The sequence below is a fragment of the Rhinopithecus roxellana genome, chromosome 4, assembly GCF_007565055.1.
Source record: "Rhinopithecus roxellana isolate Shanxi Qingling chromosome 4, ASM756505v1, whole genome shotgun sequence".
NCBI classification, from domain to species: Eukaryota; Metazoa; Chordata; class Mammalia; order Primates; family Cercopithecidae; genus Rhinopithecus; species Rhinopithecus roxellana.
The window spans coordinates 172,402,412-172,650,557 of NC_044552.1; the positions used below are offsets into that span (position 1 = coordinate 172,402,412).

The following is a 248,146-nucleotide window of genomic DNA, read 5'->3' on the forward strand; positions in this document are numbered from 1 at the left end:
CGCCACCTCGCCCGGCTAGTTTTTGTATTTTTAGTAGAGACGGGGTTTCACCGTGTTAGCCAGGATGGTCTCGATCTCCTGACCTCGTGATCCGCCCGTCTCGGCCTCTCAAAGTGCTGGGATTACAGGCTTGAGCCACCGCGCCCGGCCTCGTTTTTGTATTTTTTGTAGAGACAGAGTCTTGCCATGTTGCTCAGGCTGGTCTTGAACTCCTGAGCTCAAGTAATCCTCCTGCTTTGGCCTCCCAAAGTACTGGGATTACATGCATGAGCCACTGTGCTTGGCCCAAAATTTTCAATCACTGCTGAGCACTGAGACAGAACCACCTGGTGTTTGTCTTCCATGAGTTGACTCATTCAAGGAAGATGACTCTGCCTAAGTGAGATGATGTTATAATATTATAGTCACCTGTCCCTAAAAGAGGATGCATTTTGGAATCAGGAATGATATGGGGCTGCACCACATGAGCAAGTTGGTCTCCAAGTGGCTGACTCTGAATCCTCACTATTGTATTACAAACTAGAGTCTCCCTGCCATCTTCAGAAGAGATGAAGCAGGAAATTAAATATATGGTCTCTTTCTGGCCTGTGTCAGCGAATCTTCAGATAAGAAATTGTTTTTAATTTCCTTGGCCTAAAAGGAAGAATTAGTTTCCTCATCTGGAATGAATGTCATTATGAAATTATTATTAGTTTTGCTTTAGTTAATTATCTATAAAATATGGAGAGAAGGTTTGACTGTAAACCTAGTTTCAACACACAGGTTCAACTATGACATCTTTTTAATAGCTTTATTGAGATATAATTTGTGTACCATACAATTAAACCATTTAAAGTATACAACTCTTTGGATTTTAGTATGTTCAGTTATACAACCATCACCACAATCAATTTTAGAACATTTTCATCACACTGAAAAAAAATCATGTGTCTATTATTAGTCACTCTCCATTTCCTCCCATTATGCTTTAACTTAGCATAATGTTTTCAAGATTTATTCACTTTGTAGAATCCATGTTGTTGAAGCATCAGTACTATATTCATTTTCAGACAGAATAATATTTCTGTGTATTGAATATGTAACATTTTGCTTATCAGTTGACAGACTTTTGGTTGTTTTCATGTTTTGCCTATTATGAATACTGCTGTTATGAAGATTTATGAATAAGTTTTTATTTGAGTGTATGTTTTGCTTTCTCTTGGGTGTATAACTAGGAGTGGAATTACTGGACCACGTGGTTACTCTTTTTAACATTTGAAGGAAGTACCAAGCTGTTTTCCAAAGTGTCTGTTTACCCTTCCACAAGCAATGTATGAAAATTCTAATTTCTCTACACCTTTGCCAACCCTTGTTAGGATTTGTCTTTTTGATTATAGTCATTTTAGTAAGTATAAATTGGTGTCTCATTGTGGCTTTGATTTTTAATTTTCTAATGACCGATGGTGTTGAGCATCTTTTCATGGGCTTTTTGTCATTTGCATGTCTTCTTTAGAAAAATGTCTACTCAGATTATTTGCCTACTTTTTAGTTGGGCTGTCTTTTTATTGTTGAGTTCTCAGTGTTCTTTTATATTCCAAATTCAAATCCCTTATCAGATGTAATGATTTGCAAATATTTTCTTTCTTTCTGTTTCTCTTCACTTTCTTGGTATTGTCCTTTGAAGCACAAAGGGTTTTTTATTTTAAATAAGTCTAATTTATCTATTTTTTTTGTTTGATTCCTTGTGTGTTTGGTGTCATATCTAAGAAATCATTGCCTACCAACAGGTCACAAAGATTTATGCCTATATTTTCTTCTAAGGATTTTCTAGTTTTAGCTGTGACATTAGAGTCTTTGATCTATTTTAAGTTGATTTTTTTATATGGTGTGAGCTAGAAGTTCAACTTCATTCTTTTGCAGGTTGACACCCAGTTGTTCTAGCATCATTTGTTGAAAAGAATATTCTTCCTCCATTAAATCGCTTTAATGTCCTTGTTGAAAATCAGTAAATCATAGATATGAAGCTATATTTTGGCTCTCACTTCCATTCCATTCATCTATATGTCAAATTTTATGCCAGTTTCATAATGTCTTGATGATTGTAGCTTTGTAGCACATTTGAAATTGCAAAATGTGAGTACTCTAATTTTTTTCTCTTTCAAGACTATTTTGACTATTATGGGTTCTTTCAATTCCCATACAAATTTTAGAGTTGGTTCATCAATTTCTGCAAAAATGTGAGCTAAGACTTTGATAGGGGTAGTAATGAATCTCTAGATCAATGTGGAAAGTATTGTCTTCTTAAAATATTGAGTCCTTCAATCCATGAACATTATATATCTTCCCAGTTATTTAGGTCTGTTAACATTTCTTTCAGCATTATAAATGAGAAGGTAAGTTTTGCACTTATTTTGTAAAATTTATTTCTGTTTTATTATTTTGGATGCTATTGTAAATAGAATTGTTTTCTTAATTTCATTTTCAGATTGTTCATTACCATTGTATGGAAATATCACTGATTTTTGTATATCACATATTGATTTTTGTATTTTGTTTAGTTATACTTCACTGAACCTATTAGTTCTACATGTTTTTGATATCTCAATGCAACAGGTTTTATGATTTGTGTAAACCCATGGAAATAATTTTATTTTTCTTTTGGAACTGAAATACATAGTTGTTTCATTTGCTAAGTAAAATTGTTTATGAAATTGGAGCAGCATATGTTAGGACTTCAAAATCTGCATCCAAATATTTGAAAAGCTTCTGTAGATATAGGCTGCATATTGGGCATCAGTGTGGACCTTAGTGCACATTTTACAGAGTTTTAAAATGCAAACTATTTTTTAATCTAAAGTACTTTTTTTGTAAAGGATTTCATTAGTCCTTAAGTACTTGTTAAAGAAAGAACTTGATCAAAATGATAGTACAATTAGATCAAATATACATTCAGAAAATAATTAGGACCATTTGGTTTCACCGAACAACGAACAACCAGCTTATTATTTCTGTATTAGTTTTTACTTATTTGACCATTCAATGATAATCTATTATGTACCTACAACTCTAGTTAGAGAAGCAGAGATGAGGCAATGTTCTTTTTTTCAAAGATCTTACAGTCTAGCGTCTGTTGTAACTGGAAACCCCAAATTACTGTAGCTAACAAGTTTCTAATAAGCATAAATAATTATTAATAAGCTTATTATTAAATACTTCTTAATCTTTCAAATACTATACAGAATACCTAAGAATAATATCTCTCAGCACAATTTCCCAGACATTTGAGGCAGTGACTTGTTGCACAAAATCTATATATAAGAAAAAAGTTTAAAAGGTATATAGTACAATTTTATAGTTTTGGGGTTGTGATAGCATGGCCATTGTGCAAATTTGGACTGCTCCATTTTTTAGAATAAAAGAATCAGAAATAATAAGAGAATCATTCCACAGGTCCATCTAAAAGTAGAAATAGTCTCTGAAAAAGGTAAATCTAGTATCATCTGCAGTTTAGCATAAGCCAGGAAGTGACCACTAAAAGATCCTTTTGAAATTTCCTGAACCTTTGCTCCTGCCCAACATATTATTTGTTTGTTTTTCTATAGTGAATATCAATAAAACCCTTAAAATGGAAAGAATTACCAGGAAAGGGAGACCTGAGAGATACATACTTTTGCATGGCTGGCCCTGGAGAGACAGGAGCCACAAGGGAGAGGGCACAGAACCTGAACTGAGGAGCCTGTTGAGGAGTCCCTTTAAAAGAGGTCTCTAGGCCGGGTACAGTGGCTTAGGCCTGTAATCCCAGCACTTTGGGAGACCGAAGCGGGCAGATCACGAGGTCAAGAGTTCGAGACCATCCTGGCCAACATGGTGAAACCTCATCTCTACTAAAAATACGAAAATTAACTGGGTATGGTGGCATGCACCTTTAATCCCAGCTACTCAGGAGGCTGAGGCAGGACAATTGCTTGAATCCGGGAGGTGGAGGTTGCAGTGGGCAGAGATGGCGCCACTGCACTCCAGCCTGGTGACAGAGAGAGAATTCATCTCAAACAAAACAAAACTAAACGAAACTAAAACTAAACTAAACAAACAGGTCTATAGGGCAGTGGTCCATGACCTTTTTGACACCAGCGACTGCCTTCATGGAAGACCGTTTTTTCATGGACGGGGTGGTGGGTGGAATGTTTTCAGATGAAACTCTTTCACTTCAGATCAGCAAGCATTATTATCATAAGGAGCACACAACCTAGATCCCTCACATGCAGAGCTCCCAATAGTGTTTGTGTTCTATCAGAATCTATTGCCGCTGCTGATCTCACAGGAGGTGGAGCTCAGGTGGTAATATTAACTTGCCCACCACTCACCTCCTGCTGTGCGGCTAGGTTCCTAACAGGCCACAGACTGGGGTTGGGAGCCCCTGCTCTAGAGGTTTACTCCAGCTCCTGTGCTCCTGCTTATTTCTTTTCACATGTATTTCCATCTCTCAGGGGAAAATATTTATTTTTTTCTTCAAGACTGTATTTCCGTGAAACCCCTGCCTTATGTGCTGATGAATTCAGGAAAAGCAAACAAAAAACAAACTCATTTTTTCCTTATGGAATAGGTCACTTTGGATTACATAGCAAAGGTTAACATTGATAGAGTGCATATCCCATGCCAGACACTCTATATGCGCTATTTTACTAAATCTCCTAGGAGCTCTATGGCATATGGTATGTCCTGCAATTGCACTCAATTTGCAGAAGATGGAAGTGAATTGTTTAGTGTCCTTGGTCATACAACTACTGAGTGCTATGTCTAGGAATCAAAGGCTTCATAATCTTAAAACATAACTGCCTTGAAGCTTCTTTCAAGCCTTTTCCTAATCCTGCTTTTCTAATGGCTGTCTTGTTTACTGAATTCATCAGTACTTTGTTTTCTTGGCTAATATGATTTGCCCAAGTAGTACACAGACTGTAAACCTCCCAGCCTCTGGTAAAGCAGTAATGCCAGGGGACTTACTGCCTCAGAGAGCAACTGTGTTATTTTCTCAAATCACGATATTCCCCCAGGTCTCCGCGTATTTGTCTGTGAAACTCAGGAGTTAGATTTGATTATCTTTGAGCTCACGGATTCTGTTGCTGATTTTCCATTCTGGGAAAAATTATAGACGTCACAAATGCTTCCAGAGTATAATTGATTAAATCTCACTAGATCATTTTTGTTCCAGAGCAAGGTCCAGAACGACCTTGTTCAATAAGAGAAAATTTTAAGGTCATTAAGAGAAAAATTTTTTCTTATCAAATCTTTTAGGCAGTTAGAAAAATAAAAAATGTAAGCCTGAAAAAAATCAAAAAGTTTGTGGTAAAATATATAAAACATAAAATGTGCATATTAACCATTAGGCACACAGTTCTTTGTCATTAAATATGTTCACATCATTATAAAACCATCACTATCACCCTCTTCTGCCATCATCTTCCCTACTGAAACTGTACCCATTAAACACTAACTTCTCATTTCTCCCTCCTCCCAGCCCCTGACAGCCATATTTGATTTTCTGTCTCTATGAATTTGACTCCTCTAGGAACCTCATCTAAAAAAATGCAATCTTTCTCCTTTTGTGACTGGCTTATTTTATTTACCATAGTGTTTTCAAGTTTCATCTGTATTGTACCTTGTGTCAGAATTTCCTTCCCTTTTAAGGCTGAATCATATTCCATTGTACAGCATGTATACATACAAAATTTTGCTTATTCATTCATCTGTTGATAGATACTAGGGTCGCTTCCATTTTAGCTATTGTGAATAATGCTGCTACGAACATGGGTGTACAAATATCTGTCTGAGTCCCTGCTTTCATGTTTGAAGGGTATATATCCATGTGGCATTTATATTTTGTGATAATTCTATGCTAATTTTTTTGAAGAACTGCCGTGCCATTTTCCATAGTGCTACACCATTTCCATTTCCACCAACAATGCACAAGGGCCCCCATTTCTCCACATCCTTGCCAATACTTGTTATTTTCTGTATTTGTTTTGTTTTTGTTTTGACAATAGCTATGCTAACAGGTGTAACATGGTATCCCATTACAATTTTCATTTGCATGTCCCTAATGACTAGTGATGTTGAACATCTTTTCATGGGATTGCTACTTGTATATCTTTGTTGAAGAAATGTCTATTTACGTCCTTTGCCCATTTTTAATTCGGTTATTTGGTTTCTTGATCTTGAGTTGTTAAAAACTACTATAGTTTGAATGTGTCCCCTCCAAAATCCATGTTGAAACTCAATTCCCATTTTGGTGGCGTTAAGAGGTGGGGCCTTTTGGAAAGTGAAGAAATTCATGAAGGTTCCACCTTCAAGAATGGATCGGTGCCTTATAAAAGGGCTGGAGGAAAGTAGTTTAGGTCTTTTGTTCTCCTGCTCTTTCACCACATGAAGATACATATACAGCATCATGCATGAGAAATGGGCCTTCACTGCTTGCCCTTACTCTTGGACTTCTCAGCCTTCAGAACTGTGACAAATTTATGTTGCTTATGAATTGCCCAGCTTGTGGTATTTGGTTACAGCAACACAAATGGACTAAGACAGTAAGACAGGAGTTTCTTTTTGAAGATATTCTTGATGTCAATCCTTTATCAGATATATGACTTGCAAGTATTTTTTCCCATTCTGTGGGTTTGCATTTTTCATTTCATTGCTAGTATCCTTTTATGTGCAAAAAATTTTAATTTTGATGAAGTCCAACTTACCTGCTTTTTAAATTTTGTTTCTTGTGTTTTGGTGTCATATCCAGAAAGTCATTGCCAAATTCAGCATTATGAAGGGTTTTTTAAATTTTCTTCTATGAGTTTTATAATTTTTATCAGTTATATTTAGGTCTTTGATTCATTTTGAGTTCATTTTTGTATATGGTGTAAGATAAGTCTCCAACTTTCTTTCTTTCTTTCTTTCTTTCTTTCTTTCTTTCTTTCTTTCTTTCTTTCTTTCTTTCTTTCTTTCTTTCTCTCTCTCTCTCTCTCTCTCTCTCTCTCTCTTTCTTTCTTTCTTTCTTTCTGCATGTGGATATTCTGTGTTCTCAGCATCATTTATTGAAAAGATTGTTTTTTCCCATTGAATGGTCTTGGCCCACTTGTCAAATATATGCAAGTTTATCAAATATATGCTTGTGAAATACACACTTGACCATACATGCAAGATTTTACTTCTGGTCTGTCTATTCCACTCCATTCCTCTATGTGTGTGGCTTTATGGCAGTACCACACTATACTGATTACCATGGCTTTATAGTAAAATTTAAAATCAGAAAATATGGGATCTCCAAACTTGTTCTGAAGCAAGATTGTTTGGTTATTCGAGAAAAGTTAACTTTTTCATGTGAAAGTAAATGAACTTAAAAGTATGATTAAAATAAACATTTTATCACAGGAATACAATTACATATTTTATTCATTAATGAATGGGACCTTGTTGTCAAGGACCTATTTCTCTGGTGGGGGAGATGTGTTCTAAATGAGATACAAAGTAAACGTGAAGTAAAAGAAACTAATAACCAAGCAAATTTCAAAGAAGTAAGAAATTATTTCTGCTGAAGGTTAACAAAGAACATTTCCTTGAGGAGGAAGTGAAATTTGAACTCAGTGCAAAAAAACTTAGAAAGTCAAGTGGGGTAGGGGTATATTTGTTAATTAATTTGTTATTCTACTTTCTAATTCTACTTTTGTTCTATATGCAATGTTGGATACTTCTAATCTGTTTTTACATTATTTTTAAAGCTGTGGTTAAAAGAGAAAGCTCAAATAACTACTTACATAGTATCTATCTTTTCATGTACTTTTCCAACTTTGAAAAAGAATTCCACAAATGTTTTCAACATGCTTTCAGAATTAATGATTTTTAAAGTCTCATTTAAAAAGGTTTATTTTGGGTTTCTATTTGGGGTGATAGAAGAGTTCTAGAAATAGATAGTGATGATGATTACACACATTTTAAATGTGTGTAGTGCCACTGAATTGCAAACTTTAAAATGGTTAAAATGAAACATTTTGTTTTATCTATTTTACCACTATTTTTATAGAGACTACTTCACTGTCTCAGATATAATAATATTTTATGAAATGAAAACGTCCTTAGATGTTGTCTAGAATAAAAAGAAACTATTATGTGTGTAGTTGACTACCTATGGGAAGTTTGAAACTTATTATAGAGAACATGGAAATGTTGATAATTTCTGCTTTTATGGGTGGATTTATGCTTCAAGGTAGGGAAACTGATGATGTGGCACTGCAAATAAATAAAAAAGCATCCAAAAAATTCTGGAAAGTAAACTGGAAGATTTTTGTTTGTTTGTTTTGTTTGAGACGGAGTTTCACTCTTGTTGCTTGGGCTGGAGTGCAATGGCGTGATCTCGGCTCACCACCACCTCCACCTCAACTGGAAGATTTTTATGTAAATTATACGTTTAAAAGCAACTTAAGAGGAAAATTATTATTTAATTTCTCCAGATAAATACCAGAAGATATATACCCAAATTGGAAAGTCAAGTAGATTGAGTAATTTTTCAAATGAAAATGAAGAGTTTTCATCAAGATTTTGCTCCAAAAATGCAGAGGGCTTGAAGAGAGAAGTCAATCCAGGCCTGGTGACCAACCAGAAAAGACCCCAGAGATCTTTGGCTTTTCCTCAACTCCATGAATTCTCTCTCCCTTGTGGGTTCTTTCAAAGATAAATCATAATCCTGAACATCAGATCTCCTTTTCTTGGTAGTTTCCAAGCAAGCATTCTAGATCAAAATGTCACAAGGACCTAGAAAGGATTATTCAGCTCTTTAAAACAATGGCAGATTGCCTGAGATGAATAAGGCTGTGAGGTACTGCTTCTACTCCACAGTCGGCCTTTAGAATGTGCTCCTTTCAAATTTCTTCTGCAGAAGTAAAGAGTAGCTCTAAGTTTGACTAGATTAGGAGCATGCCTATGTTTACCAAATATTGGTTAAGACCTACTTTGTGTGATGTAGAAAAAAAAATGAATGAGACAAGGAGGCCACTGTCTTCAAGGAGCTTTGAGGAAAAAAATAGGAGAGAAACTGACATAATAAATATATGCAAAGCAGGTCAATAGGTATTAGACTCATTATGTGTTCACTCATTCAGTGATCACTGATTAAGCATCTTCCATGAACTGTTACTGGTTCTAGGATATGGGCTGATATAAACAGATAACATGCACTTGTGCAACTACATATAGAACACTGAAAGTACACTGCAAACAGAGAAAAGAAAAGGAGCAAGAGCCCTGGATAAATAACATGCAGCATTTATTGAACCTTTTCCATATTTCAGTCACTTTGCTTTTAACTCATCTATTCCTCATCAAATTTTTTGAAATAGGAAAAATATCCTCACTTTATAGTTGAGGACACTAAGGCTTAAAGAGTTTAAGTAATTCACTCACATAATCACATAATTTCCAGAAATATTTTTGTCAAACAAATATAATCTGGTTTTTGTTGTTTTTAAAATTAGTATCTACATGACAGAAAAAGATATATGAAAAAAGTTCCTATGGACATACTGTAAATATGGTTTCCTCTGGGTGATAAAACTGAAAGAGAAAATAGATGATGAATTTTTACTGTTTGTGTCTGATATAGTTTGATTATATTTCCCCACCCAAAACTCATGTTGAATTATAATCCCCAATGCTGTAGGTAGAGCCTAGTGGGAAGTGTTTGGATCATGGCAGTAGATCTCTCATGGCTTGGTGCTCTTTTGCGAATGAGTGAGTTTTCACAAGATCTGGTCATTTAAAAGTGTGTGGCACCTCCCCCACCCCACTTTCTCTGGCTCCTGCTTTGGCCCTGTGATGTACCTGCTTCCACTTTGCCTTCTGTCATGAGTAAAAGCTCCTTAAGGCCTCCCCAGAAGCGGAGCAGATGCTGGAGTTATGCTTTCAGTGTACAGCCTGCAGAACAGTAAGCCAATTAAACCTGTTTTCTTTATAAATTACCCACTCTCAAGTATTTCTTTTTAGTAATGCAAGAATGACTTAATACAATTTCTTAATGATGTTTTGAATATTTTTATTACAACTCTCATACATTATTTTGTAGTAAGAAAAATGTTTTCTTTTAAAAAATGTGGAGATGGGGAGTTCTCTAAAGTCACACAGCAAGAGTTATTCAAACTCTGGGTTGTGGTTTTTTTTTGTTTTTTTTTGACTGGAAATGTTATATCCTTAGGCACCACATTGTTTTGCATCCAAACTCCCATATAAAATATGTATAAGCCTCTACCTCCTTTACCTTCCGTAGGACAGTTCTCTGGGTGCCCCCTTGGACAAACCCCATTCTTCTGCCTTTTTCCCTTTCAGTTCTCAAGAATAACTGTAGAATGTGCTGGGATAAGGAGGAGCTAGCCCATATAGCTCTGGCTTGTTCCAACCCCCTGGAACAGGATGTTCTTTAATACTTTAGCTCAGCATGTCATGATCCCCTGGGGCATAAAACCAGGGAAGGCTGCTTTCTGGGGTTTCTCAACTGCCTTGGGCAGCTTTCCTGAGCCATGAAGAACTGGCTCACAATAAATCCCAGGTTTCTGTAAACTCTTGCTGCTATCTATAATAAAATATCAAAATATAACTTGTGTGAGGGGTATTCTGTCTCACTAGATTCAGACAAGTTGGTAATCAATGCACAGTGAACCTGTTTCACAACCCTTTTTTAATAATTCATCAGATATAGTTCTAGAGGTCCTGCATGATGACAATAAAACTTTGTTAATTGAAAGAAAATTAAAAAGCTCTTAACTCTATTAAAACATGTTCAAACATTCCTACTAAGTCTTTACAGCCTGGTAATAGCGGTCCCTTAGGAGGCCTGAGTTGCAGAGATCTTGCCTTGTGAGAGACATAAAGCAGACATTATGTTCAAAGAGTGCACAAGAAGTTCTGTATCATTCTTTAGTTGTTACTTTGGTTTGGGTTTTGTTTTCCTGACAGCGATTAATCTATATCATTCTCCAGGAATTATTTACCACCACTTCCATAATGAAGGGAGCTAGAAAAGAAGGAAGCAAATGTGGCAAGTCTTTTACATTTGTGAATTTATATTCTCTGTAGAAAAACAAGCCTATTTCTTCTGTCTCCTCCATCTAAGCTAGGTTAGAGTTATCTTCCCTTAGAAATCATAATAATGGGAAAATGAAACAATTGACATTCAATTTAAGCAAAAAAAAAAAAAAAAAAAAAAAAATACGTGAGTACTAAGTTTGAGAAGCTTGTTGTTCATTGGTTCTAACCACGAAGTGATTAGCTTTCTATATTTAGTTGTCAGAAGAGGGATTTTCACTGGATACAAATATTTAAATGACTTATTAATGGAAAAACCAAACTAGAGATTTCAGGATTTGGGATGTGACTTCAAAATAGCAGTAAGAACATTTATTAAATGGCCAATTTTTTTATGCATTAATAAGCTTAGAATTAGAATACTGTAGTATAACTTCTCTTGAGTGTCCTTGTTGCACTTGAGTACAAGCAATCATCACTGCATCCATTTTCATTTTCCCCTGAGTTTGCTTTTCTAATTAAGGGAGCTAGTAATGGCACTATATTTCATCTAATCTGGCTTTAAGTAATTATGGTTCATTGCAGTGATTACAAGTTATATTTATAATGAACAATAAAGGGGAAAACCTTTCAAATGCAGTTTATTACACTTTGAAAATCTGCTACAGAATGGACAGTCAATATATATTTACTAGGCAGTCAAATTCTTTAGTGAGAATATGAATTAAGTGTAAGAAATTCACATCCATGACTCTCTTTAAACTGTGACCCCAAACCCATTTCCTCCATAATACTCTCCTAATACCAGAATAGCACATCCACTTTAATGCTTCTTCAGCATTGCATGTAGACAACCCATAATATTAGTTAACATAGTCCATAAAATATGGTTCTTTTAAATAGTTCATGTTTTTTTTCTGTTAATGGTCTTTTCATTTATATGTAAGTTCCATGGATAGAAATCATCATCTCTATTTCTTTTGCTTCTTTTGGCAGATCCTATGCAAAATCTGCCTTGTGCCTTCCTTTCTCCTCACATTTCATTTAAAGTCCCCCCACTTGGTCATCTCAATATCCTACTAGGGCTCTATTCTTTTGATACGGCCTTCCTGACCATTCTAAAACTAATTCCTTACTCTATTGATTGCCTACAACATTTCCCACATCTACTACTTTGATTCCTGTATTAGTCTGTTCTCACACTGCTAATAAAGACATACCTGAGACTGGGTAATTTATAAAGAAAAAGAGGTTTAATGGACTCACAGTTCCACATGGCTGGGGAGGCCTCACAATCATGGCAGAAGGCAAAGGAGGAGCAAAGGCATGTCTTACATGGCAGCAGGCAAGAGAGCATGTGCAGGGGAACTGCCCTTTCTAAAACTGTCAGATCTCATGAGACTTATTCACTGTTACAAGAACAGTATGGGAAAAACCTGCCCCCTTGATCCAGTTACCTCCTACCTGGTTCCTCCCATGACACATGGCGATTATGAGAGCTACAATACAATATGAGATTTGCGTGGGGACACAGACACACCATATCATTCCACCTCTGGCCCCTCCCAAATCTCATGCCCCTACATTTCAAAAACAATCATGCCTTCCCAACAATCTCCCAAAGTCTTAACTCATTCCAGCATTAACTCAAAAGTCCACAGTCCAAAGTCTCATCTGAGACAAGGGAAATCCCCTCTGCCTATAACCCTGTAAAATCAAAAGCAAGTTAGTTACTTCCTAGATATGATGGGGGTAGGGTACAGGAATTGGGTAAATACACCCATTCCAAATTGGAGAAATTTGCCAAGATGAAGGACTATAGGCCCCACGCAAGTCCAAAATCCAGCAGGGCAGTCAAATGGTAAAACTCCAAAAGGACTTCCTTTGACTTCATGTCTTACATCCAGATCATGCTGATGCAAGAGGTGGGCACCCATGGCCTTGGGTAGCTCCACTCCTCTGGCTTTACAGGTGCACAATATAGCTCTGTGGCTTTTCCCAGTGCACAGTGCAAGCTGTTGGTGGATCTACCATTCTGGGGTCTAGGGGATGGTGGCTGTCTTTTCACAGTTACACTAGGCAGTGCCCCAGTGGGGACTCTGTGTAGGGGCTTCCACCCCACATTTCCCTTCTGCACTGCCCTAGCAGAGGTTCTCTGTGAGGGCTCCAACTCTGCTGCAAACTTCTGCCTGGACATCCATGCATTTCCATACATCCTCTGAAATCTATGTGAAGATTCCCAAACCTTAATTCTTGACTTCTGTGCACCCACAGGCTCAACACCACATGGAAGCAGCCAAGGCTTGGGGTTTGTACCATCTGAAGCAGCAGCCTGAGCTGTATGCTGGCCCTTTTAGCCACTGCTGGGACACAGGGCACCAAATCCAGGGCATTTCACAAAGCAGTAAGGCCCTGGGCCTGGCCCACAAAACCATTTTTTTTTTCCTCCTAGGCCTCCTGGCTTGTGATGGGAGGGGCTGCCCCGAAGACCTCTGGCATGCCCTGGAGACATTTTCCCTATTGTCTTGGTGATTAACATTTGGCTTCCTGTTACTTATGCAAATTTCTGTAGCTGGCTTCTATTTCTCCTCAGGAAGTGGAGTTTTCTTTTCTATTGCATTATCAGGCTGCAAGTTTTCCAAACTTTTATGCTCTGCTTCCCTTTTAAATATAAGTTCCAATTCCAAACAATATATTTGTAAATACATAAAACTAGATTTTTTTTTTCAGCAGCACCCAAGTTACCTCTTGAATGCTTTGCTGCTTATAAATTTTTTCCACCAAACACCCTAAATCATCTCTCTCAAGTTCAAAGTTCCACAGATCTCTAGGCCAGGGGCAAGAACATAGCAAGAGTTACCTTTATTTCAGTTCTCAACAAGTTCCTTATCTCCATCGAAGACCCCTTCAGCCTGGCCTTTATTGTCCATATCATTATCAGCATTTTGGTTGAAGTCATTCAACAAGTCTCTAGGAAGTTCCAAACTTTCCCACATCTCCCTGTCTTCTGAGACCTCCAAGTCTCTAGAAAGTTCCAAAGTTTCCTACATTTTCCTATCTTCTTCTGAGTCCTCCAAACTGTTCCAACCTCTGCCTGTTACCCAGTTCCAAAGTCATTTCCACATTTTCAGGTATCCTTGTAGTGGTATCCCACTCTATTGGCACCAATTTACTGAATTAGTCTGTTCTCACACTTGATAAAGACATACCTGATACTGGGTAATTATTAAAGAAAAAGACGTTTAATTGATGCACAGTTTCACATGACTGGGAAAACCTCACAATCATGGCAGAAGGTGAAAGAGGAACAAAGGCATGTCTTACATGGCAGCAGGCAAGCAAATGTGCACAGGGGAACTGCCATTTATAAAACCATCAGATCTCATGAGACTTATTCACTATCATGAGAACAGCATGGGAAAAATCTGCCCCCATGATTCAATTACCTCCCACTGGGTCCCTCTGATTACACATGGAAATTATGGGAGCTGCAATTCAAGATGAGATTTGTGTGGGGACACAGCCAAACCATATCAATTCCTATATATATTGTCTTATATTATTAAGGATTGTTAGCTCCTAAAAGAAAAAAAAAAAAATACTGGCCTGTCTGCCCTGTCATGTGTTATGAAACCTTGTCCATTCATTCAAAGAGTATTTATTAATTTTTTTTCAATCTTCAGCCTTCATCCTTTCCCTCTGGACTCTTTCTGTAGCATAATCATATATACTTGCAGGTCTTTAACTACCATCTACAGGCTATTAACATCCAATAACTCCAACTCAGACCTCTCTTGAGAGATCAAGGTACATATATCTAGTTTTCTCTCATTATGTCCATTCAAATATTTCATGAACACTTAAAATTCAACCAATCTAAAACTGAAGTCATCATCTCTCCCCCCACCCTAAACATCCACTTCGTTGTTCAACTTAGAAGCCTCATACCACCTGCCCTCTTTTATTACATCCAAATCTGATTGACCTTTCTTAACCATACCTTTTGTTCTTTGCATCTGCCACTAGTTTAGCCTATGGATATCTCTCAACGAGCTATTATCATAAGTTCCTAACTGTTCTGCCATGGAAAGTTGTAAATAAGACCAGCATTTTTTTTTCTGAGATGGAGTCTCACTCTGTTGCCCAGCATAAAGTGAAGTGCTGGGACCTCAGCTCACTGCTACCTCAGACTCCTGGGTTCAAGCAATTCTGATGTCTCAGTCTCCCAAGTCTCTGCATACAGGCATGTGCCACCATGCTCAGCTAATTTTTTGTATTTTTAGTAGAGATGTGGTTTCACCATGTTGGCCAGGCTGGTCTCAAACTCCTGGACTCAAGTAATCCACCCACCTCGGCCTCCCAAAGTGCTGGGATTACAGGTGTGAGCCACCTTGCCTGGCCTAGAACCAGCATTTTTAAAAATGTCCTACAAATCTCAGATGATCACACCCTTCACTACCTTTCTAACCCATCTTCTGTCACTCCACCTTGTTAATTATGGTCTAACCACTTGAGACCACTTTCATTTCCTCTCATACATCAGGTTCTTCCCATATCAGCCTTATACATGCTATTTCCATACCTGGAATGTCCTTCTTTCCCTCATCCACCAAGCTGACTCCTCTGTCAGTTCCCAGCTTCACCTTCTCACAAATAGGTTATTCCATCACTAAACACTTAATATCCTTTCATGGTACCTATCACATTCAATATTACCTTTGTGTATTTTCCTCTTTCCCACTAGGGACAAAAACACTGCAGTCTTGTTTACTGCTATATTCCCTGGACCTCAGAAAAGTGTCTGGCAAGTAATAGGGGCTCAATAAGTATTTGTTGAGTGAGTAGTTAATAATTTAACCAACTATTTCATAATTTCTTACTATGTCTGCTGTAGACTAAGTGTGTCCCCAAAAATTTATGTGTTAAAACTTAATTGACTTTGTATGGTAATAAGAGATGGGGCCTTAGGTGACTAAGTCATGAGGATACAGCTCTAATGAATGGGATTCATGACCTCATAAAAGATGAGAAAAAGCTGTTCACCACTACCCTCTTTGCCCTTCAATTTCTTCTGCTGTGTGAGGATACCTAGACAGTGTCATCTATGAGGAATGGGCCCTCACCAGACACCTAACATGGCTGCACCTTGATCTTGGGCTTCCTCACTTCCAGAACTGTGAAGAATAAATTTCTGTTGTTTATAAATTACCCAGTCTCAGGTATTTTTAAGTAGCAGTATAAACAGACCAAGACAATATACTTGTATATGTTTCTTTTCTCAGTGCCTGAGTTTCTTCATCTATAAAATGCAGCCATAAACAATACCCGCCTTAGAGGGTTGTAGTTAGAATTAAATGAGTTAAGATATGTAAACAATCAAACAATATCTGACCTATAGTAAGTGCGATGTGCTTTAGCTAATATTACACTGTTATTGTTTATTTTTAAAACTCACCATGCAAAATAAAGCTGTTATAAGTGCATTTTGCTGAACTTTGTTACTTTTTAGACAGCTAAATGATGTACATCTTCCAATTTTCTATCCACAGATGGATGGTCTACCCCACAGAGAGGATTCTTTACAAAATTTTCTCTAAGTCCAGGTATTTTCAATATTTTTTTCTGGTAAGAACATTTAACATGAGATCTATCCTTTTAGCAAATTTTTAAGTGTACAATACAGTATTGTCAACTACAGGTACAATGCTGTACAGCAGAACTCTAAACTTAATCATCTTGCATAACTTAAACTTTATTCTCATTGTTAAAAGATAAACTTTGGCATATTAAACTTTTAAAGAGTTTATTTGAGTAGACAAGATTCATAAATTGGGCAGCTTCAAACTAGAAGCAGTTCTGAGGCTCTATCCAGGGGCATGAGGAGAATGTTTTTATAGGGTAAAGATGGAAGCAAGCCAAAGAAAATATTTGATTGATTAAAGAGGAGCGGTATCCTTATTTGGATCATTCCAGTGGAAAGTCCCGTAGTTAGAGGTGAGTTGGTGCTTTCTGATTGGTTAAGACAATTTATGCAGAACTGGGCTTCAGTTTGCTTACACGGGAACCCAGGGCACTGGAGCCATCTCAGTCTACCAGCCACACAATTAATTATTTTAAACCATTTAATAGCAACTCCCCTTCCTCCCCACTCTCACACCCTGGTAGCTTCCACTCTACTCTCTGTTTCTGTGAGCTTGAATATTTTAGATATCTCATACAAATGAAGTCATGCCATATTCATCCTTCTGTGTCTGACTTATTTAGGAACAATGTCCTTCAGGTTCATCCATGTAGTCACATATAGCAGAATTTCTTTTTTCCTTTTTGCAGAGAAGAGGGTCTCACTGTGTTGCCCAGGCAGGTCTCAAATTCCTGGGCTAAAGCAATCTATCCACCTACCTCTGTCTGTCTGCCTCCCTAAGGGCTAGGTTTACAAGTGTAAACCACTACACTCAGCCAGAATTTCTCTTCCTTTCTTTCTTTTTTTTTTTTTTTTTTTTTGAGACGGAGTCTCGCTCTGTCGCCCAGGCTGAAGTTCGGTGGGGCCAATCTCGGCTCACTGCAAGCTCCACCTCCCGGGTTCACGCCATTCTCCTGCCTCAGCCTCCGGAGTAACTGGGACTACAGGCTCCCGCCACCACGCCTGGTTAATTTTTTGTATGTTTAGTAGATACGGGGTTTCACCGTGTTAGCCAGGATGGTCTCGATCTCCTGACCTTATGATCCACCCTCCTCACCTTGTGATTCGCCCTCCTCGGCCTCCCAAAGTGCTGGGATTGCAGGCTTGAGCCATCGCGCCTGGCCTCTTTATTATCTAAGGCTAAATTGTATTCCACTGTTTACATATACCATGTTTCCTTTATCCAAAATTTTAGGTAAATTTTTGAGTTACAAATGTAAACTCTAAGTGAAGCATATATTAATAATAATTATTCCTTTAAGTGTTTCTTCTATTATTTTTCAAATGCCTCTTACAATTGATATGGTAAGATTTAAATTCGTTCTACTAAATTTGTTCTTCAATATATTGTCACTATTGTGTTATCATGAAATATATAACTTAGTAAATTCTGCCTCTGCTACGTGTTCTCTTGCCAAAATATTGCTTGTTATTTTTAACATTATGTAAACCTTAAGGAACAATGGATTTTGTCCAATCTGTTTGAGGAAAAAAACTTTCATGTTGGAATTTGAAAATAAGATAATTATTACATTTTCTCACCCTCACATGCCAAGAACTCACCAAAATCTTGTCACTTAGTATAAAGTCTCTAACCACTTATCAAGGATGTTAAATCAATGCTTATAATAGTTTTATTATGACTGCTGCTTATAGAGTGAAGGGTATCCAGATATGCCACCCATAATATGTCAATTTGGCTGAAGCAATTGAGAATCAACAGATGCACAAATAAGTTTCCCTTATCTGACTAATAGCAGCATATTCTGGGAGACAGGGCTACCATAAATTTCCTCTTCAAGATGGATCTAACCTTAGAAGGGAGAAGGTGAATAAAACCTACATCAAATCCCTTCTCCAATGAAGTTTTATGGCCCTGAAAGAGAGGAAAAGACTATTCAAACCTATATAGACAAATATTATCACATTCTGCTTTCATTTCTTCTCCTAAAAAGAGAAGATCTGTTTGTCTTTCTCATATATGCCTTTTGTCCCCACTCTCTTTCTCCTGCTAAGGTAGGTATATGAGTCTCTAACCATTTAAGGAGCTGTCTTTTGTTGGCTCCCATATGCATACAGATAAATTATTTCCTTTGTTAATCTGTCTGTTGTCCATTTAATTCACAAACCCCAGGAAATAAACATAGCAGAGTACAGGAAAAGTTTTTTTTCTTCTCCTACAAGGGTTAAATTGTATATTCCCAAATAACAAAATTAAATACTAGACTAATAATCATGTTGACCTTTAAGTTCTTGCCATGTGACCGCCTTTTGGAAGAAATCATTTAGAACCCAAATTAATCTATTTGATACATTAACATAGCACTTTGCTGGATGAGACTCAACATTGATTTGAGTGAGATCAAAGTCTATTCTTTGCAGGTAGTGCTAACACACAAGCCTCACATCACTTTTAAAAAGGACAGTCTCCATATTGGCCATGCTCATGCTTAGGGGAAGGAATCATCCTGGCTAGCAGCCCCTACTGTCCATGCAGCTCATGGCCAATCGTGTTTTTGCTATGTTTGGTCCCTCTTCTAACACACTGTCAAATGTCCTCTATCCCTATGTCCACTGTCATCTACAATTTTTATTTTAAATATTTAGGGCCCTGCAGACACAACCCCAGACATATGATACATAAAATGTACCCTTTATATATATTTCGTTTTCAACTCATCTGGGCTTTAATGTAAGTTAGCGGTGTGAAGGATTTTGCAAATACATAAGGGAGAACATTTTTCCTTCTAGTTGTAGGTAGCATTTCTTACTCTCATCCTGTCTGAAAGGGAAAATGTATAGCAATAAACATGCTAGCTTGTCCTTTTTACTGAGGTACTTGGCCTTCTTTTTTTTTTTTTTTTTTTTTTTTTTTTTTTGAGACAGTCTTGCTCTGTCGCCCAGGCTAGAGTGCAGTGCAGTGGCGCGATCTCGGCTCACTGCAAGCTCTGCCTACCGGGTTCACACCATTCTCCTGCTTTAGCCTCCCCAGTAGCTGGGACTACAGGCACCCGCCACCACGCCTGGTTAATTTTTTTGTATTTTTAGTAGAGACGGGGTTTCACCATGTTAGCCGGGATGGTCTCAATCTCCTGATCTCATGGTCCACCGGCCTCGGCCTCCCAAAGTGCTGGGATTAAAGGTATGAGCCACCACGCCTGACCACTTAGGCCTTTTTTTAATCTCTGAAATGTAGTGCTTCAAACACCAAGTATTTGGCTTTAAAGGTAGCTTGTTTTGTAATATTACACAGACAGAAGCAAAATTAAGTGTGAGAGGCTACTAAATGCAGAGCTCCAGAAAAGCTACTTGAATGTGTTTTGCCCCCATTAAACCCCAATGATGCAGTAATGTTGGTAATGGCTTGGAACTGTTGTTGGGATATGACTCCAATAGGACTCATTTGCAGCAAATTATGTCAAAGAACACAAATAAGTGACTTTAATAAGTGGAGCATCTTTAAACCTTTTAATTGCTTGTGAAACTTAAGTCTTGAATCAGTAAAATTGTAACCAAAAATACATGACAATTTTAGTCACTTTTCTGCTTTCAAAGAGATAAAATAGTTGTCTCATACCTACCTCACACAGCAAAGCTTTCTGTTGATCATCTATCTAGAATCTTTGTGTTTTCAGTTAATAAGAAGCAGTAGTGTTTTTTCAAATTTTTTAAATTTATTATTATTATTATACTTTAAATTCTAGGGTACATGTGCACAATGTGCAGATTTGTTACATATGTATACATGTGTCATGTTGGTGTGCTGCACCCATTAACTTGTCATTTACATTAGGTATATCTCCTAATGCTACCCCTCCCCACTCCCCCCACCCCACAACTGGTCCCGGTGTGTGATATTCCCCTTCCTATGTCCAAATGTTCTCATTGTTTGATTCCCACTTATGAGTGAGAACATGCGATGTTTGGTTTTCTGTTCTTGCAATAGTTTGCTGAGAATGATGGTTTCCAGCTGCATCCACGTCCCTACAAAGGACTTGAACTCATCCTTTTTTATGAATGCATAGTATTCCATGGTGTATATGTGCCACATTTTCTTAATCCAGTCTGTCATTGATGGACATTTGGGTTGGTTCCAAGATTTTGCTATTGTGAATAGTGCTGCAATAAACAGACATGTGCATGTGTCTTTATAGCAGCATGATTTATAATCCTTTGGGTGTATACCCAGTAATGGGATGGCTGGATCAAATGGTATTTCTAGTTCTAGATCCTTGAGGAATCACCACACTGTCTTCCACAATGGTTGAACTAGTTTATAGTTCCACCAACAGTGTAAGAGTGTTCCTATTTCTCCACATCCTCTCCAGCACCTGTTGTTTCCTGACTTTTTAATGATCACCATTCTAACTGGTGTGAGATGGTATCTCATTGTGGTTTTGATTTGCATTTCTCTGATGGCCAGTGTTGTCAATTTTGGCTTTTGTTGCCATTGCTGTTGGTGTTTTAGACATGAAATCCTTGCCCATGCCTATGTCCTGAATGGTATTGCCTAGGTTTTCTTCTAGGGTTTTTTATGGTTTTAGGTCTAACATTGAAGTCTCTAATCCATCTTGAATTACTTTTTGTATAAGCTGTAAGGAAGGGATCCCGTTTCAGCTTTCTACTTATGGCTAACCAGTTTTCCCAGCACCATTTATTAAATAGGGAATCCTTTCCCCATTTCTTGTTTTTGCCAGGTTTGTCAAAAATCAGATGGTTGTAGATGTGTGGTATTATTTCTGAGGGCTCTGTTCTGTTCCATTAGTCTATATCTCTGTTTTCGTACCAGTATCATGCTGTTTTGGTTACTGTAGCCATGTAGTATAGTTTGAAGTCAGGTAGTGTGATGCCTCCAGCTTTGTTCTTTTGGCTTAGGACTGTCTTGGCAATGCGGGCTGTTTTTTGGTTCCATATGAACTTTAAAGTAGTTTTTTCCAATTCTGTGAAGAAAGTCATTGGTAGCTTAATGGGGATGGCATTGAATCTATAAATTACCTTGGACAGTATGGCCATTTTCACGCTACTGATTCTTCCTATCCATGAGCATGGAATGTTCTTCCATTTGTTTGTGTCCTCTTTTATTTCACTGGGCAGTGGTTTGTAGTTCTCCTTGAAGAGGTCCTTCACATCCCTTGTAAGTTGGATTCTTAGGTATTTTACTCTTTTTGAAGCTATTATGAATGGGAGTTCACTCATGATTTGGCTCTCTGTCTGTTATTGGGGTATAAGAATGCTAGTGACTTTTGCACATTGATTTTGTATCCTGAGACTTTGCTGAAGTTGCTTATCAGCTTAAGGAAATTTTGGGCTGAGACGATGGGATTTTCTAAATATACAATCGTGTCATCTGCAAACAGGGACAATTTGACTTCCTCTTTTCCTAATCGAATACCCTTTATTTCTTTCTCTTGCTTGATTGCCCTTGCCAGAACTTCCAACACTATTGTGAACAGGACTGGTAAGAGAGGGCATCCATGTCTTGTGCCAGTTTTCAAGGGGAATGAGGAGCAGTAGTGTTTAGAATCATTTCTTAAGGGTCTGATTGCAAGTTCTCCTTAGAGGAAGGACATGAAATTGGAGAGTCTTGTCTAGTTTTGACCATAAAAGCCCTTTGTTCCCCATGAATTAAGGTTCCAGGAGTCATCATTAGTCATCAGATGAGCTTTACATGTACCTTGCTGGACAGTGGTACACACATCAATCTGGAAGACACTATCCTTTCTATAAAATCCCATCTTATCTAACTTAGGACACATCTATATAATATACCTATTTGTGCATTTAAATCCATTGGCCTTATAAATCTATTTAAATTGAATAGCATTGAGAACTTTCAAATAAAGTATGCCTGCAGTAAATGCTGTAGAAGTAAAATAAGTGGGTCACACATGCAATTGCATGTATTCTACAATGTGGAAAAGTAAAGGAGAGCAGGCCCAGCAGTGCTGAGGTATAGCAATGCTTACAATGGGGTTTCTTTCGAGAATGAGTGAGCTGCTTCTTGCTCTGCACTCTAAATACCATGCAGAAGGTCAGGATTTAATTTGCCAGCCTTCCATTGAAGGGTAATTTGAAGCCTGCTTCTTATAGTCTCCCCTCCCCTGATGTGATGAAATTTAGCCCATAGAACGTATTTCCACGAGAAAGAGGCATCTGTAGTTCTGCCATTACACAGGCGTCACCTCAGCATTCCTTTCTACCTACCAAAACTTTTTGAAAAATGGATTCATTTAATCTCCTTTTTAATGTGACCCAATATGTTTTCACAAATGGGAGATTTTCTCAAATGTGGCATTCATAACACTCTGTGTGGGTTTATGTGGCATGAGTAAATCAAATAGGAACCTCACCATTTTGACAGTCTGATTTAACTGGACCATTTTAAAGCATTAAAGCAGCCAAGAGCAAACACAGACAAGCCAACCAAGGAATTTTTAAGCTGGTCCAACTGAACCACATGTTTATTCATACAGACAACCTCCATCACCTGAAAAACTCCGAATTTAATTATATTCCATGCTTTTAAGGATTTCATTAGAGATTTTAAAGACAAGAGTTACCCTGTACCCTACCTATCAAAAGAAATATTTGTGGTTAGCAGAGCTGTGCCTGCATGGTCTAGACCCATCATTGCCACTCTTAATCACTACATCATCATCCAAAAATCCCGAGAGCATGCTTGGGCCAGTACTAGACATAATTGTTTGGTTAATTCCATAGGAAGCTCGATTCACTGAATTTAATTGGAGCCAATCTACGCTATTGGTTTTCTCTTTAAGCACCAAGAGGCAAATGAGCCCATTGTGTTTCATGTAGAATAATCAGCTCATAATCTGTTCATTTAAGCAGAAGCCTGACTTAGAGAGACTAGCTTTGACTAGACTTACTCAACCACGATGAATTCAACTTCCTTCCCAGTTCTACAATGTGGTGACTTTGTATCTGACACCACAGTCTTTGTGTTGCCAGGGCTTAGTTCTCTGAAGATGTACTTCAGTCTACTTGAGGATCCCAAAGAGATGACCAAGAAAACAAGCTCACTTCAGAACAGTTAGCAATTTTCCAGCTACTTAAGAGATAACAGAAGTTCTCTCACACCTTTCAGTCAGCTCTTAAGTTTCATAGTCCATGTAAAGGGAGGAATTGGTTACTGAGAAATCAAAGGGTCTCTTTAATGCCAGTACAACTATGTAGAACTAGGAAATCTATAACCAAAATGAATTATGTTACAGAAACAGATATTTTGTTCTCCGAACTCCACAAAAGCACTGAACAACAAAAAAAGAAACTTTGGGGAAAAAACAAAACAAAACAAAACAAAAACAAAAACACTAAGTATAGGTTAAAAGGGGGAAGAATTTACTTGGCCAAAGGGAAGAAAAGAAAAACTGGACTCCAAGAATACTTGATACATGAAGAGTTCTTTCTTTGTGATATCTGAGAGATTAACCTCAATGAACCAAGAAGCCAGGAAATAAAGAGCTCTTAAAACATTGTCCACTTCTAAGAATCTAAAATTCTATATTCAAACATGATGATATAATAGACTTGAAAATAGTATAAACAATTTTTTGCATCAATTTAGCAAACACAGTAATGCACTGCTTAACAATGGGGATACATCATTAAGTGAATTCATTGTGCAAACATCATGGAGTGTACTTACAGAAAGCTAGATTGTACAACCTACTACACACATAGACTATACAGTATAGTCTCTTCTCCTAGGCTACCAACCCATGCAGCATGTTACTGTACTCAATACTTACAGGCAATTGTAACACAATACTAAGTATTTGCATCTCTAACCATATCTAAACATAGAAAAGGTACAGTAAAAATAAACTGTAAAAGATAACAAAGGACGTGCCTGTGTAGGGCACTTAAATGGAGCTAGCAGGATGGAAAGTTGCTCTAGATGAGTCAGTGAGTGAGTGGTGAGTGAATGTGAGGACCTAGCTCTCTAGGCTTTATAAACACTGTACACTTAAGCTATACACATTCACTTAAAATATATTAACCTTAGCTTACCGTTACTTTTTACTTCATAAACTTTTAAATTTTGTAACTTTTTGCCTATTTTCTAATAACACAGCTTAAAACACAAACACATAGTACAACTGTACAAAAATATTTTTTTCTTTATATCAGTATTAATATAGTGTGGACATTTGTCCCCTCCAAATCTCATGTTGAAATGTAATCCTCAATGTTGGAGGCAGAGCCTGGTGGGAGGTGTTTTGATCAGATTCCTCATGAATGGCTTGAGCCATCCCCTTGGTGATCAGTGAGCTCTAACTCTAAGTTCACAGGAGATCTGGTTGTTTAAAAGTGTGTAGTACCTCCACCATGCCCCACTCTCTCGCGCGCCTGCATTTGTCATGTGACATGACTGCTGTCGCTTCACTTTCTGCCATGATTGTAAGCCTCCTGAGGCCTCTCTAGAAGCTGAGTAGACGCAAGTGCCATGCTTCCTGTAAAGTCTGACGAACCATGAGCCAATTAAACCTCTTTTCTTATAAATTATCCAGTCTTAGGCATTTCCTTATAGCAATGCAAGAATGGCCTAATACACTTACTCTATAAGCTTTTTTTCTATTATTATTATTTTTTAACTTTTTAAACTTTTTTGTTAAAAATTAAAACACAAACACACACACATTAGCGTAGGCCTACACAGGGTCAGGATCATCAATATCACTGTCCTCTGCCTCCACAATTTGTCCCACTGTGAGGTCTTCAATGGCAATAACATGCATGGAGCTGTTATCTCCTATGATAACACTGCCTTCTTCTGGAACTCCTCCTGAAGAACCTGCCTGAGGCTGTTTTACAGTTACTTTTTTTTTAATAATCAGAAGGAGTACACTCTAAAATAACAAAAATAAGTATAATATAGTAAATACATAAACTAGAAATAGTCATTTATTATCATTATCAAGTATTATGTACTGTACATAATTGTGTGTGCTATGCTTTTACACGACTGATAGCACAGTAGGTTCATTTGTGCCAGCATCACTACAAACACGTGAGTAATGAGTTGTGCTGTGATGTTAAGATGGCTACAACATAACTAGGTGATAGAAAATTTTCAGCTCCAATAAAACTACCATCACATATGTGGTTCATTATTGACCAAGATGCTGTCATGCAGTGCAAACTTTATTTTTAAGAGCTTATTACATATTCAGCTATGTTTATCTTCAACAATGTAATACATTTTTTTAGTGCTCTGTAAAAATTCTCTTTGTAATTCTATTCTTTAAGAGTCATGATACCTGCATTCTGCCTTAGCTCTTTCACTTTGTATATATGAGTATTTATGTCACTTACACGCCGTGAAATTCCATGTCTCATATTCTTTTCAGCTCAGGACGTAAAGTCAAAAAGACCTAAGTTTGAATCCTGTGCCAGATATTTAGTAACGGTGTAAACTATGGCACATTTTAAACATCTATAAGCTTCAATTTCCACATGTGCAAATGATGATAGTAATAGTATTTTCCTAATAAGGTTAGTATGAAGACTAAATGAAACAATGCATGTAAAAGAACTTATAATGCAGAAGTCATAGTTAATGTAAAAGAAATCTTACTATTCTTCTATAAGTGAAAACGCAAAGTACTAATTTCTTTGCAAAGTATTAATTTCTGCCCTTATGGATGTTATATCCTCATGGAGGAGGCAGGCAATAGATAATATAATTCCAGGTAGTGGTAAGTGCAGGGCAGGAAAATAAAACAGGAGAAAAATGTCAGACAGTTGTGTGGAAGGTTGTGCAAGACAGGGAAGACCACTCTGCCAGGGTGATATGTGCACAGAGAGCTGCCTGGTGCGCAGACATCAGCCATGCTTACATCTGGAGGCAAAGTCCAAAAGACCCCAAGAAAAGTATTTAGGCCCCAAGGAGGAAATTAACTTGGGGAAAAGGGAAAATATCTATGGTGGAGTTGGAGGAGAGAAGGGTCACCTAAGAGGAGTCAGGCCAACCTTACAGACCATAGGAAGGACTTTCTATTGAATTTAATTTTGGAAAGCCATTGAGCAATTTTGAGCAGCAGCAGAACTTGATCTGATTTATTTTTGAAGATCATTCCAGTGGCTGCCTTCAGTTACTCTATTACAAATAACACCTATGCTTTTTGGTATTCTTTCTATCTTTCTTGTACTTTTGTGTCCCTTTACCCAAGCACCGATTTTCTTTCTGAAAAGCCTCCTGGGTCTGTCTCAAAACATCACCAGGAGAAAAACAAATTTATATTTCTGACAGGGAAATAGGCTCAGCTTTAGTACGTCTTAGGATAAAATGGCATGTTTTGGAATGGAATATGCTACACTGACATTTTAAGATAATCTATATCATTTTAATTATGCCAATAAAACTTTTAAATAAGTTTTCTCCATATCATTATCAATATTTATAATATTTCTCAAATATTCATATGAATGTATGCATTTGGAAATTTTTGGGAGCTAATTACCACAATTATACATGTAAAAACTTGTATGTTCTCTAATCACCATGCTGCAAGTTTATAACTATTTTTAGCATTAGTGTTTATATAATTTATTTTTAAGGTATAATTTCATATTTTCTGTTTTATTTAGCACTTGATCAATACCCAAGGAGTCAGTTTAACTGACTATGTGACTGTAAATTTCTTAACCATTTATGACTTTGGTTTTCTCATCTACAAAATAAGGATACTAGATTGAAAGTGATGGGGTTATTTTTCCTTCTACAAATGTTATTGTAAGCATTCATCCAAGCATTTATAGATACATTTTATGGCATTTATTCATTTACTCGGCTAGTAATTAGACTTTTCATTTAGTCTGGCTTTCTAATACGTCCCTTAACTTATTGATATTTTAATTTTTATATAGTCTCTTCATTCTTAATTCGTATCTGACTATCTCCATATACAGTAAAAATAAATTTTAAAAATTTTATTTATGTGCTGGTTTTTCTTACATTCCCCAAAATTAGCTTTCTTAATTTCCCTATATGACAATATATTGCCCATAGATTATCAATTAAAATTAAATCTTAAATAAGTCCTTGGGAAATAATGTAATGGCATTATATCATTACTGAATAAACCAATTTTGCCTAAAATTGGCTCCTAAACATTATGATTTGGGACTTACACCAAGTCTTAGGCTCTGAAATGGCACTCCCTCCAAACCTACTCAGATGGTCTAGATTCTAGACAAAGAAAAGAATGGAAGAGAAGAGAGTACTCCAAATGCTGTTGTGTTTCTCTGCCCCTATTTTAGGAGCCTAGATCTAGAGATTTCTTAATTTCCCCTCTACTTCTATGATAAGGTACCTACAAAAGTTGGAGTTAATCCAAAGAAAAGCAATCATTGGTAGCAGATTTAGTAAAAGGAGAACTTAAAAGGCTAACTACTCAACAGTAACAAAAAAAGGGGAAACGAAGCAATGCTCACTACATGTCTGGAAAATATTAAATGATGCAGAACAATGGGAAATTTAGATAGGGAATAAAAGCATGAATCAGGAGTAAATGAAAGAGACATATAAGCAGACTAGATTCTGGACGAGCATTTCTTAGCTCTTACGTACTGTGTCTCATGGTGTTGCTGGGAATGTTCTGGGAACTGTGGAATTTTTCAGTGTGAAAAAATCATTTCTGTTAGAAATGCAGCTACATAATATTACAACATGAGCACTTAGAGTAGACTTGACAAAGTGGGATACAGCTAGCGTTAAGGAAAAGATAGGAAGGTATAATGTCCAAACAATATTAAAGAAAAATTGTGTATTTACAAGGGTAGATGAGAAATTTGTTTTGTGACTCTAAGACAGAATGTAGAACAGTAAAGAGTTTTTCTCAAAGGCACGGTTCAGAAAAGCAATCAAATAAATAATGTGCTGTCTATGGATGCTTTTCTAAAGTCTGTGGGATCTTGTTATAAGCAGGAATGTTTTTATTGTACATTTTTCTGATTTGTTTTGAGACTTTCAACTGTTACAAATTTTTAGCAACGGTTGTATTCAAAAGGGTGTCCCACATACAAAAAGGTTGTCAACCAATTACATAGAAGAATGATTTTAATTCAGGGAGGGGGAGATAAGCATTATCACATCCCTAGTTTCTAATATATAGCCCAAGCGACCAGGCCACCATGATTTTCCCCAGAATTATTGGTGTGTTGAAGCAAAAAAATTAATTAATGTGTTTTTAAGTTTGAGAAAAATGTGCTCTAAAAAATATTTCTAGCATTGCAATCAATCTGTGTATCAGTTCTTTCTCACACTGCTATAAAGAGTACTACCTGAGACTGGGTAATTATAAAGAAAAGAGGTTTAATGGACTCACAGTTCCGCCGACTGAAGAAGAAGCATGGCTAGGAAGCCTCAGGAAACTTACACTCACCCAGAAGGTGAAGGGGAAGCAGGAGCCTTCTTCACAAGGCAACAGGAAGGAGTCTGTGCAAGAACAAGGAAGCACAACACTTTAAAACCATCAGCTTTCATGAGAACTCACTATCAGGAGAACAGCATGGGGGAAACCGCCCCCATAATGCAATCACCTCCGACGTGATCCCTCCACTGACACGTAGGTATTACAATTCAAGATGAGATTTGGGTAGGAACACAGAGCCAGACAATATCAATCTGTGATTACGTGACTAGCTTTAAAAAAAAAAAAAAATTAAGGACTCTCTGGACCACAAGTCCTGGCAATTAAACTGTTCATAAGAAATAGTAATGAGTCTATAAACTACAAGTGTTTTCCTTATTATTCAAAGATAATGTAATTTTGCATTTCATTATGTCACTTTAGGCACTAACTTTAATTTATTGAAATATAACTTTATTTAAAGAGTCATATTACAATTAGCACAGAAGCTTTAAAGGATAAAGTGAATTTTTTTTTTTTTTTTTTTTTTTTTTTTTTTGAGAGGGAGTCTGGCTCTTGTTGCCCAGACTGGAATGCAGTGGTGTGATCTCGGCTCATTGCAAGCTCCATCTCCTGGGTGCACGCCATTCCCCTGCCTCAGCCTCCCGAATAGCTGGAACTGGGACTACAGGCGCCCGCCACCATGCCCAGCTAATTTTTGGTATTTTTAGTAGAGACGGGGTTTCACCATGTTAGCCAGGATGGTCTCAATCTCCTGACCTCGTAATCCTCCCACCTCGGCCTCCCAAAGTGCTGTGATCACAGGCGTGAGCCACCATGCCTGGCCAGGATAAAGTGAATTTTTTTAGGAAGCAAATAGATTATATGACATAAGATGATAAAGGAAGTTCTATTTTACCTACTCATATAAGAGTCTTCTTTTTAATCTAATTCTGAAGGAGAATTTTGCCTGAAGAAAAGAAATGGAATTAAATGGTAAATGTAAGCCATCTCAGGTGCCCATACACATTGACTATATTTAAGGGCTTAATTTGATTATATTCCAGAATAATTTTAAAATTGTTAATATTGTGAAACATTCTGAATGATGAAAAGAGGTTTTATAATATTGCTACTCTTAATGAATGTTTTACAAATGTTCAGTGCTTAATAAGGTTTCAGGTAAGAAAAAATACAAGGGAAATGATAAGAATAGCTGTTCTGTTGAGAATTATACATGATCTAATTTGGATAACACAATGACTTAGTCTTAATTTGTTCCAACATTCACTTGTATATTAGAATGAACAGCTGGCTAATTTAATAACTTCTGTTATAATTCATTTGCTTCTTTGTTATAATTTTTGTCTGCTTGTTGTTTGTCATTTAATACCATGGAAATATTTAATTCTTAATATAAATGTAGCATTTAAAAATTGCACAAATATTTCCTTCTTCATGAAACAAAAAATTATTTCTAGTATTTAAATTATTCTCATGTGATTGTAGCTCTCAATAAATTGAATTCTCATTTCTGACTTCTCCTAAAACTTTTCCAAAGAACATAAAATTGGACAAAATTATTTCATTCTGATTCCACAATTCTAGTGCTAAAGTTAGGTTCTTATTTTTTTTTTTTTTTTTGTTCATTTTAGTTATGACATAAAGTCAAGATGACCTATTTGTGAAAATGTCTTCCATTTCTTTCCCAAAGCAGGCCCTGATAGACAATAATTTCTCTTGTCTCTTTATTTTTTTAAGGTCTCTGATGAAATTCTGGTGCTTTTGTAACTAAATTATTGAAGTATAAGGTCCTGTGTGCCAGAAAGCGTTTATAGGAGTAATTGAAGGATAAGGTCCTGTGTGCCAGAAAGCATTTATAGGAGTAAGTGTAACACCTCAAACATTATTATATGGGATGGAACTGTTAGGTACATAGAAGAGTCCTCATTAACCGGATCTACAGTTCAATCAATGCGCTATAATCCAACTGTTTCAAATTATTAATGGGAGACTTTAAAAACCATAGTTTATTAGAAAGGTGCATACGAGACCTTAGATATATTTCCTCTAACTACTGATCTGTAGCTTGGTATCTTAATTTCTTGTACCAATAAAATCATGAATGCCTATGTAAAGCAATTGTTGAGTAAAATAATATGTTATTGGCTATCATAATATTATTCATCTACTAAGCAGATTAATATCTGTAATAGGCAGTGGATTAATATATTTAATACACCTAAACCAGTAAGTAGAAAAATCACCAAAGATTATGATTAGGACTCTCTGTCTCTCTGTCTCTCTCTCTCTCTTTTCTCTCTCTCAACTTGTGGGCCTAAATAAAGAAAACACGCTTCTCTCTATACCATATCATATTATTTACGGAAATTCTTTTTTATCCTATCCTGACAGTAACCAAAATCATTGCCTCAACTCTCCCTTCTGTTGACTACGAGGTTTTGGTTTTTAGAAATAAGTATAACTTAGGAATTAACCAAGTTGGAAAACTTTTATTTGGCATTTATCTTCTCTTTTAGTTTTTGAAAATTCTACTAAATGTGTTAATGTGTTCTGTGTTTTTCTTGTTTGGTAGTAAAGAAAAATTGTATAATTTTTAAATGGAAATCATTAAGAGATTTCAAAATGTGGAAACTTTAAGAACAGAAATGTTGTTCTGGACTAAATATCTAAACAAGAAAGCTAACAAACTGATTTTTTTCATTTCTGTATTTTATTATTATTTTTTATATTCAAATTGTCTTCTGTAAAGGATGACAGAATGTTAGATCTCAGCTAGATCTTAGAGGCCACCTAGTTTGGCCTCTCATCACTCAAACATGAGAACTGAAATGATGAAAGCTAAATAACTTGATTCAATTATATAACCAATTGATGACCAATTTGGCACTAGAACACCGTGTTCTTTCTGTTCAACCCCAACTTGAATGAACTAATTAACTTCTTTGAAAAGAGTTATAATTCTACTTGCTTTAATACACTCATCCCAAGGGTCTAATGTTCCAAGAAAGCTTACTCTCCTCCCAGTTACCTTTACAGGATACCTTGGGTAGATTTTCAGTAGACACATCCTTCTTCCTTCTTACGGTAAGAATGGAAGGATGGAATTCTTATCTACCATATCCTACCTTTTTATCTATGGACATTGTGTCTTCTCTGAGATCTCTTCAATATATTCCAATGAACTAGCATCACCACCAGGCATTTCAAAATGACTTTGGGAGTAGTGCAGAGACAAGATGATAGCAAAAGAGAAGGTACTGAAACGTAGGAGGTTATCAGGAAATAAAATGAAGTGCAGATAAATGGAGAATATCCAGATACAGTTACATTTGAAACCAAAAAATCTAAGGTAATAGAAATACATTTGTGTGGATGTTCCATCTGGAAAATTAGGTCAAACAATCTAGTCCATTAAATCACAATAATTTATCCAATATTTTGCTTGCTAAGGAAGTAAAGAAGGAATTTTTAATGCCAAATATATGGCTAAGTACTCTCTTCCAGAACATTTTGTAATCATGTTTTGATTGCACAGTTTCAGAGAAACTGCTTTTCCTATCCAAATCCACTGCTGTTAACTCCTTAGAATTATATCTTGCTTCTATCCTAATAACTTCCCCACTCCCACCTTCCCTCCTCCTCTAAGTGAATACTCTCCTGTTTTGCTTCTCCCTCTCCTAATTTATCTCACAGAGTTCCTTGCCAGGATCTTCTGCTCCTCTTGGTACTCAACTGGTAGTGAGAATTTTGCCCCACAGTTTCATCCCCATGTTAGTGAATCCCAATCTGAGTACCTTGTTTCTTTTTAATTTATTTTTTTAAATTTCAGTCGTTTTGGGGAAACAGGTGGCTTTTAGTTACATGAATAAGTTCCTTAATGGCAATTTCTGAGATTCTGGTGTGCCTGTCACCCGAGCAGTGTACTCTGTACCCAATGTGTGGTCTTTTTTCCCTTAACCCCCTCCCACTCTTCCCCCCTGAGTCCCCCAAAGTCCATTATATTATTCTTATGCTTTTTCACCCTTGTAGCTTAGCTCCCACTTATAAGTGAGAACATACGATATTTGGTTTTCCATTCCTGAGTTACGTCCCATAGAATAATGGTCTCCAACGCCACCCAGGTTGCTGCAAATGCCATTATTTCATTCCTTTTATTAGCTGAGTAGTATTCCATGGTGTACATATACCACATTTTCTTAATCCACTCTTTGGCTGATGGGCTTTTAGGCTGTTTCCATATTTTTTTTATTGTGAATTAGTACCCTGTTTCTTACTACAGTGTAATTCTGTATTTCCAGCTGCCTGAAAAGCATCTTCTCTTGGAAGGCAACCATTAAACAATCAACACACAAGGCCAGGCCCGGTGGCTCACGCCTGTAATCCCAGCACTTTGGGAGGTCAAAGCTGGCAAATCACTCGAGGTCAGGAGTTCAAGACCAGCCTGGCCAACATGGTGAAACCCCATCTCTACTACAAATACAAAAATTAACTGGGCATGGTGACGGGCACCTGTAATCCAAGCTACTCGGGAGGCTGAGGCAGGAGAATCATTTAAACCCAGGAGGCCAAAGTTGCAGTGAGCTGAGATCACACCACTACACTCCAGGCTGGGTGACAGAGCGAGACTCCATCTCAAACAAACAAGCAAAAAAAATCAACACACAATCACTACCGAAGAAACAAGGGTGCAGAATTTTAAAGAAAAATAAGAAAAAAGCCCTAACCTCAAGGTACTTGAAATTATCTGTAGATCACAATAGATGGACGAACAGAGAAACTGAAAATAAGAAGAAGGGATTAGTGGGTGATAGTATTTGAAAGGTAAGTGAAGTTGCAGGCTGCAAATGTTCTCAAGACTCCAAAAATCAGTGCGAATATCAACAGGTGATAAGAGAAAACTGTCTTCTGTCTTTAGTCATTCATTAAACAAATATTTTTGAGGCCTGTAAGGCTTAAATGACAAGCTTTCTTCTAAACACTGGGACAGATTTTATGGTAGTGAAAAACTGTCACAAGGTTCTATTTCTTTTTTTTTTTTTTTTTTTTTTTTTTTTTTTTTTTTTTTGAGGCGGAGTCTCGCTCTGTCGCCCGGACTGGAGTGCAGTGGCCGGATCTCAGCTCACTGCAAGCTCCGCCTCCCGGGTTCACGCCATTCTCCTGCCTCAGCCTCCCGAGTAGCTGGGACTACAGGCGCCCGCCACCTCGCCCGGCTAGTTTTTGTATTTTTAGTAGAGACGGGGTTTCACTGTGTTAGCCAGGATGGTCTCGATCTCCTGACCTCGTGATCCGCCCGTCTCGGCCTCCCAAAGTGCTGGGATTACAGGCTTGAGCCACCGCGCCCGGCCAAGGTTCTATTTCATATGGAGCTTTCATTCAAATGGAAAGTCAACAAATAAAACATGAAATAAATAAAAAAGATAGTTTCATCTGGTGATAAATGCTATGAACAAAATAACTCTGGGTGATGTGACAGAGAATAACTATGAAGGTTATATTTCGGCTGAGACTTGGATGCAGAGAAGGAAACAGCTATGCCTAAATGGGGCTGAATGGGGGTGGGGAAAGTCCATTCTAAGCAGGGAAATAGCAGTTGCAAAGGCCCTAAGATAGAAATAAGCTTGGCATATACAGGAGTCTCATAGGTATACAGCATAGTGTGAGAAAGTGAGAACACTATGGGATGAAGTCGAGAAAGTAAAACGAGCCAGATCATGTTTTTGCCCAAATAAGAGGTTTCAATATTTATTCTGACTGTTCATGATAACGATAAATTGATAGCCCTTCATTTTATAACATAAACAAATCTACTGAATATGTCATTAGAAATAGGATAACTAGCAAATAAAGCACATATTCGGAAACATAATATCTGTTAGTGTTTTAACCAGTATTGTCTAAGGTTTAGAGACATGAAGATGGTCACTAGAGAAATGTGTTATTTGCAGACTAGGGATGCTTCAGCAGAAGCTAGGTTAAATATATACCCAAGCCATCTTTTGCTTAAAGCTTCAGTTTTCCATATACTTTGACACCAGGAAGGGAGATGTCCTAGAGAAGGACTTTAGCAATTTGGTACCTGAGAGAGCCTCTTGGAAATTGGTCTTTGGATCAAATTATAAATTAATAAATTGATATTTACTTTGTTTTTCTTTTGTGGAACTCTACTTTGAATTTTCTTAGCTATATTTCATCATGTAGGAGGCTAGTTAGACCTGAGTGAATTAACAAAGTTTATTCATTTATTCTGCAACAAACATTGTGTTCTGACCATATAATTGATCCGATGCTATAAGCTTCTGTTATAAGACGTATAAATGACGGCCCTACCTTCAAGGAGTTGATAGTCATGGGAAAGAGAGATGAGCAAACAAATAATTACATGATAGTGAAATAAATGCTGTGTTGGAGGTAAGCAGTAGACAATGTGTGTGGAATACTGATACCCAGGAATAACTTCAAATCAAGCCAGAAAAGACAGGAAAAATGAGGGAACCCCTTGCTTAAAGACATAAATATTCCAACTGTTTTTTAAACATTTATTTAAAAAAAAAAAACTAAGAACATGGTGCTGTTGATAACCAATAAAATACAGTACAATACAATGAAAATTTTTATTTAAAAATGTTTATTTGGAGAAAGAAAATCTACCTAAAATCAGTTGGTAGATTTAGTGAATGTTAGATTAACTTAAAATATTTGTCTGAAAATATCCCATGAGAAAAGCCATACCTTCTGTGATTGCTCACACATATGATGCGTGTCATAGGACTATGCCATCTGTTTAGCAAATCATTTATTGTCTTCTGGTTCAAGGGTAATTGTGAGATAGTGTACTGATAGCTGGAAAGTGTCTTTTCAAAGTAATCTGGAAGAGATGCACAGGTGTAACAATTTACAATCATGTTTTTAAAACAGAATATATTCCACTCTTTCATGTCTAAATTCCTATAGAGAGCCAAAGAGAGCAAGAAGATAATTGTTAATGGACAATGCCTTTGAGGGAATTGGAGCTTATTCCTCATATGAGAACCAATCAGGCCACGTTTCTCCCAGAGACCATCTTCTCTAGTTTTCACTCTGGATTAAATCTGAATTTCTGTATAAAACAATTAGACTTAGTTTGTGCTTTTCTCTCCTTTTCATGAATAATTTAGTTTATCTGTAAATTACTAATTCAGTTGTTGATAATTTTAGATTACTATCATTAGAATTACGTTTTAAGATTGTAGAGATTAATATGGAATTGAAATTTCCCTGATGCTTATTTAATTGACTGGGGTACAAAGAAGCTTTCTAAAACATCTTCAAGCATCTAAAACATCTAAAACCCAACAAGAGTTTTAAATAAGATTATATTTTAGTCATTCTCACAAATAGTTCTGATTTTGTTCCAACATTTTAACAATTTTAAATTGTTTCAACAATTTTATGAAAAGTTTTAAACATAAAGAAAATCTGAAAGAATATTATGGTAAACACTCACATACCCACCACCTAAATACTACCGTTAATATTTAACTATGTTTTTCATTTATCTATTCATGTATCCATCTTTCCAATCATTAATCCATCTGATGTTTTTGATATAATTCCAAATAAATTGCTGACATCTGTACACTTCCTTTAAATACTTGAGCATGCATATTTAGAATATTTTTTAAATTTATAAGCATTGGCAAATGTATGTATTGATATAACCCAACCCTGTACCAAGACTTTATCATCCCCTCAGAAAGTTCCCTCACCCTCCTTCCCAAGGAATCCCTTCCTCTACTGCCAAAGGCAACTACTGTTCTGATTCTTTCTACTATGTTTTATATTGACCTGTTTTTAAAACTTCATATAAATGGAATAATATCATAGGTGCTTTTCTGTAAGGTATCTCTCACTTAATATAATATTTTAAAGATGTATCACGTTAATGTGTGTATCACTTGTTTATTCTTTATTTTAGCGCTGGATAATATTACATTATGTAAGTATACTACAGGTTTTCAAATACATTTCCCTATACTTCCGGGTTTTGGCTATTATGCATAAAACACTTGTTTTTGTTTTCCTTGGGTAAATAAATAGAATTGGAATTATTGGGTTATAGGATAGGTATGTTTAGTTTATATTCAATTGTTAGATATTTTTATGTATGAGAATTCTACTTGCTTCACATCCTTAGCAATATTTGATATTATCAGTCCTTTTGTTTTGTTTTGCTTTTTCTGAGACAGAGTCTCTCTCTGTCGCCCAGGTTGGAGTGCAGTGGCGCGATCCAGGCTCACTGAAAGCTCCGCCTCCCGGGTTCACGCCATTCTCCTGCCTCAGCCTCCCGAGTAGTTGGGACTACAGGCGCCCGCCACCTCGCCCGGCTAGTTTTTTGTATTTTTTAGTAGAGACGGGGTTTCACCGTGTTAGCCAGGATGGTCTCGATCTCCTCACCTTGTAATCCGCCCGCCTCAGCCTCCCAAAGTGCTGGGATTACAGGCGTGAGCCACCGCGCCTGGCCCAGTCTTTTTAATTCTACTCATTTTAACAGATGTGTAGCCCCTTGAGGTTTTAAAATGTATTTTTCTGATGACTAATGATGTGCGCTTTTCTTATGCATGTTATTCATTCATATATCTTTTTTGTGAATTTCTCTTCACAAATCCTTTACCTAATTTTATTGGATTGTTTAACTTTTTTATTATTGAGTCACAGGAATTACTTACGTAACCTGGCTACTATTCGTTTTTTTTTTTTTTCCTCTAATATCACTTTTTTTTTTCTTGTTGCACTGGCTAAGACCTCCAATGTAATGTTGAATATAGATGGAAAGAGTGGGCATCCTTCCCTTGTAAGACAGGACATTTTAAAACAGAAAAAAAGAAGGGAATAAACTCAGAATAAAAAATAATTCCCAGAAAGCATTGTTACAACTTTTGCTTTAAAGAATATGTAATTTAAATAAATTGAAAATAAAACATATTTTCTGTTTAAATAATGCAATATTTAACATTTCTGACCCTCTTAATATTTTAAGATAACAATTTCTTTCTAGTATCATTTCTGTTCAGCCTGAGGAACTTTCTTTAGCACTACTCTAGTAGAGGTAAGTTTATTCATAATGATTTATCTTAGTTTTCTTTGATCCAAAATGTCTTTATTTCACCTTTACTCTTGAAGGATATATTCACTGAGTGTATAATTCTAAGTTGACAGTTGTATGCTATTGTTTTACACTTTAAAAATGTTGCTCCAATATATTTTGGCCTCCATAGTTTCAGATAAAAAGGTCAGTAATAATTGGAAGCAGTGGTCTCCTTTATGTAATGTGTAAGTTTTCTCTGGTTGCTCTAAAAATGTTACTTATATTTGGTTTTCAGCAACTAGATTATGATAAGCAAACATTGAATTTTCTTTATATTTATCCTCCTTGAAGTTTGTCAAAATCCTTGATTACTAAATTAGGGAAACCTTGAGGTATTATTTTCTTAAATATTTTTCACTCCATGATCTCTCTCCTCTCCTTCTGAGACTCTAGTTACTTGCATATGAGATATTTTGCTATTCCCTTACCGGTTCCTGGGGCTTTTGCTATTTCAAAAAATGATACCCTCATTTTCAGATTAAATAATTTGTATTCACCTGTCTTCAACTTTTATTGACTCCTCTGTCATCATCATTCTACTGTCATTCTCAGGAAATGAATTATTAAATTTCACACATTGTCTTCTTCTGCTAGAATTTTTATTTGGTTCTGTTTTCAAGTATTTGTAGTTTTGCTGAAAATTTAAAATTTATTATGAGATTTTCCTTCAACTCACAGAGTATAATTAAAATATCTGCTTTAAGTATTTGTCTGCTAATCCCAACAACTGGGTTATCTTGTGATTGCTCTCCGTTGATTATTTTGCTTTCTGAAAATGGATCACATTTACCTTGTTGTTTATGTCAAATAATTTTGGATTGTATCCTGAGCATTGGAAATATCATGTTGTAAAAACTCTCAGTTCTTTATATTTCTCCAAATTGTTGATATTTGCTGCTTTAACAAGCAATTAACGTGGCTAGATTCCAACGATCAGTGCTGTCTCTTTGTAGCAGCTTGCATCTCAGTTTAATTATTTTATTATTAGCTTGGCTGCTTGCAGTGTGCCCCGTGCTTCTGTGTTTCAGGGTCACTCAGGGATTGTGGCAGAATTAATACACAGAATTTGTGGTTTACCCTTCTGGCTCTCTCCTTCTGGGATTTGCTTTTCATTTTCTGGCAGTTGATGTTGCCCTAAACTTTCTCCTCTGCAAATTCAAACTTCTGATTTTTCTCTCAAGGTTTCTGCCTCCCTGTAGAGTGTAGACCATGGCCAGTCCTAGGTAAAAGCCGTGTAAGTAGAAGACTCGTTATGAGCCAGTTACTTCTTTATGAGCGACTTACTTCTAGAATATCCCTGCTTTTGTACACTGTCCAGAGCTTTCAGGTCGTGTGTGTGTGTGTGTGTGTGTGGTTTCTACTTGTTTTATTTTTTATTTTGATTCACTATGTAGCTGTTGCATGAGGAGGGTCAATCCACTAGGAGCTCACATGGCCATGAAAGTCAAATTTGGTTGTCAGTTTTTGAAATTTTAAAAACCTACGGAATTGTTAAGTCTCTAGAAGAAAAATACCAATTGCAGTGTCCTAAATGTCAAGGACAATAGATATGTATTTAGAGAAGTTGTATTTTCTCTTGAACTAGCTCCCAGTTTACTTTCATAGCCTTCAGAAGAGTCAAAGTCATGATACGACCCCCTTGCAACATTTCATTGTAACAGTTAGTATACTTTAGACCTAGAAGGAACAATTGTCTACAGTTGAGCTAGTGTTGAGATTTCAGACCCATAGATTCTGTAGAAATGGAATAGATTCAAGTGACAGAGGTAAACCTTCTAATTTTACAGATGAGAAATTGAAGACCAAATGATTATGTGATTTAAACAGCATACATCAGAATCAGCTAAAGTTCACTGATGTTGCACATCCAATAAGAGCTATTTGGAACATACCTTAGGAATTTTACTTCCATAATATATCACTATATATTATGATCTCTCTTTTGGGTGTATTTACAGCCATATTATTTTATGAGCTGCTAAGAATCATGGGGCCTCTTGAGTGGTTGGTATATATAGGACAATAAAGTCAAAAGGTGTCTAGCTCTTCACCTATATGTAGCTTTGTCTCTGTCTGCTCATCTTTTAAAGAGAATTATAACACTAATCCAGGGGTAGGAAAACTTTGTCTGTAAAGTGGCAGATAGCAACTCTTTTAGATTTTGTGAACAACATTCTATTGTATATTATTTGTTTACCAGCCCCTTAGAAACGTGAAAATCATTCTTAGCTTTAGAGCTGTACAAAAACAGGTGGTAGACTATAGTTTGCCAACTTCTGCATATTAGAATTCCTGTTGTAAAATGTTGAAGCATCAGATGAGATAACACAGGTAGAAAACATTGTAAATCATGCTATTCATATGTGTGATATTATTAATGGTAATAGTTACCCATTGTCATTTGGAGGGCAGCACAAAGGCCTGAGGGAATTGAACAGAGATAAGGTAGGTTTTCATGGGGGGAATGAGGTATGAAAATTCTAGAAAAATGGTGGGAGATACTATTTTCCAAGGAGTAGCATGATCCTAGCACTTATACCATGAGTAAGGTAAGGCAGGGAACATCCACACACATGTTGATTATTTCACAATATTTTTGTAAATCCAACCTTAGCAAAAAGAATCTGGTTGCTTTGGAATTAGACAAAAATGGCTAAAACCAGTCATTTAGTCATCTCTAGCTAAGAATATGCCATAATTTGACTTTCTCATAATTACTTTTAATGTATTTTTCAACAAATTTTTATTTCATAGTCTTTCACATGAATATTGTAAATTTAAAAATGATCATACTCTGAGTTTTTGCTACTGCCTTTTCATGTACGTAAAATAATTTTGACTAGAGGATATAAAAATACTTTATGAATCATGATTTTCTGGGAGAAACAAGCAAGTTTTCTCAAGAATCAAGTCTTAATTCAAGTTCATTGACATTTATTACTGATAACATTAAAAATTATCCTAATTTTATTCATTTTTTTCTATGAATTTAAAGACTATTCTTAAAATAATAACATAGCATATTTTCTAGAGCAAACGACTGAGAATTCTTGCAGATCTATGACTCACTATAATAACTGGAGATTAGCGGATCACGACCCCATATGCCTGTAGAATTTTATACACACATGCCATTTTGAGAATCACTGGTACCATGCTGGACAGTCTCTTAGTTGTGAAAAGCCTGTGCTGTAAGTCATTGTTGAGTTGTAATTTCATGATATCTCTTAGTCACTCCTAAATTTAGAAGCAAATAATCAAATAGCAAATATCATGCATCACAGAACAAGCTGAATAATCATGTTAAACACATTGACTAATTCTTGAACTTAACTGTTTGATGAAAAGAGGGGAGCACTGAATCAACTGGTAAGGCATATGAATAATAAGACTATTACATGAGTTATGGGGAAAAAAAGCCCTAGAACTCCCAGCCACAACCCGCAGACAGAATAGAATAGTATCAATAGAATCTGTTAATAGAATAACAGGATACAAATCAGAAGCACAATCTCAAAAAGACATTTATGAGTCACAACCTACTCACATTTCTCATTGGAATTACTGATTTCTATGACGAACCTTGGAACTTTTAAAACGATACTGGAAATGACAAAATTACCCTTCAAAAGGTAAAATGCGAAAATAACTGGGTTAGCTCTTGTTTTATAAGAAAGGCATAAAAATTCCTTATATGAAATCAGGTTAACCCAAGAGGAAAACAACAACAACAAAAAGAAGCCCTTGGAGTCATTTAATTCCTTCTCTGTCACTCTTTTTACCACATTACAACTATCACCATATCCTACAGATTCTACCTCTAATGGTGACTGCCACCTAATAAATGTCTATCGAACACTTACTCTGTGTCAGGCACAGTTCTATCAACTGGGTCAGAACAGGAGCCAAAAAGTCCCTGTTCTTATGGAGGTTAAAATCTAATGGGAGGTGGGGGTAAGACAATTAACAAATGAAAACACAAATACATACTACATCAGTTGTGTGAGTACCAAGAGGAAAAATAAGATAAAGGGATAGAGGTGATTGAGGATGAGGTGTTGGGGGTGGTAGTGATATTTTATCTAGGTTGTTTAAGGAAGACTTTTCGAACAAAGGGATATATTGAACAGTGACCTGAAGAAAGTGGGGACTGGAAAACAACCTAAGTCTTTAAAAAAATAATAAAATTAGCTGAATACAGTGGTGCACACCTATAGTCCCAGCTATCCAGGAGGCTGAGGTAGGAGGATGACTTGAGTCTGAGAAACTGAGGCTGCAGTGAGCTGTGATCATGCCACTGTACTCCAGGCTGGGTGACAGAGCAAGAAGAGTCTCAGAAAAAAATAAAATAAAATAAATAAAACGTGTGGGTGGCTGCATATGACAAGGAGCAAGGGCATTCCAGGCAAAGGGAACACAGATCAAGGTCCTCTGGTGAAAGCATGAATGGGACATTCGAAGAAGGTGGCAGTCTGTGAAATGATTGGGGGTGAAGGTGTGGCATGAAGGGTGTGTGTGGCGAAAAGATGGCACCATATAAAAGGCCTGAAGGAAGACTTTGGATTTTAACTTAGGAAACCACTGGTGCCCCTTCCCACTTCATACTCCATCCATGTCTCAACGTAACAATGCAGCCTAACAATAGGCATAACAATAACATAACACAGCATAGCAATAACCTCATGTCTTGCCTCCTGGATCTCCTCCCTCTAGTGCATATTTTACTTTGCAATAATATCCGTTTGTTTTTTAACTCAGAACTGATTACGACTCTTCTATTAGAAATAGACAAAGTTTGGGTTTCGAATAACAGAAAGCACAGTAACCTGAGATTAACAACCCTGGGAAGTTTTATCCCCTGAAATGGGTTGAATTGTGTCCCCACAAAAGATATATAAAGTCATAACCCCAAGTACTTCAGAATGCGATCTTTGGAAATAGGGTTGTTGCAGAAGTAATTATTTCAGATGAGGTCATACTGGAGTAGAATGGGCTCAATCCAACATGACTGGTGTTTTTATAAGAAGAGAAGAAGAAACACAGAGATAGGCACATAGGGAGAAGATGACAGGGATTGGAGTGATGCACCCACAAGCTGAGGAACACCGAGGATTGCTAGCAAGCACCAACAGCTAGAAGAGGCAAGGAAGGGCTATTCCCTATAGGTTTCAGAGGGAGCCTGGCCCTGTCAACGACTTGATTTCAGAACTATGAGAAAATAAATTTTTGTTGTTTTAACGTATCCAGTTTATGGTACTTTGGAAACTAAGAAACTAATACAACTCCCTTTGGCCCAAAGGGAGAAACTTTCAGAACCCTGCCATGGTAGCACCTATGGCCTTCAATACAGCATACAGGTAAATGGCAGATTGAGAGCTGAAAAAATAAACATCCTCAGCCCTCTGATTACCTGCAGTTACCTTTCATTTGCTGAACTAAATTGAAAGAGGGTAACTGAAGCCATTGATGTATGCCTCTGTGGATCAGCCTCCAGGGGCACAGAGGGTGGACAAGAGAAGAAAGAGAATCTAGAAAAAATAGAACTGTCTTGCACAAAGTGCCTGATATGGTTTGGCTGCGCCCCCACCCAAATCTCATCTTGAACTGTAGTTCCCATAATGTGTTGTGGGAGGGACCCGGTGGGAGGTGATTGAATCATGGAGGAGGTTACCATGATTATCTAGTGATAGTGAATGAGTTCTCACGATCTCTGATGGCTTTATAAGGGGTTTTCCCCTGACTTTGCTCTCATTCCTCTCCTTGCTACTGCCATGTGAAGAAGGGTGCATTTTCTTCCCCTTCTGCCATGACTGTAAGTTTCTTGAGGCCTCCCCAGCCATGCAGAATTATGAGTCAATGAAACCTCTATCCTTTATGAATTACTCTAGGGTATATCTTTATTAGCAGCATAATAATGGACTAATACAGTCCCTAAAAAACTTCGTGTCAGCTTATCTTTCCTGTCTCATCTCTTGTTCTTTCTTAAGAAATAACATACAATCAGACATCCAGGACCATTCGTACAACCAGGACATCCAGGGCCAGTGCCACTCAAGGCACTCTACATGTTCTGCTATGTAGTTTGCTTATATAGTCCATCTTCTAAAATACTTACTGTATTTTCAACCTTCTCCATCTGTAAAAATCTAACTCATCTTCCAGGCCCTCCATGAAACATTCTAAGATCCCCCTAGGAAGAAATGACCCCTGCATTGCAACTCCCAGAGTCCTGAGTTTACAGTTCCCTAATTGTATCCACCAAAATGTGTCTGATATTATAGTTAAGGATCTGTCTTCTTTATGTAATTGCAAGATTCCTCAGGACTTGAATTGACCATTTATAGGCCCTATGTGTACCACAACAAAGCACACAAGTAGTGATTCATGTACACTGATTAAGTTGAAAATGGTAATTTTAGTATTGAAATGAACCCTGGAGTCATCCAGTTCAATCTGCCCAATTTATAGAAGTAAAACATGAGACCCAAAAATTGCAGGCAAATGGACAACTAATGGAACAATAGAACTAGGAAAAAGATATTTACTTGCATGGTCTGGTATCTTTCCCATACAAATATGGAACAAACATCATTGTCATAAAGCTCTTAGTAGAAGCTCCAAAGTCTTACAAAGATAAGAACAAATAAAATGTAAATGAGTTAGGAATACTTAAGTAAAAAGCTTTTTTAAAATACTTGCATGTTGGGAAATTTTTAGAAAGTATTTGAGAAAATATTTTGAGCTTTATTGATAACACAATGTTTGTAAAACAGCTTGTGGTATTTAACATCCTGCAAACGATGGCAGCTGGGTTCTCCCATTCCAACTTGGTAGTCTTAAAAGATAAATAGATAAAATTATTTGCCATATTTTAAAATAAATACTACTGTATCGCCTAAGCTGTCAGTTTCAAAACTTTCAGAATCATTTAATACTGTTGCTGATTTTGTCATGCAAAATGTCAAAACCAATTTCATGTAGCTCATAAATAAAAATGGCAGGTTTCTTATCTATATTACTTGATAAAATGAACTTTCTTGTGTGACAAGATCAGGTATTTTTTATATTAAACTTATCTTATTCTTACATTAGTGGATGCTATATCTTCTCAATACATCTTTCTGCTGGGGAAAAAAATCACAAATGAAAACCTATAAAAGTTAATGGTTTAGTGGTTAGTCAGTGGTAGTCAGGAGCTTCCAAGACTACTCTCAGGTTCAATACTGCTATAGAAAGACTCACATAATTCAGCAAAGCTGTTTACCCACACTTATAGTTTATTACAGTGAAAAGACACAGATTAAAATCAACACCAAGAAAAGGCACATAAAGCATGGTCCAGGAGAGACCAGACAGAGTTACCAGTGGTCTTCTCCTGGTGGAGTTGTGCAAGCAATGCTTATTTCTCCCAGCAATAATGTGTGACTACATGCATTGAGTATTACCAACCAGGAAACTCACCTGAACCTTGGTGTCTGGGGTTTTTATTGGGGGATAACCACCCACATAGCTGACCTCAGTTTCTAGCACCTCCAGAGGTCAAGCCTATACTGCCTGACTCAAGGCCTCCACCATAAATCACATTGTTAGCAGAGACTATGTGGCATGGCTCAAGGACTCCAAGTCAAATAAAGACACTCATCTGGCTGGCCACTCCAAAAGCTTTGAGGTTACCTACCTCTCAGGAGCTGGGGCAAGAGGCAAACCTTTCTTTAGGCAAGGTTGATCCTTTACTATACAAGTGTGCCTTGTAAATTTAAAATATACATTTCTAGAGAATAGGGTCTCCATTCTGTTGTTTCTACCCTGTACCTGAAGTGTCCAATCCAAGGTTCCAAGCTGTCTTGATTTATGGTGCTCTTCTATTATTTTTCATGGTGGCTTTTAGGCCAAAATAAATTCCTAATAGTAATTGGGTCTAAACAACTTAACAGTAGCATTTGCATGTGTTGAAAGGTAATTTTGTGATTCCCTCAAGAATTTTTAATGTTCCATGTGATCCTATGGGTTTGTTGCAGTGCTTCAGAACACTTCAATCCATAATTTGGAAAGTTCAGTTCCATATGATGCTTTAAGTTACTACAGAATAGAATTATTATATTGTTTCTTTCCCTTAAAAATGCTTTTTTGGGATTGAAATATGTGTAAAATGCTGGGAACTGGGTTTCCATATACAAGTAAAATCTGCTCTGGAAAGTTTGAAGTGTTTCATAGATGTTATAAAGTTAATAATAAAGGGAAATCTGGAGAAAGGATTATTTTCTCTATTAAACAAGTTAGTAAACTGAATTTTCCAGAGCTTGACGCAGGATCTAACAGACATCCAGGAAATGTTTGTTGAATTCAATTGTAACACAAAAAAGGAAGACTTGCTTACCTCGCTCTGTCTTGGATGTGCATGCAAATAATAGCTTTTAACACCAAGCTTATTTCTCTGTTCATTGGGATGAAACTTTCACTTAAACAACAACAACAACAACAAAAACAACAACAACTTTCTCTTTCTAGTTCATTATAAAAGCAGAAATAGGAATTAGCATCAAAAATTAAGAAATATTAACTATGACTAAGTTTAATTTATTAGAACACTCTTTAGAACACTTTTGCCATTGGAAGAAGTTACAAGAAAATTCAAAACAGATGAGGAAGGGGAACTGTCAGAACCATCACCTGAGAAAGAAAACCATAACATGTAATGCAAATTTGTAAGTACAGAAGATTAACAGTTAATATTTAATTTTACCCTTTTAATTTAAAAGAATATACCCATTAATTTCAAAGTGTGATGTTATATATGTTTTTTTTTTAATTTTAAAAAATCTCTTTAGAATGACTAAGGAAGTAGACTCTGTCACACTCACACTATCGGATGGGATTACAAATTGGTGATAAGTTTCTGTGATAATGTGTGCCAAAAGCCTTGAAAATACATCCACCCTTTCTGCATCAATTTAATTCTACGACTTTATTCTGTGATATATTAGGAATGCAAAGATCATGTTATATGTTAATAAATATATTATTATATGACATATTAACATATATTTACATATTTTATTAAAATCAAGAATGATATATGTTTAATATAATCGAATTAGTTAAATAAATTATATCTATATAGTAAAATACTGTATGGCTACGAATCATGATAATGTAAAGATACATTAGTTGCATGAAAAGTGTTGAGGATACATTAGTAATTAACAAAAGCAGGAAAGGAGTATTATTATTTTATTTTGGCAATAGTGCCATTTATTAATATATATTTTATACACACAAATGCAAACACTAGAAAGAAATATACCAATGTGTTAAAGTGGTTATTTTGGGTAATAAGTTACAAGTGAAGACCTTTTTTCCTTCCTGTCTACTTGCCTTCCTCCCTTCTTCTCTCTCTCCTTCCTTCCCTTATTTCCTTTCTCATTTTCTCCTCTTCCTCCCTTTTCTTGGTTTCCTTTGTGTTCTAAGCATTTGGGTTTTTATTACTTTTAAAATTTAAACAAATTATACTGTTTTGTTTTATTTTTAACTTTCTCTCATACAAGTTGGCTATTTGAATTTTTCCTTAAGGGATTTAGGTGGAAAAAGAAAGTGAAATGACTGTGTTCCTCTCTTTTCCACCTGATGCGCCCTTTCTTTCATGATTCCAAATTCTCTTCCTCCACATATAAGAGGGAAGAAATAGGAAAGGTAGGATGAACATCACACTGCAACTTTCAGAAGCAGACATAGAAAAAATTCTATCCCATACATTGCTTTTTAGGAATTGATTTTTTAAATTAAATTCTTTCTGTATTTTTATGCCTATTTTGATAATTGAGAGATTGGTAAAAAAAGCAAGTCAGGTATTTGCTGTATAATTGCTTCATGGTATTTAAATATTATGTATTTTTTCTCCACAATAGTTCAGAAGAAATTAGTTTTGGCTTTGATATGTAAAACTAAAATGAGTCATAGTTTTTCTGATATAACATTTTTAATGAGTTAATACATCTCAACTCTTTAATGTCTGGATAAAAAATTTCAGACAGTTCAAAATGGCTAACTAGAAGCACCCAGCACTCATCTCCTCCACAGAGAAGGTGCAAAACAGTAAGTACATAATCATATATCAACTACAGTATCAAAGAGAGAACACGAATTCAGCAAGGAAATCACAGGGACTATCTGAGGCACGGAAGGAGAGAGAAACAAGGCAGCCGGCCCAGTTGGGATCCCAGAGGAGTCAAAAGAGGCTCCCCAGTGTGGGGAAAGGGTAAGGGAGAGATCCCCAAAAGTGGACTCCTGGAGCCCTAAGCACTGAGAATAATATAGGGAGCTGCCTAGAGTCCATGCAACAGAACTGTTCCAGAGGGGAGCTCTTGCTGGGTCTAACACATTCCCCAGACCCAAGTAGTGTGGTGCTATTTTGAGAGCCCCCAGCAGCCTACCTCCTGCCCTGGGGCCCAAAAGCCCCTGCATCTTAACATTCCTGGAACCCTGCCAATATTCAACCCAGAGCACTGCAACACTGGGACACTGGCTGAACCTAATGGTGCTGCTGCATTCGAAGGCCTCTAGCCCAGGCAGAGTCTTACACCCCAAGGAACAGGCAGTGCAGCATACTGGGGAGGATGCATCCAGGAAGAAGTAAGGCAAAATGTGCACTCCCCAGAGCCTGAAGACCACCACTGCCACTGACAGCCAGCCTGGTCACCCCAGCAGAAGGGCCACCATGCACATGTACATGCCTTCAATGGACCTGGTGACTGGTCCACACAGATGTCATCCAAGGGCCTGAGGACAGGCACACCTTGTTCACTGCTGCTATTACCAGCACAACAGCTGAAAGCTTGGGGACTAACCCACCCTACCTGCTGCTTCTGCTATGAGTGCATTGTTGGGGGCCCTAACAGCAGACCCAGCCTACCTAGCACCGGTGCCTACGCAGGCTGCCTGGGACACTGGGGATTGCCCCGCCTCACACACTACAGCCTGTGCACACGTACACTATCAGGGGAACCAAGGACAAGCCTGCCATGCCTGGCACCATGCTTGCCAGTGCTCAGGTGTGCAGTCTGCAGTCCTGGAGATTGACCTGCCCTGCCTGAACCATTGGCATATGCACACAACATCAGTAGCTTTGTCGTTGCCAGCTGGGCCTAACAACAGACCCAGCCTGCCTGCCAATGCTGCCAAAGCATGCTCTCTGGGGGCCTTGGAATTGACCCACCTCATTTGCTGCCACCAGTGCCCATGAATGCCTTCCAGAGGCCTGAAGACAGGCCTGCTCAGCCTGCCAGCACCTGTGCAAATAAACTGGGAGCCTGAGAATCGAGCAGTCCCAGCCACCACAGCCTACACCCACGTGTAACACCTGGGGCCTGAGGACAGAACGGTCTCGCCTGGTGCCAGGCCTGTCATTGCTGGCAAGCGTCTTCTGGGGGCCTAGGGATTGATTACACAGTCTACCATTACTGATGTCTGTGCAGTTCTCCTGGGGGCTTGAGGATGGGCCCTCCCAGCTTGCCACTACCACAAAGGCTGCCACCCTCCAACGTGCAACCACAAGTGGTGCCTGAGGGCCTGAGTATTGGCCTGCCACTGTTACTGTCATTGTTGATACCACACATGCCACCAAGGGGCCTATGGACATGCCCACTTGCTTGACCCACCTCTGCTACTGTTGGAACCTAAGCAAGCTGCCTGGCTGCCTGCCTGGACCTGCAAACACCAGTGACAGTGTATACCACCTGGGGGCCCAAGGATGGGCCCAATTGTCCTGCCACCACCATCACCATCAGAGCTCAATAACCAGCCCAACTGGTGTCTCCCATCCCAAAATAGCCTCACCACATCCTCCACTAACAATTGCAACCTAAGCTACTGAGGAACTCAGAGATACCACTGATGCTGATTACAGCTGAAGAAATCATACAGAAACCACACACACCCAGAATCAAAGCTAAAGCGCCCTATCCAACCAACACCATAGATATATCTATGGGAAAAGGCTTTCCTTACAAAAGCCAATCCAAAATATTAAGAAGTGACTGTTACATGACATGTGCAAGCACACAGGAAACATGAAAAGACAAGGACATATGACACCTCCAAAGGAACACAATAATTCTCCAGCAACAGATTCCAACAAAAAAGAAATCAATTGACTGAAAAAGAATTCAAAATAATGAAATTAAAGAAGCTTGGTGAGATACAAAAGAACATAGATTAAAAAACACAAATCAGAAAAACACACTTCATGATCTGAATGAAAAACTCAACAAAGAGATATCACAGAAAATGACCAACAGAAATCCTAAAACTGAGTAAGTCAATGAATGAAATAAGAAATACAATGTAGAGCTTCAAAATCCACTAAGTCAAGCAGAAAACATTTCTGAACTTGAAGACGCCTTTTGTGATAATACCATCAGACGAAAAACAAAAAAGAATAAAAAAGAATGAACAAAGCCTACATAACGTACGGGACAAAAAAGTGACCAAATATTCAAATTTTGGGTGTTCCTGAAGGAGAAGAGGTGAGCAAAGGCATCAAAGAAACTCCTAGTTATGATAGATAAATTCAGCAAAGTTATAGAATACAAAACCAACATATACATATCAGTAGCACTTCTGTACAACAATAATGAACTAGCTGAGAAAGAAATCAAGAAGATAATCCTATTTGCAATATTTAAAAATAAATAAATAAATAAAATACCTATGAATACATTTAACCAAGAAGGTAAAAGATCTCTAGAAAAAAATCTGTGAAACACTGATGAAAAACTAAAGAGGACAGAAATGGACAGACATCCGATGCTCATGGATAAGGAGAAGAACATCGTTAAAATGACGGTATTACCTAAAGCAATCTACAAATTTAATGCAATCTCTATCAAAATACCAATGTCGTTTTTCATGGAAATAAAGGAAAAAATATAAAGTTCAAATGCAATAAAAAAGAGCCCAAGTATCCAAAGCAATGCTGAGCAAAAAGAACAAAGCTGAAAGCATCACACTACCTGACTTCAAATTATATTACAATGCCATAGTAAACAAAGCAGCATGGTAGTGTTATAAACACAGACTCTAGACCAATGAAGCAGAATAGAAATCCAGAAATAAGTCCGCATATTTACAGCCAACTGGGTTTTCAACAAAGGCACTAAACATAAACACTGTGGAAAGGACACCCTCTTTAATGAATGGTGCTGAGAAAACTGAAAATTCATATACAGAATAATAAAACTAGGTCCCTATCACTCACTATCTACAAAAATCACCTCAAAAAGGATTAAATACAAATGCAAATCCTGAAATTATAAAACTACTACAAGAAGCCACAAGGGAAATGCTCTAGGAGATTGGTCTAGGCAATAATTTCATGACTAAGACTGCAAAAACACAGGCAACAAAGGGGAAAATAGACAAATGGGATTACAGCAAACTAAAACACTTCTGCACAGCAAAGGAAACAATCAAGAGAGCAAAGACACAAACTGCAGAATGGGAGGAAATATTTGCAAACTAGTCATCCCACAAGGGACTAATATCCAGAATATACAAGGAACTCAAAAAACTCAACAGTATAATGTATGTAATAATTGCACTAAAAATTGGGCAAAGGAAATTAATAGACATTTCTTGTTTGTATAAAAGAAAGTCTGTATAAAAACAGACAGACTCATAGACCAATGAAACAGAATAGAGAATCCAGAAATATTATTAAGTCCACATATTTATGGCCAACTAATTTCCAATAAAGGTGCCAAGAATAAAGATTGGGGAAAAGACATTCTCTTCAATAAATGATGCTGAGAAAACTGGAAATCCATATGCAGAAGAATGAAACTAGACACATATCACTCACACAGTTGATCACACAAATCAACTTAAAAGACTTTCTTTTATACAGACTTTCTTTCACAAAAGAAGTCATACAAATGGCTAACAAGTTGATTTTTTAAATGCCCAGCATCATCAATCATCAGAGAAATGCAAATCAAAACCACAGTGAAATATCATCTTACCGCAGTTAGAATGACTATTATCAAAAAGACAAAAAATAACAAATGGTGGCCAGGATGCATAGAAGAAGGAAGTTTTATACACTCTTGATGGGAATGTAAATATGTACAGCCATTATAGAAAATAATATGGAAGTTTCTCAAAAAACTAAAAATAGAACTACCATATGATCCAGAAATCTCATTACTGGGTATTTATCCAGTAGCAGGAAAGGAAATAAATCAAAGTGACATCTGCACTCCTATATTTATTACAGCACTATTCACAATAGGTTGATATGGAATCAAACTAAGTGTCTATCAACAGATGAATGGATAAAGAAAATATGGTATGTATATTCAATAAAATACTATTTAGCCATAAAAATGAAATTTTGTCATTTACAGCAACATAGATGGCACTGGAGATCATTATGTTAAATGAAATAAGGCAGGCGCAGAAAGACAAATATCACATGTTCTTGATATATGGGAGTTTAAAAAGTTGATCTCATGAAAGTAGAGAGGAGAATGATAGTTCCCAGAGGCTGGAAACATAGGGGCAGATGAAGAGAAGTTGGTTATATGTATACAAACATATAGTTAGATAGAAGGACTACGTTCGTGTTCAATAGCACAGTAGGCTGACTATAGCTATATACTGTATATTTCAAAATAGCTAGAAAAGAATATTTGAAATGTTTCCAATGCAAAGAAATAATAACTGTTCAAGGTGATGAATTCCTGTGTACCTTTATTTGATCATTACACATCATACACATATATCAAAGTATCATGTATATCCCACAAATATGTTCAAATATTATGCATTAATAAAAATGATAAAAAAAAATTCAAGGGAGCCAAAACCAAGTCATGTTTTAATGCCAGAATAAGAAAGGCAATAATAGAAAAAACAGCATTCTAAAACTGACATAGCTTTCTGATACTGAAGTCTGGATTTTAGGGAAGGTACGCAATTCACTGCAGATTGGGACATTTTGAGGCTTTGATGTAGGAGCAGGATATTAGTGATAGTGCCTACGTTGTATCAACAGTTGTATACAACCTGAGATGGAGCAGATGGTTTGAGTTTAGAGAATATTAAGCTTGTGGTACATAAATGGAATTTTTGCTAAAATAATAAATATGAGTTAATAAAATATTTTCAACCAATCCTTCTTTAAAAAAATTAATCCTATCGGCACAATCATTACTGGTGCTTCATGCACTTCAGAGAAAATTCCTGGTGGAACCACCATGTTAACTTTTCAATTTAATTCATTTCCATGCTGCTGGAGTCCCATGAGCGCTAGATTGAATGCCAGGGGTGGTGGGTCAAGGATTCAGGCAAGTTTGGGCCGAACTAGAGGGTGGAAATAGGGAACCACATCTTATTCTATTTTCACAAAGGTCCGATGAATTCTGTAGGGAAGAATAAATGGCTGCAGTTTTAAGCAGCAGAGATATGGGCGGCCATCAGGTGTCCCAGCAGGGACTTCTAATGGGTTTAGTGTAGAGGACAGCCACTTCCAGTAAGCTGGAACCTAAGGGATAAGGAATAAAATGGTAAACACTGGAAGAACAAGTTCTCAGAATACGAGTGAAAAATGTGTGTGAGGAGGGGTTCCCAAAACTGTAAGAGGACTTTGAGGGGTTTTATTCCAATAGACGCTGTGGGAATATACTTTTTGGCATCCATTACTGCTACTCTGGTTTTAGCCTGTTGTCACCTGGAAAACGCAGATTACTTTTATATCTCTGGAAATAATAGTGGCTTGGCCATCAGTTGGCACACTCAAAAGGCACACAAAAGTAGGTTTCTTGTTTCTGTCTTTAAAACAATAAGCACTTAAAGTATCATTTGGAGAAAATAGCAGTTACCAGGAAATCACCTAGCTGAGACAAAAAAGAAAAGAATCCTCGAATAGCATTTAATCTTCAAAATAAGAATTTTCCATTCTCGGGTCAGACCGATAGATGACATGGCGTTTAGACATCGAATTCATACCTTCGCTTGCAACTGAGCATCAGACACACATATATGATGGAAATGTTCTTTGACATTACACTGCTTTCTTAGTTTGTATCATTTGCATCTGATTTGGAAAATATTTTAGAACAACCCAATAACAAATTCTAGATTAAAAAATAAAATTCTACACACTTTACAGCTCCGTGCTATTACATGAATGTGTAAATTGAATTCCCTCTCAGGAGAAAAAAAACAAGGGCTGGCTTCCCAAAAATGTTTTCATTGGCTTTGGGGAACTAAAACACACCAGTGTCTGGGTGAGTAATACTTCCTGTAAAATAAAGATAGATCAACACATAATTAAGTCCTGGCTCAAGTATAATTGTTGTTTTGGAAACAGTTTTGAGGATAAATATGGTTATGCTAATGAAACTGCCCATGATTTCCACTAATGATCCAGTTTATTAATTAGGCCTGGACATTTTTCCACCTTGTGCTCTCCATTTTGGAATACTGAAAAGGGTTAAAAAATAAAAACAAAAAACTTCTCACTTCTGTAGGGGAAGAAAAAGGGACAAATCTTAAATTAGTTATCAACTCTTGTAAGGATTACAGTTGGAGGAGTAGATCGCAAGTACTTTTTCGATTATTTATGGATTTCAAAGATTCTTCCTACTCCAATAGGCAGAATAACCTTAGCATTATTTCTCTGAACTCGACATCCTAAATAGCCAGCGTTTTCTAATTCCAGAGCTGAGTGTTTAGTTTTGTAGGAAGTTCTACTGAATGCGGAGACCAAAGGGGTGCCTGCCTGCTTTGAGGGTTTTGTTGAGGCCGAGTGTGAACTCTGGGCGAGAGAGTGCATCTCAGCTCTTAGATCACACCCACTCAGGGTGTGCGTGTGTGTGTGCGCGCGGGTGCCTGCGCGCGTGTGTACGTGTGGGGAGGTGTGCACCAAAGGGGTGGGGTGAGGGGCGGCGAGGAGGGCTCTAGGTGAAGCGCGGGGAGAAGGAGGTCGCCCGCTTCGGCCTCTCCCCCCGGGGCCCTGCGGCTGGTCAGCGCTCCGGCTGCACCTCCTGGTGCGCGCCGCGGCGGCGCCACAGGCCCCTCGACCGTTTGACCACCGCCCTCCGGCCGCGCGTCCGGCAGCCGGGACCGGTGATGGCGCGGGACTGACGGCAGTCTCCTCCCGGACCCCTCTGTCCCGCCCGGGGCTCGCTGGGGCTGGGGCGCCGCCCTAAGCTGCATGTGGGGCGGGCGCGCCCGAGCCCAGAGCGAGCGGCCCTCGGCGCCCCCGAGGCGGTGCCTGGCCGCGCCAGAGTACGAGGAGGAGGAGCGGCGGGCCGGGCCAGGCTCCCCACGCGCCTCGGCTCCGGAGCACGGGCTCCCCGGAGGGGACTTGGGGCGTCCCAGCCCAGGAGGAGGGACCCGGAAGCAGAAGCGGAGCCGCGAGTCGAGCCCAGCCACTGCCCCCGCTGCCCGCCGGCGCCGGGTGGGGGTCCCGGCGGCTGGATGGGCAGCGGCGGCGCGGGCCGCGGGTGGCGATGGGCGAGGAGCAGAGCACGGTGAGCGGCGGCGGCGGGCCCCAGGAGTCGCAGACCCTGGCCGGTGGCACTGCGGGCCACCCTGAGCCCCCGAGGCCTCAGGGGGACAGCGCCCGGGCACCCCCGCTGCCCGCCGCCTCCGCCGAGCCGAGCGGCGGTGGCTGCGGAAGCGACTGGGGCTGCGCGGACACCAGCGCCCCGGAGCCCGCGAGGAGCCTGGGGGCCCCGGGCTGGAGGAAGAGCCGAGCACCGGCGCAGCCTGCGGGACTGGCACTCACCGGGCCTCTCAACCCCCAGACCTTGCAACTGCAGTTGGAGCTGGAGGAGGAAGAGGAGGAAGCTGGGGATCGAAAAGAGGGAGGGGATGAACAGCAGGAGGCGCCCCCCGGGGAGGAGCTGGAGCCCAGGACCCGCGCGGGGGCCGCCGACGGACTGGTCCTGGACGTGCTGGGTCAGCGGCGCCCGCCCCTCTCCCAGAGACAAGTCTTTTGCTCCGTGTACTGCGTGGAGAGCGACCTGCCCGAGGCCCCCGCCTCGGAGCAGCTCTCGCCGCCCGCGTCGCCACCTGGGGCTCCGCCAGTGCTGAATCCTCCCAGCACCCGCTCTTCCTTCCCCAGCCCCCGACTGTCCCTCCCAACGGATTCCCTCTCCCCCGACGGCGGCAGCATCGAGCTGGAGTTCTACCTGGCGCCCGAGCCGTTCTCCATGCCCAGCCTGTTGGGAGCTCCACCCTACTCTGGCCTGGGCGGTGTAGGGGATCCCTATGCGCCCCTCATGGTGCTGATGTGCCGGGTGTGCCTGGAAGACAAGCCCATCAAGCCCCTGCCTTGCTGCAAGAAGGCCGTGTGCGAGGAGTGCCTCAAAGTCTACCTGAGCGCCCAGGTAACTTCACCCCCTTCTCTTCCCCGTTTATCATTCCAAATCACTGGCGAGGAGGTCCTGCTCTCGATCTGATCTCCCTGCTCGCACGAAGAGGTGACCGACACACTTACTGAGGATCTCTTGTTAGTTTCTCACGTCTCGATTGTTATTTAAGTATATTTTGACCTCACTGGTTTACTTAACTAGAATTTAACTTTGCTGTGAACTTCAGGCTATGGTTGGCAGGTGTAGAAGGCACAAGATACAAGTCTTTGCCCTCCTCTTATTTCTTATACAGGATTGCAAGCACGAGCTTGCTCAAAGGAGGAGAGCAAGAGACTGCCTCATCGGCCTGGTATCCCAGAAACTAACAAGTAGTGGGCATAGAATAAATATTTATGGAGCTGGTGGAGAAAAGAATTGAAATAAATATTTTAGACCCATAATACATGAATTTGTAATTTTGCTTCACTTATATATTCCAGAAAAGCGTGAATGTTTAAAAAAATTTATCCCTTGGCCTTTGCCTACTTTTCAGTTTCCTTTTTCCACAGTAAAGTTGAAGTACTTTTTTTTCACTGAGGTTTTAAGCCAGCACTCTTTAAGAGGGAAGCAAAACAAAGCAAAGAGAGGCTAAGAGATTTCTCAAAACAAGTACTAGTGAAACTTTCTTCCTCTGCTTTTATTTGAAAACTTGTTTTTTTTCTTGGAAAGCTTGAGAGTGCACCAGACCAGCTTTCCTTCACTGCGGGTGAATGCGTTCTTCCAGCAGTTCTCAATCTGTGATGTGTCTGCCAGTGTTTTGCACAATCCTGAATGCCCTTTGATCCTGTGTCCAATTGTCCTAGGCCTATTCATCTTTCAAAACCCTGTGTGTTCAGGTGCCAACTCTTCTGTGAAGCGTTGCTTCACCCTCCAAGTCACTGCTTATATACTTTCACAGTATCTTACATTATCTTACATGCACTGAAGTTGTTTCTTTCGTGTCTGCTTGTCTTGTTAGACTGTCTGGACAATGTCTTAGAATCCCATATGTGGTAGCTTCATGTTGAGTCCCTTGCACATCATAGTGTTTTTAATCACATTGGCCGGGGTAAACTGAACAGGGCTCCATACCGTGTGATTCCTCTATGTTTTGTGGCTAACTCATGCTTGGGTCTAGACTGGAAGTGTGTACAGTCCCTAACTGAAAATGCAAACAGACACTTATAACGGTATGTTACATAAACAGTAAGTTGGCTAAAGTAGTGGAGATTATTTAAAAGCCTCTGAGAGACTGTTGTTTCTTTCATGCGTTATCTACAGAGATTCTTAAAAACAGGAGGAATGTCTGCTGCTGGTTGTGGTAGTTTCTGTATCATCATCCTCAAACAGATTTCGCTGCCCTGTGATGGGATTCAGACATTTTCAAAACATAAGCCTGGCTCCAAGGAAGTCACTGTGAGAGCAGATGTGTACAAAAGAACAATACAAGGTAGCATGGGATGAGATGTCAATAGAGTAACAATTCCAGATAGCACTTCCTATTAAATGCTGGATACACGTACCAGAAATTCAAGGGAGGTAGTCATTGTGGCTTGGGGCACTTTAACTAGCAGTTTGATTTCCTTACGATGGGCCCTTTCCCCAAAGCAGTTTTCTTTTTCTTTATTACATCTCATAAGTTAATTTTAGGAAGTTTTAGTAATGGTGGTAGGGAGACAGAGGGAGATAGTCAAGTGGTCATTGCAGTGTACAGTACAACCACTAAAAACTACTCTGCAGTGACACAGTATCTGAAGCTTGTCTGCAGCATTTCTGATTGTATGTATGTTCCTAACCTTCTTCCAAAGTATTTGCTGGGACTTTCAATAAAGAATAATATACATTATTGGCCGGGTGTGGTGGCTCACGCCTGTAATCCCAGCACTTTGGGAAGCTGAGGTAGGTGGATTACCTGAGGTCGGGAGTTCAAGACCAGCCTGACCAATATGGTGAAACCCTGTCTCTACTAAAAATACAAAATTAACTGGGTGTGGTGGCGCATACCTGTAATCCCAGCTACTCGGAAGGCTGAGGCAGGAGAATTGCTTGAACCCGGGAGGCAGAGGTTGCAGTGAGCCAGGATCACACCATTGCACTCCAGCCTGGTGACAGAGCGAAACTCCATCTCAAAAATAAATAAATAAATAAATGAATAAAATAATAATAATAATATACATTATTTAAAATAATAAACAGCAACAAAAAGATGAGTCATAGATACCGGGCACGCTTTCACCTCAGGGCTTTTGTACTTGGTTTTACCTGTTCCAGGAAGGTTCCCTCCGTGGCCCTCTTATCTGCTCACTGTACTCCTTTTCAGGGCTATATTCAAACATCATCCTCTGTGACTTTCACTGACCACCCCACACGCTCTCTTTTTTCCTGCTTTTCATTTTCTCCATAGCACTAACATATTCTGTCTTACACTTAATTAAGTCAAGACAGAAGTTTTCACATGATTTGTACACTTCTGTATCTTTAGCATCTATAGCATTGTCTGGTATATAACAGATGGGCAGCCAGAACCTACTGAATTTATGAAAGGCCTGAGATTGCCCCAGAAACCAAGGCTAGGAAGTGGTGTTCTGCATTGGCACTAAATTCTGTTCTGAGCTTCTTGATATTTAAGACAAAAGACAAAGGCTTAAAGCGGACAAAAGTAACAGGTTTGCTAAGTTTGTAATTAAACTTAGAATTAAAGAGCTTAGATAAACTTGTAGCTTATACATAAAATAGCCTTTTTCAGTGGGTAAAAATACAGGATTGTCGTTGTAATATTTTTGATCTATGTCAATTCAATGGTCCCTTCTACTCAAAGGTTGTGTTTCTCTGTCACTTAACCTCTCTATACCTTAATTTCCTCATCAATGAAGTGTAATTGCGGACAATCTGTAATAACCCACCAGTTCCAAAGCAAAACAAAATCAAACTGCATGGTTATTTTTCTGTCCTACCAAACCACATGAAAACGGCATAGTGAGTGCTTTCTTTCTCATGTTAAAAGTTCTCTTAGGTTTGACAGAAGCAAATGTGTCAAGCCTAAACTTTCAAGGTTCTTAAAACCTTTAAAAAAATGATGTATTTGAGATAAAGAGCTATTAGTGTCTTTTTTTCCACCATTTCTTTTAGTTTGTGCCACATAGTTCATTATTTAACATCATTTAAGAAAATAAAAGAGTCCCCATTAAACATTTCATGCCAACATTAAAATGCATATTAAATGTGAGTTGGACTATTGCCTGGTTAAATGAATATTTTTCTAAAAGGAGATGCAGAGTTCTTTGAAAGAAGATATGCACTTGGAAGATAGGAATGTGGATTTTTAGACAGTATGTTTTCAGCAGTGCCATGGACTAATTTGTGACAAAGTCCAATTGGTAGGTGTCATCAATATTTCAATATAGACATAGCAAATTAGATGGTGACTTAAGTACCTCTAGGCTGTGTATAAAATTCTAGTTTTATTTTTTAAAACATAGTTCTTCTCCAGTTATTGCCATGACTGTGGCTAGGGAGCCCTTCTTAGTGGAATAACTTTACAGTGCAGTGGGTATCATCCAGTTTCTGACTGTCATGGTGAAGGGGTGGACTAATAGATTATAAATCTTTAGCACCACAGTAGATGTTGATTTAGAAGCTGTAGAGCTCCAGGACAGAGGTAGTTGTATTATTTATATTATATTGCTCATGTACATAAATCTCTGGCACATTCATTTCAGAAGTACATTTCCCAGTGACCTGTGTATGCATGTGTGAATATGGCTAAAGCATGTAGTCCCAGGGATGCCTGCAATATCCAGCAGGTCTCTTAACCCTTCTCGGTATTGGTCTTCTCAGCTGGCTTGGCCTTTACCACATTTTCCTAGGAGGAAATATTTTCTGTTGCCTTCTTTGTCTCATAGAATGATACTATGTTCATTTCGGAAATCCTCCACAGATATCTTTCTTTTATGATTTGGTTTAGAGAGAAAAATCTGTCATAAATAAGAAATATTAATATTTAGTATTTTAGATGAGGAAAGGAAGAGAAATGAGGATGCCAAAGGGCTTGCTAAAGGTGACAGCTGTTGTGGATTCCACCACTCTGCCTAAAAGTGCTAGAGATTGGCAGATGCATATAACTTGGAATGTATACACCTGTCCAATGAGTATTAATAGATACAAGCAACACATTTCTTCTACAGATTGTGAACAAAACAGCTGCTAGATGATAAAGTCCTAAAATGACTGTCTACTGTAGTCACCCTAGAATCAGTGACCCAGAGGTGAAAGCTTATATATCCTATTATTAAATTATGAGTCATCCAAATCTTTATGGGTAAAAGTGTAACATAAATTCTTTTTTTTTTTTTCTTTGAGACAGAGTCTCGCTCTTGTCGCCCAGGCTGGAGTGCAATGTCTCGATCTCGGCTCACTGCAACCTTTGCCTCCCGGGTTCAAGCGATTCTCCTGCTTCAACCTCCTGAGTAGCTGGGATTACAGGAGCATGCCACCAAGCCCAGCTAATTTTTTGTATTTTTAGTAGAGACGGGATTTCACCGTGTTGGCCAGGCTGGTCTCGAACTCCTGACCTCAGGTGATCCACCCGCCTTGGACTCCCAAAGTGTTCGGGGATTACAGGCATGAGCCACTGATCCTGGCCCCATAAATTCATTTCCTTTAAACCTTAAAGCACCCTGCATATTTTTAGAAACCATCATGTTCAGTGTTGAGTTTGAATGCAGTTGTCTTCACACAGGTGAATTTATAGAACCTGTCATGCCCGTCATGGTTTTGGTAGTCCTGAAAATGTAAAGAATAATACAAGGCTGAAATTTGTTGAAGTCACTCTAAAAATTTTAAAAGTGGGAATTAAGGCATATTTAAACGTATCCTTCTGTGTGCAAAATGTGTGTGTGTGTGTGTGTGTGTGTGTGTGTGTGTGTGTGTCTGGGGGTGTAATAACATTTGCTTTCATGCCTTACTCATTCCATTATTTTCCTCCACTCTGTACATCATTGCTCTTTAATCATTTTTCTTTTGTCTTTCCCTTTTTCTTTTACTTTTTGCAATCTGATTTTAATTGGCATTTGATTTCTCTAGAGGAATCCTCTGTCAAGTGCTAAGCCCTGGGGCCAGCAGAACTTTTTCCGAGGCATGTTGCATGGGTATTTCCTTTCTCTTCCAGTTGTCTGGAGATGAGACTACATAGAGGAACCTTGCATTGCGTTCCACTGCCTAAAATATCTCAAATAACATTACAAGTACTACTGATATAAGGCATCAGCTGATACCTGAGTGTGATTTTTCCCTCCTAGAGTAGAGCTCAGCTTTTATACCTGAAGGCTCTTCCTTAACTCCTGATACAAAAGACATAAAAAAGAGATCATTCGAATTTAAACTCTCAGTTTTTTATTACGGGTTTGTGTTGGACAAGGTAGGCATACCTGAGCGGTAATTTCTTATAATTTTTCATTTGTCAGTGTACTTTTTGTGCATTTAACAAGCATTTATTGGGCTACCTGTATGACAAGCACCATGAGATACTCTATAAATGTATTAAATGTTCTAAAGGAACCATCTTATAGCCTTGTTAGCAGTATTTTTCCCAGCTTTATCTGATGGCATAAATAACCTTTTTTTAAAAACAGTTACCAGACAGCTATGGATCTTCTTTCTTTCTGGGAGATTTTTATTAAGCCAGTTCTGGGACACCAGCTATCTTTTTATTAATCTTACTTACTATTCCTTCTGTTATGTTTAATCCAAAGTTATAAATCTATTACTCATTTCTTAATATAAATATTTCTCAGCTATTTTTGATTGCTGGAAATATATTAGTAAATATAAAGATGTATGTATTTTGTTCATTTCAAAATATTTTCTGCCTTTATTTAAAAGAAAACACAGTTTTGCTCAGTTTGTTTTGGATCATTCATGACATACTTAAAAATATTTATTTTTTTCAAATTCAGTTTGTCGGAAGGGTTTTACATTATAAACAAAATGAGCCTTCCCAAATTGAAGTTTTGCTTTAAAAATTCAATGTGTATGGGAGAATGGCTCCTAGTTTATATCGTTCTCTATCAACTTTATCACTACTATTTGCCCCACCAATTTTGGGATAACTGCACTTGAATTTGTAAGTTTTTACAAACAGTAAGAGAAACCATTTATTGGACATCTATCTTGTAAACATTCTTACATGTATTTTTATTTAATTTTAATTCATTTATGTATTAAATACTTATTACATATAAGGCACTGTTTTAGGCTCTGGGGATACAAGAAACTAAAACATTTAAAGCTCCTGACCTCAGGGAATTATATGCTAGGCTGTGGAGATGGACAATGAGATAAGTAAATTATTGAGCATATTAGGAGATAATAAGGGCTATGGAGAAGGAGAAATAAGGGAAGGGTGATACTGGGGAGGGGTTTTCCTTGACAACTTTATAGTTTTGGGGGGAGTCGTCAGGGAGGATATGTTTTACGAAGGGACTTTTGAGAAGAGATCTTCGTGATGCAAATGAAGGAACAAACCATGAATATATCTAATAGAATAATAAGTTGTAAAGTTCCAAAGGTAGGAGCATACTTGCAAGTTTCCAGGAATTGCAAGGAGATCTGCGTGGCTGAAGCATAGAGAATGAAGTGGATAGTGCTAAAAAGAATACAGCAGGAGGAGTGGGGAAAGCTGGTCGGGCAGGGATTAAGCCCATCAAGTATCATCATTTCCTTAAAGTAAGATGTTGTAAGAAGATACTGAGCAAAAGACTAACCAGATATACCTTTCCCTTTAAAAGAGATTACTCCATCTCTTTGTGGAAAATATACTGTAGGAGTCAAGACTGGAAGTAAAAAGATCAGTTAGAAGACTCTGGAATAAATCAAAGTAGAGACAATACAGTTCAGACTAGAGTGATACAGGCGAACGTGGTTTGAACTGGTGGAATTTGGAATATATTGTGAAGTTAGAACTGACAGAATGCCAGTGATTGCACGTGGGATGAGAGAAAGAGTCAAGCATGAGTCAGGTTCTGAGCCTAAGCAATTAGAAAACTGGGGTTGCCGTTTAATAAGATGAGGAATAGTGTAGGAGGACTAGGTTTAGGGAGAATGAGAAATTTGACATGCCGTTTAGACATTCATGAAGGGATGTTGAGTAGGCAGTTGGCGTCTGGCATTCAGAAGGGAGATCTGAGCAGAAGATATACATTTGAACATGGATGGTATATAGATGGTATTTAAAGCTATTAGACTGGATGAGGTCACCTGTGGAGTGTCACTAGCTAGAGAAGAAGGATAGGAGATTGAGTCCGAGCATACCAGTGTTCACGAATATGGAGTCTGGGACATCAGAAAGAACAAGCAAAGAGTCTAAAAGGGAGTGGGCTAATTAGGCAAGAAGAGTACTGAGAGTACTTACCCAGAAGTCAAAGACAGTGTTTTAAAAGGGATAATGATCTGTGTCTAATGCTTCTGATAGTTCCAGCAGGATGAGGTTTGAAATTGACCGTCAGATTTCCCAACAAGGAGTTTATTGGTAACTGTGAGCCTAGTGCTGTTTTCATTGGCAGCCGTGGGATGGTTTTCAGGTTAGAGTGGGTTCAAGAGAATAGGAACAACTCTGTTTTTGTACTGCAGGTAGTAGAATGTTATATGAGGGAACTCAAGGTTAGAGAGATTAAATAACTTGCCCAAAGTCTCAAAGCAAGGGAATGGCAAAGGTGGAAGTGAAATGCAGATGTTTGGCTCAAAACCTATGGCTTTTTTGCATTCTTTAAATTGATTATCTCATTTATAAGGTAAACCTGTATTTTTCTTTTTCTTTTAAGTTGATACACATATTGTACAAAAAGCACAAGTCTTCCAATCCAAGAAGGAGAAGACACTTAATTACATGTTTTGAGGAAGTGAAAGGCTCCCACTCATGCTTAGACCTAGAGATGACAGCCAAACTCAGTCTCATCTTCATGTAAGGAAGTCAAGAGGAATTTGGCTTAGGAAAGCTATGATTTGATATGATTTACTGTTAAGTTTTTTTGTTTTGTTTTGTTTTGTGAGATGGAGTCTCACTCTGTCACCAGGGTGGAGCGCAGTGGCATGATCTCGGCTCACTGAAACCTCCACCTCCTAGGCTCAAGCGATTCTCCTACCTCAGCCTTCTGAGTAGTTGGGACTACAGGCACGCGCCACCACGCTCAGCTAATTTTTGTATTTTTAGTAGAGACGGGGTTTCACCAGGTTGGCCAGTATGGTCTTGATCTCTTGACCTGGTGATCCTCCCGCCTCGGCCTCCTGAAGTGCTGAGATTACAGGCATGAGCCACGGCGCCTGGCCGATTTACTGTTGAGTTTTAATGGCAGCATACTCTCCTGTTTTCTTCCTAAGTTTCTGGTCATTCCTTTTGTCAGAACTTTCTTGTATTAATTACCATCTCTTAATGTTGCTGTCTGCGTGGTCTTGTACTAAACCTCTTCTCTTCTCACTTTGTATACTGTTAGTGGGGCCATCTTACCCACTCTCATGGTTTCAACTAACACCTACCTGTTGTTGGTTCCCAAATCTTTATCTCTCTCCCCAGTTAACAGTATTATATAGCCATCTCTCTCCTGAACAACTGTGGTGGATGTCCCATACATAGCCACCTTAAACTTCTCAAAACTAAACCCCCCTTTCCTCCCCTTCTTTGCCACATGCTCAAAGCCTTGCTTCTTTTTTGAGATTCCATTTCCAGTAATTGTACCCAGGTCAGAAACTTGGGGGTCATCACTGAGCTATTCTTTTCCCTTATCTCCCACATCTAATAAATCACCAGGTCCTTTCAATTCTACATCTTTAAAATATATCTGTATTCTCTACCGTTTTCTGTTTCTGCTGTCATTTCACTTGCTCAGCCTCTACCATTTCTCTCCTGGATTCTTATGAGAGTTTCCTACTTGCTCCCAGTGATGCTCTCTTGACTCTCTCCGACTTACTCTCCACACATATGCCAGAGGGTTCTTTATAAAATGCTGGACCAGTCTTGGCACTCTCCTTCCTAGCCTTTCAACACCTGCTTCTTGCTAATAAATTAGAATTTAAACTTTATAACAATATCTATATGTCCCTGTGCATTCTGACTCCTGTGTGTCCCTCCGAGCTTTCTTTCTCAACTGTCCCACGACACCTGTAGAGATATGAAATTTTTTCTTCTTTGAATGCTCCATGACTCTGAATTATGAGCCTTTGCCTTTAGTGACATGAAGTTTTGTCCTAGGGGAATCCTCTTTCTTTCCTTGCTGCCCTAACTCTCTTTGCCCCATTCACACCCATTCTTCTAGTTCAGCTTAGACATTCTTCTGGGAGAATCTTCTTGACCCTCTGATTAAATATCCTTCCTATATTCTTTGATAACCCTCTTTACCTAAGGTTATCAAACTATATAGGAATCTTCTATACAATTATTCTTGTTTCCCTGTATTTAAATCGCCTGTTTCCTGCTCTGTGCTTCCATTAGACTACAAAGCTTGATGCATGTAAATTTTTTTCCTAACTAATTTCCTAGCACTTTGTGTGTTATATATACTCTATAAGTAGAGTGGATGTTTAAATTTATTCCACAAATAAATAATACAGTAGAAGCTAATATTGTCAATATGTAAACTATTTGGATAGGCAAAGTGATATTTTTAAATGAAAATTTGAATATTTCATTTTCTTGTTTAAAAACCTGTAAGACCTCCTCATTGCTTCACATAGAGATTCCAGCTCATAACACTGTGGGTAAGGTTTGGCCTCTGCATCTTCTTCAGTCCCTTCTTCTGTCACTCCAGCTCTCCTCCCTCCAGCCATAGAGTATTCTTCTCATGGTTAATTTCAGTTCACTGACTCAGTCTTCCTTATATCACCAGATTGAGTTAGTCCTGTTAAGGTTCTTAGAGTCCTTTTTCCTCTGCCACCACTGTATTTACCTCTTTTTATAATTAAATAGCATGTGATAATTTGATGTTTATTACGTCAATGCTCCCCCATTATTCTTTGAGCTACTTTCATAATTAGCACCTAGCACAGAGCCCAGAAGAGAATGAATGATTGAAAATAAATTATGTTTGCTATAAAAAGTAAGGTAACTCTTTTAATCTGAACTTTTGACATATTATTCTACAATGCATTTATTTAGATTGGTGCAAAAGTACTGGTAGAAACTGCAATGACTTTTGCATCAATCCAGTGAACTACTGTGGCCTGAGTCTTTATGCTAGCATCCCGTCTATCACTGAGGTGTGTCTTCTTTAATTCCAATACCTGTTCTGGTTACTGTCTCCTGTTTAACAGATTCTTCCAGAACCTAGGAACATTAAAAAACAAACAAACAAACAAACAAAAAACATTTTATTTTGATGATGACATTGTGGGTCCGGATTTGGGAAGGCCTCAGCCAGTCAGTTCACCTTCGGGGTTTCTCATGCAGTTTTAGTCAGATGTCAGGTCACTCGCTTGGTTGGCAGCTGATGCCGGCCGCTGTCAGTGAGCTCAGCTGTGGCTGTCTACAGAGTGCCCACACATGGCCTTGCCGGCATGGCAGTCCCAGAGCTTCTTACTTGCAGATTGGCCTCACCCGGAGCCAGCATCCCAAGGGATGTGGAAACTGCATGACATTTTCTGCCCTAAGTTTGGAAGGCCCTCAGCATCACTTTGGTGAGGCAGTGATAAGCCTGCCCAGATTCAAGGGGAAGGGACATTGACCCCAACTTATTTTGGGCAAGTGTCAGAGAATTTGGGGCCATGTTTTAAAACCTCCACTACTTAAGAGACAAATCAAGAATGTGGTGAATTAGCTTTCGAGCCTGAATTTTAATTTTTTTAAAAAAATTATATATTTTCTATCATTTCCTTAAATATTTCCAATTCATATCATTCTATTAGTAAATACTTTGTTGGTGTGTTTTTGTGCTTTATCTTTAAATAATTTAATAATACAGATTCACGTAGTTTTAAAGAAAACTTATGTGAAAGCTATTCTCTTTTAAAATTAAATGTTTTAAGTAGTTCCACTGTAATTGAAATATGTCAAGGTGTCAGGGTCAGCTTCCAATAATTCTGATTAACAAGACTTAATATTATTCTGTATAGCATAATTTCCTTTCCATTAGAGTAGATCAAAATTACAGCTTCAGTTACAGTTAAAATATTTGAAAAACTTAGCACTATCTTTCTGAATAAAAGGAGTTCATGTAACAAATATTTTTTTGTAGTCTAGATATATTTTGTATAAAAATAGTATTGTATCTAATGACACTGCAGAATTAACCACCCTAGTCAATCTTTGTGAAATTGGCCTACTGTTTGTTTGTGGTAGTCTAGTTTGTGTGGGTGACTGTTTGTTTGTGGTATTCTAGTTTGTGTGGGTGATGTTATCGTGTGATTTGTATCTTCTTGAATAGATAGCGGTCTAAATTTCCAGAAGAAATCAAGAAATTTCCAGAAACTGTTGTCCTCGAGTTTCTTCCTGTTAGAGATCTGTATTCTCTGGAACAGAAGAGTCATGTTGCTTTTATGATGTTTGCCCCACTCCACCTTTGCCCCCTGGCTCAGGTAACTAAATTCGGGGCTTTTTCATTCATGTGAATGACTAATCCCTTTTTAAATCTTTCTAAGCTATTTGCCTCAATAATATTCTCTACTGTAAGATTCAAAACTTAATTATAGGGTACCTGGCAAATTGCTTCCCTTTTTGTGGTGTTGATTCTTGCTTGCTGTTTCCTTACATGATTATTGGCCATACTCAGTGTTCATGAAACTCATGAGCTCTGAGTTGTATGTGGCAAGTTTAATCACCACAGCTTTTCCCCTGGTTCCTTAACAATTTAAAGCAGCAGTCAAAATGAAACAATTGCTTATAAGCCATTTTTCCTAATGTTTAGAGTTTAGTGTATTATTAATGTATGTTCATCTAAGTAGAGCTATTGGGTGAAATCACAAGTGACTCTGATATGGCCAGATTGTAGCCCATCTTTTTGAAAGTAATTAATTAATGAATAATTCATTCATTCATTGAGACAGTGTCTTGCTCTGTTGCCTGGGCAGGAGTGCAGTGGCTCAATCATGATTCACTGCAGCCTCCACCTTCTAGGCTTAAGCAATCCTCCCACCTCAGCCTCCCAAATAGCTGGGACTACAGGCATGTACCACCATGCCTGGCTAATTTTTTGTTTGTTTGTTTTTAGTAGCTATAGAGTTTTCCATATTGTCCAGGCTGGTCTTGAACTCCTGGGCTCAAGCGATCTAACCACCTGGGCCTCCCAAAGTGCTGGGATTACACGTGTGAGCCACCGCAATCAGTCCATTTTTTTCATATGAATATGTAAGCGAAGTGGGAAAAGTGACTTTCATTCTCTTGCCAGAGATACTCTTGGTGGAAAACAATAGGTGCAATCCCCAAATTCTCATTTAGTCCTACTTTTAACTAGTTTTAACTTCAGTGTTTTATTTTTCCTATGTTATCATTTTTCTGCCTCAAGAGTTTTAAAAAATACTTTTCCTACATTACAATTTTTCCTCCTCAAGATATTTTTTAAAACAAACACTTTGAAAACAATAGGCTCCTAAAATTAAAGAAGTATTCCTTGTGTCTTCAAGTGTTGGTGCTTTATGTTAAACTTATATGGTATATGTGTATATATGTATATATGTATACATAGACATATGTATACATACTGTTTGTCAAGTTCTCACAGTTATTTTTGTGTCACGGGGAATATTTGCTGATCTTAATTTAAAAAAACCTAAGCCTAGTCATTTCTAGTTAAGTTCATGTATTTCAGGTGTAGTTTCTCCTCCCTCCCTCCCTCTGTCTCTCCTTTCCTCCATTCCTCACACTGTCGCCTGGGCTGGAGTGCAGTGGCACAGTCTCAGCTCAAGGCAACCTCCATCTCCTGGGTTCAAGCAATTCTCCTGCCTCAGCCTCCCGAGCAGCTGAGATTACAGGTGCCTGCTAAGTTTTGTATTTTTAGTAGAGACGGGATTTCACTATGTTGGCCAGGCTGGTCTCAAACTCCTGACCTCATGATCCACCTGCCTCGGCCTCCCAAAGTGCTGGCATTGTAGGCGTGAGCCACCATGCCTGGCCTATTTATTTATTTTTTGAGACGAATTCTTCATAGTGATTCTTGTGCCTCAGCCTCCCGAGTAGCTGGGACTGCAGGTGCATACCACCACACCCAGCTAATTTTTTTGTGTGTGCTTTTTATAGAGATGAGGTTTTCACCATGTTGACCAGACTGGTTTTGAACTCCTGGCCTCAAGTGATCCACCTGCCTAGGCCTCCCAAAGTGCAGGGATTACAAGTGTGAGCCAATGCATCTGGCCTCAGGTGTAGCTTAAATCAACCAGAATAGATAACCCTTGGGTTTACCTTTCCTTGGTTCTTAGTTTTTATTATGCCACCTTTTGAATCGTTGAGGCTTTTCCTTCGAGATGAAGGGAAAGCTTAGAAGGAATGCTGAGCAGGAAAACCGTGAAAGGATAGTAATTTTTTTCCTGACACTTTGCTCGTTTTTTTTGTTTGTTCTCAGTATTTTTGAAAACAAACTGTTCATACATGTTTTTTTCTTTAAAATCACTAGTATGTCTACAAACTAAAAACTTGGAATCAGAATTTTCCATCCTGCTTAAAAATCATCCAAATGAAGAGCTTCAGAGAGAGTTTTTAACCCTTTTTAAAAGTAATATAAAACATTAACACTTTCTGACTAGTTGCAAGATTGACATCACAGAAAGCACAAATGTACTAGCTGAATTTCAGCAACAACCTTTGCATAATTGATAAATGAGACACCAAAGTAAGTATAATGATTTAGAAAGCACAAGCAACAGTGCATACTTTTGCATCTCTTTGCCTGTATGAGGTGTCTTTTCAGTTATAACAGTTGTTAAAATAAAGTATTGAAATAAATTGAACATAGACTTTAGAAACTTAGGATCACTAAATGCTGAACAAAGATTATAAAATAATGCAGCCAGTTCTAAAACATTGCTTTCACAATTACTCGTGACAGCAAAATGTTTTATATCATTAATTCATGTATTAAAATTAAGATGCTGAAAAAAATCATGGGAGCATTTAGATTGCTCTGTTCTAATATGCTTTTGGCTTTTTACAATCTAAATGGATTTCACAGAGCTCTGTTGGTTTGCTTAGGGTGGTAAGGAGGTCAAGGTCAAGCAGGCAGTCTCCTCACAGCCTCATTAACAACATGCTGACCTGTGGCCATAAACTACCCTTAACCCTGCACAGTCATATCATAAAGTGTCTGCTTCTGGTCATAAGACTGTGACGGAGACAAGATGGAGGAATTACTGTTAATCTCATCACCTCTTCTGAAAAAACAAATTGAAGCACATGTTCAGGTTATTAGTGAGTTGCAGAGATTTTACATAGAGAAATCTTTTGTTCCACTGGCTAAGACTTTCCTTCTTTTTACTGTAGTCAAACCATGGTAGATCTGTTCTCTAGTATACAGTTGGTTTAAGAGAATCAAAAGGGAGGGGAGCTGGCATATTCTTATTCTGTTAAAGATAAAATGATAAAAAAAATGAAAAAAAATACTGAGCACAAAATAGTTGCTTAGCACCATGCTAATCATTATGATAAAAAGAAACAATGTGTCCCTATAGAGTAGTCCATGGTCCAGCTTCTTAGGAAGTTTAGAACTTCAGTAGGTTAAAATAAAGCTTTCCAGGCAAATATTGGGCCATATATATGAATAAATTGTGTTACAGGATTCCTTCTGTGCTTCTTCACCAGTCAGAAATCTCTTTGGCCACTGCTGCCTCTGCCTGGGCCTCGCTCAGGGCCTGCTGGGCTTGCTCCACCTGCTCAGCCTGGCAGGCTGCATTCTGCTTGTGCCCCAGACCAGATCCTGTGCCCACCATGGCTCTGCGCTCAACCCATGGATCAACCAGGCATGCTGTGAGCAGCTTCTGCCTTGGGTGCCAGCAAATAGATGAGGGGAATGCGGTGGCACCTGATAACTCAGAGATGCCAGCAATTGTGGAGCCCCAAGGGGTGTTGCAGCTCTTGCTTGTGGAGTCCCAAGATCTGAGTCCCCAAAAACGTTACAGCTCTTCACTCCCATAGTGAGCAGGAACATGTTACAGCTTCTTTCTCCTATAGTCTGACAAGCAGGAGTGTGCTGCAGCTCCTTTATACTTGTCGCCCACAGCTTAGTGGGCAAAAAGGAGGGTTACAGATCATTCATTCCTGGTGCCTGCAACTTGGTGAATTCGAGGGTTACAGCTCATTTGTTCTCACTCCCCACAGCTTGGCAAGTCGAGGCTGTTGTCCCATGACCAAGAGGAATAAGGTACATGGACACCAGAGAGTGAGTAAGGCAGAGAATAATTTTATTGAGCAGCAGAAGCAAAGCTGTCAGCAGAGAGAGGACCCTGAAAGCAGTTCCACTTTCTGCCTGTGTGGCTGAGTCCAAGGTTTTTATGGGCATGGAATGTGGGAATGCATGCTGTTTGGCCCATGGGTGGTCTTTGGAAAAAGCACCATTCGATTGGCTAACAGGTATCATCCAGAAGAAACCAATAGAGAGAGAGAGTGTAAGATGGTGATAGAAATTCTCACTTTGGTCATTGACTCGATCCAGAGCTGGCAATTTGGTTTTCAGGTTTCAGGCTGTCTTGACTTGAAGGTTGGGTTTCACCAGGGACCTGACCCTGTCTGCCTACAAATTTGTCTGTCCCCTGTTACTATCAGTTATGTAATGCTGATTGTTGACTTAAGGTGTTCTAGGAAGAGAAAGCTGTCTTTGTAGGAGTAGAAAAAGTTAGAACTTGGCTATTGTCTGAAAAATGGTTGTTGCTGCATAGGGAGGGTAGGAGAAAGGAGTTAGGGGTGGGCAGCTCTCTAAGTGAGCAAGCATGTGGAAATAGAGAGGGTATGCAAGTGACCATGACTGGAGAGGGGTTCAGAAAGGCAGTGTGGCAAATACCAGTAGGAAGGTGAGAGCGGAATGGTGACAGCAAGAGTCAGCAGAACAGATACCAGCACAGTGCAGATCACCAAAGGCAGAGGCACCTGAGCAAGTGTGCAAAGCCTGGGGTGGGCATAGGCATGGCATGTTTTAAGAACTGAAGAAGGCAGTGAGGTTGCAGTAGCACAGACAGCAGAGGGGAACCTGAAGGGGATGACTTACAAAGGTAATATGAGGGTCAGATGGTATAGATCCTCCATGGAAATTATACTTTATTTATACTATGATGGCAAATCTTTGGACAGTTTGCTTGAGCTGTAACATGACAAATAATGCTTTAAGAAGATTCTAGCTTCTGTGTGGAGAATGAATTGTGTTTAAGGGTTGAGCTGGCAAGAGTAGAAGCAGGGAAATGGGTTAGGAGGCAATTGCAGTAGTCAGAGGTGACAGTGGTTTGCACTAGTGTACAAGTGGTGGAGATGGCTCTGTCTCGTGTCCTATCACTTATTGGATCTTTGCCTTTAAAAAGTGTTGGAAGTGCATTCTCTTTAGTGCAGCAGAACATCCTTGCAGCCTTTCTGTTGAGACATCCCAGGTTTTACAACTCTATGTACCAGCTGTAGCTTTTATCTTTCAAGCAACATAGGATTAGCCTCTGTTCAACTTGATTCTTTCGTATTTTACCCATCTGGGAGGGATTTTTTGTTTGTTTTTAATGTTTGGTTTCAGAGACATGTAAAAAGTCACTGGCCAAAAATTTTGGAAACATATTTTGAGAAGATGTCCATAGTTACTTCACTAATTGTCAGAATCGGTTTTTCAAAACAGTTGAGCCATCCTCTGCTTCTCAATATTTTGCAATTTGCTTTTTTTTAGTCTTTCCTTAATTTGATGCTCAACAGTTTATCTTCATTATTTTTTAAAACAAATAGAAACTACCACCCTCCCCTTCCCAGAGATAACAAAGGTCTTACTGGCCAACCTTCAGTTCTGAGAGAATGTTACTGGAATTTTTTGGTAATTCTAGTTAGTTCTTGTTTTTAGTTTGTTGAATTGCTTTGGATAACTTATTTGTTTCCCCAGTTAATTCCTATTTAATTACACATATTCCTCTCTTCCTTCTAATTCTTTTTTTGTATAACAGCGTTCCCTTCTGGTGTAAGTTCCACATCCTCTACCTTTCGTGGCAAAGGCCTTGGGGTCACAGCTTAACCATACAATAGCTGTTTTGATTGTGCCTGTCCTTTTCTTTGTTTTTAGTTAGAGAAGAGTGATAAAGTAACAACTTAAACAAAGATTTGCTTTGTTGATTTTATGCTGAATGACTGAATTGCCCCTCCCTCCATACTTTGATTTGTTAATTTTGTAGAGTCCTGAAATTTCCCTCTAATTACACTCTATATTGATCATAAAATCAGTAGTATTTCAGTGGAAGGTACTAAAATGTCAGTGCGATTTAAAAAAAAAACTTTATGAGAAAGCCTCAAGTATTTATCTTTAAAATAGATATGTTCCATGTGCATGTTGTCTACATCTTAGAAAAACATAAACTCTGTATGTCTGTTTAATTACTGATTTCTCAGTTTTCTCTGCATATCTGGATAAATGTAATTTAAGAAGCAGTAATTTACTCAATTTAAAATATTTTCAAATTACATGGTGTGAGCAGTCACAAGACACTGTATGGTGCTTAAGAATACTGTTTATAATGTTTTTGAAAAATTGATAAGAATTAAAGTAATTAAAAATTTGATTTTATATTTTATGTTTAGAACATTCATTAAATTTGTAATATCTCTTTAAATCCTTTACGGAACGTTTACCTGTAATTTTTCCCCATGTTAACACAAAATATCTGAGACAGGTTTCAATTAATTTAGAAAGTTTATTTTGCAAAGGTTAGGGATGCACTGTGACATATCCCCAGGAAGTCCTGACAATGTGTGCCCAAGGTGGTCGGGGTACAGCTTGCTTTTATACATTTTAGGAAGACATGAGACATCAATCAGTATGTGACCAAACATTGGTTTGGTGAGGGGGTGACTTCCAGGTCATAGGTAGATAAGAAACAAAAGATTACATTCGTTTGAGTTCTTGATCAGCCATGCACTGAATATACAATTTAGTCTGGCTCAGTGAATCTACATTTTCACATAAACAGTAAGGCAGAGAAAGCAATCAGATACGCATTTGCCTCAGTTGAGCAGAGGGATGACTTTCTGTCCTGGACTTGTGAAGATACGCTATCATTTATTGCCAGGGTGAAATTCAACAGAACTGTTTAACACAGAGTAAAGATTTTGGCAGAGCGTGGTGGCTCACGCCTGTAATCCCAGCACTTTGGGAGGCCCAGGCGGAGAGATAGAGAATATCCTGGCGAACATGGTGAAGCCCTATCTCTACCAAAAATACGAAAAAAAAAAAAAAAAAAAAAAAAAAAAAAAAAAAAAACAGCCAGGTGTGGTAATGGGCGCCTGTAGTCCCAGCTCCTCTGGGGGCTGAGGCAGAAGAATTGCTTGAACCTGGAAGGCGGAGGTTGCAGTGAGTCGAGATCGTACCACTGCACTCTAGCCTGGCAACAGAGCGAGACTCCATCTCAAAAAAAAAAAAAAAAAAAAAAAAAAAAAAAGATCTTGAGGCCCACAAGGAAATTCCTTGTGGGCAAATTGTGAGGGAGGTATGTAGCTATGTAGCTTTTTTATGTTTGTGGCTATCTTATTTAGGAATAAAAGGGGAAGCAGGTTTGCCTGATATAGTTTCCAGCTTGACTTTCCCCTTGGCTTAGTAATTTTTGGGGTCCCAAGATTTATTTTCCTTTCACACTCATGTTAATCTTTCTGTCAAGAATCAACTCACTTCAAAGTAAGTTCAATGTTTGCAAGAAGTTTCTCTGTAAATGTGATAGGATTTAATTTTTGGATCATGACAGTTTAGCATTTTTCCTCAAAAGTACCAACTTTATTGAAAAACAGAAGATATTTCATAAGGTAATACAAGATACTTTTTAAATATTTACCTCACTTTCTAGATACTTGGATATTTTATATAGCAAAAATGTGGTCATTGGTACCTCATGTATGGGAAAAATCTGTAGTCTAAACCCCACCCCCAGCCTCCAAAAAAAAAACAAAAAAGGATTCCTGCATTGAATTTTGTTTCAGTAACACATTTTGCATAATAATTTTTAATCATTGCCATTTTGTAGATCATTTATTATTAATAATATATTTACATATGAGTCTATGCTAGATCCTTCCTGAAAACAAAGTATTAAACAATTGCTTTATGTACCTACCCTCTAAAGGCATTTGGTTTCTAGATGATATGAAAACACTGGTTTCTCAAGTCATCTTTGGTACATAATTGATAGATTTATAAAGTAAAATATGTCCAAAGTTGATGACTTAATGGTATGTGAAAGTTATTTACTCACTTCCTGGTGAGAAGAATAGGAATGGGGTTGCATTATTCACATGTTAGCTTTGATGAATATATTGAAGGGCTGTGAAGGAAATTCATTCATCTTTCCTTGGCTAGCAGGTTTGCTGCTGGTTCATGAAAGGGTAAGAAAAAGGAAGAAGCACATAAAGGCATCACAGTAAAAGGATCACTTCATAGAGTAATTTGTTTTAAGGAAAAGCTTTCTATATATTTCTTCTTCAACACTCCCCCACCCCACCGCAAATAGAGGTTCTTAACTTGAGAGTCTATTTGTTCATGTATTGTCTTCAGAAGGGTCATAAATGTTCTGAAATTTTATGTAAAATCAATTTTTCTCTTATGAGTGGGTCCATAACGTTTATTAAGTCTTTGGATCATTACCCAACAAGGTTTAGAACCACTGGTTTTAAAAGGCTTTTGTGTCTTGTGATGTAGAGACAATTAGATTCTGGGGATTATTTGGTTTTCATGGTAACTAAGATGTGGGATAGAACTCTGACTATGTACTTTATTTAGTATACAGAGGAGGACACAAACATGAGAAAATTAAGGTAGTGAGTGAAATATGGTCAGGACAAATGTAAATTTAGAGCCTGAGTGGTGGTTTAGTGGATTTATGTCCTCACTTGTCACTAATGAAAAGGACCTTACAGGTTATATAATTAAAGGTAGATACTAAATACTGAAACTAATACCACTCATTCTATTCCATCTTCTGTGGTAGCCTTCACTTTCATAAGGGGGTGGGGGAGATACATAATGATGTTTTTACCCCTAGTAAAATTAATTATTTGATAATTTCCTATGATGTTTTGTGGCTATATTGCAAATGAAGTATTTGCTTACTGGCTCAGTAGAAAGAGGCTTGGAATTAGATAATTTGGGTTTAATCTTTGCCCTGTAATAACTGTAAGACTCTTGGAAAAGATATTTAATGGGTTAGTGTCTTAGTCTGTGCTGCTACAACAAAATACTGAGACTGGGTAATTTATAAACAACAGAAATTTATTGTTCACAATTCTGTAAGCTGAGAGTTCAACATCAAGGCACCAGAAGATTCGGTGTCTGGTGAGGGCCTGTTCCTCATGCATGACACCTTCTGTGCATCCTCACATGACAGAAGGGGCAAAACAAGCTCTCTGAAGCCTCTTTTATAGGATATTTATCCCGTTTATTAGGGCAGAGCCCTCAGTCACCTCCCAAGAGCCCCACTTCTTAATACCATTCACCTTGGGTGTTAGTTTTCAACATTTTAGGGAGAAGCAAATATTCACATCACAGCAATAAGTTAAATCATTTTGTGTTTTTATAGGTACAAACAATTTACTGGAACAGAGAAAAGTGCTAATAATGAGACCCACTTGTGTATGGGAACTTGGGACATAATTGTGGTTGTGCTATAGTCAATAAAATAGAGTGGCCAGGCATGGTGGCTCACGCCTGTAATTCCAGCACTTTGGGAAGGCAAGGTGGGTGGATCATTTGAGCCCAGGTGTTCGAGACCATCCTGGGCAACATAGAGCAACCTCGTCTGTACAGAAAATACAAAAAAGTAACCAGGTGTGGGGGTGTATGCCTATAGTCCCAGCTACTAGGGAGACTTGAGGTGGGGGAATCACCCAAGACTGCAAGGCTACAGTGAGTTGTGATCACACCTCCAGCCTGGACAACAGACTGAGACCTTTTCTCAGGAAAAAAAAGAAAGAAAATAGAGTGGAGGGGAGTGGACATTTCAATAAAGGTGCAAGGATGGTAGGCTTTCCATATAAAAAATGAGGTTTTAAAAAAATCTCATCATATGGAGAAATAAAGTCCAGATATGTTGAAGACCTAGATGTGTAATCAAATTTTAAGTGTACTGGTAGAATTGATTTTCTGATGTCTGTATAACCTTGGTATGGAAAAATATTTCTTAGAACTGGAGAAATACAACTCTGAAAGGAAATGACTAAGCTTGATTCCCTCTAAGCAAATAATTCCTGAAGGGGGAAAATGATACTATAAACTGAGACAAAGGACAATTCACATCTGGGAAAATAGTTTTATAATATGTAAGACATAAAAGGTTATTATCCATAGTATATGCAAACTCATACGAATCAATAAGCAAAAGACAAAGCACCCAATAGAAAAGAAATGCAAAGTTTAATGACATTAATGGCCAATAAATGTATACAAAAAAGCTCATACTCATTCTTAGGTCACGTGATCCATACTAATAGAATAATGCAAGTCAACAAAACCAGTTAGTGTCTCGCACTTTAAAGTGCAAGATCCAAAAGTCTGGTGTGTACCAAGTGCTGGTTAGGATCGGAGAAAAAGGGATGTTCACACACTGTTTGTTCTGAGAAAAACTCCTGCACATGTGTAAGATGTATATATGAGTTTATATATTACAGCATTATTTGTAATAGTAAAAAATTGGAAACAAATTTCTGTTTTTCTTTAATTTTTTATTTTTAATTTTTGTGGGTACATAATAGGTATGTATATTTATGGGTTATATGAGAAATTTTGATACAGGCGTGTAATACTTAATAATCACATCATGGAAAATGGGATATTCATCCACTCAAACATTTATTCTTTGTGATACAAATAATCCACTATACTCTTTTAGTTATTTTGGAAATGAATTTCTATCTTTAGGAAATTGATGAGAGAACTCTGATATATTCATAAAGTAGAATATTCAACTGCACATAATCTTAACTAAATCTCTACATATTAACATGAAAATATGTATTGGAAATACAATGTTAAGGAAAAGAAGATCAAATTTCAGAATTTAAGCAGTTTCAAAGCAGTGAAGTTTTAAGAACACATAAAGCTACAATATACGGTTCAGAGAAATATGTATAGTATAGTAAAAAAACATAAATCAGATTTATGAGTGCCTAGTTGTGGGAAGGAAGAGAGGTATAGCAAGGAATTGTATTTATCTGTAATGTTTTACTTTTTATATAAAAAATAGGAAGCAGAATGGTAAAATATTAAGATTTATTAATAAAGGGGTATTGTGAACATGGTTATGTTACATTAATCAAGTTTTTGATATTTCTTTGATTTTTGGAAAATAAGTGCTGCTAAGATCTGAATGTCTGTTTCCTCCCAAAATTCATGTGTTGAAACTCAGCCATCAATGCAATAGTGTTAAGAGATGAGGCGGGCCCTTGGGAGGTGATATAGGTCATGAGAGCTCATTTCTTTCATTGCCTTTTAAAATGAATTCTAGGCCGGGCACGGTGGCTCAAGCCTGTAATCCCAGCACTTTGGGAGGCCGAGGCGAGCGGATCACGAGGTCAGGAGATCGAGACCATCCTGGCTAACACGGTGAAGCCCCGTCTCTACTAAAAAATACAAAAAACTAGCCGGGCGAGGTGGCGGGTGCCTGTAGTCCCAGCTACGCGAGAGGCTGAGGCAGGAGAATGGCGTAAACCCGGGAGGCGGAGCTTGCAGTGAGCTGAGATCCGGCCACTGCACTTCAGCCCGGGCCACAGAGCGAGACTCCGTCTCAAAAAAAATAAATAAATAAAATGAATTCTAGATATGTCACAAAGGTAGAAATGATCATCTCCATTAGAGGAGCATAATTTAGATTGCATCCCTTGATTACCCTTCCAAGTACAAATAATGCATTTGTTTTCTCTGCCAGGCTGGCATTAGTCTTGATTTGTAACTTTCTCTATTTACAAAGCCAAAGATTGCTATTTCTATAAATGCCTTCCTTCTTTTGTGACCTTGTTTTTGATGATTGTCAGGTTGACCCTTTTCCCTCCACATCGAGAAAGTTTTTTGGTTAGAAGGGGAGGACAACCATCTGACTTCCTTTGATGTCATATTCAAGTACTGATCTTAAGGTGTCCTTTGGGTTTTTACAAAGATACTCTAATGCATGGCTTCCATCAGATCCCTTCCTCCAGTTGTCTTCAGTCTTTGCTTTAATGTATTTTGATTATTGTATGCCCTATCTTCATGTTAGTAATCATGCCTAATCATTTCAAATAGACTTTTTAAAAGTTGAATTAAACCAATTATTGGTGCAATAGCTTTCTTTTTGTGTCTATTCAAAGAATTTTATAACATCTATCTCTTCTTTGTCTTATATCAAAGGCTGGCAAACATTTTCTGTAAAGGGCCAGATAGTACATATTTTAGGTTTTGTAGGCCGGCCTGAAGAATATTATGTAGGTACTTGTAATACAAGAGAAAGGACAAATTTCCATATATTTTATTGAGAAAATTGAAAATATAATAAATTAGTAATAATAATAACAAAGTATCTTGAAATTTTTAATATAGATTTACTAATGTGAATAATAGAATTACTTCTTTTGAGGTAATGTTTTGCTTGACTGGGGTTCAACATTAATGTTTCCTGTCATTAGTATTAATTTTAAATATTCATCAGTCATACTGATCTGTGTTGAAATGTTACATATTTCATATTTAAAATATCTTTTCACACATATAGGTTTTGCCAAATATAGGTATTAGTCTACTAGCATGTATGCACATTCATAATTTGGAAGTTTTTTATACAATTCTTTAAATTCATCTCTTGATATTTGCCTTTTAGAATTTCATTACAGTGCAAAATACTTCCAATTGAAGATTAGGTGGAAGCTCCTCAGTTGCACAGTCAAATGGATTTTTAAAAAATTCCTTATTGAAATATGTTTCACATATCATATAGTTCACATATTTAAAGTGTATAATTATTATTTAGTATATTCGCAGGATATGAGATCAGTATCACTACCTAATTTTGAAACATTTTTTATTCCCTGTAAGAGAAATCCCATACCCATTATTCATCATTCCCTGCCCTCAGCCCAGGCCTCCCATCCCCATCCTAAGAAACCATGAATCTAGTTTCTGTTTCTATAGAATTGCTTTTTCTGGACATTTTATATAAATAGAATCATGCAATATGTGGTCTTTTGTAACTGACAAATGGATTTTGAAATAAGGAAATTTCTGTGCACTGCGTCAAGGTCCAAAAAATGTTCCTGGAATATTAAAATCATAAGTTGAGCTCAGAAAATGTATCTACTGCAAAATTTGTGTGAAAATAGAGATCTTGCTTCTTGTTTTTTAAAATTATTATTTGCTTATTTTTAGACACAGAGTCTGGCTATGTTGCCCAGGCTGGCTTTGAACTCCTAGGCTCAAGTGATCCTCCTGCCTCAACCCTTGGAATAGCTGGGACTATACCTTGCCTGGCTCTTATTTTAATTTTTGACAGGATGAGAAGTTGATATAGCAGCTCAACATTTGAATCTTGTGATTCAAATATTAGTTGTTACAATGATTTTACTGCAGTAAAATTTAACTTGTACATTCTATGGTTTCTTGTGATTTTAGATCGTATTAATTAATATACATTAGAAAGTCTGCAGCAAAAGCTAATTTCCAAAGCCGTTAGATTAAGTGTCCCCAATCCAGGGATCCATCCCTGTACTGTTAGGAACCAGGCCACGTAGGAGGAGGTAATGCTCGGGTGAGCGAACATTACTACCTGTGCTCTGCCCCCATCAGCTCAGTGGAGGCATCAGATTCTCGTGGGAGTGTTAACTCTATTGTGAACTGCACATGCGCGGGATCTGGGTTGCACACTCCTTATGAGAATCTAATGCCTGATGATCTGAAATGGAACAGTTTCATCCCAACACCATCGCCCCTGACCCTCATCCATGGAAGAGTTGTCTTCCATGATACTAGTGCCTAGTGCCAAAAAGGTTGGGGACGATTGCATTCAATGGTCTACAGCAGTTTTTCCTATTCTGAAAAGTTTCATCCTAAGCTCAAAATACTGCAATAAAACTTTACGACTGCTAAACCCATCAAATTACTGGGTAAGGCACATCAGGATATTCAGCTTCTACTCATGACAGAATTCACAGAATGATTGTTAATCCATGAAATCAAATGAATTTTATAAGTGACACTATTAGTTCAATAACACATGATAGATTTGGGTATTTTTCACAAAGTACCTGCTGATAAGTAATACAGTGAATAACCACAACCGTTAAGCACCCAAAATGTTCACTAGCTTTTTAAATTTGTCAAACTAAGCCTTTTTCTATCCTACACATTTTTGCCACCATCCATTGTAACACATTTTAGCAGATTCTACTTGAGATTGTACTGAATTTGTGTTTTCTCAATTTGTTTAACCTTTAAACTTCTTTAATTAAAGTTCTTTAATCGTTAACACTTTTAATCTTTGCCTGTAGTTATTCCACAGAGAATGTTCATTCATAGAGACTAATTTTCCAGGTCACTTCAAACTCAGCTTTGACTCCTCAAATAAACAATAACAATTAAGCCATATCTGTACGTCAGTTGACATGTAAAGAGCCAAGGAAAACAACTTGAAACCATTTACCTTGTTTTTAAATTGCATGTTAATGTTGCTTCCAAGTTTCGCAGTACTTTGGACAGGGGTATCGCCAAAATGCTAATAGTCTTAAACAAGTTTATTTTCTTTATAAGCATGTATCTGCTACAATATAATATGATTTAATTACCTTACCATTGGTAAATAGCTTTATTTGCTTGTCTAACAAATGTGCCATTTGAAAAGTTACTTTGGTTGCAGCTTCATTTTCATGTTTACATTTTGTGAAGTTCTATGTGATGGAATATTGTTTTTTTTTTTTAAATTTACTGTTTTTTTAACCATCACTTTACTGCTGGTTGGTAATATTTTGATGAGTGCTTATGCTAGTAATGTTGTCATTTATTGTATTGTTTTAGTATAACTACAGTGTCACTGCATAATAAACAAAGTTATTTGCCATGTAATTATATAGCAGAATAATCCACACTCCATTGTGCCTTCAAAGCATGACACTTGAAGTTTATCTTGTTTCTTCTTTTGACATATGCAGTAGTAATGAAAAAAGTAATGCAAGAGTCATGGTAAGGTGATATGCATGGTACTCCAAATGCTGTCGAGTTTTAACTGTCACTGTGACTCATAGTGAACTGAGCAATGGTGGGAATCAATGAGAATGTCACCTGTGATCTCTGTCACAACTCAGCTCTGCCATTGTCACACAAAAGCAGCCATAAACAGTGCATAAATGATGAGCATAGCTGTTCCAATAAAGCTTTATTAAATTTGAGTTTGATATAATTTTCATATGTTATCAATTATTACTATTCTTTTCATTTTTCTATCTAACCATTTAGAAAGGTAGAAGTCATTCACAGCTCGTAGGCTGTACCAAACAGGCAGCAGGTTAGATTTGGCCCATGGACCAAATAGTTTACAGAACTCTGTCCTGTATTATTGATTTTCTCTTTATTGGATCTTTCTTACTAGCATACAAACCAGCTGTTATTGTGCTCTTCTTTAAAAAAAAACCAACAAAATAAAGACTAGGAAACCCTCCTTGTGTGGCTCCATTTTTCCTTGCAGCTAGTATTCCTCTTGTTTGCTTTCTTTATAATGCTTTGCAGAAGTTGTCCCCACTCCCATCTCTTATTTCCTTTCTTTCCATTTTCTCTTGAACCCATTTAAATCAAGCTTTGCCTCTACCTCCCCACTGTAACTGCTTTTGTAAGTATCTGACACAATTGATCACTCTATCCTCCTTGAAATACTTTCTGCCCTTGACTTCAAGGACACTATAGTCTTCATTTTCTTCCTTCCACACTGGATATTTATTTTATGATTTGTTGTTAATTAATCTCCTTCTGACTTACTTCTTAACTTTTGTTTTGACTCTTATAAGTCTTGGTCCTTTTATCTTCTCTATGTATGCTCACTGCTCTTATTATCTTATTCAATTTCTGGTAAGTATTCTCTATCTGCCATTGGCTTTCTAATTTATATCCCGAGCTCAGGCAGTTTCATGGAACTCTAGACTTGTTTATACATCTACGTAATACATCTGCAATTGATTTTATAAGAGATATCTCAAATTTGACATTTCTAAAACTCAGTTCTTTATATTTCCCTGTAAGCCTGTTTTGTTTATAGTTTTCACCATTTCAGTTGATGGCCATTCCATTTTTCCAGTTGCTTAGATCAGAACTTTGGAATCAACTCTGACTCTTCTTTCTGTGATAGCACATTCTTATTTTTCATGTGTGATTGTTAGATCTGTCTTTAAAATATAACCAGAATTGAGCCACTTCTCACCATTTCCCCTGTTACCACTGTGAACCATGCCGCCATCATTCTCACCAGGAATCTAGCAGTAAAATCTTAACTGTTCTTCCTGCCCTAGTACCTTTGTAGGGTGATCTCAAGAGTGAAGCCAAATTGGGCATGGTGGCTCAAGTCTTTAATCCCAGCACTTTGAGAGGCTGAGGTGGGAGGATTACTTGAGACCAGGAGTTTGAGACCAGCCTGAGCAACAAAACAAGACCCCCATCTCTACAAAAATGAAAATAAATAATTAGCTGGGCACAGTAGCTCATTCCTGTAGTCCTAGCTACCCGAGAGGGGGGTGGGAAGATCACTCGAGCCCAGGATTTTGAGGTTGCAGTGAGCCAAGATCACATGACTGCAAAGCCTGGGTGACACAGGGAAGCCACAGAGATCATTTAAAAATGTAAGACCTGACATGTTGCTCTTTCACAGTGGCTCCTCAGAGTAAAGGCCAAAGATCTCACAGGGGCCTGCAATTCCCTATGTGATCCATGACTCTGTTGCCCCACGCTGTTTCCTTTCTGACCTCTCTGACTCCATTTTCTATTCCTCCTGCCATTGCTCACTCAGAACAAGCTTCTCGGACTCTTTGCTCTTTCTCACATCACACCCATGTCCACATTAGGACCTTTCCAATAGCTGTTCATCTTTCCTGTAATATTTACATGGCTAGCTCTTAATCTGTTTCCAGTCTATGCTCAAATACCAATTTCTCCTAGTGGCCTTCTTTTAGCACCCCATGTATAAATGCTACCAACCCTCATCCCCCTCATACCAGTATTCTTCTTCCTTGTTTCATCTGCTCTATTTTTTCATAGCTTTATTATCTTCGAATAATGATGTGTTTTATTTATTAGATTCATTTTTGTTGTCTTTTTCTCTCTGCAAGTCTGTAGGCCATGAGGATAAGAATTTTGTTTGGTTTTGTTCATTCATGAGACCTGCGTGCTTGACACGTAGTAGGTGATCAACAGACATTTGTTTTAAATAGTATCTTGAAAACGATTTTGTAAATCGTTTTTTCTACATCCAGAATTGTAATATTTTAGAGCTGGAAGGGATTTTATATTATAAGTAGTTTCTAAATCTGTGCTAATAGCCACATGGTACTATTCAAATATAAATTAAAATGAAGTAAAGATTTAATTCCTCAGTCCTAGTAGTAACATTTTAAGGGCTTTTGTGTTCAGTGGCTGCTGTATTTGACCACTCAGGTACAGCATTTTTCTGTCATACCAGAAAGCTCTATTGGGCAGCCCAGGGCCCATGGATTCCCCAAGGTCATGCAGGTCATTAGTCCATGACTGATACTGAATCCAGGGGACTCAAATGATTTATGAAAATTACAAAGTATCCATTCTCATATAAATGCCCTGGGGATCTTGTTAACATTGCAAATTCTGGTTCACGAAGTCTGAGATGGGGCCTACACTTTTACAATTCAAACGAGCTACAAAGTAATGCCAGTAATACTGACCTGCAGCATCACACTTTGAGTAGCAAGGCTGTAGAATGCTCTAAGATATTAAGGAATAACACCTTTGAACATTTTAAGTAGGACATATATTCATTTTTACTGCAAAGGTATATTCTGTAATTAGAATAATGTTTCCTAATAAAACTAGCTGAAACCTTAAATACTGGTTTTGTACAAAGCTGCATATATTAAAACATGTTTTCTATTCCCAAATGAAAACTTGATAAATCATAGCCAAGCAGAAGAAAACAAGAAACTAAGAGGCTATATAGAACATTGATTTTAAGAATGTACTTGACATAGGCTGGTTTGTGGTTTACATTTTTAGTGCTGTGTAGATGTAGTGGCTGTTCTGCTAACGTCTATAGCAAGATACTGGATGTGGTTAGCTCATTCTAGTGTATTATATAATAAAAGTTTAGAATAGTGAGAGGAGGGGAAGTTTTTCTTGTTGAAATTGACTTATTCCATTTGTTTCAGAATGTAGATTTGATTTTGGAAAGTATGATGCTATCTTTTGAATGATAAAAGTACATTGAATTTTTCTGTTCCAAATTTTGTAAAGAATAATTCATTACCTGGACATCATTCTTTGTTTTGATGATTTTTTTGGTCAAATTCTAATTGTAAAGTAATTGGATTACTTTAATAAATCACTGGTTAGTAAATGTAATCAATTCACTTTAAATAAATTTAATATATTTATCCTTAGTTGCTTATACAGATGACCACCCAGCTTTTACCTAAAACAGTTTATGTCTTTGATGATGTTACATTTAGGTATCAGAAAAAGACACTGCCATGAAGCTGTCTAAATTTTCCAGTGTAATAGAATATTTGTTCATTTTATAGACTAAGAAACAACTGTCAGTGGTCCTGCCTACAGTAGTAGTATTGGCAAACTTATAGAGCATAATCAAATAATATATATTTTGTAATAATTGACTTCGAATTGTACAATGTGCTTGATATATGAACTTTCATTTGGTCTCTATTGCTGGCCAGTTATGCCTAAAGTTGACTTACTATCATAAATGCATGAGGCATCTATTAAAAATAGATTCCTGAGGTCTTGCCCCAAGAAATTCTGATTTAGTAATTCTGGGATGTGTCCCAGGAATCTGTATTTTTAACAAATACCTTGGGTTTTCTGACTAAGTGAACAATATAAATAGAGGGCTTAGAACAATAACTGGCAGATAGTAATTACAAATAAATATTAGATCTTCTCCTCCCCTCCTCTCCTTTCCATTAAAATGATTATCATTAGCCCATCTGATAACCAAAATTTGGTTAGGTTTTCCTTTCTTTGATAAAGAAGTGTAGGAAATATGAGAGAATAAGATGATTTCTCAGTTGCCCAAATATTCACTGAGGGCTTTCTAGTTGTGGCATGCACTATTCCAGATCTTGGCAGTGCAAAGGTGAACCTGTCATGTTTTTAAGTCAGGGAATTGTAGCCTATTTAGGTAGATATATAAGTAAAATCACTTGTCTTACAGTGTAGTAGGTGCTACATTAGAGCTGGGTGCAGGTGCTGGGTGGCACGTAGGAAGGCCAGGTAGGCCGGCTGTCAGGGAGAGTTTTGTAAGGAATAGTGAGGCCTCAGATGAGATCTAAGGGTAAGTAGGAGTTAGCTAAAGAAGGGGCTGTGTAAAGAGTGTGTCAGGGCTAAGAGCACCACAGCTGAGACGGCATACTTCTTCAGTGAATTGCAGTGGCTCAGAAGAAGCAGGACATCCTCTGGAGAGGTGAGTAGGAATTCGAGCCATTAATCTGACAAGGAATTGAGGCCTTTATTCTGCAGTTAGTGGGCAGTGATTGAAAGTCATTGAAAACATTTTGCATTTGAGAAAACAAATTACTCTGGCTGGAGTATGGAGAAGGGATTGGAAAGAGGGAAGGGGTCATGATGGAAGGAAGAGGAAAAAGCAAGTTTGGAAGACCATGGAAGTTTAAAATATTAGCCTAGAGAAAAAAATATATGGCATATGCATGCATCTTTTTGTTTTATAAATGTTTAAACATATTTTTAAAATATAGGTAGAATAGTATAACCCCGTGTGCCTGTCACACAACCACAACAATTAGTGACTTATGAGCAATTGTGTTGCATCTCTATTCCCACTCACTTCCCCTTCCCTTTCTTATTTTGAAGCAAAATCCTGACATGATTTCATCTGCAAATCTTTCAGTATGTATCTCTCTAAAGTAAGGACTTATTCTTTTGAACGTAAACATAATTACGCCTAAATAATAATCATTTCTTAATATCATTATATATTTGGTCAGTATTCAAATTTCCAGTTGCCTCATGAATGGTAGACTTCACAAACTTGTAAGTGAAGTAACTAAGACTGTCTAGACTTCTGACTTCAGATGTGTGAATCTGCTTTCTCCCATACACGGCTGCTTTGCTGCTCCCAAATTGGAGAAAAAAAGTTGGTTACTAGCATGATATTAGGTAGGTGCAAAAGTTTCTACAACCTGCTTTTTGTATATATCCTGAAACTACTACATCCTGAGCTGCTCAAGTGCTCTTTGGTGCTAGTAAGTGCTACATTAGGCAGTTGTATGGTGTTATATTTCCAACTATGCTTTCATCTTTTTTAAGAGTAAGAATTATACTTGAAAAACTGTACACCTGTTACTTGAGCCTGAATTTTATAGCCCCGTGGCTGACTATTGGCAGGCTCAGAGATTTGGAGCTCACTATCTAAAAGAGGTAGTACTGAGAAAGTTGAGGATATACTACAAGAATTTTTTATGATCCAGGGATAGACAACTTTGTAAATTCAGGCTACTAATATTGTGTAAAAATGGGATGTTATGTGTCCAAATATTAACCTAAGGATAACTTATAGTTCTATTAAGAAAAATTAAAACAAGATTATTTCTCTTTGTTGACTGTATTTGTACCCTTGAGTAGGGAGATGTTTGTGGTTTGTCAGTTATTTATACCATCACCTTCATCCATATTTTATTAAAAGTTAGTGTACTTTTATTGCCTCTAATCTCTTTTACAAATTTTATTTTGTAAAATACTATACATACAAAAGAGTATAACACATGGATATAGTTTTAAAAACAGTAATAAAATGAAAGCTCACATAAAAAATAGAACAGTAACAATACTGAAGGCCATCATGTTGCCCATCCAAAACACGCTGTGCACTCTGATTCAGAGCTAAGCAATGTCCTGGATTTTATTGAATTATTTATTAATTTAGTTTCATTACAAATGTATGCATCCCTAAACACTGTTGCTTAGTTGTGCAGATTTTTAATCACTTTTATAAAAATGAGAACATTCTTTGTATGTTTTTATAGGAATTTTACTTTATTCAAAGTTAACATTTTGAGATTCTTTTATATGAGACAGCAATTTGTTCATTTTTCATTGCTGTTTTGGAGTTTGTTGTATGAGTATAACCCGATTTACTTACACTTTGCCTATCAAAAAACATCTGGAGGGCGAGTGCTGTGGCTCATGCCTGTAATCCCAGCACTTTGGGAGGTCGAGGTGGGTGGATCACCTGAGGTCAGGAGTTCGACACCAGCCTGACCAACATGGCAAAACCCCATCTCTACTAAAATTACAAAAATTAGCTGGGCATGGTGATGGACATCTGTAATCCCAGCTACTCGGAATCTAGGATAGGAGAATCATGTGAACCCAGGAGACGGAGGTTGCAGTGAGCCAAGATCATGCCACTGCATTCCAGCGTGGGTGATGAGCAAGACTCTGTCTCAAAAAAGAAAAAGCATCAAGAAAAGAAAAACATTTGGAATATTTCTTTTTTTTTTTTTTCCTATTTCTCTTATAGACTATGTACATGTATAGGAATTTTTCCAGATTTTTTTTTTATATGGGAAAGGTATCGTTGCTTCACAAGGCCGTGGATCTTTAACCTGGCTTGGTATTGCCAAATTGTTTTCCAAAGTGCTTGTGCCAGTTAATACTCACTCCCACAGCTGATGAAAGTTCCTATTGCTCCATAACCTCAACAGTACTTCGTAGTGTATTTAAGTGTTTTGCCAGTCTGCAGGGTATGAATAAACATCTTGTGATTTTATGTATTCATTACCCTCATTTATAATTAGCTTGAGCTTTTTTTAATTTTTGAAGATTTTTAATTTTGAAGATTTGTTTTAATTTTTGAAGATCATTTATGTTTTCTCTGATGTGCTTTTTCATATCTTTACCCCCTTTTTCTGTTTGTCTCTTGGGTTGTCTCTTACTGATTCATAGGAGTTTTTATACCCTCAATACTGTTTTTATACCCTCAATACTGTTTTTATACCCTCAATACTGTTTTTATACCCTCAATACTAATCTTTTGTTAAATGTGTTGTGGATATCTTCTACCAATTCTTTTTCTATTTTTATGATGTCTTTTTATGAAGAGTTTTAATTATCTTTAATCTATTGCAATCTGAATTCTGTCCCCACAGCTCTATTGACATTGGCTCTTGAAGGCAAACTTCATAATGAGGGAAAGAGTCAAGTTTTGGTTAACCTGAAGCATATGCAGTGTGAACATACTCTTTAAGTTATGAATATAAAGTTAGATGAAAAGGTAAATGATTAGAATGAGACTATAAATCACAATTACAAATTTTAAAAGCTACCAAATACTACAAATATTGCACAGTTTTAAAATATAACATTCCTCTTAACTGCCTTATGTATCTTTATATCACTTATCTGTTTTTTTTTTAACTATATAAAGCCTGATTACCTTTGTATAATGAAAAGTTTGTAATGTAATTTTGAAGGATTGAGTGTAAAAACGATCCATATTTTCTTTAAATCATCTTAATATGGTTTAGTATTGACAGTTGAGTTGCATAAAATATGTTCCTCTTCACACAGACTTGTTTGTAGTACTCCTACAAATTTATGTTCTACAAACATGGACGTGCTGGTAGATTGTATTTTTATCAGTTCTATCGAAAAAGAACTTGTTTTCTGTTTTGGTCTGGTGTGTTTTCATTTGTTAAGCTGATGAGAAGAGAATTTCTGTTTTGACCAGACATAGAAAAGAGAATCCTCTGTTTCAAATGTTCTGTTTCATGATTGGAAGGATTTTTCTATAGAAGAGCTCATGGCTCCATATATTTCCATGTATGGCTGCTTCACTACTCACATATTCCCCACCCTGAGCTTTATAGAACATGTATTACAATCCTTGTGCTTAAGTCATGACTCCAGGTAAGTCGGCACAAAAGAATGGAAGATATTCCTGGAAATCATTCCTACCCTAGGGCTCTGCCAATTACTTAATCATACTCAAAAGTGACTGTAAATCACAGACAGGTTCACACAACTCAAGAGTTAATATATTCCCAACTCAAATACTCCTTAGGCAAATCCAAAAAATGTTCAGTGATAACTGTAATAATGACAGCAGATGCAGTGATGGTGGGGAAGTCAGAGTGGAAAGTGACAGGGGTCTTAACCAATTACAGTTAAATCTCTTACTCCTGCAAAAACATCTGACGCAACGAGCACATTCCTAGGTCCTTGGAAACAGCCTGTGGCGATGAGATACCCGGACACTAGTTTCAGGATAAGTCCTGCATCTTTAATCTGCTCACTCTCTCTACAACCCTGAACACTTTCCCTTGCTTGTTTTCTTTACTTTCTTACCTTTAGTTGTCTCTCCCTCAAAGGCTTCTCTAGACTCTTCTAACAGTAGTATTTCTCCAATATCTGCCTTGCTTTTAATTTTTTCATCCTGTAAGTATCCCTTTGACCTTACTGATCCCACCGCTTGAACTGTCCTTACCTGTTCTTATGTGAGGGTGACTCCAAAATTTCCATGTTGAATTCTGGTGTGTCTCCCAGACTCCAGAGTCCCTTTTCTGATTGTGAGCAAGGGTCATCTCCTAATTGACATGGCTCATCAGATGCCTCAGATTATATATGTTCAGAGCAAAGTTTTAATATTTCTTCCAGACCATTCACCATTTCATCTTTCCATGTTCCAGTCATTTCTCAGCTCCAGTCATTTTCATTCTCCCAGTCATGTAGCCTCAAATCTTTGTCATCTCTGTTACCTCATTTTCTCACACTTTACTTCCCTCATTTCGCCCCTCTACTCTCCTATCCTATGGATTTACCTGATATGTCACTTACATCTGCCTTTTTTCTTCCCTCAGCTTTTTTCTCCCATTTCAGATTCTCTAAGAGAGGTACAAACTGCTGTGGGATACGGACAAGGGAGAGTGAAGACGAATTCAACTTTTCCTAAAGGCTCATGTAAATCCATCTGCTTATCTCCATCTTCACTTTGTCCATGATCCCAGAGTTCAGAATTTCTCTACCATTTTTCTATATATTTTTTTATATTGGTCATCACATTTAAAAACTGTATAGAAGGCCATGCACCTTGGCTCAAGCCTGTAATCCCAACACTGTGGGAGGCCAAGGTGGACAGATCATGAGGTCAGGAGATTGAGACCATCCTGACCAACATGGTGAAACCCTATCGCTACTAAAAACACACACAAAAAAATTAGCTGGGCATGGTGGCATGCGGCTATAGTCCCAGCTACTTGGGAGGCCGAGGCAGGAGAAACGCTCGAACCCAGTAGGTGGAGGCTGTAGTGAGCCGAGATCGCACGCCTGCACTCCAGCCTGGACAACACAGTGAGACTCTGTCTCAAAAAAAAAAAAAAAAAAGTGTAGTAATATTTTGTCAACATGAGATTATAAGCACCTGTATGGTTATAAACATGTAGTGGGCAAGGAATCTATTCTCACTTTGGTCCAGAACAATGCCTTTCATATAAGAGGCCCTGAAAAATACATGTGGAATTGACTCCTTCAAAAGTGCCTTTTGGCCCCGCGCGGTGGCTCACGCCTGTAATCCCAGCACTTTGGGAGGCCGAGGCAGGTGAATCACGAGGTCAGGAGATCGAGACCATCCTGGCTAACACGGTGAAACCCCGTCTTGACTAAAAATACAAAAACTTAGCCGGGCGCGGTTGTGGGCGCCTGTAGTCCCAGCTACTCGGGAGGCTGAGGCAGGAGAATGGCGTGAACCCGGGAGGCGGAGCTTGCAATGAGCCGAGATCGCGATACCGCACTCCAGCCTGGGCGACAGAGCGAGACTCCGTCTCAAAAAAAAAAAAAGTCCCTTTTGCTGCCACTTTTTGTTTTCAAAAACAAATACACGTCTTTTTACCTTTACATATAGTATAGAGCCTGCAGTTGATTTATAGCAGTATTTGGCATAAAACACAACTTCTTTCTCAAGGTGACTTCGAGCCTCTAAAACGCATACTTGGAAAAACATACTGTGTATCATGCTGAAGACAAACAAGGCCTGGTGGCCCCTAGTCCAGTTCTGAGACTGGTTGGTCTTTGGGATATTTCATTTTAAATTTCCTCTTGTAGGAATGCCATTCCATTTTTAGCCTGCCCGTGACATGAGTGGCTAACCGGGGAAGATGGCACTTCGAGCTGACAGGGATTCATTTCTTCCTTAGCCGATGCCCCAACAGATCCCTTCTCTAGTTTCACTGCATGCTTTCTGAAGTCTTGTGAATTCCTATAAGTGTATCTCTTCTCTCATCTTTCCCTCTTCAGGGCCCTGAATAAGAGGCCCTGAAAAAGAGCAAAATGGCCTTTACCTTTTTTTTTTTTTCAAGCATTAAAACTGTAGTTCAAACTCATTGTTATGTTTAATGTGATCTTGTAGAAAATGCACTGTACTTCAGGCTCATAGACTGTAGCTCTGCCAGAACCTAAAGTATAACTACAGTCAAGCCAGGTGACCTACCTGTGCCACATTTGCTTAATCTTGAAAGTAAGGGTGAGCCTTAGGGCTGTTCTCTGGATCAGATAAAATGATGAAAACCGCTTTGAAACTCTTGGAGCAGAATTTTTCCACATTGAGAAGTGTTCAGATAACCTTTAAAGGAAAAAATTATCATGGACCCCTGGTGTTGACTTAGCACTGTAATGTTAAAAAAAAATCCAGTTGTACTTTTCACATACTTTATACTTATTTCTTTTATACAGATAAACAGCTACTAAACTGAAATAAATTTATGAAAAAGGTCCCAGAACAGTTGTACAAACAATAGCTTATTTACAAATTGACAAGATCAGTTTAATGAACAATATTGTTGTTTTCGCTGCTATTTGCTGAAACTAAATTAATGTAACTGAGCATTGTACTGATTACTGCCACTGGTCATGTAATGATTCAGTTCTCTCAAGCCATGTCTCTGTTTAAGCTAGAGAAACCTTGGCTTATGGTCCCATTATTTAATATTTACTTTCTGAATTTACATCTGTGTTTATTTTTCTTTAGTGCTTGGCAAATAGCATTAATATACTTGCCACATCATACCATTATTTTGAATTTAAGTTGGTGTTTTAATTTATTTGAGATTCTAGAAACTAAAAATGTATTCTGTTGAATGGTATTATGACATGAATTATTACTTAAAAATTTGTCTTAAAGCTGATTAAAACAAGACTCTTAATATAGTGATAGTTGCTGTATATTAGGTTATACTTTGAGAAACACACATAATGTTATAATATTTGATATGTTTTATATAATACACAATGTGTAAATGTAAAAGGGGTATTATAGACATCAGACAATAGTTGTAAATTGTTCAGCCATTTTTATATGATACAACATTCTATAGAGAAAAAAACTATTATTTTTTGAAAACTACAACTACTGATTAATTCCTAAATATCTTATTATTTTATAATTTAGTAGGGACATTTTGGTCCTCACATTAATCAGGTATTCTAGGAAAATATGGTACATTTCAGGTTTGTATGCCTATTAGAGAAATAGACACCTTAGAATATATTTTATCTAAATATACTGGCTGAAATACATGAGTATTTATGTGCCTACATTGTAAGGAAGTTTTCCATATTCCTACTTCAACTAAGTTCATAGTCTAGCAGTGTGCCATATTACTGGAAGGGGTAGTCCTGGATGGATAACTGTAGTAAAAAGATTTTTTAAAAAATAGAATAAGCTTTACTCCCTAGAATTCAAGCATAACATGCATATCACAGGATTTTTTCTTTCTTTTATATTTAATGCCATGGATATTTCAAAAGTATGGAAGTGTGATGTATGAAATATCTTTCAATTACATATAGTGAAAACATTCTAAAATGACCTTGGAATATAGAGTCTGAAATATCCAGTCACCAACTCTAAGATTACCTTTTACTTATTGATTTTGCGCTTTGCAAAATATTAATTTTTAGATTGTTCTTTGATTTTTCTATTGATCAATACCACCTACTGCTGATTTATGAGGCTTTTCTTATAAGGGAAACAAAAGAAGTCAAGTTTTTTGAAGATTGGAGTTAGTTATATTAGGGAATGTTGAATTCAGTATTTACGTGAAATTCTATGTAAGTTTTCTTGTTTTTTTAGTGTTTTTTTTCTTGTTATCAGTTTTTGTGTGTTTTTTCTCCCTTGCCCACCCCCCATTCTTAGAGGCTATGCTTTTGAGGTCAGTAGTAAATGGAGTTATCTTTTGTAGACTTGTTGGACTTAATTTGAGAACGGTAGCATGAGGGAACTAGTGAAGTCTGGGGCACAGAGAATCCCATATTAATGTTACCACCTGTCTTATAACATAGCAGATAAAGATGCAATGATACATTTTTGTCAACTAGTAATTAAAATATGACAATTGAAATAAGTAAACTTCTTCCTGATTAATTCCTAGAAGTATGGTGTTTTAGTGATAAACTATAAAGTAAAATTTGAATCGCAGTTGTTAAAATTAAGGATTATTGCTTACTAATCCAGAGTTCACACACTTGTCTTGGTCTTTCCCTTTAAGTTTGCAATTTTGAACGAAGTATAGGATTTCTCTCTTGTGTGATAGGAACACATTGTAATGAAATCCTTCATGCATCACTGCATTGATTTTGTATTATTTGTGCTGAGAGAGGGAAACAAAATGATTATTTTCTAATGCTGAGTGGAATGATTCAAAGCAAAGATAAGTGAAAAAATGCATAGCAGCTGTAGAACAAATGTTACTCCCATCAATTATCCCTGACAGATGAGGGTGTATTCTCAGGCAGACCTCTGGAATCACTGTTTCCATCTAGGCAGGGTGTACTAAAATAATTTCTCCACCTGTATTTTAGGTGCTGTTGTATTCTCCATATTAAATAAGATCTTTAGTTACAGATCTTTTTATGAACCCCAAACTCCTAATGGATGGTATACATTGAATTATTTTTGTATTGTTAGAGAGTAAAATACTGGAGAGAATAATAATCTCTAGAATGGCCTACTTTGATGAGCCTAGCCAGGACATCTTTGTCTTGTTGTTAGCTTCTAAATGAAGTGCCTTTCTGTCTGGTCTCTTGCTACTGAGTGTGAGGAATCTTGTTTGGCTGCTGAGGAATTTAGCTGCACTTTCCAGGCACTGGAACAATGTGCCCATTCGTGGATTAACGAAACCATGACCTCAAGCCTTCTAATCCTCCTCGTCACAAGCTTCATGGTCTTTAACTGGCCCAAGTTACTTTTAATTACTGCTCTACTTCTGCTTCCATTTCTGTATCCAAATGCTGTCGTGGCCCCTGCGCGCCTCTTATCCCCATCTTCCCTTGAGACTTAGAGAACTGCTTGCTTCTCTTTGCTTTGTTTTGGTTTCATTTCCTTATTTACTTCCAACCTGAATACCTTCCTTGACTTTCATCCCCAAAGAATTTTTTTAACCTTATTATCTCCTACCACAGCCACCCCATTTTCCTCTTCTTGCTTGTAATTGTCAGCGTCATGCTGGCCCTGTATGTTCCTGTTTGAAGTCTTGCTAAGTCTCCCTCCTCCTCTCTACTTTCTGACAGTGTCCACGTGATTTTTGTGCTAGCTTATCAAACTTCATATTCCTTATATGGGAACTTTCGCCCATTACATTATTTTTGTAACTAAGTACTTAATGCGTATTGTGGAATCTATTTGGTTCTATTATAGCTAGATGAAGGAGACTCTTGCAGACTTTATTAGGCAGAGGAGGCTACTTGGTATATTGTAATAGTTCTGGGTCTACAGTGTAAGGAAATTATATCATATAAATCAGAGCAACCAGGATGCTGTGGAGTCAGGAAATATTGTTATTATCCTAATAATGAGAAAGTATAAAAAATTGTTTGCATATTAAAAGGACTGATTTAGTAATAATAGTGGTAGCCAAAGATTAAATGGCCTACCTTAGTAAGTAGTGAGCCCTTTGTCATTTTAAACACACACACACACACACACACACACACACTTATACCTATTCACCTTCAGATTTGTAAAGGAGGCTAAAAATCAGGTATATGGGTGAGTAGAAGAGATTTAAAATTTGATTTTCAACACTAAGATCATAGGATTTAGTGATTAGCAGAATCGAGAGGCTGTATGGTTCTAAAATCACTGATAAGATAATGAAGTAAGCGTATCATAGTGGAAAATAACACTGGCTCTGGAGTCAGACCGATAGGGATTAAAATCCCAGCACTGCTGTTTTTTGGCTTGTAACCTTGGAAAAGTTATTTAGCTTCCTTAAGCCTCATTGTCTTCATGTTACAATAGTGATACAGTAATTACTACATAATAAATACTCAGAAATTATGAGATAGCAACATCATTATCATCATCATCATCATCCAAAGGTGATTGTAGGAATAAACTTCAGAGATTCACCGCACAGTATGGTGACTGTAGTTAATTTATATTTCAAAATTGCTAAAAGAGTAGATTTTAAATATTCTTAAACATATGAGATGATGGATTTGTTAATTAGTTTGATTTAATCATTCCACAATATATACCTATATTAAAATATCACGTTATACCTTATAAATATGTATGTATAATTATTTGTCAATTTTAAAAATACAAGTAGCTGTAGCAAAGGAAAACCCAGTGTGATTTTTCTATTGTCTATATCTATTGTCAGAGCTCATACCACGAAGCTTCTCATACGATATGTCTTGTAGTCCTCATAATCTCCTTGTTAGGTATGTGGTTTTGAAGGAGAAATTGAGGTTCAGATACATTAGGGAAGGCCTCTGATGGGAACTCAGAACTAATTGATCCCAACATCTGTGTTTAAACTTGTTGTCCAGTAGCCAAATGACGTCAAGTGCTGCAAAAATCTGCACCTAAAACACACTTTTTAGATTAGATTTTTAAATTCTAATCTTTTTTTTAAACGATGGGTTGAAGTTTTTTTCTTTAAAATTCATCAATCAAATAAGGTTGCCTTTCTTAGAGGTAGCTTTGAAATAAAATCTGAGAGGAAATATTAGACAAATGTTAAATTATATTAAAGAAAACAGGGCTTGCCAGTTATATTTCCCCTTTTGTTGTAGGGCACACATCTAATCCTTACCCTGTTACTGAGTTGCAGTTTGATTGTGACCACAAAAGTAATCACAGTCAACAGGAACGCCTGGCACAGTAACAGCTGGCATCAGGTGCAATTTCTCTGTCCTGCATCCTAGTTAAGTGCCATTACTTATGCCCTTACCCTTGGATTGTACCAGCACTGTCTAGCCAAGATAGTTTTCCTGTGGCTGATGAATCACATGGTAAGAGGGATGAGGGTGGAAATTGAGGGGAGATGAGCAGAACGGTGAAGAACCTAGCCCTGGGGAGAATAAGTGTCTGGCAAATTTCTTCCCTGGCTAGGAAATTGCCTCCAAAGGTAGGTACAAAAGTGTTCCAAGTTGGGATAGTATCACCGGGAGAAGAACAGGCTTTTAGTGAAGTGCTGTGAAGGCCTAAGTCTTTTTAAATGATCCTCTGTTTCACCTGTTGCTGAAAGGGAAAGTTAAAATTATAAATGCATAAATATATGCACAAAGGACAAGAAACACAGCTCATGTGTAAATATAAATTCTGGTGTGTTTCTTCGAAAGTCTCACAATATATTAATAATTACACAAACTTTACAGGTTTTTTTCAGTAGTTGACAAAAGGAAATAAAGGCACTTTCTAAAGGCCTTGTCTTAGTCCATTTTTTGCTTATATAACAGAACACCACAGACTGGGTAATTTATAAAGAAAAGAGATTGATTTAGCTTATGGTTCTGGAGGCTGGGAAGTCCAAGTGTATGGTGCTGGTGTCTAGTGAAGGCTTTCATGCTGTGTTATTCCATGTTAGAAGGGCAAGCCAGGGTGCCAGGCAGAGAGGAAAGGGGGGCAAAACTCCCAGGATAACAGCATTAATCTATTCATGAGGGCATAACCCTCATGACCTAATCACCTCTTAAAGTCTCACCTCTTCATAATGTTGCAATGGCAATTAAATTTCAACATGAACTTCAGAGGGGATGTTCAAACTATAACAGGCCTGTATGTTAGGTTTATAACTATGATGGAAAGGACTGATGTAAACTCAGCCTCAAACTTGGCACCTCAGGTCAGTCAGGAAAGTGCCTAAAGCTTCTTCATTCTGAAATATCAGCATATTGAGACATCAAAGGATAAAAAATTCTGGCAAAATGTTGACTCTGCAACTTAAAGACAGATATGGCTTGCATAACATAAGGGTACAAGATGAAACACCTTAATCATGATGAGAAAGCAGAAAGAAATTGTATTTTGCAGGCAGGCGAATAAACTTGATCTCTGCAGGAAAGTCATGAAAAAAACAGGAATGTTTGGATTGGATTTTCAGTCATTAACTGGTCATCACTGAAGCTTCACTGAACTGGTCATCACTGAACAACAGCTCTTTAAAGTTTCCTTTGAGGCCGGGTGCAGTGGCTCACGCCTGTAATCTCAGCACTTTGGGAGGCTGAGGCGGGTGGATCATGAGGTCAGGAGATCGAGACCATCTTGGCTAACAGTGAAACTCCGTCTCTACTAAAAATACAAAAAATTAGCTGGGCGTGGTGGTGGGTGCCTGTAGTCCCAGCTACTTGGGAGGCTGAGTCAGGAGAATGGCATGAACCTGGGAGGCGGAGCTTGCAGTGAGCTGAGATTGCGCCACCGCACTCCAGCCTGGGCAACAGAGCGAGCGAGACTCCGTCTCAAAAAAAAAAAAGTTTCCTTAAAAATCTTATGAAAGAACTTTTTTCTTAAATCCATACCTTTGAAATCTTGAAGGAGCACTTAATTTTTAAGAATCTTTAAGATGTAATGCTAGAAATTCATGTACCATATTACATTCTAAATATGATTTCATGTGATTATTCTGTTATTCTCTTAGATAAAACTGTATGCAATAGAAAGCTTTCAAATATAGACTTGTTTAATTAAATATGGTTTATATAGAACATAAGGTATTAGCATAGTTAGGAATTATGGGAAATTATTATCATTTATGCTGGAAATTCAGACTTGATTTATGTCACACTCTAAGAATAGTATTTAAAAATCAGATAAAAATCATTTATACTGTGCCAGCTTTGAGGAATAGGTCAGAAAGGGTGTTTGTTATAAGAACTTGGTAATGGGCTGTTAATTAATTAAATAGTTTTTAAGGCACGCTGCCAGACCCAGGAAAGTGCTTTCCAAGTCTGTACTGTTTCCATAGCTCCTGCAAATGATAAGAGGCTTGAGGATACTTCCCAGGAACTCCTGCTTTTTCGGAGGTGACTCTGTCAGTTGAAGTGTGAATGAAGAGTGGAGCATAAAAGTAGAGTATGCCTTTATGTTGGAGATGTTTATGTTGCAATAAATGAAAAGAGTGATGAACTTTTGACTCGAGTTTCCAAAATTCACACTATAACTGTGATGCAGGAGTTGAGAAATTTCCATTAAAAGAGTTATTCGGTGCAGGTGATTAGTAATACTCCACTTCTAACCACAGGGCTATAGAAAAGTTAAAATAGTTTAATCTCACTTTCCTAGCACAGTTACTATTATAATGTTATTTTACTTGTACTCATTTTTTCTATTATGTTATATAGTTACAATCCATAGAAATTTACAGCATGCTTTTTTAAACTTAGATTTATTTAACATACATTTTCCAATTTACTTCATAAACTTCATAATTAATTTCAATGAAAGCATACTATTCTGAGCGAATATATAACAACCTAATAGTCTCCTATCAGTGGACATTAAAAATTATTTCTGAGTTTTGATTTTTATTATTAAAGTTGAATGCATGGGCTGGGCGCAGTGGCTCATGCCTATAATCCCAGCACTTTGGGAGGCCAAGGTGGGCAAATCATCTGAGGTCAGGAGTTCAAGACCAGCCTGGCCAACATGGTGAAACCCCATCTCTACTAAAAATACAAAAATTAGCTGGGTGTGCTGGTACACACCTATAATCCCAGCTACTTGGGAGGCTGAGGCAGGAGAATCAATGGAACCTGGGAGGCAGAGGTTGCAGTGAGCCGAGATTGCACCATTGCATTCCAGCCTGGGCGACAAGAGCGAAACTCCATCTCAAAAAAAAAAAAAAAAAAAAAAGAATGCATGATAGACATCTTTGTGTATACAGCTTTGTCTGATTTTTATTTGTTCTGTTACAATAATTATTAAATATGTAAATAAAGTTCTAGACAATTAATTGTGAAATTTGTTATCTAGTTCACAAATTTTGTCTAGAGCTGTCTCTAGTCTATAAATCTACTTGTCAGTTGAATTATTTCAAAGAATGTGCTCCTTATCTAGAATTTGTATTGTTTACATCATTTTTTCATGCAGGCTTCTTCTTGCCTAATAGCTTCAATTCTTCCTCTTATCACTTTGAACATTTTTTGTTTTTGTTTTTGAGATGGAGTTTCGCTCTTGTTGCCCAGGCTGGTGTGCAATGGCATGATCTCGGCTCACTGCAACATCCGCCTCCTAGGTTCAAGTGATTCTCCTGCTTCAGCCTTCCAAGTAGCTGGGATTATAGGCATGTGCCACCACGCCTGGCTAATTTTTTGTATTTTTAGTAGAGACGGGTTTTCTCCATGTTGGTCAGGCTGGTCTCAAACTCCCGACCTCAGGTGATCCGCCCGCCTCAGCCTCCCAAAGTGCTGGGATTACAGGTGTGAACCACCGCTCCCAGCTGACTTTGAGCATTTTAAACATAGTTATTTTAAAGTATCTTCCCATTTGTTCTGTTTTCTTCAGTACTTGGGGTGCAGACATCTTTTGTTTGTGGTGACTAATGCTTCTCACATGTCTGTTTTCTTGTTCTTAACTTTGGCTTGCATTGTCTTATAGTCATCTTTACTGAGGGGAAACTATTTTCCACAGACATCCCTTATACTTCAGGTTAGAGGACCAGACAGTAGTACCTTTTATGTAGGGGGCATATGTTCCAAGACCCCCAGTGGATACCTAAAATCACGGATAGTACTGAACACTATATATACTATTTTTTAATACATACATACCTGTTATAAAGTGTAATTTATAAATCAGGCAGAATGAGAGATCAACAATTACTAATAAAATTAAAAAGTTGTAAAAATATGCTATAATAAAAGTTATGTGGCCAGGAGGGTGGCTTATGCCTGTAATCCCAGCGCTTTGGGAGGCTGAGGCTGGTAGATCATGAGGTCAGGAGATCAAAACCATCCTGGCTAACACAGTGAAACCCCGTCTCTACTAAAAATACAAAAAATTAGCCGGGCGTGGTGGCAGCTGCCTGTAGTCCCAGCTACTAGGGAGGCTGAGGCAGGAGAATGGCGTAAACCCGGGAGGCGGAGCTTGAAGTGAGCTGAGAAGGCACCACTGCACTCCAGCCTGGACGACAGAGTGAGACTCCGTCTCAAAAAAAAAAAAAAAAAAAAAAAAGTTATGTGAATGTGGTCTCTCTCAAAATATCTTACAGTGGTACTCACCTATTTTGGGACCATAATTGAATACACGTAAGTGAAATCATGGAAAGCAAAACCACAGATAAAGTGGGACTTCTGTACTTAGAAGGAAGTTAAGCATTTACTAATCCTGGACCTGCCATCCTACCTCTTTTCTGCTCAGGGTCCATGAATCACACGCATACTGTGAGTCTGAATATCCCAGTCATCAGCACAGTCCAGGTCTCGGTTTCCAACTTCTTGGAGTGATTCTTTCTCTACCCTTAGTCAAGCTGATGAAAAGCTTTGTGCCCTTGACAGAGTGCTGATTAGTCCTGCAAATATAGCAGCCCTCCGTGGCTTTGTGCATTTAGGTCAGGTCAAGCTTTCCTTGTGACTGTATCATTTCTCTTCCTTTGATCGCCCTCAGCCCCAGCTTGTATCTATCTGGTCCTTTCCCAGGGGCTACCTTTTTATTTATTTATTATTTTTTAATCCTGTAGATTTCCTTCTCTTTGTTTCAAGCTTAATTAGATAGTGAAAATGTTGTGTTTAATACTTCTGTGTGTGTGTAGCTGGTGGAGAGATTTTCCTTATCAGCTCAATTCCCCGTATTGAACTGAAATCCACCAGATTACTTTACTATGCCACCAGCAACGTGTGCGTATTAGTTTCTCCATACTGACATTAGCATTGTTATCATAAAATGTATTTCCCCTGGTTTAATGGTTGAAAATGATATATTACATGTAATTTTATATCACTAGTTCATAGAGAACAAGGAAGTAGATAGAATGTGCTTCCCTGAATAGACATGTTAGAAATGTACGTATAAACGGATTTGTTCTTTGACCTTTTGCATTTTTTCTCTTCTCACATTCATAGGTGCGTTGCTGGCACTTGAGCAAAGATAAAGAGTAAGAGAATCAAAGCTGTTGTATAATTAGTTCTCTTCTCATCCACACCCATAAACCAGTTCAAGAAAGGGATGAAGGTAAAGTACATAGATGAAGAAGCCACATTTATTTGTGCTGCAGGAGCCCTTGTAATCTCTTTAAAACATCTCCTGTGAAGCCCTGTCACAGACATAGAGCCTGGAAGAGTAGATTTTTTCACTTTCCTCGAGTATAAGTGATTTTCTTTCAGATGATGCCATCTCTTTCTAGAAAGAATGTAAGAAGGCAGGAAAAAGAAAAAAGAAAAAAAAGAAAAACAGAGACTATTTACCATGGAGAGCTATATCCGTGTAATCATTTATTATGATGGTAGGACGTTGGTGCCTGGCAGCTGACTACTCTATTGCGTTATAATTATTGGCTCTTTTTTCCTTCCTTTCTCTCCCTTTCTCCCTCCTGCCCTTCCTTCCTTTTCTTTCTATTTTTTTAACCTCTGTTGTATGATCCCTCTGAAAACGTAGACAGATATCAAAGCTTTGCTCTCCTAACTAGTATCAGAGATAAATTGCTGACAAGCTGCATTCCATCTCAATGCACATTTGTTAGGAGAACTTTCAGCAAAAACTATTTATGTCCTCTCAATTTTATTTCCAGTTAACCTGACCCATGTTGTATTACACAATCTTTAAAAATGTTCAGATTCCCATATTGCTCCAGCTATTTTAGACTAGTTTCAGAAAATAGTTTTTTGGTTCGTGCCTGTCGTTTTCTGTTCCCTTTTGCTAATGTGAATTGAAGACAGCTTAGCCTTTTTTTTTTTTTTTTTTTTTTTTCTACTCAATCTGAGGGTCAGACACGTCTTCAGGCAGCACATTTGGCTTTCACAGAGAAAAGGGGAAGAGAAGACTGCAGTTGGCCAGCACCCTCAGGGTGTACTGCCTGTTCTCTCCGTGTGATCCATTTCATGTAACTGAAATGAACGTTTTCTTACATTATGCTTGTTCACTATTTTGCTCTAAAGGAATGAAGATAGTGTTACTAAGGTGCAGACACTGGGCTGCTCAGTGTGACTGGTAATTATTTCCCCTTAAGAATTGCCAGAGTATAACAATTGACCATGTTTTTGTCTATTTTATTCTCGTTTATTAGTGATCAAGTATGTTCGGTTTTAGTTTCAATTGATTCTTCTCATTATAATGTGCTTTTTAGGTGTAATGCATGAAGTGACTTGATGTAAGAAACTATAATAGGATTAGATATCCGCCTTACTGTAATTCTCTTCTAAACAAGCAATTCATGAAATAGCTCAAAGGAACATCATGTTTGGCAGATTTGGATGTCTATACCAATTTCTGCTTCTTCTGATGCAAACAATTTCACATTAAATCTCCAGGAAATTTTGTTTAAATGTGCTTCAGTTTAAACAAACTTAAGTTTATTTTATGCAATAAAAATAGTTTGCTGTGTTAAAAAAATAGATCTTTTACAATTTACTAATAAACTACCTATTCTACTTAATGCCTTTGGCAAAATTTACAGAAAGGGTACTTTTTTGTTTCTTTGTACCTGCTACCCTATTACCCACAGGTTAAACCAGGGACTCTGGGGTTCATGTGTGTTTAGTAGTCTCCCTGATGCTGCTGTGCCTGGGTGTAGCAGAGAGAGCTGAGGAATGATCTAAGGTCTGCCAGCTCCAAAGTCCAGCCCTCCCGGGGCTACCACAGTACCTAAAATTCTGCAGTTAGACTCAAAGTTTCAGTTAAGATGTACCTTCAAAAAGACAGGGGGTTGAATTCAGTTATAACCTGAGAAGGTTGACACCTAAGCCACTGGCATGCCAGACACATTAGCACTGACTCTTAAGATTTCTTAAATCACTTTGGAAAGCAATATTTTTGAAGGTAGTATGGTGGTGGTATAGGGTACAAAGAATGTTAAGAAAAGAAATGGAGCTGTTAAAAAGGCAAAGAAGCAGAACGCCAAAGACAAGTTTTTCTTCTTTTAAAGTTTTGTTTAAGGCTGACCATAATAATTTTAACCTTTAGGGACAGTAGAAAGCTAAAGACTAAAAGCAAGTAAATATTACATGTAATTGGGTTCTCACCTCCAATTATATAGGTAATAATAATGGCCATCATTTGTTAGGTATTTGCTATGTGCCAGGTGCCACCTTCTTTTATTACAGCCTGACAATTTTGGCATTACCATATTCACTTGGAAAATCAGAAACTGAAGGCTCAGCGAGATTAGACGATCACTTATTGGGCCAGATACATATTGAATTGGGTTTTAGACCCAGCATGCTCCAATTCCAGAGCCCCCTACTTTGTTCATCTCACCTCATGATTTTCAGTTTCTTGATCTATTATTTTAGCCTTGTTAACAATTTTTTAAATGTAATTACTTGGAAAAAGATCACTTGGTTAATGTCTGAAAGCATCTATTGACATTAGTGTAGATACATTTTTAGTTGGATTAGATCCCATAGTTTCACATGAGAGAGCAAGAAATGTCAGGTTCTAAAAAAGTCACTTTAATTTTTTTAAAAATAATTTGCTAGGAAGCCAGTATTATTTCTTTCATGGTATTTTCCCATCTAGTTCTTTACTTTCCATTGCATTTCATTCTGCTCATTTTCTTCTGTATCTACTTTGATCAGCTGTGTTGTTTAAAGAAACTCTTCTTGGTGAGATAGCCACCAGCCCTAATTTTTGGTGCTGAGTTCTTGACTCTTTCCTCTGTCTTCATATGCATTTTAGTGTGATGTGGAGTCCCCATCAGGAGGGGCTGGCCAGATGCATCTTTAAAATCAAAAACCACTTTCTACTTTTAAAAGGATACTCATTGAACAAATATATACTGAATCTAATTAAAAGCCTTGGATTACATAAAAGAGTTAGACAGAGGTAGTTTGGTATGTAGTCTCGCAAAAGAAAAAGATACTTAAAAAGAAACAATAAGAAACTACTAAGGAATAAGAAACTATGAAGGAATGGGAAGGAATTGAAGCACTTTAAATGTTTCCAAATATTTAAAATACAGCATATACAATACTAAAAATGAAAGCATTGCTAAGAGCTATCCTGGTAAGCACAACAGAATGAGTATTTTTCAGTTTGAATAGCTTATATGACAGAATTTGGATAATTTTTGCAAATTAACGTTTACTGATGAATTTGAGATATGTACAACAAATACTTTTAAGGTACTCCGTCATGTCTACAGTGTGTTTTTATGTATACCCATTTTATATATACCTACTGAATATACCCATTATTGGGTAATGGTTCACAATTGTTTATACTACTTTGGATCTTCTGTTTAAAATATATTTGCATGATGATAATTTAACATGAACCTCATTGATAATGGTAGATTTATAACTAGAGTATTTGACATATTCCTAGAAAGCATTAGTTTTGTGTTTTGCAGAAATTTATTCTATGCAGAATTTTCATGAGTTTGTTCCTATGTTTTCCTTTGGTGCTCCTTAGCGTAATATGGTAGCGGACGGTTTTGGGAATTAAAGTTTTATTTTACTTTTGTAATGTTCAAGTGCCACTAATATTTGAATAAAGCAGATGTGATGCTTTAATTTGATTTTTGGCTTTGTTAGCAAATCTATGATCATCTTGGAATTTCTTATTTATGTGCTTATGTTTTGATCACTATATTCCACTTCCTTTTCAAATCCTTATTTATAACTCCTTAAATTGAAGGTATCTTTTCAGAACTTCTAGTAAAATATCTTTGAACAACCCAGTCTTTTTCATGGGTAGTTTTTCAGATACAGAATATTAAATGTTTATTTCCAGAAAGTTAACATTTCTGTCTTGATTTTTCTTATATGCCCATAAGAACAAAAGAATTGAAACATACTTGAAATCATTGACATTTAGTTCTGATTTTTTTTTTCATTGTTTCAGTATGAAACAGTATATTCACCTATCCACGTATTATAAACTGTTCATGGTTCTGGAGATATAGCAGTTAAACAAAATGAGTCCCTGCTTTTTGGAGATTATAATTTAGTGAGAAGAAACAGGTAATAAACAAATATACATAACGAGACAGGGGTGATAATGGTTAATGTTACCAGAAGAACAAAGCTAACATAAGAAGAAGGGTAGGAATAGGCCGAAAAGAAAGGTATGTGCTTGTGTGCGTGTGTGTGCTGTTTTTGAGAGCATGGTCATGGAATAGTTCATGGATGAGGGGATGTTCATAAGAGACCTGAATGATGCGAGAGAACTATGGAAATGAGTCATGGAACACCTAGAGGAGGAGCTTTCCAGGAGAAGGTCAAGCAGGTACCACAGCCCTGAGGCCAGAATATGCCTGGGTTTAAAAAAAGAAAAGAAAAGAAGAAGTCTGAAAGCTTTGGCTATTTTCTTTTAGTAAAGACTTATACAGTTCATATTCAGCTACCACATCTAATGCATGTGAAATAATACAGTAAAAGAGAAGTATGTGAATTCTGAGAAAATGGATATATAATAGCAAGAATACTCCATATATATCAATTACATCCTAATCATTCATTGTGTCATCTTACTGAGTGGTAACCAGAAAGAGCACAAGATTTTTAGTCTAGCAGATCTATTTCCAAATCCCCATTCTTCTGTCATGTACCTACTGGATGATGTTTCTAAGGTAAAGGACATGTAACAGCAGGAACAAATAAAAGCAGTTGTTATTAATTTATGAAATGTGTTAACATAAATCCTAGAAACGTAATGCCCCACCCACTATATATGCAAGTCATCCTGTCATCCTGTCTTTATTTATAAAAGGAATTTATTTTATTTAAGGTTTTTATTTGTCTGCCTGTTGTTCTCTAAATGGGAACTGACTCTGGACTTCATTCAGGGCTAGTGTGTACACACATCCAGAAGATGCTGTTTGCTTAGACAACTTCACGTAGCATCATTTACATTGTTTTCCCTGGAGTTGGTCAGAATGGATGGTCATTAACTAAACCAAGTGATCCTGGAATAGATTGAAAACTCTTGCATGCCTTTATCAAAATAGCACCATAGAGTAGATGGGAAGAGATTTTGGAAATGATGATAGCAATCACTCACAGTTATTGAGTTTGTACTGCATTCCAGGCTGTACTCTAAATACCTTGCATGCATTAGCTCACCACAGCCTCGGTACAATTCTGTGAGGTATATGTAGATGAGGAAACTGAATTACAGAGAGAAAAATCAAATTATAATGGATATCAAGCTCTGCTTTCCTCTTATTTAATGTTATCATTAAGTTATTTGGTACAGCTATTATTCCAACAATATATATGCCTTTGTGGTGCAGGAAATGAGCTATGAATCCATCTCTGTGATGATTGCATCATCTCACTGTAGCTGGAGTAATCAGCCTCCAGAGATAGCTGAATCTTTTAGCCAATTATGGTCAGAAGCAGTTCAAAATCACACACACTAAAACCAAACTTTTCTCATGGGTTAGAGTCTTAACATTCTGAAAGTATGAAAACTTCATTCTCCTAGTGATTCGTTCATTTACCTGGGATACAATCTTCCCATGAACTCACATTTGTGATGAAAGGAAGTTACTTTTTAAAATAAAAATTAATACCATTTAATGTCAAGATATCTCTTTTGTACTTTACTGTAGTATTGTTAGGGACTCAGTCATGCATGTGCTTGACTGAACTTTTGAGCAAACCCAAAGTGCCTTCCCAATAAACCATGTTGACCCTGCTCAAAATCCTCTTCAGGCCACATGTGCACTGAGATGAACTGGTCCTGTGATTATATAAATATATTTAAATATGTGTTTTTATTTTCACAGAAAACCAGCAACATTGCCATTTAGCTACTTCATGTCTGAAGCATATAGACTTTCACCTAACAGTTAGCAGTTACTTAGGTGAAGTCACTTTCACCTAACACTTAACAAGTCACTTAGAGTCACTTGTTTGCTTGATAACAATGTGTATGCTATCTGGTTTTTATCAGAAAGTCACCTAAAAGAGTTGATATTCCAGAAAAGGAAGCAAAGGAACATATTATATAGTTTGAAGTCACATCTTCAGAAAGCTGTATACCTAAACTTTATTACTTTACATCCCTGTAAAAAAAAACCTTCATTAGATGTGTTGATTTTTTAAAATGGCTATATATCGGTTTTATAAGACATCTTTTAAAAAGTTCATACTTGTAAAGTCAGCAATTTTATCAGTTTTTCTAAGAAAATAATCAGAAATGCCCACAAACAAATACACTAGGATATTCATCACTACAATATAGTAGAGAAAACATGGAAAACTCTAAATGCTGAATGGTAGAGATTAATTACATTAATAGTAGGATGCCTGTATATGGAGGAACTTTATGCTATTTTAGAAAAGAAAAGTGGTTATGATATAATAAACATAAATGCCAAGTTATGATCCCTATTTTACTTACATTTTAATATATACACATTATAATTGTGTATATATTGGTACTGCTGCATACTGTATATTTTCTCTATTTTCTACATTTTCACATGCTCAGAAAGAAAGTAGTAATACAAAAAGAGACATGGCTTCTCAAAACTCAAGAATTTTACTTCTAATTCACACACATACGTAACATGTACAGGGGCATTCATTGCTGTATTATTTCTAAGAACTAACATTTGGAAACAACTTCAAAGTCCAGCAATTAGAGATTAGATTAATAAAATATGGTATATTCATAGGATAGACTATAATGTAGCATTTCAGCAAAAAATAAATTTTTGTTCACCAGTATAAGTAGATCTCAAAAAATGTTGTGTGAAGAAAGCACAATACAGAGCAGTATGTGTCCACTGTTATGTGAATGGATTCACTGGTACATAAAATATAAGCAGCCCCACAAATCTAATGGCATTGAATGCCAACTGGAAGAAGAAATGAGAATATGAGGGGAAAGGGTCCGGTTAAAAGAGACTTCAATAAATGGGTAGATAGATTAAGTCTGTAAGCAAACATACAACTTAATAACAGCTAGAGGCATATGGTTCTTTCATTATTCTTTGTACTTTTCTAGGCTTTAGAAATTTCTCAAAAAATTAAACACCTAATTGTAGGCAAGAAAGTAAAGACAAAATTTAGAGCACTCAAATTTTACAGTGAAGGAGAGAAGAGAAAACCATCAGAAGCTTGAGGGGAATACATTGTCAATAGATTTTTTTTAAAGATGGGATATACTAAAGCTGTGTTTTGAATTGAGCCATGACTCTTCGATGGGATATGAAATCAATGTAGTGGGTCATTACTGACCATTCCATTATTTTAGTCCATTATTTAATGGTCACTCCATTATTTTTAATGGAATCCGTGCAGAAAAGAGTTAACAGGGTTGGGACTGCTGTCCTTAGAAAGTTCTCTTTGTAAGTTTGACGCTTGGCTGACGTATGGGAACATAACTACTAAGCCTTTTCCTACCCTGATAGAAAACTTTCCCTAAATGATAAGAGTGGCTTACAGTGCCTAAATTGTTGGTGCTCACAGTAATGCTGAAAACATGCCTTTCTTCTGGAATTCTGGAGTTTTAGTGCTTGCTAGACAGAGGGAGCCTATGTGAGCAGTTTCCAGGAAAAACCTTGAGTTGCAAATCTCTGATGAACTTCCCTGATAGATGACACATCACACACGCAATTACTGGAGGAATTACGCACATTCTGTGTGACTTCACTGGGAGAAGACTCTTGGAAACTTGAGCCTGGTTTCCTCTGGACTTCGCCCCATGCACCGTTTCTCTTTGCTTCTTTTCGCTTTTGCTATAGTAAATCGTAGCTGTGAGTACAACTTAAAATTTTTAAAAAGACATGGTCATAAGAAAATATGTTTTGAAAACTTTTGATGACACTGCCTTTCAGTGTAAATATGTCATATGAATTTTCTTAGCATTTCATGTATGGAAAACTTCCTCTTGCCCAATGAGTTAGTATGTTTTTCTTATACACCATATTGTGTTTTTCATTTGCCTTTTCACTGGGAAACTGTTAAATGTGAGGATTAATTGGTAGTTGTCCTAACCAAGGTTTTTGAATCAGCAGTATTAGCTCTTTGATGAACTGGCAGGTGTTCCTTCCCTGTCTTTGGTAGCTTTATTTGTCTCTATTGTCATAAGCTGCTTTAAGGTTGTTCCGTGAAATTACAAATTAGCTATACAAAACAAGTGTATGAGTGGCTAAAATAACAAGGATAACCTATCTTGGGGAAAGAAGACTTCTGTATAGGTAATCTTATTATGAGAAGTGTTCACATTTCTCTGCACTTGGTACTAGGATCATCTGTTCTGTAGGACTTTAAGCTCAAGTCTGTACAACCCTATCATTAAAATAGGGATTAAATTCTTTTCTTAATTATTTATATTTAAATGCCATTGACTTTGGGAGGTTATTATTACATATTAACTGAGTGTATTTTTGTATTGTGGGCACTAGTCATTTTAATCCTTCTATTCAAACTGTGTTCAGTAGTTATTCTGACACAAGCATAGCATAATAAATAGATAACATAGGCAGTGGTGAAAGGTCAAAATGAAACATAGCATTGCCAATGCTAAGGGAAAGAATTCACTTTATAAAGAGGGTACCATATATTTTCATGACACACATTTTCTGATGCGTTTAAAGTATTTTTGGTTACATCCAATCTTCTAGTAGCACATAATCAATTGACTTAGAGTTTTTATAAGTATAACAGGTATCCATTTCTAGCAGTAGTTATTCAGTAATTTGTGGTAGGGTAACATGGGATTGTTTAAGGAAAGTTGTATGTTTTTTATAGAGACATGGTGTAAGGACTCCTTACTTACAAATGAGTGTTAATTAGAGGTAGTATAGAATCATATAATGTCACTGTTTTATATCTGTATTTTGTACAATGTTTTAAATAATTTCTTACTTAAGTCTTCCCCCTTTCATCTGAGGAAAATTAACAATTATCTTTATCTTTATAAGATTAGGTGACTAATGGAAATCCAGGGGGCACTGGTATTGAGTAAGAAAATAGAATTATTTATAGTATTGTCTTCAGAATTTGGCTTTAGTTATGCAACAGAACGATATCATTTTATTTAAGGGACAGTTCTCTTTGAGCACAAGATTTTTTTGGTGAAAACATAGCGTCCTGTTTTTGTTGAAGACTTTTCAAACACATTAGCATTTATAAAACTTGAGCTTTAACTCACAAAGACAGTGAGAGAAAAGGAAAAGCCAACAGTGAACCAGAAATCAGATTTATTTTTAGGGAAAAAAAAGGATAGATGGATAAACTGACTTAGCAAAGCTGTTTGTTAACTTAGACGATTAAAAAAGAAATATCAACAATAAAGAGGCTAGTGTGCACCAGTGAATCTCAGAAAGTTTTTGGTAAAGATGGTAGTAGGACTAGTTGAAAACCTAAATAAGGAAGAGGAATGCTACCCCCCTCACCTCTCTTGACCATAATCAGGTGACTACCCCTCTCCCAGAGTAATGAAGACTGGAGGTGTGCCCTGGAGGTACTGCAGTGTGGTAAGACAGAGTCACCATACTGAAAGTAGGGAATCTATGGAGAATCCATATAAAGGGTGGTAAATCTCCCCCGACTCCATTTGGCCACATGTTCCAGCACTGGCAGCTGGACATACACCTCCAGGGATAAAACTGGGGGATTCTTCTCTGGAGAAAGTGTATAGCCCCAAGGAGAAGACCATAGGTTACTGCTGCTTGGGACACTTGATCTCCCAGTGAAAAAGCCTGCTTGCCCCTGATCACTGTGATGCAATTAGCCAATGAGGCTGGCTCACAGATCTTCCAGTTAGCTTCCTACTGCCTCTCTCTTAAATGTAAATTTCATGACACCTCCATGAGGATCTTCTCCATCAAAAAAGGGAACATCAAGCAAGAGAGCAGGCAACATGGAATCCAGGAGACCAAGGGCTTCAGTGTTGGAGAAAAGTAGCAGGCCTAGCACCAGTAGGTGTTGGAGAAAGAGAGAGGGCACCAGAAAGTGTGCTCTAAGAAGGAAAAAAATGGAACTTGAGAAACTAAATTATTCATCTGATTTGGTGGAAAATGATCTTCGGAGAAGTTTATAATTCAAGTGGAGAGTAAAAGGTAATAAGGGTTAGAAATTAATTCGTAATTAGTATAGAAAGCTAAAAAATAAAAAGGGAAAAAATTAGGTTTAGGAATGTAATAGTTATATGAGAATAACATATTGTTAGACTCAGCAATAAATAATAAGTGTTGCTTATATAGTCACAATATTCTAAATGTAGATTATTAATTAACAAAAAACTGTACTATGGCTATTGAGAGGATGGGTGGATGGAGGTGGGTAAAATGGTAAGAAAGATAGCAGAGTTGTAAGTTCTAATCTTTTGTAATAGGAAGTCAATCTCTAATACAGGAGTATAAATATTCTTAGAAACATTAAGATAATACCAAAATAAATAGCTAAGATTGGAAAACTCTTTGCCTCTGAGGAATAAGAGTTAGGGTTGGATATCTGTTTTTATTACCCACCTTGTAAGAATCATTTTCACTTTTAAAAAATAACATACATGTATAATATTGATAAAAATAGAGTAGGCAATACATGTAGGTGACTTACCTAACTGTGAATTTTACATTTCTTAGACATGATTTTATTGTTCTGTGACTTTGAGAATGTTACTTACCTTCTGAAAGGTTTTAGTTTCATTATTTGTAAAATGAGGGTAATAATAATAAATACAATAAAATAACCTCAAATGAATATTATGAAGAGAAAACAAAATGGTGCATGCAAAAGCACTTGGTATTATGTTTGGAACATATTATCAATATTGGGTATTGTTAATATTGTTTTGATATTTTACTACAAATGTATTTGACTACCAAATCTGTTAAGTTTTTATAAGCTGTGAGAAATCAGATTACATCTGAATAGCACTTTGGCTTTACTTTATTATCTTTAAAGTCAGAAATGATTGCATCTGGATATTTAAGGAATTTCTAATTGAAGGTCATATCACTGAAAACATTGGTACTTCTAAGGCCAGTTAGAGTTATTTACTAAAACTCTTTGTTTTGAGTTTTCCCTTTTGAAGTGAAGCTTTAGCTTGTATTCTCTATTTTAAAGTGAGCCTTACCATTGACTTCCTTCACAGAATTAGAAAAAACTACTTTAAATTTCATATGGAACCAAAAAAGAGCCTGTATAGCCAAGACAATCCTAAGCAAAAAGAACAAAGCGGGAGGTATCATGCTACCTGACTTCAAACTATGCTACAAGGCTACAGTAACCAAAACAGCATGGTACTGGTACCAAAACAGAAATGTAGACCAATGGAACAGCATAGAGATCTCAGAAATAATGCTACACATCTACAACCATGTGATTTTTGACAAACCTGACAAAAACAAACAATGGGGAAATGATTCCCTATTTAATAAATGGTGTTGGGAAAACTGGCTGGCCATATGCATAAAACTGAAACTGGACCCCTTCCTTACACCTTATACAAAAATTAGCTCAAGATGGATTAAAGACTTAAACATAAGACCTAAAACTATAAAAACTATAGAAGAAAACCTAGGCAATACCATTCAGGACATAGGCATGGGCAACAACTTCCTGACTAAACACCAAAAGCAATGGCAACAAAAGCCAAAATTGACAAATGGGATCTAATTAAACTAAAGAGCTTCTGCACATCAAAAGAAATTATCATTAGCTGGACTTGGTGGCGCATGCCTGTAATCCCAGCTAATCGGGAGGCTGAGGCAGGAGAATTGCTTGAATCCGGGAGGCAGAGGTTGCAGTAAGCCGAGATTGCACCACTACACTCCAGCCTGGGTGACAGAGCGAGACTCTGTTTCAAAAAAAAAAGAAAAGAAATTATCATCAGAGTGAACAGGCAGCCTACAGTGTGGCAGAAAATTTTTGCAATCTGTACATCTGACAAAGGGCTAATATCCAGAGTCTACAAAGAACTTAAACAGATTTACAAGAAAAAAACAACCCCATCAAAAAGTAAGTGAAGGATATGAGCAGACGCTTCTCAGAAGAAGACATTTATGTGACCCAACAAACATATGAAAAAAGCTCATCATCACTGGTCATGAGAGAAATGCAAATCAAAACCACAATGAGATACCATCTCATGCCAGTTAGAATGGTGATCATTAAAAAGTCAGGAAACAACAGATGCTGGAGAAGATGTGGAGAAATAGGAATGCTTTTCCACTGTTGGTGGGAGTATAAATTGGTTCAACCATTGTGTAAGACAGTGTGGCAATTCCTTAAGGATCTAGAACTAGAAATACCATTTGGCCCAGCAATCCCATTACTGGGTATACAACCAAAGGATTATAAATCATTCTACTATAAAGACACATGCACACATATGTTTATTGCAGCACTATTCACAATAGCAAAGACTTGGAACCAACCCAAATCCCCATCAGTGATGGACTGGATAAAGCAAATGTGGCACATATACACCATGGAATACTGTGCAGCCATAAGGAAAGGATGAGTTCATGTCCTTTGCAGGGACATGGATGAAGCTGGAAACCATCATTCTCTGCAAACTAACACAGGAACAGAAAACCAAACACCGCATGTTTTCACTCATAAGCGGGAGTTGAACAATGAGAACACATGGACACAGGGAGAGGAACATCACACATCAGGGCCTGTTGGGGGGTGGGGGGCAAGGGGAAGGATAACATTAGGTAATACCTAATGTAGATGATGGGTTGATGGGTGCAGCAAAACACCATGGCACATGTATACCTATGTAACAAACCTTCATGTTCTGCACGTGTATCACAGAACTTAAAGTATAATTAAAAAAGAAATAGTAGGAAATTAGAATCAATGAGGAAGTGTATAAAAAATAATGGTGTATTTTCCATGGAATACTACGTAGCCGTAAAAAGGAATGAGATCATATCCTTTGCAGGGACATGGGTGAAGCTGGAAGCCATCATCCTCAGGAAACTAACACAGGAACAGAAAACCAAACACCAAACATGTTCTCGTAAGTGAGTGAGAGTTCAGCTCCCAATAAGTGGGTATTGAACAATGCGAACATACAGACACAGGGAGGGGAACAACACACACCAGGGCCTGTTAGGGGGCTGGGGACAAAGGGAGGGAACTTAGAGGGCAAGTCAATAGGTGCAGCAAACCGCTGTGGCACACGTCTACCTATGTAACAAACCTGTACATTCTGTACATGTATCTTGGAACCTAAAGTAAAATAAAAATATTAAAAATAAAATACATTTAAAAATAAAAAAGCGAGCTTTTAGCTTATACCTACTTAGGTTGCTAAACATTTCTAAAATTTGGTTCTAAGGCAGGTTTTCATGGTTTCCAGTGTTTTCTGTGTGTAACAGCTCCTTCTCAAGTGCATGGCACATTGTTAGTGCTCATTTGATGTTTGAGAATAAATGCACATAATGACTACCATTTGTGTTAGAATTGAAAATTGTCTTCAGTTAGGAAAAGAATCTTACTGTACTATGTTTTGGTAATGCAAAGCTTTGGAAGTTTATAGATTGTTAAATTCCAAGCATGATTAATCTGATTGTCAAATTCTGTCTCTAAATATCTCTTACAGATACACTAGAGAAGACCACCAGAATATTTACTGAAAGTATATGTATTTTCTGTACTACTTCTGGCACCAATATTCTGCCTGGTATTCTTTAGCTAACTTTTATGTGAGAATTCTTTATCTCTTCAATTAGATTAAAATACTTTAGAGCAACATGAAAGAAAAATAGGAGTATATGAATCTGATTGCTTATTTTTCAAGAAGAAACATGGAAAGGATAAACTAGAAACAATGAAAGGGTCACCTATAGAGGTGAGTGGGAATGCTGTGGAAGAGATAGTGTGTAGTAAAAATACTCTGAGTATACCTTTCTAAGTACAAATACTCTCTGAGTGAAAATACTCCTAGTATACTTTTCATGTAGTTTTGACATTTGGACCATATTAATTTTTACTTAGCAAAAATGAAATTAAATCAAAAAGGGTATTTTAGAAAGCAAGCCTGAAAAAAGAATAGGAACAGAAACCAAGGAACTAAGCTATTTATCAAATTGATTGCATAATCACACAGAAAAATTCATTCAGGCAATTTTTAAACACAGTGCCCTATGTTCTGAGTAGAAAAAGAATTTCAAAAAATATTGGTCTGTATGTAGTGGTTTGTTGGTGCCAGTTTGTTGGTACAGTACTTAGGAAACTTCTGTATGTATTAGAAGACAAAGCAAGTTAATAAGTAAGTTCGTATCTGTATTCTGACTGTGGGAGAAGAGAGTTACAAATATGGAATGAGGGAAGATGAAGGAGAACCCTTGTAGTATTGGGTTAGAATCTGAGGCATCAGTGTGAAATTGTGATTTAAAACAAAGGGAAGAAATCCGTATACAACTGATAAATGACTCATCACCAAAAAGCCTACGGGCAGTGATATTCTAGTAGAAATAAATGCATCTAAAGTGTGGACCTTGGTTTCAAAATATCATTCTCCCCTAAAAGAAACAGGACTCTGGAGAATCAGCTGATCTGGGCTGCAGGATAAGGAATCATTCAAGACTAATGCAGACCCATCAGAAGGATCATGAGTTAAAGAGATCACCACTGGTCAAATTGGGACAATTTGAAAGAGAGTAATGGATTGTAACATATGGAATAAAAAAAGATATTCTAAGTTTATGGTGATTTTTTTTAAAGTGGCATGAAAATGCTTTTTTAAACAGAAGAATGTGAGCTAATAAATGTAGAAGGAACAATAGAACTAGAAAGATCAAAATTTTGTAACCACCCATACAGTGTTTGATTCAGGTCATCAGTGGATGGTGAAACCACTGGGTAAAGTTGTTGGGGAACACAATATAGTCGCATGGTTAAGTATCAACTACAGATTACATACCCATCACCAAAAATGATTCAATAGACTTTTATTTCAAGGAAATAATTGACAAATTCAGATTATGGCACATTCTACAAAACATGCCTGATTATTTCAAATTTTTAATTACAGGTTTTTTTTTTTTTTTTTATAAAGTAGAAGGATTAAAACAGGTGAAAGAGAAATGACAGTTATTGTGTGATCCTTGATTGGGTACTAATTTTTTTTTTTAATAAGCCATAAAGAACACTTGGGAAACAATTGGGAAAATATGAATATGGAGTTTATATGAGGTTAAAACCACTTTATTTGTGCCAAGTTTCCTGATGAGATGATTATATTTTGATTAAATAACAGAACTCTGCTAACTCTTAATGGTTATGCATAAAATGAGAAAAAAGGAGGGTTTGTGTATTTTTTATAAGTGCTTTAGTAGATTCTTTGCCAATACGGGGACTTGGTAAAGAGTTTGAAGTTTCAATTTTACAAAACTCTTCCCCTAGAATGGAATTGAAGGCAATCAACAGTTTTCCTAAAATGTGGACTAGATGTTAGTTAAATGTTTTGAAAATATGTGATCTAATAGCATCGAGGTGTTAGAATGAAAATCCAGGTTACCACTTCAGTTGTACACCCTTTGAAAATCCCTTTCCTTGAAAATCACCTGTCATCATTGTTTTATTTTTATTTTTATTTTTGGGAAAGTGAAAAAATCCTTTATTAAAATAATGTATATTAAAATAACATGTTGCCATTTTTGCCCAACAGATTAAAGTTGCTGTTTGCCTCTTAGCTTAGTCAGCTTTGTGGAGAAGAGCACAGTAACCCTGGGCGAGGGACTCCAGGTGCTGTGAAGGCGTCCCGCCTGTCTCAGGGGGCCAAGTGCTGGTCTCTGTGCCGCTTTTCCCATGCAGTGCTGCTGGGGTGAGTTCCCTGTGCCAAACTTCCCACCTTCAGCAGAACTTAGAGCTGTTCATGAGAATGATAAACAGCTACCAGTGCAATTCACAGACACCCGCTGGCTTGGGCTCAGATGTCTGGTCTGCCAAGGTCTTGATTATACTATTTTAGTGTATTTCAACAAACAAATACTAAGTGCTTACTGTATGCAGGGCAAGGTCCTGGTGTTCCCTAAGATGCCAAGACAAATAAAATGTGGTATGTGCCTATGAGAAGTATATAATCCGGAGAAAGAGGGCTTGAGACAAATCAATACCTGTTATTAAAAGGGTGGAGAATGTGAAATGATTTCAGAGGCAGACAATATTCTGTGAGCATTTGGCATTCACAAGTCCCCCTAGTTTTTACTACTATCATGCAGGTCTTTCTCAGAATGGAGGGCTGGAGCCCAGTCAACCAGATGGTTTGGGACTTTATAGAACCATGATTCATGGATGTGAGAGCTGGTTGTTGTTGCCTTTTTTTTTTTTTAATTGCCCTGCTTTCTGATGTTAATTACTGCAACTGGGCTGCCAAGTAAATGTCTGTTCAGGGTAGGATCTAGATAAAGACTTGCTGCTGTGGCTTGACTTGTTGGAAACTATTTTTACTTCACATAGAATATTATTTAATCTCCATGAATACTGTATACTATGTATGGACTATCATAGGTCAACACATGCCTAGAAAATTCATAGAAGAGGGGAAAACAACAAATAAATACTCTTAACATATATTAAAGCTTATAATTAGTAAGATACACACAAGCATTAAAATAATAATATTGCCATTTTTGCTTATCAAATTAAAGGCAAAAGTTTCAGAGGGTTTTTGCATTTTTTTGTTTGTATGCTTATTTTTCTAAATGATAGAACTCATCATAGCAAGTTGTATTTACTATCATGGAGTGTAAATAAATACAGCTTTTAGAAAGCACTTTGGCAATATGTGTTAAAAGTCTTACAGTAATCAGATACTTTAACCCAATATTTTCAGTTCTAGGAATCTACCCTAAGGAAACCCAGAATAAACTTTATGCAAAAGTTATTCATCCCACGTTATTTATAATAGCATTAAGTTGGAGACAGCCTCCATGTGGAGTTTAACTGTAGTTCCTCTACTCTCTGAAGTATTATACAATGTTCAGAAGCAATGATTATAGACAGTAATAATGTGGAAAATGCTTACCTTATGTTACATTGAAAAGCAAGATACCAAGTTGAATTCAGAGTATATGTAGAGTAGATATCATATATTCTACAAGGAATTATATGAAAATGATAATATTAATAGTATTGGGATGGTAAGACAAAGCCTGATTTTTTCCCCATTTTTCTGTTTTCCCAGTTTCCTTTATAAAATCATTTATCAGCTGCACAAACACAGGTGAACTCACTTTCCCTGTATATCTGAAAAATTGACTAGGAAGATCAGACATTGTGCTCTTCAATAAGTAAGACCACTCACTCCCAGGATTGTCATTAAACACTTTTCCATGCCTTCCCCAGATTTTTTGAGATGGAGTCTCACTCTGTCGCCCAGGCTAGAGTGCACTGTCATGATCTCAGCTCACTGCAACATCTGCCTCCCAGGTTCAAGCCATTCTCCTGCCTCAGCCTCCCAGTTAGCTGGGATTACAAGCATGCGCAACCACGCCTGGCTAATTTTTGTATTTTTAGTAAAGAGGGGTTTCACCATGTTGGCCAGGCTGCTCTCGAACTCCTTACCTTAGGTGACCACCTACCTCGGCCTCCCAAATTGCTGGGATTACAGGCCTGCACCACCACGCCTGGCCTGTTTTCCTGCTGGTTCTAGCGAGTGAGGCCCACAGCAGATCTATTTGGTTTACAGGAGAAAATACATTTCTATTCTCCCTCAAAACATGAAGAGAGTATTCAATAGCTAGGTAAAATTTATATAGCTCCATTATATACAGTACAAGTTCAGTGAAATTTTAGGCATTAACAGTTTTGAAAATTAGCACATTAACAAAAATAAGTAACAATTAATGTTCTTTAACCTGTTCAGCCTAGGAAACTCGGAGGAAGTTGGACTAGGAAGGATGAGCAGACTGACAGAGCCAGAAGGGTTTTCCTTCTCTACATCTCTGCCCTTTTTCTTTCAATTACCTCATTGAGAGCAACAACTGAACTGCAGCCAGCCAGGGGTGTGGTTGTTCCTTTAAGGGAGGCTGGACTTCTGGCCTACATGCGGCCTCTGCCCTGGTAGTTAAGACTGAACATTTAAAAAAAAAAAAAAAAAAAAAAAGACTGAAAATTTTTATCTTCTTATAAACCAATGATCAAGGCCAATTTGGCTGTCATCTCTCCCCACCCCATGAACCCCTTAGAATAGTCCAGAACAGGATGCTGATTTTTCTACTTACAATTACACATTACACCCTAGACAAAACAAACATACGTAATCACACTTCCTTCCCTTTAATTAATGTCCCTTGGACTAGTGGCCTGGTGCTGTCCTTTGTCACCTATGGCCCTGCTTGACCTTGAGTTTTCTGTGGCTAGAGATCATTATTTAGAAAAACCTTACACTATCTCTATTAACCTCTTTTTGAATTTCAACAATTATTTCTTAAGCAACTACTTTATGTCAGGTTAGTGAGCAAGGTATTAGAGATGTAAGAATAAACAAGGCACAGTTTCTGCCCTCAAAGAATTCATAGGATAATAGGGAAAACAGACAATTATGCTATAGTAGGATAAGTAAAAATGACAGGAATAAGCACAGGTTGCTACAGGAGCAAGTCCTGTTAAGGATCACCTGATACAGTTTTGAGGGATTACAAAAGGCTTCCAAAGGAATTTAATGTCTGAGATAAGACCTGAAGGATTTAAGCAAGAAAAATATGTGTAAAGTATGTCCTGGGTAGAACAAAAGCATACAGAAGGGCCCAGAGACAAAATCAAATATGACTGAGTCATAGCCTGCAATGGGGCAAAAGGGAGTCCAGAAAAGTGGTCACATTTTCACATGGAGGGAGTTTTCACCTTATCCTGAACACAAGGGCATTATTGAAGTATTTTAATTACTGGAGTTATATGATCAGACTGTGTTTTAAAAAGAGTGCTCCAGAGAAAAGAGAACCCTTGTATACTCTTGGTGGGAATGTGAAGTAGTACAGCCATTACAGAAGACAATATGGAGGATCCTCAAAAAACTTAAAATAGAACTACCAGATGATCCAGAATCTCACTATTGCATCTATGTCTCAAGGAAATGAAATTAGTATGCTGAAGAGATAGCTGTACTCCCATGCTCATTGTGCACTGTTCACAGTAGCCAAGATATGGAAACCACCTAAGTGCCCATTGATAGATGAGTGGATAAAGAATATCTAGTATATTTAACCATGAGATAATAATCAGTCTTTAAAAAGAAGGAAATGTTGTCATTTGCAGCAATATAGATGAACCTGGAGGACATTATGTTGAGTAGAATAGACCAGCACAGAAAGACAAATGCCACATGGTCCCACTTATATATGGAATCTTAAAAAATCAGACTCATAGAAGCAGAAAATAGAATGTTGGTTACCAGGGGATGGGTGTCAGGGGAAAAGGACTAAGGAGATGTTGTTCAAAACATGCAAAATTTCGGTTAGGAGGAATAAGTTCAAGCAACCTGTTGTACAACATGGTGATATAGTTAATAACAATGCATTGTATACTTGAAAATTGCCAAAAGAGTAGATTTTAAGTACTTTCACCACAAATATGTGAGGTAAACAAAATGAAACAAAAAGTACTCCAGAGCCTGGACTAACTTAGTAGCATTGGAAATAAAAAGATGTAAATCATTGTTTTAAGAATTAATGAAGTAGGATTTTGTTGATGGTTGAGGGAGAGAGGAAGCAGAAGAAAAGTCGGGAGGGGTTATTACTTTGCTTTCTGTGCCATTTTCATGATAAGGAACATGAAGGAGGCCAGGCGCAGTGGCTCACTTTGGGAGGCTGAAGCAGGTGGATCACCTGAGGTCAGGAGTTCGAGACCACCCTGAGCAACATGGTAAAACCCCATCTCCACTAAAATACCAAAAATTAGCTGGATGTGGTGGTGCATGTCTGGAATCCCAGCAACTCAGGAGGCTGAGGCACGAGAGAATCACTGGAGCCTGGGAGGCAGATGTTGCAGTGAACTGAGATCATGCCACTGTTCTCCAGCCTGGGTGACAGAGTGAGACTCTGTCTCAAAAAAAAAAAAATGAACTTGAGTGAAAGTGGGCATTCAGAAGTCATGGGAAGTGATGAGTTTGCTTTTAGACTGTTGAGTTTGAGGTATTTGACTGAAGACATCAAGTAGGGAATTAAACATAGATATCAGAAGCTTAGTATAGAGATCTGAACTGGTGTTTAACATGTGGAAGCTTTCACTATATATATCTATGTGGAGTTGAAACCATGAGGGTGGAAGAGTAACTAACCCTCAGAAAGATTAACTAATGAGAGCAACCCATTATAAATGCAACCTCAGAGACTCAGGAAGCCTTAAAGGATAGACGCACAAAAAATACACAAAGGAGGATACAGGGGACAGAAAGAAATCAGGAAAGTCAAGAATGTGATGTGCTAGGGTCACTGTTGAGAAACAGAACTCAACAGTGTCAGATGCTGCAAAGGAGGCAGGCAGCAAGGTAGGGATTCAAATGGATATTTAGTAACCAGAAAGTGATTGATAGTTTCGTAGAGAATGACTGAAAGTGGAGGAAGTGAGACAGATAGCAGTGGGTTTTTCAGTGTGGACACGAACACAAGAACATTAAATAATCTTTCATTTGGCTGCAAATGGAAAGAGGTTAAGGAGTGGAGACCAAGGCACACAATCCTGATGAGTTTTTTGTTTTCTTTTGCTTTTATATTGGGAGAAACTTGAACATGCTTATCAACTTGATTGTCTGAAGTTAGCAGAGGGAGGTGAGATTCCTGACAAGGCAGGTGGAAATAATCATCCTAGAAATAGTGATTGTACTAATTTAAATTCCCACCAAAAGTGTACAAAGGTTCCCTTTTTTCCATATCCTCGCCAGCATTTATTATTGCCTGTCTTTTGGATACAAGCCATTTTAACTGGGGGGAGATGGTATCTCTTGTAGTTTTGATTTGCATTTCTCTGATATCAGTGATGTTGATATTTGGAAATATCCCTTCCTTCCTTCCTTTTCGTATGCCTGTTCACCATTTTTATGTGTTCTTTTTGAGAAATGTTTATTCAAATCATTGCCCATTTTTTAATCGGATTATTTTTTTCCTATAGGGTTGTTTGGGCTCCTTATATATTCTGGTGATTAATTTCTTGTCAAAGGGTGGTTTGAAAATACTTTCTCCCATTCTGTGGGTTGTCTCTTCACTTTGTTGGTTATATCCTTTGCTGTGTAGAAGCTTTTTAACTTAATGTGCTCCCATTTGTCCAGGTTTGTTTTGGTTTCCTGTGTGTCCTATTCTTAATGCCAGATATAGTTTGTTAGTTTACCTTAATCCCCCTTTTTTGGTTTAGTACCCCTTTAAATATATGACAAAATCTAGGAGTATCTACTCCCAATGATACACACATGAATAACACACAAAGATAATTTGAGGACCCCAGGTTAGGAGCACCTTTTCATATGCCTGTTTGCCATTTGTAGGTCTTCTTTTGAGAAATGTCTATTCAAATATTTTGCCCGTTTTTTTTATTAGGTTGTTATATATTTCTTTTGGAGCTACACTGAGTGTATATAGTGTATACAGTGTATATTTTGGAACTATACTGAGTGAATATAGTGCAAAATTCTTTCTGGAACCACACTGAGTTTCTCAGTGTATATACTTAGTGTTGTTCCAAAAGAAATATGTTTCTAGAATATATATTATGACAAAATTTATTGTAATTCAGTATTTAAAAGTGGAAAGAGCATAAAATAAAACTGGAAATAATAACTAATGCAAAATTGCACTATATGAAAATCCTTAAATTATGCAATTATTCTCTTTTTACACTTGTACCTATGTTTCACTTAAAAGAGAATGGTGTAAGAGCGTTTTAAAATAAGTTTTTTTCTTTTTTAGTTTTACTTATTATTTACTCTGTTAAATTGCTGTGATGTGTTCCACTGGGCTTTTTTTACTGTTTATGTAAGTCTTCTGATGTGCTTCCTTACTGCCTTTTTATATGTTTTATCTTAGCTAGTTTTCTTAAGTGAATTATTTCAATCAAACTTCACATTTGATCTATCTCAGTCGTAACATGTGAGAAAATATTTACCTGGTTGACCAATAGATAAATCAAGAAGTTTTAACTGTATTTGAATCACCCAAAGAAATTAGAAAGCTCAGTTTGAAGCAGAACAGGAGTCTCTAAAATGTATTTTCAATAACAAGATGTTTAAAACTGAATATTCCAACCCCCTTTCAACCTAATTGCAAACTTTGCAGTAAGAGTTTGGAGTATATTCTTTCAGCATGAAAGTCTTTTTTGGACACCTCTCTAATCCAGTAATATTTTTAAGAGACATTGTTATATTCCTAGAATAAGTTTTCTCCCTATTTTGAAGGTATTAAACATCAAAAGCAAAGACAGCTTTTTAAAAACATTTGTATTCTTTTCTTTTTTCATATTCAAATACACTTTAATTTAGTTCCTGGGGGATATAAAGGAAAATATGGTTCCTCTACACTAAACAGCATTTTATATTTGGAAGTAATGAATAGAAGCCAGGAAGGAAGAAATTATTTCTTTCTTTATTGAATCTAAAATCTCCAGGTAATGAACAGACCATTCGTAGAACTGGGTTTATGGTGCACAAAGATACTTTGTTTTGGCATGAAAAGGCTCCGTTGAAATTTCTGTTAAAGAACTATGTTAACTTGGTTTAACATCTAAGAAGGCATTGATACTTGCCAGTTTTGAAAGACTAAAATCTGTAGGGGGAAAAAGTTTAAATGTTGTTAGTAAAAATGTAGAACATGTATTTTTTTAAAGTGTCAAACCTTGATTACCTCCCAGGTTTGCAATTATTATCATAAGAAATGATCTTGTTGTATCTGTTAAGTAGTTTTGAAGATGAAAAGTTTTGGAATAAAAAAAATTTTTTGAAATCAGCTACATAAAATGAACATTGCTTTCTGTGAATTAACTCAGATGATGACAGCATTGTGTAGGGTGGGATTCCCATAGGGCTTAGTTTACTTAGGATATAGCTGCTTTGTTACTCTGTTTTCATGCTGCTGACAAAGACATACCCCAGACTGGGAAGAAAAACAGGTATAATTGGATTTAAGAGTTCACGTGGCTGGGGAGGCCTCAGAATCCTGGCGGGAGGTGAAAGGCACTTCTTACATGGCAGCAGCAAGAGAAAATGAGGAAGAAGCAAAAGCAGAAACCTCTGATAAACCCATCAGATCTTGTGAGACTTATTCACTATCACAAGAATAGCATGGGAAAGACCAGCTCCTATGATTCAGTTACCTCCCGTTGGGTTCCTCCCACAACATGTAGGAATTCTGAGAGATACAATTCAGGTTGAGATATCAGTGGGGGCACAGCCAAAGTATATCATTCTGCCCCGGCCCCTCTAAATCTCATGTTCTCACATTTCAAAAACAGTCATGCCTTCCCAACAGTCCCCCAAAGTCTTAACTCATTTCAGAATTAACCCAAAAGTCCACAGTCCAAAGTCTCATCTGAGACAAGGAAACTCCCTTCAGCCTAAGAGTCTGTAAAATCAAAAGCAAGCTAGTTACTTCCTAGATACAATGGGAATACAGGTATTGGGTAAGTACAGTCATTCCAAATAGGAGATATTGACCAAAACAAAGGACCCATGCAAGTCTGAAATCCAGTGGGGCAGTCAAATTTTAAAGTTCCAAAATGATCTCCTTTGACTCCAGCTCTCACATCCAGGTCACGCTGATGCAAGAGGTGAGTTCCCATGGTCTTGGGCAGTTCTGCATCTGTGCCTGTGCAGGGTACAGTCTCCCTCCTGGCTGCTTTCATGGGCTGGCATTGAGTGTCTGTGGCTTTTCCAGGCACACAGTGCAAGCTGTAGGTGGATGTACCATTCTGGGTTCTGGAGGACAGTGGCCCTTTTCTCGCAGCACCACTAGGCAGTGCCCCAATAGGGACACTGTGTAGGGGCTCCGACCCCACATTTTGCTCCCGCACTGCCCTAGCAGAGGTTCTACATGAGGGCCCTGACCCTGCAGCACACTTTTGCCTGGCATCCAGGCATTTCCGTACATCTTCTGAGATGTAGGCAGAGGTTTCCAAACCTCACTTCTTGACTTCTTTGCACGTGCAGGCTGAACACCACATGGAAGCCGCCAAGGTTTGGAGCTTCCACCCTATGAAGCCACAGCCCAAGCTGTCTGTTGGCCCCTTTTAGCCATGGTTGGAGCAGCTGGGACACAGGGCACCACGTCCCTCAGCTGCACACACCCCGGGGACTGTGGGCCCAGCCCACGAAACCACTTTTTCTGCCAGCATCTCTGGGCCTGTGATGCGAGGGGCTGCCCTGAAGGTCTGTGACATGGCCTGGAGACATTTTCCTCATGATCTTGGGGATTAACATTAGGCTCCTTGCTATGTATGCAAATTTCTGCAGCTGGCTTGAATTTCTCCCTGGAAAATGGGTTTTTTCTTGTCTATCACATTGTCAGGCTTCAAATTTTCCAGACTTTTATGCTCTGTTTCCCTTTAAAAACTGAACACTTTTAACAACACCCAAGTCACCTCTTATATGCTTTGCTACTTAGAAATTTTTTTCACCAGATACTCTAAATCATCTCTCTCAAGTTCAAAGTTCCACAAATCTCTAGGGCAGGGGCAAAATGCTGCGTTTCTTTGCCCAATCATAATGAGAGTCACCTTTGCTCCAGTTCCCAACAAGTTTCTCATCTCCATCTGAGACCACCTCAGCCTGGACATTATTGTTCATATCGCTTTTAGCATTTTCATTAAAGCCATTCAACCAGTCTCTAAGAAGTTCCAAACTTTCCTACATTTTCCTAACTTCTTCTGAGCCCTCCAAGCTGTTCCAACCTCTGCCTGTTACCTAGTTCCAAAGTTGGTTCCACATTTTCGGGTATCTTTTCAGCAACGCCCCACTCTACTGGTACCAATTTACTATATTAGTTCGTTTTCACGCTGCTGACAAAGACATACTTGAGACTGGGAAGAAAAAGAGGTTTAATTGGACTTACAGTTCCTCGTGTCTGGGGAGGCCTCAGAATCATGGTGGGAGGTGAAAGGCACTCCTTACATGGCAGCAGCAAGAGAAAATGAGGAAGATGCAAAAGTGGAAACCCATCAGATCTCGTGAGACTTATTCATTATCACAAGAATAGCATGGGAAAGACCGGCCCCCCATGATTCAGTTACCTCCCCCGGGTCCCTCCCACAACAAGTGGGAATTCTGAGAAATACAATTCAAGTTGAGATTTGGGTGGAGACACAGCCAAACCATATCAGCTGCTTTCCCCACCACACAGTAAAGAGGGTTAGGAGAAAATCCACAATTCATTAGTGCAAGGATGTGGGATAGAAACTGAGACTAACAAATGTATTCAGAAACAAACTTAAATAATATTCCTAATTCAATTTTGATAGGTAGAACTCTATACCCATAATTCTCCATAATCTGTCTTATTTTCAAGATCAATTGAAAGATTTGGTTTTACTGTCAATTCTGCATCTAATATCTACCATAGTTAGGAAACACATGCCATATATATATATATCTTACCTCCAAAATATTTTGTCAAGTAAAGAAAGCTAGGTGAATATTATTTGCTAACATTTGGGTTAAATATTTAAGTTAAAAAAGGACAAAATATGTATATTTGTATTTCATGTATATGCTTTACAAGTTCCTGGAAGGAAACGACAACCATTTTGTGGAATGAATGGAGAAAAGAGGACAGTTGTAAGAGATAATTGTATGTCTATGTTATACTTTTTGGTTGATGAACTATGATAATTTTTGAACTTATTTTAAAAACTGAATTAAAAATTTAAAATTTTGCATAAGAGGATAAGGGAGTACAAACATTCAGATAGTAAGAAGGGAAGAAAAGTTTAAGTAATGTAAAAAAGATTATCATAGAAAAGTACATTTGGACTGGTTTCATAAAGCATTAATGTCTCATTAATTGTACAGTTATTATTTTAACTGTAATATTTAAACATTGTTTTGTTGAACCTTTAAGTACTATGATAACTCAATTCTTTCCAAATTGCATGCGAGTGTGGTTTTATTATACTTTTCCCTGATGACCCATGAAGTTGAACACATTTTCATATGCTCACTGGTCATTTGAACATTGTCTTTTATGAAGTACCCATAAAGTCTCATCTGTTTTTCTTATGGGTTTGTTGTCTGCATGTTTCTCATTGCTTTGGAGTTCTTTATATGTTCTGGATATACAAAACTTGTCATTTATGTATTCCAAATCTCTTCTCACACTTTTGTTTGCATCTCTTCTCTCAACAATATCAATTGGGAAACAAAGATTTAAATTATAATCAATCCAATTTATCAAAATGGTATGGTATTTTTAATATCATATGTAAGAAACCTTTCCCTTCCCCAACGTCATGAAGATATTTTTTATTTTTTTATATTTTATTTTATTTATTTTATTATTATTATTATACTTTAAGTTCTAGGGTACATGTGCACAATGTGCTGGTTTGTTACATATGTATACATGTGCCATGTTGGTGTGCTGCACCCATTAACTCGTCATTTACATTAGATATATCTCCTAATGCTATCCCTCCCCCCTCCTCCCTCCCCACAATAGGACCCGGTGTGTGATGTTCCCCTTCCTGTGTCCCAGTGATCTCATTGTTAAGTTCCCACCTATAAGTGAGAACATGCAGTATTTGGTTTTCTCTTCTTGCGATAGTTTGCTGAGAATGATGGTTTCCAGCTGCATCCATGTCCCTACAAAGAACGCGAACTCATCCTTTTTTATGGCTGTATATCATTCCATGGTGTATATGTGCCACATTTTCTTAATCTAGTCTGTCACTATTGGAAATTTGGGTTGATTCCAAGTCTGCTGTTGTGAATAGTGCCGCAATAAACATACGTGTGCATGCATCTTTATAGCAGCATGACTTATAATCCTTTGGGTATATCCCCAGTAATGGGATGGCTGGGTCAAATGGTATTTCTAGTTCTAGATCCTTGAGGAATCGCCACACTATTTTCCACAATGGTTGAACTAGTTTACAGTCCCACCAACAGTGTAAAAGTGTTCCTATTTCTCCACATCCTCTCCAGCACCTGTTGTTTCCTGACTTTTTAATGATTGCCATTCTAACTGGTGTGAGATGGTATCTCACTGTGGTTTTGATTTGCATTTCTCTGATGACAAGTGATGATGAGCATTTTTTCATGTGTCTGTTGGCTGTATGAATGTCTTCTTTTGAGAAGAGTCTGTTCATATCTTTTGCCCGCTTTTTGATGGGGTTGTTTGCTTTTTTCTTGTTAATTTGATTGAGTTCTTCATAGGTTCTGGATATTAGCCCTTTGTCTGATGAGTAGATTGCAAAAATTTTCTCCCATTCTGTAGGTTGCCTGTTCACTCTGATGGTAGTTTCTTTTGCTGTGCAGAAGCTCTTTAGTTTAATTAGATCCCATTTGTCAATTTTGGCTTTTGTTGCTGTTGCTTTTGGTGTTTTAGACATGAAGTCCTTGCCCATGCCTATGTCCTGAATGGTATTACCTAGGTTTTCTTCTAGGGTTTTTATGGTTTTAGGTCTAACATTTAAGTCTGTAATCTATCTTGAATTAATTTTCATATAAGGAGTAAGGAAAGGATCCAGTTTCAGCTTTCTACATATGGTTAGCCAATTTTCCCAGCACCATTTATTAAATAGGGAATCCTTTCCCCATTGTTTGTTTTTGTCAGGATGGTCAAAGATCAGATGGCTGTAGATGTGTGGTATTATTTCTGAGGGCTCTGTTCTGTTCCATTGTTCTATATCTCTGTTTTGGTACCAGTACCATGCTGTTTTGGTTACTGTACCCTTGTAGTATTGTTTGAAGTCATGTAGCCTGATGCCTCCAGCTTTGTTCTTTTGTCTTAGGATTGTCTTGGCAATGTGGGGTCTTTTTTGGTTCCATATGAACTTTAAAGCAGTTTTTTCCAATTCTGTGAAGAAAGTCATTGGTAACTTAATGGGGATGGCATTGAATCTATAAACTACCTTGGGCAGTATGGCCATTTTCACAATATTGATTCTTCCTATCCATGAGCATGGTATGTTCTTCCATTTGTTTGTGTCCTCTTATTTCACTGAGCAGTGGTTTGTAGTTCTCCTTGAAGAGGTACTTTACATCCCTTGTAAGTTGGATTCCTAGGTATTTTATTCTCTTTGAAGCTATTGTTAATGGGAGTTCATTCATGATTTGTCTGTCTGTTTGTCTGTTACTGGTGTATAAGAATGCTTGTGATTTTTGCACATTGATTTTGTATCCTGAGACTTTGCTGAAGTTGCTTATCAGCTTAAGGAGATTTTGGGCTGAGACAATGGGGTTTTCTAAATATACAATCATGTCATCTGCAAACAGGGACAATTTGACTTCTTCTTTTCCTAACTGAATACCCTTTATTTCTTTCTGTTGCTTGATTGCCCTAGCCAGAACTTCCAACCCTATGTTGAATAGGAGTGGTAAGAGAGGGCATCCCTCTCTTGTGCCAGTTTTCAAAGGGAATGCTTCCAGTTTTTGCCCATTCAGTATGATATTGGCTGTGGGTTTGTCATAAATAGCTCTTATTATTTTGAGATACGTTCCATCAATACTGAATTTATTGAGAGTTTTTAGCATGAAGGGCTGTTGAATTTTGTCAAAGACCTTTTCTGCATCTATTTAGATTTTCATGTGGTTTTTGTCTTTGGTTCTGTTTATATGCTGGATTATGTTTATTGATTTGCATATGTTGAACCAGCCTTGCATCCCAGGGATGAAGCCCACTTGATCATGGTGGATAAGCTTTTTGATGTGCTGCTGGATTCGGTTTGCCAGTATTTTATTGAGGATTTTTGCATCAATGGGTCTAAAATTCTCTTTTTTTGTTGTACCTCTGTCAGGCTTTGGTATCAGGATGATGTTGGCCTTGTAAAATGAGTTAGGGAGGATTCCCTCTTTTTCTATTGATTGGAATAGTTTCAGAAGGAATGGTACCAACTCCTCCTTGTACTTCTGGTAGAATTCGGCTGTGAATCCGTCTGGTCCTGGACTTTTTTTGGTTGGTAGGCTATTAATTATTGCCTCAATTTCAGAGCCTGCTGTTGGTCTATTCAGGGATTCAACTTCTTCCTGGTTTAGTCTTGGGAGAGTGTAAGTGTCCAGGAAATTATCCATTTTTTCTAGGTTTTCTAGTTTATTTGCGTAGAAATGTTTATAGTATTCTCTGATGGTAGTTTCTATTTCTGTGGGGTCCGTGGTGATATCCCCTTTATCATTTTTTATTGCGTCTATTTGATTCTTCTCTCTTTTCTTCTTTATTAGTCTTACTAGCGGTCTATCAATTTTGTTGATCTTTTCAAAAAAACAGGTCCTGGATTCATTGATTTTTTTGGAAGGTTTTTTGTGTCTCTTGTCTCCTTCAGTTCTGCTCTGATCTTAGTTATTTCTTGCCTTCTGCTAGCTTTTGAATGTGTTTGCTCTTGCTTCTCTAGTTCTTTTAATTGTGATGCCAGGGTGTAAATTTTAGATCTTTCCTGCTTTCTCTTGTGAGCATTTAGTGCTATAAATTTCCCTCTACACACTGCTTTAAATGTGTCCCAGAGATTCAGGTATGTTGTATCTTTGTTCTTATTGGTTTCAAAGAACATTTTTATTTCTGCCTTCATTTCGTTATGTACCCAGTAGTCCTTCAGGAGCAGGTTGTTCAGTTTCCATGTAGTTGAGCAGTTTTGATTGAGTTTCTTAGTCCTGAGTTCTAGTTTAATTGCACTGTGGTCGCAGAGACAGTTTGTTGTAATTTCTGTTCTTTTACTTTTGCTGAAGAGTGCTTTACTTCCAACTATGTGGTCAATCTTGGAATAAGTGCAATGTGGTGCTGAGAAGAATGTATATTCTGTTGATTTGGGGTAGAGAGTTCTGTAGATGTTTATTAGGTCCGCTTGGTGCAGAGTTGAGTTCAATTCCTGGATATCCTTGTTGACTTTCTGTCTCGTTGATCTGTCTAATGCTGACAGTGGGGTGTTAAAGTCTCCCATTACTCTTGTATGGGAGTCTAAGTCTCTTTGTAAGCCTCTAAGGACTTGCTTTATGAATCTGGGTGCTCCTGTATTGGGTGCAGATATATTTAGGATAGTTAACTCTTCCTGATGAATTGATCCCTTTACCATTATGTAATAGCCTTCTTTGTCTCTTTTTATCTTTGATGGTTGAAAGTCTGTTTTATCAGAGACTAGGATTGCAACCTCTGCTTTTTTTTTTTGTTTACCATTTGCTTGGTAGATCTTCCTCCATCCCTTTATTTTGAGCCTATGTGTGTCTCTGCATGTGAGATGGATCTCCTTAATACAGCAGACTGATGGGTCTTGACTCTTTGTCCAATTTGACAGTCTGTGTCTTTTAATTGGAGCATTTAGTCCATTTACATTTAAGGTTAATATTGTTATGTGTGAGCTTGATCCTGTCATTATGATATTAGCTGGTTATTTTGCTAGCTGGTTATTTTGCTAGCTAGTTGATGCAGTTTCTTCCTAGCATCGATGGTCTTTACATTTTGACATGTTTTTGCAATGGCTGGTACCTGTTGTTCCTTTCCATGTTTAGTGCTTCCTTCAGGATCTCTTGTCAGGCAGGCCTGGTGGTGACAAAATCGCTAAACATTTGCTTGTCTGTAAAGGATTTTATTTTTCCTTCACTTATGAAACTTAGTTTGGCTGGACATGAAATTCTGGGTTGAAAATTCTTTTCTTTAAGAATGTTGAATATTGGCCCCCACTCTCTTCTGTCTTGGAGAGTTTCTGCCAAGAGATCTGCTGTTAGTCTGATGGGCTTCCCTTTGTGTGTAACCTGACCTTTCTCTCTGGCTGCCCTTAACATGTTTTCCTTCATTTCAACTTTGGTGAATCTGACAGTTATGTGTCTTGGAGTTGCTCTTCTCAAGGAGTATATTTGTGGCATTCTCTGTATTTCCTGAATTTAAATGTTGGCCTGCCTTACTAGATTGGGGAAGTTCTCCTGGATGATATCCTGAAGAGTGTTTTCCAACTTGGTTCCATTTACCCTGTCACTTTCAGGCACACCAATCAGACACAGATTTCATCTTTTCATATAATCCCATATTTCTTGGAGGCTTTGTTCATTTCTTTTTACTCTTTTTTCTCTACACTTCTCTTCTCATTTCATTTCATTCATTTGATCTTCAATCGCTGATACTCTTTCTTCCAGATGATCGAGTCGGTTACTGAAGCTTGTGTGTGTCACGTAGTTCTCGTGTTATGGTTTTCATCTCTATCAGTTCTTTTAAAGACTTCTCTACATTGGTTATTCTAGTTAGCCATTCATCAAATCTTTTTTCAAGGTTTTCAGTTTCTTTGCACTGGTTACATAGTTCCTCCTTTAGCTCTGAGAAGTTTGATCGACTGAAGCTGTCTTCTCTCGACTCATCAAAGTCATTCTCCATCCAACTTTGTTCCATTGCTGGCAATGAGCTGCATTCCTTTGGAGAGGGAGATGTGCTCTGATTTTTTGAATTTCCAGCTTTTCTGCACTGCTTTTTCCCCATCTTTGTGGTTTTATCTGCCTTTGGTCTTTGATGATGGTGACGTACTGATGGAGTTTTGGTGTGGGTGTCCTTTCTGCTTATTAGTTTTCCTTCTAACAATCAGGACCCGCAGCTGTAGGTCTGTTGGAGTTTGCTTGATGTCCACTCCAGACCCTTTTTGCCTGGGTATCAGCAGCAGAGGCTGCAGAAGATAGAATATTGCTAAACAGCAAGTGTTGTTGTCTGATTCTTGCTCTGGAAGCTTCGTCTCAGGGGTGTACCCTGCTGTGTGAGGTGTGAGGTGTTGGTCTGCTCCTCAGTTGAAAATGCAGAAATCGGCCGGGCGCGGTGGCTCAAGCCTGTAATCCCAGCACTTTGGGAGGCCGAGACGGGCGGATCACGAGGTCAGGAGATCAAGACCATCCTGGCTAACATGGTGAAACCCCGTCTCTACTAAAAATACAAAAAACTAGCCGGGCAACCTGGCGGGCGCCTGTAATCCCAGCTACTCGGGAGGCTGAGGCAGGAGAATGGCGTGAACCCGGGAGGCGGAGCTTGCAGTGAGCTGAGATCCGGCCACTGCACTCCAGCCTGGGCGACAGAGTGAGACTCTGTCTCAAAAAAAAAAAAAAAAAAAAGAAAATGCAGAAATCACCTGTCTTCTGTGTTGCTCACATTGGGAGCTGGAGGCTGGAGCTGTTCCTATTTGGCCATCTTGGACATGCCCCTAAGATATTCTTTTTTATTATCTTTAGAAACTTTTTTGTTCACCTTTTATATTTACAGTTTCAGTCTACCTGGTTTGAGGTAAAAGTCAAGACTGATTTGTGTGTGTGTGTGTATGTGTGTGTGTGTGTGTGTGTGTTTTTTGCAGCTCCTCATCTGTTAAAGTTTTTTTTTTCAATTTTACTTTTATTTATGTATTTATTTTATTATATTTTAAGTTCTGGGATACATGTGCAGAACATGCTGGATTATTATATAGATATACTTGTTCCATGGTGGTTTGCTGCACCCATCAACCAATCATCTAGGCTTTAAGCCCCACATGCATTAGTTATTTCTCCTAATGCTATCCGTCCCCTTGCCCCCTAACCTCTGACACACCTCGGTGTGTGATGTTCCCCTCCCTGTGTCCATGTGTTCTAATCATTCGACTCCCACTTATGACTGAGAACATGCAGTGTTTGGTTTTCTATTCTTGTGTTACTTTGCTGAGAATGATAGTTTCCAGCTTCATCCATGTCCCTGTAAAGGACATGAACTCATTCTTTTTCATGGCTGAATATTATTCTGTGCTATATATGTGCCACATTTTCTTCATCCAGTCTATCATTGATGGGCATTTGGGTTGGTTCCAAGTCTTTGCTATTGTGAATAGTGCTGCAGTAAACATACGTGTGCATGTGTCTTCATACTAGAATGATTTATAATCCTTTGGGTATATACCCAGTAATGGGATTTCTGGGTCAAATGGTATTCTTGTTCCAGATCCAAAAGCAATTGCAACAAAAGCCAAAATTGACAAATGGGATCTAATTAAACTAAAGAACTTCTGCACAGCAAAAGAAACTATCATCAGAGTGAACAGAGTGGGAGAAAATTTTTGCAATCTATCCGTCTGACAAAGGGCTACTATCCAGAATCCACAAGTAAATTAAACAAATTTACAAGAAAAAAAAAAAAAACCTTCAAAAAGTAGGTGACGGATATGAACAGACACTTCCTAAAAGAAGACATTTATGCAGCCAAGAAACATGAAAAAATGTGCATTATCACTGGTTATTAGAGAAATGCAAATCAAAACCACAATGAGATACCATCTCATGCCAGTTAGAATGGCGATTAATGGCGATTAAAAAGCCAGGAAACAACAGATGCTGGAGAGGATGTGGAGAAATAGGAACGCTTTTACACTGTTGGTAGGAGTGTCAATTAGTTCAACCAACCTGGAAGACAGTGTGGCGATTCTTCAAGACTGATTTTTTTCTCCACATCCTCTCCAACACCTGTTGTTTCCTGACTTTTTAATGATTGCCATTCTAACTGGTGTGAGATGGTATCTCATTGTGGTTTTGATTTGCATTTCTCTGATGGCGAGTGATGATGAGCATTTTTTCATGTGTCTGTTGGCTGTATGAATGTCTTCTTTTGAGAAATGTCTGTTCATATCCTTTGCCCACTTTTTGATGGGGTTGTTTGTTTTTTTCTTGTATATTTGTTTGAGTTCTTTTTAGATTCTGGATATTAGCCATTTGTCGGATGAGTAGATTGCAAAAATTTTCTCCCATTCTGTAGGTTGCCTGTTCACTCTGATGGTAGTTTCTAACACTTTTACACTGTTGGTGGGATTGTAAACTAGTTCAACCATTATGGAAAACAGTATGGCAATTCCTCAAGGATCTAGAACTAGATGTACCATATGACCCAGCCATCCCACTACTGGGTATATACCCAAAGGATTATAAATCATGCTGCTATAAAGACACATGCACACGTATGTTTATTGCGGCACTATTCACAATAGCAACGACTTGGAATCAACCCAAATATCCATCTGTGACAGACTGGATTAAGAAAATGTGGCACATATACACCATGGAATACTATGCAGCCATAAAAAAGGATGAGTTTGCGTCCTTTGTAGCGACATGGATGCAGCTGGAAACCATCATTCTTAGCAAACTATCACAAGAACAGAAAACCAAACACCGCATGTTCTCACTCATAGGTGGGAACTGACCAATGAGATCACTTGGACTCGGGAAGGGGAACATCGCACACCAGGGCCTATCATGGGAAGGGGGGAGGGAGGAGGGATTGCATTGAGAGTTATACCTGATATAAATGATGAATTGATGGGTGCTGACGAGTTGATGGGTGCAGCACACCAACATGGCACAAGTATACATATGTAACAAACCTGCACGTTATGCACATGTACCCTAGAACTTAAAGTATAATAAAAAAATGCTTTAAAAAAAAAAGAAAAATTCAAAACAAGCAGAAGGATAAGTGTTGAAGTATAAAAACCTTTCTATATATTTCATCTTCTGTTAAAATATGATCTTATTCTGACACCTTTGTTAAGCCTTTGTTAATTATTCAGCTGCTTTTAATTACCAAATCTGACCCAATTACTTGGCTTCTAATGTGTCCCCTGTAAATAAAGCCTTTATAATAAAAATGTTATCTACCATCTTTAAAAAAAAAAAGACTGATTTTTTTAATGGATGTTAAACCAACAGCACAATTTATTTAAAAAAAAAAAAAAAAAAAAAAAAAACACCCTCCCCACGGCTCTGTAGTGTTCATATGGAAGTGGTTTTGTTGTTTTGTTCTATTCTCTTTTCTGTTCCATTGTTCTATTATCTATCCTTGTGCCACTGTCATACTAATGTAATTCCTGTAGTTTTATGATCAGTCTTATTTCTGGCAGAAATAGTTTTATGACTTTATTTTTCTAGATCGAGAATAGTAGTCTATTCAGGCTGTTGTGTCAAAATACCAAAAACTGAGTAGCTTTTAAACAGCAAGCTACCAGCAAGGCACTTGAGGCTGAAGTTTTCTACTTGGGAATATGCCTTTTTCTCTGGTTGCTTCTTGTTACTGTGTGTTTGGTATATCACTTTTAGTTGATGTACTTAAATATGGTTTTCTTTGTACTGTATTTATCTTGCTTAGAGTTAAAAGATTTCTAGAATTTTTGACTTGATTTTTTTAAATCATTTTTAGAAAAATTCAAAGGCATCTAGCACTAAGCCCTGTAGTAGCTTCTGAATAAACAAAAACCCATATGTGTCAGTAGAGCAGGCACCTTCCCATAATCACTGATGAGTAAAGTGATGGGGACATCAGTGAGTCTGAAATCAATCTGCCCCTATGGTGCACTTCAAAGTAATTAATCCGCACAAACTACCTGGAGCTGTGCTTTGCCTGTAGTAGATCTATGTATATTTTGTGATTATTGTTACCACTTTCATTACAGTATTCTCTTCTCTCTGTCATATTAACATATTTCCATTTTTCAAAACAGAGGAAATATGAAATCCTCTAGTATCAAATGAGCAAAATCCAAAGCACCTTGTAAACTATCATGACCAACACTTAAAACCATGTTCAGAGTCATAAACCACACATTTGATAAATTGAGCAATGAGGCCCAAGATTTGTACTTTTTTTTGTCCTTTTCTTTGAATAATTTAATCAATTAGTCTGCCACTTTTCCAAAGGTCTTCATCACCTGAGTCATTAAGTTACTTTTGAGTTCTCCCAGGTGGCAAATTAGCCATGTAGCTTGAACGTTAAGTGGATAATAGTGTCTCTTAATGATGCCTTATAGATTCCTTTAGAGTTAAGCAATTTTTTTCTTTCAAGGTTGGAAATGTTTTTGTTCAGAAAAACTGAAGAGCATCTTTTTCAATGATATAAATAGTTGTATTAACATTGAACACACAAAGCAGCAAAATATCTTTAAGTCCTTAATAGGAGATAAAATCCAGTAAACAGAAGTTAGATGATAAGTTATTTAGAATGTTAACTTGATACTAAAAAATTGACATTTTTAGAGATATATGGTATCATGGTTATGGTTTTAAAAAGACTTCTTAATTTTTTAGCCCCATACTGAAATATTTATGAATGAAATGACATGATATCTGGTATTTTCTTCAAAATAACATGGGAGGGCCATATTACTCAGGGTATCGAAGAAATAAGATTGGCTCTAAGTTGACAATGTAAGCTAGAGGATGGCTGTTTAAGGATTCATACTGGCAATCTGCCAACCTTCACATATACTTTTAATTACCCCTAATAAAACGGTTTTTAAACTATTGGGTAAATATTAGATGAATTAATACCAACAAATCCCAATTGCTAGAAGACTATCAATACCAATTTAATTGCTACATTCTCAACGTCTATGAAGGCAGGATTCATGGCTTAATTCACTTTATACTATGAACTTTTTATATTACCTATCCTATTGTTAGGAGCTTGATACAAGTTTTTTTGGTGTATTAATGATCTTTCTTTTCTAATTTAATTTTTTAAGTTCTGTGATACATGTGCAGGATGTGTAGGTTTGTTGCATAGGTAAACATGTGCCAGGGTGGTTTGCTGCAACTGTCAACCCATCACCTGGGTACTAAGCCCCACATGCATTAGCTGTTTTTCCTAATGCTCTCCCTCCTTCCACCACATCCCCTGACAGGCCCCAGTGTGTGTTTTTCCCTCCGCCCCACGCCCCTGCTATGTCCATGTGTTCTTGTTGTTCAACTCCCACTTACAAGTGAGAACATGTGATGTTTGGTTTTCTGTTCCTCCTTTAGTTTGCTGAGGATAATAACTTCCAGCTCCATTCATGTCCCTATAAAGGACATGGCCTCATTCCTTTTTATGGCTGCATAGTATTACATGGTGCATATGTATCACATTTTTTTTTCTTTTTTAAAAAAAATTTACTGTAAGTTCCGGGATACATGTACCAAAGCAGGGGGTGCAATCCTAGTCTCTGATAAAACAGACCTTAAACCAACAAAGATCAGAAAAGACAAAGAAGGGCATTACATAATGGTAAAGGGATCAACACAACAAGAAGAACTAACTGTCCTAAATATATATACACCCGATACAGGAGCACCCAGATTCATAAAACAAGTTCTTAGAGACCTACAAAGAGACTTAGACTCCCACACAATAATAGTGGGAGACTTTAACACCCCATTATCAATATTAGACCGATCAACAAGACAGAAAATTAACAAGATCATCCAGGACTTGAACTCAGCTCTGGATCAAGTGGACATAATAGACATCTACAGAACTCTCTACCCTAAATCAACAGAATATACATTTGTCTCAGTGCCACATGGCACTTATTCTAAAATCAACCACATAAATGGAAGTAAAACATTCCTCAGCAAATGCAAAAGAACTGAAATCATAACATACAGTCTCTCAGACCATAGTGCAATCAAATTAGAACTTAGGATTAAGAAACTCATTCAAAACCACACAACTACATGGAAATTGAACAACTTGCTCCTGAATGACTCCTGGGTAAATAACAAAATTAAGGCAGAAATCAAGAAGTTCTTTGAAACCAATGAGAACAAAGAGACAACATAGCAGAATCTCTGGGACACTGCTAAAGCAGTGTTTAGAGGGAAATTTAGAGCACTAAACGCCCGCATCAGAAAGCTGGAAAGATCTGAAATCAACACCCTAACATCACAACGGTAGAAAAGCAAGAGCAAACACATTCAAAAGCTAACAGAAGACAAGAAATAACTAAGATCAGAGCAGAACTGAAGGAGATAGAGACATGAAAAAACCTTCAAAAAAATCAATGAATCCAGGAGATGTGTTTTTGAAAAAATAATAGATAGACCACTAGGTAGACTAATAAAGAAGAAAAGAGAGGGGAATCAAATAGACACTACCATCAAATAGAAGCTACCATCAGAGAATACTATAAACACCTCTACACAAATAAACCAGAAAATCTAGAAGAAATGGATAAGTCCCTGGACACTTACACCCTCCCAAGACTAAACCAGGAAGAACTCGAATCACTGAATAGACCAATAACAAGTTCTGAAATAGAGGCAGTAATTAATAGCCTACCAATGAAAAAATGCCCAGGACCAGACGGATTCACTGCTGAATTCTACCAGAGGTACAGAGGAGCTAATATCATTCCTTCTGAAACTATTCCAACCAATTGAAAAGGAGGGACTCCCCCCTAACTCATTTTGTGATGCCAGCATCATCCTGATTCCAAAACCTGGCAGAGACACAACAAAAAAAGAAAACTTCAGGCCAAAGTCCCTCATGAACATCAATGCGAAAATCCTCAATAAAATACTGGCAAACCAAATCCAGCAGCACATCAAAAATTTATCCACCACGATCAAGTCGGCTTCATCCCTGGGATGCAAGACTGATTCAACATATGCAAATCAATAAATGTAATCAATTACATAAACAGAATCAGTGACAAAAACCACATGATTATCTCAATAGATGCAGAAAAGGCCTCCGATAAAATTCAACATTCCTTCATGTTAACTCTCAATAAATTAGGTATTGATGGAACATATCTCAAAGTAATAAGAGCTATTTATGACAAACCCATAGCCAATATCATACTGAATGGGCAAAAGCTGGAAACATTCCGTTTAAAAACTGACACAAGACAAGGATGCGCTCTCTCACCACTCCTATTAATGATCTTTGTTCTTCTGTTAAAAATTAACAGTGAAGTAATGCATTTATTAATTAGCTTGATTAATATATATTGATTTGTACATATATATTAAAACCTCATATTGTATACCATAAATACATAAAATTTTTGTCAATTTAAAAAAATCTCATTGATTCCACTTCCAAAATACATCCTGCATCTTGTTACCTCTCAGTCGTCTATCAACTGCCTGTAACAGTTAGACATCACTTGTGGGAAGAGCCATTGAATCCAGACTTCCAGAATTCTCCCAGCCTTCACTTTTATTCCTCTACAGTCTCTTCTCCAAGAAGAGCATGTCAGTCCTCCTCTTAAAACCAGTGATTCGTATTGTCTATAATACAGACTTTTTACCATGGCCAACAAGGTCCATGTGATCTGCTTTCTGCCTGACTCTCCAACTTCATCTCATACTCTTCTCTCCCTCTTTTAGTATATATTTTTGTCACTGAGTTCTGTGCTCTGAGCAGAGGCACATCAGACACCTTCTGGCTGGAGCCAATGTTCTTGTTTCCTTTGTTTGCTGTCTCTTCCCCACATTCTCTGCATGACAGGCCTTTCAGTTCTCAACTCAGGTTGTCATTTCCTTAGAGATTGCTTCCATGATGTGTAGTTCATTCATAACACAGGTTACAATCTGCCTTGTTTATTTGCTTGTTTATTTTTCATTTCCTCCAGTAGAAACCCTGTGTTTCTCTCTCCTCTTATCTCACCAGAAGTCCATCACACTACTTAGCTCACAGAAACCACATTTCACTGAAATCAAAGATGTGATCAATTGTAGGATGCAGCATTTGGTTATACATCACCAAGAAAGTAAAAACACTGCCAAGTAAACTACATACAATACTGATTTATTTTGATTATAAAAAACTTCACTTTCAAGAAATTAAAATGTGCTTTTAAAATGCATTCTTGAATTGATGAAATACATACCTTGTTGAACACATGAAGAAGTGTACTTCACTTAATCATAATTAGTTGTTTGCTAGTGATCTTTTGAGGACAATTTTCTGAAAAAGATACCCATGTAGAGGCCAAGAGATTGCATAGGTGATGAGTAACACTATATTATGAAAAAGAGGATATTGTTAGTATGAAGAAGAATGATTGTATGAGTAGTGGTTCCAAACTGCCAATTACTGGCTTGTCAACAATGACCGCAGTTCTGTAGGCCTTGAGTGGGCCAGGAAACTGGAATGCCCAACAGACACTTTAAGAGACTCATATACAGTTGTTCTGGAAATAGATTCAGCCCTCTACAGAGGGAAGACAGAAAACAGAGATGTAAATTGCTAGAGCTGGTAGTGGGTAGGTATGGGAATATGCATCTGATTGCCTCTATGTGTTCAATAAAATCTGAGGTCTTTGGTTCAATGTAGTAGGATAGGGATTTTGGAGCCTTGAGAAAGAAAGGAAGGGAAGGAATAAGTCAATTCAGAGGGTATGAAATCTAGAGGAAGTAATATATTCTATGGAAATTGAATAGGTTTACAGATTTGAGAAATACTGCAGTAGAAAAGTAAAGTAAGTGTTTGATTGGATGTTGGATGGTATCCTGATGTGGTTGAGTAATAAATACCCACTGCTGAAGGAGTATCGAGACAACCTGCCCTCTTTAGCTGCCTTGGATTGTTCTAGTCCATAAACTGCATTCAGTTTCCATAAAACCTGTCCATTCCTGAGTGGCTGTGAAATTGCTGTCTCCACTGTTGTCATTTATATAGTTAAAATAAACTCATAGGTGAGGAAGACTGGATTCAAACACTGACCTGACAATAAAAAATTCAGGCTCTTAATCACAAAAATGTACTGCTGCCCAATAACAAGTGCCTCTCGAGGTGGCCCAAGTAAGCCCGTTTTCTGTGGACTTAAAAAAAAACTATCTTTCACATTCTGAAAACTGCATAGTTTTCTATTTAAACAGAAAAAACATACAGACTCCTAAGATGGCTTCATGCTCGGCCTTTGTGCTCTGGTCCAAGCTGGTTCATCTTTGCATAACAGCCTCATCTTTCCTTACTCACACTTTGTGGTCCAGGCTGCTGCTCATCTTTAAGAGCCGTCCCAAGGCTGTGATCTTTAAGTTCAGATGCATGTGCATTTGGGCGCTATACAAGTTCAGATGCATGTGCATTTGGGGTATGCTAGTGCTGTGTTCTCTTTCCTCCAGGCCTTTGCCCAAGTTGTCTCTTTTGTCTGCTTGGAACCCCTTCTCACCTTTGTTTGGCTAAATCTTGCTAGTCTTAAGCTCTCACTTGAAACCTCACTTCTTCCAAGAAACCTCTTTGGATCCCCCCAAGTCTGAGATTACTGTACTTCTCCTGACACCTTATACTCACCATTTTGCATCCTGATTGCCTCTTTACTGACCTGCACCTGCAAAGCTTCAGTACCTAGCCCGTACCTGCCTCAGAATCGTGCTCGATAAATGTCTACAGAATATTAAAAGAGGAAACATTTAATCATTTTTTAATGCTTAAGTTCTATACTTCATTAAACCAGGTTCTTAGTATGTTACACAGGGGTTTTTATCTACACAAAAGTCTCCTGAGAATTTTTGTCTTGAGGCAGAACAAAATAATTTATTCTAAAACATAATTTGAATTATAATAGCATTGTAACACTGTAACATGAATAATAAAATCTGATTGGGACTGTGAGCAGACTCATCAGAAAAAGTAGAAAAAAATGGGCACATATTTTTAAATCCTCTCTGGGCCATGTTTTGTACAATAGTAGCATAAAGTTATGCAACAATTTATACTTTTAACAGGTCAATACTAATAAGGAGAATTATCCAAAGCCAGCCTCTTTCATTTTGCTTTCAGCTTAGCTCATGTCCTTTACTGATATTCAACACGTCAGCCTGCGACTTCTTAACTACCTTACCTCAAGCTTGTGCCAGATAAATAGCAATGTTAACAGTTACTATGAATTTAGTTTTCTTTTTTTAACTGCTCTCTGGTGTTTTTCTTTCCCCAAACTGCGTGGCTTTCTCCTACTCCTACCTGAGTCTTCACAGCATACTTTTCTACTGCAAGTGTGTATGCTTTGCTTTCTGAGAATGTCAGATTCACTCAAATAAAAAAGAAAGGGTTTGGTGTTGTTTGTCATCTGGAGTTTTTAGTGCCTCCCTTTACTACATTAGGATGGACAAAAGAGATTGTAATGCCATGAATATAAAGAGTTATTGTTCACTACTTACAAAAAACACTCTAGCTACTCATTATTTTAAAGTTGTTTATTTTAATCATTTAAAAATTAGTTGTTTCCATACTTTGTGCTGTAATCTTGTATTTTAATCTTTAATGCTAACCATATCTAGTACTCCATACCACATACTAAATGTCACGTTTTGATGTATCCTCCCTTCTCTCCTAATCTAGCGCCATAGTCCTTTGAATACATTAATTTTGTAAATTATCTCAGTAGTAGCCAGATTTCATAAGGATTTTTTTACACTGTTGTAGCTGGTTTCATTTTCTTACTTGTTCCTGTGATTCTCATTATATAGGAACTATTTACTTTATGTTCTTAACACAGAAGGGTCAGAGGAAACGGTTATTTTTTGTAACATTTTTTAAACTATTAGGCATTCTACATTACAGAATCTCTTTTGTCCTTTTAAAATAGTAAAATGTGCCCAGAGTTTAGTGCTGAAGTATTCTGCAGTGATGTTGAAAAATATGAAACACCTTTTAGTTGGCATGTTGTCTAAATGCTGCCTGACCCTGCAGTTCTTGCAGTTGGTGCATCATCTGAATGCGTGTAACCTTGCAGTTTCCAGAAACATGAGATGATCATTTGCTTCTTTGGTGAGCCTGTGGCTTAGGTCCATTTCTTTTCACAAAAACAATGATCAGAGAAGACTTAAATGCCCTGTACATCATTTCAGAAACATTATATAGTAATTATTTTGGTATTGCCTAAAGCAGGTATCAAGGTGATTAACATTGATTATGTTATCTTAAGAATTGCACACAATCCTTTATTGCAATCATGAAATAAGTAATACTGTATACAAAAAAAAAAAAATGAAAGAAAATAACCAGTGACTTTTTTTTCCTTCCATCTGCTCTTCCATCATGCAGGTACAACTTGGCCAAGTAGAAATCAAATGCCCCATCACAGAGTGTTTTGAATTCTTGGAAGAAACAACTGTTGTCTATAACTTAACGCATGAAGACTCCATCAAGTATAAGTACTTCTTGGAACTTGGCCGTATTGATTCCAGCACCAAGCCATGTCCTCAGTGCAAGCACTTTACAACCTTCAAGAAAAAAGGACATATTCCCACCCCTTCCAGATCAGAAAGCAAATACAAAGTAAGCATTTTCACCAGAGTTGTGGGTTGGACATCACATAGCAGAAGCAACCAGATTAGATCCACTTGTGGTGGGCATTAAGGGGGTTTCTTTCCTTTACGGAGCTGAAGGTGAGCATATATTGGCCATCATTCTGAAAGCCTATGGTTTGGGAAGGCTGATGATAAGAGAGCACTCTTAAGGAATTAATTACAGTTTTTTCTTTGACTTTAACCATGTTAAAAATTAATCGAGTAACCTTATTGGAAGACTGATCTTTAATAATAGTTACTACTACCAAATACTAAATAAATAGTAAGGCTTTTTCTTTATTATTATGGACTTGATTTTTTTCCAGTGGTCCCAATGTAAGTCTCCTCTTGCTCTATCTATAATAGGTAAAAATAGTATAAATGATATCATTCATTTATTCAACAAATACAGAATGCTGTATATGCTAGGCAGCGTGTTAAGTTTGAAAGCTATAGAGCAAATGTGATATAGTCCCTGCTTCAAAAGAGTCTAATGAAGATGGGAGAGACGTGTGTTCTAAAAATGACCGTCCAATATGGTTAGAAAAAAACACAAAACTGTGTACATATAGGGTGCTTTGAGGACACTTAAAGGAGGGTTGAGCTCTAGGATGTCAGGAATGGCTTCACAGAGGAGCTGCAGTTCTCCAGACAGATAAACATGGTGAGCATTTCAGAGCAAGGAATGAGTAAGTGCACGGCCCCTGAGGCTAAGGCCAGGCTTGTTGCAATCAAGTGCTTCTAGAGCTGGTGGAGAGTAGGGGAGAGGCAGCTGATCGAGCAGATAAGAGCAGATCATGTTGAGTCTTGTGCAGTTTGAACAGAAGTTTGGATTTAACTCTGTAAGCATTAGAGAATTAGAGAAATGTCATCTGGCAGCATTCACAGAAGCTATCACAAGAGGGCCAGACAGAAGCCTGGGAAACCAAGGCAACAACTGTGGCAGCAGAGCATTGCTTCACAGCCCTGATTGTGTATTAGAATAACCCAGGGGCTTTCATGACACACCAGTGCCCCAGGCCCACCCAGAACAATTGTCTTCCAAAGTTTTGAGCCTCACCAGGTGACTAATCCACAGCAGAGAATCTTTGCAGTAAATGAAGCAGAAAACCAGTGAGGCTGTGGCAGTAGTTTTCATCCTTGTCATTACAGCAAAATGGCAGGATGAAGTGGTTTCAAAAGCTGTTTGAAGTCCTCTGCATTTAAGGTAAGTTTCTGGTCCCGTTCCCTTTCTTGAGAGCAGCGGTTACATTATTCATCTGGTAGCTTTGAGGGGACCATGGTTTAGCAGGTAGTTTCCTCTGCTGTTGCAGTGATAAGCTACGGTATTTGTAGGTTAATCAAATCTTCTTCATGAATTGTTCTTTGAAACTGCTTGACTCTCATAGTTAATTTACTGTTTTTACGTAGGCCATTCTCTATCAGGTATAACTGTTAGAAAAAAATCCTTTTTTTCCCTTCTATAAAAAGCATTATTTTTGAGGTTGCAAAATTGTATAACTAAAGTATTACCCTACAGTGGTGTTGAAAGCTAACTGAACATTAATAGAATACTTTTATATCATGCTATATATCCTTAGATTATTTTAAGTTATTTTTGTTGCAGTTGTGTGTTACTGTATAAGAACAGGAATTTAGAAGGGCTTATAATTCCATAAATTAGGATATTCATTTTTTTTCTGATATTTGATATATAGAAACTCAGACTATATTAATTTTTAAAATTGCAGTAATTAAAACATGTACAAAATTGAGTTAGAGTGGGAATAATTGAGTAATTTTTAAATGTGTTGTTTTCATGAAATGGGTAATGGAGTTATAATTTAAGTCAAAATTATGGCAACAGTGAAATGTTTTATGTCTCATTTCATCTAAAATCACCAAAATCATGTTGTGATGAGTGTAATGTATCACAGTACACATGTATTGAGAGTGAAATGTGTAAAAATTGACAAATAGAAGATTCTATATTTATATAATTTTGAGTGATCCCATGCTATTCTGATAACATTTCCCAGAGGTCAGGCTTCTCCAATGTCTATCGATTTGTGGGTGAGGAGAGAAGCTGGGGGAAATGAATCAACATCTTAAATTTGTTAAACTCAACTGATTCCTTTCAATTAGTAGAGGAAAAGAAATATTTGCTTTGGTGTGAGGAGGAATTCAACAACACAATAAATGTTGATTATGAAGCAGTTAAGATCCTCAGGAGTGGGTGTGAGGTGGATATCTCATTACGCTATAAAATGAAACTTCAGCAAATTTCAAAAGAGTAAAACTACCACAGAATTTGAGGATGATTATTTTTGTTACTCTTCTTTACTAGTGTAGAAGATCAATAACAGAAGTCCGTAATCTCCTTGATCTATGTTGTACAAAGTTCTAGCGATAATTCAAGTAATTCCTAAAGCAATAATTTTTACTTCTTTTAGTGTAAAGTTTATATAACATTTTTCATCATGAAACTCTGTGGTCTACATTAACATTAACTACCTGATTTACATGCCCATACCTGTCTGGGTATTATAGGTAAGGAGAGCACTGACATGGATACCCCAGCCAACCAGTTGTGAGATTCATGGGCCCAGTATGGCACCCTGTACTGAGATTAAGATCTTTGTTCTTTGCGATGAACAGGTGAACATTTTTTATTTTGCAGTATTTTTAAAAATTCAGTTTCCCCAATAGAGGTAGTTCCAAATTGGTGTCATTTATTCTAACTTTAAGAGGAGTGAATTCAAGTACTCACACACAATACATTGCATTATAAGGCAACAGAAACAGAAAAAAAAAAGATTGCTGCTATTGTCCGACATATCTGTGCAATTTAACGTCTCTTTATAGTAATGTTTACAGGCTTAAGTGGGTTTGTATCTATTGATAAAACCCTTGTAATGTTTATTTTAATATTATTCTGAGTCATTGATTCACAGTATCTTGATCCAAGATGCCATTCTTTGAAAATTTATTATGGCTTTTGCTGTCAGTTCAGCAAAATAATATTTGAAAATATTTGAAAATATTATAGCTGTTTTATAGCTGCGTTAGTGCTTCTCACATGGAGTTTGAGACCTAAAATATCATATTTGGGGGTTTTAATTTTTGTAAAGACCACTTGTCAAATTGTTTGTACTCAGCAGGTGGATAAAGGGTAAAAAGAATATAACAATAAACAGTAACTAGAGCTCTTACCTGTCCATTTATCCTTCTAGGCCCAACACCCAACAATTCCCTTCCAGCAAAAATTTGAGTAAATAGAGCTTTATATTATGTTCTGAACATTGTCAAACTCATACTATATCAAATAGAACAAGTGCATTTGTGAATTGAGAGATTTACATTCAGACAACCTTGCCCTAACCTTGCCTTTTGTCAAATCCAGTCTCACTTTTTCACTCATAGTATTTCTGTCTTCTTCTCCCTAAAACTCTTGTCATGATGCCAAAAAGGCTTACCATTCCATTTCTACAAGATTGACTTCAATTTCCAACTAGAAATCTAATTTCTAACCCGAATAGTTCCTATAATTTATCAGTGCAGCAGCAACCACGTATCAGTAAGAGAACAAGTTAATGATGGAGAAATAAAAAATATTGAAGTTGTGACTCAAATGTCCTCATGTGATGCCTGGAGACAGACACATCACCCACACCGAAAGCTTTTCACCATAGCAATTATCACCTGGGATTTTATGATACATGTTTGTGGTTATTTGCTTTAAGTTTCTCTTTCTAACTGGTCTCTAGGAGTCCAGGTCCAAGTTCACTTCATTCACTGCTGATAACCTGTGTCAAGCACTATGTCTGGTAGAGGGTGCACTCAAAATATATTTGTTGAAGAATTCATGTAAGAGTAAACACATTAAGCCTTGAGATGTTGCATTTACCAAGGTGGAAAAGGCAGGTCAGAGCACTGCTTTCAAACTGGAATTAAACTCTCAGCCTGTCACACACTAGCTCTGTCACCTTGAGTATCATTTCCACGTCTTTAACTGGGGATAGTAATAGTACCTATGTCATAAGAATGTAGTAAGAATTAAATGAGATCACACACATAAATTGCTTAGCACCGTGTATGATACATACTGGAAAGGATTATGATTGTTATTATTATTAGGCAAAGAAAGCAGAATGAGCAACCCTGGGTATTGAGAAGGGCATGGGGGAGTAAAAAAGAATATAGTTGAAGTAAAACGTGGGGTGAGTGGTGGACAATGGGCAGAAAGGAAGGGTAAAATTGACTATGTCTGGAAGAGGAGGAGCAGGTTTGGGAAATGGAAAATTAATTCAATTTGAAATATGTTGATAGTGTTAAGTTTGAAGACCCTTTAGGGCATCAAAGAGATGTCCAGAAAACATGACTCAGGAGTGATTTGGTGGAAGTCATCAATATTGGGGGCAGTGAAGGGGATGGTCATTGAACTTACGAAAATGAAAAAAATATTCTTTGGGAGATAGAGGAGGTGATAGCAGTTCTTTATGGGAGAGAGGAGAGACGTATAAAGGATTAAAAGTAGTTATTTTACTCATACAAGTTGTACTGAGGTAGGTGCATTTCTAGGTTTCGTTCTTATTCCAAGTGTAGACTTAAGAAATGATCCCCCTTTTCATATCGATTTGGAGAAAGAGTTGAAGGTCATGCTCATCAACATGTTAGAGAACATGTTAGAGGTAATTCTCTTGTTGGTTTTCTTCAGACAAGACTAATAATAATCCCCACTCTTCTTCCCACAAATGTTAAGCAGAATCTTGATAATTTATACAATGGCACTTTTGACGCATCTTTCACCACCAGGTGAAAGAAAAAAAAGCCTATAAAATTCCCTGGAGAAACTCTGTCTGTGTGCTTACCTTATTTCTCTAGCTGTCTTTTTTTCTTTCTTATAAACCCTCTGAGTAGAAATTACATTTTATAAACACTAAACAAATATTTTCTCATGTGGTAAAAGAATTTTCTAAGGGCTTTAAGAATACAGTCAAATCAATCGATTGTTGAGAATTGGTGTACTTTAAAACGTGCTTAATCTTCCTTCTGGTAAAGATGACTTGAGGACTGTTTCCCATATGTAAAAATGTGTAAAGTTTTCCCATGAACATGTAATTAGTATGCTGTTTTGTTCCGGTTTTCCCTAACACCATCACTTTAAGTTGACAGTGTTTACAAATGGAGAATCTGGTTGTGCATCTTCCCTGCAAGGTTAGGGTAACTTACAACACACACTGATTTCTCTTGGGATTAATATATCACTCATGTCAGGAGCAGATTGAAAAAAAGTGTAGTTTCTTAAATGGTTGTTGTTGGCATAGATTCATGAGGCAGATAAAGACAAAGTTGTCTAGCCCTGTTGATAGACGCCAGTGTAAATAAAGTGTGTGTTACATACATTACCCTTGAAAAAAATATGTAACACTCAGCTATGATGCAAGTCTACTAAATTATATTAGCATTTCTTTCTTCAGTTACTAATGAAGTGTTTTGCTAAGGCTGTTCTTTGTTTGCTTTTTTGATGCATAAATTAGACACAATATTTTTAGAGGTTTTTAACCTGTGCTTGAACTTCTAACAGCCAAATGTTGGAATTTATCTGATATTTTAGCCTACACTTCACCTTAAAAACAAACAAACAAAAAAAACTATAGTAATAATCAAATCTTGCAGCTAGGATAAATTGACCTGCAGTGGTACTAAGAACTGTTTTCACTTTATCCCATTGTCATTGGGTCTTTAGCACAATGAACAAGTGAAGAATCGTCTCTCTCTGATGGCCCCCGTGATAGTGTGTTAAAGTAGGCCAAGTGTGGTGTTCATTATAAAATGGTCTAGAAGATATTCTGAAAGAAATGAAGTGAAGACCTTACATTTTTTATCTACCACCCTCTGTAGTACTACCTTTCCATATTTACCTACTTAGATTTGTAAGAGAATCTACTGGTGCTGTGTACACAGTTCACGGATCCCCTCTACAATATGCCTACCAGTTGGCCATGCAGACTCTGAACACTGCTTTTGTTAAGGAACTTGTTGTTAATAGAATCATTCCTTTCCATTTTCAAAAACCTCAGATTTGAAAGAATTCATTGTTACCTTTGGGCTAAGGTATGCTTCCCTCCTGCCTTCACTTATTCCTCACAGAGAATATTCCCATTTCCTTTTGTACACTGTAACACAATGGACCTCTTGCTACTTTATGTGGGTACCTCTTGTGAGATGTCATCCTGATGCTGTTGTGTTCAGAACAGGACATCTTGTTCAAAACAGTATGATACCACATTTTTCTGGCCAGGACTTTAGGCTATGCAAATCAGGGAAGAATTTTCCAGTACCCTTTGTATTCACCAGTGAAGAAGTGGGTCCTCAGACAAGAAATAGACCCAGCCAAATGCTTCTCTGGGCTTTGCTCTGTGGATTTACAGGAAGAGTCTGTAAATGCCTAAGGTGTTTCCAGGTGGTAGGAGCAAGACAGACTGATATGGAATAGTGATTTTCAAATTAGGGAGAGAGTACTTTTTCAAACAACCCCCATTCTCAAGTTCTGACATGCTGTCCAAAAAAAAGCATGAGTCTGGCTTGAACATAAAAGCTAGTATTGAGGTGAATGCATTGTGCAATAAATAATTGTGTTGCATATGTAAAAGGAAACCAGTATTGAGGGAGTTCAGTAAGGTTATTTATATAAATAGGCACCATATCTCAATATAGCTTACTTTGTCATGTGTTACTCTACATTTTGTGTGTGTGTGTGTGTGTGTGTGTGTGTGTGTGTGGTTTCATTTGTTTGTTTTGTTTTGGTCTGCTGTTGGTCCTCAGCCGTTAGGAAAGTTTCTCTTTCCCTTTCCAGCTTAGTTTTAGCAGTGCTGTGAGAAACGAAGGCAAGGATCACTTGGCCACATTCGCACTGTGTTCAAGGGTGCAGTGCCTCATGAAGGCTGTATGTTACTGGCATTTCCATGCAGGGAGAGCTCCCCAAGTAGGCAGTGAAATCTCAGGGAGTAAGATCAAGGCAAGAAATCAAAACATATTTTCCCATATGGAGAATTTCTTTCCATTGCCACCCTTTCTTTCCAAAGCCACAATCTGGCTTTAGGATTTGATGTTATAAGGGAGCAAACAGTGCTTCACTGAAAGTATTTGAAGCCATGCATCAAGACTCATTTTCCCCTCTCTATAACATGCTGTACCTCTCCACAGCTCATCTTCAAGAAAAGCATCTTCAGTTTTTAAAACATTTTTATAACTAATAACTACAAGATTTCACAGTTATTTACCATTTTGGTTCATTTCTTTAGGACATACCCGAATCTGACAGCCATGATTTTTACATGTTTCCTATGCAGAGTTTCTGGACCATGGTATATTTTGGGGGACATGCCAGGATTATAGGAACTTACTGGCTCTGTTTATTGTACACTTAGCAAGGATCAAAGTTGAGCTAGCTGAAGTGACATCTCTGTTCAAGCTACGTTAGAACACTTGCTGTTTCCCCAGTGCATCATGTGCTCTTGGGCCTCTGTGTGGTGGCTCAGGATGGACCCTCTACCCAAAGTGTTACCTCAACACTTGTCTCGGTAACATTCTACTCATTGTTGAAGGTCACATTCTCTCTGAACGCTTATGTTCCAGCCTTCACTGAAGCCCGTTTCCTTGGTACCCACTTGTCCTAGCTTCTATTCTAGCAGTTACTATATGCCTTTATAGCTCTTTTGGTTTATATCTGTCAGAACCCAGTAAGTTCCTTAAGGACAAGTATTTTCATTTCTTTCTGCATGCAATCAACATAGGCAGTTCCTGCTACTTGAAAGTGCCCAATAAATATTTGTTGAACGGGAAAATGAATTGATAAATGTGTTTCATTATTGAGAATCTGAACCTGAGGTTCTAGTAAAGCAAATCCTTTTTGGAAAACTGAATTAGCTCTTACATTTGCAATGCCACTTTACACATGGATGTTGTCTAATATTTTGAATTTGATAAGTAAATATTTTGTGATTTATTTGAAATAATGATGTGTATAGGGATGTCTAGAATTTAGGCAGGAAAATAACAATCTGGGGTTTTCTTTGGTTTTAGACACTGTTTTTATTTTGTGGGTTGTTTCCTTACTTGACTTGATGAACTATCAGGAGAAAATGCCATTTTCCTAGGGCAGCTGAGTCGGTGTACTTTCATCTCAGTATAGCACAGATTTCTGGTAAAACTAAGGGTATTCAAAAGTCAAAAATCTAATGTAAAGTTCTTTTATCTTTTGTGGATTCTGGAGAAACCTAATCAAGATTCTTAGCTCTGATAACTTGATTCTTGAAGCACCTGAAGCCCTGCTTGCCTCTTTTAGAAGAGTTTGTGCATTGATCATAGTGTTCAGTAAAAGTTCATTAGGATAATGTGTTTAGTAAACATCATCTGATAATATAGGAATTAGTAATACCATCTCAGCCACTAGTCATAAATTAGATATGTTGGTTTTTCTTTGAATTCATTTAATGTTAACTGATACGTGGTACCTAAACGGTGTGCAAAATCATTCATTTTACATGAGACAAAGCCTTTGACAAACACAGTTCACTGAGGAGTGAACTTGTGGGCTGTTGGAGAGATTAGACATCTACATCCCTAATGGAAGTTCCATAAGAAAGGTACTGAATCTGGTTGCAAGGAATAGGGAAGACAACTTGAAGAAAGGAGCATTTGATCAAGATAAGATTTTAGTAGATATAATTCACTGGACTCTTCCAGTTACCAGAAGCAGAAATGTGCTGCTTCTTGGTCTACCTCAATTAGTGAGGTTTACCATAAGGCTCCATGGGGAGTAGGAAGGGCAGAAAAATATTCTCTGCAGCTGTCCAAGCAGGCCTCATAGAGAATCAGACACAAGTTCTGGTAGTGTGAGAGCACGTCTGTCATCTCACCAAAAGTCAATGTCTGTGTCCTTCTCCAGTGATCTGCATTGTAGTCACTTAGCTCTTCTCTGTCTTTGCCTCCATGAAGGCATCCTTTGTATCTCCGTGACACTCCTCAAGAGAGAAAAATCTATCTTGGCTAATCTCCATTCAACAATGAACACCCCCGCTACACAAAGCTCATGCCACCACTTAGGCAGCTTGCCAACTAGTGGATACGTGTTTTTGGCTTAGGGACTCATTCCTGGTCCAATAAATTGTGGTCTGGGTGATGGAGTCACATGATATAAAGCAGAGCCTCTCAAACTTTAGGATGCATACGAATCACCTTCGGACCTTGTGAAAATGAGCACTTTTGGCTCTAAGGTCTAAGGATTCATGAATTCACCAAGCTCTCAGGTGATGCTGATGTTTCTGGCCCTGCAACCACACTTTGAGCCACAAAGACAGGGCATGATGACTTCTGTGTGACTGTAATTACTAAGAAGGCAGGCACTCCATGTGGTGGGTCTGTGGTTGTGAGATAGCATTTCATGTGGAAGAATAACTGTAAATAAAAGAGTGGAGGAAGATGCAGTGTTGATGTCTATATGTGTTTACATAAGGCCAGTTTTGAATGTGACTAAGTTCAAAATGAATGAGGCATCTTCAGAACAAAAAATCTGGGACAATTTCACATGTAGTCTTTTAATACCCAAGTTGTTGGAGTTGGCTATTAGTCCTTTTATGATTTTAATCCCAAGCAAATAGTGATTTTGATGTCTTCAGTGAGAGATAGCAATCCAGTATGAATTTAACTTACTCATATTCACTTGAGAGCCTGCCCCATAACTCTGGTCACAGTTTCCCACTAAGTCTGTGCTGTTGGTGAGGATTTGCAATAGGAGGATCTGCAGTAGGACTTGGTTGTTTATTATGAGCCAGAGTCCCAGGGTGGAAACAACGCGACAGATTCTTTATTATTCTGGTGCCTTAGGAGAATCATGCATTGCTGTAATTGTCTTCATTAGAGATTCACAAATGTGATAGTTCAGCACTTAGTCACAAAGATCTTTGAGCCATTCAATGTCTGACATTTATAGAGCGAATCCCAGTTTCAAAGCATCTTTACATTCATTCTAATATTTCATAAATATAATCTAAGACTGGTTAAAAACTAGAGAGATCTTTTCAAAAAGTTTATTTAATGATGCTAAAATCTAGTGAATCAGAATTATGAATAACGTCCAGTAGAAAATAACTAAATTAACTATTCAGGTCTTCTGACTTAATGGTAGATGCCTAAGGAAAACATTTTCTTCTTACTTTCCTCATTTCATTCATTACATTCAAAAGGAAGGCTCCATGTGATATTTACATCTAGTCTTCATTGCTCAATGACAAATGGAAGTAAAGATTTTATATTGTTTTCTTAGCTGAATCTCATCTACTTCAACTTGTTTTCTTTAAAAAATGATTTATTTTAATTGTAATGATCAGAAAGGAAAAAAAGTTATTTTAAATAACTAAATAGTAACATCCTTTTTTCTTTTTTAGTTTTTTTAGTTAAACCAAGTAGTGTCTCAATTTATACAGAGTAGATCTTGAAAAGAATTTTCAAAGTTCACCTTATCTTGGTAATCATGTGGAATTCTGACTTATTAAATAGTTTAATGATATGACCATCTTTGACTACTACATTTTCAAGTTGCCAATTGTCAAAGAAAAAATGCTGTTTGGTATAAGAAGTATAGTGAACATACAATCATGTCATCTGCAAACAGGGACAATTTGACTTCTTCTTTTCCTAACTGGATACCCTTGATTTCTTTCTCTTGCCTGATTGCCCTAGCCAGAACTTCCAACACTATGTTGAATAGGAGTGGTGAGAGAGGGCATCCCTGTCTTGTGCCAGTTTTCAAAGGGAATTTTTCCAGTTTTTGCCCATTCAGAATGATATTAGCTGTGGGTTTGTCATAAATAGCTCTTATCATTTTGAGGTACGTTCCATCAATACCGAATTTATTGAGCGTTTTTAGCATGAAGGGCTGTTGAATTTTGTCAAAAGCCTTTTCTGCATCTATTGAGATAATCATGTGGTTCTTGTCTTTGGTTCTGTTTATATGCTGGATTACGTTTATTGATTTGCGAATGTTGAACCAGCCTTGCATCCCAGGGATGAAGCCCACTTGATCATGGTGGATAAGCTTTTTGATGTGCTGCTGAATCCAGTTTGCCAGTATTTTATTGAGAATTTTTGCATCGATGTTCATCAGGGATATTGGTCTAAAATTCTCTTTTTTTGTTGTGTCTCTGCCTGGCTTTGGTATCAGGATGATGTTGGCCTCATAAAATGAGTTAGGGAGGATTCCCTCTTTTTCTATTGATTGGAATAGTTTCAGAAGGAATGGAACCAGCTCCTCCTTGTACCTCTGGTAGAATTCAGCTGTGAATCCATCTGGTCCTGGACTTTTTTTGGTGGGTAGGCTATTAATTGTTGCCTCAATTTCATAGCCTGCTATTGGTCTATTCAGGGATTCAACTTCTTCCTGGTTTAGTCTTGGGAGAGTGTAAGTGTCCAGGAAATTATCCATTTCTTCTAGATTTTCTAGTTGATTTGCGTAGAGGCGTTTATAGTATTCTCTGATGGTTGTTTGTATTTCTGTGGGGTCGGTGGTGATATCCCCTTTATCATTCTTTATTGTGTCTATTTGATTCCTCTCTCTTTTCTTCTTTATTAGTCTTGCTAGCAGTCTGTCAATTTTGTTGATCTTTTCAAAAAACCAACTCCTGGATTCATTGATTTTTTGGAGGGTTTTTTGTGTCTCTATCTCCTTCAGTTCTGCTCTGATCTTAGTTATTTCTTGCCTTCTGCTAGCTTTTGAATGTGTTTGCTCTTGCCTCTCTAGTTCTTTTAATTGTGATGTTAGAGTGTCAATTTTAGATCTTTCCTGCTTTCTCTTGTGGGCATTTAGTGCTATAAATTTCCCTCTACACACTGCTTTAAATGTGTCCCAGAGATTCTGGTCTGTTGTATCTTTGTTCTCATTGGTTTCATGGATGCAGCTGGAAGCCATCATTCTTAGCAAACTATCACAAGAACAGAAAACCAAACACCGCATGTTCTCACTCATAGGTGGGAACTGAACAATGAGATCACTTGGACGCGGGAAGGGGAACATCACACACTGGGGCCTATCATGGGGAGGGGGGAGGAGGGAGGGATTGCATTGGGGAGTTATACATGATATAAATGATGAATTGATGGGTGCTGACGAGTTGGTGGGTGCAGCACACCAACATGGCATAAGTATACATATGTAACAAACCTGCACGTTATGCACATGTACCCTAGAACTTAAAGTATAATAAAAAAAAAAAAAAAAAAAGAAGTATAGTGAACAGTATGCTAAATGTGGAGCCAGACAAACTTACGTTTAAATTCCTTCTTAACACATATTTTCTCTGTTACCTTCAGCAAGTTATTTAATCCTATCTGAGTCTCATTTTCATCATCTGTAAACTGATGATGTTCATATCTACCTTCCAGCATTATTTTGAGGATGAAAATAAGTAATGCATGTAACATATTAAGCATAGATATTACCATTGAACAGAATTTTAATAAATAAATAAACATGAAAATCTTTTAAGCCTTATGACAGAATGCCATTTTTATATAAAGTTAATAACAGAAGTACTTTTACTTAATATTTTCACAGGAGGAGCATTATCCATTCTTGACATAAGTGAAAATTACAGTGCTTTGAGTTGTTAACAGAAGAGCTGTGATTGTAATTGCCACTTCAAAAATCTATATAGTAGATCCTCCATTGTCAGAAAAGTTGTTTTCTAAAAAATTAAGTGACAATATTGTGTATAGTTTACCAAAGGAAATTCTAACCTTTAAAATGTAGTCAGCAAATTCACACGTGCTGCAGTGACGTGACATAGAGGAGCAAAGAGAGTGGTCAGTTATAAATATAATTCATAATGAGACAATTTGTTAATCCATTGTAATCACATGAGGCTCTGTAAGTCAGGCTATACTCATATGCTTTTAGAGAGTTAGGAGTGGAAATAATGTGTATGAATGGAATATTCCACCATCATTCAAAATAAAGGAAGTCAGGTAAAATATCTTCCATGTCAAGCAGAAGACATAGTCTTACTAAACTTACACATGCACTGTCATATACCCTTCCACATAGTGAAATATGAAGGCCCGTTTCTGATGGTTTTCTAAGTACAGGCCACAGGGCCGCTATATTGGTATATTTCTACTAATAGAATGCTTTGCATTATTTTTATAATTAGCCTCCCTTACATTGGTAGCACACCAGGAGTATCCATTATTTTAGATGCTGCTTCATAGCAAATGCTGTTCTAGTAGTTTGTTACTGTATTTTTGTTGTTGTTGTTGTTTTGAGACAGAGTCTCACTGTCGCCCAGGCTGGAGTGCAGTGGCACGATCTCGGCTCAACTGCAACCTCCACCTCCTGGGTTCAAGAGATTCTCATGTCTCATGTCATCCTCCTGAGTAGCTGGGATTACAAACATGCACCAACATGCCCACCTAATTTTTGTATTTTTAGTAGAGATGGGGTTTCACCATGTTGGCCAGGCTGGTCTGTAACTCCTGACCTCAAGTGATCCACCTGCCTCAGCCTCTCAAAGTGTGCTAGGATTACAGGCATAAGCCACTGCACCCAGACTGCTACTGTGTTTTTTATTTGATGAAACATCTGTGGGACTTTTAAAAAATAAAATGAAATAAGCCATTCTTAAGAAGACAATGGAAATGGCTAGGTAATTCGTTCAAGGGAAAGGTGAATTAAAGGGCAGCCTGAGTGTGTGGATTTGGGGCCTTGTGAGCCTTCAGGTTCAATCTGGGAGATTGCACTTAAAATCTGGGAGATTTTCCTAAAGCTAAATTGGTTTGCAGAATCAAATGTTTAACTCCAGGACAGCCTACAAATAGCCAAGTCATCCTCGCCAAAGGAATTCTTTCCCCTAGTAACAGAGTATTCATATCTTAGTGTAGTTTTGGTCTTATAGAGGGGGAGGCATTTTAAATTATAAACTTTTAGCTAATTTCCCCAGGCATCACCTTCTTATCCTTTTAGACACTTTCAGTATGTCCACTAGTAATAAATATGATTTTTTTCTTACACAGATCCAGTGCCCTACCTGCCAATTCGTCTGGTGTTTTAAGTGCCACTCTCCTTGGCATGAAGGCGTTAACTGCAAGGAGTACAAAAAAGGAGATAAATTGTTGCGTCACTGGGCCAGCGAAATTGAGCATGGGCAGAGGAATGCCCAGAAGTGTCCAAAGTGCAAGGTGAGATAACTTTTAGGAGGAAAAGAAAAAACATGTACATCTGGATATGACTGAACAATATTTACAATATTGAAGCAAATTATAACTGTCTTAATGCAGGTATGTAGAAAAAGAGTATTTGCTTTTTTATTTTAAAAAAGTAATTATATAATTAAACTGAAAATTTTTATAGGTAAACAATGTATATTCTTATTATTTGCATTACTCTTCAAAATTTAAGGAGGCCACATATACATATTGACTTAAGATACTGGAGTCCTTATATTACATTTAAAAATGAGGATGTACTTTATAGGAAAAATATAGCATAAAAGTGATATAAAAGTATTATTTCTAGTCTGCCACATGTACTATAATTACTTCTCAATTATATAGGCTTTGAATCCTTGCAATCTTGCTTTTCTTTCCTTGGTGACATTGCTGATCACTTAAAAATTACATTAAATTGAACTGATTGTTTTGCTTTTTTGCAAATCTGGTGAAATAAAAGCTCATAGCTAAAATCAGGACTTAGGGATTTTATGAATCCCACTTTTCATCTTTCTTTTGATAATCATGCAAGTAATCAAGACTTAGCTGGCAATTTGAGCTCAGACCTAGATGTGTTGAAAGTTAGCCAAGTCAACAGCGAGGGAAGACTCTCCTATGGGGAGGTCAGCCAGTAAATTCAACCAGAAAACTTTGGATTTGATAGTTATAGTATAGGGATCTGTTGAAGTTTGAAAGTTTTAAAAAATCTTACTTTAGAAAATCATATGTTCGTGTACACTTTGCCATATGTGGTTTCTACCATTTGCCAAATTTATTTTTGGAAAGAATCTCTAAATTGGCCTAATTATCTTTTAAGCACAATTCTGCAATTACTTCTTGGAGACTTATCACCAGTTAAATGAAACTTGATTGCCAGAAAATGTTTAAAATTCAATAATTATGAATACAATTAGAAGTAAAAGTATATTCTAAGCCTATAAATGAGCATAATAATAATAAATGTACAGATTTACTATACCAAATTCACATGCTAGTTTACAAATATAGTAAGGAAAAAGTATTGTATGAAATAACGTGTTGCATTTTTAGCAACTGAAAGAAATTTTTGAAATCGTTTAGATGACCTGGCTTTCTAATAGGAGTGATGTCTAAAGATATTTGGCCTAAAGTTTTCTTTGTTTTCCTGGTAGAAGGCAAATTCATCCACAGTCACCCATTTTGTTTTAGGGCTACTTCAGATGACTGCATCAGTTGGCTCAGTGCTCTTATTTTTCATTCCATTACAGAACAACTAGAAAGTGAGGCCTTTCCCCCCTTTCTCTTTCTTTTTTAGTTTATTCAAAGCTACCGCTCAGTTTCAAACAAAACAAAGACCAGTAGGGACTTAGAGTACTGTTAAGTTATTCTACTTAACAGTTATTCGTAAGTACACTTTATATGCTTTGGAAAGCTGTAAAAACAATTACAAGTTAGCCTGGTTCTACAGCTGAATTTGGAATGAACTCCACTACAGCATTATACATTGGGGAAATTCTGAATAAACTGATGTAACACAAAATATATACATTTATTACTGTAATCTGTTAACCCAACCTTAAATGGACTATAATGTAAAGAAAGAAAAAGAAGCCAACCATGGGGAATTTACTGAATACTCTAACAACTTCCCACAGTTGTAACAAATGTAGATAAACTGTTAAGAGAAAGCATAAATGTTGGTTCCCTTTTGAAGTAGTAGCTAAAAGGTCAGGGCTTTAAAAGGGATTACCTTTTAAATAGCTGAAAGGAAAAGAACCATGGAATCAGTTGACATTCCATTGTAGCAGAGAGCCTACTTTCTGGTGGGATTTGGATTCTACAAAGTTTCTGTCTAAGTCGTATTTTATGATTTATTTGGAGTATAAATGGTTTCATTTTTCTTTCTCTTTTAAGCATGATTTTAAAATTTTACCTTTTTTGTTGGACCTTAAAATTATGTTTTGTCCCATGAAACATTTCTATTGTTATAACAGAAACCTGTGAGGAGGTATTACTCAGTGAATTGATTTTTGTTTTATACTGTAAGGCTTTCTTTTCATAAATATATCTTTTACCATTTTTAAATATAAAGTAGGAAGATGATAGGAATTTGTGAAAAAGAAATGAAGAATTTTTCACATAATGCCTCCAGGTAAACAGTTATCACATATTTTCATATAAATGCTTTCAATCATGATAACCAAATGTATTTACAATTTTGTTGTGAAAGTATATATATTTGTACGCTACTATAGGTATATGTTTTAAATTAGTTCATAATTTTAGTAAATATTTTTATTTATTTATTTTGAGACAGAGTCTCGCTCTGTCCCCCAGTCTGGAGTACAATGGCACTATCTCGGCTCATTGTAACCTCCACCTCCCAAGCTCAAGCAATTCTCATGCCTCAGCCTCCCAAGTAGCTGGGATTACAGGCATGAGCCACCGTGCCTGAGTAATTTTTGTTTTTTGAGTAGAGACAGGGTTTCACCATTGTGGCCAGGTTGGTCTCAAACTCCTGACCTCAAGTGGTCCACCCGCCTCAGCCTCCCAAAGTGCTGGGATTACACGTAGGAGCCACCACGCCCAACCATATTTTGATTTTCAGATGATTTGTTTATCAAGGTGATATAACATCAGATAGAAATTTGGAAAAGAGAGGGAAAATATTCACCCAGAATTCTGCTGCTCCAGTATACTCACTCCTAACATCTTATTGTGTGCCCTTGGTCTTTCACCCTATTTAAATGGCTTTTTAAAAAGCTTTAGTTGTGGTGTTCAAATAATTTAATATCATTAGTATTTCCACCTAACATTGCAAACATTTCTCATATTACTAAATAGTTTTCAAAACATATATTTCATTAACCATGAACTGTATAACACTTGCTTAAATATTCCTCCACTATTGGATACCAAGGCTTGCTTGGTTTGTTCTGGGAATTAAAAAAAAAAAAATTGTGTATTATAAATAATGTGTGGATGATATTCATCTAGAATTTTTTTCCCATATTTTATACCTTTGAAAGCATATATTTATAAAAGTAGAATGATTGGGTTAAAGAATATCCAAGTTTTTAGTATTTAGCACATATTGGCAATTTGCTTTCTAAAAGGAATGAATCAATTTATAATTCCACCTAGAAAGTTTGAGAACCTGTTTCAGTATGAGCATTTGTTGGCATTTTAAGTATTTTTAAAAATATTAATTTAATAATTTTAAAATATTTTTTCTTATATTTTATATTTTCCTGTTTGCTTGTAAGCTGAATATAAATTCATGCATTTTTGAGTTTGTAATGCTCCCTTTTAAATTTTTCTGTTCATACCCTTTGCCCATTTATGTGGGTGCATATTTTGATTTTCAGATGATTTGTTTATCAAGGTGATATAACATCAGATAGAAATTTGGTGCATATTTTTATTATCAAATTATATGAGCTCTTTATTTAGATATTCAAATTCCACTTCTGGCATTATTTTCTTCACATTTTCCCTATTTTCTATTTCTTCCTTTTTGAGTGGTAGGTTTTTCTTTCTTTTTTTTTTTTTTACTTAATTGATTTGCGTATGTATTGTTTAATGTTTTTTATTTTTGTTTGACCAAATTATTCTCTTTCTTTGTGGTCAAATACACAAGCACATATATGATATGAACACATATTTTTATATATTTACTTATCTTTGTATATCTTTTGTAAATATGTTGCTTGTAAGTTTAAAAAGTCATTTATTCAGAAGTTTGATTAAAAGTTCAATTTTCTTCCTGTCTTTTAACTATCTGATTTTTTAATATTTTAACTCTTTAATCCAACCATAATTTATTTTAGTGTTTATTATGCATTGGGTACCTGAAGTAATATTTTTCCAAATTGAAACCATCTAACCTAATTGTGTTTATGGGATGACTTTCCCCTTATCAAATGATTTGTAATTTATCTCTAAATTATATCTTAAATTATAATACATGATAGTCTCTTTTCTTGCTGCTAATTTTTAAAGAAAATTCTGTACTTAACACTGGTGAGTTTTAAATGATTATGCCTTTGTTAAATTTGCTAATCTAGGCAAGGTTTGATAATCTATTAATTCATTATTTTAATTAGTATTCTAAACAAAACAAAATTTTATCTTATTTATTTATAAACATTACTTCTCTCTTAGTGAGCTTTTACCTTTTTATCAAATGGATAGACCAATTTAATACATGATATAGTATTATGAAGAGATTTGACTTGTGCTTAGAAATCAAAATGTTTATTTATAATTGTATTATGGCAGATAATACAGATGAACATTGAAAGTTTTTTCTTCATAATCAAGATACTTACTTACAAGTATGATTTTTATAGTAAGATAAAAATATACAAACATATCTAGAATGTATTTATAGAATATTTTTATGAAAACATAACACCACCACATTAAGATCAATTTTACTTAGCCTTTTTTATTTGAATCTCGTTGTTCTTTCTTTGATTTTTTTGTTTGTTTGTTTTTTTGAGACAGAGTCTCACTCTTCTCACCCAGGATGGAGTGCAGTGGTGCTGTCGCGGTTCACTGCAACCTTCACCTCCCGGGCTCAAGAGATTCTCCTGCGTCAGTCTCACGAGTAGTTGGGATTACAGGTGCCCACCACCACACCCGGCTAATTTTTGTATTTTTAGTAGAGACAAGGTTTCACCACGTTGACCAGGCTGATCTGGAACTCCTGATCTCAGGTGATCCGCCCACCTCAGCCTCCCACAGTGCTGGATTACAAGCATGAGCCACAGCCTCATTGCTTCTTAATGCAAAGTATTGTTCAGTCACTTATGAAACACCATTTTTTATCTTAACAATGAGTTTTCTACTTAATGTAAATTCTTAGCCTACGGAAAATATGTGCTAATTTTGAAATGCCTTCTTTAGTTATCTTAGTTATCACAAAAATAAATCTAGTTTGTAGACTTAGTCATTACAAAACCAAATCTAGTTCATAATTGTTTTAATATTAAATTTAAAGCAAGTAGGCAATCTAAATTTTGTTGCAGGTATTAGAGTATTTGTTCAATGTCATGCAAAAATTCATTTTAGACTGTTTTATACCACAGATTAGATACTAAAGTCTGAGTTAAGAAGAAAAGTTTCTAAGTCAAAAATTAAAAGTGAGATGCATGCTAAAAACAGGATTATACATTATAAAAGCAAATAAACAGTTAAGAAGCACGGGCACACATATATACACTAAATTGCAATTTATTTTATTCTAGGGTCAACATATTCATGATTTCTAGATGACAGGAAGTTACTTTTCTGTCTTTAAAAGAAATATCAAATGTGAATAGTCATTTCTGTATTCTGATATGCCATCTCTATACAAAGTACCTTTGTCTGGTGTGCTTTGTTTGTGGTGTTAACACAGTAATAATAACACTAACATGTACTGACATTTATTGCATGTCAGTCTCCTTTGTAGTTACTGTAAATATATTGTCTCATCCAAACTTCAGATGTGATACTAAGATTCTGATTTTCAGTGTACCATTCAGCTCATCACTATTAAGTGATTTGATAAAACTTTAAGGTTTTGCACAATAATTGTAGCATAACAGGCTTGGTAGTATGTAAGTTACATTTGTTGTCTCAATTCTCAAAAGAAAGTTGTAAACAAGAGGTAATTACCACCATTTCAAGATGCAGAGCCAGTTTCAGAGACTTTAAGTAATGACCAAAAAAGCAAGCAAAAAAAAGTGAATTGTATTTAATCATAATTTATGATGAATGTGGAATTACAGGGATTTACTTGTCATGATATTTCCCTTTAGATATTTTGTTCTCTTAAATCCTATAACAGAATGCTTTGGGCAAGAATGTATTGACTCAAAGAAAATGGATAATTTTCCCCTGTTCACGTAAGGTCAACACAAAAGCCATTTTTGTGGTCTCTTAGATCTGTGGCTATGTAACTTGTAGTTGCTGAAATAAGAATGTGAAGTATTAATGTTGTATCTTATAGGTATCCTGCAGTTCCTTAGTACTTCATGTATCACTGCAAAAGCACATTCAGAGGCTGATGACTACTTTCAAATAGTGCCCACTCAGGATAAAATAGCTTTCCCTGAATTACTGATAAACCATTTTTAACTCTCAGATTGCTTGAAATCACTAACTCTGGAGCAAGGGTTATCATTGGCACTGTTTTTATGGTATGCCAAGCTCTAGACCTTAGTTGTTAGAAGCATGATTGTTTGATGGCACATACTTTCTAGGATATTAACTGCATTGTATCCAATCCCTGTTTTTATGACAAATAATGTTAGTACTTGCTTACTGAGATTAAATATAATGTGACTACTTATAATATTTTATTTTAAAAATCAATATGTTGTCTTAGTTATAAAATAGAAATAAGTGAAAATATTATAATGAAATAATGCATATTTTAACATGTAAATACTCAGATACCATGACAGTTTATGGTACCCAAAAATGAAGAAATAAAAGAAGAAATGAAGAAATAATGAAGCAGTCAAATTTGTGCATGCATTTAGATTTAAGAAACCTTGAAGTGAAATTTGAATGTTATCAATACCTATCCTTTATATTTAATATTTTAAAATGAGGACAAAATAAATATGTGTGTATTTATTATTTATATATATATTGCATGTCATTTATACTTGTATGTATATACATACATGTATTTATGTGTGTGTATGTATGTGTGTGTGAGTGTGTATATATATATATATATAGGTAGGGTACTAGAAAATGTAGTGTACATTAAAACCATGCAAACATGTTTTGGGCTTATATAAAGTAGAATTAGGTTCTAAATATAACCAGTCTCATCAATTTACACAGTAGTTATATAACTGAAAAATTCATTGTATATTAAAACCATGCAAATGTTATTTTGTGTTTATATGTAAAATAGAGTTTGGTTTTATCTCAAGATATTTCAAACAGAATTTTACCAATATGAATGTCGATGCATTTAAAAATTACACGAGAAAAGCTTAATTCTGTATTGTGCAGGATATGCTAAGCATTGCACGACATCCATAAATGCCAGCCTCACCATCTTTGTGACAACTAGACGTGCCAACAACAACAACTAAATTCTGAAGCGTCTCCTGGGGCATGAGAGCACCTGTTGAGGGCTCTGTTATAGATGATGAGGGCTTCTGCAAAGGATGAATTCCAGTGATCTATGTAGACAGGAAGTTGAGTAAAAAAAGGCTGTCCATTTTTCATGTGGGGGCTGATGGAGACATTTCTGCTAAAGGATCTAAAGCTTTCTTATGTAATTCATTAGTTTCCATTTTCATTTCCTTTCAGGTTTTAAGAGTTGCTTTCTCTTTCTACAGCAAACTACCCATAGAATTAAAAACAGAGCACACATTTTGCTGTTGGCTCAGTCGGTAGGCAGATCATAAAGTTTTGGGGAACTGTGAGAAAAGCTATACATCCAAATAGCTACTCACCATCTTCAACTGGATCTAATAGACTTCTCCAATACAGTGTGTTCTCTTCTCTGCAATACGGTTCTTCTCTTAGCTTCTCCGTCTCAGTAAATGGCCACTTCAGTCTTCTAGCTGCTCAGGCCAAGAACTTTAGGTTATCCCAGACTCTGCTTCTTTTATTTCCCATGTCCCATGAGTCATTATGTTTTGTAGATTGTGCCACTAAAATGTATTTAGAATGTGACCACATCTCAGCACCCCCACTATCATTAACCTGGGGCAAGCCATCATCACCTTTCTCCCTCCAGGATTTGTATGATAACCTCCTAACTGGTTTCTCATTCTTCACTACTTTCTTAACCTAGCAGCTGGAATGATGCTGTTAAACATAACGCAGATTACATCACTGCTCAAAATTGTCTGTGGTTCCTATCTCACACAGAGCAAAGTTAGTCCTATGACGACCATAGAACCCGTCATCCTCTGGACATGTCCCCATTCTGTGACTCCTCTAGCCTTATCTTTCCTTCCTTCACCCTCCTACTGTCAAATTTCATTGCTGGCTGTGCTTCAAAACAGCAGGTATTCTCCCTTGTCAGGGTCTCAGACTTGCCTTGTCCCTCTGTCTGGAATGTTCTTGCCACAGATGTGTGCATGGCCAGCTCTCTCACTTCTTACATGTTTTTGAGGAAAATTCAGCTTCTCAGTAAAACTTCCCTTGGTCACCTTATCTATAATTTCAAGCCACCCTCCCCTACCTCAGTAGGTACTATCGCCTCCCATATGCCTTATTTTTTCTCCATAGTATTATATTACTTATCACTACATAAAATAATGAACATATTTTGCAGCCATGAGAGCAGATATTTGATCTATTTTATTCTCTGAGTTACCTCTAGTATTTAGAGCTGCTACCAGGCTTTGGATAGCACTAAATAATAGATAATGGCTGGATAAATAAATGAATATACGTTTTCATTCTACCTTATAAGGACTTTTAATGAGAATTTGTTGTGTGTACTGTAGGATGTGGTTCTTTTTCTCGTGGAACTTGCAGAAGGGGAGACATAGACTGACAGTGATAAACACTATTGCACTTAAGGGGAATGTTGCAGGGAGTATTATAAGAGGGTTCATGGCGAAAGGACTTAACACCATCTTGAGGAATCCGAGGGAGCTCGGTTGTGGAGGATTGTTGGATGGATTATGACATGTTGAAAGGTATCCCGAAGAGGGAGATTACAATTAAAACTGCAAAGGCACAGAGCCAGGAAGTGTTTGATGTCTATGGGAGCCATAGGCACTTTGTGGTTAACTTAGTGTATGGTTTGTGGAAGGAAGTGGTGACAGGTGGGGCTGGAGAAGCTAACAAGAGCTGGGACTTTGCAAACAACATTAAGATAGTTGGGTTGTATCCTCCAGACTATAGGGGCCATTGAAAAATAAAAGCAGGAGAATAATGGTATCAGATTTATATTTTAGGTTGGCTGCTTGTTTATTTTATGGTGGTAGCTGTAGACGTGTAAAAGGAAATAATGACAATATGAACTAGGCTAGTTGTCAAAGGGCTGGAGGAGAAAAGAATTAGATAAATATTGTGGGGCTAAAACTATCTGACCTTCATGGAAAGTTGAATGTGGGAAGTAAAAACAGGATAACCACCGAATATTTAGTATGGGTATCTAAATGGATGGTGATACCATAAACTAAAATAAAATAATGGAGACAGAGTTAGATTTATTTATTTTCTGTTGCAGTGGTGAATCATGAAATGATGATGAGTTTGGTTTTGTTCACTTGACTTTGAAATGGCTGTAAGGGATACAGGTGTATCTGACTAGCAAACAGTTGCTATGTGAGTTAGAAGCTCAGGAGCCAGGTCAGTAGAAATAAAGATCCACCTTTGTTGGAATAAAGTTGAAACCACTTGAATGTGGAAGTGATCACCCAAGGAGCAAATGCAGTGTGGTGAGTCATGGATGGAATTAAGGGCTTGGTGAAGGAACAGGAACTTCCGAGAGGAGAGGAGAAACTGGAGAAAAGATGTCACTGAAGCAAGAGTACATCAAAGGTCAGGAAGGAGGTACTGAGCGACTGATTAAATGACACAGAGCTACAATAAGATAAAAATTTAAAACATGTTCACTATATTTGACAGATAGGGGATCATGTACAATATTCATGTGTTTTTTTAAAAAAGTATTTATCAAGAACATGTTGTGTGTTGGTACTGTGCAAGGCCCTTTAATGAGGTAATGAAAAAGAAGTACATGATCTGGGCCTCTGTAGATTTTATAGAATGGGAGAGTAGAGAGTCTGAATGGAGGGATACAGATAATTAAAGAGTTTTAAAATGTAGAGTGAGGAATGCTGCAACAGGGCTAGTGCAGGGTGCTTCTCAGTTAGTAGATACAATGCCATAAATATGTTGTATTTAGAATTCTCTCCCTACCTTTAAGTCCCCTTAACTGGTGAACTGCTACTTGTCCTTCATTTCTTAGATCAAATGTCATTTTATTAGAGAAACCTCCTTTGACCCTTACACCAGATCAAGCTCGTCTATTGAGTACTGTCTTCATACTTTCTACTTTTCCTTCACAGCATTTGGCATAGTTTATGAATATATGTTTGTTAGTACAATCAATTACTATCTGTCTACACCTATAAGCTCCTTAAAGGCAGGAGCCCTGTCAGATTTTATCAATGAACAAAGTATTTGTTGAATGAATAAATGAATAAAAGACAGCTAGATGTTTCAGCAACATGGGATTGCAGTCAGCTTAGGTGGAATTGACATGCAAGTAAGAACAGTGAGTATTCTTTGGAAAAATGTGTTAAATATGAAAAGGTGAGGGTAATCATTGGGGAGAGGGTCAGGTGGAATTAAAGGAAGGATTTGATAGGATGGGATGTATAATCACAGAGAGGAGAGGGGAAGATGAAGCTGAAGGAGGGGAAAACTGGCATCTGAAGATTTCTGAGAACATGGGGCAGTGGGATCAAGGGAAGTAGTGTGGTAAAGAAGAAGGAAGAGTGCTCGCTTCGGCAGCACATATACTAAAATTGGAACGATACAGAGAAGATTAGCATGGCCCCTGCGCAAGGATGACACGCAAATTCGTGAAGCGTTCCATATTTTTAAAAACCGCTTTAAAGTTCATATGGAACCAAAAAAGAGCCCGCATTGCCAAGACAATCCTAAGTCAAAAGGACAAAGCTGGAGGCGTCACACTACCTGACTTCAAACTATACTACAAGGCTACAGTAACCAAAACAGCATGGTACTGGTACCAAAACAGAGATATAGACCAATGGAACAGAACAGAGTCCTCAGAAATAATACCACACATCTACAGCCATCTGATCTTTGACAAACCTGAGAGAAACAAGAAATGGGGAAAGGATTCCCTATTTAATAAATGGTGCTGGGAAAATTGGCTAGCCATAAGTAGAAAGCTGAAACTGGTTCCTTTCCTTACCCCTTATACGAAGATTAATTCAAGATGGATTAGAGACTTAAATGTTAGACCTAATACCATAAAAACCCTAGAAGAAAATCTAGGTAGTACCATTCAGGACATAGGCATGGGCAAGGACTTCATGTCTAAAACACCAAAAGCAACAGCAGCAAAAGCCAAAATTGACAAATGGGATCTAATTAAACTAAAGAGCTTTTGCACAGCAAAAGAAACTACCATCAGAGTGAACAGGCAACCTACAGAATGGGAGAAAATTTTTGCAACCTACTTATCTGACAAAGGGCTAATATCCAGAATCTACAAAGAACTCAAACAAATATACAAGAAAAAAGCAAACAACCCCATCAAAAAGTGGGCAAAGGATATGAACAGACATTTCTCAAAAGAAGACATTCATACAGCCAACAGACACATGAAAAAATGCTCATCATCACTCGCCATCAGAGAAATGCAAATCAAAACCACAATGAGATACCATCTCACACCAGTTAGAATGGCAATCATTAAGAAGTCAGGAAACAACAGTTGTTGGAGAGGATGTGGAGAAATAGGAACACTTTTACACTGTTGGTGGGATTGTAAACTAGTTCAACCATTATGGAAAACAGTGTGGCGATTCCTCAAGGATCTAGAACTAGATGTACCATATGACCCAGCCATCCCACTACTGGGTATATACCCAAAGGATTATACATTATTCTACTACAAAGACACATGCACACGTATGTTTATTGCGGCACTATTCACAATAGCAAAGACTTGGAATCAACCCAAATGTCCATCTGTGACAGACTGGATTAAGAAAATGTGGCACATATACACCATGGAATACTATGCAGCCATAAAAAAGGATGAGTTTGCGTCCTTTGTAGGGACATGGATGCAGCTGGAAACCATCATTCTTAGCAAACTATCACAAGAACAGAAAACCAAACACCGCATGTTCTCACTCATAGGTGGGAACTGAACAATAAGATCACTTGGACTCGGGAAGGGGATCATCACACACTGGGGCCTATCATGGGGAGGGGGGAGGAGGGAGGGATTGCATTGGGGAGTTATACATGATATAAATGATGAATTGATGGGTGCTGACGAGTTGGTGGGTGCAGCACACCAACATGGCATAAGTATACATATGTAACAAAACTGCACGTTATGCACATGTACCCTAGAACTTAAAGTATAATAAAAAAAAATAATAAAAAATAAAAAATAATAAAAAAATAAAAAAAAAGAAGAAGGAAGAAAACTAGGCTCATGTATTGTATGGCTCTACCCTGAGGAATGAGATTTGGACAGTATACTGCACTTTAATGAATTCTTGTCATTATAAATTAGTAAGACATAACTTGAAATATATGAAATTTTCTATAACAAAAAAACCTCAGTACATTGGAGACAAAATGCTATCAGAATGTTGGCCTTAAAAAGCTAACATTATAGCAGGAGACACCAAATAATATTGAAATCAGCATCTTATTTATTTTTGCAACATAGTCCCCTGTGATAGAAGCAACTGCTTCTTGCTCATTTGGAGTTTTACATCTGATAATTACCTCTAAATAGTAGTCTTTTCACCTAGTCCTTGAAATTGTCTGTTGACTCCCTGACATGGCAGTGGAGGATTCATTTTACTTACTTGAATTTAGCTGCATTCATATTGCTGCAAAGGATGTGATTTCATTCTTTTTTATGGCTCAGTAGTATTCCATGGCCTATCTATACCACATTTTCTTTATCCGATCCACTGTTGATGGGCACCTAGGTTGATTCAGTTTGTTTGCTATTGTGAATAGTGCTGCAATGAACATGCAAGTACATCTTTTTCATAAATGATTTTCTTTTGGGTATATACCCAGTGATCGGACTCGTGGGTCCAACTGTAGTTCTAAGTTCTTTGAGAAATCTCCAAACTGCTTTCCACAGTGACTAAACTAATCCCCATTCCCAGCAATAGTGTATAAGCATTCCCTTTTCTCTGCAGCCTCACCAGCATCTGTTTTTTGACTTTTTAATAATACCCATTCTGACTGGTGTGAAATTTCAGGGGATTTTTTTATTTCAATAGTTTTTGGGGTACAGTTGGTTTTTGGTTACATGGGTAAATTCTTCAGTGGTGATTTCTGAGATTGTAGTGCACCCATTATCCGAGTAGTGTACACTGTACCCAGTACGTAGTCTTTTATCCCTCATCCCTTTCCCACTCTTACCCGCTACTCCAAGTCCCCAAACTTCATGAGATCATCTTTATACCTTTGCATCCCCATAACTTAGCTCCCACTTATCATTGAGACCATACGATATTTGGTTTTCCATTTCTGAGTTACTTCACTTAAAGTAATGGTCTCCAGCTCCATCCAAGTTTCTGCAAAAGACATTATTTCATTTCTGTTATGCTCCTTAGCAGTATTCCATAGTGTCTGTATAGCATGTTTTCTTTATCCACTCATTGGTTGATGGGTACTTAGGTTGGTTCCACGTCTTTGCAGCTGTGAATTGTGCTGCTATAAACATGTGCATGCACGTGTATTTTTCATATAATGACTTCTGTTCTTTTGAATAGATACTCAGCAGTGGGATTGCTGGATCAAATGGTAGTTTTACTATTAGTTCTTCAAGGAATCTGTTTTCCATAGTGATCGTACTAACTTGCAGTTCCACAAACATAAAAGTGTTTTCTTTTCACCACATTCACGCCAACATCTATTGTTTTTTGACTTTTTAATTATGGCCATTCTTGTAGGATTAAGGTGGTATCTCGTTGTGTTTTTAATTTGCATTTCCCTGATAATTAGTGATGCTAGCATTTTTTCATATGTTTGTTGACTGTTGGTATATCTTCTTTTGAGAAATGTCTGTTCATGTCCTTTGTCCACTTTTTTATGGGATTTGTTTGAGTTTCAGGAAATTTTTTTAAAGCTTTCCTTGTAACTTTTGTTTCTAATTAATTCTTCCAGGTATCAAAAGTCATTGCAGGAAATACATATATAAAAATACTTTAAAAAATAAATTAGAAGTTAGGATTTTATCTAGAGTAAAATATTTGTTGGGAGCAGTAATACTTAACAGTCAATTTAGTTATCAAATGCTGCTTAAACAATAAAGTAAGCCTTCATTTCTTGGTGAAACTGGAAACAAATACAGATGTATACTGACTTAGTCATAAAACATTGTAGGTTTAGCAGTTCATTTATTGTTATTCTTCTACCTTATGATTAGGTAGAACCTTGTTTGAAAATAAAAGGCCACGTTCCAGTTCTATTTTTTAGATACTTTGTGGGCATTTTATTGAACTAAATGTAAACCACTTGAGGAGGACAGGTACTGTTTTCTTCATGCGGATGGTTCCCAAGTTAGGATGGTCTGACATGGTTTTGACTTTTCTTATCATTTTTCAACTTTTCCGTGATGTGAAAGTAACATGCATTTGGTAGAAACAATACTTTGAATTTTGAATTTTGATCTTTTCCCAGGTTCACAGTAAGCGGGGCAGTGGCAGCGAGCTGCAGCTGGCAGTCACGCACGCCATCACGAGGGTGAACAACTGATACCCATAGTGGACTGGGTTGCCAGCATTTTTTGGATGTTATGTTTTGTGTTTTCACATCCCATGTCTACAAATTGCCCGTTTTCAACCAATGATATTTTCAGCTTGGAGCATCTGCCAGTATGTGTATATATAGATTAATCTCTTATTACAGGTTTTAATCTATCCTCTGAAGAATATCCTAGGGACAAAAATGGCTCCTTGTGTCATTTCCATCTACAACAATGTAGACTTAATATCAAACTCTTAAAAGGGAATATCTAGCTCATTCTGAACATTTCATCTTATCACCTTAAGTATAGAAAGATATAAGTAATGCTTAGTGCCTAAATATTCAGTTCCTTAAATGTCAGTCATCCTTATTTGTTATAGATAGAAGAAACTATGAGTACTAACAAATCAAATGTCATTCATGGTTTATGAGTGGTCAGTTTTATCTAATGGATTGGGATTACCTAGTCTTTCTCCATCTTTTAAGTAAAAAGAGAATTTTGGTACTAAATTTTAGCTACTTGAGCAGTTAGTTTATTTTTTAGCAGAGCTAAACTGATGAATATTTTGGGAGCTATAATAAAAATAAAAACAACTTCATTGAGAACAAAATGAACTTTCTGTAAATATAATTTAAACCTATGTTTTAAGACTTTATGTTTTAGAAACAAAGCTGACACTGTTACAAAGTGAGACTGATAAAGGTGTACTTGCGGAATTCATTAGCATAAGAAATGTATTATCCCCTGGTAGTATGAGTTCAGAATTACAGCTTGCTTAGCAAATGTGAAAAATAATGTCTCCTGTTGCAGATTAACTTGCATTTTGTTTATTTCTCTGTTAGTGTCAAATAATAAAATATTCATATATAATCAAGATATATTCATAATATTAAAGGCAGCACTGTGTACTTGACAGTTGGTAAATGATGAAACAATTTTTTCCATGATTATGTGTATAAAATACTCAAATTAATCTATAGAGCCATATAATCCCAAAATGTACAAGGATACTATAGAGCTTAAAATCTTACCACTTCCTGTACAGAAATATTATTTGATCAACAGTATTTTAGTTGCCTGCTGTGTTTGGAATATAATAATGCTAATAAGGAAAGACTGTTAAAAGAGAAAGGCTAGAAATTGCAATCTTAATTATTTAAATGAAATAATAAATAGGCCACATAAAGATTTTAGAACCCAAGGAAGCAATATGACAAACAGATATAAAATTACACTGAAAATTATATGTGAAATATGAGGCAAAACTTATTAGAACAAGTTTTTCTGTCAGGAAAAGTGATGCCATTTGAAGGAAGAATGGCATAGAATGGCAAAAACAAGAAGACACAGCTATACCTTGTGGAGGGAGAGCTGACATGTTTGTCTGACTGGCAAATAATATGATGATATTCTGGTGTTACCTTTTAAGTTCATAGTAAGAGACTACTTAGCATAATAGAGAAATAGACATGAATTCAAAATCCTTTCTCACAAAGATTATCGCTCAGGCAGATTACTTTTCTGAGCTCTGGTTATGAAAAAGAATGCCAATCTCATGGTGCCGTTGTAAGGCTTCAGAGTGCTAATCTGTATACAATGCTTGGCACATAATAGGCTCTAAGCAAAAATCAGTGATCTTTCCTTGGTAGATCACCCATGACACTGCTATCAGTGTCAAATCAGGAAATTTGTTAAGTCGTGTTAACTCCACTTTAAGACCAAACACAATACGTAGTCAAAAAGTTGAGTGTACGATGCTTCAGGTTTTCAGCAGTTGTCTTCAAACATGTCCTGGTGCTCATGTGATTTAAATAAGGATCAGAAATGATTCAGAGATCCTGTAGGGCTGTTGGCCTGTGGTATTCCTAATGCCATTTACTGTGCTAAATGGATGTGGCTACAGTAACCATTGATAAACATGAACAACGGAGGGTAAGTGCTAGTCCATAGGGACTGACTTACAGAAAGCTAAAGGGCTTAAGCTTCAAAGACCTTCACCTGCACAGGCCCCTTCTTAGGCTTTGTATCTAACTGATATTTGTAAGTTGCATTATTTTGCTTAAAGAAGGCTTCTCAAATTAAACAATCTACAGGCCTCGCAAAACCTGGATCCACTGCTACTGGTCTGTCACGTAAAAGGAAAAAAAATCGCCATAACTAAAAAAGGATAAGGCAACCCATAGCAAGAAACGTGATTTTGCTTTTCTTGCCCAAATCATGATTTGTTGGTAACCCTTGACCCTAGGTGCTTATATGCCCTTGACCGCACGCTTGCCTATCTAGGAAAGCACTCTCTGGTCCAGCGTCAGCCTAAGAATTGCCCATATGAAGCAGTAAGAAAAGGGACTGCCTGGCAATCCAGGAACTTGCAGCTAAAATACCCAGGTATTTGATTTCTGGCATTTTAAGTGGGTAAATGGGAATGCGTAGATGGGAAACAACTTATATTGACCTGACTCCCTATGGTCCAAAACGAGTTTGGCGCTGTGCATGGGTTATCACATTTTACACTGCTTGGTAGGGAATATTTTCTAACTTGACGCTTGGGAGAGGTAAAGTAACTTCTTTTTAAACAACTAGTGGAGCTAGAATTCAAACACAGGGCTTTGTGAAGTCAAAGCTCGTGTTCTTTCCAACCTCCCTGTAAGGCTGAAGCTTACCTGCCAGGTGTCAGCCAGCCACTGGAAAGGAATAAACATTTCATCTCCCAGTTCACCTAACAACTTTGAATATATAAAGTCCTGCCAGCCAATTGGCAAACTTTTTTTCCTTGGTCGCTTCATTTCCCCATGTATGAAGCACCCGTCTGTAATATGCTGTGTTCCACTTAATTATTACTTCTTCAGAATGGTCACAGTCACCAAGAAACTTCCAGTTAGGTAGGTAGGTAGACAGAAGATAGATAGATAGATAGATAGATAGATAGATAGATAGATAGATAGATAGATAGATAGATACATACATACATACATACATACATAGATAGATGCATAGATACATAGATAGATAGATACATAGATAGATAGATACATAGATAGATAGATACATAGATAGAGACATAGATAGATACATAGATAGAGGTGGGAGGAAGGGGGAGAGAGAGGTGTTACCATAACGGCCATTACTAGTTTACAAGCAGCCTCGTGAGTTCTTTTGAAATTGATATTGTTCCTTTAAATTGCAGTTTTATATTTTAGTTATTTAGTCCCTAAAACTGAAATACTGCACATAATTTGGAGTTAGGAACTTCAAACAATTTTTATTCCTAAAAGCTGTACGACAAGGTTTCATTTTAAAGTAAAGAAAAATTTTCATCTCTCAACCTTTTCATTTCTCCTTTCTCAGAGCTCTTCTCTTTTTCCCGGATGATTTTAGCCCACCTCCATAATCACTGACCAGTTTTTTTTAATGTAGTTATAACTACACTACTTCAGAAATTCAAATAAATACACTGTATTAGGGGAAGGAAAGGATAATTTTTAAGGAAATATGCAAAGTTGTGGCCTGTGGCCAAGGCTTGACTGACAAGAGTCAAACAACTACCGAAGGATTTGAAACACTTGTTAATTGTAAAATTCCCAATTGCATTAAAATATTCACTGACACTCTAGTCCCGAAACAACACAATGAATAGAAGCTTACACTAATCAAAATGGTATCGAGAGTGTTTTAAATAAAATTTGTAAGCAAAGAACTCACATATGAATGAGTAAAGATGTGACTTGAATGGAGCAAGTACCTACTGCAAGTGCAATCTTGTCCATCCTGCGGGCCCCTTGCTGCCCAGGACAGCTTTGAATGCGGCCCAACACAAATTTGTAAACTTTCTTAAAACATTACGAGATTTTTTTTGCAATTTATTTTAGCTCATCAGCTATGGTAAGTGTTGTTTCATAAAATTTGTGATTTTACTTTTTAAAAACTTGACTAACTTTCCTTCTCTTTCCCTCTCTTGCTGATACAGATCCACATCCAGCGAACTGAAGGATGTGACCATATGACCTGCTCACAATGTAACACTAATTTTTGTTACCGATGTGGTGAGAGATACCGCCAGCTCCGATTTTTTGGAGACCACACATCAAACCTCAGTATATTTGGATGCAAATATCGCTACCTCCCAGAGAGACCTCATTTAAGGAGATTAGTGCGAGGGTCAGTCTGTGGTGAGTGTCTGATGTGCTTATGGGTATCTTCCCTGGGAATTAAGTAGTGAAAATAGAACTTGGAAATATGCAGCCATGGTAATTCAGAGCACCTGCCATGTGCCCAGTATTTGCAGGATGATATTCTCTAACCCTTTAAGATTAAAATTATAAACTTAAATTTTGTTACCAGGACACTACTTATATGAGCAAGTAGATTTTGTTTGAAAAAGCAATTTAGTCATCACACATAGAAATCTGAAATTGTTTGCCTCTTAAATTTCTGAAACCCTGTTGTAAGCCACTTAACAAGAGGGGCTGTGTCATGTATATTTTTGTAATGGACAATATCCAGCAGCAGGTCAATATCCTCCACTCATTCATGGAGGACATGCAATACAGTACAGCATGGAGCCTAGTCTAAGAAGGCTGGGGAAAGAAATCTACCTTTTAGAGCCCTGTAATAGAGTTCCATTATATCTATATAATTGGTGAGTTGTATGTATTTTCCATTGTTTTAATTATTAATAGGTAACAGTTAATATAATAATATCAAATGCCCTCAGTGCATACAAACCCAAGTTTAATTATCCAAGTGAATTATCCAAGTGAAAATGGTTTTGTGGATTGACCCCCTCTTCCTCAACAACACATACTATAGTGCCTCATACACAACCCCTTCCCACACTGGCACACAAATACGCAAACAGAAACACAGACACCTGCCCATAGACAAATCACCCTGGCCAAATGCCACTGCCTTTGGGTAATACAAGGTTCTTTGATGGAATATTTCTTCTTCTACTCCTCTGGAATGTGTTCCATTCCCTGCTGCTCTGGAATGTAACCATGTGAGATTTCTTCCCCTTTTTCATCATGTGGATGTCTGTTAGAATTCCTTTTCTGGCAGTGTTTCTCATGTATAGGCAACACTTTTTATCATCTTCCACATTTCCATTTTCCTTCTACTTTTGCCTAGTTACTTAATGAGAATCTTTATACCTCTCCTTAGCCTTTGGTCACTTCGTAACTGTTGTGAACCATTTTCCTCCTTAGAAGCATATGATACCTGATCAGAACGAAGCTGATGTTAGTAATAGATTTCTATCAGGTAAAAGATAGAACGTATACCAGCAAATGCACTTTCACATATGGAAACCAGTGCCGTCATTTTCTAAAATCTATGTGATTTCTATGAAAATATTCTTCCTGAGGTTAATGGAACATAATTTTCCACAGCCAATAACATTCAATAGTCAAGACTGCTTTTAATGATTTTCCAGTGTGTGCCACTTCTTAATTTGCAAATATGGTGGATGTTATCATTACATAACCAATATATATGTATTAAACTTATGTATTTAAACAGAGGGATTATGTATTTAAACAATATATATGTATTTAAACAGAGGGATAACTAGGGAATCTAACCTTAACCTCTAATACTGTGAGAAAATCAATTGCAAATTAAGTTTTGAGATAGAATCTATTTGCAAATCTGTATATGCAGAGAGCAACATGAAAACACAAAATCACTGTATTTTCTGCATTGCTATTTTATATTCTACTTCAGTGCCACCTCTAATTTTGTCATGGCAGCATGTTTCCTTCCATTCTTTATTTTAAATAGAGAAGACATTTATTTGGCTCATGGTTCTGGAGGATGAGCAGTCCAAGATCCAGTGGCTGCATCTGGTGAGGGCCTTTGTGCTGCATCATAGCATGGCAGAAGGACCAGCAAGCCCACAAGACAGAGAAAATGGGAGCCAAACTTACCCTTTTGTCAGGAACCCACTCCACTGATAACTAACACACTCCTATGATAGTGGTATTAATCCAGTCATAAGGGCTCTGCTCTCAAGACCTAATCACCTCTTAAAGGCCCAACCTCACAGCCTCCTTTTTGGCCTGTCTTTTGTGGGTGCACGTGCATGTGTGCACATAAAATCACATCAGGTTGACCCTGTCAAAGTAGGAAGCAGGTGGCTTTAAGATAAACTCTTTCATTCACATATACTTTCCCCACCCCAAGCACAGCTGCGTCTAATTGCTGCTGGACCATAACTCCAAGTGAAGTGGTCCTCCCTCCCCCATCTCCACAAAAAGCAGGAAGAGTAATGTTGTAATTTACAAAGTTACTTACTCACTGCCATTTCAGAGAGAAGATGGAGTATAGGGAAGCCCTCCCACCCACTGTCCTTGTGTGATGTAACACAACTTGCTCCCTCAGTCTTGGAATACAACCTCATGTGGTCCTTGGCCAGAGGCAGAGAAAGGGCCTTCATCTCTCACAGCTGAAGGGTTGGAAACATCGTCTTCATTCCGTGTAACCTGTAACCACGTGCTCAGCTAGAGATCAGAGGTTCTGCTCATATATTATAAAGGAGAAGAGAGATTTGGGGATGATTAGCAGCCTCTGAGGTAGGGGCATCTCCCCAGTGAGATGTGGGCAGATTATTAAAGGAATGGTACTGGAAATAAAAGTGGCTGAGGATAAATTTTAAATTCTCATATTACTCCATACAAAAATTCTGAGTTTTTAAATCAAGTCATGTAATTTTTAAGAATATGTCTTCAATTGATTTCTAGATGGCAAATAATTAATATGAACAAAAACAAGGAGCCGTCTCTGAAAACGAATACCCAGTTAAAAAAAAGAAAGACAAGCCTGGAGCCAGAATTGAAGAAATACAAATAGCCAATACATATGTTTGAAACTATTCAGTGTTATTAGCTGTCAGAGAAATGTAAATCAGCAGCCTCAAAATTAGATACTTTGAGTATTAAGTATTAACTTGATAAAACATCTGCTAACTATTGACTAGCAAATGTTTTATCAAGTTAATACTTCATACTGGACTTTCATGCTTAATGAATTGAAAATTTTGTACAATTCTTTCTCAAAGAAATTTGATACTAATGTGAAGTACATTTTAAAACATGATAAATCTAGATAGACTGAAAATGGTTTATGTGCAAGTATAATTTAAAATCGGGAAAAAGGAACAAAAAAGTATAGGAATATTTAAATAAAATATGATATATGGATATGATAGAATATTATTTCAGCAATTGAATATGATGTTTTAGAACAATGTTACTAACCTAGGAATAAGAGATATTATGCCCAGTCCCTTAAGACAGTTTCAAAAGTAGATGTAAACATGTTTTGAACATGGATTACATAATTGGAATAAGCTTATTTCCTATCTGATTCCTTGAATTCTGTGATGTTTGAGAGGAAAAAGAAAATCAATGCTGTTAACTTTTTAGTCATGTTTTATTATTAGGAAAATATACTGATAATTAAAAGGAAATATGAATGAACAGACTGAGCTATGTCCATAGGAGAAAAACACATTATTTTAAAATATATGTGCTTATATATTCTAAACTCTTAAGCATCACTTTAAGAGTGTATTAAATGTAATTTTCAATGGGACTTACTACTTACTTGGATTCTGTCATTGGCAAAAAATATAAATAAAACCCATGTCTAGACATGGTGCTAATTGAATGGCGATCTTTTTAAATTAGATATTTAAAACAGTATTGTATACATGCCTGGTCATCTGATTCCAAAGATCATTTCTTAAGAATAAAAAAGTTAATATGTTTTGAGAAACTTCCAACAAATGGCTGTGTTAGTTTCTTTTTTTAATGTAATTGGTTATTCTAAATTACTGTCCTTAATTTATAGAATGATGTTGCTGTTTCATTCTTAAATTGCCATGTGAGTCTACTGCAAAGTTTCTCACCCTCATCTCTTGTGGCATTTGAGTTGTGCAGCTCCGAAGCTGTGTCACATGCCTTGAGGTTTAAAATACAAAAACAATACGTTATTTATTAGCCTCTTTTTGTGCCTGTGTCTTTCAACGTCAGTGGGATTCTTATGTTGTACTGTGCTATGTATACTTATGGCTAAAGTTTATCATCACTGCTTAATGATTCATTTCGAAAAGAAAATGCTGGCTGATACCACTTGACATCCTTACCAGCACTTTGCCTTTTTATTTTATAAATGCTTCCTTTTTCAATTTGTTAAAATGATTCACTTGAGTAACTTTCAGCGTACTGCATATTTATTCGTAGTTTTCTCTAACATCTTGAAATGTCCCCTTTGTAGTTCAGTCTGTTAGGCGTTCATATTATTAGTTTTCTTTGGACCCAGGATGTAAATAAACCACTTCTTTAGATGTGGGCTTGGAGAGAGGCCCTCTGTAGGACCTACCAGCTCTCCATGTTGTGAGCTAACAAGATTTTCCCCTACCGACTCAAAATGTGCCACTTCTTTCTTAATCTTCTATCATTGCAAACACTGAAAATGGAAAGGATCTTAAGGAAAAGCACAAAGACGAACTGTCTTGTAGAATACAGTAAGCCAGTTGCTTTGGAATGTTTTTGGTTAGAAAGGATAAGTGATTTATGTTTGATGCATGTGCTCAGGACTTCAGTGAGGTTACTAAACTTACACGTGTGTATCTGTTCTATACCTAATCCTGATATATTTCTTAGATATATACAGCCTTAAGTGTAATCAGACTACTTAAAAAATTATATACACTGTGGTATTTAAAAAGCATCACTGTAATTATATGGTAAGTTAGTTTTAAGACTCCTTAAATTATTTTGCCTTTTGTTTTCCAGCTGGAAAATTATTCATTGCACCTCTAATTATGGTTTTGGGATTGGCACTAGGGGCCATAGCAGTTGTAATCGGTAAGAAACATTCATGTATCTGAGATTAGAATTATCTGAGGGCCATAGAGAGAATATGAGTGTAAATGTAATAATACGAATCAGTTATTGAATGGACATGATTTCTATTGTATGCCTGCTTTAGATAGAGTACCAGCATATCATTTAAAAGATCAGAGGAGTGTGTTTCCTGTAGGATATGTTAGTATGAATTTTTCAGTCTATGAACATTGTGATTCATGTATCTTATAAAGCATTATTAACTCTTCTATGATACAAAGTTAATAGAATTTGTATCTTAGGGAAAACGGCAAGTGGAATAGAACTCAAATTTTCTAATTCTGAGTTCAGGTTAAAGCATCAAGGAAAAGAAGTTCTAGTGCACCTTATGTGTTTCGTTTGGTCCAATAAAAGATGCCATGGATACAAACAGATAATCAGTGTGTACAGGAACATATACCCAACAGACACTTGAGCACTGACAAATAGAAAACCTTGCAGTGATTTGCTTGCATAGTTTTATTTATGCAAGTATATTAAAATATATATTTTAAAGCAGTGGTTCTCAGACTCTAATGTGCTTTAGAATATCCTCAAGGGCTGGATAAAACACAGATTGCTGGTTTCTATCTGCAGTTTCTGACTCAGTATATAGGAAAAGTCCATTGATTTTTATTTTTAAAAAGTTCCCAGGTGATACTCATGCAGCTGGTTCAGGGACCATACTTTGAGAACTATTGCTTTAATAATTTTAAGCTAAATGCTATAGATGAAGGCTGCTTTGATCATTGTTCCATATATTAGATTTTTTTTTTTTGCTAAAAAAATGATTTTCATGTGTCAACTTCTGTTTAGCAATAATAAATGTGCAGAACAGAATTATAAAGCATCTGACATTGAAGTTCTTGCAATGTGAGTTAGGACATTATGAAATAGATATTATTATCTGTATTATACAGTTGAAGAAATTAAGGCTTACTAGGACCTCATAAGTGGTGGAATCGGGAATCAAACCCAACATTTGGCTCCACAGCCTGTATTGTTAAGTGATATGCTATACTGCCTGAAACAAGTATGAGTATCATAGTGTGCAAATGATATGACTGTGGACAATAAAGAAGATTTAAACCAAAGTTTTGATATTTTGATAGGAATCATTATTATTAAACTGGTATCACTGAGGGTGCTAAAAGGGGAGAAAAGCTAAAGGGAAATATTAAAGAAGGAAGTGTTGTAGAAGTAAATACATTTCATAGTGTAGATGTCTTCCTCTTTTCATGTTCATAGATTGCAAACAAATAAACATGGATATTTTAAAATAGGAAAACCTAAATGCTTCTCATCCTAACTAACTTTAGTTTTTTTATCCCTAGGTTTATTTGTATTTCCTATCTATTGCCTTTGTAAAAAACAGAGAAAACGGTCACGGACAGGTATGCACTGGTAGCGTGCGGATGATTTCATCCAGCTTAGCTGGTTGGAGTAGGAGCGATACCAAATGGTACACCCATCTGTGAGTCACATCTTGAAAAATACTGAGAGGAACCTTCTACCATCTCATCTCCCAGTGATTCTCTGTGGGCCACAATGCCTCTAGTTATGGTGCACTCCCAACATGGTATCCTGTCCTTTCCCTAAACAAATTGCTGCTGCTTTTAAAAAATGGTCACTTTCATAAACTGTAAACATCTGTATCATAACTCTGACCTTTGTGGTTCTTGGAAGAAGATACTTTAAGAACCAGTTATCCTCAGAATTCTTCTGAGCACACCTCTTCTGAGAACTGCTTGGACTGTCTTTGAACTCTACACCTCCTTCCAGGCCATCTTGTGAGACTTGGTGTGAATAGCTGAAGTCCTATCTGTACCAACAAGCAAGGCCACTTTTCAGAAGATAAGAGTTCACTGAATGCACCTATTATAATCTGTGGCCCCAGCAGTATAATTTCTTTATCTTTCAAACGTTATAATTGCTAAAAGTCTCAATGTCCAAAAGGGAATGAATGAAAGTAAATTAATGAGAAGAATACTAAGTTACTGAAGTGTATATGTGTAGGGGTGTGAATGTGTGTGTATATAAATATGTATTAAAAGTAGGCCCAATAACCTTGTACTTACCCAGTTCCATACTGCTACACTATTTTTCCACATTTTTGTAGACCTGTTGAAAGATGATGGTTCCTTTGTGGACGTAATTTGGCAATGTATTAAATTAAAGTCAATGTAGACAACAGGCTATTTTGATGCTGAACTTTTCTATTTCTTGCTCTTTCTTTTTGTCATACAAACACAGAAATTTTTGCAATGTCACCCCAAGGAGTATTAAGCTTTGTAAACTGACAAAACTGGCTGCTTTTAGGAAATCCTCAAGATCCAAATATTCAGTCTTTTTAAAAATCTTATATTTTGAAATACATGCTTCACTCTGTAGATAGATCCTTCACATTGGGATTATTTAATCTCAAAAACAAGTTTGCCCTAGAGAACTGCTTAAGCCTTTTTTAAAAAAATCCTATTCTGCTAATTTTTTTAACCAACTTGTAATTACAGATAATTCTGCTTTAGGTCAAGGTCTTACATCATTTAATATCCTAACCCTGTTCTCTCTTGCCTCCTCCTCTCTGTTTTTATTTGTTCTCAAGGTTTTTCATAAAAACAAATGCTAGTTTTGAAAGATTTTTTCTTACATTTAACTGCTCAAACATGTAATATTTTGGGGGCGTCTTCTTATGGAGGCGTTAGTTTGAAAACTTTTTATGTTCTTGAGTTTGTCCAATATCAGCTGCTTTTGGAGAAGGAAACAAAAAAGTGTAGGAAATATTTTCAGGAAGTTTTTCTCAACTTATGAAAGCTTTAAAAATAAGAAATAGACAAGTAACTAGACTCTGATATGCCTTTGTTTTCATCATAAACGTTTATCAGCAAACAGGAAAAAAAAAAAAGACCCCTAAAAAGCCTAAAGCTTTGAATTGTCTCCAAATTCTTAAGATTAGTCATCTGTCTTAGATGTACATTTGTCAGCAACCTTGTCTGATTTGAAATACATGATATGATAAAACATGCATTAACATGAGTAGTTTGTTTTTATTGAGCTCCAGAGTGTAAGAATATTTTATTTTTGTTTGACATAAAAAGTGAAGTTTACTTGCGTGAGTAAGAAGCCAGCATGCTTTCATTCTTTCCAAATAACACAGAATAACTGTACTACAGTTTCTGGATTAGTTGTCTATTTCCACTTAGAGGAGTGTGTGACATTTATGGTTCGAGAATAGCATATTTCTAAAGCATAATATAATACAAGAAATAGTGATGTTCTGGTTTCACAAACTTATCTTTTCATTCACTCATCCATCCATTTGACAGATATTTATTGAGTGCCTATTTTAGGTGTTCTAGTGTTAAGACTGAAGGAAGGAGAATTTCTAGCCTGTCATAAGAGTACTTAGGTTTTGTAAATTCATCTTTCCTGAACTTAGACATTAGTGTGGCAATATGTGAATATGATGAACTCTAAACCTAGCTGATCTGTATATGTATGATGTATATATATCATATGTATGGTATATATGAAATATTCCCATAACTGCATATGAACACATATGCCATATACATATGTACCAACTGGCTGAATAACATACTCTTTGGTCTTGGATAATCTGTTTTCTAGGTTATGTATCTGTTATCTTTGGCCTACTCAGGGATTTTTATTTCTTTCTTTAAATAACTTATCTTTTGAACATATTTTTATATTATTTAGAAAACTTTCCAATATTCCTGTTACAAAGTGGTGTCTGTTTTCAGTGAAGGCTATTTCACCAATGCTTGAAGTAGTGTGCGCTGTGTTGCACAAGTTTTTCATTTTTCTATCGAGTAGATATTTTTAAATTAACATATACATTTTTCTCCTTAAAGGGTCATATCTATTAGGCCTTTCCCTGCTGGTAACTTAAAATGATTAGTTGTGAATTTTTTACTAAGTTTCATCAAGATCTTTAAAAGAGAGAAGAAAATAAAAAGTATTATTTATATGTCAGTGCCAACTTTGAAGGTGAAACAATAGTAGTAACTTTTGGGAGAAATTCTAAAAACTACTTTAAAAAGAAACGTGCACATAAAATAAGTATCTTTCTATCCACGGCCTGTCATTTTATATGCTTTTACTGTAAATTTAATATATACTACTTTAAAAAATTGAACCATACAGAATTTATAAAACACAACTTTCTCTGCTTACCCCACCCCTTATTTTCTAGGGGTAACCACTGTTAATGGTTTGGTATGTGTCTTTGCAGACACTTTCTACAAATAAGTGTGTTTGTGTATGTGTCTGTGTGTGTATTCATTTTATACAAATAGAAAAATATTCTTACTGTGCTGCGACTCTTTGTCATTTTATTATATATCAGTAGATACCTTTCCGTAAGTGTTTAAATACATTTACCTCATTCTTTTATAAATTACTGCATAATCCATTCTAGGGGTATACTTTAATTTATTGAATTAGTCCCCTGTTGAATGGACTACAAGATTATTTTCACTTCTGTATTACAAAGAAAGCAAGAGTGAAGACCCTTTTGCATATAATTTTGTCACCTTGCGTGAACATATCCATAAGATTGTATATTTGTTTTTTACAAGATCTTTGTAATAAACATTGTAATGTAATTTCAGGAGATGAGGTCATAGAAATAATATAAGACCCTTTTTTGGATTAAAAAAAAAAGATTGTACAGGAGTGCATAATTTTTAAAGAAAATCATCTTTTGAAGGATAATTTCCTTTCTGCCTGATTAGCCAAATAAATACCTTGCCAAAACTTACAATAGGAAATCTTTTTTCAATAAAAATAAAATTTGAGGAGATGTCTGTCAGATAAAGATGAATTGACTTTTGGATTGCCTCATTTTAAAACTTGAGGGATTTAAATGAAATACTCAAGCCAAATTGGTGATACTTTTCACATTTTTAATAACACTATCCATTTTTGTGTATGTTGCTTGACAGAGGAACTTAATTATGCCATTGTGAAAAGTAGGAAAGAATATGTTGGCAATTATAAATGCCCACAGCAATTCCCAGAGAAATAGATTATGTATGATTTAGTGATTTGGTGGGATAATTATAAATCATGGAATAATGTATGTATGTGGAGTTAGAAGAGAGGGGTCAAACCTTTTGGTACAAGCAACATCGTGTTGCCACCACCTTAATTTTCTCATAGGTGCTATTGTATCCTAACAGTAGAACAGACAAGAAAGCAAAGATAATTAAACACAAGTCAGGTTACAACATGGTATCTGTAATTGTACTTTCTCTGCTGTGGTATCAAGATTCAGTGGTGCTTGTCAGAAAATACCTTGTTCTGTGACACCCACTATCTCTTAAGTCCCAAGGCTCCAACTGAGCCTTTATCTTTCAATCTTACCACCCAAATATATGACCAACTGCTCTCCTAAAATACCTATGAACCACTGTAATCGTTTCCAGTCCCTGGTGCCCCTCCTCATCCTCATTTTTCTCCATACCTCTGCTATTCTAACTATTCCTCTTCACTGACGGAGAAGAAGAGAGGCAGGAGGGGCCAAAAAACTCACTCTGGCATGTGCGAAGCATTAGCATTCCTTCCTGACCTTTGTCAAATGAGGGCACATCTGCCAAGACATCGATTCAGCTGCTCCCTTGTTAAATGAATTTTTTTTAACATTACACTTTTACACTGGCTGTTACATTTAGAGTTATGAAAAATTTAGTGGCCTCTATAAACTTAATTGGCATACTTTATTAAGTACAAAAAAAGGAAATTTATGCCAAAAAACATTTTTAGATTTTGATTTTATAAGCAAGCTGCACATAAGCCTTAATGTGAGTCTTCACATTGGATTATATTTTTATTCTTCCATATTTGTGGCTGAAATCTCTCCCAACTATTGAAAGTGATCTTTCCCATGGTCTGCTTTATTGTTTTATGTTAATATCTGTTATAAATATAGCCTTAAAATTTTGTAATGCACTTTAAAGTACTTGTACCATTTAAATAATGACAAAGTTAAAGCAATCAATGCATACAATTTAATGGAGACAATATGCAATATACATATATTTCAATGGAGATAGTAGGATAACAGTGTTAGCAAATATGTGTCATCTCTTTAAATTTGAGAGGAATAGAAGCTAAAGATTTAAAACAAAACATACCTGAAGAAAAGTAGCAATTTCTGAAATTATAGTAATCTTGGAATTGTTATCAGGACCCCAAAGCTAGCAAATAATACTCAGTAAGTGTTACCTAATATATCTACTTGGAATGTTTGTTTAAAATATTGAGTTAATTTCTACTGAAAGTTTTAACTGCAGTTTCATAATTCATGAGTTCTATAAAAGAAATCTCCCTGACTAAAAATACGATCAATCAAAACTACCAGTTTTGCATACCAATCCCACGTTTAAGCATATTTTGTATTTAAAGTTATTATAATTGAATTATGATACTATCCCCCCTAATATGGAAAATAAGTTATAAAATTCTTTCTTTTTTTTTTGAGATGGGGCTTCTCTCCATGTTGCTCAGGCTGGTCTCGAACTCTTGGACTCAAGCGATCCCTCCTCCTTTGCCTCTGGAGTAGCTGGGATTACAAGCATGCACCTACTATGCCTGTCTTCAAAATCACATTGTTAATTTGTATAGCCACAATTATTAATTTGATAAAACAAATAATTTTACAGAAGCATTAAAGTATTATCAGGACAAAATCAGAGTTCCAAAGTTTGGGGAGTATTTTAAGATTGTGAAATGTTATCTTTTGGATGCAAACCAATGATACAAACATTTAAGAATTACAGTGGGACTCCTTTGTAACTGTGATTTTGAAAATAGAACAAATACACATTTCATAGCCAAAAATTGTGTGGGACTTCTATTGTTACTCTTTGTAAGGCTGGAACTGTAGTTACTTCTTCCAAATCCAAGAAAGAGAGTCACAGTAGTGAGACTATTCTCATTGCTACTTTGGAGCATTAGCTGAAGCGTTACTATATCACATACCTTACAACATCCTTATACATATTGCCAGTTTTAAAATAATGCAATTATGCATGTTACAAACTATATATATCTTTTTGGCTAAAGAACTATTTTAGAATAACAATATGAATGTAAAAGGCAATAATTTTTTTAATACACAAAACATTGCCATTGCCTTTTTTTGTCACTTCCTTTTTTCTTTTAAAAATTTTCACTTGGTGTATCTAACTTTGTATCACTTAAATTATTCAGACTTACTAACATAAAAAATACTTTTTTTCAGTTCTGTGCTATATTGTGTCACTCTATTCCATTATTAATACTAAATGACTTTCCTTGTGAAATGATACCCACATACTTCAACATCAAGCTCCTTTTTCTCTTAAATTTCCTAATTATCTTGATTTTTGCCTTTTCAGTCTTCTTCCCATCTTGGCCAAGTGTGGGATAAATTCTGTCTCACCCTTAACTCCTTTCACTGCAATGAAATGAATTCAACACCGAACACACTCCAGAATTTAGCTCTGGTAGTGAGCATAATTTACCTTGGCTTATTTTATCGGTAAATGGAAATGTATTAGGAGTGCCTGGAACACTTTTCCTCTTGATAGGAGTTGGAGAACACTGCCTAGCCCTCTGCCAAGAAGTAAGTCAAGCAAATGAAGATACCAGTTGGATCAGAGGGCCTAATAATACTCTAAAACCAAGCTTCAGAAATTGCTTCGTGACTGTTGTAAGATCAATATCGTGTTTGCATATTAGTTGGACAGAAAGCATGTGTGGACATTCATCCAACCTGACCCCAGGTCATTCATTCTTCATCCAAAAAGGGTTATAGGTATGGTTTATGGTCTTTGTTTCAGCAAAAAGTCCTACAGCTTGGACTTGGGGTGGATTTACATAGTGTAGCATTTGTATATAAGATTCAATCATGGATTCATACTCTGTGAACATTGTTAGATTTTTGATAATCTAAAGTAGATCACATTGAATGTAACTGATATTAATCCTATGCTAGAGAAAACATTTGGCATTTGCAAGTGTTTGACTTTTTTATTGATATGATTTAGATATAAGTCACACTCAATGTATTTAGTATAGATTCAGTACATAACAGAAAAGAACAAGGGAGAGGCAGACTTGAGTGTTAAAGGACCCCAGAAATTGCTGAAATGTCCTTTTAGATTCTTGTGACTGGCAAGCTATGCTGTCACTGGTTCTCTGCAAATTTGTGATGTGTTCACCTCACCATGCCCCAGCTTGGGAAGTATTATTAGTAATCCAATCAAATTCTTAAAAATAGCATTTTTGTGAATGTATTACTTCTTCAATATCCCAATATATCTGTATTGTTTCAAGCCACTAGTATCTAAATATTTGATATAAATATCTAAATTCTTTCATTTTATAGAAAATTAGCATGCTTTATATTTCTTTATAATGAAAATTTTAGATAAAGCATCATAATTTCATTATCAGCGGACAACAAACCCTTCTGAGACCCATTTTTTAAGGGTCATATGGCAACTCCTCAATACCTTTTATTATTTGATCATTTTCATCACAAGTACAATCCTCTAGATGGTATTTTAAAAAGTAGACCAACTTTATATTTCACGTGAAACAGAATAGTTTGTGTGTGTGTGTGTGTGTGTGTGTATATATATGTATATGTAAAACCATTTACCTTGACAAGGACAATGTTACAGATTTTTAATATGAAAATTAATTGACAATTTTGTTCCTTTTAGAAGCAATTATTAACATAGTAATTAGTAAATTCTGAGAGATGACAGAAATGATTTTCTGTAGAAGGAACACAACAGTGATCTTAAAATGTTAACGAACTAGTTGTTTTGATTCTATTTTAAACAAAGTTGTAAGGCATTTTTATGAAACAAATATATTTATATCAATGTATATTTCAAAACTGTGGACAATTAAATTATTCATTCTTTTCCCAAATAGAGTAAAATAATAAAGAGAAAAAAATTGAGTGTTTATCTGTTATTACTGTATATTCAGAAATTACAGTTCTAAGGAATTATTGCCATGTTTTACTTAAATATCAGAATATATTCCATTTTAATTATATTTTCCTTAACAATAGAAAATTAGAAGAAATTTCTTGATTATAAGATGAATAGTAATTTGTACCAGATCTTGTCCATCATTTCATTAGATTGCATATTTTTAGTTTTCTATAAAATTTGCTGCCATTTTCCAAATAAAGTTATAATATTTTTCAAGTTTAAAATGGGCCTGGTTGAAAAGAGATGTCATTGATTCTTTTTAATGATATTGGAAAATATTTATGCAATTTTATTTTTTAACTTTTTCTCTATTTCATTAATTATACTATTAACTTTGATAATCACAAAACTGTGTGGAAGAAATCATTCTGAATATATTTTATGAAAGAGGGGGTAGAGTAATTATTTTTAATTAGACAATGTTGATATGTGGAAATCTCTCAAAAGAAATTGCAAAGGAAAAATTCTGTTGAGATGAAGTGTTAGGAAATAAGGAGTATCTTAAAAACCTGATTTCTTACACTTCTTAGAGCAATCAACTTATTTCCAAATGATTATTTCATGCTGTTGGTTCTATGAATTGTGTTTTTAGCATAGTATATACTTTGCTTCCACGTTAGCATTTACACTCTGATTGCTGAAAGTAAAGGAAGAAGTTGGTGAATAAAAGCCAGGAAAACTGGGTTTATTCTCATTTTCCGATAGCACTAATGTATAATCCCTTTAACCTTCCATATGGTGCTTTGTGTGATGAGTATATAACATTTATATATGTTAATAGTGCCTTATTTTTTTCACTTGGCTTTGTTTCTTATCTAAAGAGCCATATATTTTTTGTGAGTGTTCTTTGGTCCCTCTATTTAAAGTGCTAAGGAGACAACATATCTTTAGGGTTGTATATAGGCTGTATTTGCTACCTTAATCTACTGTATTATCTCTAGAACATCAGGTTAGCCAATGTATTTTTCCTAAATTCATTGTTCGTTTTTAAGCTAACCTATACAAATGGATATTAAACACCAGAAATTAAAGCCATTAAAATTGAACTGTACTTTAAAACCATAATAAATGCTAATTAAGTTTAGAACAGGAGTTGAAATGACTCTCAGTTTTCTCTATAGCTCCAATTAGGACAAAACTACCAAAAGCATTAAAAAAAAAGTAACTGTATGGTACTTCAGGAATTTGACCAGTTCCTTACAACTTATTCTTGGCAATATTTTGTCAGTAATATACTTTCATACAGATGCTGGAGAACCATGGTGTCTGCTATTTACATGTTATTCATTCCCAGTGAGCTTTATCAACATCAAGCCTTTTTGTATAATATGTTATTTTGCTCTTCTTGATCTGTGCCTTTTGTTTTAGCTTTATACAAAATGCTGGGTTTGTTATATTCTTTATGTATCATAATATATAATTCAACTTTTCCTGATGAATGTATGCTGAATAATTAAAATAAACCATGTGCTTAGAAAAGACAAAGACAGGTTGTATATGCAGATATGTGTAAATATTTGACAAAGAAAAAGGAAAAGAATCTTCCTGCCAACAGGTAGGTCCTGCTGGACAGGACCTGAACATTAAGAGATTTTTTTTTTTTTTAAGCAGTGAAATTTAAAAATCTATTACCTCAAGGATTTTCAGTCGACATGTCAATGTACTGCTCCTTCTTAGTAAGTACAGTCTCACGTGCTGCTGGCAGTGAAACCAACCCAAGTGTCAGATCACACAAATTTTAGGGACAAATCTTTCAAAAGACGGACACCTTATGATATTTCGGAGTCTAATTTCGGACTTTTCATAATGTCTCAATGACCTTTTGTTGTGGTTGGGCTTTTATAAAAAATTATTTTTGGTTGGTTGCTTTAGAATGGAAGAGTAATCTTAATTATGAAGTCAGATGCATGGAAGAATATAAAGACACTCAGATGAAAACTGTAATGGTTTTCAAACTATTTTGATTGTCATTGTACGAGCTATTGTATGGATTACTGTGGAGTGCTGTTTACCGCATGATGTGTGCAATACATCGTGCAATGTTATTTAGCAATGCGTAATAAAAGTTTTTAAAAGAGAAAATTCTTGTCTTTTTTTCAATAGATTTGAATTTTTAAAAAATTAAAAAATAAAATTTGACAGCAACAAAACTATCATGCCTAGAGTTACTGGAGTAATTTCTACATTGGATTCTAGAAATGGAGGAGCAGGAATGAACCAAGGGTGTGCTTTTGGGAAGGTGGATTGCGTTGTGTTGCTGTGGCATGTTTTGGGGAAAGAGCACAGAATAGTGAAGATCAGTGCGAACATTCTGCATGAGGCATGAAAAAGAAGCAGAGTGTGGAAGTAAGAGATTAGCTTAGGGTGGTCATTACTCTCTATAGCAAGGGGCCTATACAGGGATGGGAAAGCAGAAACCACTAAACTGCTAAAGCCAAATATATATGCCTACTCTATAACCTAACAATTATTTTCCTAGATCTGTCACTAAGGAAAGAATGGCCTTTGTTGACCAAAGGGTAAGTACAAGAATTTTCCTCAACAGTAAAATCATGAACATGTTGTAGTATATTCATAGAATGGAATATTATAGAACAATTGGAATGAAAATAATCTTAATTTCTAAAAATTACAGAGCAATCCACGCAAAAATACAGTTGACTCTCACAGATACTATGTTAAGCAGATGAAGCCAGGCACAATAAAGTATATATATTGTAGGATCACATTTATATGATGATCTAAAACAGACAAAACTGATCAATGATAATAGAAGTCAGAACAGTGATTACTTTTGGGGTGGGTATTATTGACTGGTAAGGAAAATAAAAAATCTACGATTATAGAAATAGTCTGTTACTTCATGAGGGTGTTATTTGGGAGGCTGAGGCAGGTGGATCATGAGTTCAAGAGCTCAAGGCCATCCTGGCTAACATAGTGAAACCCCATCTCTCCTAAAAATACAAAACAAAATATTAGCCGGGTGTGGTGGTGTGCACCTGTAGTACAAGTTACTCAGGAGGCTGAGACAGGAGAATCACTTGAACCCAGGAGTTGGAGGTTGCAGTGAGCCGAGATCGTGCCACTACACTCCAGCCTAGGCGACAAAGCCAGACTCAGTCTCAAAAAAAAAAAAAAAATCTGGATCGGGCGCAGTGGCTCCAGCCTGTAATCCCAGCACTTTGTGAGGCCAAGGCAAGCAGGTCACCTGAGATCAGGAATTCAAGACGAATCTGGCCAACATGGGAAACCTGTCTCTACTAAAAATACAAAAATTAGCCAGGTGTGAGGCGGGCGCCTGTAATCCCAGCTACTCGGGAGGATGAGGCAGGAGAATCGCTTGAACCCAGGAGGCAGAGGTTGCAGTGACTGGAGATTGCACACCACGGCACTCCAGCATGGGCAACGGGAAACTGTCTAAAAAAAAAAAAAAAAAAAAAAAAAATCTGGAATGTATTTTATACTTCCATTTTAAAAATTAGTGGAGCAAAAAAGATACTATATTGTCTTTCTTGGGTCACTAAAATCCTTTGAAAACATGACGTGTAACCTTTCAAATGGCATATATTTGAGCTATTTATAGTTTCCTGCTATCAGCAGACTATAGTGAAAATTCTTGAACAAAAATCTTGAGATAAACCCTTAGTAATGGACTTGCAAGGTCAAATTCTAAAAACAATTATGAAGCATGTGTTCCCACATATATCCAAATGATACCGTTTCAAGTTGAAGCAAATTGATGTTCCCATCACCAGTTTACAAGAGTATTTATTTCATTTTATTTTCACCAAAACTATTTTATCTCTTTTTAAAAAATACTTGCCAATTTGGCAGGTAAAAAATGGCATCTAATCTTTTTAAATCAGACACACACACACAAACACACAGTGCCAAATGTGTTTTCTAAATTAACTTTTCCTTAAATCCATTTGCATTTAGTTCCTTTCATGGTAATAAGCCCTCATAATTTCCTTCTGTTTTCCTGTATTTCCAAGCCCCAAGCTGCTATGTTTAAATACAAAAATGGTGCTTTTTTAATTGTAGCTACAGTTGCCAACACACACATACATAGAACAGCAGAGATGTATTTAACTTACACAATTTACCACAAATATGTGTCATGACATATGCTCCAACATAAACATGAGATGGGAATCATGAATCTCCTGTTTCTTCTGGCGTTCTAGTTGCAGAGTACCACTTCCAGTGTTGAGCAGGCCAAATGTGATTCCGGCATTTAATAGTGTTTATCAAACTACATACCCCCTTATTTTGAGCCAATTATGCCATCTGGCACACAACAATTTTTTCTAATACCTTTAATATAGCTGGAATAGTCCATTGAAAGATGATGAGTCAGTCACCAATGGAGCCCCTCCTTAGGGAGTTTCTTTCTCACCCTTACCCAATCCTGTGCTCCACATATTTGTTAATTAAATGTATATTTCGCCGGGCGCGGTGGCTCAAGCCTGTAATCCCAGCACTTTGGGAGGCCGAGACAGGCGGATCACGAGGTCAGGAGATCAAGACCATCCTGGCTAACACGGTGAAACCCCGTCTCTAACTAAAAAAAAAAAATACAAAAAAAATGTATATTTCAATAAGGTACTGTTAGGAGACTGGTATTGAAAGTGAAATGGTTAGATTATTAAAAATGAAACTCCTGATAGGCCCGGTTTTAACTCTCAAATCACAATTAAGGTAGGTTTGTGAAGAAGGTAAGAGCTCTGACGCTAGGCTCCTGTATTTAAACCCCAAGTTGGCTTCTTTCAGACTATATAACCTTGGGTATGTTACTTAACCTCTCTGTGACTCAGTGTTCTGTAAATTGGGAATAACAGTGCAATGTCTCCAAGGTTAGTTGTGAGGATTAACTGAGTTTTAATACATGCTTAAGCACTTAAAATAGTGCCTTGCTCTTAACAAGCTTTCAGTAAATGTTAGTTCTTGTTAGTGACCGTGCTTCATTTTAAACATGTTGGCCAACACAAAATGATTCATTAATGTCAGTTACAGGTAGTACAGAGTACTGGCTTAGTATCACTCCTAGACATTGTGTCAGGGCTGTGATATGAAGCATTCTAAAAGGCAAATTATTTTAATGGATAATGCTTAACATGTACATTTCTAGAGTAGCATATTGGTTAAATATAAAGTTTTGCTCAAAGAGTCAATTATCATATGTTAGCTGACCTCTATTGTTCTGTCCTCTGAATAATTCTGTCTTACCCACCCAACCATGTTGTTCATTAGGAAGCTGCCATCTTTTCTCATGCTCCCCCCATCAATGAAGCCAACTGGTTCACAGAGGGACACCCAAGTCAAGTTAAGCCAATTAATCCGCTCCCTAGGATTTTTGAACTTGAGACAACAAAAAGCCTGTCTCTGTCCCCTTTTAATGATGTAGCTGTGAAATGTGAGCTTGGAAGCTTCCGGAAGCTATGTTTCTGCCACCTACAAGAGATGGTCATGTGACTGAAGTGATTCACTTAAAGCCAAGGAATGACAAAGATTGCCAACAAACACCAGAAACTGGAAGAGACAGGGAAGGATTCTCCTCTAGAACTGTCAGAAACAGCATGACCCTGCCAACATCTTGATTTTAGATTTCTAGCGTGCAGAACTGTGAGACAACACATTTCTCTTCTTTCAATGCCCTCAGTTTAGAATGAAGCTGCTGACAGAGAGAATGTGAGATGAAGCTAGAACTATCCTGGCAGCATTCTCAAGAATCTCCATCATCCCAGAGACCTCATTGTTCCTCTGTTTTTTCCAAGCATTTGGTTATGTGAGATAGGGCCTGGGTTCTTTTTCCCATAAGCCTCACTACAAGCTTCTCTGGCCTTCTACCAATATGGTGGCTGAATTCTGAGAGCAACATCCCAAATAGCCTGGAAATAGAAGCTACCATTTTCTTTTATCTCTCTTTTTTCATTTTTATTTATTTATTTATTTATTTATTTATTTTTTTTTTTTTTTTTTTTTTTTTTTTTTTTTGAGGCAGAGTCTTTGCTCTGTCTCCCAGGCTGGAGTGCAGTGGTGCGATCTCAGCTCACCGCAAGCTCTGCCTCCTGGGGTTCACGTCATTCTCCTGCCTCAGACTCCCAAGTGGCTGGGACTACAGGCGCCTGCCACCAGGCCTGGCTATTTTTTTTTTTTTTTTGTATTTTTAGTAGAGATGGAGTTTCACCATGTTAGCCAGGATGGTATCGATCTCCTGACCTTGTGATCCACCTGCCTTGGCCTCCCAAAGTGCTGGGATTACAGGCGTGAGCCACTGCACCTGGCCAAAGCTACCATTTTCTTAAAGCCTGGACCCAAAAACTGGTACCACACCATGGAAACAGTCGCAGCAGATCATGAAACTTGTCCCTGTCTCCTGACCTATAGAGACTGACTCTCTGAGGCACAGTTGCCATTTATTCATGCAACAAATATTTTTTGAGTTCCTACTACATGCCAGACACTCTAAGTCATGGTTATAGATTAGTGAACAAGAGACAAAAAATGTCTGCCATAGGAAGGTTACGTTCTAGTACAGGAAACAGACAAATAAGCTAAATAAGTAAATCATAGGAGTGAAGGGAGAAAAATAAAGCAGGGGAAAGTGACAGATAGTGGGGGTAAAAGGGCATGGGCTTCTGGGAAGGTAAAGTTTGAGCAAAAGTATGAGAGAGGCAAGAGAGCTGTATTGATGAGCTAACAGGGCATTCTAGGCAGAGCAAACAGCAGAGACAAGGGCTCAGAAAGGCAAGACTCCAGAGTAAGCTGGAATAGAAGGAGAGGAGAGGAGGATAAACAGAGAGGTGGGGGCAGTGCTACAAATGTAGGTGAGTAATTATGGTGCATTTGCATTCAGTTTGAGTGAGAGGAAAAGTCCACTGAAGTTTGTAGGCAGAAGGGTGACATGGCCATCCCTAAGTCCCAACAGGATCATTCTGGCTGCTGCAATGAGACTAGAGTGAAGCAAATGGACAGAAGAAAAAGGTACAGATCAGCTGGCCAGAAGGACAGCTCCAAAATAAATATGGCCGTATTCTTCTTCACACAGCTGAACTTCTTCCCATCTTCGCCCATGAAAATCAAATCACTTCCTTGGTAATAGTTTACTTTTTCTCTGTGTTCATTCAATAAATAGCTATTGAGCACCCATAGGAGGATGCCCATGTTGTCATGGATCCCCACAAGAGAATGGCAAATCTCTATGTGAGAGTCAAACTCACAATATTTTCAAAATTCTCAAAAGCTGGTCCAGAAAAAAGTTACACAGCTATTTTACGCTTAACCAAAAATATTTTAGTGGACTTCGGCATTCAAACCTTCAGATATGTGAGGGTGACGTTCAACCTTTGGGGCATGGATTTGAGATGCCTAAGACAAAAACCTGGAGTTCGTCCTGTCTGGCTACCTTTCACCCAACCTAGCTCAATCTATCATCAGCCCTCTCAATTATATCTCCTAAATAACTTCTCTCTATTCACACCTTCACCCCTTAATTCAGATTGTCCTTATTTCTTACTCAGATAATAGCAAGCATTGGGATTCTTGCCTTCAGGTTTCCCCTCTGTTTTGTCCATGCCTGTGATGTGACTGGCCATAGGCACTGTCCACTGCATCCTTCACAGTGCTATTAAGGTGATGCTACAAAAAACAATCTGACTTTATCACTTCTGTCTCAGGATGGGGTTTTCTGAGAAGCAGATTCCTAAATGGAAATTTGCCTGCCGGACGTTTATTGCTAAGGTTTACTGCACATCTACGAAGGAGTGAAATAAACAGAATTGGGCAGAGAGAGAAACTAGACTGCAATGAAGTCCCCACACAGGCCTGAGCTCATCAGTCATAACCTATCGCCGGAAGCTGGGAAGGCCCTGCAGAGAGTTGTCCCAAATTGAAATGAGGGTAAGCCTTAACACTCTGCATAGATCAGTCATTGAATGGGAGCTGCCCTTGGGAGCATGACTTTGGGAGGAGGTGACTCTTTCAGCTGAGAACAATCCAGAGTGGGTTCAGATTAGAACTCTCAGTCATCAACACTCTCAGGCTGGGCAGTGAATGAATCAGCCCTGGGAGTGGGTGGTTGGGATGAGACAGAGTAGCTTGGGGCAGGAGGAGGGCGTGGGGAAAGGTAAGGGGTGCAGGTGGAACCTGGACAGCACGTTCCAAGTTACCTTTCCAGTCCTTGCTCACTGTTGAGACATTGGGATCCCCTAACCCCCAACATTAAACAGAACTCTTCCTTCCACCATGCTCTATTAATATAATCAACAACAGATTGGTTATCTATTTTTGCTTATATTATGCATGAGACCTTCTAGCGAGAACATGAATTCCCTGAGGTCAGGGATCATGTTCTATTCATTTTTGGATCCCCTGCACCGTCTATGGTAACTGGCAGGTACATCACAGGCATTGAAACGTTTGAGGAACAAATTACAAAACTATAAAGCAAAAATGTTTTATAAGAGATGTGCCCAAGACGCCTCCAATTCAGAATGATGAAGCCAGGGATTCAACTGGGTCTTCCTTCTCCGGAGTTGTAAGTGCACTAGGTTAGAATCAGTGGAGGAGCAGGAAATGGGAAGAACACGAGGCTGGAAATGGGAAACCTTAGTTCCAGCCTCGGTTCTCATCCTCCAACTGGCATGCTAACTTGCCCTCTCTGGGCTTCCTCGGTCTCTTATTCCTTATATTGTAGGTCTTGTTATGAAGAATTTCAAAACAAATATTTATCTAGAGCCTACTATGTGTTCACATAGTCTGTCCACGTGTATGTAATCCTTACAACCCCTCTGTAGTGTTATTAGTATCCTCATTTTATAAACAATGTGGGAAAGAAAAAACAAAGCTAAACCCAGTTAAACTAAAAATAATAATAATAAAATTTAAAAAATACAATTCAGTGGTTTGTTTGAGGTCACACAGCAAAGGCTCAAATCAATCTCCTGCTTGCCAGCCTGCGGTTCCTGCCCTGGGAAAATTCTGTTATCTCTTAAGCAAATAATAAGTAAGGGAAGAGAGAGATGCCCTTTCACAACTGCAAAATTCTCTCCTCCCCAATTTCCAGCTCCCATCACCAACAACGAAAACAAAAACAAATCCGGATTGCCTTTGTTCACAGTATAGAGAGCGAGGGCGAGGGCGAGGGCGTCGGCGGGGCTGCAGCCTCCACACAGAGACGGCTGATGGTTCCGCGCCGCTCAGTTGATCCCTTCCCAGCGCACTGAGCAGGAGACTCAAGGCGCACTGCCCACGGCTGCGAAAACCTTCCTTCGGGAAAGCGGAGCTGGTGCACGCGGGCATCTTCTTCCCCCGCATCCCCGGCACGCAGAGGGCGGCGGCCTGTGGTCCAGAGCAGTTGTGCTGGCTGCCGGGCGGGGCTGCTCTGGGTCTGGGTGCACGGAGTGGAGCGCGGAGTGAAGCGCACGGTGCACACCGCGGGACGCTGCCTGTCACCTCCCTGCCCCTGTTCGGAGCACAGTCCCGGGAGGGCAGATGTCCCCTGGGAAGATGCGTGAGGAAAGGGACTGGGAGGCAGCAAGCAGCAGCTGCGTGTGGGCAACACGACCCGAGGCTGTCTCCATTACCTGCGTGCTGAAAGCATAAAGGCTTTTTTTTTTTTTTTTTTTTCCTTTTTTTGAGGAAGTAAATGTATGAATTAATTAAAGTACTTTGGCGGGGGTTAGAAAACAGTTTTCCTCAGTGTCCTGATGACATCTTCCATCTGCCAGTTCATTTTTCATAAACCTGCTGATACATTTTCAACATCTCATTAAAAAGGTAACCCAAAAGAAAAGGGATGGAAGGAGAAGGAGATGAAATGGAGAGAAAAAGGAAAGACAGAACGAAGAGAAAAGTTTAAAAAATAGGCTAGGAAAGAGGGCCCACCAGGAAGAGCCCTGAGGATGGGGTGGCGACGAAAGGTGGCAAGAACTTCAGCTGACTGGGTTCCTTAAACGAGTAGAAACGTGCCGGGTTGTGTGTGATTTTCCTGGAAAATCCTCACAACCCTATGAGCTAAACATTATTCCCATTTCAGAAATAAGGAAAGTGAAGTCAGGACAGAGTTGCGTCCTCAAGCTGATTTGAATACCAAGGGCAAGTTTTTTCCCACTACATCAGGGTATCCTGATCCGTTTTAAACTATTAGAATCACCATTGTTGCATTATTTATTAGCCTTGACAGAGACTGATTAACCTCTCCCCATCACAGAGTCTGCAAGGACACAGGTGTGATCTAAACCTGGGCCTGGGAGCCCTGAGCTATCAGGCTAGACTGCTTCTCAGAGCCCTTTTCTTGTTAACCAGGGACTCTCAGGCAGGGTACCCAAACTATCCTTTGACATCTGCAACTCTAAAAGAGTAATTGGAAACTGGGTAATAATGACAAAACAGGTATGAAGTTTTTGTTCCCATAAAATGAGTCAGTGTATCTGAAAGTACATAGTACAATACTAGTTATTTTCTTTCTGACATTCAATTCATTGAAAGTTTATTCAATATTACTTAATTCAGTTTAGTAGTAGTAGTAGTAAGCATGTTTAGGGCTCCTCCTGTGTTATTAGACATACCCTGTATGTGCAGTTTGGTGAAGGCTGGGCTCCAATCCTGGTCTTGTGGAGAGTACTAGGCAAAGATTTAGGACAAATGGATTCCTATCTTGAATTCTTACATTAATTTGCTCTGTGATATTGGCATAGCCACATACCTTCCCAGACTTTGGTCTAAAATCAAGGAGTGCAAGGGTCATCTCTAAGATCTCTTTCAGCAATTAAATGTGGGTCCATGTAACATATATATATATATATATATATATATATATATATATATATATATATATATTTTTTTTTTTTTTTTTTTTTTTTTTTTTTTTGAGACGGAGTCTCGCCCTGTCGCCCAGGCTGGAGTGCAGTGGCCGGATCTCAGCTCACTGCAAGCTCCGCCTCCCAGGTTCATGCCATTCTCCTGCCTCAGCCTCCCGAGTAGCTGGGACTACAGGCGTCCGCCACCTTGCCCAGCTAGTTTTTTGTATTTTTTAGTAGAGACGGGGTTTCACCATGTTAGCCAGGATGGTCTCGATCTCCTGACCTCGTGATCCACCCGTCTCGGCCTCCCAGAGTGCTGGGATTACAGGCTTGAGCCACCACGCCCGGCCCCCTGTAACCTATATTTAAAGTTAGTTCCAACTGTTCAGTTTTATTATTTCTCTAACTCAGACAGGCCCTATCAAGAGGCTGTGCATCTGCTTACTCCCATAGACTGGGTCTCTGCCTCCTCCTCCTCCTCCTAACTCCTACTTCTTCATCGTCCACAGCCCCAACATTTTCTCCTTCTAGATGCCATCCTGCCTGTACCATCCAGGGTGCATTACCATGGCCCCCTCTATTAAGGACTCTTTGTAAGTCACCACTGAGTAAGGCACTTGTATTGGTTTTCTAGGGTAGAAGTAGCAAAATACCACAAACTGGGTGGGTTAAAACAACAAACTTATTCTCTCATAGAGAGGCCTAAAGTCTGAAATCAAAGTGTCAGCAGCACTGTTTCCTTCTGGAGGCTCTGAAGGAGACTCTGTTTTTTGTCTCTCTCCTCGCTTCTGGTGGTTGCCAGCAATTCACGGCATTCTTTGACTTGCTGTATCTTCACTTCAGTCATTGGATTTAGGACCCAACCTTATCCAGTGTCATCTTTGGGGCAGAAATGTGTTCTCTCTAAATTCATATGTTGATGTACTAATCCCCACAACCTCAGGCTGTGACTGTATTTGGAGATAGAATCTTAACAGAGGTAATTAAGGTATAATGAGGTCATACGGGTGGCCCTTACCCAATATGACCGGCATCCTCATAAGAGGAGACTGGGACACAGAGGAAAGGTTATTCTGAAGACATAGAGAAAAGATGGCCAACTGCAAGCCAAGGAGAGAGGTCTCAGAGGAAATCAACCCTGCTTACACTTTGATCTTGGACTTCTACCCTTCAGAACTGTGAGAAAATAACTTTCTATTGTTTAAGTCCCTCCCACCCCAGGTCTGTGGTACCTTGTTATGACAGCCCTAACAAAGGAATACAGACCTTGACTTAAATACTACAATGACATTCACAAACAACCTACTTCAAATAAAGTCACATTCTGAGGTTCCAAGAGAACATTAACTTTTGGGAAGACACCATTCAACCCATTACAGCACTTCTCACAGTTTCCTCAAGGTGTTTGTGTTCCTCCAAGGCAGGGACAATTATTCCCAACACGGCACAAGTCCTTGCCCTTAATATGTGCTCTACAAAGGGGGAAGGAAGAAAGGAAGTAAAAAGTAAAAGAAAAGAAAGAGAGTAATAACAGGAAAGAGAGGAAGGAAAGGGGGAAAAAGGAAGGAAAAATGCAGGCTTTCCTAGTTTCCTTGTTTCAGTAACATCCTTCAAAACAAAATACTGTTCTTCTTGAACAAAAGGTATCTTAAAGCATCTTTGAATTTCTGTATGCAATATACTTTGAAACATGCAAAGGAAAGAAATAAAGGAAACGTGATAATATGCTGTTGCCTCATTGCTGGCCCTGAAAAACACTTCCAAGGGGTTACCTGATTAAATATAATACACTCCGTTACATTTTAATTTCAGATAGACAAGCAGCAATTTTTAGCATAAGTATGTCCTAAATGTGAGAGAGATATATATATAGTGTGTGTATATATATACACACATATATATGCACGTGTACACTAGACATGATAGGAAGAACATAGACATTGGGCCCATACAAATTTAGGCTCCAATTTTTACTACCTTTTAGCTCAGGGACCTGGGGCAAGGTACTTAATCTCTTTGTATGTCAGATTCTTCATCTATAAAATTATAATAGACTTATGGGAAAGGGTTGTTGTGACTTTAAAATGTCTGGTATGTGGTGCTTCCATAACTAGAACAGTGTCTAATACATAGTAATCAATGACTCAACAAATATTTTTGAAAGAATGAAAGAATACATTCCCTTCTTCCCTATATGGAATTGCCTGGAGTATGGGACAGCCAACCCCATAATAGCAGGGGCCCTAGGACAGGCCACAGCACTGTCCAGGGAGCACCCCAGCCTTCCATGTTAGAAAACCCACTCCACATCCACTGTTCCTCTGAATAATCTGGTTTTAGGATGCAGGGGACATACATCTAATTTGATACAGGCAGAGTTTTCCTTCTAGAAAATGTGTGTTTTTATTACAGAACAAAGGCAACAACATCTTACACTAAAATTCAAAAGTCTTTAAACCTTAGAGAACCTATTTCCATATGTATTGCATTGAATTTAAAGGCACACACCTATTTGTGAAGGTGATTCTAACTAATTTAAATGGACCTAAATAGCTTTTAAATAGCAGTATAAGCAGATTCTATCTTATTAGAAAATCATTTGAGCAGCACATTTATTTCCTAGAGCTGGAATCAAATCATTCTGTCTCCTTCTACAGTATGCATTTTTATGTAATCATTTGGTAATAGTGAAAAATATCTTAAAAGTGCATTGTTTCTTGACAGAAGGCTATTTCTTTTCGGAAATAAAAATCATTATAAAAGAAGATGTTTATTCTTAACGTTACGATTGAAACTAGGGGTTTTGTTCTTGACTTGCTTCCTAATCAAGAAACTTACATCATATAAATAAGGTGGTCTGGGTAGTGAAATGGACATTGAGTCAGGAGTCGAAAAGCCTGGTTTCTATTGCCTCCTCCTGGGTGCTGCGGCCTTGGACCAGGTGCTCAACCCTGTAGCTAAATTTCCTTCCCTTGACTATGAGGGGAACCAGCTTTCTCACATACTTATACCATACTATATAGCCAATAATATGCAATAAAACCAAACTACAGCAATTATAATCCTCTTTTACAATTTTATAAAGTTAAATTTTGCTTTAATAACTATACAATGAGAATAAGGGTACTTTGGATACCATTCATGTAGGAAGACCAAAGTAGTATTCAATGAATGGAAACTCCCTTCCCCCTTCCGTCAAGCAAATCACTCTTCACCCAGAAAATGTTATTGACAACTGCTGGGTTATAATTGTGACCTCAAATTAATATGCTTCCCATACTGGCCATTAATTCGACATTGGATGAACACATATTAGCTTGCCAATTTAGAATGTTGTTTTGCTCAGTTAGACATGATTTCATACCTTAAATCCTTTTAAGGCTTATATTTTTTAGCCTATCTACTATTTAAATTGGGTACAGGAAGTGCCAGTTTAAGGAGGACAGATCCAAGAAATGGTCCAGGCATTTCATGAGGGAGATTGGATGATTTTCCCCTCAACCAGCGGCACAGAGGCCCTTTCAATGCCTAGAAATAGATCTCTTATTGAGCCTCTGTTTATCTCCTCTGACCATAAAAAGCAGCTGGCTCTGCAGGAAAGGCCGGCGGCTGCAATTAACTCCAGGAGGCCAGAAGCCGGAATCCTGTGCAACAAGAATAAAGGCTACTCAAAGAACTTGTGGAGTCATGTTGCTAGCTCGTTGCTAGAACCATTCAGTCTTCTGAGGAAGAAATCTGTGAGCTAAACACCACACAAATCACTGTAAAATTTCCTGTAACCACCAGAGGCACTCCAAATCATTCCATTATTCTCAGAGTTGCTTCACAGTGACCAGGTATTAAATCTGCTGTGTGGCTAAATGCTGATGGCGTTTTGTTAAATGAAAAGCATAAAGAAGATTGGTTGATCCAATTTTTCTCACATTCTATTACTTTGTATTCAAACTTAACTCAGTATTAGACTAACAGTAATTATGAAAATAAAAAGAAAGAAGAATCTGATTTTTTTAAGTCCACTGGAGGCAATAAGAAGTTTCTATTGGAATACTTCACATATCATTGTTGAACAATTACCAGATTATTAGAAAACACTTTCAAACACCTCTTACATCTTTGCTGAGAGCCCTGAAGAACATTTTTCTTACTGCTTATATTCAACACAAATAAAATACAAAGACCTGGAAAACAGCAATAATCTAATTATTAGGCATATGTCCAGGAACAGAAGTGGGAAGTAGTAAAGGCAATCAAATGTTCATCTGAAACCTATCCCAGATGAACAGTTCAACTTAACTTGGTGCTGTTATTCTGTTTTGTTGTTGTTGTTGTTGTTGTTGTTGTTGTTGTTGTTTTTGAGACGGAATTTCATCTTGTTGCCCAGGCTAGAATGCAATGGCACGATCTCCACTCATGGCAAACTCTGCCTCCCAGGTTCAGGAGATTCTCCTGCCTCAGCCTCCCAAGTAGCTGGGATTACAGGCATGTGCCACCATGCCCAGCTAATTTTGTATCTTTAGTAGAGATGTGGGTTCTCCATGTTGGTCAGGCTGGTCTTGAACTACCAACCTCAGGTGATCCGCCTGCCTCAGCCTCCCGAAGTGCTGGGATTGCAGGCATGAGCCACCGTGCCTGGCTGGTGCTGTTATTCTTAAACCAAAAAAAAAAAAAAAAGGCTCTAAATCTTCAACCTTCAACAAATGTGTTTAAAGCTATAGGTAACCATAAGGTAACCAGAAATCTGAGGAAAGGTGTTGACTGATTATACTTGATAGCAACTGATTGCCTCTATATGGCTGAAGTAAAAGGACGGACCTAGGAAATGTGAGACAGAGCATAAGAGTATCAATACAGGGTGGTTGGGATAAGTATAACAATAAAGGTAAATAAAGCTTTTTTTTTTTGAGACAGGGTTTCCCCCCATAGCCCAGGTTGGAGTCCAGTGATGCGATCATAGCTCACTGCAACCTTGAATTCCTGGGTCCAAGTAATCCTCTCTCCTCAGCCTCTCATGTAGCCGAAACTATAGGCATGCACCACCAACCCCACCTAATTTTTTTTTAGGTTTTGTAGAGACAGAGTCTTGCTGTGTTGCTCAGAGTGGTCTCAAACTCCTGGTCTCAAGTGATTCTCTACTTTAACAATATTAATTCTTCCAGTCCACGAACACAGGTTATCTTTCTATTTATTTGTGTCTTCTTCAATTTAATCAATGTTTATAATTTTCCAAGTAGAGATATTTTACCCCTTGGTTAAGTTTATTCTTAGATATATTCTTTTTAATTGCTATTGTAAATGGAATTGCTTTCTTGATTTCTTTTTCAGACAGTTTATTATTAGCATATATAAACACTACTCATTTTTGTGCTTTGATTTTGCATCCTGCAATGTTAATACATTTGTTTATTGATTATAACAGGTTTTTGGTAGAGTATTTGGGAGTACTGTAAATCATCAATACTGACAGTATTTGGTGGAGTATTTCTGTGTATAAGATTATGTCATATGCAAAGAGGAACAATTTGACTTCCTCTTTTCCAACTTGGATGCTTTTTATTTCTTTCTTTTGCCCAATTACTCTTGTTAATACTTCCAGTACTATTAATATGTCGTACAGAAGTGGTGAAAGTGGGCATCATTGTCTTGTTCCTAGTCTTACAGAAAAAGTTTTCAGGTTTTCCCTCATTCAGTATGATGTTAGCTATGGGTTTGTTATACATGGACTTTATTGTTATGATACACAACTTCTGTGCCTAATTTGTTGAGAGTTTTATTCATAAAGTAATGTTGATTTTTGTCAACTGCTTTTTACTTTGCATCTGTTGAAATGACCATATACGTTTTGTCTTTCTTTTTGTTAATGTAATGTATCATGGTTATTGATTTGCATATGTTGAATCATCCTTGCAACCTTTGATGAATCCCACTTAATCATAGTGAATTATCTTTTTGATGTGCAGTTGAATTTGTTTTGCTACTATCTTGTTGAGAATTTTTGCCTCTATGTTCATCAGGGATATTGGCCTGCAGCTTTCATTTTTATGTTGTTTTTGTCTGATTTTGAAACCAGGGTAATGCTGGCCTCATAAAATTTATTAATTTATTTATTTAGATAGGAGCTCACTCTGTTGCCCTGGCTGGAGTGCAGTGGTACAACCATGGCTCATTGCAGCTTCAAACTTCTGGGCTCAAACAGTCCTCCTACCCTAGCCTCTCAAGTGACTAGGACTGTAGGCATCTACTACCATGGCTGGCTAAGTTTTATTTTTATTTTTTTTTTATTTTTGTAGAGACAGGTCTTGCTTTGTTGATCAGGCTGGTAGTTCTTTAAATGGTTGGCAGAATTCAGGAGAGAAGACACAAGTCTAGATTTTTTTTTCTTTTGGATAGAAGACTTTTTACTACTGATTCAATTTCCTCACTTATTATTGGTTTGTTTGTATTTTCTATTTCTTCATAATTTAATCTTGGTAGGCCGTATTGTCCAGGAATTTATTCACATATTCTATGTTCTCAAATTTGTTGGTATATAATAGTTCATAATAGTCTCTTATGATCCTTTGTATTTCTGTGGTATCAGTTGTAATGTCCCCTTTTCATTTCTGATTTTATTTGTATCTTTTCTTTTTTTGTGTTGGCTAGTGTAGTTAAAAGTTTGTTGATGTTGTTTATCTTTTAAAACACCAACCCTTTATTTCTGTATTAGTTCATTCTCACGCTGCTATAAAGATACTACCTGAGATTGGGTGATTTATAAACAAGGGAGGTTTAATTGACTCATGGTTCTGCATGTCTGGGGAGGCCTCAGAAAACGTACAGTCATGGAAGAAGGGGAAGCAGGGACCAAGGCGGCAGGAGAGAGAGAGAGAGTGAGCAAAGGAAGAACTTGCCAAACACTTATACAACCATCAGATCTCATGAGAACTCAATCACTATTATGAGAACAGTATGGGGGGAAACTTCCCCCATGATCCAGTCACCTCCCACTAGGTTCATCCCTCAACACGAGATAACAATTAAAGATGAGATTTGGGTGGGGACACAAAGATAAACCGTATCAATTTCATTGATCTTTTGAATTTTTTTAGTCTCTATTTCATTTATTTCTGCCTTGAGCTTTATTATTTCCTTCCTTCTTTCAACTTAATTTGAAAGAAGTATTATTTGTTCTTGCTTTTCTAGCTTTTTGAGGTTCATGATTTGGTTGTTGTTTAGGAATATTTCTTCTTTTTTGATGTGGCCATTTGTTGCTGTGCATTTCTCCCTTAGAACTGTTTTTGCTGTGTTCATCATTCTCATTTGTTCCAAGGAATTTGTAGAGTTCCCCTTATTTCTTCATTGACCCATTGGTTATTTAGGAGCATATTGTTTAATTTGCATGTATTTGTAATGTTTCTGAAGTTTCTTTTGTTGATTTCTAGTTTTAAACCATTGTGGTTCAAAATGATGCTTGATATGATCTCTATCTTCTTAAATTTGCTAAGACTTCTTTTGTGGCCTAATATATGATCTATCCTGAAGAATGTTCCATGTACAGTTGAGAAGAACAAGTATTCTGCAGCTGTTAGATAAAATGTTCCCTAAATATCTGTTAGGTTTATTTAGTCTAAGGTAGTTCAAATCTGATGTTTCTTTGTTGATTTTCTGTCTAGATAATCTGTTCACTGTTCAGAGTGAGGTGTTGAAGTCCCCTACTATTACTGTATTACACTATATCTCTCCCTTCAGATCTAATAATATTTGCCTTACATATTTGTGTCTTCTGGTGCTGGATGCATATATAGTTATAATTGTTACATCCTCTTGTTGAATTGATTCCTTTATCATTATATAATAACCTTGTCAGTTTTTATAGTTTTTGTCTTAAAGTCTATTTTATCTGATGTAAATATAGCTATTCTGGCTTACTTTTGCTTTCTGTTTCTATGAAATATCTTTCTCTATTCTTTCATTTTCAACCAATGTTTGTCTTTAGTGATGAGATTGGTCTCTTTTAGGCAGCATATAGTTGGGTCTTGTTTCTTTATCCATTCAGTTACTCAATATCTTTTTTTTTTTTTTTTTTTTTTTTTTTTTTTTGAGACGGAGTCTCGCTCTGTCACCCAGGCTGGAGTGCAGTGGCCGGATCTCAGCTCACTGCAAGCTCCGCCTCCCGGGTTCACGCCATTCTCCTGCCTCAGCCTCCCAGGTAGCTGGGATTACAGGTGCCGCCACCTCGCCCGGCTAGTTTTTTTTTGTAGTTTTTAGTAGAGACGGGGTTTCACCGTGTTAGCCAGGATGGTGTCGATCTCCTGACCTCGTGATCCGCCCGTCTCGGCCTCCCAAAGTGCTGGGATTACAGGCTTGAGCCACCGCGCCCGGCTCAATATCTTTTAAATAGATAATTTAATTACTTTACATTCAAAGTTTTTATTGATAAATAAGGACTTTCATAATTTCCTTAATTGTTTTCTGGTTGTTTTGTAGATCTATTCTCTTTTTGTTTACTCTTGGTTTGTTTTTTTTGGAGTGTTAAACTTTGTTTCCTTTCTCTCTCTCATGTATGTGCTGTAATTTCATTCTTTGTAGTTACCATAGAGTAACACAAAGAGTCTTGTAGATATAATAGACTATTTTAAGCTTATTAAAAACTTAACTGTAGTCATATGATAATACTCTACACTTCCTCCCCTCTCCCTCTCCCAAATAATTTACATTTGTTGCTTTAATGTACTTCTTCATCTGTTATGTGTCCCTTAGTTACTAATAGTAACTGTTGTTGTTTTTGACCATTTGGCTTTAAACTTTCATCTTAGAGAGTTAAAAGATTTACATAGCACCATTACATAACTGGAGTAATCTGAGTTTGATTTATGAGTTTATCCTAATCGTCCTGAGTTTTATACTTTTAGGTTTTTATGACAGTGATTATTGTTGTTTCACTTTAGTTGTAACACTCTGTTAAGAATTTTTTGTAAGACTGGTTGATATATTTTGGATATTTTTCCCCTCCACATATCCTGCTGAAATTTGATCCCCGACGTCGGATGTGGGGCCTTGTGGGAAATGTTTAGGTCATGGGGCTGGATCTCTCATAAATGGCTTGATGCCATTTCCCCAATAGTGAGTGAGTTGTCACTCTTAGTTTTCAGGAGATCTAATTGTCAAAAACTATCTGGCATCTTCTCTCTTCTCTCTTGGTCCCACCCTCATCATGTAACACACTAACTTCTTTCACCTTCTGCCCTGAGTGGAAGTTCCCCGAATCCCTTACCAGAAGCAGATGCTGGCACCACATTTCTTGTATAGTCTGCAGAGCTCTGAGACAAATAAGCCCTTTTCTCTACAAACCACCCAGCCCGAGGTATTTCTTTATGGCAATGCAAATGGACTAAGAAGACACTGGTCTAGTGGTGATCAGCTTTTCTGGATATAGTGTTACTGGCTGACCTTCTTTTTTTCTTTCAGCACTTTGAAAATATGGTCATTCTCTCTTGACCTACAAGGTTTCGGCTGAGAAATCTGATGATAGTCTCATAGGAATTCACTTATATGTAACTTGACATTTTTTCTCTTGCAGCTTTTAGAATTTGCTCTTTGTCTTTGTTTCATTATAATGTGCCTTGGAGAGGAACTTTTTGGGTTGAATCTATTTGGAAACTCTTGAGCTTCCTGAATCTGGATGTCCATATCTATTCCAATACTTGGGGGAAGTTTTCAGTTATTGTTTCCTTAAACAGGTTTTTACACCTTTCTCCATCCTTCTTTCTTGGCGTATCTATAATGTAAATATTTGTTCATTTAATAGTGTGTCATAAGTCTCACAGGTTTTCTTCACTCTTCTTTACTTCTTTTTTGTACACTGACTGGCTTATTTCGAAAGATCTGTCTTCAAGTTCAAAAAGTATGTCTCCTTCTTGATCTAACCTATTGTTGAAGCTCTCAATTATATTTTTTGTTCATTTATCGAATTATTTACCTCCAAGACTTATTTGATTCTTTTTAATGATACTTATCTCTTTGTTGGATTTCTCCTTCAGTTCATAATTATTTTTTGAGACTGTGTCTCACTCTGTCACCCAGGCTGGAGTGCATTGGTGTGATCTTGGCTTACTGCAACCTCTGCCTCTGGGTTCAAGCAATTCTTCTGCCTTAGCTCCCAACTAGCTGGAATTACAGGCGTGTGCCACCATGTCTGGCTAATTTTTGTGTTTTTAGTAGAGATAGGGTTTCACCATGTTGGCCAGGCCTGTCTGAAACTCCTGATCTCAAGTGATCCACCTGCCTTGGCTTCCCTAAGTGTGGGGATTACAGGCATGAGCCACTGTACCTGGCCGTAAATTGTTTTCTTAATTCCATTGAATTGTGTGCCTGTGTTCTCTTCTATCTTACTGAGTTTCCTTAAGATTATTTTGAATCCCTTCTCAGATATTTCATAAATGTCTCTTTCTTTGGGATCTGTTACTTGAGGCCTATTTGAGTTTTGGGAGTGTCATGTTTTCTTCCTTTTTCCTGTTTCTTATGTTTCTATGTTGATAGCTGCACATCTAGTATAAAAGTCACTTTTTCCAATTTTGTGAAGTAGCTTTTGAGTGAGAAACTTTTTCCTCTAGGTGGGTTTTAGGATGCTGGTTGGCTGTAGAGAGTTGGATTTAGTTCTGAGTGAACTCGATATTTTGGTCTCTGTGTAGTTTCTTCCATTGTAATCCTTGTCAGATATGTCTGTGATTGCCTCAATGGCCAAGGCTGCCGGTGTTTGTGATGGTATGGTTTTGCTGAAGACGGGGGCACTAGGCTGGATGTTGGGCCAGAAAAATGTATTTGTGGAGGATTGACAGGTAGTTCCGTGGGCTCTTTGAGGAGACAGTGGTAGCTGCTTGGCTGGCTGTCAGAGGCCAGGCATGGGCACTCAATGGGGCCAGGTGGTTCTGCAGTGGTCTGTTCAGAGGGCAGGGCTACTGCCAGGCCTGCTGTTAGAGGCCAGGTAGGGGTGCTACTGGGTGTATTCAAGGCCAGGTAGCTCTGTGGTAGCTTGTCCAGAGGGATGAGGTTACTTCAGGACCAGCTGTCAGGCTGTGCATGGGTATTCATGGGCACAGTGGAGCTGGGCAGAATGCAGTAGTATATCCTTCAGGCTAGGCTACCACATGACCAGCTGTCAGGCCAGGTGGGAGCCCACAAAGCTTCGTGGATCTATTAGCTGTGCAGTGTGGGTGTGTGCAGGCCTGGTAGCTGAAAGGCTGTTTGGCAGCTTCTCCTGTATGCAGTTCCACCTGTTCTCTGGAGGGGTAATATGCTGTATGGGTTCAGATGCTGGGTTCTTGGTCATTCCATCTGGTTTATACTCTAGACAGCTGGAACTGTGGTATTGCAGGCCCTTGTGTGAACATGGTGGCACAATGGCAGGGCCTTAGCAATGGAATCAGTTGCTAGTGACCACAGAGCAGGACAGACTCTAGTAGTGGTCCCAGTTTCAAGGTGGCACCAAACTAGAACAGTGTAGGTTGTGGTGGTGGAGCATGCTCAAGAAGAGTTTTACTATGAGACAGTGTAGCTGCACAGACTCCCAGCTACACTCTAGACTTGATTTACAGCCTGTGAGGACTGCGATGCTCTCCTATAGCAAGGACTGCTAGCATATATGGAAGCCATGGAGGCCACTAGGGTTCTCCAGCTCACCTTTTCCTTGTAGAAAGAAGTTGCCTCTGACTCCAAGTTGTTCTCTGTGTGGGAGACGTGTGGCAGAGGTAGGATGCCTTGTTTTGTTCTCTAAGGTGTTCTTCTGGATTTCTGTACTCCACAGAGTTTTTGCTGTATCCCTGGTGCTCTCAGTGTTCTTCCTCGGTCACTCTACTTGAAATACAGTTGTTTATTCATTGTTTTTGCTCCTTTCTGTGGTTAGGATGAAATCCAGTTAACTCAAATTGGCCATCTTGCTGATGTCACTCTGAGATATTATGTATTTAATGCACATGAAAATGCAGAAAGAGATAAAGGGAGATAATTTATTCTGAGATCCTTGAGAGGTCATTTGCCTTAGTAAAATATGTAGTTTTAGCTTCCGACTGAATTGTCTCCACGAATAACTGCCTTACCATGTACTTTGAGCAAATTAATTAATCTCTCTAAGCTTCAGTGTCTTCATCTACAAACAAGGAATGCAATATGCCATAACTCATAGGGTTACTGCAAATTATAACTGAGGTCATTTACATGGATGCCTTAGCACAGTCCTTTGAGCAATGTTAAATGAAAAAAAAAAAAATCAAAACAAAAACAAAACAGTGAAACATTGTTATTATCTGAAATAGTCTCATTTACAGAATGGAGATAATAATAGTTACTTTTAATAAATATTGTGAGAAGAAAATGAGTTTATATATATAAATTGCCTGACAAAGTGCTTAGAACAAAATAGCTAATCAAGAAATTATAGTTATTATCACTGAATTTACCATTGAAATAGTCATCTTTAACATGCTTATATCTTAAAGTGTTTATGATTTGGCGCCCTCTGATGTTCATCATGGGCCCTGCAATTTTGAATCAGTTGATAAGTGTTAATAATGTCATCAGTTAGTGATGATCATTTACATGCTATTTTGCCATATCCTAATAAGCTGTTTTTATTTTAAATTTCTATTTAAGTTGACTTACTTCTTAAGATAAACTCAATATATTACACAAGCCAATTTTAATCATTCTGATAGAAAACCAGTATGTTTTAATACATGCTAAAATGAATACATAACTATTAACATAAAACATTCTTCCTTTGAGTGCCAACTAGAATCATACCTCATACAACACTTTGGAAAAGCTAATTTTATATAAATAGGTTTTATGGTATGAGGGTTCAGGGAAGCTGTCACACACAAAAAAGTTATTTTTCAAAATTGAAGCAAGAATGATGAGAAGTTAGTTTGATAGGCAACGAACTTTCCCAAGAGAGGCTAAAGTACATGTGAATGCGAAGAGTTGTGGAAACACTTGCCTCTTGGGGAAACTGCAAGTTGTTATAAATGGCTGGACCCCAGAGTGCAATGAATGATTGGACAGAGACAGGTAATGCAGGGAGAGAAGTGGGCAGAGGCCCCACTGGGTAAGGCCTCCTGTGTCATGCAGAAGACTGTGGACTTGTTTACTGTAGATTCATCACTTCTGCAAAAATAGAGGCTCATGAAATTTTAAGAAATGTTCCCACCACTATTGAAATATGTGTATTTGTGGTGTGTATGTTTGTGTGTGTGTGTGTGTGTGTAGTCAACTTTGGGAAACGCTGAGTTAAACCAAATTAAGCAGAATTTTGTTTTTAATTATAGAAATGTTTACAATATAATAAAATTATAAGAGGAGTGTTAATATGAAGATTTCACAATGTGTCTGATCTTGAAATCTGTTTACTTTTAAAAAATTTATCTGATTTGTTTTTATTTATTTTGGAAGCAATATAGATAACATCAGGTAGATCAAATTTTGTGAAACGTCCTTGGGTTATGGAGAGTTTTTTTAATTTATGAAGATAGTAACAACATGCTTAGATTTGTGATAGTAATAACATTATTAGATCATGGATAACAATATGGTTGTGACTTTCAGGGGGAAAAAACTAGAGGCTGCCAAATAACCTAGATGATAACTGGATCACCCCTAATTCACATGTAGAAAATGTAACACACTCACTGTGTGTGTCATGAATTTTACACTATGAGCGCATAAAAACAGATTTAGGGTATAGCAAATTCAAGGGCAGTAGTTTATGCTCTTCAAAAAAAGAAACTCATTAAATAGAGCAATGATCCTTGTTGAAAGAAATGATACTACCCAAGAGACAAAAAGAACTGACAGACTTCATAGAAAGATATATAAATATTACATGCCAATCAGAAATTAGTACAATATTAAGCAAATTTGAGTAACAACAACAGGGAATTGTGATGACAGAATCAAATATATAATAAATGCTCCACGGCAATGCATAAATTACAGAATATAACTATAATTATTATAAATAAATAATGTATGTCAATATTCTGCTGCTTTTATTGAAAACAATAGATCTAGGTGGAGCACTCTAGCTTATGAATTGTAGAAATCAATTGTGACTACTATAATTTGTGAGCTATTGAAACCAGATGAGGGAGTGAATGTGTGTGTGTGTGTGTGTGTGTGTGTGTGTGTGTGTGTGTGTTAGTGCAGGTAAGCTGGAAATAGGGAGAGGAGGAAGGAGAAAAGATAATAAGGTAGAAAGCAAAATTCCTTGAATATCTGAGTTAAAGGGGAAGAACACATTTTTTCTACAGGCCATTGAATTATGCAAGCAGTTTGATGGATCTTGTTTGCTCTCAGATTGATTTTCTTCACCAGCATTTAGAGTGGCTGCTATATTCATGTGACAGCTATGAGCAATAATTATGTATTTTCCTTTCTGAACTGGTTTAAAATGTCACACTGCATGAAAGTTCCTACAGCTTGTCAAACTGTGTTAATTTTCTTCATTTTTCTAGTGAATGCTTTAAACTGTTGACCCAGTTCATGCATAGAGCAGCCCTTTTCTTCCTCCTCTGAAAAAACAGATGATTGTTTAACAGATGCCATTAGATATGCAGAAAATGAAGCATTCTGGTATAGATGGAGGTCAATATATTTAAGAGGAAGTTGCATATTTTTTCTTTTTTCAAGTTTGTCCACCAACATGGTGCAACATTTACTACAAGTAAATTTAATCCACGAACCTTGGTTGTTCATTTGTATTTTCACTGAATATTTGCTAATGTTTTTTTAGGATGCACTGTGATAGTAATTATTTAAGTATTCCCAGGAATGGAGAGAAAGAAAACTAGAAATTGGAGGCAATGTGGCATAATGGTGAAGAACGAAGGCTGAGGAGTTAATCTTGGTTTATGTCCCAACTCCACTGTTATTAGCTGTTTGATCTAAGCCAGTCAAATGATCTAAGACTCAGTTTCTTCATCTGTAAAATGGGGATAATAACACCAACCTCCAAAGAGGTGTTACACACACACACTCACACACACACACGTGTGTGTGTGTTTGTGTATATATGATGATTATTTTAGCACAGTCAAAATAAACTTGCTAATATTTACTTAAACTAGTATAATTACTTTGGTTTTTCCTTTCAAAATGAACATTGGAACGTAACTTCTAATACTATTGGTAATAGAACCATCAGGCTTTCCAGATTCTCCGTGGGTTCCACTTACCCACTTACTTATCCAACCTTATCTATAACTAATTCTCAGAATTAACCCCTCATTTCAGTGGGGCTGGCCTTATCAACCAGCCTTCCTCCACCTCTGCCATTCTTGTATCTGTCTCATACTGTTTTCCAACTCCTTAAAAAGCCTTACCTTCTCCCCATCAACCATCTCACTACACAGATCTGATTGGATGACATCTTGCTCAAAATCTACCTACTTGTTCTTAAATATTGCCTGAGATTGCTATTAAACACACTGATTCTGAAAGTTCTGAAATCCCAATCATCATATTTAACATTTGTAAACATTTTTTAAAAGTATAACCATCATATTATAGATAATGAACGATATCTCAAAAGTTTTTTTTTTTTTTTTTAAACATTCTTTGAACATTCTTTGGAACCGTCTTTCTTGCTTTCAATAAATTCTATTCTCTAGAAGCTCCAAATGAACCTTCACTTTGAAGTGACATACTATTTTTATTTTTCTCAATCCGACTTACCAAACTCAAGTCCCTAATTCTTTTCTTGAGATATTAGCATACAGGGGTGTGAAAAAGGGGTAGAAAATGAGAAATTACTTAATGAGTAAATATATGTTATTCAGGTGATGGATACTATAAAAACCTTAGAGTTGACCACTACACTATCTATGCATGTACAAAATTGCATTTGTATCCCATAAATTTATACAAAACATGCATTCACATATGACAATGAATTAATATATCACCCATTTGTAAGAACATATTTGGTTTTTAACAAATATGTTAAAAACAACTGTCTTCAAGGTATCCAGAATAGTGACTCACAGGAAGAGTTCAAGCATCATCTTAAGAGTCAGGAGTTATTTTTGGCAAAGAGCTGTATTGACACCTCATTAACACCCCAAGGTGATGTGTGTCTGCTTTGTTCCTCTTTCAGTGCATCCTAGTTCCATAGGGTAAGATTTGAAGATGACAACTCTTACTTCTTCAATGTCTAGGGAATGAGAAAGGAAAAACCAGGAATGAGAAAATATTGTATTAGCATTGTAAATTTGAATTTTACAAATGAACATTTTGAAATTCTTTAATTCTAACAATATGATACACTAGACAACCTGATACCATTCCACTAAATAAAAATGTATATATACTTGTTGATAATGTTAAATATACTTTTTATACAAAGAGATAAGACTAAAAAATAGCAAAGTAAATATGAGGATGGAGAGAACTGTCAGAGGGTATCTGGAGAGATAAGGATCCTTGGAGGCATACACAGTTTCCTATTTCCATGATGAGAGAAATAAGGGGCTGGGCGGGGGGGAAGTCTTGGAATTACAAAGGGTGAAAAGCCAAATGGGAGAATATCCTTTATAAAGTTTCAACTCAAAAAGAACTATAACCTCAGATAAAGGAATTGTTAAATCAAGTTGAGTGTAAAGCTGCCTCCCTACACATTTCAAGTTAGGACTAAAGGATTTTCTGTACATCATGAACTACAACAAGTGAAGGTGTAAACAGACTATAGCCTACACCTGTGCCAATCACCAACTTTTGGCCAAATGCAGCCAACTGTTCGAACGTGTTCAAATAAAGCAAACACTGAGCTGTAACCAATCCAACTGTTTCTTTTCCGCTCTTCCATTTTCTGTATGTCATTTTCCTTTTTCTGTCCATAAATCTACCATGTGGCTGCTCCAGAGTCTCAGAGACTACTCTGGCTGTGAAGGCTGACCAATTCGTGAACGCTTTATTAAATTAAATTCCTTTTCATTTAATTCTGCTGAAGCTTTTCCTTTTTTTTCTTTTCTGAGACGGAGTCTCGCTCTGTCGCCCAGCCTGGAGTGCAGTGGTGCCGTCTCGGCTCACTGCAAGCTCTGCCTCCCGGATTCACACCATTCTCCTGCCTCAGACTCCCGAGTAGCTGGGACTACGGGCGCCCGCCACCACACCCGGCTAATTTTTTGTATTTTCAGTAGAGACGGGGTTTCACAGTATTAGCCAGGATGGTCTCGATCTCCTGACATTGTGATCCACCTGCCTCTGCCTCCCAAAGAGCTGGGATTACAGTCATGAGCCACCGTGCCCAGCCAAACTTTTCTTTTATCAGATAGCGATGAGGATGGGATGCAAAGTGGAGCTTCCAGGGACCCTCGGGAGCGCTGAGTGACCAAGTGAAGTACCTACAGGATCCATTTAGTTCCATGGATCTATTGGAGCAGCTGGGGATTGTGGTAAGTTCTCTCTGGCATTTCAGAGCTCCGAGGATGTGTGTTTTGAGCTCTCTGAGTTTCTTTGAGCAAATTTCTGATCCAAACTGGCTTTGGAAGTCATGACAGAAACTGGACTGGGTCCAGGATCAGATTTGATCCAGTAATTAACTGACTTGGATCCACTTAGAGGCCTCTCACATCTGACTGGGTCAGAAAGAAACTGGTAGTAAATAGTAATATTGCAGAGGGTGTAAAAATTTGACTTTTGAAAATTCAAAGGGATTTTTGTGTTCTACCTTTTTTCTCTCTCTCTCATTTCTTGCGTGCTTAGGTAGGAAAAAAAATCATTGACTAAGTCAGTCAAGGGAATCTGAAAACAAAACCAATATTTTAGGTAAAAAATGAAATCCTTAATTTTTGGAAAACTGAGTTCCCTCCAGCTTATACATGCGTAAGGGTTAGGCCCCAGAAGTAGTGAAGTCTTAGAGTAATAGCGAAATCTTACCAAAGATAACTTACAGTGGAACATTCCAAATGAACAAAGCTGCACTGAAGTGCCTTTGAAAATGAGGGCTCCCAAATTAGCCTCCTGTAGGCATGCCTATTGATATGCAGAAGTTTCTAAAAAGATTTCAGTATTTTTATTTAAAGACTTTACAAAAGGCAAATAAAAAACTTAAGCGACTAATTAATTTTAAAAAATTAAATCTGCTTTGCACTTTTTGCTGACAGCTATGAGTGACAGGATGAGGCACGTATAGGATCACTGGACATGGGGAGCTTTCTTTCTTTCCGAAGCGGGAAACATGAGAGCTGTTGGGACTGCTGGAAAAGATCTCTTTGTGGCTGACAAGCAACTGCCTGAACTTTTGATTCAGCATCACTGGGATGGATGGGTCTTTCTCTGGCTTCCCTGAGCTCCTGCCTTCCTGACTGCCACAGGCAATGCTTTTCTGTCTCTCTCTCTCTCTCCTTTCCCTTTCTTATCTTTTCTGTTACTTGGTGCAACCATCTTCCCCAGAGACCACATGTTGAAAATCTTTTAATCCACTTTAAATGAATTAAAGATGACAGGGCCCATCCAGGGTCAAGTTTGAGACTTGCCAATTTGATATTGGGTGCTAAGCAGAGTGGCTAATGTCTATGTTTTGTCACATGTATTTTGCTCTGGCTGGAATGAAAAATGTATATTCAGTTCCACTGGTTGGGCAGCAACTTGCAAAATTGAGAGGATTTTGCCTGTGGTTCCAAGATTTTCCTTTATGATGTGGCTTGGCCCCCAGAGCTATGGTGGTGTGAGCAGGGTCACTAAGGCCACTCCGGGAAAAAGAACCCAGAAACCTGACATGCCAGCAGAAGGGTAGGAATTTCTTACCAGTCAGACTTCTGGCCTCTTTCTTTCCATGCAAACTGGCTGAATGAATGGTAAAAATCACTGTTTATCTCCTCCATGAAGTTTTGATTAATGGGAAAAGGATTTGTGAGGCCAGTCATGAGCTGTAGCGAATCTGTTACTTTGTGCTATGAATGTCTTTCTTTATTTTTCTGTCAGAAAGAGGGTTGCCTTAGGATAGAACACGAGCTTAGGACCCCATTAGCCTACTGTTCAAGATGGCCCAGAAAACTGGTCAATAATGTGCTTGGGAGTTTGACCTTGTAACCATGTGGTGGTACTTTCTCTTTGTCTCCACCACTCAGAGGACAGGAATTTTGGAGATCATGTTTTTACCGGTGGAAGGTATCCAAATTACTGGCAGTAAATCCATATGGGTCTGCAGCAACCTCGATTCTTGCTTCTCAGAAGAGCGAATTCAACTGAGGGACATAAGGCAGAAAAAGAGACTGAGGCAAGTTTCAGAGCAGGAGGGGAAGTTTTATATTTAAAAGGCTTTAGAACAGGAAAGGAAAGAAAGGAAGGTATGCTTGGAAGACACTCATGTGGGCAATGAGGTCAAGTGTGGTATTTAGACTTGATCCTAGGACTTATAGGCTGGCCCCTTTCCCATGATTCTTCCCTTAGGGTGGGCTGCCCGCATGTGCAGCGCTCTCCTTACGCTTGCGAGGTGAGCATGCGCAGTGTGCTTAGCAAGTTGTACACATGCCCATCTGCGGCTTTCTTCCCTTTTCTGGTGGAGTGTACCCAGAAGATCATACTCTGCCATTTTGTCTCTTAATGCACATTCCTGGGCCAACTTGCAAAATACCTGAGATTTTATTGGAAGCCCCTTTTTGCTTCTCCCTGGCATCTGCATTCAATTAACACCTTAAGGCAGCAGGTGTGGACCATCAGGAAATGGCCTCTCCCTGGTGCTGGCTGCCAATTTATCACTCTTAGAGAGGCAATGTGATCATTTCTGAGCCATCACTCAACATTCTTATTGGGTGAGGAGAGCCCTCTCATGCCTGCTCATGCCTAACTACCTGTAACAATGTCATAGTTAGCTCTAAAAATTATCTTGAGTAGTTAAAAGCCATTGCAAGCTCAAAATGGACTGCTGTAGACTCCTTCTGGGAAGGGCAATGGAAACTGCCCAATGCTGTAACTCAGCAGCTAAGGCTTTGCCATGTTACAATAGCAGCCCAGGTTCAATCCTGGCTTAGGGAATAAGTACTTTTTGGTTGATATCTGTGTGACCTTTACTATTTATTGATTCTCTTCCCCTCCATGAACAACTTCTGGCATCCCTTCTTGAATTTTCCTTTCTTTAAGCACCTGGGAGGTTACCTTTGGTAAAGTTCAAAGGCCAGAAATACTGACCATCTGGCTTAGCTGGAGTCTAGTAATAAGAAATTTAAAAGGACTTTTTTTTTTTTTCTTTTTAAGAGTGCTATGGTTAAAAGTCAGTTTAATTAATAGTGGGTATTCAAGCTCTAGGAGCCTGGGACTCCCTGGGAAAAACAGGAGTTACCACCAACCCTGTTTTTGGAAGAACATCTGATTTCCTCATGAAACCCCAGGAATTGGAGCCAGATAGAGCCCTCTCAAAATTTGGGGCTCTGCTGTGTTTTGCATTGCATTCTCTGACATTTTTAGCTTTGGGGGGTATCAGAAATTACTTCTCATTATGAGAACGCTTTGGTGTTCGATACCTAGGTATGAAATATACTTTAGTAATGGCTAATGGCAGTTACGAGGGAATACTTTGCTTTTGCACCTTTGGATTAGAGAAGTATGCTCTTGGCCACCTAGAAAGTATGAAAATATCTCCACTCCCCACTAAGACTCCCATGGGAGATGGGTTAAGCACAGAATGGGCTGACTGACTGATTGACTTTGGGTTGCTTTGCAATAAAATGCATAGTAAAAGCATTGCACCGTCTTATTCCATAGCATTTCCTTCTTTTTGGGGATCCAGGATATGATATAAAAATGGGACTCTTAATTTTGGAGATCTACTTTTGCCTTCCAACTGTGCCTGCTTATTAGGTCTTAGAAACTTTATTGTTTTCCTTCTATGTTCCTCCAAGGACTCCACCCTAAAGCCAGTAATCCAATTAAGAAACTTATAAACTGGTAAATGAAAACTCCTACAACCACTGGGTCTTCTATCTGTCTGTATAGTTATATATGTGTTGTGTGTCTAATGTTTATATAAAAGAGCTCTATTTAATTGTCTTAAAGAAAAATAAGTGCTTAAATATTTTGGAAGAAAAATAAAAGCTATCATTCCTTTTAGTTTACATGACTTTAGTCATCTTTAGGAAATAAAAACAGCTTTAAAGATCGTTGGTAAAATATAGACATTTGGTCCAAATTAGGCAGGTCAGATATTAAGTTTACTAAATGCTTTAAGGTTGTAAACTGCTTTGACTTTTGAAAATTGTTCAACTTGCCTGCTTTACAGCTAGGTAAGGCCTGGGGATGTGTGGAGTTAGTCATGCCCCCTAGCTATGCTGGAAAGAGTCAGACCTTATCTGCACTTCTGTCTGATGTCCTAGGCTCAAACCTAATACATAATTAAAATTATTTACTGACCAGGTTTTTCACTAAAGTTGCTAAGAGTTAACAGTATAACATGTACTGGAGACTTCTAAAAAAATAGTTTTACATTCCAGGTGTGTGAAGAAAGTGAAATGTGCCTTTAGTAAAAGATTATAAGAAGATATGGGAACGTACATTTTTGCCTAGTTTAGAGGGTTAAAGGATTGTTTTAAATTAAATAGGATGGAAGAGAGATAATCATGGCAGATGGGAGGCAGGACTAGATTGCAGCTCCAGACTGAGGAGTTCGCGAAAGCTCTCATTGTAAATTTTGGCTCCGGATTGACTGCAAGAATAAACCAACAATCCTGAGAGGACCCACAGAGCCTCTGAAGGAAGTGGACTGCTCCTACAGGACCCGGGAGACTCCCCAAATACTGTGAGGGCCCCAACTACAGAAGTGGAAAAGGGAGACCCTCCTCTCCTGAACACACACCCCCACTGGAGAAGAGGAAGGTCTGTTTGCAGGAGAAGTTTCTGACCTTAGCTGGAGCTGAGCCAATTTAGAGAACCAAGTGAAGTGCAGGGGTAGAGGAAGCAGCAGAAAGGCCCTGGGAGCTCGCTGGATCCCCTAGCAGGCCATTCCTGCCTGCCACCACAGGGACCCATCGGGTGGGTGACCAAAGGAGCAGGGGATAAAACCACACAGGGAGAAGGACATCTCTAGCAGAACTTTGTAATGTTTTGAATGGGACAGAAGCCTCCTTGCCAGAACTCGAGGGAGGGTGCAAATCTATTGTGCAGACTCCACAGGTGGAGGGAGAACCAAGCCCTTTTCTCTCACAGCTGGGAGGTGGGGTAGCTCTGGGCAAGTTTTCAACCCCATCGTGCCCTCTGCCTGGCAACAGACTCGGGGCTGTCTGTGGAGGGGTCACAGTGAGAGTGAGACTAACCCTTCATTTTGCGTGGGAGCTGGGTGAGGCCTGTGGCTGCCAGCTTTCCCCCACTTCCCTGACAACCTGCATGACTCAGCAGAGCCAGCCATAATCCTCCTAGGTACACAGCTCCAATGACCAGGAAGTGTCATCCTCATCCCCAGCAGCAGCGACAACAAGACCCTCCCAAGGAGAGTCTGAGCTCAGACACGCCTAACCCTGCCCCAACCTGATGGTCCTTCCCTACACACCCTATTAGCAGAAGACAAAGGGCATATACTCATGGGAGTTCTAGGGCCCCGCCCACTGCCACTCCCTCTCTATACTTCTACAACTGACGCTTTCTGGATAGTACCACCTCCTGGGAGGAGACCAACCAGCACAAAAATAGAATATTAAAGCACCAAAGCTTAGAACCCTCACAGAGTCCATTGCACACTGCTCCCCACCCACCCACGGTTGTCTCCACCAGAACAGGCGCTGGTATCCATGGCTAAGAGATCCTATCACAGGACTCTATGCAGACATCTTCCAGTACTAGCCCAGAGCCAGATAGACTCACTGGGTGGTTTGACTCAGAAGAGAGATAATAATCACTGAAGTTAAGCTCATAGGAAGCCATATCCATAGGAAAAGGAGGAGAGTACTACATCAAGGGAACACCCCATGGGACAAAGGAATCTGAACAACAGCCTTCAGCCCTAGATCTTCCCTCTGACATAGCCTACCCAAATGAGAAAAAACCAGAAAACCAACCTTAGCAATATGACAAAACAAGGCTCTTCAGCACCCCCAAAAAATCACAATAGTTCACCAGCAATTGATCCAAACAAAGAAGAAATCCATGATTTACCTGAAAAAGAATTCAGGAGGTTAGTTATTATGCTAATCAGGGAGGGACCAGAGAAAGGCAAAGCCCAATGCAAGGAAATCCAAAAAAAAGATACAAAAGTGAAGGGAGAAATATTCAAGGTGAGAGAAGAGAGACAGACCCTCTCATATTGTTTTATACTCAGAAAAGGAAAGAAAAGTGAAACAAAAGGCAGGTAGCCCGGTGCCTAGGAACCAGACCCGAAACCAAGGAACCAGACCTGAAACCAGGCCTGGGCCTGTCTGACCTATACCTGGTAGTTAAAATTCCACCCCTGACCTCGCAACTGATGTTATCTCTAGATTCCAGACATTGTATGGAAGGACATTATGAAACCTCCCATTCTGTTCTGTTTCACTCTGACCACAGGTCCTTGCAGCCCCTGTCATGTACCCCCTGGCTTGCTCAATCAATCACGACTCTCTCATGCGGACACCCTTAGAGTTGTGAGCCTTTAAAAGGGACAGAAGTTGGGCACCTGACAAGCTCAGATTTTTAAGACGTTAGTCTGCCAATGCTTCCAGCTGATTAAAGCCACTTCCTTCACTATCTCGGTGTCTGTGGGGTTTTGTCCATGACTCGTCCTGCTACAAAGGAAATAGATAGCTTTAAAAAAAATAAAATAAAATAAAAAATTCAGGAAACTTTGGAAACACTTTTAGAAATGCTAAATCCTCTGGAAAGTCTCAACAATAGAATTGAACAAATAGAAGAAAGAAATTCAGAACTCGAAGACAAGTTCTTTGAATTAACCCAATCCAACAAAGACAGCAAAAAGAATAAGAAAATATGAACAAAGTCTCTAAGAAGTCTGGGATTATGTTAAACTACCAAACTTAAGAATAATCAGTTTTCCTAAGGAAGAAGAAAATTCCAAAAGCTTGGAAAACATATTCAGGGGAATAATCAAGGAAAAATTTCCTGGCATAGCTAGAGATCTAGACATCCGAATACAAGAAGCACAAACAACACCTGGAAAATTAATCATAAAAAGATCTTTGCCTAGGCACATCATCATCAGGTTATCCAAAGTTAAGATGGAGGAAAGAATCTTAAGAGCTGTGAGACAGAGGCACCAGGTAACCTATAAAGGAAAATCTATCAGATTAACAGCAGGCTTCTCAGCAGAAACCCTACAAGCCTTTAGCCCTATCTTTAGCCTTCTCAAATAAAGCAATTATCAGCCAAGAATTTTGTATCCAGTGAAACTAAGGATCATATATGAAGGAAAGATGCAGTCTTTTTTCAGACAAACAAATGCTGACAGAATTCGCATTACCAAGCTTCTACTACAAGAACTGCTAAAGGGAGTTCTAAATCTTGAAACAAATCATGGAAACACAGCAAAACAAAACCTCTTTAAAGCAGAAATCACACAGGACCTATAAAACAAAACTACAAGTTAAAAAGCAAAAACAAAAACAATAAAAACAAAGGACCCAGGCAACAAAAAGCATGATGAATGCAACAGTACCTCACATTTGGATATGGACATTGAATGTAAATGGCCTAAATGCTCCACTTAAAAGATACAGAACCGCAGAATGGATAAGAACTCACCAACCAACTATCTGCTGCCTTCAGGAAACTCATCTAACACATAAGGACTCACATAAACTTAAAGAAAAGGGATGGAAAAAGGCATTTCATGCAAATGGACACCAAAAGTGAGCAGGGATAGCTATTCTAATATCACTTTAAATTAAAAAACGTTAAAGCAACAGCAGTTAAAAGAGACAAAGAGGGACATTATATAATGGTAAAAAGGCCTTGTTCAACAGGAAAATATCACAGTCTTAAAGTCCTAAGACTTTAAGGAAACATATACCTCCCAGAATGAACCAGGTTTGCTTTTCTGCTGTAAACAGAACACTTCAGCATAAAGAGGTACCCTCTACTCAATCCTTATTTCTACCTTGCAAAACATTGTTTTATTGTTTCCCATTGGGTTTCAAGACCAATGGTGATAGTGACATCAATTACTAAACTTTTGGTCAATCTCTCAAATTAAAATGACCAAAAGGGAGGAATTGTTAAATCAAGTTCAGCTTAAAGCTGCCTCCCTATATATTTTTAATTAAGCCTAAAGATTTTTCTGGGCTGGGTGTGGTGGCTCATGCCTGTAATCCCAGCACTTTGGGAGGCTGAGAACGGCAGATTGCTTGAGTTCAGGAGTTTGAGACCAGCCTGGCCAACAGGGTGAAACCCCATCTCTACTGAAAATACAAAAATTAGCCAGGCGTGGTGGGAGGCACCTGTAATCCCAGCTACTCAGGAGGCTGAGGCAGGAGAATCACTTGAACCTGGGAGGCAGTGGTTGCAGTGAGCTGAGATTGTGCCACTGCACTCCAGCCTGGGTGACAGAACAAGACTCTATCTCCATCTCAAAAAAAGGAAAAACACGGTTTTTCTGTATACCATGAACTATATATAACAAGTAGAGGTGTAAACAGGCCATAGCCTATACCAGTGCTAATCACTGAGTTTTGACCAATCAAATGTAGCCAACTGTTTGAATCATGTTCAGATAAGGCAAATGCTGAGCTGTAACCAATCCAGCTGTTTCTGTACCTCGCTTGCATTTTCTATACGTCACTCACCTTTTTCTGCCCATAAATCTTCTTCAACTTTGGCTGGGAAGGCTGCCTGATTCGTGAATCATTCATTGCTCAATTAAACTTCTTTAAATTTAATTAGGCTGAAGTTTTTCTTTTAACAGAATATTTGAATAAATTCTAAGCCTTAGAAGTATACAACAAGACTCAGCTCTGTCTTTGGCTGAAGGTTAAAACACTTTTCCCAAAAATGTATTCACAAAGGCTGGTCATCATTTGGGTCTGAGGACTGAATTAACACCATTTGCATGGTTCAAAAAAAAAATATATACTAGCCTGAAATTGTAATTTAAAGTGGATCTTCAGTTGTGTGGCAGAAGCAAAGGCAATTTTTTTCAAGATGAACAAATGCTCCTCCTAAGGCATAAACATACTGCAGATAGAGCTTCCGAAACATGGAATCAAAATGAAAAATCACAAAACATAAAATGAAATAGACACCACTAGTAATAATCAACAGAATCAATGACTTTTATTAGAATGACTAGACATAATACAAAGTATGTTTACTACATTTTAAAAAGTTACAAGGAGAATTAAATCGTGATTGTGGTAGGCTGGAAAATGACCCCTCAAAAGATAGCTGTATTATAATCTCTGGTATGAATGTATGGCCAAAAAATGGTTTTGCAGATGTGATTCAGTTAAAGATTTTGAGATGTGACTATTCTGGGTTAGCCAGGTGAGCCCTAAATGCCATCACATGTATCTGTCTAAGAGGGAGACAGAGGAAGATTTGACACAGGAAAGCAGAAGAGAAGAGAAAAGAAGAGAAGAAGGCAATATGACCTTAAAGACAAGATGAGAGTAATGCAACCACAGAAATTAGAAGAAGCAAAGAACAGATTCTTTCCTAGTGTCTCTGGAGAAGTACAGCCCTGCCAACAGCTGCATTTCAACTCAGTGATACTAATTTTAGACTTCTGACCTCTAGAACTATGAAAGTATAAATTTATTCGTTTTAAGCTGCCAAACTTGTGGCAATTTACAGCAGCTATAAGCAATGAATACAATGATTAAATAGCATGAGATAATAACAATAAGATACTTTTTTAAAAGAACAAAATTAAACTTTTACAAATTAAAAGTGATATTTAATATTAAATGTAAATATTGTAACCATATACAGTATACAATAAATTAAAATTATAAATATGTAAAATATATTAAATATAAGATAAGACCAAACACTGCTGAAGAGAGAATTGTTTACTGGAAAGTATAACTAGATAAATTTCATAGATAAAAAGGATGTGAGACAAATACATGAAATATATGAAAGCTTTAAAGCGTATGTAAGCTTGATCATAAAGATTACTATATGTTATACCAGAATTATATAAAGAGGTGACAAAGAGAATAGAGGAAAAAACAATATTCAAAATGATTAAAGATTTTTCAGACTTGATGGAAGTGTAGCATAGCAAAACCAAGCATAACATATAAAGAAATTCAAACATAGACAAATGTTAAAAGAACTGCAGAATAAAACACCAAAGAAACAGAGAGTATCTTAAAAGTAGCTGGAAGAAAAAACAGAGATTATTTACAAATAAAAAACATTATTTTATTTTATTAATAGCCAGCTTTTCAACTGGAATGATTAAAAGCATAAGACAGTGTAATAATATTTTAAAATTCTGAAATAAATCAATTTTTAACCTAGAATTAAATAACAATCTTTCAGAAACAAATGAGAAAGCAATTTCTAAAAGACGTAATTACTACAAAGTTAAATGTTCCCAGAAGATCTGAAATGCAGGAGAGTGAATTTTTAAAAACGTACAATGATATAAAACAATAATGATAATGTTTAGCCTAGAGTTAAAAATAATATGACAGAGCTAAATTAATGGACACAATTGTATATAAGGTGGGGAAGAAATGATTGGTGTTAAATCTTTCTTAAATACTTTGTATTATGCAGGAAGAGAGAAAGATATTACCTAACTTTAGACTTTTTTTTTTTTTCCCAGAGACAGGGTCTTGCTCTGTCACCATGCTAGAGTGCAGAAGTATGATTATAAGTCACTGCAACCTCAAGCTCTTAGGCTCAAGCTCTCATCTCAGTCTCCCAAGGAGCTGGGACTACAAGCACACACCACCATACCCAGCTAATTTTGAAATTTTCTGTAGAGACAGGACCTTGCTATGTGGCCCAGACTGGTCTCAAACTCCTAACCTTAAGTGATACGCCTAGCCTCAAGTGATCCTCCCACCTCAGCCTACCAAAGTGCCGAGATTGTGGGCATGAACCACCATGTCTGGCCCTAACTTTAGACTTTCTTAAATGTGCATGTTAAATATAAAGGGCAATCACTAGAAGAATATAATTATTGTGTATATAATCAAACAGAGAAATAAATGGAGTAAGAGAAAAGATTTGGTTGAAAGTAAATTTTAGAAAGAAGGAAATGCAAACAATAAGATGGTAAAAATAAATTCATACATATACATAATTACAATTGATGTTGAATGAATAAATTGTCAGACTATATAAAAGAAATAAAAATCCAGTGCTTTTTTTTTCATAAGAGACAACACAGAAAATTTTAAATTAAATCTTGGAAATAGTTATATCAAGTAACTACAAACCCAAAGAAATGCAGTATACCTATATTAATACTTGTTAAAACAGATTTTTCACCACTTATTTAATAGAAACCTTCAACATACAATTCTTAGTAACTGTACAGAAAAAAATTAGTAAGAATATTGAAGATGTTTAAACATAATGAACAAGTTTGATCTAAAAACATATACATATCTGTAAGTGGCAGTATACACATTTCTTTCAAATCATATAAGTGAAACACTTATAAACATTGATCATCTATTAGATGACATAGTATTTCTCAACAAATTTCAGAGAAATACTATCCTAGAGACTACATTTATTAAACACAATAAAATTAAATTGGAGCCAGTCATGGTGGTTCATGTCTGTAATCCCAACACTTTGGGAACCCAAGGAGGGCGGATCACTTTAGGTCAGAAGTTGGAGACCAGCCTGGCCAACATGGTGAAACCCCATCTCTACTAAAAATGCAAAAATTAACCAGGTGTGGAGGAGCCCACCTGTAATCTCAGCTACTCGGGAGGCTGAGGCAGGAGAATAGCTTGAACCCAGGAGGCAGAGGTTTCAGTGAGCTGAAATCATGCCACTTTACTCCAGCCAGGGCAACAGAGTGAGACACCATCTCAAAAAAAAAAAAAAAAAAAAAAAAAAAAAAAGAAAGAAAAAGAAAAAAAAGAAAATTTAAATCGGAAATAAAAACACACAAAAGGAATTGTACCCCAACAATATCCCACATATTTAGAAATTTAAAACAGAATTCTCAAACAATTCTTAGGTCAAAAATGAAGTAAAAATAAAAATTTAAAATTACTTAAAACTGCGTCATAATAAAAACACTACATGGCAAAACTCAGAAGGGATATATAAAACCCTCTATGTATATAGTAGATAAAAAAGACCAGTCTAGGCAACATAGTGAGACCCCACCTTTACAAAAAATTTTTTTTAATTAGCTGGACGTGGTAGCACACCTGTAGTCCCAGCTACTTGGGTGGCTAAGGTGGGAGGATTGCTTAAGCCCAGGAATTCGAGATTACAGTGAGCCATAATTGCACCACTGCACTCCAGCTTGGGCAATAGATGGAGACTTTGTCTCAAAAAACAGGAATCAAAAAAGAGACAAAAAATAAAGACAAACGTGAAAGAAGTCAGAAAAATAACAAAAGAATAAAGAATCTAAAAGAAAGGCATTAATAATAATAAAAACAGGAACTAATAAAAGAGAAAAAATAGAAGATTGATAATTTGATACCAATAAATTTGAAAATTGCAAAGAAATAGACAAATTCCTAAAAAATACAACCCACTGAAATTGATCAAAAAGAAATACACTAAAATTACCCTATAAACAACTAACGAAATTGAACAAGCAGTTCAAAGTCTGTCTACAAGAAAACTTCCTGCCCAAATGATTTTACATGTGTGTTCTACTATAGGCAGTAAAGAAATAATTCCAAACTTATACAACCATGCTGACATACATAAGTAAAGAACTCTACCCATCTGATTCTAGGAGACTAATATAACCTTGATATTAATTACTGATGAGGACAATATGATAAAAGAAATACAGGCTGTTCTGAAATGACATTGCCTATTGACACTTTGCATCCATACAAAAATATTTTTTAGCGGTAATTGGAAGGGAAAAAAGTTGCGTTTGAAAATTACATAATTATTTACCAAGAAAACTCAAAGGAATCTTCAAAAATAATTGAGAGCTTAGCACATTTCGTAAGTAAAAAATCAATATTAAATCAATATTAACATTTCTAAACGTTGAAAGGCTAGAGATGGTCATTTAAAGGGCGTCTATTATTAATAGCAACAAAATACACAAGGAGCTTAGGGACGAGTATAACAAAACATATACGAAGCCTTTATTAAGAATATGATACAATTCTATTGAAAGACATTAAAAAAGACTTAAATAAATAGAAAGGGCCACTCTGTTTATGGATGGGAAATTCAAATTTCTTTACATTTACCTGTAGATTTCATAAAATTTAGATAAAATGTCTAATAGTAGTATTTGTAGAATTTCTCTTGCTGATTCTAACACGTGTGTGAAAGAATAAGGGCCATCGAGAGCCAAGACGTATTTGAAGGAGAAGTATGAGCTGGGAGATATTCTTGAGCAGATATTAAAATTTAGTATAAAGCTTCATTAATTAAGATGCTGTAGTATTGACCTAGCGGTAAACAAATTGAACAGTGAAACAGAATATATATTTCAGAAATAAAATCATATACATGGAAATGTGATATATTATTGAGTTGGCATTACAAATCTCAGAGGAAAAATTACACTATTAATAGAATTGTACCGGGCCTATATGCAGGAGAATACACTTGGACCCCTTCCTCACACTGTAAGCAAAATTATATTTACTTACATTGGAAGAAATTTTTATTTAAATAAGAAAGGCAAAATATTAAGACTTTTAGGAGAAAATGCAATAAGAATATATTTGTAACTCTAGGGTAATGAATGTTTTCCCTTGCTAAACACAGAAGTACAAAAAGTAAGTGAAAACTGATCAGTTTATCATATTAAAATGAGAGTACCTTTTAATCAAAGATATAGAAAAAAAGAGAGGAGTCTCAAAGTGGAGATAATGTTTGCAATCCATGTAACTGACAAAGAACATACACGTAGAATATGTGAAGAACTCCCAAAAGTCAACCAGAAAATGCCAGCAATCCAATAGAAAAGTGAACAAAAGACATGAACATATATTACAAAAGAGGAAACAGAACAGTCAAATAATCATATGAAAAGATACTTAATCTCATTATTGTTCTGGGAAATCTGCTTTAGGAGTGCAATATAATGTGATTTTATATCCACTAGTTTGACAACGCTTAAGGAACATTTATTTAATTTTTAAAAATGTTTATAAAAATAAACACACATTGATGAAGTGTGTGCAGTTAATAATAAAGATCAATATTGATTATATTTGTCCATTCTATTTGTACAGCCTTTACAATTTACAAAATATTTCTACATGTCAGGAAGGACATGGAGCAAGAGTAATTCTTACAGTACACTGCTAAGAAAGTATGAATGGGAATGCAAATAATTTTAAAACTAATTTGGAATTATGTTATAAAATTGAATAATATATTCACTCCCTTCAATTCAGCAATTCCACTTTTAAGTATACCTGTTAATATAAATATTGTACAATTACACCAGAATATATTTACAAAAATGTTTATAGTAGCCCTGATTTATGATAGCACAAAACTAGAAATAACTCAAAGGACATTTAAGAGAGGAATAGACACATAAATTGTGTTACATATTTAGCCCAACCAAAATTACATGTGTTTGTTTTCTTAATGTAATTTTAAAGTTTTAAAGTTTTCATTTTGTTCATTGGAAAAGCAGAGGACATTAAATGAGAACTGGAAAAACTCAGAAATCAAATCACTCATACTTCTGTAACTCAAACAGGCACAACTCAATATAACAAAAATGTTACATTCCCTTCAGTCTTTTAAAAACATTTGTTTTTTGCCTTGAAATGTGGTTAAAATACATTTTTCTATATAATTTTTAACTTTTTTTTTTGAAAAACACTGTATCATATCCTTTTTCATGATCCCATCTATTTTTTATTCACCTCTATTTGAAATCATAATTTTAAAGAACATTTAATGTTTCTCTAAGCAAATATTTCAATTTATTTAGGAATTCTCCCACAGTTGGAATTTTAGAGTTTTTGCAAATTTTTATGATAATAAATCTCTATAAATATGATTTTGTGCATAAAGTTTTTTCTGCACTTGAAAATGATTTTAGGATAGATTATTATAAGTGGAATTACTGGGACAATTCGAACGTGATTTTGTGCATAAACTTTTTCTGCACTTAGAAATGATTTTAGGATAGATTATTATGAATGGCATTACTGGGAAAATTCTAAACGTTCCAGCCAAAGTTAAATGTTAATGTTAAATGTTGAAAGGGTTGCACCAATTTACTCTCCCTCATTTCCCATTTTGTAGAATGTTAACCTCATGTTTGAAAGTGGGATCATACATGAAATTGTAGTTTGGATGTTGTTTACAGTCTGTGAATGATTCCGTCTTCCAACCAGTTGTGCAAGCCTGCAGAGTGAATCCCATGCCACTTTAATTTCCTTCACCCTCATACATAATCCATACCACATGTTACATCTTATTGTTTTTATCTTCCAAGTACTTCTCACATCCCTCCACTTCTTTCCATTTTCACAAACATCACCTTTGTCTGTTCTGATCTATTTCTACCCCTGTAACTATCTTTTTAAAACTTTCATTTAATTATAAAATACATAAAAATAGTACTGCAAAGGACATAGTATGAAATAAATCGTGTGCTTACTACCTAATTCTATCCAATGCCTAGATTTTGCCAATGTGGTGTCAGATTTTAAAAACAAAACACTACTGAAATTGTTAAAGCTCTGCGTGCTTCTACTTGATTCCATTCTCTTCCCTTCCTTCCATATGATTTTGAATTTGCTACATTTCATTCCTGGAAATCTTTTATACTATTGATAAATATGTCATACCCATTAGTATTATAAAGCATTGTTTCACGTATTTTTAAACTTTATAGAAAAAGAGAGTACGGTAAATATTTTATAAGTTGCTTTTTTTTTTTTTTGCTCATCATTATATTTTTGAGATTTAACCATAGTGATACTTGTAACTCCAATTAGTTTATTTCAACATATCTCTTGTATTTCATAGAAGTATACACTTATTTATCCACTGTCTGGTTGCTAGACATTTAGGCTGCTTAAAACATTTTGCAATTACAACCAATATAGCAATCAGTATCTGTGCATGTCTCCTCATGCGTGTGGGCAAGGGTTTCTTTAAGTCTGGGATGTAGATCTGCCTCTTCAACTTTACTAGACATTGCCAAATTGTCCTCCCATGCTGTCATCTAAATTTACACTTCCACCAATAATGGGTGAGAATTTATAATTCTCCTTGTCCCACCCACACAATTGTTAGTTCTTTTTACCTTTTAAAAATTGATGAATGTGCAATAATATCTTATGATGTGAATTCGCATTTCTTTGATTTCCAGTGAATTTGAGTACTTTTCACCAATTTATGAACCACTGATGTTTCTTCTTGAATCACGTTTTCATTACTGTATTCGGCCATTCTTGCTATAAAGAAATACCTGAGGCTGGGTAATTTATAAAGAAAGGGGCTTTATCTTTCCATGGGTCTGCAGGCCCTCATCTATACAAAGCACGGCACTGGCATCTGCATGGCTTCTGGGGAGGGCCCCAGGGAGCTTTTATTCATGGCAGAAGATAAACGGGGAGCAGATGTCTCAGATGGTGAGAATAAGAGCAAGAGAGAGAGTGAGGGGGTGGTACCACATTTTACAACAAGCAGAGCTCATGAGAACTCACTCACTATCCAAATACAGCAAAAGCCTTGAGGGATCCAACCCCATGATCCAAACACCTCCCACCAGGCCCCACCCTCAAACATTGGAGATTACATCTCAGCATGAGATTTGGGCAGAGACAAATATCTAAACTATCTCACTTACCTTTGACCAACTTTATTAGGTTAATATCTTTTGGTCTTGATTTGTAAGTGATTAGATAAAACATTTATCCTTGACTTAGGAAATTATAACATTAAGTGGTGGTTTTACCTTCTTTCCAGACAATCCAGGATTCTCAGAGCACCTTAACTCCTGACATAGATGCAATTATACCATATTCCTTGTCTTTTCCTAGATCTTTCAAAACTCATACCTAATGCTCTAGAGATATATGTCCATTGTGCTTCCTTCCGTTCCCCTCACCTCCCATGGCATTAAAATGTTCCATTCTCCTTGATCAATTACATGCCCAGTTGATTCTTAAGCACTGCTCACAGTATGCAAACTTGAAACTCCAGGCTGGGGTGTCCAATCTTTTGGCTTCTCTGTGCCACATTGGAAGAAGAATTGTCTTGGGTCACATGTAAAATACACTAACACTAAAAAATAGCTACTGAGCTAAAAAAAAAAAAAAAATCGCAAAATAGTCTCATAGTGTTTTAAGACGTTCAGGAATTTGTATTAGGCAGCATTGAAAGCCGTCCTGGGCAGCACACGGCCCACCAGTACGGGTTGGAAAAGCTTGCTCTAGGCAATCCAATTCAATCCTTCCCCAGTTAAGATTTAAAAAAAAGCAGCAGACGAAAAAGCACACAAGTAAACAAAACCTTCAAAACACAACTGGAATTCATTGCTTAATGTCCAGGCCTTTGTTCTGTGTATCACTTTAAGAGTTGGTGCATGGACTCTGTGCCGTACATTTTAATTCCTGCATATTTTAAACCACAAAATGACACTATTTTTAATTTTATTATGCAATCTGTTTATTTTGCTTTACCACTCATATTTACCATTTCAATTGCTTGTCATTTCCTTCTGTATTTTTTACCTTTCATCTAGATTCATTTTCTTCTTGCCTGAATAAAATTCTTTTACATTTTATTTGAAAATTTGATAATCAGCTTTCATCAGATAGTATCAACTGGCTCCAATAATCCACTGCTTTCACTGCTACATTTTCTGGAGTTGAAACCATCCATTGATTCCTCAGTTCAACCTGGATGGGTAAAGTGATACAAACACACATGCACACACACACTTAATACACTATGGAATTTGAATTGCCTTCATTTTATTTAGAATGTTTGCAATGATAGTAATAATTTTTCATAATGTCTTTCCTAAGACTGTTGTTGTTGGGTTTTGGCATCAAGGCTATAGCCATACAAGGTCTTTTAGAGTCTAGGAAATTTAGTCCATTTACTATTGATGAAGTTTAGGACATACCATCCCAAAATATGACTCTAGGATATCAGAATAGGCCACCCCCAAATATGCCACTTTGGCATACTGATTACTTTGAGCTAAAAATAATTGAGAGCCAGCCAAAGCAAGAAAAGCTCTTTCTCCCTTTCAACTTCCTAAAATAAAACATAAAAATTCCCTTGTGTGCAGGAATTTACACTCATGAAGGAAATTTTCATTAGTAAAGATATGTGACAATTGCGTCACCTGAGAGACTTTTACTTGTGTAAGAAAGCAACCTCTACTCACAACACATTTCTTCTGTTTGCCCTCCCGTAATTTGCCTTTACCATTACCTAGAATCCCTAAACTCCTATTCCTTTCTGTAGGTCAGGATGATATGTAAGCCTAATTATCTGGTGAGTCTTACATTTTTGTCAAACTCCTCTATGGACATAATTAAAATTGTTTTTCTTCTGTTGATCTTTCTTATGCCAGTTTAATCCATAGACCAGCCAAAGAACCTGGAAGGGTAGCTGGAAATATTTTTTTGTTCTCTACATCTTTTTGTTAAATTATTTTTTAATTTGCTAATTTTGGTCATTTTTGATGGACAGAATTTTTAATTTTTGAAGCCACATATATTAACCTTTGCTTAATGATTTCTCTCTATCACTTTTGAACTCTGAAAGTACTACTCACACTTTAAAACTTAATATTCAATTCTATTCTATTCTAGTTTTTCTACATTTTAAAAATATTCAATATTTTAATGTCCATGGAATTAATTTTGATGCATGGAGTGAAATGAATGCATAAATTGATTTTTTTCAAAGTTCCAAATCAGAAACTTAAATGAATGATGGAAATTCTTGGATTCTTTTTCTCATTTTTAAATAAAATTTATAAATTTTTTGTTTAGTCTTATTAAAAGTAACTCACAGATTTTCACTAAGAGAACATGATTGTTTTATGCTTAAACAATTGTTTAAAATTTTGAAATTAATAAACTAATATAACAATTCTGTAAACATGAGCAACAAAATAAAACTTACAGAGTTCTTTTTACAGAGATTGTGTGATTGATTGGAATTAGTGAATGTAAAATATAAATAATTCCTGAATTAATTATAACCTAGTAATGTAGGGGAGGCAAAGGTGTGACACCTTTCCTCACCCATCATAAGGGTCACAGCCAACATTACTATAACAAAAGACAAGTTAACAAGGCAAAAGCACAACAAATTTATGCAATCAAAGTTTGTCGTGACACGGGATACTTCAGAAAAAAAGACCCAGGTAAAACAGTCTATTTTAATGCTTACATTCATTGAAGAATAGACAGCTGTGTAGAAATGTGATTGGACAAAAGGGAATCATCTTATGGTAATAGACCCAGGAGGGAAACCCAGCAAGGCCTCGCTGCTCAGATTCTTCTCTATCTTTCTGTGTGGCATTCTTTCCTCCTGGATATGAAGCAGGGCCCTCTGGAATGAGTCTTATGATCTACTATCTGACAAAGTAGATTAAACATTTTCCTTATGGCCAACTGGCATACTGAAAAGCAGGTTAAGGTTAGAATAATGTTTGTAGGTTTTATGACTGCCTTTGGGATTGAGGGGTTCTAATTTCTATGACCCACTGATGTGGTTTGGCTTCATCCCCACCCAAATCTCATCTTGAATTTTAATCCCTGTAATCCCCAAGTGTCATGGGGGAGCCTGGTGGAAGGTAATTGAATCATGGGGGCAGTTTCCCCCGTGCTGTTCTCATGATAGTGAGTGAGTTCTCATATGATCTGATGGTTTTATTTTTTATTTTTTTATTTTTTGAGATGGAGTTTCGCTCTTGTTGCCCAAACCACAGTACAATGGTGTGATCTTGGCTCACTGCAACCTCTACCTCCCGAGTTCAAGCAATTCTTCTGCCTCAGCCTCCCGAGTAGCTCAGATTATAGGCAAATGCCACCACACCCAGCTAATTTTTTGTATTTTTAGTAGAAACAGGGTTTCACCATGTTACCCAGGCTGGTCTCAAACTCCTGACCTCAGGTGATCCACCCATATCGGCCTCCCAAAGTGCTGGGTGAGCCACCATGCCTGGCCCTGCTGGTTTTATAAGAGTGTGGTATTTCCCCTGCTAGCACTCATTTTCTCTCCTGCTGCCCTGAGAAGAGGTGCCTTCCACCTTGATTGTAAGTCTCCTGAGGCCTCCCCAGCCATGTGGAACTGTGAGTCCATCAAATCTCTTTTCTTATAAATCACCCAGTCTCAGGTATCTCTTCATAGCAGTGTGAGAACAGACAAATACACTCACCATGGGGAAGAGGAATTCTGGTTTCTATAACTTGCTTTGGGTGAGAAAAAGGAATGGGAGACAGGAGGGTAGGAGAAGATCAGAGGGAGACTGTATCTGAGACTGCTTCGGAGCCCTTCCAGTACTTCCTTCTTTGGTTCAAAGTACTCAGCATGTCAAAGTACCCTACTTTGGGGTATTGTTCTCTGAGCCCCAACAGTATTATATGGGATATACTTGACTTCTAATTTTTCTGATATAAATTTGCTTCATAAACTGATTGTAGGAATATTCCCTGAAAAACTGAGTTCTGTGCTTCAACTATTACCATGAGAAGGAACTTACCACCAAAAAACAACTCCTAAGAGATAGCTCATGAAAATGTTTTTCTCTGCAAAATTCTATAAGTGCATTTTCTTTGCTGGCTTTTATTCAAAAGTTTAATAATAGAATATTTGAAGAACTGAATTTTGTAGTGCTCATAAGAATTTTTAAATTCCAAAATGATTCCTTAAATAATTATTTATGCTAGACATTTTTCCTTCTTCCACAATATGCTAAAACATTGGGTAATATGCAGTAATTCAAATTCAAGTTTAAATTGTTTCATTCTATTTTATGGTTTGCCAAATCAAAAATTAATTCACTTATTTACATCCCTAGCAGAGCTGACATTCTCATTGGGTCTTAACTGAGACAAAGTCTACCTACTAGGCCAGGTCCTTGAATTTGACATCAGCTAGTGTAACAGAACTTACTGTGCCATGTTCCTATTGACCTACTACATAGTTTTTTTTTTTATTTTTATATTGTCCATTGTGTTTATTTAAGATTCAGTTTAGGCTATGTCAACCTGTGAAAGTCATATCGAAGATTTAGAAACTGGCTATTGTTGTCACTAAGCAGTTATTTGCAGTTTGCAGTGTTGCTTATGGTCTACTCTGTGATCATGAACAATAGACGTGTTTGCCATGATCAAGCTATCACCCAGATTTCTGCTTTCAAAAATTAATGAGCCTTCGGACTCCTTTAAGTTTCCCTAAGGACATTATCAATAATCTTTGTGACATTCTACTTAAACTTTCTTTAATTTGTCTATGTCACCTGTAAACAATGAGTCCAGAAGTGCACATTTGTGTTTGAAAGGAACCTGATGACATACAACTTTCTGCTTTTATTTTATGAGAACGGTATAGTAATATTCATTTACTTAGAGGTCAAACTATGCAAGGGGAGTCATGGAAAACATTACCACCAACATCACAATCCTCAAATCAGCAAAAAGCCATCCTGGAGCTGTAAAGAAAAAAAAAAAAGCATCTTTGAATAAATAAGTAAAAACCTTCTTTTTTTTTTTTTGATACTAAATCTCAGTCTGCCATCCAGGCTGGAGTGAAGTGGCATGATCTTGGCTCACTGCAACCTCCGCTTCATGGGTTCAAGCAGTTCTCCTGCCTCAGCCTCCCAAGTAGCTGGGACTACAGGCGTGTGCCACCACCAAAGCCAACTCTCTGGTGGCCTCCTCCAAAGCCAACCCTCTGGTGTGTAGACTCCAATTTCCAAGTTTCCTGAGCACTGGGAAGTTGGTAGAGGTGGAAAAAAGGTGGTGCTGGCCCCCTTTCTGAGCAATCAAACTATCTCTCTTCATTCCTTTTGCCCAGCTTAGCAGCATGATGTGGGGTGAAGTCGGTAAGTCCTCCAGCTAGGCTGAGTTCTGAGTGCCTCTCCCTTTGTGTAGCCCCTCCTACCCTCATGAATGATTCTGTTGCACCCTTTTCTTCATGCGGCTTCAGGAAATGGAAGCTGCCTTTTCCAGCCTCCTGGTAGTATTGACTTACTAGCTAGTTCTCTCTCCCGCTAACTTCCACACCCCACCTGGGTCTTCAATGAAACTCCTCTCTACCTTCCTACACCACTTGAGAGGGTGAGAAATTCAAAGTGACGAAGAGCACTTGTTCTATCCCTAAGGTTCTCAAAACTATCTGGCCATCAGAGTTCCCAGTGCAACTGTCGAGGCCAGGTCTTCTTTGCTCTCATGGGAGTAGGGAGAGGAAGGGTGAAATCTGTAGGCAGAACCATGTCTAAGTCTTTCATACTTCTCTGCCCTCTCCAACGTTTTTTATCTCTCCAACTCCCCTGTAATTAGGGGTAAAAATTATTGTGCTGCCTGCTCATATTTCTTTTTCATTATTGTCTGCTTACTTGGGTGACAACGTTTTAATTTAAAAGCTGAGAATATAGATCCTTTCATCTTTGTTGTGGACAGTTTCTAAAATGGTCATTGTGAATCTTGGAAGCACATCAGTATCACTGAGAGAGATTTCAAAAGACAAATCAGAATACTTAGGGGTTAGAACCCACGTATTAGAAATGTTTAAAAGCCACTCATGTGGTGCTGATAATGTAGAAGACGACTGGAAACCACTGCTTTAAAAGCACAGGTGCCCAGTGGGAGAGGAGGGAAAGAACATGTCCATTAATACCTCAAATAACATCCTGATGCAAATGCAGAAAGCCAGGCGCAGAGAGGCTGAGACACTTCCTTTAGGTGATACAGCTGGTAGTTTTCAGAGTGGGAATCTAATAGAGCCCCATACCTCATGTTCTCTTTCAATGTATTTGTAAGGTTCATAGGCCAGAGCAGCACACTTCACCTGTCCTTTCTACTCATTCCTCTCATTTCTGTGTCCCTTCCACTTCCCAAGATGCCTTCACACCCGTACATTATAAGTGACCGGGAACTGGTGTAAGTAAAAACTGTTGAATACACTTTCCCTTTGGACAGTTGAGATTTCTACTGCATTTCACCACTACAGAATGATCAACTTTCTAAACAAACTTCGTACTTATATGAGTTATAGTGCTGTTGGTAGAGACGTGAGCTGATATTTCTTACTCCTTGTCATGCTTTCTAATCGCATGACCAGGCAAGCTGTGGAACAGGACTGTGAGTTTCTAGTCTTGTCTGAAAACATGATTGTCTCATGTTAATGTTAATGTCAACGCCAATGTTAATGTTAAAGCAACGAAATACATTAAGTAAGGTACTTTTAAACAGAATTTCATTGATTCAATCAAACACTTGACCAGCGTTTTCCATGTAGAGTGGCTATAGAGATGAAGGAGGGGGTGAAGGTGGCTGTTTTACTAACCTTAAAAGAAGTTAAGAAAGTTCACCATCTTCAGTGACAAGGAAAAGACAAAGACAGAAAAGACAAAATAGAAAAATCTTCATTTTTATAAAATGTTAACTTCAATAATAGTCTTCTTTGGCTAAACCATTATTTGGGGGATAACACAAACTTACCCGGCTAATTCCTTTACTCTTAAGACACAGTTGAGGCAAGCATTTTGAAAGAAACATTTCTGGCCGGGCGCGGTGGCTCAAGCCTGTAATCCCAGCACTTTGGGAGGCCGAGACGGGCGGATCACGAGGTCAGGAGATTGAGACCATCCTGGCTAACACGTTGAAACCCCGTCTCTACTAAAAAAAACTACTACAAAAAACTAGCCGGGCGAGGTAGCGGCGCCTGTAGTCCCAGCTACTCGGGAGGCTGAGGCAGGAGAATGGCATGAACCCGGGAGGCGGAGCTTGCAGTGAGCTGAGATCCGGCCACAGCACTCCAGCCCGGGTGACAGAGCAAGACTCCGTCTCAAAAAAAAAAAAAAAAAAAAAAAAGAAAGAAACATTTCTGCATCTTCTCACCAGCCTGAGTTAGGAGGCTTCCCTCAGTGCTAACAGACGCACTGGGCTTACCCTCTATGTACAGCACTTACCACGAGGTGCTGCTTTATAAAAACCTGTTTCTCCCTGCTTCTCACCAGATCATGAACTCCCTGGTAATGAAGGATCTTGTCCTTTACCCACACCCTTAGCATCTAGCACAGTCCCTGGCATATAGATGTTCAATAACTTTTTCGGAATGAATACCAATATTTTATTATTGGTATAAATAATGATTGAAAAATTAAAAGGGTAGTAACTTAAAATGTTATAAATCAGAAAAATGAGTCAGAGTATAGATGGTTAGATGACTCAAGCTGGAAAATCATTAACTATTTTTAGCTCATTTTAGCAGCTGGGAGTCAACCCTAACCTGGTGTTTAATTTCCAGGGTATAGAAGACCAGAACAACTGAATAGACTCTAAAAGTGATTTAAGCACTGATTCTTCACTTTATGCATCCCTGGTCTCTATTACCAAAAGTCATTTAAAAGCCCTATGCTTAGTGTTCTACACAGTAATTTTAATGGCAATGATTACAAATCAGTGAGATCTTCAACATAACAAAAAACACACTGAGATGCTTGTACATGTGCCAGGAAACCATGACTAGTATTCTTTCTTTCAAGAAAAAAATGTAAGACTCCATTTATGTTTATTAGTCTATACTGTGCAAACTTGGGCATGGATAAAATATAACCTACTGGTTAGTTAATTGTTTATTCAATAAATCTTTTTGAGCTGCGAAATTTTTATAAGACTTTTTGGCAGGAATTATGGGAGGTTTAACATAATATCCACACTCAACTCTGACAGACTTTAACATCTATTTTAAGAAAGGAAGAGGAAACAAAACCCAAATGGCAAACTATTCAAGACCAAATGTAAATAAGTACCACACTGTATTTTACAGATGAAGATTGTGTAGATGTTGAGAAAAAGGGGAGATCTGTAACACCCAAAAGCCAGTGGAGTAGAGATGGTAGCTGATATTTCTTACTTCTTGTCATGCTTTCTAATCTCATTACCAGGCAAGCCTTGGAACAGGGCTGTGAATTTCTAGTCCTGTCTGAAAACATGACTGCCTCAGCGACCTACAAGTACAACCTACAGGGACTCATGGACAGAGACCCCAGAAGACTCAAGTTTCCTGCTGAGGAAAAGCAAGGCGGCCCTGCCTTCTTGTTTTGTCCTCCAGTCTATAAGCAAACCTTTTTTTTTGGTGATTTTTCTGAGCTCCCAGGGATAGCACTGAAGTACTGTCTAGTGTTCCTAGGTGCAAAAAGGTTGTGATGTGCCTTAGAGAGAAAATATATACATGAAATAAGCTTAATAAACTTGATTCTGGTATGAGTTCTAGTGCTGTTGACTGTGAGCTCAATGTTAATGAAGCAACAATGTACATGATATACATGAAATAAGGTGTCTTTAAACTAAAATATACATAAAATTGTGTATTGATGAATTGACAAAAATGTTGGAACCACGGCTTGTGGAAAACTACCTTCATATCTCCACTAAGAGTGATGGCTCGGTATTGTAAAACCATGTTCTCTTCCTCTGTCCATGGCATAGCATCAGACCTTTACAGGCACACCTCATCTTATTGCACTTCTCTTCACTTTTTTTTTTTTTTGTCTTGACAGAGTCTCACTGTGTTGCCCAGGCTAATCTCGGCTCACTGCAACCTCTGCCTCCCAGGTTCAAGCGATTCTCCTGCCTCAGCCTCCTGAATAGCTGGGACTACAGGTGCCCGCCACCACACCCGGCCAATGTTTTGTATTCTAGTAAAGACAGGGTTTCACCACGTTAGCCAGGATGGTCTTGATCTCCTGACCTCATGATTTGCCCACCTGCCTAGGCCTCTCAAAGTGCTGGAATTACAGGTGTGAGCTACCGCATTTTTAACCAATTGGAGGTTTGTGGCATCCCCGTGTTGAGCAAATCTATTGGTGCCATTTTTCCAATGCCATGTGCTCACTTGATGTCTCTGTGTCACATTTTGGTAATTCTCACAATATTTCAAGCTTTTTCATTATATTATATCTGTTATGGTGATCTGTGATCAGTGATCTTTGATGTCACCATTGTAATTATTTTGAGGAACCGTGAACCATGCCCATATAAGACAGTGAATTGAATCAATAAATCTTGTGTGTGTTCTGACTGCTCCACCGGCCAGCCATTTCCCCACCTCTCTCCCTCTTCTTAGGCCTCTCCATTCTCTGAGACACAACAATATTGTATTAATAACCCTACAATGGCCTCCAAGTATTCACATGAAAGGAAGAGTCACTTGTGACTTAAATCAAAAGCTAGAAATGATTAAATTTAGTGAGGAAGGCATGTTGAAAGCTGAGATAGGCCAAAAGCTAGGTCTCTTGTGCAAGTTATTCAAGCTGTGAATGCAAAAGAAAACTTCTTGAAGGAGATTAGAAGTGCTACTTCAGTGAACCCACAAATGATAAGGAAGTGAAACAGTCTTCTTGCTGATATGGGGAAAGTTTGAGTGGTCTGGATCAAACCAGATCAAAGCAGTCACAACCTTCCCTTAACCACAGCCTAATCCGGGGCAAAGCCCTAACTCTCTTCAATTCTATAAAGCCTGAGAGAGGTGAGGAATCTGCAGAAGAAAAGTTGGAAGCTAGCAGAGACTGGCTCATGAGGTTTAAAGAAAGAAGTCATCTCCATAACATGAATGTAAGGTGAAGCAGCAAGGGCTGATGCCAAAGCTGCAGCAAGTTCTCCAGAAGATCTGGCTAAGATCACTGATTAAGGTAGCTACACTAAACAACGCATTTTCAATACAGATGAAATAGCCTTGTACTGGAAGAAGATGCTATCAAGGACTTTCATAGCTACAAAGAAGTCAATACCTGATTGCAAAGCTTCAAAGGACAAACTGACTCTCTTGTTAGGGGCAAAAGTAGCTGGTGACTTTACACTGAAGCCAATGCTCATTTACCATTCTGAAAATTTTAGAGCCCTTAAGAATTACGCTAAATATATTCCACCTGTGCTCTATAAATCGAACAACAAAACTTGAATGATAGTGCATCTGTTTACAGCATGGTTTATTGAACATTTTAAGTCCACTATTAAGACCTACTGCTCA

At 37.3% G+C, this 248,146-nt stretch overlaps 1 protein-coding gene and 1 non-coding gene across 3 annotated transcripts; both read left to right on the top strand.

Moving 5' to 3' along the window:
- The first annotated feature begins 55,183 nt into the window (after window positions 1-55,183).
- Window positions 55,184-195,155, top strand: RNF217 (ring finger protein 217). 2 transcript variants are annotated; one of them, XM_010359020.2, is made up of 6 exons: window positions 55,184-56,628; window positions 146,240-146,473; window positions 160,534-160,698; window positions 179,142-179,343; window positions 183,970-184,041; window positions 185,394-195,155. In XM_010359020.2, exons 1-6 carry the CDS (start codon window positions 55,747-55,749, stop codon window positions 185,465-185,467), a joined length of 1,629 nt encoding a protein of 542 aa, XP_010357322.2. In that variant the 5' UTR covers window positions 55,184-55,746; the 3' UTR covers window positions 185,468-195,155. The 2 variants fall into 2 exon arrangements, with proteins under 2 accessions (XP_010357322.2, XP_030784802.1); XM_030928942.1 differs by lacking the exon at window positions 146,240-146,473.
- LOC115897068 lies at window positions 171,189-171,295 on the top strand. The gene has a single exon (XR_004057015.1). It is a non-coding gene; the product is annotated as a U6 spliceosomal RNA (small nuclear RNA).
- Window positions 195,156-248,146: the final 52,991 nt, after the last annotated feature.

What these genes read in the sequence shown, in the direction of transcription:
- RNF217 (XM_010359020.2), top strand. Translation starts at nt 55,747, where the DNA reads ATGGGCGAGGAGCAGAGCACGGTGAGCGGCGGCGGCGGGCCCCAGGAG. An exon ending in AAGTCTACCTGAGCGCCCAG is followed by an intron (nt 56,629 to 146,239) that starts GTAACTTCACCC and finishes TCCATCATGCAG; the next exon opens with GTACAACTTGGCCAAGTAGA. An exon ending in GATCAGAAAGCAAATACAAA is followed by an intron (nt 146,474 to 160,533) that starts GTAAGCATTTTC and finishes TTTCTTACACAG; the next exon opens with ATCCAGTGCCCTACCTGCCA.